The sequence below is a fragment of the Myotis daubentonii genome, chromosome X, assembly GCF_963259705.1.
Source record: "Myotis daubentonii chromosome X, mMyoDau2.1, whole genome shotgun sequence".
Classification (NCBI taxonomy): Eukaryota; Metazoa; Chordata; class Mammalia; order Chiroptera; family Vespertilionidae; genus Myotis; species Myotis daubentonii.
This window is the reverse complement of record NC_081861.1, coordinates 44691441-44979798: the sequence shown is the minus strand read 5'-3', so window position 1 is coordinate 44979798 and position 288358 is coordinate 44691441. Positions and strand designations below refer to the sequence as shown.

Below are 288358 nucleotides of genomic sequence, written 5' to 3'. Positions count from 1 at the left end.
TTCTTTGTAAGAATAAAGGCATAGAGTCCTAAAAGGATCTGACATTTTCAATAAACATATTGATGAGTGTTGGATGTGTGTGCATTTGTTGTATGTATGCAGAGCCAGTATTAAAGGGGGAAATGAGAAGTAGGCTGTGGGAAATTTGTGAAAGGCTAACAGTTTGGACTTTATTCTGTGGTCAACATAGGTTTTTTGAGCTGATGGATAACATGATCATATCTCTTATAAGAAGTAAGCTATGGTGTCAATGTTGAAAAGAATTGGAGTAAATAAGAGTCTGGAAGCAAGAACTACGTGGATACTGTTGGAATAATCTAGAAAAGAAGTTGAGGAGGGCCTAGGTCAGTGGTCAGCAAACTCATTAGTCAACAGAGCCAAATATCAACAGTACAATGATTGAAATTTCTTTTGAGAGCCAAATTTTTTAAACTTAAACTATATAGGTAGGTACATTGTTATTAACTTCATTAGGGTACTCCTAAGGCTTAGGAAGAGCCACACTCAAGTGGTCAAAGAGTCGCATGTGGCTCGCGAGCCACAGTTTGCCGACCATGGGTCTAGGTGGAAAGGAAGGGACAGATTCAGAGATATTTTTTAAATTTTTATTGAATTTATTGGGGTGATATTGGTTAATAAGATTATATTGGTTTCAAGTGTATAATTCTATAATATATCATCTCTTCTGCGTGTTTACCATCCAAAGTCAAGTTTCTTTCCATCATCATTTACCCCCCTTTTACCCTCCTCTACTTCCACCCACACCCCCTTTGCTCTGGTAATCACCATAACGTTGTCTGTGTCTATGGGTGTTTTTGTTTGTATTTTTGCTTACTCCACTCACCTTTATCATCCAGCCCTCCTAACCCCCTCTCCTCTGAACCCACAGAGCAAAGTTTGCCTTAGCAGGGACTGGTGCCTGCCAAGATCTCCCCTTAGATGTGCCACTTTTTAAAAATATGTATTTCATTGATTTTTACAGAGAGGAAGGGAGAGGGATAGAGAGTTAGAAACATCGATGAGAGAGAAACATCGATCAGCTGCCACCTGCACACCCCCTACTGGGGATGTGCCCGCAACCAAGGTACATGCCCTTGACCAGAATTGAACCTGCCACCCTTCAGTCCACAAGCCGATGCTCTATCCACTGAGCCAAACCGGTTAGGGTGATGTGCCACTTTTGAAGCTAAATTTGATCCTGCTCTGATGTTGTCTGAAGCTGGCCACTCGGTGTGTTGGTTCTGGGGCCTTTTGGGAGGGACTCTGGTGCAGGCCAGTGTCAGATGCTGCCTATGACTGGCCTTGGGCAACCTGTTTGGAGCTACAAAGTGATCCACAGTTTCTGGCGGCTTCTGCTGGGCCTTGGTGTGCATGGGCAGGCCCAACCTGCACACCAATGCTGGCTTCCACCAGCACCAAGCCCAGGAGCGGGTCAGTAAAAGGCCCAAAGCACCCCAAGATTTGCCTGGGCCTGCCTCCACCAGCCGGCTGCCTGTTAGGCTCAATCCCTGAAAGAGCCTCTGACCCAATTAGAGTTACATGTGGTAGGTTTTCAGTGAATCACCAGGTAGGGTGAGCGGTATGCTCTAGATTGATACAGTTTTGCTGGGGTCCAACCCCAGCAGGTCCAGGGGTCCCCAAAGGTGTGGCCGGAGTCGGCGAAGAAGGAATGACACAGAGACAGTGTTCAGTTGATCAGCAGCCTAGCCAGGATCTCTAGCCAAGTTCTGGTCAGGATCTCCAGCCAGGTTATGTGTCCATGTTCTCTTGATAGGTTCTCCAGCCAGGTTCTGTCCAGGTTCTCCAGCCAGGTTCAGTCACCAGGTTCTAGTCAGGTTCTCTTGCCAATTTCTGTAGTCAGGTTCAGTCCAGGATCTTTTGCCATGTTCTCTCCAGCAAAGTTCTTCTGTCTCTAGGTTCTGTGTAGGTTCTGTGTCTAGGTTCTGTGTCCTGTTGTCTTGTTACATCTGTATTAATACCACTTGATACCAATACTATCAATCTCTATTCCAAAGGTTAGGGCGTTTCTTATCTCCATTCCAGGGAGTAAAGGTTATATAGCTTAAGCATGATTGTTCGTAGTTAAAGTGATTAATTACCCGCCTGGCACTTAGTTAAGGGGTTTTATTCCCTCCCTAACTTCAGGGGAAAATCCCTACCTGGGGAAACAACCTATCTCAGAGAGGTGACCTTAGTTAAAACACATAGTGCCAAGAAGGTGAGCAAACATATTAAGAACAGTATGCCATATATGACAGGTCCCTTGAAACAGCAAAGATGAACCGGCTCCTGGTACAGTTTCAAACTTGGTGCCAGTGTTGAGCATGAGACCAGGCCCTCAACAAAAGTTCCAGGGTACACCAAGTCTAGCTGCTCCCCTTTGCAGACTCACAGACCTTTATGTGAGGCTGGATCACAGAGGGTCGTTAGGGTGAGGACAGCAGAGTTGAACAGGCCCAAGGAGACCTAAGATTTGGCTGTGTGAAGGGAGGTCTCTGCACTGGTCAAGAGAACAAAGAAATAAATGATCCCCATCCTGGAGCTATACAACTCAGTCTGTCCCAGTTGCTGCCAGGGTCCCAAGCTCATCAGGGCTAGGCCATTGGGAGTTGGTAGGGTGAGGCTGCTAGGGGCGTGGAGGGTGGGGCTTGTGGACCTCTTGTGAAGGGGAGGCACTGACTTTCAGGTTCATGGAAAGTCAGGGGAAAGACACCTGCTCCAAAGCCACACAACTTGGTCACTGACACCCCCTGAGATAGTTGGACCTCTACACCCAGGTCCAAGCGACTGACTGCTCAGCAGGGTTTGAGCTCCACAGGTGGGGCAACAGGGAGTCCTGAGGTTGGGACTGTTGCATTTTCCCAGGCTTATGCTATATGGAGAGGAGTGCTCCACCCATGAAAATTGGCATCTGTGGTGTGGGAGAGAAACTCAACACAAGTATTCTGGTGGCTGTCCCTTCAGCTCTCTTCCAAGAGCCACAAAAAACGTGTCTCTCCTCACAGGACTCTAATATGCTCTGCCCGCTTTCCACCTGAGCCCAGGGCGAGTAGTTATGAATGAGAAGTTGTGTGTTTGCCCTTTAAGAGTGCCCCTATGTCTCTAGCAGACTCCCATCTTCCCTTGGCAGACAGGATCCCCACTGATTTTCAGTCAGGTGTTATGTGGGCACCTCTTCCCAGCTCTGGTGCTCTGTTCTGGGGAGCCCAGTGTAAGTTTGAGACCCCACACTGAAGGGAGCTTTTGTAGCTGAGATATCTTTCTGGGATCTCAGCTGCCACACACCGGTGGGAGCAGGGCCAGCCCTTTTTGTGTCTCTGCCCTTCCAGCCAGTCTCAATGTGGCTTCTTCTGTAAATCCTTGGTTATGAACCTTCTGTTCAGCTAGTCTTTAGCTGCTTATCCAGGTTGATTGTTCTGTATTTTAGTTGTAATTTCAGTTTGGTCCTGAGTGTAGTAATTTCCACCTACTCCACTGCCATCTTGGATCTCCCCAGAGCTATTTTAATGAGCTGATACTTAAACTTAAATAATCTGGGGAAACTAGCAGTTTATAACATCTCAATGAATTGTTGATTGTTTTTGTCTTCTCTTTGGAGGTCAAACCTCATTTAACTACAAGAAACCATTCAGCCATACAAAACAATGAGGTAGTTACTGGTATTTTATTTTATTTTATTTTTTAGTTACTGGTATTTTAACCACAGCATAATGAAAAGATACACTGGAAAGAGTTAAAATGCTATTTTTTTTTTTGCATGAGCATCTTAATGACAAAATTAGGCCTTATATTTTAAAATACCATATGACTTGAAGATTTTAAAAACTGCAGAGCTCAGAAGGTAATAACCTCATTAATAAGCTACAATGACCTTTATGTTGGGTAAACAATCTTGAGAACTTGTCAGTATAGGAGAAAAGAATAATTATTAAAAACAGGCTAATTTTTGCAATTATTTTCTGCTTTATTAAACAGTACATAAGCAAACTCAATCCTATGTATTGAGATTAGGGAAAAATGAAAATATTGCTATGTTCATTTCTAATTGTAACACTTTTTTCTTATATGGCTTGCAGAATCATCAGAATAAACGTCTAGGCCAGTGATGGCGAACCTTTTGAGCTTGGCGTGTCAGCATTTTGAAAAACCCTAACTTAACTCTGGTGCCGTGTCACATATGGAAATTTTTTGATATTTGCAACCATAGTAAAACTAAGACATATTTTTGATATTTAGTTTATATATTTAAATGCCATTTAACAAAGAAAAATCAACCAAAAAAATGAGTTCGAGTGTCACCTCTGACACGCATGTCATAGGTCTAGGCCATGGCTAAAACATAGGTGTCCTAAAGCACTCTTTTTTATTTTTTTTCTGTTTTCTGGGGATCTTCTATGACATGTAAGGACATTCAGTAGTGCTTTGACACAATGCCATTTTATAATATAAAATTACGTTTGAACCAGGTGATCTAGCCACTCTCTACTCTTTTTTTCTGTGTCTTGAATTATTTTCAGACTCTAGCATATATCAAGGTAAATAGACCTTGTGAATATAATAGGGGAAGAATGATTTTCTTTTTAACATGTAGTAAATATTAAAGGTTGATCAGACAGTATGTGCCTGAGAAGATATTTTGTATATTTGGATATGCACGAGCACGCGTGCGCGAGCGCGTGCACACACACACACACACACACACACACTTATAAAGACTGATGCAAAACAGACTTAATTTTAAAAGGTCAAACTCATCCCCGCCCCCGCCCCCAACTCCTATTGACCTTCCCACCTGTAGTCTTACTTCCATGTTCCTAACATAAACTGGAGAAAGAGTAGGCAAAAATCACAAAATGCTAGTGATGATTTGGTAGTGAGAATGGGAATAAAAGCAAGAAAACTAAGCTCTACTCATGCAGTAGTATTGAAGATTTCAGCCAGACCTTTCTGGGGAATGAATGGAGCCTTAATACTAATTGATAAATAGGAAAGGTGGCATTTACTTTGCTTTTTTCCTCCTTTTTCAAATTCTAGTGATCTGGATCTTGTGGTGTTCAAATAAGAGGATGAATGTGTAAGTGCTTTGCAAACTAAAGTAGCATAGATTTTAGGAAGATTATATATTTGGTTCTAGGTAACAACATTTCAAAAGATATAGACATTTTCATCTCTCCTACCCAAATTTAGTTTCTCAGCTACCCACGCATCACTTTGAAAGTGTTAGCTTTAAAACATTTCATTTTTATTATGTAACTAGTTAGAAAAGCTATGAACTTAGTTAATAAAATGTTCTTGCTGCCTAAATAATCTAACAATTAGAAGCACTTATTTTCACCCACAAAACAATCTCAAACTTCCACAAAAGTTTCCTAAAGAAAAAATAAAATATAATTATATTTAAAAGGCAGAAACATAAAATGTTGGGAAAACATATCTGCTAAGCTATAAATTGGAAACACATTGATTCTTAGTAAAGTGATTATGTGAACAATTATTAATTGAGCCCCTTCTGTGGGCATATTTTTCTTTTTCCTCATTCCATAATTTATGTGCAGTTGTAACATGTCCTTTCTTTTCTTACACATTATGCTGGCTATCCTTGGCAATCTGAGAGAGTATTAGTATTGCAGAATTTTAAAAGTGAATGTGAATTTTCTTCTTTAGTTTTTCTCAATTCCTCTACCACCCTCCTTACCTAGTCCCACCAAACCCCCACGCCCCATACCCTGATAGCTGTCAGCCTGCTCTCTGTCTATGGGTCTTTCTCTGTTTTTCTGTAAAATCACTTTGCTCATTAGATTCCACATATGAGTGAAATCACAGTCATGGACACAGGCAACTGTGGGGATTGCTGGGTGGGGAGTGGAGGGGAGGAAAGAAGTGAAGGAGGAAATGGGGGATAAATGGTGATGGAAGGAGACTTGACTTGGAGTAGTGAATACACAGCACAGTGTACAGATGATGTGTTGTGGAATTGTGCACCTGAAATCTATATAATTTGGTTAACCAGTATCACCCTAATAATTTCTTAAAAAGTCAATTTAGAGATTATCCCGGGAGAAATAACACCCATCTAGAATGTACGCTTTGCAAAGGTAGAGGCTATTTTATACTAATAGTCGTATTTCTAAACATAACAGCTTGTAACTAATGCATAGTAGACGTTTATAGAAGAGGATATTGAGCTTTAAAAAGATTGAAGCTTGCCCAAGTTTACAAAGCTAGCACCTAGATCTTCACTCCTAGCTCAGCGCTTTGTCCACCATGCGACATTGAGCCTCCTTAACAATCTGATATCTCCAAATCAGTAAAATTAGGTTCTAGAATAATATTTTCTGTGGTTACTAATTTATAATACACTAAGTTTATAACTCTTGAATCTGATTATACTGATACACACTTGGTAAATTACAAACGATACCTACTTCATTTGGCTTTACATTTGCACAATATATTATAATACTTATCTATTTAAATTTGGAATCATGAGAAAAATAAACAGAATTAATGTGACCAAATAATAAAAAGGGTATTGTACTCATTTTTGAATAGGCAGTACTTAGTTACCAGATCTAAAACCACTTCTGATTCCCAAGAAGTTTCTTATCTTGCCAAGAATGAAAGCTAAAGAAAAATGTCTCCAGAAGGAAATTATTCACAAGATTAGTTGATAGGTTGTATTCTAGTGAGGACTAAAAGCATTTAGTTAAGGGAGTACTATATACAAAAATACATGTGCAGACTCTTTGTTTAAAGCAAACTTTGGTAATAACAAAAGTATTGTATCTCCCTATATCCTATTTGTCCCAAAGTTTCATAATCTCAAACTCAACACTTTTCATAGAAAAAGCTTGCCATTGCCTTCTACTGATACAAATCCTTCCACATAGCTCATGGTGCCCATATCTGACATTTAGTTAATTTAGATGTCAGAAGGGAAAGTAGTGTATTATACTGGTTAATATTGGTGACAGCCACATGGAAACCTCATTTCATTTGATTATCAGGTTTTTACTCTATTCAGAAACCCACTTCAGTATGGAATACTTTTCAGTATCTTTCTCATATCAAAGTTAAATATATTGTGCCAAAAAGTTATCCTCTTTTTCATTGTCCCTAAGGAAATTGAGGATAATCATTTTATTCTAAGTGAGATTAGTGTTTATATTTAGATAGCACTATTAAGTCACCCCCTAGGTCACTTCTGGCCTTAATAATCCTATATGATAAAAGGTTAATATGCAAATAGACTGAACCGCGGAACAACCAAACAACTGGTCGCTATGATGTGCGCTGACCACCAGGGGGCATACTTGGAACATGGCAGGCATTGGCTGCAGCGGGATGGTGGAGCAGGTGAGCAGGGGTGCCGGACCAAGGCAGGGCACTGGTCACTGTCATTGGGGCGAGCCTCTGGTGGTTACTGAAAATTCTTTGCTCCCGTGCTCCGCAGTCCCACCCGGCGCTTGCACCTGCTGCTGGCGTTGGAGCCACCACTCGCACCCACTGCCAGCGCCCAGCACCAGTCCTGATCGCGCCTGAGGGCTTCTCCACCTCCTCCTGCTCCTGAAGGGCAATTGGGGCAACAACCACTGCTCACACCCGCTGCTGGTGCCGGGCCGGATCGCTCTGTGCCATCAGCAGGTGCAAGCGGGGCCTGCACCATCAGTGCATGGGAGCAGCAGCAGTGCGAGCAAGGCTGCCAGAAGACAGGGGACAGGGGACCGGGGTCCGTGGCAGGAGGGGCCAGGCAGGGGTGCGGAGGATGGGCCGAGACCTGCACCTGTGCCTACTGCAGCCTCGCAGCCTACAGTTCCTTTCAAGGTGCACAAATTTGTGCACCGGGCCCCTAGTTATTATTATAATTAAGATCTATTGAATGCTTACTAGTTACTATGCATCTGCAGGATTTCCTGTTTCCCACAACTCTTTGAGGTAGAACTCTATTTTAAAGAGGAGAAAACTGATGCTTTGAGAGAATATCTTACTAAATTAGCTAATGGCCAACCAAGCTTTAATATAGAGTAACACTGTAAGAAACAAAAAATGATAAAGGGGCCTGAAATATGACCTGCAGTTTTTTTGGGGTTTTTTTTTTGTTTGTTTTTTTTTCTTTTTTTAGCCTCTAGCATCAAAGAGAGGGAAATAAAATAAAAGTTGAAGGTTTCATTAGTAACTTTCATTCGGACTTGAATGAAGTGATCACCTGGTTTGTTGTGTACCTTTCAGATTAAAATGAAAAGCACTCTTCTGCAAAGTCTCAGGTATTTTAGTAACCTAATTTCTAGAGATAATCATGACAGTCAGCTCTCTTCTTTATATAGTTTCAACTATTCCTACTGTTAGAATATATTACAGCCTGCTACTGTCAAAACATGTTCCTCTCTGGCTGTCTGCTTTCTGTTAAACCATATTTCCCTTTCCATAAATGTGAGGCTTCAAATACACATTTGAATGGCTAGCAATGTCACAAAAGAAGAAACAAAGAAAATGCATGCAATAAAAGTAGGATACGGGACACATGAATTTCTTATATTTTAACTACAGGCCCGGTGCACAAAAATTTGTGCACTCGAGGCGGCGGGGGGGGGGGGGGATGTCCCTCAGCCTGGCCTGTGCCCTCTCGCGGTCTGGGACCCCTTGGAGGGTGACCACCTGCTGGCTTAGGCCCGCTTCCTGGGGGATGGGGCCTAAGATGGCAGTCACACATCCCTCTGGCAGCCTGGGAGCCCTCGGGGGATGTCAACTTCCCAGCGGGGAGCAGACCTAAGCTGCAGTTGGACATCCTTAGCGCTGCTGAGGAGGCGGGAGAGACTCCCACCACCACCGCTGTACTGGCAGCCATCAGCCTGGCTTGTGGCTGAACAGCGCTCCCTCTGTGGGAGCACACTGACCACCAGGGGGCAGCTCCTGCATTGAGCATCTGCCCCCTGGTGGTCAGTGTGTGTCATAGTGACCAGTCATTCCCAGTTGTTCTGCTCTTAGGGTCAGTTTGCATATTACCCTTTTATTATATAGGAGTGCCTGGCCAGCTTGAGTGAGGGGCTGATGGCTGTTTGCAGGCTGGCCACACCCCCTTCAGGGTGGGGGGTCCTGCTGGGGTGCCTGGCCAGTCTGGGTGAGGGGCTGAGGGCTGTTTTCAGGCTGGCTAAGCACCCCCAGTGGGGACCCTCACCCCATGAGGGTGTGGCCGTCCTGGATGAGGGGCTAATGGCTGTTTGCAGGCTGGCCACAACCCCCAGACACCCAAGCTCCCAGTGGAGGCTGGCTGGAAGCAGGTATCTGCGATTTATTTAGCTTCTATAATTGAAACTTTGTTGCCTTTAGCAGAGGCCTCGGCCAGCTCAGGGCTGGCGGGAAGCTTGGCTTCCTCCATTGCCCAGGCAACCAAGCCTACTGCTTGCTCCAGCTCCATAGCTGCCGGCCGCCATCTTGGTTGGGTTAATTTGCATATAGTTGCTCTGATTGGCTGGTGGGAATGGCTTAGGGCATAGTGAAGGTATGGTCAATTAGCATCTTTGTCTTTTATTCGTGTAGATTTTTAGAAGTTTTTCTCATCTTTAGTATCTGACATTAAGACAGTTCTAGTCGAGTTTGCCACCTATAAAAATTCACTTGCTTAGAATATATACATGCCACATTGCCGTGCATTCAAAGAAAAGCTTTAAAGGTTAGGAAATTCATTTCACAGTATAACACTTTTTTTTTTCAATAGAAAAACAAGCGAATACCTAGAACCATACAGTAGTATATGTCATATAAGCATTAGTGGAAGAAAGATAAATAAATATCTTTACTGAGATTTAATTGGTATAGATTGAAATTAACATTGATTTCAAAGGGAGAGGAAGAGAGAAGGAGAGAGAGAGATAGAAACATGATGAGAGAGAATCATTGATTGGCTGCCTCTTGCATCTCCCCAGCCCCCACCACCACTGGGGATCTAGACTGCAACCCAGGCATGTTCTCTGACCAGAATTTAACCCCAACCTCCTGATTCATAGGTCGATGCTCAACCATTGAGCCACGCCAACCAGCCTCATTTCACAGTCCTGAAGTTTGTAAAAGTTACTTTTGTTTAGTAGTTACCCTGGTTCTCTCAGTTATTTCTTGGAAGAGGGAGATATTTTTCTGAGAGAAACAAATAATTTCCACTTTCATGAGACTATTTAAAAACACTAAGAATAAGTGTGAAACCTTTTTTTGGCATACAAAGTATTGCAGCTTTTTTGCAAAATACCAAATTTATGAGAATGGTAGTAGAAGATGGTATTTCCCCTTACTATGGTATTTTAAAAATATGTATTTATAGGGAAAGAACAAAAACAAGATACATTTTTTAAAAGTCAACATGATGTAAATGAATTTGCTATTTTAAAAGTTTAAAATAGTGTTTTTAATAAAAAACCTCTACTGATAAAACTTTTATCTCCAAGTCTAGGCCAGTGAGTAGTTTATATAAATACTTGAATTGATACTATAGATTAAAAGACTAAAATCTTTCAATGATGGCCTGGAGTCTGGGAGCTTAACGACAGCTTCAAGATTGATTAGTATTTAAACTTTTATTAATAGTTTCTAAATGGCCTAGACCAGTAGTTGGCAAACTGCGGCTTGCAAGCCACATGCAGCTCTTTGGCCCCTTGAGTATGGCTCTTCCACAAAATACCACGTGTGGGCGTGCATGTACAGTGCAATTGAAACTTCGTGTCCCATGCGCAGAAGTCGGTATTTTGTGGAAGAGCCACACTCAAGGGGCCAAAGAGCCGCATGTGGCTCGCGAGCCGCAGTTTGCCGACCACTGGCCTAGACTAATTAAATCTTCTCATCACACAAGAACAAAGTGTTTTTTTTTTAATTCTTATACATTTATTTTTATATTCTTTCTTTTTTCCACAAGAACAATGTTAAATTATCTTGACTATATACCAGATAAGAAATATATTAATATTACTATACCACATCTTCAGTATTTTCAAAAGTCATGAGTTAAATGTAGCAAAGTTCTTTATCTGTCAATCATGAATAACATAAAAACTCAATAAAGCTCTCCCTTTGGATTGGTTACACGTCATTGGACTGATTATATAAATAAGTACTAACTATTACTGGAACTGTCATAATTTTTATTATTACTATGTGTGTCTATATGTGCTGATACAGCTTTCAGAAGTTGAATTCTATGCCAAAACCAAATAAAACTGAAATTAGAGGAACCCACCACCAGGGGGATTGTCAATCCCAGATTGCCTTACAGACACCTTCCTAGTGCCATACATTTATCTGAGACTGGTTATGACAGAAGATTATTATCATAGAGTCATAGGACTTCAGAACAAGAAAGAATCTAGTCCAATTAGATTGACAGAAGCAAAAAAAAAAAAAAAAGAAAGAAAGAAAGAGGATCATATTGTGTTTCTAAGTAGCCCCTACATTTTCCCTGTTAAAAATGTTACTATTCAAGTTCATGAAACTTAACAATGTCAAGCCTTCAATAAACAGCAGTTAATATAGAGCAAATCTTTTAAAAAATCAAAAATATAAGTTAAAGGCATTTCAGTAACTACCTGTTAGCATTCATCACTTACTTTAAATACCTTATTATTCTTAGGCATGATTGAAATGCTTATTATATTAAAATAACTTTACTATATAAAACTTTTGGCCAGATTAGGGGATGAGAATTCTGTAACAGAAAGAAGAATTTTTAACTGCTCTACTTCACAGAATGTTCTAGAAATAATTCTCCATGGGTTCTGCATTCCCCAGAGCTCTTCTTCAATGGGCAAATAGAAAGAGAAACAAGAAATTGGGACATTTTGATGCTACAAACTTTAAAATTGTTTTTCCTCCAGTCAGAATGTACCAACTTTCCACTCTTACTTTGAAAAGACATTTGCATGGTAACTCTTTACTATTGCTAGAATATTCATCTTCAGTTTAGGCTGAAGTTTCAATGTGAGAATGTTTTAGGGACTTATTTCTGAATAAGCCACAAGTCTATTGGAGGAGGGGATGGTTCTAATTAAAGTAACATTTTGTAAATTATTTTAAAACTAGAAGCCCGGTGCATGAAATTTGTGCATGGAGGGGAGGGCCCTCAGTCCAGCCTGCACCCTCTCCAATCCGGGACCCTTTGGGGGATGTCTGACTGCCAGTTTAGGCCCTGAGGATCAGGCCTAAACCGACAGTCAGACATCCCTCTCACAATCTTAGACCACTGGCTCCTAATCGCTCACCTGCCTGCCTGCCTGGTCACCCCTAACTGCCCCCCCTGCCAACCTGGTTGCCCCTAACTGCCTCCTGCTGCCCCCCTCCCTGCTGGCCTGGTCACCCCTAACTGCACCCCCCCCCACTGGCCTGGTTGCCCCACACATCCTGCTTGTTCAGTTGTTTGGTCGTTCCCTCACTAACTCCCCTGCTGGCCTGGTCATAGGCAGCCATCTTTGTGAGGGTATGAGGGTTAATTTGCATATTACCTCTTTATTATATGGGATGTAAGTTTTTAAGTGTTCACAATTTAAAATGTTTTATTCAATTTGAAAAGTAGGTTAAGGTAGAAAGGAAGGGAAAATGTACCCATATTACTTTCATCCAGTATATTTATATTTTTAAGTAAAAGCATTTTTTAAAATAATATTTAAAGGAGATTTTAAAAACTGACTTGTGATACATATCAAGGAACATAACTGTAAAATACATAAACTGGATAGCCATTATGCAATTACTTTATAATATGTTTTAGATAAGAACAAAACAAATTAAATTTTAAAGCCTCATGAGCTTTTATTTTATTTTTAAAGAAGAGTGAGAGCATAGCTGGCATGGCTCAGTGGTTGCACATGGACCTATGAACCAGGAAGTCATGGTTCAATTCCTGGACAGGGCACATGCCCTGGTTGCAGGCTCATTTGATGTAACTTATGTAGATGAAACTTTTCTTAGAATAAACACAATTTGTATGTAAAGTCATTTACTAAAAAAGCATTTTGAAAATTATAGCCATGGTGGAATTCATGGCATTGACTTTATTATTCTGAGATTCAGAAGAGATTTTGTGAATTATAAAAGGTTATTTCTGTCATTTACACCAGTTATATTTGCTCCCACTAAGAGTTCAAGACTTGCTTTGGAAAACATTATGCACAACAGTTACTTGGCATGTATTAGAAGAGACAAAATGGAAAAAAAAACCAGATGAAAAACAATATTCTGAAAACTTAAATTGTTCAGAATAAAACTAGGTATAGTGCTGGTCTGTGGGCCCAATTGTATTTGTGCTTTCACAATACATTTTGTACATTTTTCATCATTTCGTTGTTTTTTGAAATCACCTCAACATATCTTGTACCTTAGCAATTAGTAATACAATGCTTATAAAATGTCACAACTTTGATTGTATCATTTATTTAAAATATTTATAATTCCTTTACAAGACGATAGGCACATACTTAAATCTGTTTTTACTTTATTGAATTTTATATTGGGAACAATTAAGATTATGTTTGCTTAACCTCAAAATAAACATGGTTTAATCTATAAGGTTTAGCAGTATAATTTCAGAGTAATTTAAGTTTTGAAAGATATTGTTTTTAAATAATTAAGTAATGAGATACAATTCATATATAAATATAAAGTACATTGAAGATTTTTAACTTTATAGTCTCTTAATACAAAATATATTTTATTTTCATTCCTTTATAAATATCAGTTCCATTCTCTGTCAGTTTTTAATGTATCAATCTCTTCCATTTAATCTTCAGTAAAGATATCTGTAGGATTGCTCTAAATGTTAAACCCTGTTACAATTATTTCATAAAGTACAACACTATTATTTTTAAATCTGGAAATAAAATTCACATTAGCATCTGAGGAAAGTGCTATATCAATGTTGAAATAATTGGCTACAGCTGGCTAGAAAATCAATTATGAATACCAATTAATGATAAATATACATAATGTACTGTGACATAATAAAAAAGTCAGGTTTAATAAGTAGTACATTTAATTCAGCTGTTGCTACCTGGGATTAGAAAACTATTTTATCAGAGAGAGGGGGACTCTTGGCTCAGGTCCCACCTGAAAGGGTGTCTGCCCTCAGATGGAAATCAATGAGAACTTGCCAGCTAGAAACAAAACAAAACAAAACTTGAAGAAATCCCAGGAAATTAACAAGAGAAAAAGAAAAGAGGACAGCTTGACTACTCCCCCACAAACAAACAAACAAACAAACAAACAAACAAAAACAGGCCTCTGAGATCATGCAACAAAAGCAGAAAGCAGCTAATGAGAAGTCTGTGCAGACAAGAGAACAATGATGACTGGCTACTAGTATTTGGAAAGCCTAGGTGCTACTGCCTGTTAGGGTCGCCGAAGGAGGAACACACGAGGCCAAGAAGGGTGAAGATAATGAATTTATTAGCTTCTCTGGATACCCAGATGGACTGAACCTAAAATGGGGCCAGCCCCCAAAGATGGGGAGTCAGAGGTTTTGAAAGGACTCTAGGCGGCCTTTTTCTTGGTGGAGAATTCTCTCTGCAGGTCCGGATTCTGGGAAAGCCTGGAGGGGAGAGATAATGGTCTTAGCAAGTGGAATGTGGTCTAAGTGAAAGGGAATGTCCACTGTGAAGTGGCCTAAACGTTAGTTCTCAGGGGAGGGGGTATCGATTCAATTATTTGATCAGACCTAACATTGCCAACTAGGTGTATGATAAGTTCTGTGATCAACATTTTGTAGAGTGAACAGTTATTACATATTTGATAACATGAATATGTAATAACTGCCTAAGTGACCGTTCGACCATTCTACTGGTAGTTATGACACACACTGACCACCAGGGTGCAGACCCTCAATGCTTAGGCATGGAAACATGGAACAGACTGATGACTCTCAGAGGGACGGGGGAGGGCGGGAAGAGATTAATCAAAGATCTTATATGCATACTAGAGGCCTGATGCATGGATTCGTGCACCAGTGGGGTCCCTCAGCCTGGCCTGCAGGGACCGGGCTGAAACCAGCAGTCAGACATCCCCTGAGTGGTCCCAGATTGGGAGAGGGCACAGGGGAGGCCGTGGGGCCCCACTGGTGCACGAATCTGTGCACCAGGCCTCTAGTATCCTTATAAAAACCATTTGAAACTTGACCTTTCAGCCTGACTTAGTCTAATGTTTCAGGACCATTCTTCAAAGAATAAAATACTAATGACAAATGGGGGGAGGGCTATTTTATTTCATTTAAAATTTTTTTAAAAAACATATTTTTATTGATTTCAGAGAGGAAGGGAGGAGAGAGAGATAGAAACATCAACGATAAGAGAGAATCATTGATTGGCTGCCTCCTGCACACCCTCTATTGGGCATTTGAGAGATAAATAAGAATTAGTTAGAAGAAGAAACTTAAGATGGGGGCATTGAGCCCACAACCCAGGAATGTGCCCTTGACCAGAATCGAACCCAAAACCCTTCAGTCCCCAGGTTGATGCTCTATACATTGAGCAAACAAACTAGGGTGAAAAAAACTATTTTATCACTCACTGAAATAGGAAAATTGAATATTAGATAGATGAAGAGAATCTCAATCTTAGCAGATTTTTATTTCTAGTCAGAAAAGTGTGAATGAGAATTTTATCTTTAGATCTACCTATTATATGCAAAGATTCAATGCTAAAAGAGCAGAAGAAAAAAAAGAACCAGATTTTCAGATAACACTCCTCACCCCCATCTTAAGTTTCTTCTAACCAATTCTTATTTATCTCTCAAAACTCACTTACTATAAGAAAGCTTTTTAAAATTCTTGTGCCTCAATGAGTTGTGTTTCCTTTTGGATTTCATAACACCTTGAATGTACCTCCATCATAGCATATAAGTCACCGATTTGCAATTTCCCACTTATTTTTCTATTTCTCCTACTAGACATTTCTCTAAAATAGGTTTATTTAATTTTGTATCCCCAGAAGTTACTACTTAGAAAGCACTTATAAAAATAGTAAATAACTATTTATTTCCATTAACAAACTTTCATTGTACAAAGCTATAAAACAGCCATATAAGGCTTAAACTATAGCCTTTATTAATATGTTGTGGGGCACCATACAGTCCTCACAAACCATGACTTGTGAAATTTCCTAATTTCTACTATCTTAGGGGGATGGTGCTTTTTGGTAAGATAATATAGTCACTAGGTCTTTAATCAGTTCTATTTGTGAAGCAGTGAATGCTTTACTTAATTGAAAATATAAAAAAATTATGCATTTGTCTTCTGTCATGATAAAAATTTGCAGCAAGATAAGAAAACAAGATATTGAAGAGGGAAAAGATAACAGCCTTGCAGAATCAGAACAAACGTAGTAACAGTTTGTTTGAAGCAGGCCCACTTTGCATTATAATAGTTCACTCTCTCAAACTAGAGGCAAATGCTGTGGGTTTTTTTTTTACAACTATGTATTTGTAAAGATTTTTTATTGATTTTTATAGAGAGAAGAAGGGAGTGGGAGGGAGAGAGAGACAGAAACATCAATGAGAGAGATATATCAACAGTGATAGGCTGCCTCCTGCATGCCCCTACTGGGGATTGAGCCTGCAACACTGGCATGTGCCCTGACCAGGAATCAAACTGGCAACCTTTTGGTGCACAGGATGATGCTCGACCAACTAAGCCACATGGGTTAGAGCTATAAGTATTTTTTAACTAATTAATTTAGAAGGGGAAAAATCTGGACAAATGCTTTTTAACAAGTTTTGACAATTCAGACAACAACTCTTAAAAACATATCCGAGCCCTAACTGGTTTGGCTCAGTGGCTAGAGTGTCGGCCTGCGGACTGAAGAGTCCCAGGTTTGGTTCCGGTAGAGGGCATGTACCTTGGTTGCAGGCACATCCCCAGTGGGAGGTGTGCAGGAGGCAGCTGATCGATGTTTCTCTCTCATCGATGTTTCTAACTCTCTATCCCTCTCCCTTCCTCTCTTTAAAAATAAATCAATAAAATATATTAAAAAAAATTGAGAGAGAGAGAGAGAGAGAGAGACAGAGAGAGAGGTGGTGGCAAATGTCATATATTATCCAACTTTTCCTTGCCATGCAGATTTACCTTCTAGGATATGATTGTGATCCAGGAAAGCTCTGCCTAACATGGAGAGAAAGTTCACTTTGTTATTCTGGTTTCTAATGCTACATCTATTTGGCTTCCAGATTTACATCAACTCAGTTCCTTGAAATGAGGTGATATGAGTACATTTTTTTTTACTTTAAATTAGTAGATAAAAAGCCTTTTTGTTTAAATAAGATCCAGTGGAATGTGTTACTGCAGTTTGGCTGGCCAAGGCCTTATCAGTAAAGGGAATATTGGGTACACCTGCATGGCTACCATATCTGTATGACTACAAAGACAGCATCATTTCCCCCAAATGGAGGCATGCATGGGATTTATAACACATCAAATGTTGCATTATATCCAAAGCAATGCAAAGGCATTAGACCATAAACTAGTACTTATTGTAATTTTAATACAATACCAGTCCTGCTGTTCATCAATAATGTAATGGTTTGAGTGGAACTGCAAACTGGCTGGTTAAGTTTGGCTTGTGATGCAGTAATTTTTTAAAAATGAAATTAAGTTTGCAGTTATTGCTGGGAAAAATACCTATCACTTATAAGATAACATCTCATTTTTCTAAATATCAGTATTTATAAGCAATATCCATTTGACAGTCTGGAGACATACTGTATATTTTTATTCAAATAATAGAGACAGCAGCACTACAGCTTTGTGTGTAATTTCCAACCGAAGCATCTGTGATGTCTATCACTATCTGAGAAGCCTGTTTCCTGGGTGAGGAATTATTTTGGCCAACATATCTTAGCAGCGCCCTGGAAAGACAGCGTTTTTCTTCAGAGTACTAAAGATGATCATGGCGATTCTTGATTCTTCTGAGATGCAAATGTTAATCTGGTTAAGAATTTCCCATTTGCAATGTAGCCATTTATTCCTTTAAAAATTGAGGGCAAGAATTAAATATTCTTAACATGTGGACATTCCTAGCATAGTGCCTGGTGTTCAACACATGAGAGCTTCCCTTTCCCTTTTTCTTGTCCCCTCCAGAATATACCGAAAAGATACTAAAACTAGCACTACGTGATTTTGACTGTCTGACTGTTTTCCATCTGCTTCAGGATGTTTTTTTCTATATCATTTTCATCTGATCCAAGAAAAAAATGTTTCAAATCTAACAAAGCTAGTTCTATATAAAAATAGGATATGATGAAAAAACTTTAAAAGACTACGATATAGGAAATTAGTCACAAACAAAAATAGATGAATCATAAAGCATTCCTTTACTCCATATTGAGTAAATTAGCAACTAAATAGTCAATTATTGATTCTTGGATAATAGAGCAAGTGCTCTCTTGTGTATTATTTTGTGGTTAGTTTGAGATAAACATCATAAAAATAGAACTCAGTTAATACAGATTAAAAACAAGAAGCATTCAGTGCATTATTTGATTCATTTTCTGTAATGAAAACATTAACACAATGCCAGAAAAATATAAAGAATTATTTAATAAGTTTATTGTATATTGAAAAACACGACCAACACCCTACACTGCATCCTATATTTGAACAGGAGTTTGCTCGTTAAACAGGTATCTATTCAATAGGTAACACTTTTTATTTTATCATCATGTTGAATGCATTAGAAAAGAACCTGGTGCTCTGGCCAGTGTGCTTAGTGGTTAGAGCGTTGGCTTGCACACTGAAGGGTTGAGGGTTCGATTCTTGGTGAAGGGCACATACCTGGATTGCGGGTTTGATCCTTGGCCCCCAGTAAGGGCGTGTGTGTGGGGGAGGCAACCAATTGATGTGCCTCTCACATCGATGTTTCTCTCCTCTCTTTTTCTCTCTCTCCTGCCCCTCTCCTTTCCATTCTCTTTGAAAATCAATGGACAAAATATCCTCAGGTGAGGATTAAAAAAAAAGAGCCTGGAGGCTTTGTCTAGAAATAAGTGATATTTATTCAACAGTCTTAAGGGTTTGCAAACCAAAAACACAACTAGGCAATACCCAGAGTGTTCCAACAGAGAAAGAAAAGCTAAGAGTTTGTATAGTAAAAAGCACATTCTTGAGAAGTATCAGTCCTGTATCCTTAGGCTCTGGATCGGTGGGAGATGGTAATCTTCTAGGACCAATGGTCTGGATAATGAATGTCAGGATACATTATTTCCTTAATCCTTCAGGAGGTAATCAGAGGGTTATATGTAGGTTTGATGCATATCCAGGCATTGACACAGGACTGGAAAATTCAAAAGTTCCCAAGCTAGTTAAAATAAGAATAGAATAATTTCCTCATGTCCCAATGTACTTGATTTTAGTAATTTAACAGCTTGACAATAGTGACTCCATTTTATTTCTTCACTCTAACCCTCAATCACAATAATATTCATAACAATAATAAACAACCCTCATACTAACTCTATGAGATTGGCACTATTATTAACTCCATGTATGGAAGAGGAAATTGAGGCTAAAATTGATTGAGTACCTTGTAGAACAGGTCACACAGTGAGAAAGATTCTTTAAAAGATATATTAGAACACTTTCTTCTTTGGTTCCCTTGGAAATTTTTACATAGGTTGGGGGTAAGGGAGAAGATCAACCAAAGGACTTGTATGCATGCATATAAGCATAACCAATGGGCACAGACACCAGGGGGTGAGGGCATGAGTGGGGGGTGGGAGTGGGGGGGCAAATGGGGGATAAGGATACATATGTAATACCTTAATCAATAAATAAAATAAAATACTAATTATATGCAAATCAATGGCAAACAAATATGTGTAATCTAGAAATGGGAATATTTTCTTCCATCTTATATACAGGACTGCGCTAACATAGAAATCAAATTGGCAAATTCCTGATACTGAATGTCAGAAGGGACAAAACAATAGTGGTGATGTAGCCTACTTAATATTGAAATTAGGTTTACTTTGCTTTGTCGCAGACTGATGAGAAATGTTAATTACAAAGAATTCCTGTATAAAACTAAAGCTTCCATGTGTATCATATTTCTCTTTGATTCTTTGTTAGCTCTGTATCTTTAACAAGGCAAGTTTTTGAACAATTATTTAAAGTTTCTCTTTTATTTTCTTTATCTTACATCCTCCTTAATTCTGTATAAATTCTTGACAAAATCTCAACTAGATTGAAAAACTCCAGTGATCTCTTGTTTGAACAAATATTTACTGAACTTTTACTGTATTCCAGGTTCTATCTTAAGAAATTTTATTGCAATTATCTACATTGATAGATATATAGTTTGGATTCAGTTTGGTATTTTTACATGTTTAAAACAAATTGCTTCCCAATATATCAGTACAAATAAATAGGTTGTTTTATAAAATGGGTATTTGTCCAAGATGACTACAACTTGTTAAGAAAAACTAATATCACTACTAGCTTGGAATTTTTGAAACCTTAAGACATAGAGTACAACAGAATAATGTTGAGGCTTTATTTTCTTGCTAAAGGAAGTCTGAATCTTCCCTAAGAGAGAAATATTACATTTCTTCTAGGTTATTGTCTTTATTTTCACAGAGAAATAATTCTTTCAGAAGGAGACACTATAGGTTTTTTCAGTATTTGTCCCTTTCATGTAAGAAGAAATAAGCCAGAAATTAAGAACTTTGGTTCCCGTTGCTGGTTCTACAGGCAGTAATATGGTATTGTTAGACAAGCAGAAGCTGGAAGAGGAAGAGTTGGACAGAGTGGCAAACCAGAACTTTATATCCCATGTGGTGCCAGAGGTCAAGAGCTTGTCAAGTGTTTGAGAACCAAGAAATCAAATGTGCCTACTGAGCTAATGGATCTGTAGTGCCAATCCGTACAAATGAGAAAATCCATTGAAATCCTTCAAGCTGGGAAAGTCAGGTGGAGTTAAAGAGTTGAAAGCATTCATTGTCAGGAGCCAATCAGGTTTTTGACCCTTGGAAAAGAGAAGTAGAAGTGGATGGGAGCAGCCTGACTCCACTACTCAGCAGAAGTAAGGCTGCAGAGTCCTAGAATGTCAGCTTAGAAAACAGGTCTCTGAGCTTGATGGGTTGCTTTCTGATCCCTTTTCCTGCCGAGAGCAGGGATGTCTGGTGTTGCAGGCGCGTAGATGAAGTAGTTGGAAACTAGCTGGAGGGAAAGAACTGGAGGACTTGCAGGTGTACACTAATTGCAACTGTAGGGGTGGTAGGAGTTTGTGGAAAAGGTCCAGGAATGACCCATAAATGTATGGAGTATCTTTGTGCTGTCATGTTTAAAATCTCTTAATTGAATTCCCAAGCCTGTTTAATTCTTTCATGAGAATGATTGCAAAAATGAGTTTAAAGTGTTTAGATCTCCTCTGGTGAAATGATTCTTCATGAGTTCAAAATGTGTAGGTTAACCAGAAAGTGTTTTTTAAAAAGTGGACAATTCTAATTTTAAAACAGAAAAATTAGTTCAGGTAACTGGACTGTGATTTTTTAAATTGTATCATTTGGCCTGGTCTTTTGACTCATTTTAGCATCTCCCTTATTACAGCATAAAGAGAAAGAAAATGTCAACATACATTTTCATGTTGTTAAGCTGAAATATTTGATCTTGGAGGAAGAATTGATTGGTAATAATTGTTCCCTGTAATTATCATCAATATGATAGCATTTGGCTTTTTTAGAGATATGAATGCAACTGAAAGGAGACTTCATTAAAGTTTCTGAGAGTCTTTTTTTTTTTAAGTCAATGGCTTACTTAAAACTTATTCAACAAATATTTCTTGAGTGGCTACTATGTACAAAGCACTGTGCTAGGCCTTTGGAGCATAAACATAATATAATACAAGGGAGAATATGAAAAGAACCATGTGAATGGAGCTGAGTGAAAGGGCTAAAAGGAGTTCATAGGTAGGAGAGACATTTCTTGCTATCAGAGATCACATAAGTAGAAAGCAACATGTTTTTACAGATAAATAGTACAATATTTCTTAATCTTTAAAATTAAAAGTAAGAATATAAAAATTTTACTATATATGCCAGATAAGGCAAAATACATGTTTTGGTGTTTTATGGTTGTTAGGTAAGATATAGAGGTAAAGGGAGGAAAAACATAAGTGAAAAGGACTGACAGAGAGAAGTGATATGCAAGGGGATAAAGGAAGTATACAAAGCATTCAGGGAAACTGAAAACATGACATTCATTGTGACCAAAATTTGTTTCTTTCTCCTGTCAATTATTAGCTGTGTGGCTTTGGGAAAGACTCATAACCTCCCTGAGCCTAAATTTCTTCATCTGTAAGATAAACATAATATTAATCCCAAAGAGTTTTTTGTAAGTATAAAATGTAGAGCATATCACACAAAGAGAATACAAATAAAGAGAACTTATTTTACTATAGTAGAAATTTGTGGAGTAATATCATTAATATGACCATTTAAGCTATTACTGGTAATTTTTTTTTGCAGTGTAAAATTTTATATCTAGAATTAGGCAGCTGGACTCAGTTTAGATGATCCCAATTTTGTTGGCAACATTCAAAGCATCATAGTCAGGAGCCAGTCGAACATATGCCTTCTTCTCGCCATCAGGCCTGATCAGGGGGTTGACCTTGGCCCTGTTAATGTCATAGATCTTTTTCACAGCCGGTTTGATCTGGCGCTTGTTGGCCTTGACATCCACAATGAACACAAGTGTATTGTCTTCTATCTTTTTCATGGCTGACTCCCTAGTCATGAGGAAGTTGGTGATGGCGTAGTGGTCAAGCTTATTTCTCCTGGGTGCGCTCTTCCAAGGATATTTAGGCTGCTGCCTCCGGATCCTTAGTGTCTTTGGCTGTCGGAAGGTGGGTGACCTGTGGATCTTTCTTTGTGGCTTTGGATGCCTTTCAGCACTGCTTTAGTTGCCTTCAAAGCCTTTGCTTTGGCTTCGGCTTTGGGAGGGGGAGGGGCTTCCTTCTTAGCTTTCAGGGCCGTCTTCATAAAAAGCAAAAATATTTTATGTATCTAGGTAAAATGGGGTTATCATAGATACCCACAGCAAGGATATGGAAGTAGCATGTCTATACTGTCCTACTCCACCCCTTCCAGCTACTAGTTTGTCCAGTGTTTTGTTATAATACTAGTACATTTGCTACCCTGTGTTGCACTTTAATTATGTAGTCCCCTCAATCAACTGTGAGGTCCTCAAGGAATAAGGATGCTGTTTAATCATTTTTATATCTCCTATCACGTAGCATATACAACAGGTACTTAATTAAAGTTTGAGGAATTAATGAAATCCTCATTTGTTAAAGAACCTACTTATAAGCTAGTTATTATAGTTATATATAAAGTAGGCTGACATAAATTAATCTACTCTGCATGTTATAAATTAATTTACTTTGCATGTTTAGTTGTTTATCAAAACACCATGTTGTTGTTGTTTTTTTATTTTGTTTTAGGTTTTCAAACAAAACTAAAATAGAATCCTGGTCAGTTGACCAGGATTACTTATAATCCCTCTATGGCCAGTTTCTCTCTATATAAATTGGTGTTAATGGCACTTTTTCACAGAGATTGTAAGAGAGGCTTTAGTAAGATAAATATAAAGCACTTGGCACATAAGATGAACTTGCTAATTTCTTTTCCTTTAATTTTTAATCTCTACTACAAAGAACTCTGAAATTTCAAATTTCACATGAAAAAAATAGTAATTTTAAAAATATGGTTGAAATTTATAAAGAACTCATAAACTAAACACAAAACAAACAAAAAAATCCAATTTAAAAAATGGGCAGAGGATCTGAATAGATATTTCTCTAAAAAGGACATACAAATGGCCAATAGACATATGAAAAGATGCTCAAAGTCCCTAATCATCACAGAAATGCAAATTAAATAAAAATAAAAATTGAATTTAAAAATGTGATAATGGATTTTTTAAAAATAAATATTTTTTCTTGGGTGAGGCAGTTTCAATATAGAATTGTCTACTATATCTCTCTTTGTTGTTAAAAATAATCAAAACTTTTACATAGTTTATTAGCCACTGAATTTTGAAACACTAGAGGAATAACAATGTTGCATTTGGTCAGGTGTTCAAGAATTTTTGGAATAAAAATGCATCATTTTTAAAATAAATAGGTATATATCATATAAGTAATGAAAAGGAAGCATAACCATATGGAGAATTATAAAATAGCTTCAGGTGACTATTATAAGACCTCTATGTAGAATGTTGTATGACTCCCTATCTCTTAAGAGATTTTAATGGAAAATAGATTAAAAAGAGCTGATATAAGACCATGTACCCTATACAGATTTTTTAATTTAGTAATCCACACATGAAACCTATATGTTCATGTTGACTAATGTCACCCCACTAAAATTTAATTAAAAATAAAATAAAAAGAGCTGATATATGTGAGATACATATCATTGAATACAGAACCCTAAAATCTCTTAGTAAAGAATTGCTATAAATAAAAAGGGATTAAGCGACTGGCAAATTATAGCTAGACATCAGTTCTAATAATTTATTGATATTTTGGACCAAATAATTTTTTGTTGTGGGGGATTGTTCTATGCATTGCATATTGTTTCACAGCATTCCTAGCCTTCACCCACTATATGCCAAAAGGAACACTCTTTCAATCATCAGAGTCAAAAATGACTCTAGACATTGCCAAGTATTTCCTGAGGGGCAAGATCACCCCCAGTTGAGAACAGCTGACCAAGAGCCTAAATATTTCAGCTGAGATTTAGAAAAGGAAGAGCAATCACTATACCAAAAGATCTCCACAAAATAAATGCTATGGGAAGGACAGAAATCATTACTTAATATAGAGATAGGCAGCTCTCCTGCTCTCCTGTATTCAAGACAACATCCAGGATTATTTTTAAATATCTCTGTTGGACTTGTTTGATCCTCTTTTTTTAAAAATATATTTTATTGATTTTTTTACAGAGAGGAAGGGAGAGGGCTAGGGAGTTAGAAACATCAATGAGAGAGAAATATTGATCAGCTGCCTCCTGCACACTCCCCACTGGGGATGTGCCTGCAACCAAGGTACATGCCCTTGACTGGAATCAAACCCGGGACCCTTGAGTCCGCAGGCTGACGCTCTATCCACTAAGCCAAACCGGTCAGAGCCTTTTTTTTTTTTTAAAGAAAATTGCAGCTTCTGTTGTCTATGCATAAGTAATAAAGAAAAACAGAAGCCTGCTTGGCCAGCAACTTTCCATTCGTTGTAGCCTCAAGTTAAGTTTTTTGTTAGTGTCAGCCTGACTTTAATCAGTGTGAAGTTTCAGAAGACATTGAAATTTCATCAAAATATTTAGTTATAATTTGACAAACTAAAACATTGTGAGAGTGGGTGTTACCATTCAAAAGAGAAACAAGGAGAAAAATAACCATAATGAGAACACTTTATTCTTTTGTACAGTTTGCAACATCTTATGTCTAGAGCTTAGTCATTTTTCTACCTGTGAAAAAAATAAGCAGATAATGGTATGACCAAGCAAAACACTAGGGAGAAATGTCATTTTGTGTCAAAACATAATTATAATTAGCAATCAAATTTTACTACATTTTTAAATGAAAGTTTTAACAAGGAATATCATTAGTTCTTTCTGTCTCAGATTTTGGAATTGTTCCACCTACCTTTTCCTTGGCAAGATCACAATGATCTTTTAAAAAAGAAGAGGATAATTAATGAAATTGTTTCTTTTCCTTCACTCTTGAAAGCCTAAGGAAAAATTCATTTTATTTTTTTTCTTGGCTTCCATTTATTAGCAATTTCCATATGATGAAATCCAAGCATTTTACATAGAAGTGTTTTTATTATGAACACCCAAGACAAACTCCATATGTGTTCCAAGCCCTGTTCATTTTATTCAACAACTAAATATTTATTGGACAGTTTTAGGGTAGAAATGTCCAACAAAAAATATACAGACAGATCATAGGAACATACTGTTTCCCATAATTTTACATGCTTGCCTACCTCGTCTATTTTGTTTTTTCATAAATGTAATATATCCCAGTCATTTTAAATTTATTTTCATCCCTTTTTCACTCCTTTTAAGCAATCTTCCAAATTAGTCACTTTAGAAAGCATAGCCAACTCAAGATGATTTATGAGAAATACACAGATAGGGAATAATGTAGTCAGTAAGGTGATTAATTTTTATATTTAAGAATTTACTACTTGAAATTATTTTCATAAAAAATATAGTTTTCTTTTTCTGTCAGTTTTGACCCAATTCACTATATCTCTCTTGCAGTATTTGCTCTAATTTTTTATCATGAAATAAAATCACAATTATTTGTATTATACATGCTACTTTGGGAGATTTTTCATCTTATTAAATGAACTAGAGGCCTGATGCATGAAAATTTGTGCAAGAGTAGGCCTTCCTTCCCTCAGCTGCCGGCAACGGCTTCCCTCCAACACCCGTGACCCGGGCTTCCCTCATCTGGCCGCCAGCAGGCACCTGGGACCCAGGCTGGCTTGCTTCCTGCCCTGCTTCATCAGGAAGGACATCTGGAATGATGTCTGGTCTAATTAACATATTACCCTTTTATTATTATAGATTGTATTCTGCATTGCTGGAACATTTATTTAGCACACTAAAATTTCTTGCAATTATCCAAGTATGTCTCTAGATATATGTATGTAATTTATGTTTTCAGATTTTTGCATTATTTTAAAATTTATAAAATCTTAACAATTTCCAAAAATGTCCCTTTTACAAGTGACAGTGTTTTTCCAGTGGACTTCTAATTGCTCCTGGAAAGAATGCTGTGAGATTTTTTATGATGAAATCAATAACATATGTGATAAAATGTTCAATGTTTCAATTCAGGATCTAGATTAATGGTATATTGTGGATTTTTTCCAGGATATAGTTAAGGATTTCTTTCCTTCATAAAATAGTGTTGACCCCTAATAGTTTTCCCAAATAAGGATACTAAAATCTTGGTCGAGCTAAAAATATGTGTCTGCTTTGCAAAATAATTAAAAAACACATACATAACTTCAATGTCAGCATTGACTACTGAAAAATGTTGGAGATAAGCATACAAATAAATTAACATTATTAGAGCAGAACATTTCTTTCTTCATATAAGATTATTTTGTAAAATTTTATGTGTTTTTATCAGACTAATATTCAGTAATAATCATTTTTTTCTTTTTTTAATCTCCTTGAGCAGCCTCCTGGGAAGTAATGCATTAGGAATTATAACATCTGTAATTTAGGTGCACAATTGTAAAATTTCTGATAAGTTGGTGTATTTAGTTGCCTGAAGGTTTCATGTTTTAAAAAATACACTTTTTATTGATTTTAGAGAGGAAGGGAGAGGGAGAGAGAGATAGGAACATCAATGATGAGAGGAAAATCATTGATTGGCTGCCTCCTGCATGCCCATTGGGGACTGAGCCACAACCTGGGCATATATGCTCTGACCAGGAATCAAACTGTGACTATTGATTGTCAACCACTGAGCCACAGCAGCAGGGCATACAGGTTTCATTTTAAGCTGTTAAGAGAATTTTATTTATGGAGGACTAATTTTTGTGTGGAAACAAATGAAAAATAATACAAACGAATATTTAACTATGTTTTAAAAAGAATTTTATATCTCTCGAACTTGAGTTTTTAGATTATTTGCAAAGCCCTAATAATGGCAAATTTGAAGTTGAGGAAAAATGTTAGGTTGTTCTTGACCCTCTGTTTTGTTTCAACCAATAGTGTAGTTTTCTACAATTGTCCCCTTACACTGAGAACCGTATCTGCGGTAGGGACTCTGACAGGTGCCTTGTCTATCATTTCATATCTTTACTTTCCCAGCCACATTCTAATTTGCTTAGCTATGATAAATAACATATTTTGAACTAAGCACATCTTGGCGGCTATCCAATGACTTCCTCCTCTCAGGTTATTTGCCCTAAGTCTATTCAACACGCACTCTTGTGAGCTGTGTATTTTCTGAGAACACTCAAAAAGCCCTTAATGTATGGAGAAAATAATTTAGGTAAGCAACTGGATAGCAATCTTTGTTATGAGTTTTTCATAGAAGATTGTGAACTTCTTGATAAGGACTATGTTTTATTTATATGTTGGTCTCCAGAAATCTTCCATTATATTATCTGGCACATAGTGAATAATGAATAAGAGAGCTTAGAGATATGGACATTTTTGTGAATAATTTGTCTCCTCTGTAAGGTTATATTAATTATTTTCTATAATATCAAGCATCAATATTTGTAATATTAGAAATGGCTTCATGAAATTATTTTTACAGCTTTATATCTTTAAACAAACTAGGCATTATCCATATTTTATATATTGGGTAATTCAAGACTCTTGCCAGAGGGTACACTGTAGAATGATCAGATCACTCTGAGGCAGTAAAAGCTTCATTGTGTTGAATGATAACATGATATTCTTCTCTAAGCATCATTTTAAAGTTGACATTATGATTTTGAAAACTAGCTTTTCAAAAGTGCTCCTGGAAAACAGGTACAGAGAGGATTATTAGATATTGTTGTCTGCGTGCTTTTGAGAGTACTATTTTATATATCTAATAGACTCATGTTTAAACGAGCTTATTTTCTTTAGTCTACCTAACGTTGACATTATAATGTAATGTCAATATTTTTTACCAAACATATTCTGTTAAATTACGTATTTAAATAAGTGTGCAGCTAAAATTCTTGCACATGTGCTTCAGATCACTTAATATGTCACCAGGTAATTTAATCTTATCAGGGTGGTTTGTAAGATCATAAGTAATTTCAGAGAAGAACAATGCTGCTTCCAAAACTCACCTTTTACTCATATTTGGACTTCTCATTCTTAAATCAATATAACAGATTAACACAGTAATCAACACAGTATCTTCATGAAAGACTGCCCATATGTTTGGTGAGAAATCTGGAGATCAGACAAATTCTACCTCCCTTGTCATAATCGTGATTTTAAATAAAAACTTTATGTTCAATACAGGGGGGAAGATGGGATGGTTATAAATGTTTCTGATAATTTATTGTATCCCTAGTAGTCAAGAACATTTTAAGAGGAGGAGGAGTAATAGTTATATTATTCTGTATTTATTCCCATGGTGTGTTTAAAACCAGTAAGTATTTGGATTAGACTCTCCCATCTTTGTAATAAAAGTAATGGAAGGTTAAAGAAACAGAAAAAACTCATCAAGAATTCAAACAGGAATCTTCCAAAGAAATCTAAGGGAATTAGATTAGTGTTAATTTTTTAAATATTGTCTCATGTCATCAGCAATTTTCATGCCACATATGCTTCTCTTTTACTCTCATATTTTTTCGTGAAATAACCATAAAATACAACATGGAAAGTGATCTTGTGTTTGCCACCACAAACCACCATTGAGAAAATTATTTCTAAATTACTTGTGGGACTCTAAATTCCTGTTGCCAACAGGAGACCTCAATGTCCTCCACATTTGTGGCTACATTCGGGTCAAGTCAAAGTAAGCTTGTAAACTATAAGCACTGAAAAGATGATAGTGCCTTCCAAGGTGACACCTGAACCAACAGGAAGACAAAATAAAAAGTTAACTAATAAGGCAGTGCCTGGCTGTAGTGGCTCAGTGGTTGAGCATCCAACTAGGGGGTGGGCTCGATTCCCCGTATGGGATGTGCAGGAGGCAGCTGATCAATGATTCTCATTATTTATGTTTCTATCTCTCTTGCCCTATCCCTCCCTCTCTGAAATCAATAAAAATATATTTTAAAAACTAGTAAGGCAATATAACTTAAGATTATTTTGAATGACCTATCAAATGTTGCATACTCAGTTATGAGACAAAATATCCCTTTATTGAAGACCTTAGGGCCTATGGTTGAGGGCTTCATTTAACGTAAGACAAGGAAGACTTATTCTAGCTAAGGATACCTATTAATTTTCTTTTTCTCATATTCTTCAATATCCATTATATTTTTATTTCTAAGACTACTAAGATAATATGGCATTCACAGAAAAGTTTTTACTCTTTTACTTTACATAATCCTTTGAAAACTCACTGGTAGCACAGTGTGCTCTATTTCTAACCAATAATCTAGAAATTAATGCTGGATTCTGGGATTGAGCAGTTGCAAAGGGACAGAAGAATTTAGAGCATTTTTAATTTTACTATTTCAGTTAATTTCACAGTTTCCCATTGAAGTTTCAAAGTTAAGGGGCAAGAGTTTTTGACCCCTTGCCTTTTAGGCTTGTTATCTAGAAGATAGCTTCTGGCATTTTGAAAATGACAGTTTGCTCACTGCAATATCATCTACTAAGGGAAATTTGTCATACAAAGAGATTATCTGATTATTTAAGCTTATGTATATTTTGTATGTTTTTAAGAAAAGGATTATTTAATGGGAGCGTTTTTTAGTTGTGTTAGAAACTTCAAAAATGAACTTTGAAAAATAAGATAGGCCAATTATTGTATGATGCGAACATAGGCTTAGTTCTGGGTTTTGTTTTGATTTTGATATTATAGATTCAGACTCCTTAGAGATTAGGATTGGAAGTTCTAAAACATGTTTGTTTGTGTGTGAGTGGGGCAAGGAGACAGCAAAGAGGAGGAAAGCTCTGTACTTTCCTCATGCTGAGTAATTGCTTTTCCTAAATAATCAGCTGTTCTATCTCAAAATCAATTATCTTCAACCTCATCATGTTTGTCTCCCTTTACCTTCACAAGCTCATTGCAATAAACACAAGGAAGACATTTTAAAATATTGTATTAGATAGCCCTGGCTAGGTGGCTCAGTTGGTTGGAGCGTCATCCATACACTGAAGGGTCGAGGGTTCAATTCCTGGTCAAGGGCACATACCCAGGTTGCAGGTTTGATTCCTGGTCCTGGTCAAGGCGAGTGCGGGAGGCATCTGATCAATGTTTATGTCACTTTTCTCTCTCTCCCCCCTCCCCCTTCTCTCTCCCTTCCTCTCTTCCTAAAATCAATAAAACATATCCTTGGGTGAGGATAAAATTATATATATATATATATATATATATATATATATATATATATATTAATTTCTAGCACCATGATCTTTATTTACTGAAATGTTTTGAAGAGCTGTGTAAACACTAGCTGGGAACTACTAGTGCCATGCAAATAGTAGCTACTATGAAAAAAAATTCTTTTTAAAAATATATTTTATTGATTTTTTACAGAGAGGATGGGAGAGGAACAGAGAGTTAGAAACATCGATGAGAGAGAAACATCGATCAGCTGCTTCCTGCACACCTCCTACTGGGGATGTGCCCACAACCAAGGTACATGCCCTTGACCAGAATCGAACCTGGGACCCTTCAGTCCGCAGGCCGATGCTCTAGCCACTAGGCCAAACTGGTTAGGGCGAAAAAAATTCTTATGAAGGTTTGTAAGCTTTTCACTTGGTTAATTGAACAATAGAGTTATGTGCTCAGCCTGACTCCCCAAACTCAGTAGGAGAGTTAATGAGGTCATTTATCTTACACATGGTAAATATAAAGTGTCATATAAATGCACCACAATAATAATAATAGTGAGTTGCAGTGAAGCTAAACATCATACTTCCCATTTAATTATATCTTAAGATTTGATTTAGCAAACTTTTCTCTATATTAACAGCAAGAATCATATATTCACACTAGGAAACAAATGAATGTCATTAATGAAACTTTTGTTCAAGTAGCATGCTTTTAATATATGGGTCATGTAAATGAGCCTGCTTTATACAGTATTGAACAGGTTTATATAGGTATTAGTTCTCCCTGACTTCAAATAAGACCACGCCCTAAACATACTAGAATAAATGAAAATATATTCGTTCTCTAAAGGCTGAGGTAAAACTTGATTCATTGGTGTCTCTCGTTAACTACACCAATCAAGTCACTCATTATCCCTTGCAATATAGTGACTTCTAGGCTATACCTGAATGTGCTTTACCATCCTTTTCACCCTTACTTGGAAATAAATCTGTATCTAATCAATAGCACCTACAGACATGATGCTTCAAAGTTATTGAGTAACCAATAAGTATTTGCAGAAAGGAAAAGGGAAACCTTATGTGTGCTACTGAAAATCATGAAATGAAGTGTATATAACAGCGGTTCTCAACATGTGGGTCGTGACCCCTTTGGGGGTCGAACGACCCTTTCACAGGGGTCACCTAAGACCATTGGAAAACACATATATAATTACATATTGTTTTTGTGATTAATCACTATGCGTTAATTATGTTCAATTTGTAACAATGAAAATACATCCTGCATATCAGATATTTACATGACGATTCATAACAGTAGCAAAATTACAGTTATGAAGTAGCAACGAAAATAATTTTATGGTTGGGGTCACCACAACATGAGGAACTGTATTAAAGGTTCGTGGCATTAGGAAGGTTGAGAACCACTGGTATATAGCATTTACATATACCACTTAGATGTGGAAAATAAGATCAGGAAGTCTGGAAACATGCTTTAATTTGACCAAGAAAGTCTACAAGGATGGACCATAATAGAAGTTATAGGAGCAAAACTAAATGAAAGTACATATATAAGAGGTTTCCATTATTTAAATGTACATGAAGTTCAAGTTGAAAGTGGTTTTATTTTTATTGTTTTGAACTCTGTTAAAGATTTACAACACAAGAGGAGAAGGATTTGATGATTATTGACAAAGCTATTCAATGTTGATAATGCTTCTTGTTCATCTTCTATTTCCTTAGAATATTAACTCTCAGTGGGCCTAGCACTTGTGCTCTTCTTGCATAAACCCCCAAAAGAAAAAAAAAAATTGTCTTGTTCATAATAGTGGCTTCTTAATGGTTTTCTAGGAAGTTTCCCTGTAAGGAAAGAATTTTAAAATTTAATTCTCCTGATAGTTCTTTTAGCAGTTTAGAGCAGAGAAGATATTTAAAGTTTTATGGTATTCTCCTGAGAAGCCAGCATCGCTTTGCCTATCCTCACATTTAAGGTTTTAATTGCTTCAGTGTTTCAGCAACAATCACAGCCTATTCAGCAATTTTCCTTTCGTGAAATGACAGCTCTGAGTTTTAATTTAGACAATCTTTCTTTAAGTAGGTTATATTTGTTACCCAAAGTCTCAGAGGAATTGAAATCTGTGCAAAAAGGTATCAATTTCCCACTTACTTTGGATCCATCAGTGTTTTACCTGATTCTGTACATTAAGCAAGCAGGGCTCTCCGATGTTTTTGTTTTGTTTTCTGCTACCATTCTACAAATGTACCGACGAGATCACCTGACTTATTAGTCTGCAACAATCTAAGTAAAGTGTCTTCAGCTTTTTTTTTGCCGTAAATTTCATTCAATTCTCATTCATGCTTGTTCAAATCCAATAAAGCTTTTCTATAGAGATGGGTTGTGCAACTTCTAATTTTTCCCCAAGCTTTGTTATCCATCAGAACATATCTTTAGGAAATTTTGAGCCCCAAATTTCTATCTAAGAAAAAAATACTATAAGTTTAATTAAATAAATTACAATGTAAACATTTAAAATGGGTGTGAACCCATTTTCTCTGATAATGAAGATATAGTTTTACATAATAAGGAACAAGTCTTCACCTGCTATGTTCTGCAGTCTTTTGTATCTCACCTCTGTTCTCTTCTAGTCATTTTTCTTTTTTTTAAAAAAAAATTTATTGAACTCATTGGGGTGACATTGGTTAATAAAATTATATAGGTTTCAAAAAACTTTTTGCTCATGCCATCATCCTTTCTCCTTTAAGTTTTCTGATGTCTCATGATCATTCCTCTTCTTCATAATTTGATCTTTATTTGATCATGTCTATGCCACTATAATGAGTAAGCATTTTCCTATACCTCTTATATTAACTGTATTGATGAATTGTATTAGATTTCTATTGTTGTGTAACAAATTACCAAATATCTAGTGGGGCTGAGCTCTTATCTGGATTCTCTGGAGAAGAATCTGCTCCCACGCTCAGCCATGTTGTTGTTGGAATTTAGTTCCTTAAGGTTGTAGGACTGAGGTCTTACTGGCTAAGGGGCTGCTCTCTGCTCCTAGAGGCAGCCTATATTCCTTTTCATGTGGCCCCTTCCATCTTCAAAGCCAGCAACTGCATATAGAATGCTTTTCATGTTTCAATCTCTCTAACAGCTCCTTCACTTACATGCCAGAGAAAATTATCTGGGATGAGATTAGATCCACCTGGATAATCTTTTTTTTTTTTTTTTTGCTGTATAAAGCAATTAACACATGGGAATGATATCTCATATTTATATGTTCTAGTCACACCAGTTAAAGAGGAGGGGCTTATGCAAGGGTGAGGGTCATTCTTAGAATTATACTGTGCAAATCAGAACACACACACACACACACACACACACACACACACACACTATGCCCCATACACAGACAGTAAATGTTTCACAAAAGTGTATTTCAATATATTTTTATTGATTTCAGAGAGGAAGGGAGAGGGAGATAGAAACATATATGATGAGAGAGAATCATTGATCAGTTGCCTCCTGCATGCCCCCTACTGTGCTTCCAGGATTCCAGCCTGCAACCCAGGCATGTGCCCCTGACTGGAATCGAACCCAGGACCCTTCAGTCTGCAGGCTGATGCTCTATTCACTGAGTCAAAGCAGCTAGGGCAAAAAGCATTTATTCTTACTGTGTGCAATAAATGATGGTATTTTCTATTCTCTTCTATTTCAGAAAAAAGAAATGATTACCTTAACCTATGAAATTTAGGGCAAAACCATTTTTGTTTCACCAGGTTGGGGAGAGATAGTCACTTTTGTTTATCTTTTTGGAAATTCATTTGGAAATCTGCAAAATTGATTTATAAAAATTGGGATGAAAAAATAGGATAAAATAATATTTGAAATGAGTTTTCTGTTATTTTTAATGGTAACTTATCCTAGGCTCCTTTTTACATCAGTGACTCTGCCATGTGTGCATAAAATTACTTTTCATGTAAGAAAGAAGTTCAAGAATTCAACATGTAGCTGCATAAACAGATGCATCTAGGAAGGGTAGGTTTTTTTCTGTGTAAAAACCACCACACTGCCTACCAATATAAATGACCTAATTTAGTAGTCATTGTAGTAGTCACTAGATGGCAGCTCTAAAACATGTGTTGCCCAAAATGGAAGGTGCCCATAAAAGAGAGTCTTATTAAGTGTTAGAATGCTACCCCAGGTGTTCTATGGAATCTTGATATTGTTCAACAATAAACCAAGCATTAATGTGGTAGAGTTTAATGTCCTCCAGTTTTCTTTTAGAAACTATATATATATATATATATATATATATATATATATATATATATATATAGTTTAAGCTATGTACTCATCAGACAACTGTTGCACTGTGTCTTTGGATCTGTCAGACATGAGACTGAAATAAAATTTTTTAAATATCCTTGTAGCCTGATGAAAAATTGGCATAGCATGGATCCTTCAGATCTAAGCTAATTGTTATTCTTTAAAAAGCCATATTCGACCAATCAACTTAATTAAACTCCCTAATAGTACCCTATCCTTCCTTCTTAACACTGATCATAACCTCCAAAGATATGGAATTGGTTATTATTCATATAAGGTCTGTTACACACAATAGGTTTCCTTCTCCATACAAAATAAAAAACTATGTCCATTTTGCCTATTATCATGTCGCCAGAACCTAGCACAGTGCCTGACCCATAGAAAGCCCTCAATTAAGGCTTATTCAATAAATTAATAGTGGATATCAGCATGGATTCTTTTCTTTTTTCCTCAATTGTTTTTTTGTCAGAGACCTAGTAACACTTAGGTACATATGAGCATTTTCTCAGGGAGTACCAAGGCTAAAGTAAATCACCTTTACTGCCATTACAAAAGGATGCAACCACTGTTAGATGGTCATAGTTTCCATGACTGCCTCTACAACTTATTAATGAATATATTAATATTGAAAAGTCATTATGCCAAACTTTTCATGGAGGAAGAGAAGAAATACTACGCCAATGCACTTTTCTATATTCTCTGATCCATTTGATTTTATATGTCTGCCAGGTCCCCTGTTAACATCAAAGGCTGCTGCCACAGATATTGATCTATTGCATTTTTTATGATTGAATTATGAATTTTTTGGCAAGAAAAGCATGAGTCTACAGATTTGAAAGAATATATAATATGAGCATAATAGGTGTATTTCTTCATTTCACTCTAGCAGCTTATACTGGCAGGTGATTTTGTACTCGTTCCTTTTATAATAACACTAGAGGCCTGTTTCACGAAATTTGTGCACTGGGGCATGGGGGTGTCCCTCAGCCCAGCCTGCACCCTCTCCAATCTGGAGATCAGGCCTAAACCATCAGTCAGACATCCCTCTCACAATCTGGGACTGCTGTCTCCCAACCACTCGCCTGTCTGCCTGCCTGATTGCCCCTAACCACTTCTGCCTGTCAGCCTGATCACCCCTAACCACTCCCCTGCAGTCCTGGTCCCCCCCAAATGCCCTCCCCTGCAGGTCCAGTCAGCCCCAACTGCCCTCCCTTGCTGGCCTTGTTGCCCCTAACTGCCATCCCCTGGCAACCTGGTTGCCCTTAACTTCCCTCCCCTGCAGGTCTGGTCCCCCCCCAACTGCCCTCCCCTGCTGGCCTGTTTGCCCCCAACTGCCCTCCCTTGCTGGCCATCTTGTGATGGCCATCTTGTGACCACATAGGGGTGGCCATCTTGTGTGAGGGCATGATGGTCAATTTGCATATCACCTTTTTATTATATAGGACTAGAGGCCTGGTGCACAAAATTGTACACGGGTAGGGTCCCTAGGCCTGGCTGGCAATCAGGGCTGATCAAGGCCTTCCAGCTGCCGGCTGAGGCCTCCTTCATTCTGTGCTGCCCCTTGGTGATCAGCACATGTCATAGCGAGCTATCGAACTCCCAGTCTCCTGGTCGAACTCCCGACGGGGCACTTTGCATATTAGCCTTTTGTATATATAGATAACTAATATAATGAGGCATTGACTTATTACTTCAAGTGGAATATGAATTTTGTTAAGTATAAATAGAGAGGAGAAACTAAGATGGCGGCATAGATAAACACCGGGAAATTGTCGCCTCACACAACAATTGAAGAATACCGCAAGGGTCAGAGCAAACATCGTCCAGAACAACAGGAAGGCTGGCTGAGTGTAATTTCTACAACTAGAAGAAAAGAGGGGCACGCTGAGAGCCAGGGGAGCTGTGGAGGTGAGGTGCAGAGGTGGGGAGGTGAAGTGCAGAGGTACGGTGGCGGCTCGTGCTCGCGGAAAGGGGGTGGCGCCTGAGGACGCGGCTGTCTTTTTGAATCACAAGCTCCCGACTGCTCTGAACTCCGGTTCCAGCGGGTCTCTGGGGACCCAGGGCTCATACGGGGAGAGGCTGGTCTGTAAGGCGGCAGCGGGTGAACTTGAGGGCGGCTTTCCCTCAGAGGTGCTTGCAGCCGTTACAGGGACACTGAGACGCGCGGCTCCGGGCACAGAGAATCACCATAGCTGCTTTCACCGCCCTTTGACTCCCTGAGACCCTGCCCCACCCAGGCTGCGGCAGAGGCTTTTGCATGTGAATGTACCTAACTACAGCCCAGCCAGGCAGACCCGGAACTTCCAAGAGAAGGCCCAAGGCCCCGCAGCGGCTTGCATTGCTTCACAGCTGAGCCTCTTCGTGGCTCCTGCTGTGTGGCCTCAGGCAGGGGCTGAATTAGCACCTCTTTAGATCCAGGAGCCACTGCACCCAGTGGTCAGAGGGGGACCATTCTCCCACTTCAGACACAGCTGATTCCCACAGCCAATTGGCCTGGAGGTCAATTCCTCCCAGTGATCCTACAACAACCAAGGCACGAAGAGTGCACCAAGAGTGTCTACCCCAGGTAACTGGGGAGGCTGAGCCACTGGGCCCTACAGGACACCTGGCGCGCAGGGCCACTCTATCAACACAGGGAAGCAGCCAAAATGCGGAGACAAAGAAAAAGGTCACAAATGGCAGAAACGGAGGAAAGCAAATGACTGGATATAGAGTTCAAGGCCATGTTTATAAGGTTTTTCAAGAATTTTATGGAAACCGCCGATAAATTTAATGAATCCCTCAAGGAGTATAGTGAGACCATGGAGGACATGAAAAAGGACCAACTAGAAATTAAGCATACACTGACTGAAATAAAGAATAATTTACAGAGATCCAACAGCAGACAAGAGGATCCCAAGAATCAAGTCAAAGATTTGAAATACAAAGAAACAAAAAATACCCAACCGAAAAAGAAAAAAGAAAAGAGATTCAAAAAATATGAAGATAGTGTAAGGAGCCTCTGGGACAACTTCAAGCGTACCAAGATCAGAATTATAGGGGTACCAGAAGGAGAGAGAGGGCAAGATATTGAAAACCTTTTTGAAGAAATAATGACAGAAAACTTCCCCTACCTGGTGAAAGAAATGGACTTACAAGTCCAGGAAGCGCAGAGAACCCCAAACAAAAGGAATCCAAAGAGGACCACACCAAGACACATCATAATTAAAATGCCAAGAGCAAAAGATAAAGAGAGAATCTTAAAAGCAGCAAGAGAAAGACAGTCAGTTACCTACAAGGGAGTACCCATTCGACTGTCAGCTGATTTCTCAACAGAAACCATGCAGGCCAGAAGAGAGTGGCAAGAAATATTCAAAGAGATGAATAGCAAGAACCTGCAACCAAGATTACTTTATCCAGCAAAGCTATCATTCAGAATGGAAGGTCAGATAAAAAGCTTCACGGATAAGAAAAAGCTAAAGGAGTTCATCACCACCAAACCAGCATTATATGAAATGCTGAAAGGTATTCTTTAAGAAGAGGAAGAAGAAAAAGGAACTCTTACCATTTGCCACAGCATGGATGGAACTGGAGAGCGGATAAATACCACAGGATCTCACTCATTTGTGGAATATAATGAACAACATAAACTGATGAACAAGGACTGATCCAGAGACGGAGAGGCATTGATTGGACTGTCGGGACTTGGAGGGAAGGTAGGGGAGGGTGGGGGCAAGGGGAAAAGATCAACCAAAGGACTTATATGCAAGCATATAGGCCTAACCAATGGACACGGACAACGGGGGGGTGAGGGGATGAGCGGGGGGTGGGGGGATAGAGGGTACACATATGTAATATCTTAATCAATAAAAAATATTTAAAAAAAGTATAAATAGAACTGACATGCTACTCTAAATCATTATGAATAGATCTGAAGGTGTGTAATTTTACCTACCTTCATCAATAAAAAAGCATTCTATCATGTTCTAAGTTTTATGAAAAGAATACACCTTCCTTAATTTACCAGCTCTTCATTTTATGGTTGTTGTTTTATTTGAATAACAAATGCTCTGCTGAAATAGAAGCTTAAGAATGTTTTGCTAAAGTGGCTTTGAATCAATATAAAGACTCTAAATAGATTGGACATGCTCATTTTTCCCCACACCTGCTTGTCCTGCTTGTTTTCAACTTAAAAGTGAAAATAACCCAGGTAGCTGACATTTTTATTCTGATTTCAAGATTTAAGAACAAAACAAATTATAATCTATAATTGCAGAAATACACTGTCAAGTTAGTTTTATCCTTTTTATAATACGCTGAATTTTGATGCCATCATAAGCTGAAATCTATAGCTTTTGGCAATTTAGTCAAAAGAATAAAGCAAACAAGTAATCACATGTAATTGACATATAATTTTATAAAATCAAAAATTAGATGATAATAAAATGGAATCAATAAGTATTTTTTTAAAAAATTAAGATTTTATTATTTGTCCAGGCTGTATTTTCTAAAGTTTATTAAAAACAACTAAACAAGACAAAAAAATATTTCAGTTATTGTTGTATGTTGAAAACAAACACAAAGTGTCAAAGACAACCAGACAGCCACCTTAACTCAGAAAAATCCTCTAAGGACTCTGTATTCTCAAAACTTTAATTCAAATAACTTAAAATATTTTTTGTGTCTACTATATTTCTGCTTAAAAAATTATGTAGTGAGAGGATCTTCTTAAACAAATTCTTACTCAAAAACGCCATTAAGGACATTTAGATTAAACCATATATTTATAAAGACTGGTGCAAATATAGTCAAATTTTTAAAAACTTAAACCTATTTAGATAAATGCATATGACCATTTCTAACTGATTTGCTTCCCAATATTAATAGTATATTGTTTCAATGGGACTATAAAACCTAAAGATCTAAACATCACTTTAAAAACCTACAGAAAGAAGCCCTGGCCAGATATCTCAGTTGGTTGAAACATCATCTCTATGCCAAGGTTTCCGGTTGCAGATTCAGTCCTTGGTTAGGGAACATACAAAGTTTCAACCAGTGAACGAACAGATCTCTCTCTCTCTCTCTCTCTTTCTCTAAAAGAAAAAAAGAAAGAACGAAAGAAAAACCTGCGGAAAAAATGCCTATCAATTTGAAAGCATGTGCTTCTATAGTAAACCATCATGATTGTTGGGTTATTTCTCTTGACTGGATTGCCAAAAGCTATCAATTTCATCCAGCTCAGAATGGCTCAACTATCCAGCCTATTATAAAGAGGATGAAGCTGACTGGAGAGTGTATTTATGCTGAACCTGCTCCTCAGGAGCTACTTCTTTACTGTCAGAAATAATTTCTCCTGTGGACAGGCCATTTGTTCTCATACCGCAGTCCATGACTTAAGTGAGGAACTTTGTTTCTTTCCCTACATGTGTACATTCTAAGTATCCTCTTCATTTGAGTATCATGGAAAACCTACTAATTTCAGTTCTAGTCTGGTGCAAATATAGTCAAATTTTTTAAAAGTTAAACCTAGTTGGATAAATGTATTATAACCATTTCTAACTGGTTTGCTCCCCAATCTTTGAAAACAAACTTAAAGAAAAAAATCTAGATTAAATAATTATTATGAGTTGTTTCATTAAGGTTTTATCAGAGTTGCATATTAAGAAAGTCATTAATATTAACTAAATCATTTGTCCTAATCACATTACTCTGAACATGATTTTTAAATAATCAGATAATTGACTAATTTTTGAAAATGCATTTTATCATAAATAAAAATACCTCATTATTTTAATATCTGTCAACCATTTAGCTTTTCACAGAGAAATTTTACATTGATCATCTTTTTGGCCACATGCTAGATTAAATAAAGGCACAGAAGGTTTCAATGAATTGCCTAAATTTATAAAATTAAGAAGCTCAAGTTGGACTCAACTTTTCACCCTTGGACCCCAAAACTCGATGCTCATTCAAATGCAGCATACTTACGTCTTCTTTTAACAACAATTAAAGTCAGCTTACCCCAGTATTGTATGCACCTTATCCTAAAGGTTTAAACACATAATGTCCTCAAAAAAAAGTTTGTTACTTGACTCAAAAAATATAGTAGTCTTCAGCTTCATGTGATAATGGACCAAACACTTTTTATGCATACTTAAATATGTGACTCAGAGGGAGAAGGGATTATTTGGCAACTCTTAACCTATAATTTAATACTTTATTGCTTCAAATGAATCTCTGCTTTCAAAACAACTGGCACAATCATATACTTTATAAAGTGTTCTCCCACCCCATATCATACATAAAAACTTTTAAAGAGTTTTTAATTTTAAAAAGTACTGGCACAATTAAACAGTTGTAGGAAGATCAAAGGAAATGACATTTTGTGAATCACTGGGTTTAATCTTAGTGAACCAAAGCTAAAAGCTATCTTCCATTGTTATTTAAAACCTCCCTAGTGTAGTTTTGTTTTGTCTACAATTGTGCCCAATTTACAAACTGTATTCAAAGAATAATCTAAGACTAAACAAGTGTGTTTCCCAACAGAACAAAATTGCCTTCTTACATTTTTGCTCTAGTCATGGAAGTGTTCATTATATTTAAAAATCACTTTGTTCCTCTGCTATTGTTGGGAGTAAACTAAATGAGCAAGAAAGCCACTGTGAGACTTAACAAAGTTTTGCATAAACAACTTATATTGGAAAATAGTCCTGGCAGCTCTTCCTGCCAGAGTTAGTCCCAGAAACAGTATGCAGAACACAACCATGTGGGGCTTCCAGACATCTAGGAATTAATATAGATTCGAGCAAACCAATTTTCTTTCCCTTTCTTCCTTCTCCCCCTTCCCTGCCTCCCAAAGCTCCCTTCCTTCCTTCTCTTCCTCTTCTCCTTCCTTCCTTTTTCTTCCTGCCTTTCTGCCTGACTTCTGTTTGTGAATATTTGAAGAGCCAGGTGTTTTGGAGTGCATTGCAAAGGAACTTCCTGCTACTGTATTTAATTGTGTGGTCTATGACATTGCCTTTATTTCTTTCACTTAAAGAGAGGGTATGAGACATCTGCATTGAAATTTATTAACTACAGGCTTAGTGCATGAAATCCATGTACTGGAGGGAGGGGTCCCTCAGCCCAGATTGTGAAAGGGCACAGGCCAGGCCAAGGGACCCCACTGGTGCACAATTGGAGCCGGGGAGGGATGAAGGAGGTTGGCCAGCTGGGGAGGGAAAGAGGGAGTGCTCCAGGGCACATCCAGCCCATTTCACTCAGTCTTGATTGGCCGGACCCCAGCAGCAAGCTAACCTACTGGTTGGAGCGTCTGCCCCCGGGTGGTCAATGCACATCATAGTGGCTGGTCGACCAGTTGGATGTTTGCTCCCTGGTGGTCAGTGCATGTCATAGCGAGCAGTTGAGCAGCCTTAGCATATCATTAGCATATTACACTTTGACTGGTTGAATGGCCAACCAGATGACTGGACACTTAGCATATTAGGCTTTTATTATATAGGACTAGTGAGACTGTAATCATGTATGACTTAGAGGCCATTTGCTCTTGGTAAGGCTCAGCATCAAAGGACTGGAAAGAGAATAGGAGATTTGGTTCTAATCTTGGTATTGACAAAAATAAACATAAGTACATTGATAAGTCATTTATCTCTTCTGGATGAGTTTCCTCAACTATCAAAACAGGAAGCTGGATGGTCTTCAAGTGCCTCCTTTCAACACCTTCCCTGAGAGTATACTTATTAAAAATTGAGATCGGCAGGTACAGTGTTCAATCTGGAGAATTTTAGAGTTTCTGATAAGGATCAGAGAATGACTGTAAGGGTTGTGGATAAAAAGGAGCCACATGCTAAACCTGACAAGCTCAGGGGAGGCCTGTGTGCTGGCCTCGCAAACTCAGAGACCTCAAGTAACCACATAGGATGATCTTAAATGAAAACTTTTTAACTAAAAGCAGTTTATAGCAGATAGTCAAGTCCTAGATTAGAATCTTCCCCCACAAAAGCCCATCTTTACCTTAACTGAGTCTGACTATTGTCTTTTTACATCTACAATAACATAACTTTGGAATGTCAAGGTAATTTCTTTCTCTGGACCACTCAAAGCACAGGCACTGCACCAGAGTGGAGACCACAAATCCCCTCAATGTTATTGCTATCATGTTAATTGTTGAGTGTTAACTATCCTATACCCACCTGTGTAAAAGAAATGTGTCTATCATTTTACTTTTCATCCAATCCCAGAGGTTTCTGTGCTTTGCTTTCTCCCACCTCCCTAATTTATCACCAGCGAATTTCATGTAACCCACTTATGTCTTCTCTTTTGATTCTAATGTATAAAATAAGGTGCAAAACTGCCATTTTTCCCAGAGAATTTTCTCAATCCGATGAGATGTTGCTTCCAGGCAACTGTCATCAGTTTGGCTAAAATAAACTCACCAAAATTCTCTACAGGTTTGAATGTTTCTTACATTGACAGGGTTACTGGTAGAAAGGAAAGGAGTGTACACGTTGGAGTGAACTATTGTGAATTGAATCTTGCTCTATCACTTACTACCTCTGTGTGGTATTTTAACATCTCAATGTATTTTTTATTCTGGTATTGTATTGTTGTCATGATAATGATTAAGTGAAAAAAATATATGAAGTACTTCTCACAGTGCTTGAGATATACTAATAAATTAGTAATAAAAACAATTATTGTGCATCCCCTTTCCATACTCTTTTCATGTTGAGAAATTTCTATAGAGATTACTTAATCAAGAAGACTTTTTATCCTTCTCTCAACTTATTTTAACTTGACAGTGACTTAGATAGTAACACTTCCCAGGGTATACCACAATGATAGACTCATAGATTCTCTACTGCTAGATGCAAAGAATCAAGCCAAAAGGCATGTGGGAAGCTGATGAATAAGTTTCCACAAATATTGGCATGAGCTGGGTACTTGTTTTATGAATGTAACTTCTCAATTTTTGCCAAGTTAATTTCAATGACCATTTAGAATAAATTCTGGCTTTCTCTGAGCAGCAGGTGTTTTGGGAAATCTGTAAAATTTTTTAAACCTATTTATATGTGGTGCAATACAATCAGCTATGAAGATACTATATTGCCAACTCTTCTTTCTTTGCCTTTCATTTTTTTAGTTGTTTCTCTATACAGATGGCTTTAATTTGGATCAAAATATTTTAGATATTTAAAATAAGGTTTTAAAACTCAAGGAATCCTTTTTAGAACAAATAACACAGTAACAACTGATTTTATTTCAGAACTCCAATACCAACAGATGGTCAGACAAAATAAATTTGAATAGAGAACAGGTTTTTTTTGTTTTTTTTCTGCTGTTTATTTTTTCTTTATTGATTAAGGTATTACAAATGTTTCCTTATCCCCCTATTGTCCCCCTACCTCCCAATCCTGCCCTCACTCTCACCCTCTATTGTCTGTGTCCATTGCTTATGCTTATATGCATATATACAGTACTGATTATATAATTATAAATGTTAGTTAGCAACCTTAAGGATAGAGGTAAATTGCCAAAAGTAGCTTGCATAACTTTTGTTCCTTTACCTATAGGAGAGATGAAAACATTTAGAAATTATACAATTTTATTTTACCATAAATTCTCAATTAAGAAATAATTGCTAATCAATGGAAAGAATAAGAATGTAATCTCTAGATAGGCAGGGATCTTTGCTTTATTTACTGGTGTATCCCATGTGTTTAGAATATTGCCAATCACATAGTAGGCATTAAAAATGTGTTGAATAAATGAATAATGCCTTGATAGACACATAAACTCTTTGCTTATATCATCTTACTAAATGTGCTGGGGGAGGGGGCGTTAAGCACCCAGATGTTCTTTTAGAATCTTGAACTTGCAATTTACTAGAAATAACTGCTTAACCTCTTTGAATCTAGTAGTTTCTTTTTCTGTAAAATGAGTTGTGGAACTTAAATTATGTGAAATTAATTATCGTAGGCCTGGCACATAGTAGGTGGTCATTTAATGTTTGTGTATCTTGTTTTATTAGCACTGTACCGGCATTTTGAAAAAATTATGGTCTTATAACTTTAATTTAGAAATATTATTTATAAAATATGAAAATAGGACTCCTTGTGACAGTTTTTAAATGTAACAATAGAAGTAGCAACGCTGCCTATGATTTACTATGTAAAGGAGAACAAATGTTCAGGTTGATGCATACAATATATTTTTGTTAAACAAATGCATAATTTAATCAGCATCATATGCTGTTTGGAAAAGTAAAGCATTATTTACATGCCATTGCTATGCTATCATAAAATATTGAGTCCCTGAAATGAAAGAAAAGGATAATTACTCTCTGATGGGCACATGTTCCCGTGTGACTGTATTTAATACTGCAGTGACCTTGATTTAGATAAAGGCAGATCTGTCTTATTTTTTCAGGCTTCTGTCTTTTAGTCCTTTTCTTCAAGTACTTTTGTCAGAAATATGGACTCTCCATGGGAGACTTATTGGAGACAGGCTGGATTTTCTTCAAGCTTATTCACAATTTAATGGAAAGTCTCTGCCCAGGAGAACAACCTGTGGTGTTAGCTTAGCAAAAATTCAGTCTGTCTTCAACTGCGGCTTTCTTTCATTAAAAAAAAAGAAGAATGCGCTCTCCCCCCCCCCCCAGCATAATTTATAAAGTCTATAAAATCACCTGCGAGACAAAGTTGCCACGCCATACCTCAGTGGTTATTTGCACTGAACACATTTTCCTTTATAAATCTTCTGAGTGAACAGAGATTTTCCATGAGAAATGAATACATTGAATCAATGCAAATCTTCAGTCATTGATAGTGTAAATTATGCCCAGTCATGCATGATGGAATCCATTTTGAATTTACAGCTCCTAGAGAATTCATATCAAATTAAAATATTGTAATATGCATACTGCATGTGTAGCTGTCAGAAAACCTTATTTACATTCACCTTTAAATTGATCACATTGTTGTCCCACAAGATTTTTAAGATCTTTACCAAATTAGAGATATACCCTGTATTTAGTAAGTCACCATTATTACACCTACTTTAATAACTTAGATGAGCAAGCTCAAGTTGTTGTAAGCTGTTGTTAAGTGGACAAGGTGGTACCAATGAAAATACTTTAATAATCAATATTGGAAATATGGTTTGCCCAAGGACTATTTGTATCAAAATCCAATATCATAACATCCACTGGGAAGAAAGTCATCAAAGAAGAAAGATGCTTATATAATTTTATAGTATCTAGAAAAAACATTTTTTTTCTAGAGAAAATGCATCATCCTCATCATTATAAGAGATGGTAAAAATAATGTTTTGTGTTTTGTCTAGTTTTGTTTCTGACAACTGAACTGGTGACACTTTAAGTTGCCAAAAATTAATACTAGATTGGGTATAAAATGAAAAATCGGCCATCTTTGAGAAAACTAAATATTTTCAATGCTGTATAACCTCAGAACATATCTCATTTGTTGTCATAACTTCTTTCGAAAAACTTTCAAACATACATAGTAGTAGAGATGATAATACAATGATCCTTAATATAATCAACCAGATTTTATTATTATTAACATTTTGCAATGCTTGGCTCATCTCTCTCTTTCTATCTCTCTCTCCCACTCTCTTTGTTGAATTACTTTAAATCATTTTCCTTTACTGTAGTATGCATTTTTAAAATTGTGGGTAAGGTGTGACCTAAAAATAAAAAGCCAAAGTGAGAATCAACAAGATTTTGACATCAAAGAATAGATGTTTCAGAAGCAGTGATTAAGGCAGAAACCCAAATAGTGTTCCAATGATGAGGCAAGGGCAAGGGGTTTTACCTGTAAAAGAAAGGGAAACAATGACATGAACAGAAGGAAGGAATTTCTGTGGGTGCTAGTAAGCTAAGCTATTATTTAGCTCTACATGTGGTGCTAATTCTAAGCAATGTTCATAATCATCGGTCCTTGTGGTCAGAATGTCTGCTTTCCTGTTAGTTTTACAAACAGTTTTTTAAATACAATGTTCAGACCTAACCGGTTTGGCTCAGTGGATATAGGGTCAGCCTGCGGACTCAAGGGTCCCAGGTTCGATTCCGGTCAAGGGCATGTACCTTGGTTGCGGGCACATCCCCAGTAGGGTGTGTGCAGGAGGCAGCTGATCGATGTTTCTCTCTAATCGATGTTTCTAGCTCTCTATCCCTCTCCCTTCCTCTCTGTAAAAAGTCAATAAAATATGTTAAAAATAAAAATAAATACAATGTTCATTTGGCTCAGTCCAAAGGTTATTTTGCCCAGTTCAAACATTCCAAAGGTTTGAGGAATAAGACATGCAAAGCAGTTTCTCTGGAATGGCTGTCAGAGCTCTATTTTACAATGGCTCTACTTTCATTTTTATTTTTTTGAGGTAACTCCATACTGCTTTCCACAGTGGCTGCACCAATCTGCATTCCCACCAACAGTGTATGAGGATATGATTTCACTCATATGTAGAACCTAATGAACAAAATTGACTTACAAACAAAATAGAGACAGACTCATAGTGAGCAGACTGACAGCTGTCATAGGGGAAGGGGGTTGTTGGGCTGGGTGAAAGCGGTGAAGGGATTAAGCAAACAACAACGAACAATAAACAAACAAACACAGACACAAAAACACTCATAGATACAGACTACATTATGGTGATAACCAGAGGGAAAGGGGGGTGGGGGAGGTAGGAGAGGGCATAGGGGGATAAATGGAGATGGAAGGAGACTTGACTTTGGGTGGTGAACACACAATACAATACACAGATGATGTGCTATAGAATGGTACTCCTGAAACCCATATAATTTTATTAACCAATGTCACCCCAATAAATTCAATAAAAAAATAAAATGGCTCCACTTATGCCAAATTTTTACAATTCTTACATAACCATGATGCAATTACCACACCTAACAATTTTAAGAATAATTCCTTGATACCATTTAATATCCTAATCCATATTCAAATTTTCTCAATTGTATCAGAAATACCATTTTATTTTTTTCTTTTCAAATTTACTTTAACTCTGGATGAAACTATGGAATAACATGCTGATATTTTGGCAAAATTGCCTACAGTTGATCTATATTATAGCCAGAATCTGTGATAGAAAGCTGTTGCTACTGCACACGAGTGAGTAGAACAGTGGTGATTGCCTTTATGTAGAATGGTCTTCAGTGAGATGTAAAAATAGGTGTGGCAGTCATGAAGCATCTGCTGTTTCACAAATGACTTATTTTATTCAACTTTGCGGTGATCAATATTTTGGAGTTTTAATATTAGGTAACTTAATTTTCCTGCCTGAAAATTATGAGTGAAAATATTCAACCTCTCAAAAGGGCTTTGAATCATCATGAAATGATTTCAATTTATGAAATTATAGTGCTTTTGAGGATGATAATAATATATGCCTATATTCATAGCACCTTTCTTTTTATTCCCCACTCCCAATACACCCAAACACACACACACACACACACACACACACACACACACACACTTTGAAGTCACGAGCAAAAGGATTTAAGGGTTTATGTTGGCTTGAACTTCTTGACAGATTTTATTTTGTAAATTGAGTTGTACAGGAGGTCCTCTGGGAGGGTAATTAGCAGAATTCTTCTTTCATCTAGCTAGAAAAAAAATGTGAAACATATGACGTGTCACTTGTGATCTGATATTTTAGCTTTAATCTTACTGAGAGGAGTTATAAAAGAGGCAGATATGTTTTTCTACATAATGACACCATCTGGTATGATGTTCACAGAAGTGGTACAAGAAACAGAGTTTGCCTAACAGGTGTGACTCAGTGGTTGAGCATAGACCTATGAACCAGGAGGTCATGGTTCAATTCCCAGTCAGGGCACATGTCTGAGTTGTGGGTTGTGATTCCTAGTGGGTGGTGTGCAGGAGGTGGCCAATCAATGAGTTTATCTCATCATTGATGTTTCTATCTCTCTTCTCCCTTCTTCTCTGAAATCAATAAGAAATATTTTTAAAACAGTATTTTTGAAGTCCTGAAATTGAAGTACTATTTTTCTCCATAAATTAAAAAAGGAAGAAAAGTACACAAAGCAGTGAACAGGTTTTAGTTGAACATTAGACCTCTAAAGTAAAAGAAAAGTCAAGTTTTAGATAGCTACAAATCTGGCCATTCCTTCTAATACTTCACATTTTCTATAAAGTATCCTAGGAGTGAGATTTTTTTAAATCAGGAAATTACAATGAAATAATTCTGTTTTAATTTTTTGGTGAGTCCGTGTGGTCTCCTAACTCTTTAAGAATGATACATGTATTTAGAATTCATTTAAGGAAGTAGAGGAAATAGGACAGAATACATACACAAGAATTTGTAGGATATGCAAGCTGCATTATGAGAATACTCAAGTTAAAAATCACTTTCAGTCCTAGCTGGGTGGCTCAGTTGGTTGAAGCATCATCTCATACACTAAAAGGTTGACGGTTCAATCCCAGGTCAGGGCACATACCTAGATTGCAGGTTTGATCCACAGTCAGGGTGTTTATGGGCAACAACTGATCAATGTTTCTCTCACATTGATGTTCCTCTCCTTTCCTCTCTCTCTAAAAATCAATAAAAACATATTCTCAGGTGAAGATTTTAAAAATGATCAAATAGAGTACATAAAAATAAAATATGCCAAATGAAAAATCAAAAGAAAATTTAAAAAAACTTTCACACTTTTGAAATTAAGAGGCTTTCTCAGATGAATGTTGTTTCTCATTTAATTGGCAATAACAAGAAGTAGAAGGTAATTATAACCAAACTTAACTATATAGAAGCATCTTTTTATAAAATAACATAAAATAAAGGAAAAAATTTATGAAAATACCTGAATCACAGCATTTCAGAGCCAGAAGGGATAGATATCACAAACGCTTCATGTCATGGATGAAAAAAACTGAGGCCCAAATTGGTTTAGTGACTTATAGTAAGTTACACATCAACTGTGATAGAGTCAGGACAAGAACCCATGTCTCCTACCACCCAGCCTTGTGTCCTTTCTGCTATACTACACATATTTAACATCTAGAGTACTGACCATACTAGAAAGAATTATACATTGTGTAAACTATTTATTATTAAATCAGTTTTAACTTAACTCATTTTTATCTGGGATATATTTTAATTTTGCATTTTAATCTGTTATTTGTAGATATTGCAGAATTTTAGTGATTTATATGCACTGTTTAGTAATGTTGTAAAACAAAAGTAGGAATTGCTTTGTTTTTTGTTTGTTTGTTTGTTTGTTTTTAGATGGGATAGAAGAATCAAGAATAGACTGATCCTTCCACTCCAAAGTGGATTTTGTTTGTTGGTTTCTTTTCCCTTAATATAGGTGATTCTGAAGCTTTGAAATGAAGACCTGTTGGAAAAATGAGGAGTTAAGAGTTCATTCGGATGTCCAGATGTATGCAAGTACCCAGTTATTGGCAATAAATACATCTGGGCAACTGATTGAACTTTTCGCTTTCCATGACTCGACGGGAACCCTCTACAGCCTGCTGCTACATGGCCTAAAACTGTGATCTCTTAACTTAATGAAATGGGAAGTTGCTTATGGGGGAGGAGATACCAATGTAAATTGTAAATGTGAAAACATTTTATCTTGTAGCTAACTTGAATTTTAAGTATCTTAACAAATGATGAATTGGGAATTTCTCCCTTCGTTTACAAAATGTAAACCAAACTAACAGAAAATTTTGAACTATTCCCGCCAGTGACACCCATTTGCTTAACTCACCAGTGTAAAAGAATTGTATTTTTTATTGTGATTAAAAACAAGCATCAAATGCTGGCTAATATTATTAGTATAATATTTTAAGAATATGTAAGCTCAAGCTATGGATACATCATAGGTCCATATAAAATATTTCTCCCAGTTACTCTTTATCCCATATGCCATTTCATTTGATTTATAGCAATTCTTACAATTAAAAATTATTCTACTTATTTGTTTAAATGCTACTGTCTATTTATCCTGCTAGAATGTAAGCTCCATGAGGGCAGGGGTCTTGTCTACATGCCCAGCATGCAGGAGAGTGCCAAGCACACAACAGGCAAGCCATAAATATCTGAATACGTGAGAGCGCTATGATGGTGTTCAAAGTTTTCCGTTTTCCGTCCTGTAAATCAGTCGGAATTGGTCTCCAACACAGAGATATAGCATATGGTTTGCTCTGTGAGCTCTGCTGTTTAAAAGCCTTCAGTTTGCTCTGCTGTGCAGGTGCTAATGCTGAGATAATTCAGGGATGGTTCTGTTACCACCGATGGAGAAAGCAGCTTCAAATTGTGGGGCACTGTGCCCACTAAAACAGATTCTCTCTGTGTCCGTACTACTACCACGGAGTGATTTGTGTCACTCTTTTAACTATCAATTTTGAAGCTGTTTTGTTTTAAGTATTTTATGAAAATGGAGTGGGTCTTGCTGTGAAATACTTAGGGTCATATATACTGTAGATTTTAGGAGTTAACATTCTTTAAGCCTCACTAAATTTCGCAGTCATCACTCATGAAGCATGTAAAACACAAAGAGAAAAGTATAGCAAATACAAATGAGGAGAAAATACTTGTTACATTTTAATTCCGAGTATAAGAGGAACAGTTAAAATGTTTTAAACAACTACTTATCTTCTCTAAGGAGGTGGGGCAGAAAAATAATAATAGCGCTAAGACTTGCATTCAAATAGCATAATCACCTTATTGCCAAGTGTAATGAAAGGCCCAGGAGAGACCCAGAGTCTCTTCCAGTTAATGCTCCCTGCCTTTCACTTTCAAAAGTGTCTCCATTCGGAGAAGAACTTACAAAATCACCCAACATAAATAACTGCATGTTCAGAACTGTTAGAGTTCTTCGTAGCGCACTATGAGGAAGTGTCTAATTCCATGTCTGAAGCTCTGCATTCTCAAACAAGCCAAAGAAAGATGCAGTAAGTATGCTGCTAGTATTATGTTATCCTGTGATATAGATACTTGACTTGGTAAGGAGTAATTATTCCCAGTCAAGTCTCTTAGCTTGAGGCTTTTTGCCTAATATAAAAAAACATATTGCTAAACAGTCGAAGGTTATGAAATTGGCTCTCATGGAATTTGTTCTAAAGAACATCAATTATCAAATTTATTGAAGTGGGTTAAATATAGACCTGTGTGAAGGCAAAGGACTGGATTATTTGATCACTCATAATTTTTCAGGCCTAGGAGTTCTGTGAATTCATAATTGTAGGAAAATTTAGGACTTGACATTTGAAGATAGATTTGAATTTATTTAACTTCATCGAATAAATTCCTAAATGAGCTTTATTTACATGCTTGCAGATCTTGTGTTGACCGGTCAAAGAGCAGTCTTTAATTGCATTGATTGTAATAAATGGATAACAGTAACTTTCTGTTAAAATCATAAAGTTATTATTTTATTTGATTATAATTAAAATGAATTTTAGTATAATTGTTTATTTTATTAGAAAATTATTACAATACATTTGAAGTTGAAAGGAACATTTCTACAATACTCATTAGTCCTGAGGATAATTTTTGAATTACATATTTTCCCCCAAATGTTATAAATCGTCCCACATTAACACAATCTTCCCAGGATTAATCTGAACATTTGTGACTAATTCACATTTGATTGAGCCATCTGCTGAAAACTCAGTGACTCTAGAAACCAGAGGGATGTTTTTTGACTTATGAGTTCCTAATTTCTGAACAGTGAAAACTGACAAAAACAAAACCTCTGCATGTATTATTATTTATTCAATTCTTAAATACTTTATTATAAAAAGTCAGACAAGAATTCTCACTTAACTGCCTATTCTATGATTTTTAAAAAACATTCAGTGTCAGATTTATTCTCTTCAGTATGAGAGAAAATAATCGGCAGCATCACCATGATGAGCTCATAGAATTTTTAGAAATCTAATGTAAACTATGTCTTTTTATGGGTTAATCTATACCCATCAAATTTTGTAAAAAGGTGAAGGGATTAAGCAAAGAAAAGAAAACCATATAGACATACAACAGTATGGTGATTACCAGAAGGAAAGGGGGTGAGGGAAATAGAAGAAGGTAATGGGGGGGGGGGATAAATGGTGATAAAAAGAGACTTGACTTTGGGTGGTGAACACACAATACAATATATACAGATGATGTGTTATAGAAATTGTACACCTGAAACCTATGTAATTGTATTAACCAATGTCACACCAATGAATTCAATAAAATTAAAATCAAGTGGAATTTCTGGCATTTCATCAATATCACATTTGACCAGGTCTGGGAAAGAAAGAATAAGAAATTGTTTGAGGATAGAAAATGTGATTGAGACATGACCAATCTTCCTTCAGTGTCAAAGGGTGGAAAAGGGAACAGTAAACATGAATGATAAATGCTTAGTTTTAAAAGAAGCAAGGAAATGTCCAGGTTTTCAATAAAGTTGTAGACTTCTATCATCTCCAAGCACAATTTGGACAAAACCACAGCTCGTCCTGCCCTTCATTCTTAAATAGAATCTTTTGTCTTCACACCTTAAGTCTCTTCAAGTCTCTCCTTTCCCTTCCTTTCGATTAACCTACTACTGTGGGAGTTACATGGAAAGCACATCTATATGTGTCCTCCTCTCAAAAATTTATCTTTAGTACATGTTTATTACACATCTGCTTCTGCTGCATTGGACAAAACCCTTTGAACGTTTTCCATTTCCTCACCAACCACCTCCCTAATCTTCCAAGTCCTCTTCTCTCCCCCTCTGTCCAACTACATTCTAGACTCTTTCTACATTACTTTATTGAAATGGTGCTAAGAACACAAGCCATCGCCTTTTAGACAAATCACACAGTATAAACTCTGCTCCTTCTCAAAACACTCTCCCTTGACATTTCCTTTTGCTTATCCTTTCCACTTTATTTGTTGCCACCCCCTTACTTTTTTCCCCTTTCTCTAATTTAATATTTACTCTCTGCTTGTTTAACAGTTGATTCGTAAATTTAATCCTCAACTATGACTTCAGTGGAGTCCAAACTGTGTGTTTTTCACCTTGTTGTTTTGCGTATGTTTTTGCCTTCATCTCTCCCAGTAAATAACAATGTAGGAGCTCTTTCATACGCTAAATTTAATGTGTGAAAAACTGACATGATGTGCAAAACTGATTTCCCTTTCTCATTCTTGTAGTTTCCACAAATGAATTCAACATTCAACATACAGTATTCTATAGACAACAAGGATGGCCACTCATCTCTCACCACTTGGTTGGCAAAATGACATGGAAAACTAGGTATCCTTTAGAGAGAGCATAGCCCTAAGTGAATCATCACATTATTGCCCAAAAGGTGTAGCATGTTTAAACTCATGCCCATGCAAAGCCCATAAAAGAACACTGCAAGAAGTCAACATAGAAATTGTGTAATTAAAAAAAATCTTCGATCCTACCATAGCCATGTTAAATTTAGAGCTAAAAACGAATCACTCCAATTAGCTGTGAAATGAAAAAAATTCCCTAGCCTAGCCTGAGGGCATGTTGGAAGAGACAAAAGTAGCTTTTGGTCTTCTTAACTCATGCCAGCCCTTCCTCACCAAGGTGCTTTTGCTTTTGAAAATTGTTTTCAACTCCAGGATGATTACTCTAATGACCTTTAAGTATTTCTGTGAGTGACCCTGATAATGATAATTTGAAATTTATTTCTGAATATACAATGGAGAGTCTATTTTTGTTCAATTGTTTTCAAATGTTCTCACTATGATGCTATATGCTTTATGACCCATGACATATGTTGACAGATAAGCATAGATTCTTAGGCCTCAATTAAATATACTGTTCAGGGTGTAAGTTTTGCTTAATTAAAATTTGATATTAATTGAGGTTATTCTGCAACAAACTTGTGTAAAATTGTATAATTGAGAACTATATGAAAACTAATATTTGTCCCCCTTTTTGCCTTAGCAAATGTAGTTACTATTATTGATGCCTGAATATCTTATAGTGCTTTAGAGAGTTCATGAAAAGGTTTGTAATTTATGCTGCAGAAAGAAATGAGATTGGTTTAAATGTATACTGATTCTAAACTTATTCAGGGTTGCTTTAATTTGCAATTTTCTCTTCATGCCTGAGACAGCTAATTGATTTCAGGTTAATCAATAATTTTCTGAACACAGAAATATATATATATATTCTTATAACATTTTATATTATTAAACAATCATAGTTTCTATGAGAATCATATACATTCTCATTAAAATTTAATTACTCTGTCCATTATCCCACAAATGTTTTTTTCTTTATTTTATAAAACAAAATTCTTTTCCAAATTTGAATACTTAAATTCACAGATATTCTTCTCATGTTCACACACCATCAGGATTCCATTATGAAAAAAATTAGTGGAGTTGGAGGGATATGCAGATAAGAGTTGTCTTCTTATTTTTTGTTTCTCTTAATTTATCTTATTCAAGGTTTTAAGAGCTTTTTCATTTCCTTCCCTTTTTGTAAAATTTCAGAACATTTCTCATTGCAAAATATCATTACAGTGATCTGACCTTTTGGTAACCATGTAATGTAACATTACTTACTTTACATAATTTGTATAATTTATGCCTGTCTAGCATATCATATCTCTAACCTTACCGCTAATCCAGGGACATTTTCTATCAGGTTTAGTCAACTTTAAAAGGGTGTAAATTTTAACAGCACAGAAAAATGTTATTTTTCTCTCAAGGTGTTTTAGTTAATAAATTGGAGAAATATATATGTGATATAGTACTTTTATTATTACTTGGCTCTTCTCAATGAGATTGGAACTTTGAAAATAAATATTTATTGTTTAATTTTTCTGTTTATATTTATCAGAAAAACATACATGTAAAAATGATGACACAGTTGGTTAACTTTTAATGGAATATAATATTTTGAGTAACAATAATGGGATTCCAGCATGGGTGCGAATATGGATAATACAGTCTTTATGACATGATTATCATGTTGAGCTATGGCAAAAACAATTTCAACTGATTTGTTGTCTATTAGAATGAAGCATTTTACTTTGAAACTTTTAAATTATATTACTGTTTGGATACTTGAAAAATAAAAATTGAAAATAATGTTTATATTTTATTATTAAAATATGTTTATTATTAAAAATATTTATTTTTATTATTAAAATATTAAAGTATTTTTGTATTTACTGAAGGCTATGAAGCAAAAGAAGACCACTTTATCTCCCATTACCATTTTTTTCTGTCACTTATTTCCAGATCTCCTAGGAAAAAAGGATCTATGCATGTCTGGCAAATTTTAGGGACAGAAATGGTCTGGCTAATGATGATCTGGCTAATGTCACTCTATCTCTCCAATAGGATATTTAGGGTTCCTGGATACTGGAGGCCATATTTTATGTATTACTATAGTTAAATTATATATAATTTTGAGATAGATTTTTGTGTCAGCAGCACTGTTAGAACTTACAAGTGAAAGATGAGAAATAAGAGAAAATAAATAAGACAAATAATAATGCCATTAAATGAGATGGAAAATATAGGGAGGTGCATATTGTTCTAGTAAAATTTTATTTCCAAATTTCTAAAAAAACACTAGAAAACATTTCAAAAGTTTACCAACATATTTTATCATATTTCTTTAAAATATTTACAAATTAGACAAAGTAGATATTTCTTGTTATTCTATGTTTTCAAGCTATTCAATTCTCTCTCTCTCTCTCTCTCTCTCTCTCTCTCACACACACACACACACACACACACACACACACACACACACATGCGCACACACAAATAATTTATTCTCAAGGACAGCCCACTGTTGACCAGGTTAATATCACAATCCTGACTCTTATAATAGTTTGCAATCCCAGAAATGAATACAGTTGGATGTTTGGTGTGGGAAGAGAGTATAATCAAAATCATAAAGTAGAAGTTATAGAAAAAACAAGATGGCGAACAGAGGGGTTTACCAATTCTACTCCTAGTTAGGAATCACTAAACAAAAAAACCAAAGGGTTCTCTATGTTAATCATTAGATTAACATACATGTAAAAATGGGATTCCAGCATGGCTGCGAATATGGATAATACAGTCTTTATGACATGATTATCACACTGAGTGTTTCTTCGATGTCAGTGTAAAGGTTGAGAGTGACATGTTCTACTTGGTAAGGTGTTTTTTTCCACAATGAGTGCAGCAGAGATTCTCAGCAAATTCGGCCAGCATTTTAGCATACTGAGTACAGTGCATGCTAAGTGGTAAATAATCTGCTATGTAAATATTTGGGGCTTTTCAATGAAACAAACAACTCCTTTTTAAAATAGCCTACAGAAATTGAAGCTGCTCGCTCTGAAATTCTTTATTAAGTTGTTTGGAGAGTTTTCATGTTTCATACCTTTGAAGATACATAGTCACCTCCTAATAAAAGAAAATACAAATGTTTTTTTTCAGTCATCTAATGAAACTCAACTTTTGTTTGCATTATTTGAATAATTTTCAGCATTATTCCATGGGTTTTACTGTAACATACTGTCTGTTGGATACTAATTAGTTGATACATGAGGGAGATTGTTATATATAATATAATAAACATGACCAACTCACTTATTTTGGTATAAACCTTTTTCTGTACTCTAGAGAATATTGTTGGTTAAAGCCAAAGTATAAGTAAAGCTATCTGTATGTAAATGCAGATGGCTTCACTCTGAAGCAAAACAGTTAGAAAAGTACAAAATGTGTTCACTTTATAAAAACGCTTAAAACTTGTTTTAGTTTTCTATTTCTTATATTATGAAAACTTTTTACTTTATAGATGTTACCTAATTAGTAGATCACAAACTTTGCCATAATGGTTTGCAAATTAAAGAAACATGTATTTTTCATTTCTTTCTCAAAACAACAATTTGAAGCTCTCTATCCTCTAACAGGGGGAGATTTAGTGGAATCTCCACATAAATAAAGTGTGTACAACAATTTTTAGAAAAACTATGATAGTTGTATATTGGTAAATAATGAAAAATCAATTCTCTTTGCCATTTTTACTACTTATATGATATAACATGCTGACCTATTTGCTAAATTTAGTATTGATTATTTCTTATCCCTTAATAAGTATATTTAAGTTTATTTGATTTGTTATGTAAATTATTTGGACCTTTAACTAATTTTCTTTTTCTTTTTCTTTTCTCTCCCCAGAAAGGACGGTATTATGAACCCAATCTAAACTTCCTTTCCTCAGTTTTAAACTTTGGTTGCTTAACACTGAAGCAATCATGGTGAACTTAAGGAAAGCGGTGCACTCATTCCTGTAAGTATGCAATTACTTATTTTTTTTCAAAAGATAACTTTTTTATGTTAGCTGGCTCAAAAATGTTAAACAGGCTTTTATATGATCATTCAGCCATATTTACCTCAATCTTCATAAATGACTTTTGTTTCAATAGACTAATTGTATATGTGTTTCCTATTCAAAAGCAATAAATGGAGAAAAACCCTGTAATTTGAACTCCAGTTAAACACAACCACTCATGCATTCAAACAAGTAATATGGTAATTATACCTTAGATTCAAAAACAATCCCAATGCCCACGATTGCCTTCTCCATGGTTAAAACATAGAAGTGAGAAGATACTTTCCTTTTTCCATCATGAACTGAACCAAGAAAATAAAATGTCTTTATAAGTCTCTGGTTTTATCTAAAATATTTGAGGTTGCAAAAGAATGCATCAGAAGTCAGGGAGTTGGGGTTGGGCGGTGTAGCTAGACAGAGGAAAACAATTCAATTTTTGGAAGTCTTGATGCAATGACCCAGTAATTAAAACTAATACAATGTAACATAAAGGGTATAAGTAAAGAGTTGAATTCAAATACTGGACAATTCTAAACATGATGTAACCCAGTCATATCTTCTTTTTAACTTAACAATATATAGGGTTTGTTTCTTCTAAACCTACTCTTTGAGGAATGGGGCATTGAAAAAAAAAAAAAAAAAGATATCCAGTTCTCTGTAAACTGACTGGTACAGTGGAGAAGCCTTGAATCGCCTTGCTTTACGCAGTCTCCTCTATAATTCCTGTAAAAGCTCAGTCAGGAACAAAGTTTACAGAGCAGTGTAGGTATAAAGAACATCATCTCCAGTATGCACCATTATAGCCCATCTTGGATGTCACTGCTTATTGTAGTAATGATACTCTCAAGGATGTGTGGCTCCAAGAGAACTAGAGCAGATGGGGAAAGGAAAGGGTAGACAGTGATAGCAGAGTCAGATCAGACAGATCAGCAGAGTCAGGTGTAAGAAAATGAAAGGACAAATGTTTCATGCACCTGTGTCAACCCTATTTGGGCATTGGTCTATATACCAGTATGTAGGGTTACTTTAAAGTGTGCCGAATTATTCTGGTATGAAATTAAGAAATTCACATCACCTTTTTCCATCCTATTAAGAGAAACAGAGAGCATTCATCTCTTCTAATAATGCTCTTTGTCATATGCCATTGAAAAACTCAGAAGGTTTAAAATATACTCAGACTTTTAAATTAAATTATCATTTTGTTTAGCTACTATGCATGTAAAATTATATTTCATTAAAAATTTAGTAGCAATGAATAAATTATTTGCACGGTTCCAAAGAACTTGTGATTTTGGAGCATATATTTTATGAGACTTCTGTGGCTTAATGGCAATTCATATAGCTTTAGAAGCAAGACCTAAATTACTCCTCTTTTGTAAAAAGACTATATATTTCACTGAGGATGCAATATTTGAAGTTAGATTTAATTATAATACAGCCAAGTTTTATTACAAAACTATAGAAAATAGCATTGGACTACAATAAAACTCATAATACTTTTCCCATAAATAGTACTCAGTAATAATTTATTAAATTGAATTGAAACCAGGGAACTAAAGTAAATACTCTTTCAGGATCTTTCCCAGCACCATTACTTTATTTTATAACTCACAATAGATTTCTTTCTTTATTTTAACAATATATATATATTTATATTCTACAAGCTTCCTTAGTAATTTAGTATTTTTTAAAATATATTTTATTGGTTTCAGAAATGAAGGGGGAGGGAGAGATAGAAACATCAATAATGAGAGAGAATCATTGATTGGCTGCCTCCTGCATGCCTCACGGCATGCCCCACACTGGGAATTGAGCCCGCAACCTGGGCATGTGCCCTGGCCAGGAATCAAACCATGACTTCCTGGTTCATAGGTCGATGCTCAGCCACTGAGCCACTCCAGCTGGGAAGTAACTCAATATTTGTTTCATGGGCTTTTTAATAACATTTATGTACATCTGACCAATAGAGTTATACTTCAAGTGGTTTTCTACCCCAAAGTTCTAAGATACTCAAATTATAAAATTCATAATTGAACATAGTTTTTTATGTTATGTGCAACTTTATTCTGCATTCCTCCACTGTTTTTAGAGAAATATGGAAAGATTAAATGTTTTCACAACTTCCTTCAAAAATGTGAGGTGGGACTGCATATTCTGTTAGGACTTTATTCTCTAGGCTTAGGGATAAATATGTTATCTGTGGTTCTGCAACTGACAATTGAAGATGCAGTTGATTATTGTGAACATAAAGTCTTGTAGGGCTATTTGTAATGATCCCCACATAATTTAAAGCAGAAAAAAGAATTGATACCAGAGGGACAAGTTTTTTATTAGATAGGCCAGAAAAGACCCTGGATTTAAAATTACTATCTGAACCTAGTTCTGCATAAATAAGTGTTATTTTAAAATAAAATCAGGACTTAAATTCTTGAAAAATTTTAAAATATGTGAATTGGGGTATAGTTACCATAAAATCCTTCTGTTTAACTTTGAAGGCAGGAAGAAGGTAGCTCCAACATTTACTGAGGGCTTATTATCACAGAGGTACTATTTTCAGGGCTTTGCACATATCATTTAATTTTCACAATAATCAGATTATAGAGATCATCCTCTTGGACAGATGAGGAAATTTATGTTGTAAGAGGTTAAGTGACTGGTCAAAAATTATTGAGGTCATGTAGCCAGCACATTGGCCACGTGCCATATGCAACAAATACAGTGACAGGATAATCAACACTAAGAACAAATAACTTGCTTTTATTTATTCGGTCCTTTATTTCAATAAATTTTATTCATATTAATCAGATTAATTATGGTCCAGATTATTTGAATCACATATTATTTTAGCTTCTTTTTTATATTCCAGAAAAGTAATATGGCCTACATTTGAATTTACTGATTATTTCTCAATATTTGATAAAAATTACTATGTGTGTCTCTTCCCATCATGTTGCTTAGAATATGTTACCTTTGACTAATGAGAAGCTTGTTTTTTAAGCTAGATGTCTGAAGTATTAGTTTTCTATCCTTTGTAAAATGATAGTCAAAAATTTTTGACTCCTTCATTATCTTAAAATACATAGTATATTAACAAGATAATAGAGAAATAATTTTTATTTTTTTATTTTTTAAAAATATATTTTATTGATTTTTTACAGAGAGGAAGGGAGAGGGATAGAGAGTTAGAAACATTGATGAGAGAGAAACATCGATCAGCTGCCCCCTGCACACTTCCTACTGGGAATGTGCCTGCAACCAAGGTACATGCCCTTGACAGAAATTGAACCTGGGACCCTTTAGTCAGCAGGCCGATGCTCTATCCACTGAGCCAAACCGGTTAGGGCAGAGAGAAATAATTTTTAAATGTGCTATAAAATGATTATAATATTTTACTTACATTTAAATAATGCCAATAATTTTTCAGACTGCTACAGTTTTGGTTCGCAAAGTATGATGTGCATGTATGTGTGTATGAATAATCATATAGATATGATTATTATAATCATAAAATAATAGCAAACACTATACATAGTGTAATTGCTGCTTAATATTCATTAGATATCTGTTACTGAACATAAAACACATGTAAGACAGTCATGCACAGATAACTCTTGATTTTAAGCAGGAAAATTTTAATATGCTTGTTTGCCTTATCTATTTTATTAAAATAAATGTTTTATTAGACACATTATGAACTTACACTTTGAGAGGACACTTAATGAATGTAATTTGAATAAATCATTACAGCAAATGAAGCAATAGCATGGTTTCAGATTACTTGCATAGAGTAAAAATTTAAAACACAGGCTTTAAAATCAGTGAAACCTGAGTATTGACCCTTCCCCTGCCACTTACTGGCTATATTGCCTTGATAAAGTTATTAATCTCTCTGAACCTCAGTCTCCTCATCTACATAATGGATATAAATTAGTCCTGACTTCATGAGGTTGTTTTATGAGATCAAATGAGATTATAGATATGCTAGAGGCCCGATGCATGAAATTTGTGAAAGGGGCTCGGCCCTTGCAGCCCCAGCTTTGTCTGGAAGGTCGTCTGGACGGTTGTTTGGCCTAATTAGCATATTAGCTCTTTATTATATAGAATACTTCAGTAAGCTAAGTGCCTAACTCATAATAAACACCAAATAAAGAGTACTCTTTGGATAGAAAATATACTGAGGTTTAATTAAAAGAGTAGATATGATAATGATGATGATGATTACTATTGAAGGAAAAGCAATTGTTTTGTATAAGCCATTTGTTGTGTTTAAGCAAAATAGGGTGGGGCAAAAGTAAGTTTACAGCTGTTCATATGGAAAGTAATACAATAATTAATAAATAATAATGCAAGAATAAACTCTGTGCTTTGCATACTCACAACTATAAACCAATTTTTGACCCACCCACCTTTATAATAAGTATCTGATTTTTTTCTTTCTTAATTTTCAGTGTGCACCTAATCGGCCTATTGGTTTGGCAATGCGATATTTCTGTGAGCCCAGTTGCAGCCATAGTAACTGACATTTTTAATGCCTCCGATGATGGACGCGTCGGAGTTCCAGGCGGGGTACAAAACTGGCCAGCACTTGTAATCGTCATCATAATAATATTGACGATAGGTGGCAACATTCTCGTCATCATGGCAGTACGCTTTGAGAAGAAGTTGCACAATGCCACCAATTACTTCTTAATGTCCCTAGCCATTGCTGATATGCTAGTGGGACTACTTGTCATGCCAACTTCTCTGCTGGCAATCCTTTATGGTAAGTACAATTTTATTAGTTTTTCAGTCTCAGATGATGTCATGAATTTGTGTCAGGTATCACAATAAACATTCATAAAGTTAATTATTTTTCTCGTATCATTTGAAAAGTGAAGAAAAACCAAATTGTGTGGCAGATGGAATTGGATGTGTATGTAATATTTATCAAATAAATCAGTAACAGTCTTCAAAAATCAAAACAGACATTTCATAACATCTTAAGATGATAGATAGATACTCTATTGTTCAGTGTTATCTACAATGACAGTTGCCTTATAGTGGGACAGAGTCAGAAACACACCATCACCCCTATAATCTGTTTTATATGCATAGTACCATCTCTTATACAAAGAAAGTGAAAGAGGCTCACATAAAAAATAAACATATTTTAAGTAACCTTTTTTTAAGGTTGGCAAACAAAGTGATTGGCACATAATAAGCTCTCAATAATAGCTATCCTTCATGGAGTCTACAGTTTATGTTTTTACGAAGAGACAGGGGATAAAACATTAATTAGTAATGTATAAATGCAAGGTCACATTACCACAATAAAATTTAGGTAATGAATTTTTTTATATATTTATTTATTAGTATGTAGGAGATATTTTTATTTATTTATTTTAATTTTATTTTTTCCAGCACAATTTATCCCCCTCTACTGTCCTATTTTCCCTCATCCCTCCCTCTCCTCACAGTAACCACATTGTTGTTCATGTCCATGAATTCTTTCTCTCTCTTTTTTTCTCTTTTTTCCCCTCAATCACTACACACACACCAAGCTTTGATAAATTTGTTTTAGGGAGGTTTTTAATTTTTATTTTCTACCATCTCTATGCCCTATTTATTTTAATCATAATTTTGCATCTAGCTAATATTTATAATGATCAACTAAAATCACTTCTACAAAACTACAAAGAATCTGTGCTAAGTGAAATAAGCCAGTCAGAGAAAGATAAATATCACATGATCTCACTCACTTATGGAATATAATGAACAACATAAATTGATCATCCAGAGACAGAGAATCATTGATCAGAATGTCAAACCTCAGAGGGAAGGTAGGAGAGGGTGGTAAGGGGGAGAGACCAACCAAAGGACTTGTATGCATGCATATAAGTCTAACCAATGGACACAGACAACAGGGGGGTGAGGGCATGAGTGGGAGGGGTAATGGAGGGATAAGGACACATATGTAATACCTTAATCAATAAAGAAAAAGAAATTAAGAGAAAAAAAAGAGAATCTGTACTAGGAAACTGGAGAACCCAGTTTGGATTTAATTGCTGATATGCTCATCTCACAAAGGAATGAACTAGACTCCTAGTCCCTGAAGTGTATAATGGGATTGGACTAGAAGGAATGATACTGAAAGTGTACCTTAAGTTCTCAAATCCTAAAATATAATCTCTCATGAAACATAAAAATTATTTACTCTGTCCTAAATACACAGTGATAATAGATTATATTAATGGACATTTTATAAATAGTATTCTCTGAAAATCTGCTTTTCTTATCTTTATTGTTTTAATGGTACATTAACCTCAAAGCCTAAGTATTTTACCAGCTCAGTAGCATTTTTCCACTCCATGGTGCCAAAATTATGTAAGAAAAGGTTATTAGAATTAATGTGCAACAGAAAGTATACTTTGTCTTTTACTATCTGTTTCATTTTGCCAGTTTGTCCCTTAAGAATATATGGGTGATCAAAAAATGCATTTTCCTAAATCCAAATCTTATAACACATCCATACCCCCACCCAACAAGAAAGAACAAGAACAATACTACCACTAAATTTAGAGACAAACCAAATTCCAAGTGATCTGTAAGCAGAAAAAATAAATAGGAGATCACAATGAACTGTCAGGCTCCTGCCACATGCTGGTGTGTAGAGGAAGAGCAGTCCAGGAAATGCTGCATGAGAGAGAGGAGGAAAGTTAGCAGGAAGCTTAAGATTGATGAAAATCATGCAGAAAATAAAGTTTACCCTCTGGGGGCTAAAAATAAAATACTTTTCCTCCAACTTTCTAAATTCTTCTAGCTGGGCTAATAATCAAATTAACAATGACAGATAAGCAGGAGGAAATAAAAATTGTAGTATGTGCACAGAGAGAATTCACATAACCATGGAAATTCCAAAGACAGGAGGCAAAATTGGATATATATGCATTTGGACAAAGGAGAAAAGGAGGCAATGAGATCTTAGATTTCAAAAAACGAGAATGGGCAATTTGCAGGTAGTTAAGGAAGAGCAGAACACACATGGCAGGCAAACTCTTGCTTCAGTGGGACACCGCGGGTGATCTAGCTACCAGGTCCCTAGTTGGACCCCTTCCATCTGCCATACTAAATTCAGTTAGGCTAAGGCAAACATCCTAAGATTTCTTTCCTGAAGCAGGCCTTTGCACTGAATTTCTTAGGCAAGAAAGCAGGGGATGGGGGTAAGGGGGTAGGGTGGCAAAGGTTCTTCCTGAGTCATTTATTTCTTAATAACCCAAAGGCACAGTTTCGGGAGTGGCAAAACCTTTGTTTCCTTCAACCTCAAGTATGAAAATTCTCAAGTTTTTCTGGAAGCTCAGCCTTTAGGGAAGAGACTTACAAGTGTGCATTAAGACACAAGAAAGCAGTTTTGGAAAAAGAACTCGGAAATTTAAAAGGGTATTAAAGGAAAGGGAGAGTTGAATATTTTTTTAAAATGCACAATGAAGGGAAAAAGAAACAAGAGGGAAAATTTGTCACCCTACATGACCAAGGATGTTAGCTTATAAGGACCAATCAACATCCCCCCCTTCCAGTAAAGAACCATACTTGTCATACATGTCATATGGAAAGAAGAGGGCGCTCTTGAGCTTAGAAACCAGCCACAAACTGCCAGCCATGTTCATACAATTCAAAGATGCAACCAAACTTAATCTATACCAAGCAACTACAATAAATATAAATAAAAAAATAAACAATTTAAAAAAATGACAGAGCAGGTGCTCAATAAATATATACTGAATAAATAAATAAAATTCATCAAAATAAAAAAGCAGAACATAAGAATTTTAAAGAGGCATGTGATAAAAATTTTCACTAATAAAAAATAACCAAGGAAAAGAAAAATACTTCAAAATTAAATTTCCTCAAACAGGCATTTGAAGGTATGAAAAAAAATACCTTGAGGTAGAAATCTAAAAACTAAGAATGAAACAGACAAAAAAATTGGTCAAGCAAAAGTTGATGAACCCAAGACAATAAAATAAAAGAAAAAGAATAAAATCACATCAGAAATGAACATTAAAGTACCTGAAGAACAATAAATTCATATCAAAACTGAATAAGAAGCATTGAAGCAAAATGAAACAATAGAGAATGAAGGTGAGATAATGAAAAAGTAAAAGGGGTCAGAATGAAAGTGTTTGAGAAGAAAGACCAGAAAAAAGAAATCCACTGTGCATATAATGAGAATTCTTAAAAAGGAAAAAAAAATAATGGAACAAATTAATATTTAAAACTATAATTTAAGAAAGATTTTCAGAAATAAAAGAAAGTCTGAATCTATATATTGATAGGGCCAATCCAGTACCAGAAATTTGACCTGGAACAGTCAACTCTGAGATATATTTAGATATTAGATTTTAAATATAAAGGAAAAATCCTCAAGGATTTCAGGCAAAAATAAGGAATAGTTTAGAAGAATGATAGAATTATACAAGCTTCACAGTGAGGAGAAAAAATGAAGCAAAGCAACAGCAAAGAAATATTTTTTTAAAAGGTAAAATTGTTTTTGAAAGATATTAAAAACAAACAAACAAATGTATAAAGACAGAAAACAGACCATTAGTTTCTAGAGCCTAAAGGCTGACTCCAAAGGAGCATTTACTTTGGTAATATGGAACTCTTCTATATCTTGATTGTGATGCTGATATATATATATATAATTTCTCAAAATGTGAACAACCATAAATTCTATTATGCAGATTTTTAAAAGGGTGAATTTTACTGTAGTTAAATTAAAATATAGAAAAAATTCTCAGTTTGGAACAAACATTTTACATCCAAACAAGTTTGCCATCAAGATTAAAAACCTTATTTTTTCCTTTTTTCTTTTAAAACTTTAATTTTTTTAAACTTAGAGAATTCTGAAGCCATAAGCTCTTCTTAAAAAATTGAATAGTGAATGGATTCATCCAAAAGAGAGATGATTGGGGAAACTTCAAAAAGGTTGATGAGCCGAACCGGTTTGGCTCAGTGGATAGAGCGTCAGCCTGCGGACTCAAGGGTCCCAGGTTCGATTCCGGTCAAGGGCATATACCTTGGTGCCGAGCACATCCCCACTGGGGGGCGTGCAGGAGGCAGCTGGTCGATGTTTCTCTCTCATCGATGTTTCTAACTCTCTATCCCGCTCCCTTCTTCTCTGTAGAAAATCAATAAAATATATTTTTTTAAAAAAAGGTTGATGATGAATATTTAATATATTTAATTCTAGAGCTAAGACAAAAACAAAAGTGTTATAAAGGCAGAATACCACTGTTATATAATATATATTATTTGTTACATACTCTATAAAATTAGAAACAATGTAATTAAAAATTGGGAGAAGAGAAAAGAGGAAAAAGTAAGTATAATAATCAAAAGGTAGGAGTTAAATAATATCAAAAAAACTGACAAACCAGAAAGTAATCTATATCGATATATATCTCTATCTCTACCTCTACCTCTATCTCTATCTCTATCTCTATCTCTATCTCTATCTCTATCTCTATCTCTATCTCTATCTATAGCTATAGCTATAGCTATATCTGTATCTATATATAGCTAATATGCCGTGTCCCCTCAGGAGTTTGACCAGGAGACCGGGAGTTCGATCTCTCGCTATGATGTGCACTGACCACCAGGGGGTGGCGTAGAACAAAGGAAGGCCCCATCCAGCAGCCAGCAGCTGGGGAAGGAAGGCCCCAGTCGGCAGCCAGAAGGCCCCAATCAGCCCTGATCGCCAAACAGGCCTAGGGACCCTACCTGTACACGATTTTCATGCACTGGGCCTCTAGTAGATTTAATAAGAAAACATGGGTCAAAGAATATTAAACATGATATAAATAGAATTTAGAGATGGAAAAAGATATAGGGGGGATAAATGGTGATAAAAAAATTAAATAAAGAGAAAATGAAAAATAAATTAAATAAAATATGAAATTAAGTTAACCACTATAGCAAAATTAAAATCTTCCTAAAATCAAAAGATATGTAATTAACAGAAGACAAAAAAATTATTTCTTCAAACAGGTCTTCTATTTTTTGCTCAGCTTCCTGTCCTTCTGGCACCCCTATTATGCGGATGTTGTTTTGTTTCAAGTTGTCCCAAAGCTCCCTTAGACCCTCCTCCTGTTATTTAAATTTTTTTTTCTAGTTGCTGTTCTGTTTGGGTGTTATTTTTCTACTTTGTCTTCTAATTTGCTGATTTGGTCCTCAGCTTCTTCTAGGCCAGTGGTTGCCAGCCTTTCGGACCTCACGGACCACCAGTGGTCTGCAGACCACCAGTTGGTGACTGCTGTTCTAGTCTACTGTTGAAACATTCCATTGTGTTCTTTATTGCAGTTATGTAATTCTTCATTTCCTCTTGATTCTTATTCATGATGACATTCTCATTCAGCTTCTTATAATTCTCATTGAGTTGTGTGTATTTGTCATCCAGAAGTTTGAGCATCCTTATAACCATTACTCTGAATTCTTTCTCTGACAAATTACTTGCCTCCATTTCATTTAATTCCTTTTCAGGGGAGTCCTCTTTTTCTTTCCTTTGGGGATTGTTTCTTTGTCTAGCCAATTTTGCTGTCACATTATAATAGTTTCTATGTCTTAGATCCAATTGTTATGCCACCCAGGTTCTTTTGAGGGTGGTCATATGTAGTCAGTGATTTGTGGGACCCAGTGGGGCAGTCTCTCTTGAGTTATTTGGGTTCTCCTGAGGTAATTGGGTCTTGAATGTTAGTTGCTCATTCGTGAATGGAGTCTCCTCACAGGTTGTCTGACAATGTGACTCACCCCCCCGCCTCATTGTGCAAGCTGTTGTGGATGTGCTAATAGTTCCAGCTCTTGTGGCAAGTGTTGCTTGCAGTCTCACTGGCATGCAGCTCAATGTGGGGTCCCAGAGTCCACAGCCTGGGTGGTGAAGATCCTGGTGCTGTAGCTGGGGAATTGTGGCTCTGGCTGGTGTGGCTTGACTCTTGATGGGGTGGTGTCACTCTGTGAATCACTGCAAGGGTCCCAGAGCCCTGAATGGGGGGGGGCAGGCATCCCAGAGTCTGCAGGTGAGGCAATAGGACTCTGGCCAGTGAGGCTTCACTTGAGGGCCCAGGAGGCAGCAGCAGAGGGGCAGCAGTTGGAGTCTGAGGTCTTCTTTTGAAGCAGCATGCCCTTGACTGGAGAGGCACACACTCAGCAACTCACTGAGAGGCCAAGGACCCAGCAGACAGGGAGGCGGAAGTTGCAGGGACTGCAGCTGAAGCAGTGCACCCTTGGCTGGAGAGGCCAGGAGGTGGGAATGAGACTAGTGCAACCTCTGTGGAAAAGAGTTTGGAGTTGCCTCAAAAATTTAAAAATGGGACTCCCATTTGATCCAGTGATTCCACTTCTAGGACTATATCCCAAGAATTCAGAAATGCCCATCAGAAAGAATGTATGCACCCCTATGTTCATAGCAGCACAATTTACAATAGCTAATATTTGGAAACAACCTAAGTGCCCATCAGCAGATGAATAGATTAAAAAGCTATGGCACATCTATACAATGGAATACTATACAGCTATAAAAAATAAAGAACTTTTACCATTTGCAATAGCATGGATGGACCAAGGGAGCATTATGTTAAGTGAAATAAGCCACTCCAAGAAAGATAAATATCACATGGTCTCACTCATATGTGGAATCTAATGAACAACATAAACTGATGAACAAAAATAGACCCAGAGACATAGAAACATGAAACAGACTGTCAAACCTCAGAGGAAAGGCAGGGGAGGGTGTGTGTATGGTGGGGGGGGGGGAAGAGATCAACCAATGAACTCATATGCTTATATGCATACACATAGACACAGACAGTAGGGTGGTGAAGGCTTGCGGGGGGAAGAGGCAATGGAGAAAAAAGGACATATGTAATACTTTCAACAATAAAGATTTATTTAAAAAGAAAACAAGTAGAGGAAGAAACATAATATGTTCTCAACATTATAACATGATGTAATATGACAGTTGAAAACAGTAATGGCAATATCAATAATAGCAATAAACTTGAGTGAATCTAAGTCACTCTCAAAAATAAAATATTTTCAATTTGGCTTACAATAAAAAGATCCAACTATGTTCTATATATAGGAAGAACTCTTAAAACAGTGATTCATAATGGCTAAAAATAAAGATATGGACAAAAGCACATCAAGCAAGTGGATACAATAGGAAAACAGTAATTGTGATCTTGATATGTAAATTTCAGGTGGAAAGAGCAGTAAGAGTCAAAAAGAAGGATGCTTTTTACAAACAATAACAAAAAGGGATACTTATTTTTTATTTAAAAAAAATCAATTAACAACAAAACTATAGCAATTAAGAATATCTAAACCCCCAAAACACAGCATGACCTTATAAAGCAAAACTGAAGAACATGGGAGGATACATTTATGTGGATATATTCTACTACTGTGAGATTTTAACACATCATACTCAGCATATGTGATTTATATTATATTCATCTGTCTATGGACATTTAGGGAGTTTCCACATCTTGGTTTTTGTGAATAGTGCTGCAAGGAACTTAGACTTGCTAATATCTCTTCAAGATTCTTATTTCAATTCTTTTGGATAGATACACAGAAGTGAGATTGCTGGATCATATGATAGTTCTATTTTTAATTTTTGAAGATGTTCCATACTATTTTCAATCACAGCATCACCATACTATATCCCCACCCACAGAGTACAAGGATGCCCTTTTTCCATATCCACGCCAACACATGTTGCTTGTTCATTTATTGATGATAGCCACCCTGACAAGTGTGAGGTGATATCTCATTGTGATTTTGATGTATAGTTCTCTGATGATTAGTGATGTTGTACACCTTTTTCTATGCTTATTGGCCATTTGTATATCATCTTTGCAGAAATGTCTATTTAAGTGCATTGCCCATTTTAAAATTAGGTTATTCTTGTTGTTTTTAAATGAGTTATATGACTTATTATTTTGGAGATTAACCCTTTATCATATATATGGTTTGCAAATATTTTCTCCCATTGCCTTTTTGCTCTGTTGATGGCTTCCTTTGCTCTGTAAAAGCTTTTTGGTTACTTTGATATAGTCCCACTATTTTTGTGTCATATCCATGAAATCATTGCCAAGACCAGAGCCATAAGGATCTATTATTATTATTATCATCATCATCATCATCATCATCATCATTATATTAATATATTTTTATTGTTTTCAGAGAAGAAGGGAGAAGGGAGAGATAGAAACATCAATGATGACAGAGAATCATTAACTGGCTGCCTCCTGCACGCCCCTTACTAGGGATCGAGCCCGCAGCACAGACATGTGCCCTTGACTGGAGTTGAATCTGGGAACATTCAGTCCACAGGCCGACATTCTATCCACTGAGCCAAACTGACTAGGGCTCCCCTATTATTTCTTCTAGAAGTTTTACAGTTTTAGGTCATATATTTAAGTATGTTGGACATTTAGCTTACAAGATGTTTTATGGAGTTAGATGTGTTGCTATTAAAGTTAATTTGGAAAATTAAACATGCAAGAATAGGTTGACACATAAAAGTTATGAAAGGGGACTAGCCCTATGAGATATTGAAACATATTAGAAAGTATAATTAAAAGAGTGGATCATTGGACCATACACAGAAAAACCAGAGAGTAGGGTAAAAAATCTGAAACAGATTCAAGTATAAATGGATATTTAATATATGATAAAAGTGTCATTTCAAATCACTGGGAAATGTTGGCCATCAACTATATAGTCATTTTATAAAAGATGAAATTAGATTTTACCATATACCAAATACAAAATCTCTAAATGGATCATAGATCTAATTTAAAAAATAAAACCACACAAATATCAAAGGAAAAGAAAGGTTAATTCATCTATAACCTAGCTTTATGGAAAGGATTTTTAACAATGACTCAAAATTCAGATGTAATAAAATAAAAGGTTGACATCTTTGGCATTGAAATAATAATTACAAAAATACATAGCAAAAATACCAAAAACCAAGTTCAAAAATAAATAAATTCATTAAAAATACTTGAAACATATATTGTAGGTAAAGGGCTAATATCTCTAATATATAAAGAGTTTTTTTAAGCTAAGGAAAAATACAACACAAAAATTTTTAAAATGTGCTAAAGATATGAGTAGACAATTTGTGAATTGTATATACTAGTATTTTAAAACATTTGTGAATATTTAAATTATGTATACACATTTACATATACAGCCAAATATATAACTGCTTAATTTTAATCATATGAGAAATACAAGATAAATGACACTATGATACAATTTTTTATCTCTCAGATTGGCAAAATTTTAAAAGCTAGAACTGATAAATTATTTGAGCAAGATTGCATGATACAAGATCAACACACAGAAGTCAATCACATTTTTAGATTAATAATGACCATGTGAAAGCTAAAATTAAAATTCAATGTCACTTACAATTGCTCAAAATAAAATAAAATACTCAGGTCTTAATATAATAAAACATGTACTGTATGTGTACACCTAACATTACAAAGTGTGATGATAGAAATCAAAGACCCAAGTAAATCAGGAGACACTGTATCCATAGATTGGAAGACTCATCCTCCTGAAAATGTTAGTTATTCCTGTAATAGTTTGCTAGGTCTGCTATAGCAAAGTACCATAAACTGGGTGGCTAAAACAACAGGAATTTATTTTCTCATAGTTGTGGAGGTTAGAAGTTGGAGGACAAGGAATTAGCGGGGTTGGTTTCTACTGAGGCCTCTCTTCTTGGCTTGCAGATGGCTTCCTTCTAGCTGTGTCCTCACCAGGTCTTTTCTTTTACTGTCTGGATTGAGATCTCCTCTTCTTAAGGGCACCAGTTATATTGGATTAGGACCCAGCCGAATAACCTCATTGTAACTTAATTACATACGTATACACATAAACCTGCACACTGATGTTTATAGCAGCTTCATTCATAATAGCCCCAAGCAGAAGACCACATTCACTGGGTAAATGGCTAAACAAATTGATACATCAGTGCCATGGAATACTACTAAGCAATAAAAAAATGGCTATTGATTCACATAACACCCTAGATCAGTGGTTCTCAACCTTGGCTGCACATTAGAATCACCTGGGAATCTTTTTAAAATCCTGATTTCTGGGCCTCATCCTCCGGAAATTCTGTTTCTTTGTTATGGGGTGGGGCCGCAACATTAGTAACAAAGAAACAGAATTTCCGGAGGATGAGGTCCAGAAATCAGGATTTTAAAAATATTCCCAGGTGATTCTAATGTGCAGCCAAGGTTGAAAACCACTGCCCTAGATGATTCTCCAGAGAATTATTCTGAGAGAAAAATACCAATCTCAAAAGATCACATGCTATAGGCTTCCATTATATATATGTAACATTCTTTACTTGAACAAATTATATAAATAGAGAACATATTAATGGCTTTCAAGGTTTAAGATTGGGATGCCAGGGGAGGGAAGTGGATTTGGTTATAAAAGGGGGAACAAGAGGAATCCATGCAATGATGGAAATGTTCTATATTTTAATTAGGTCAATGTCAATATCCTGGTTGTGATGTTTTACTATAGTTTAATATGTTACCATTGGAAAAAACTGGGTAAAGGACACTTCTGATCTCCATGTATTATTTCTTACACCTAACTGCATGTGAAAATACAGTTATCTCAAAATTAAAAGTTTAATTTTAAAATGTATATGTAAGGCATACATAAATTTTGAAGCATTTAGACTTATTTCACAGTAGGACCTAGAACTACCCATCTCTTGGGTGACCTTGATCTAGCTAGTGGAGAATAACATATATAAAATATAAATGTATATAATAACACATATAATATTTAAGGTATAAAACATAAATGTAGGTTGCAGAAAGTGGATAGCTATACAAAATTGATACTATTTTAGAAATTAGATACTTCAGTAAGGACTACGTTTATCCTTAAAGTCATAGAAAATTAAAAACAACTGAACTAGCCTGGCTGGTGTGCCTCAGTGGTTGAATGTCAACCCTTGAACCAAGAGATCACTGGCTCAATCCTGGTCAGGGCACATTCACGGGCTGCAGGCTCAATCCCCAGTAGGGGGCGTGCAGGAGGCAGCCAATCTATGAGTCTCTCTCATCATTGATGTTTCTTTTTATTCTTCTCATTTCCTCTCTCTATAAAAAATCGATAAAAACATATTGTTTAAAAAGATAGTGCCTGACTACAAACTCAATTTGATAGTCCATGGTGATGACGCTAAAAAAAAAAAATGCCTAGTTAAAAAAATCTCTCAATATTTATGTTCACCAGCAGAAATTTATTTTTCCTCACCTGCTTAAAATCACCAATTTATTGATATTAAATAGTTAAAATCTGTCTAGTTAAAATTGCAACAGAATAATTTTATATTCTACAATTTCAATTTGCAGTCATAATTTTAGAATTTACCAGTAAATTATACCCAGCCTTAACATTTCCATTAGCATGTATGGGAAAACCAGTAGTCCTTGCCCTTCCTATTTTCCTGCCAGTTTGACAAGATTCCTACAAATGAGTAGATGTGTGCTACCAACAATGTAGAACTATACCAACTCAAATATTCCTTCTGATAGCCATGATTTCTTTCCAAACAAGAACATATTTATAATTCATTTGAAGTCTATGCCATCCATAATCTGTATAAAAGTGAATTCTAAGTTATTTTTTAAGGGAATACATTATCTATTTAATGGTCTTTATTTTTATTGAGGAGAAATACTTTTCAGAAATCAAAAACCACACAAATTATATACAACCATATTACTAGAATAAAGCAAGTAAACATCAAATAATTCTTTTTAAGATTTTTAAAATTCTCTATAATGTTTTGCTTATCTTCCTAAAGTAGGAATGTGTGCAATAATTACCTAAATAGTCAATGTGGATTCTTTGAGAAGGTAAGTGTATTTGTGATTGTTCCTCTGTTCGCTTGAGTCAAGAAATCTGTTCATTAGAAATAATTCTGGTAGCTAAAACTCCTGTGGAAGTTATAAAAGGATTAGTTGTTATAAAAACATATATGATTGTTTATGTATGAATGATATTAACCAACTGCTTACGTATATTCATGAGAATTTAAAAGGATTTGGAAGAACTAAAATTGTTGTCTATTAACTCTATAAGGCACTAGAGTACAATCACTGCATTTCATCTTCAAATTCATAAAAAGCTATCATTAATTGAAAACATACTATTTTCCAGGTATTCTGTGAAGAATTTTGTGTGTGTTAGCTCATTAACTCATTCAATCCTCATAAAACAATAGACATGATTATTTTTATATTTTTAAGATGAAGAAACAAATGTTTAGAGAAGTTAAGTAATGTATTTAAGGCTTCAGAATTTATTAGTGATATACCCAACCATTAAACACAGGCCAAACGAACACCAGTGCCTTCTTCTTTTTTATTGTATAATTAACATGCAAAAAATTACACATATTTAAAGTTACACATTGATATATGTAAACACCCCTGAAATCATTACCACAATCAAGATAAACAACATATCTTCACCCACAAAAACTTCCTCTGGTGCCTTTGTCCTCTTATCCCCTGCCTGTCAATGTCACCTCATTCTTAATCACTGTTTCATGCTACATGTCACTTAGAACACTTTTTTCCAAGAAGAACTGTACTCAAAGCATAGAGCTGCTAAAATTAGCTGCCTATATATTTTACAAGATTAATATATATGATGGTGAATGCTCTTTTGAATTTAATTATTTCATTAAAATGGAACATATGCTTATAAGCTAAGTCTTCCTCCATTTTATCTTCATTTCTTTTGCAGAATTCCTTAAACTAACTCCCTTTTACTAGAGATGTACACCTTTGAGTGAAAAAATAAACATTGTCCAACTCAAGCTCCAGAAATACATTTGAGAATAGAGTATTTGGGAATATATAGAGAAATTATAGCCCACCCTCATATTTACCACTGTCAACATGAGCATTTTCGGGGTTCCATCAAAAGTCATTTAATGGACTCCAAGTTATCCTAAATATTCTGGAAAAGCTTATAGTTTTCAGAAATAAACATATGACAAAAAGAATCTCTGATTTCTTTGAATTATTTAACAAATAGCAGAAGGCAATCTTCTCGCATATATAAAACATCCCCAAAATTGATATACCTAGAGTTTATTCTCAAAATAAAATAATTTTCTTATTTGTGTAAATATGTAAATTTGTGTAAATCCCTAAATAAATGATATATTAAGCTCTAGAGCATTGATAGTTAGTGTTCACCTAAACCAGAGGTCAGGATCTGGCAGCTCTTTATTTGACTTCTGCCTGCAGGTGAGTTTTGTTTTAGCCTAGCCAATGATTTTTAAACTTTGTAACTTGAATATCTTTTAAAGTGTGTAGGTTCCATCTTTGCTATGTTTTCTACCACTCCCCCCTCCTTTTTTACAACCTTTCTGCCTTACTCACTGATATTACCTACATTGTCCTTAAAAGGTCTCACAGCTTGTGTGCACAAAAGAGACAACCTTGATATTGACATGCTAAAGTCACTAGCTTATTATCCCTATGTTTTTACAAAGTTACTCCAGTCCTCTAGAAAAATACACAACCCCAGGACTTGTCTCCCATGTGATCATAAATAAACCCGTTTGCATTATGCACTGCTGCAACTGTTCTGGGCTTTCATCAAGCACAGATGTATCCACCATTACCTGCCACCATTCACTGTATCTGTTGGTTATCCATCATTTGCCACTGGGCATCCATCTTGTGCCACTGGGTATACATCATCATTTGCTGGGCATCCGCTGAGTACCGCCATGTCTGTTGGGCATCCACAATCTTCCACCAGGCTTTGTGGTCTCTACTGATGCTCTGCCATTTCACCATGAGTGTCTTCCATGAGCATGCTGCTTACCTGTTTTGGATGTTGTTACCTGGTGCTGCCAAAGCTATAATCCCTCAAGATATCATATGGTGCTGTATTTGTTCCAGTCTTTATTGTACTTATGTTCCTTGTGAAAATTAGGAACATATGCCTCCATAACTATGGCATGTTTTGTTATTTAAAGGTTGAAAAGCAATGCTTGTCCCTGCTCCCTTCACAAAATGCCTCTATATAACAAACAACTTTTGATTTTGTTTTCCTTTTTTACTTATCCTTGTCTACCCAGGGTTTACACATGCTATTGGCCTGATTTAGAGTTTCTTTACTGATACCTTAATTCTTGTCCTCAGCCCTCCACACAAAAAACATCTCTGTGATAGACTAAGCAGTGACCTTATTTGTCTTGTGTACTTGTATACACCAAACATTTACCCCTGTCTCTGGCTTTTTTTTAATGAATAAATGAAGGTCTCCTTACCTCTTGTAAATCCATTTATGAGATTAGACTAGTAGCGCTGCACACAAATCCATGTGCCAGTAGCTCTCTGCAGGCCTGGCTGCTCTGCGCCCACTGCCCAGAGGCTCTCCACGGCCCAGAGGCCCATCCATGCTCTGGCCTGGCCAGAGGCCCTTCCACGACCGGGCACGGAATGCTTGCCTCATCGCTAGGGCAATGACACAAACATTCCCTACCCCCTGCCTCTCTGTGCCCACTGCCCAGAGGCCCTCTGTGGCCAGGGTAGAATGCTTGCCTCATTACCACAGCGACGAAGCAAGCATTCCGCCAGGCTGCTCACGCTGCCCGCTCTCAGCAGCCCCCCCCACCAGGGACTGGGGGACTCTGGAGGGGCTGAGAGGACTGGGCGCCGCCGTCTTGTGGCTATGGGCGCCACCATCTTTGTGACAGAGTGACAGTTAATTTGCATGTTACCAGTTTATTAGATAGGATACTGGGGATTTCCTAGCCACATACATCTAGACCTGTGAATCTTTACTTTTTGGTTCAGATGTCTTCTCCCAATATTTTCTTTCCCTCTTCCAATATACATAATTATTTCACTGCAAGCTTTTTACACTAAGAAAAAAAAATGATTTTCCAAATAATTTTTTTAATCCTCACATGAGGATGTGAGTATTTAGACAGAGAGGGAGAGAGAGAGAGAGAGAGATTACATCAATTGGTTGCCTTCCATATGTTCCCATACAGTGGATCAAAACCCCAATGTAGGTATGTGTCCTGACTGGGAATAGAACCTGGAACCTTTCAGTATATGGGACAATGCTCCAACCAACTGAGCCACACCATCCAGGGCTTTTCCATGTAATTTTTAATTTTAAGTATAAAAAGGAAGAATGGTACTCAGTATATTTACAGAAAATTATAGTGACATATATGAAGAATACAGTCCAGAGGTCCTGGTTCTTGTTTTATCTCTAGAGTCTGCTATCTCTACTTATTCTTTGTCCTTTATTGTTCTTCTTTGTTCCTTAGGGACATACAACTTCTGCAAATTAATTACTGCTTTAACTCTTCTATAAATTCACAAAACAAATTTATAATGTAATTTTAGTTAACATTCCAGTTCTACCTGCAAAAGTTATCTCACTAAAGGTAGACAGGCAACACTGTCTCAATTAAATAATAATTAACTGCTAACTATATGCTTGTATAATGCCAAGCCCTGATGGTAAGGAAGGTGATAATAATAATAATAATAATAATAGCTAACTTTAATTAAACACTGTATGAGAGAGAAAGCTGTCCTCTACATTCTTTTTTTAAAAAAAAATATATTTTATTGATATTTTACAGAGAAGAAGGGAAAGGGAGAGAGAGTTAGAAACATCAAGGAGAGAGAGAGAAACATTAATCAGTTGCCTCTTGCACATCTCCTACTGGGGATGTGCCCGCAACCAAGGTACATGCCCTTGACCAGAATTGAACCTGGGACCCTTCAGTCCGCAGGCCAATGCTCTATCCACTGAGCCAAACCAGTTAGGGCTGTCCTCTACATTCTTAAATTCAGTGCCAGAGCCAAAGACAAAATAACAGGATATATATACCAGGACCTTCATAAAATGAAGTGAAGACCCGAAGAAACAGACCCAGGGGCTGATATGCCATTTTAACAAAGAGCAATAAATAGTGGAGAAGTGACAAGACACAGGAAAAGGGATTTGGGTTTCAAGGGGTGGTAAATTGCGGGAGAGTAAATACATGGGGAAATAACCGGAAGATAAAGGTTTGTTATGCAAGCTCAATCATGTGTGGTGTCTGGGTGATAAGTGTGTCTCCAGAGACTGAGTCATTCTTTTCTTCCTGGTATTGAGGGAGAGACACTTTCACAAAAGGATATATGTACCTTGCCTTTGAACAGAATGGGGGAGAGTAGAGAGCTTTTGTAATATCTGCTGTTTCTCAATTGGTTTAAGCTAAAAATAATTCTTATGCCAAAGTGGCCTATTGCGGGGTGGCATACTCTGACCCTATCAGCACTTACTCTTTGCCTATTATCTCATTTAATCCTCATAACCAACATGCAGGGAGAACTTAATTTTATTTTATTTTATTTTACTTTAGAGATGAAGAAAAGTGAAACACAAAATTTTACCTAATTTAGAGCCACAAAGGACTAATATCCATCCTCACTTAGATCTCTGATATCAAGGGGTCCATTTTCCCAGCTAGTTGGACTGGTTTTTGTGCCACTTAAACCAAATACTGCTTGTGCTTCCTGATTTGATATGGCTCTAGAGACACATAGAGTAGCATAACTAAGAAAATAACCTCTTGCATATACAAAAATAATTTCTCCGAACTCTACAATGATAATACTAGTTAACAGTTATTGTACACTTGCTAGTGCTACACATAATCCTAGTTCATAGACACTCTTAGAACTATGGCTTTGCTCAAAGGAATTCCATTTCTGTGCATTTCAGACTCTATTAACACCCCCTTAAGACACTGAGTCTATAGACCCAGGTCTCAGTGCCTTTGTGACCTTGTAATGAGAAAATGAAATTAAGAAGAAGTGGATGAGGGGCATGATATACCTTCAAACAATTGAAGGATTTTTATGCTCATATGATTCCAAAAGATGAGAGCAAGATAAATAATAAAAAGCTACATAAAACAGCAGATTTGGCTTCAGTAAAAATGGTCTTTATTGATAAAGACCTTTTTCTAGGACAGGAATCACCCCAGTGCTGGAGGTCATATAAAAATTTTCTTCTTTGAATAGGAAGTTGAACTAGGTATTTTTCAGGGTTTCTTCTATCTTAAGATTTTATAATTAAGTTTCCTACTGTTGTCACTTTGAAAAAGTTACTTAGAGTCTGAAATTATCATTAGAGAGGTAGAAGTGAAGTTGTTGCCCCTTATCCGCAGTTTCACATTCTGTAGTTTTACTTACATGTAGTTAACCGTGGTCCAAAAGCATTGCATGGAAATTTCCAGAAATAAACAATTAATAGGTTTTTTAAAAAATATATTTTATTGATTCTTTACAGAGAGGAAAGGAGAGGGATAGAGAGTTAGAAACATCGATTAGAGAAACATCGACCAGCTGCCTCCTGCACACCCGCTGCTGGGGATGTGCCCGCAACCAAGGTACATGCTCTTGACTGGAATTGAACCTGGGACCCTTGAGTCCGCAGGCCGACGCTCTATCCACCAAGCCAAAACGGTTAGGGCAATAGGTTTTATATTATGATAAAATCTTGTGCTTTCTCGCTTTGTCCAGCCCAGGACCTGAATCACTCCTTTGTATAGCCTATGCACACAGTATACACTCCTACACATTAGTCACTTAGCCACTGTCCCGGTTATCAGATCAACTGTCAAGGTATCACAGTGTTTGTATTCAAGTAACCCTTATTCTACTTAACATTACCCCCAAAGCACAAGAGTGATGATGCTGGCAATTCAAATATGCCAAAGAGAGGCTGTAAAGTGCTTACTTTAAGTAAAAAGACGTATATATATAGGAAAAAGTGTAGAACATATAGAGTTTGCTACTATCTATAATTTCAGGCATCTACTTAGAATCTTGGAACATATCCCCCAGAGATTAGAGGGGAAAAGTATATAGTGTCTTTGTGAATGATAGGTAGAAGAAAAGAAAAATTACTATTTTATACAACAGGGTTACATTTCAAATGTTCTTTTGTGTGCCATGATCTTATAATCAATTTGATTAGTCCCAGTAAGATCCCCTTAGATGAAAAACTTACTCATTAATTATACATTATTTTAATACTCAAAAGACCTTTTATCTCTTGTTACCATCTTCGAAAACATAAAAGAAAAATTGTGTAGAATTAATGGGCTATATATACATAACAATCACTCTTAGACATTATAAAATGAATAAGAATAGCCTACTTAGCCCCGGTTTCAAAAGACAGTAATTCAATCTTGAAAGCTCTCATATGCTAAGTAGAATCTCTTACTACTATGAATCCTAACTGTCCTCATTTATCTCTATGTACTTCCAACAGAGTGCTTGATCTGTGTAGTATCTGGGTCCTTGGGCTAATTGTTAAACGTTTCTATATTAGAAGTGCTGAAATTTGTGTTTCAAGTAAAAGATCAAAAATCTAAAATCTTTACACTCTAATTTTTCTGCATTCAAAATATAGCAAAGGCAAGCTGTGCACCTTCAGTCAACATGCAATCCAGGTCGAATAAGATTTTTTCAATGTGAATTTTCTCACAAAAAATATTTAATAAAATAAGTGGAGATAGAATTTTAATTACTAGTCTATTTATATTTATATTGGTTCTTTAATTACACATTAAGGATCTTTAGGGAAGTGTGTACAATTGCAAGTTAGCCCAAGACATTGGAGTTTATTTATTGTTGTTTTCTATATAATTATAGAATCACATCATCTCTGGATCTTAACCCTATTCAGAATGAAGTAGAGAAGGAAGATTTCTGAATGTACTTGGAATACACATAGAAGAACTAATTCAGGCCATATTTTTAGAGGAAACACTTTCCTTATTGTAGATCAAGATAATTTTTGGAACCCAAAAGAATTTTACTAGGTAACAAAAAACATATTTTCTCCTAAGAATTATGTAAGAAAATAAAACCTTGAAGTGGAACGCAAAGAAAGACATTTAAGTTTCACTAAGCACTTACTTATTTTTCTATTTTACTCTCATATACTCTTAGCTTAATATCTCCTTCATATTTGTAGGAAGAAAATACTTTTTGGTTTTCTTATTTTAGGAACAAGTACAGAGAAGGAAGCTAAATATAGGGTGTCCCCAAAAATGTATACACACACTTTGAATAATTATAAAAGCAGTGTTTATTAAAATCTATTTCATTTTCAAAATTGAGCTATCACCTATTAAAGTGTGTATACATTTTTCGGAGGATACCCTGTGTACTATTGCACTAATAGCTGAAGTTAACTCATGTATTTAATTTCAAGTAGAAAATATATTCAAAATAGAGCATAGGTGACTAATGAAAAGTAAATTCCATATGTTCTTAGAAATATTTCTCATGATGAGAGAGAGTGAAGTCTCTAATTTTCAATTCCTCAAAAGCCTAAGATTGTAATCTCTGTATATATGTGAATTTTACCAGGGAGTGGCACATAAAAACCATTGTAATTAACCCCATGTTCTCTAAAAGGGAAAAATGGAGTGAAAAATATAGTTAACAAATTATTTCCACTAAACATTGCAATATAGTTGCTTAGGTACCAATAAAAAGAAAATTGTTTAATAGAAATATATATTTAAAAGCTAAATATATATCAGTTAATTCTATACATATTTAAATTTTTATACTTTCATGTCTTTAGCTCCAATTCTGACTAAGAAATCCTGTGTTTTAACTAGATCTTTTTTTATCAAATGATGCTTAAATAATTCCATATTAATATTGTTATTTTGGGCAAGTTAAAGGATATTTCTAAGAATTAGATTCTCCTTTAAGAATGACTAGCTTTTATTGTGTAAATATCATCCTAAGTACTTTATTTTAACCTACAATATCTCACTTAGCATATACTTTATTGGTATTTGTGATTATTAATGAACTAGAGGCACAGTGCATGAAATTTGTGCATTGGGGAGGTATCCCTCAGCTCAGGCTGCACCCTGTCACAATCCGGGACTGCTGGCTCCCAACTGCTTGCCTGCCTGCCTGCCTGATTGCCCCTAACCGCTTCTTCCTGCCCACCTGATCACCCCCTAACCACTCCCCTGCAGGCCTGATTGATGCCTAACTGCTCCCCTGCATGCCTGGTGCCCCCCAACTGCCTTCCCCTGCTGTCCTGGTACCCCCAACTGCCCTCCCTTGCTGGCCATCTTGTGACAGCTATCTTGTGATGACATGGGGTCAGCCATCTTGTGACCACATGGGGGCAGCCATCTTGTGACCACATGGGGGCAGCCATCTTGTGCAAGGTGTGACAGTCAATTTGCATATTGCCTCTTTATTATATAGGATGAAAGGGAAATATTTAGTAAACTGCAAATCTCAATACAATTTTAAGATACTATTTTTAGTATTACATTGAACCAAGCATATGAAAACATAAACTATATTTTCATATCTACCAAGTTAAATCTTTTAGAAGTATTTTGCTGGTTATAATATAACTAGAGGCCTGATGCATGAAGATTCATGCAAGAATAGGCCTTCTTTCCCTTGGCTGCCAGCATGAGCTTCCCTCCAGCACCCGGGACCCAGGCCTTCACTCTGGCCACCACCTTCCACCTTCGCTCCAGGACGGAACTGCCTTCCACCTTTGCTCTAGCCCTGCCGCCCTCCTGTAGCTCCTTCCACCCCCCCATCCCTCCCGCCTCATAGCAAGCGTCCCCAGTCAGCTGCCGCCATTTTGTCACATCAATTTGCATATTCCCTCCTTATTGGCTGTGTGCACAGCCATTTTGTCATGGAGTGATGGTCAATTTGCATGTCCCATCTTTATTAGATAGGATGTATTTTTTCAGTTTAGTTATAATAAAGTAAGGTAAACATCTTGTAGTTTAAGTACACTAGGAAAATTAAATGAACACTTCACCAAAGCTTATTTCATTTCAAAATATAAAAACAATTTTGGCCCAGCTGGTGTGGTTCAGTGGTTGAGCATCAACTATGAACCAGGAGGTCACAGTTGGATTCCAGGTCATGGCACAAGCCTGGCTTGTGGTTCAGCCCCCAGTGGAGGGCATGCAGGAGGCAGCTGATCCATGATTCTCTCTCATCATTGACACTGCCTTCTCTCTCTCTCCCTCTCCCTTAAAATCAATAATATATAAAGACAATTTTAAAGACAACATTTCACAAATATTTTTAACATGCAATACTTTGACAAATTACTCAATTTACTTTTACTGTGTCTTATTCTTCTAAAAATTTTCTTTTTTGTCATAATGTTATTTTACACATAATCAGTAAAATCTAATTAAATTAGATATATAAATGACTGAATGAAAGAAGAGAAATGTAGTGAGGAAATCTAAGACTGTATTTATTTCTGCTGTGAAATATTATGACAGTGTAATTAAGTACTGTCCAATTTTTACTGTGAAGTAAATAAAAAAAACCACAAAAAATATTGCACATGTCATTAATATGACACTTGTAGCCCTACCTGATGTTCTCTTGCAGTTTTTTTTAGACATGTGTTAGGATTACTTGGGGGGAAAAGGACAATTTAACAGTTCACAATGGTGATAGTTAATAGGAAAAATGAGAGTACAGAAAGGAAAATTAGAACAACAAAATTAAACCTAAACTCACCTTACCTTTTTACCTATTGCTTTTTAAAATTTATTTATGCCTACTGGGGCAGAGTTATGGCCTTACAGAAATTATTGTATGCTGTAGAAACATTAACAATTACAAAAATAAAACTAATAAATAGTGATAGCTATGCTATCTATTGGGATCCAACTACATTCCAAGTGCTTTGCTTAAATCTTATGACTTAACCTCAAATTACAGATGGCAGTTGTTATTATTTACCTTTTACAGGTCAGGAAATCTAGTTTCCGGTTGTACAATGGAGAGAGTATGGATTCAACCTCAAAGCCAATGCTCTTTCCAGTCTGTTTTGCTGTGTCACACAAATATAGTAATTTTTCAGATTTAATCATCCTATATAATAAAAGGGAAATATGCAAATTGACCAAAAGGCTGAACAACTGGTCGCTATGACCTGCACTGACCACCAGGGGGCAGATGCTCAATACAGGAGCTTCCCCCTGGTGGTCAGTGCCCTCCCACAGGAGGTGTGCCACTCAGCCACAAGCTGGGCTGACTGCTGGCAAGCGCAACAGCACTAAGGATGTCCGACTGATGGCTTAGGCCCATCAGTCAGACATCCCCCAAGGGCTGCCAGACTGCTAAAGGGTGCAGGCTGGGCTGAGGGATCACCCCCCCACCCCCCAGTGCATGAATGTCGTGCACCAGGCCTGGAATTTAACTTATGTTTTCCATCAAAACCTCAGAGCAGTCCTTTGTTGCAGGTATTATCTATACTTAATAAATCTGGCAGAGGAAAAAATACAATATATGTGTGTTGACTTGAAAAAATATGCTAATAAGTAAAAATTATACAAAAGGTTTAAACATTTTCCCTAAAGGAGAAGCCAACCCCCTCATGTACACCTCATAAAGAATGACACGTTCAGATAGGAAATGTAGCCAATAATATTGTGATAACTATGTATGGTGCCTGGTGGGTACTGAAAATATCGAGCGCAACACTGTGTAAAGTATATGATTATCTAACCACTAAGCTGTACACACAAAATCAATTATATATATATATATATATATATATATATATATATATATATATATATATATATTTAAAAGAAGCTCTGGCCAGATAGGTCAGTTGGTAATAGCATCATTCCAATACACCAAGGTTGGGGGTTTGAACCCTGGTCAGGGCACATATAAGAATCAACCAATGAATGCATGAATAAGTAGAACAAAATCAATGTTTCTCTCTCCCCCCTCCATCTTTCTCTCTCTCTCTCTCAAATCAATCAATAAAAGAAAAATGCAAAAATATTTCTTAAAAATTAAAAAGAATGACACATTCAGAAGACAAAATCAAGATCATTATTTTTTCTGCACAATATCCTAGTATCATGACAATATTTTTCTGGATTTTGAAAGGCCAGTTGCTATTACTCACAGAAGATTCTTAATATATTTTTTGAACCCCTGTTAAAACTAAGTGAGGATGATAATTATTTTTCATTGTGCCATTTTAATTCCTCTGTTGAACTTTTTACTCTGTTATTTAAATGTTCTTAATGGTGGCTCTACGGCTTATAATATGCATCTTTTAATTTTTTAGTCCTTCTAAACATTGAGATATGATTCATAGACTATAAAATTCATCCTTTTAAAATATAAAATTCAGTTTTTTTTTTAATTCAGTAGTTTTAATACGTTCACATAGTTGGTCAATCGTCAGTATCTAATTCCAGAATATTTTCACCATTGCAAAAAGAAATACCATACAAAGTTGAAGTCACTCCTTATATTATGCATCTTAAAGTAAAATAATTTTTAAGATTAATATTAAATTTAACAGTATATAGAAACTTTGCTCCGATATATTTCCATTTTTTTTCATCCTCCTTTGTGTTATTATTCTCATGCAAATTTCATCTTTATACAGTATAGCACATCAAAGTAGTTTTGTATTATTGTTATGTAGTTGTCCTTTAAACCATTTAAGAGAAAAGTGTTTTCATTCATATAGATTCAAGTTACCATTTAGCCTTTCATTTCAGCTGAAGATTTTCTTGTAGTAGATATTATAGGTCAAGTATGTTAATGATAAATTCTGTTTTTGTTTACCTGGAAATGTCTTTATTTCTTCATAACTAAAGAATGGTTTTGCTGGATATAGAATTTTTTTTGTTGACAGTCTTTTTCTGTCAGTACTTTGAGCATTATCCCAATGTCTTCTGACCTTCATGGTTTAGGATGAGAACTCAGATAGCAATATGCATATTTTTATTTTTATCCCCTTTAAACATTGAGATTTATATCATTCATAGACTATAAAATTCACCCTTTTAAAATATAAAATTCAGTGTTTTTTTAAATTCAGGTTTTTTTTATTACATTTGCACAGTTGGGCAATCACCAATATCTAAGAAAGTTTGGATCATCTTGTACATGTTGTCTTTCTCCTGCAACTGTTTGTCTATGAAATTTCTAGGTATCTTTCTGTAATTTTATCCTAATTGGTATTCCTCCAGCTTCTTAGATGTGTAAATTATTTTCTACCAACTTTGAAAAACTCCCAACTTTGAGAAACTTCCAGCCATTGTTTCTTAAAAATATTAAAAGAGCCCTTAATTTTTTTCTTCCCCCTTCCCCCCTCTCTCCTCTCTCTTTGGGACCATTATGCATGCATCTGATGGTGTCTCACAGGCTGGGTTCATTTTTCTTCTTTTTCTTTCTGTTTTTCAGACTTAAGTCCATCCAATGAATTTCCAATATTAGTTATGGTACTTTTCAACTCCACACTTTCTGTTTTTGTTTTTAATATTAGATTTACATCTCATTATTGTTTTTATCTATTTGGTGAGACATCATCAAAATATTTCCTTTAATTCTTTATGTTTAGCCTCTTTTAATTCTTTAAATATATTTTTGTAACTAAAACACTTTGTCTAATAAGTCCAACATCTGAGTCTCCTCCAGGACATTGGAAAGTGACTGCTTTTATACCCGCCTATGGGCCATACTTTCATGTTTCTTTGATGTCTTGTATTTTGTTGTTGAAAAGTGGACATTTAAAATAATATATTGGAGCAACTTTGGAATCAGATCCCTTGCCTTTCAGTGTTTTGTTGCTGCAGTAAATTCAACATCATAATTAAGTCCAACCTTATCTTTCAACATCGCAAACAAACTTTTCGTTTATAATCCATTATAAACTGTGGGTCCACCATTATATATGTGTTCTATCTCTGCATGAAACATTGTTATATGGCACATGAATGTAATTTGAAATAATAGAGCATGATGCCTCCAGCTTTATTCACCTTTCTCAAGATTTGCTTTAGCTATTCAGGCTCTTTTTGTGTTTCCCTACACATTTTAGGATTGTATGTTCTATTTCTGTGAAAAATGCCATAGGAATTTTGATAAGAATTCCATTGAATCTGTAGTTTTCTTTAGGTATATAAACATTTTAACAATGTTTATTCTTCTTATCCATGAGAATGAAATACCTTTCCATTTATTTGTGTCTTCTTCAAGTTGTTTCATCAATGTCTTATAGTGTTAAGTGTACAGGCGTTTCATCTCCTCGGTTAAATTTATTCCTAGGTATTTTATCCTTTCTGATGCAGTTGTAATGGTATTGTTTTCTTAATTTATCTTTCTGGTATTTTATTGTTAGTATATAGAAACTCAACACATTTTTATGTATTGATTTTGTATCCTGTAACTTTATTGAATTTGTTTATTAGTTCTAATATTTTTGGTGGATATTTTAGGATTTACTATACATAATATCATGTCATTTGCAACTAGTGATAGTTTTACATCTTTTCTCCAATTTGAATGTCTTTTATTTGTTTTTCTTGTCTGATTGCTGTGGCTAGGACATCCAATAATATGTTGAATAAAAGTGGCGAGAGGGGGCATTCTTATACTGTTCTTCATCTTAAAGGAAAAGCAGTCAACTTTTCACCAACCTATATAATAAAAGCCTAATATGCTGTGTCCAGCCATCTGGTCATTTATTCAAACAATCAAAGGGTAATATGCTAATGATATGCTAAGGCTGCTTAACTGCTCGCTATGATGTGCACTGACTACCAGCGGCAGGCGCTCCGACTGGTAGGTTAGCTTGCTGCTGGGGTCTGGTCAATCAGAACTGAGCAAGATGGGCTGGACACAACCTGGAGCCTTCCTGCGGTCCCTCCCCAGCTGGCCTGGACAACCTCCCGTGCCCCTCATTGGCCCTGATCATGCACCAGTGAGGTCCCTCAGCCTGGCCTGTGTCCTCTTGCAATCTGGGACCCCTCAGGGGATGTCAGAGAGCCAGTTTTGGCCCAATCCCGCAGGCCAGGCTGTGGGACACCACTGGTGCACAAATTCGTGTACCGAGCCTCTAGTAGAATATAATTTTAGCTGTGGATTTGTCATATATGGCCTTTATTATATTGAGGTATGTTTCCTCTATCTCATTTTGGTGACAATTTTTAATCATAAATGGATGTTGAATTTTGTCATATCCTTTTTCAATATTTGCAGGGATGATTAAATAGTTTTAGCCTTCATTCTCTTACTGTGGTGCATCACATTGATTGATTTATGAATGCTGAACCATCTTTCCATCTCTGGAATAAATCCCACCTGATCATGGCATATGATCCCTTTAATGTATTGTTAAATTTGGTTTGCTTATGTTTTTAAGGATTTTTACATCTATGTTCATCAGAAATATTGGCCTCTTTTTTGAGTAATGTCTTTGTTGGTTTTAGAATCAGGTTAATGCTGGCATCATAATATAAGTTTGGAAGCATTCTCTCTTCTCATATTTCTTGGAAGAGTTTGAAAAATATTGGTATTAATTTTCTTTAAGTTTAGTAAAATTCACCAGTGAAGATGCTTGGTCTTAGACTAGCAAGTATTTTTATTGCATTTGTGAGAAGGGATTCCTCAAGGACCCCATTCTGCCATTCTGGAATTCCTACCCTTGTAAATACTTATTTATTCATCTTTAATTATCACGACATTTTAAATATAACACCATAACATTTTTCTACCTAATAAAATTAAAATAGTTACTTAATATTATCTACTAATCAATGTATATCTAGTTTCCCCAATTAATTCAAATTAGGGTTTAAACAAGTTACTCCCTTTAAATTGGGGTCTAAATAAAGTCCATACATTACATTTGGTTTTTACAAAACCATTTTTTGCAGAGGTTTTGTTCTGACACTCAGGAGAGGGAACATATATTAGTAGACACAAGGTCAAGGAAGTACTTTAATTCCAAATGGGAGACTTGCACATGTTTATAGGCTCAAGGGAAACCACTATACATTCTGGCTTAGCAAACAACCCTCCTCATGTCCAAAGGACTTGTCCAACAATGGCTATTAATTCCAATTTAGTCTGGGGTCCAAGAGAAGAAGCAAAAGATGAAACTTGGAAGAAGAATTTATAAAGGTACCAGATCAAAGAGGAAAACTGGAGGAGAGAGAAAGTCAAAGTTCTTGGGAAAACAATTAATAATATAAGTAAGGTTTACTTTGGGATGTCAGACCTTTGGTGAATTACTCTTATTTGTAAACTATATCACTATTCTGAATTTTTATATTCTCTGTCCACCTGTTAATGCTAAGCTATAGTAGAAAGATCACTGAAGGCCTAGTCTCTATTTTCAGTTTTTCCAATAACTGTGTAATCTAGGTGAAGCTACTTGGCTTCTTTAAGCCTCCTTGTCTTGACTTGTAAAATGAGATGATTGGGTTAGATGTCCCTAAAATTGTTTTTTATAGGAAGAATGTAAATCAGAATTAAAGTCTGATATAGACTATATTAGTAAAAAAGAAATATTATCCTTTTTCTCACTTAAACATCACAAAAAAATAATATTACTGTGACTGGTTATAGTTGATTTTCATAATAAGACTAGAGGCCTGGTGCATGAATTCGTGCACCAGTGGGGTCCCTTAGCCTGGCCTGTGGGATAGGGCCGAAACCAGCTCTCCAACATTCCCCAAAAGGTCCCAGATTGTGATAGGGCCAGGCCAAGGAACCCCACCAGTGCATGATCGGGGCAGAGAGGGATGCAGGAGGTTGGCCAGCCGGGGAGGGATCATGGGAGGGCTCCAGGGCCATCTCATTCAGTCCTGATTGGCTGGACCCCAGCAGCAAGCTAACCTACCAGTTGGAGCATCTGACCCCTGGTGGTCAGTGCACGTCATAGGGATCATTTGAGCGGCTTTAGCATATCATTAGCATATTACGCCTTGATTGGTTGAACAGACGACTGAACGACCAAACACTTTGCATATTAGGCTTTTATTATATAGTATGAGAACCAGTTTTATAAATGAATCTACCCCAAACAAATATCTCTGAAGGTGTTGAAGAAAAATAGTGTGTTGGAATTGAGAATACCATATAAAATTTCCAAAAGTTAAATCCTGATGTAATCTTTATTACAATGGAGCATAGGCTCTTAAATCATCTCAAAATGGAGACAATCTTGCAGATATGGAGTCATATTCATTTGTAACAATAAAAGTTATGTTTGTCAATGCACTTTTATATATTGATCAGATATTTCAGATATCACTTTGATAGACAATATGAGAGGTCCATTCCAAAAACTGCAATTTCATATTCACTTATATTACCTTTTAGTAAGCCAAATCAGATAAATGAAATCATAGAATCCATCCAGGTACTCTTTAAATATTTTCCTTTACTAACTGATTAAATAAATGAAATACTGCCAAAATGCCTTTTACATTGTACGGCGAATCATATAGCCATTAGGTTTGGTTTCTATATCTCTTCCAAAATGTATATCTAAATGAAATTAAAACCTTTATTTTATTGTGATCCCTCTCCATGCCACCCTACCCTGTGCCTAAACTCTGCTATTTGAGTTCTTATGGGCCCAGAAACAACCAGTAAGCCACTAGGATGGAGAGAGTCTAACAATGATTGGAAAAAAAAAAAAAAACCACGGTCATAACTAAACTATTATAATTCATAGACCAGTGATGGCGAACCTTTTGAGCTCGGCGTGTCAGCATTTTGAAAAACCCTAACTTAACTCTAGTGCCATGTCACATATAGAAATTTTTTGATGTTTGAAACCATAGTAAAACAAAGAATTATATTTTTGATATTTATTTTATATATTTAAATGCCATTTAACAAAGAAAAATCAACCAAAAAAATGAGTTTGCGTGTCACCTCTGACACACGTGTCATAGGTTCACCATCACTGTCATAGACCAATGCATAATCAATATAAAAACACTCCCTAAATATCTTCTCCCTTTTAAACACTGGAGAAACACAGTGGGATATAGAAATGTGTTAGTTCCAGTTCTAATCCCTGCCTACAAAGGAGTTTATGATATAATTATGTGTGTGCACATGTGTTTTGTATGTGTTAGTGAGATGCAGAAATTTATATAAAGAGATAATGAGAATGTAGGGTTATGTGCTAATGTAAGGTATTGAATATGTAAAGATAGTTCAGAAGTTCAGAGGAGGGACATGTCTCTGTGGTTAACTGGTGAGAATAAGGCTCACAATGACAGCATTTCAATGACTATAATGACATAGATGACATATTTTCCCAGCTCCCAAATTAGTATATAAATAGTTTTTTTCATACTAAATTATATTCAGGAAGTCAACCCAACTATGAGGGAAACTAGGAAAGGGAAACTTAGTTTAATTATATTTATACTCTAAGGATTGAATTTTTCTACTAATAGTTTATTTAAAATGCAAGTGATTATTTCTCTAACTTTTAGAGATATATTCTTAACACACTATCATTTAATTTTTGTAAAAGAAAACTATATGTAGTTTAAAATGTTTGGGCAAATGCTATGGAACAGAAAGTCAAGATTTGGAAGAAGTCCAAGTGCCCACCAGAAAATGGGTGGATATAAAAGCTGTGATAAATTTACACAATGGAATGCTACTGCACTGAAAGGGGGGATAAATGGTGATTGAAGGAGACTTGACTTCGGGTGATGAACAGAGCAATACAATGTACAGATTATATATTATAGAATTGTACACTTGAAACCTATATCATTGTATTAACCAACATCACCCTGATTAATTTAATACAAATTTAAAAATAATATATTAACACAAATCTTACGTCAATCATCTGCTGCTTTGAAATATGGCACCAAAACAAAAGTAAAATGATTATAAATAAAATAACCAATAAATATACAACTGTTCTTACAAGGGCTTCCTCTAGTCCTTATTAATTATAATTTTAAACTGTTCAGATCAGGTACTATAAAGTTAGCCTATTTCTATACTTTTCCTGACATTTTCTTGATTGCTCTTCTCTGCATTCATACCTCTTCATCTGCTCCTAGTCTGATTAGCTTCATGTTTATGTTTTAAGACATGCCTCATTCTGAACAGTTTATATGGTCGAAGGGGAAAATGGCCTTTGAAGACTTTGGGATCATTTGTCAACATTTCAGGTCACCAAATATTTAGTGAATGCTCAGTCTATATTTGGCCCTCTGCTTAGCATTAGTAATACAGAGCTCAAGCCCCCGCCCCCCCCCCCCCCATGAACTTACTCCTTTTTAGAAAAAAATATTCAAATAATTTATATAAGTTTCAAAATCTAGCATTTTCTAATTTAGTTTCACTAGGTAATCTATTTTTCAGCATCAGCCTTGAATAATTTCTGGAAATTTTTTAAAATTTGGCAGTGACTAAATTCAGTGGTTCTAACTAAGGGCAGCTAATGAAGAGCTGAAATATCAAGTTCTAATTAAAATCCTTGAGGCAAACAGTGATTTTGTAATATTCCTTGGGAGGCAAGATGAATTTCTCTAGAAATGTGTAACTCCTATGCTTACATGACGAAAGATGTTTGGCAGAAAATAAAATGTTGCACCATTCGTGTGTGGTACTGTCAATGTGGAAATTGGTATCATTCCTTTTCTGAAAAGATTTTTTAATAACACAAGTATAATGTATTGGAGGTGACAGGTCAGTCCCTCTGTCAATGCATATGTCAATAAGCATGAACTGCCATGAACTCTCAGTGGTATTTTTTTAAGTATTGTAGTGCCTTACAAAATGGGTTTTGGTATCACATGGACATGGGTTTAAATCCTTACATTACCATTTCATCTTGGGCAAGTCAGCAGTTATTTCTAAACAACAATTTCTTCATCTTATCCAAAAAAGTAAATAATTATCTAACTGGCCTGGCATTGAGGGTTAGAGGTCAGATGTATAGAATATCTGGCACTTAGTATGTGTGTGATATTTTAATTTTCATTAACAACATTACTGTTAGGAGTTGATTTTAGCAGAACCTTATCTTGGAAGTCCTGAATAAAAGTGATCGTGCACATTATATTTTAGTTCACATGCCAGAATCTTCTGAGAATCTGTCCCAGATGAGTGATAAGATAGAAGAATAAAATCAAAGAGCAAAAAAAAAATAATTTGTATTGCATATGTCAGCTTACAAATAGATGTGCCCTCCAGTCTTGTGAATAGTATTTGATTGTTTTTTTGTGTGTGCAACATATATATCTTGGTGGAGAGTAAAATCATTAGGCATGCTTCATTTTCCAATTCGTTTATACCTATGTTGCCATTTCCACATAAAAATTTCCTCTGTTATTATGAAAACAGAGCTATCTAGGGGTCTTCCTATATAAGAGACAATAATGGACACTCTGTGCCCTGGAATTCCATTTCAGAAGACATTTGGCAAAAGATCAAATTGCCTCTTGTTGAAGCATTATTTTCCAGTTTTTTTCCATAGGCTTTTGAGGTAAGAAAGGGTACGTAGACCTGAATATGGTTCAGTTCAGTGAATATCTCATTGGAATAGTGGAGGTAGAAGCAGCAGAAATGTGTTATCTTGGGTAGAACACTAGATGATATCATATATTTAATTAATTTATGCATCGTATTTCACTTATCTCCAACCACCTTTTAAAGTAGATAATACTTGTACTTTTCTTGAGTGTCCAGAAAGGAAAACAAAATCCCAAAGTGGATACACACACACAGGTATCATGTGGCAGAGTATACACGTTTTCCTCCCTTCCCTGCAATCATTCTCCTGTGTCCTGCAGGTTGATAGCAAACTTAAGCATTATGTATAGGACAAAATTTTATAGGTTTATTTAGCTAAGAGTCCTGTCTTCTGTACATTTTCTGAAACATGGCAGACTAAGTGTTTTAGAACAGCACTACCAAATAGTATATTGGACGTGTGTGTGTGTGTGTGTGTGTGTGTGTGTGTGTGTGTGTATGAAAGAGCTGAGAGTAAAGAATTATCAGGGCAATATTATAGTCAAGGCTGAAACCTAGATGTACGCTGAAGATTGAAGCACCTTTTGCCCGGTGAAAATTTGCTAGACAAGGGAGTTTGAATGTATTCAGATAAGAATTAATTATCCCCATTTGAAGCTGGACCCCTAAAGAATTATACCCTAAATATAAAAGTATGAGAGGTAAACCTAAACATCCTCATAGCTAGGTTCTGCAAGGAAAAGTGCCTTGGAGTTGAGAAGTGGAGGGAACCTATTTCTTATTATTTTTAATCACAAGCCAGAACTCACAGTGATATTCAGTGGTTAAAAAATTCAAGCTATAAAGGTAGTTGATAATATTCTTGAAATAATAGTGCTCCTAAGAATCAATAAGGAAACAACAAACAATGTAATTGACAAAAAATGGAAAGGTACTTCACAAAAAATCCAAATAAGCAACATACATATTTAAAGATGCTCAAATGTATTAGTAATTAGGGAAATTAAAACAACCATTAAACACTAGTAAATAATCACCAGATCAGCAAAACTTAAAGTGGTACTATACCTGTGTTGGCAAGTATGTGGGAGAATAGGAACTCATACAACTGTGGTGGGAATGTACACTGATACAGCTATGTTGAAAAACAACCTAGCATTGCATAACATTATTAGAAAAGTATGTACCCTCTGATCCAGAAGTTCCATTGGTGGGTATATAGTCTAAAGAAAGGCTCACTCCTGCCCTAACCACTTTGGCTCAGTGGATAGAGCATTGGCCTGCAGACTGATGAGTCCCAGGTTTGATTCTGGTCAAGGGCATGTAGCTTGGTTGCAGGCACATCCCCAGTAGGGGGTGTGCAGGAAGCAGCTGATTGATGTATCTTTCTCATCAATGTTTCTCTCTATCCCTCTCCCTTCCTCTCTGTAAAAAATCAATAAAATATATTTTTAAAAAAGAAAGGCTCACTCCTGAACACCAAGACATGTAAAAGAACTGTTTGTAGCAGTATTGCTTGTAATTACCCCAGACTAGAAACAACTAAACTACAAACTACAGTAAAATGGATACTTAAATTTCTGCCTTTATTAATACTACCAAATATTATACAGATGAGAACCTGAAGGCACAGAGAGGTGGAACAGTTTAACCAAAATCATACAGATTTTAAATGACAGAGGTGGGGTTTGCCTCCAAGCAATCTAACCCTAAAGTCCTTATCTATTATAAACTTGTTCTGTAGGAAATGAATAATATAAGGTTGAACTGTGTGACATTGACATTTATGTAAGTCAAAAGAGCTGAATATTAGCAAATTCATATGTTTCCATCTCACAGTTACTTTAAGTTCTGGGCACAGTTGGCCTGAAATTACATTGCTCAGTATATCAGCCTACTTCTCCCTAGCTTTCTCACACAAAATCATTTTCTATGCTGTCTTTTATTGGTGAAAAAAGAGTTTTCTTTACTCTTTCCTCTAAAAGCCATCCTTGCTAAAGGGTCTTGGCTGATTCCTTATTCTGGTTTTCATTTTAATAAGTGACTGTGACACAAAATATTCTGGCTAACCATGGGGAATGGAAATAATGAAACAATTATAACTGTTGACATCTGCCAAGATATATGGTCTTTGGCATGCATTCGTACTAGTCACTCACTTCTGGCCAACAGACTCTTCCCAAATTAAAAAACCCATAAGAATCTTTTCCTGAGCCACTCTATACCCTGAATGAGAATGAACTTTCTGTTCTTGGGCCTGCTTCCCCAGAGGACGCTATACAACACAAGCCCACCAATTTTGTAAGGTTCTTCTAAAATTTAATGGAAGCAACTAAATTAGTGTAATGCATCAATTTATTCATGTAGAGAACTTTCTCTCAGAATTGTATTTTTTTTTAAAAAATATATGTTTATTGATTTTAGAGAGAAAGAGAGAGGGAGTGATAGAAATATCAATGATGAGAGAGAATCATTGATCGGCTGCCTCCTGCACACCCCCTACTAGGGTTCGAGCCCACAACCCGGGAATGTGCCTTTGACCAGAATCGAACCCAGGACCCTTCAGTCTGCAGGCCAACGCGCTATCCACTGAGCAAAACTGGCTAGGGCTCAGAATTGTATTTTAACATTTTAAGAAGGTAAGTAGAGGAGAATGACAAGTAAGTCATGAAAAATTTGGTCACATGAAAATCTTTATGATTTCACAGGGAAAAAAACAGATGGATATCTGTTGACTATGAGTGAAAATGAATTAAAAGTTTGCAAATGCTTGAGAGAACCCATCTGAAGTATAAGAGATGGGATTAAATTAAATAACCTGGAAAAAGAAATTATAAAATTGCCACACAATTTTGGTCTAAAAAGTGTACCTTTTTAAATGATTCAAAGCAAGGATTTCCTTTCCATGCAGAAATAAAAACATGCAACCTAAATTTTAAATTCCCCAAATATTCCTCAGAATAATGAGAAATTTAATTTTCTATATATTTTCTATTTAGATAAGAGTTTGAAGGATGAGACAACTCTGTTAAAGTACAAGAATTAGTCCTGCACTTCTTTTTTAAATATATTTTTATTGATTTCAGAGAGGAAGGAGGAGGGAGAGAGAGATAGAAACATCAATGATGAGAGAGAATCATTGATTGGCTGCCTCTTGCACGCCCCCCACTGGGGATCGAGCCAGCAACCCAGGTCTGTGCCCTTGACTGGAATCGACCTGGGACCCTTCAGTCCGCAGGCAGACGCTCTATCCACTGAGACAAACCGGCTAGGGCAAGTCCTGCACTTTTTATCCAATAGTATTAATAAAAATAGGAGAAAACTATAATTCCCTGCCCCTGCCCCTCCCAGAAAATTCCATACACTGTACATTTCAGATTCTAGTAATGTTTTATGTTACTCAATATAACCTTCCCAATTCAGGTGAAGTAAATATAGAGTAGGACAAAGTCAGGATAATTATTTTGGAAATTCATTATGATATCTCAAATTCAAGTTTTTATCTTCCTATTTGAACTTATGTCTGGGGAGATATGACTTTATTTATGTCAGTCTTCTCAAAGCACACTTTCCATGGTCTGCTTTTAGAAGAACTACCGGAAAAATTACAGCTCTCAGGAGAACTGAGACCTCCCTCTAAGTGACACTTTCTCAAAAAGAAAATTGTTTGCTTCAGACTTTTGGCCCAGGAAGAGTTTTGTAGGAAAGGTTTTGAAGCAGATAAATTACCCTTTTGGGTAATTAAAATAAAGGACAACAGAAATTTGAACTGCCACAGAATGCTAAATTATTTCAGTGTAGTTATTTCATTGCTGCTCAAGAGATTTATGATTCATGTTTTATCATGTTTTACACTTACAAGGAACTGAATATCTCAGTGTTTCTCATTAGCTACAGTCATGCACGTTATGCAATGTTGAGTCAGATCCTCCCAGTGCTGCAACTTCTCAGTGAAAATTTAAAATGTCATTAATTCTTTCTCAGTTAATTCCTGAAAGGAGGCTAACCTGTTATAGGCCTTTCTCAGGAAGAAAATAATTACCAGTAATTATAATTACTGGCGATTTTAATTAGAATTTATCTTAAGTATCCGGGTAAAAAAAATTGCGAAGACATCTAAGAACTTTAAAATTGAGTTTTTCAAAAAGTTATTAAATTAAAATTGACATACAACATTATACTTTGTAATATAGTGTGCAACATAGTAATTTGGTATATATATATTCATTACAATGCGATCACCATGGTAAGTTTAATAACCATCTATCATTGTATGATTATTATGATATTGCTGATTATATCCCCTGGGCTGTTCACCACACCCCCATGTTTCATTTATTTTGTAACTGGAATGTTATACCTCTTATTCCCCCTTTACCTTTAAAAACAATCCCCCTACTCCCCTCTCACCTGACAACCATTACTCGGTTCTCTCTCTGAGTCTATTTTAATTTTGTTTGTTCATTTTGTTCTTTAGATTCTACATATAAGTAAAATCATATGGTATTTATCTTTGTCTGACTTATTTCATGTAGCATAGCACCCTCTGGATCCATCAATGTTGCAAATGGCAAGAAAGTCTTTTTTATTATGGAGTAATATTCCATTGCATATGTATACCATATCTTCTTTATCCATTACCTGTCGATGGACACGTAGGTTGCTTTCATATCTTGGCTACTGTAAATAATGTTGCCATGAACATAGGGGTCTATATATCTTTTTGAATTGGTGTTTTCATTTTCTTCAGTGGAATTGCTGAGTCATATGGTAGTTCTTTTATTTTTTATTTTTTGAGGAACCTCCATACTGTTTTTCATAGTGGTTGCATTAATTAGAAACCCACCAACAGTGCATGAAGGTTCCCTTTTCTCTTGCCAACAGTTGTTATTTATTGACTTTTTTAAAATTTTATTTTTCAATTAGAGTTTGATTTTTTTATAAGAGCCATTCTCAGAGGTTTGTGGTGTAGCTCATTGTGGTTTTGACTTGCATTTCTCTGATGTTGAGCAACTTTTCATATGTCTATGGGCCATCTGTATGTTTTTGTTGGAGAAATGTGTATTCAGGTCCTCTGCCCACTTTTAATTGGATTGTTTGGCTTTTTTAAAATCATGAATTGTACGAGTTCCTTATATAGTTTAAATATTTACCCTGTATCAGATATATATCATTTGCAGATATCTTCTCCCATGTAGTAGGTTGTCTTTTCATTTTTTTGATGGTTTCCAACAGAAGTTTTTTAGTTTGATGTAGTTCCATTTGTTTATTTATTTTTTCTTTTGTTGCCCTTGCCTGAGGAGGTATATCAGAAAAGATATTGCTAAGATCTATGTCAAAGAGTTTACTGCCTATGTTTTCTTCTAGCAGTTTTATAGTTTCAGGTTTTACATTTAAGTTTTTAATTCATGTTGATTTTGTTTTTATATATGGTGTGAGAAAATGGTCCTATTTCATTTTTAAGAATGTATCTGTAGAGTTTTCCAACATTACATTTTGAAGAGACTGTTATTTCCCCTGTATATTTTGGCCGTTGTTGTAATAGGTTAATGGACCATATAAGTCAGTGGTTCTCAACCTTGGCTGCACATTAGAATCACCTGGGAATCTTTTTAAAATCCTGATTTCTGGGCCTCATCCTCCGGAAATTCTGTTTCTTTGTTACTAATGTTGTGGCCCCACCCCATAACAAAGAAACAGAATTTCCGAAGGTTGGGGCTCAGAAATCAGGATTTTAAAAAGATTCCCAGGTGATTCTAATGTGCAGCCAAGGTTGAGAACCACTGAATAACTGAAGGTTTATTTCTGAGCTCTCTGTTCTGTTCCATTGATCTGTGTGTCTGTTTTTGTGACAGTCCCATACTATTTTGAATATGATACTTTTGTCATATAGTTTTGCAATCAGGGAGTGTGATACTTCCCGCTTTGTTCTTCTTTCTCAACATTGCTTGGCTATGTGGGATCTTTTGCAATTCCATTTTAATTTTAAGATTATTGTTCTAGTTCTGAGAACAGTGTCACTGGGATTGCATTGCATCTATAGATTGCTTGAGGGAGTATGGACATTTTAATATTAATCTTTCCAATCCATAAGCACAATGTGTCCTCCCATTTATTGAGTAGGCTCATTTTGTTTGGAACTCTCTGTGCTTCCTGGACCTGAATGTCTGTTTCCTTCAGCAGGTTAGGAAAGGTTTCAGCTATTATTTCTTCAAATATGCTTTCTTTCTCTTTTTCTTCTGGGACTTCTATAATGTAAGTGTTAGTATGCTTGATCTTATACCAGATGTCCTTTAAACTATCATTGTATTGTCTCATTCTTCTTTATTTTTGCTGTTCTGTTTGAGTGAATTTCACTATTTTGTTTTCCAGGTCGCTAATTCATTTTTCTATATTATCTACTAGAGGCCCGGTGTATGAAATTAATGCATTGGGGATGAGGGGGTCCCTCAGCCTGGCCTGCACCCTCTCGCAGTCCAGGACTCCTCGCTCTTACCGCTCAGATCGCTGCTCCTTAGCACTGCCATGGGGGTGGGAGAGGCTCCTGCCACTGCCGCTGTGCTGGCTGAGCGGTGCTCCCCCTGTGGAAGTGCACTGACTACCAGGGGGCAACTCATGCATTGAGCGCCTGCCCCCTGGTGGTCAGTGCACATCATAGTGACTGGTCATTCCAGTCTTTCTACCATAACTTTGCTTAGGCTTTTATTATATAATGTAACTGCCAGACAGTCAATGTGCCCCCCTGAAGGGTCCCAGATTGCGAGAGGGCACAGGCCAGGACAAGGGACCCCACTGGTGCACGATCCGGGCTGGGGAGGGATGCGGGAGGTTGGTCAGCAGCAAGCTAACCTATCAGTCGGAGCATCTGCCCCCTGGTGGTCAGTGCACATCATAGTGAGTGGTTGAGCAGCCTTAGCATATCATACACATATTATGCTTTGATTTGGTTGAATGGATGGCCAGACACTTAGCATATTAGGTTTTTATTATATAGGATTCTGCTGTTAATTCCCTTTACTGTATTTTTAAAATTTTCAGTTGTATTCTTCAGTTCTGATTGCTTTTATTTATTATATTTTCTAACACTTTGTTGAAGTTCTCACTGAGTTCCTCCATTATACTCTCAAGTTTGGTGAGCATCCTTAGGACATTACATTTATTCTTTGTAAAACTATTGTTTATCTCTGTTTCATTAGCATTTTTTCTGTTTTTATTGTTTTTCCTTTATTTGAAGCATATTCCTCTGTTCTCTCTCTCTCCCCCCCCCCCCACTTTCTGTGTTTGTTCCTGTGAATCAGACAAAGCAGCTATTTCACCCAATCTTGAAAAGTGGCCTTTTGTAGAAACAACCTCTGTGTAGACTGGGCATGCTGGGTAGTTTTGTCAGACTGGCTGGAGCTGGAGTGGTCCCCTGGAGTGCCCTGGGGTTAAGCTCACCAGGGTTGAACTGGCACGGGGGGGAGGGGCAGAATACTTATATTTTGTCTACATTTTACAGGGTGCTCCATAGGGCACCCTGATGCTCTGACTGTCCAGAGCTGGAGTGGGCACAGGGCAGGATGGCCTGGTGCAAGTTCTAGTAGCTTTGAAGTTTGACCAGTGCACTTGGACAGAGCTCCTGCCCCTGCTACCTAGGTGGAAGGTGGAAGGGGGAATGTAAACAATGGCACTCACTGGCACCTCCAATCCTAGAGAGTTCCTGCAAGTCTTGAAGAGCTTCCACAGTTCCTCAACCTTCTCTATGCAGCCTCTAACTTACTTGCTGTGCAGAAGCTGTTCAACCAGCATTCAGTTTTCTCTCAGGAGGCATTGTTCTATATGTAGGTGTACATTTAGTGTGTTCATGGGAGAGGATGAGTTTAGGGTCTTCCTACACTGCCATCTTGGCCTCCTTCAAAAAGTGGGTTTGAGCATGGAGTCCACAATGGAAAATACTGCTAGCACATCCACAGTGATATTGATAAAAGGTAGAATGTGTTTATATAAGAGCTTGAAAGATGGGAAAATGGCTCAGATATACTCCAGATTCCTCATCTGTAAAATGAGAATAATAATAGCATGCACCTCAAATGATTTGAGGACTAAGCAATGTAATGTTTTTAAAGCCCCTAAAATAATTCATGGCACATAGTAAGCAACATATAAATATTCCCTACAACTGTTGTAAAATAATTAGAGGCCCAGTGCAAGAAATTTGTGCATGGGTAGGGTTCCTAGGCCTGGTCGGCAATCAGGGCCAATCGTGGCCTTCTGGCTGCCGGCTGGGGCCTCCCTTCCCCAGCTGCTGGCTGCTGGCTGAAGCCTTCTTTCATTCCTCATCACCCCTTGGTCGTCAGCACATGTCATAGCGAACGATCGAACTCCCAGTTTCCTAGTCCAGTGGTTGGCAAACTCATTAGTCAACAGAGCCAAATACCAACAGTATTTCTTCAAAATAGACTCACCCAGGCTGAAAACCAACTTCTGCACATGGGCCACGAAGTTTCAATCGCACTGTATGTGCATGCCCATACATGGTATTTTGTGGAAGAGCCACACTCAAGGGGCCAAAGAGCCGCATGTGGCTTGTGAGCCACAGTTTGCCAACCACTGTCCTAGTCGAACTCCCAAGGGGACACTTTGCATATTAGGCTTTTATATATATAAACTAGGGGCCCGGTGCACGAAATTCGTGCACTGGATGTGTGTGTGTGTGTGTGGGGGGGAGTGTCCCTCAGCCCAGCCTGCCCCCTCTCACATACTGGGAGCCCTCAGGCATTGACCCCCATCACCCTCCAATCGCAGGATCGGCCCCTTGCCCAGGCCTGACGCCTCTGACAGAGGCGTCAGGCCTGGGCAGGAGGCCCTCATTTCCCCCCATCACTGGTCCTGCCCCCGGCCCAGGCCTGATGCCTCGGCCAGAGGCGTAGACCCCCATCACACTCCGATCGCAGGATCGGCCCCTTGCCCAGGCCTGACGCCTCCGCCAGAGGTGTCAGGCTTGGACAGGGGACCCCCATCTCCCCCTGATCACTGGCTCTGGCCCCCGCCCAGGCCTGAGGCCTCTGGCCCAGGAATCATGCCTGGGCAGGGGACCCCCATCTCCCTCTGATCGCTGGCTCCACCCCCCGCCCAAGCCTGATGCCTCGGCCAGAGGAGTTGACCCTCATCACCCTCCGATCACCAATCACTGGATCGGCCCCTGCCCAGGCCTAACGCCTCTGGCTGAGGCATCCGGCCCGGGCAGCGGGGACCCGCAGCTGCAGTGGCCCCGCGATCGTGGGCTTCGCTTTAGGCCCAGGAAAGGGACCCCTAGCTCTCGGGACTGCCAGCTTCGACCGTGCCCAGCTCCCATCGCTGGCTCCACCCCTACTTCCTGCTATCACTGGGCAGGGCAGCAAAGGCACCTGATTCTCCGATCATGCCTGGGGGGCAGGGCAAAGGTGGCCCCAGGGCCGCCTTTGCCCTGCCCCCCAGCTCTTAGCTTCCCCCTGGGTTTCTGATCACTGTCAGTGGCAGGGCGCTTCTTCCTGCTTTCCCTTTCACCTCCCTGCATTGTGCCTACATATGCAAATTAACCGCCATCTTGTTGGCAGTTAACTGCCAATCTTAGTTGGCAGTTTATTTGCATATAGCCCTGATTAGCCAATGAAAACGGTATCGTCGTACGCCAATTACCATTTTTCTCTTTTATTAGATAGGATATTTAATATTCTAAGGATTTTTGTTTCCTATAAAGTTTTCATATTTATCTGTGAGCCTTTAAAGTGTCTTTTGAATCATGCTGACTTATGTTTGTATATCTAAACACTTATATTTTGTCTACATTTTACACAAAAAGTAATTTTTTATTCTTAATAAACTGTAAATGAATGAGTAGTCTGTGAGAGATATTACTGCATTTTTTTGTTCTTCAATCATGCTAGAACCTAAAAATATCTATATAGAGGTGGGCAAAAGTAGGTTTATAGTTGTGAGTATGCAAACCACAGAGTTTATTCTTGTATTTAAAAAAAAACTATTTTATTATTGTCCATACAAACAACTATAAACCTATTTTTGCCCCATTCTGTAGTTATATGTCCTTCTTGTTCTTCAAGATGTCTAGGAACAAAGATCTCATGGTTTTTGCAGGATAATCAAAGACCTTATAGTATTAAAAAAAAAGTCTACAATAGTTCTAAATGTGAATATTTACTTCTATATTCTTCCAAAGCCTCATTCCTTCTATCTGTTCTATTGTTTTAATAATCAGTTTGAAATACAATGGCTTTTTTATTATATGGATATATTTAGTGGCATGGATCTCCATAAGCATTAAATTAAATATTTGAAGGAAATAAAGTCCAAAACTACCATTACATTAAAATGTTTCACAAAAACAAAAAGATTTCCTAAATCCAGCCAATGAACCACTTAGGTTATGCAATATTTGAGTTGACCCAGTTCATTATAAAAATGTTTTTATTTTATTTTATGGAAATTAACTGTAATAACACATACGTATAATAGATAGATATTTTACTTTATTTGTAAAAATTCATTCATAAGTTAAGTTTTAAAATAAACACTCAAACTGCTATGCATACATATCAGAGATACAGAATAGAAAATGGTTACCCCTCTTCTTTTATCCATTTAGAATATAGCACTTTTACCTTCCACAGATATATTAAATAGACTCTGACCCTTTTTTATCTACATTTAAATGAATTAGCATGAGGCTTTAATCACACAAAAAGAGTATTTTGCACATTTATTCTCAATACAAGTTTTATTATTAAAACAATATAAACATATCTAATCAAGATAATTCAGTTTATCACTGGAACATTTGGAAATTTTAAAGCAAGTTAACAAAATGATTAATATCATTTTTTTAGCAGTAGCAGTAAAGAGAAATTAACAAAACACTTTTAAATTCTGAACAGAAGTGGCTTTTCTGACCATGAAAATGAGCACCACCATGAGCACATCAATCAACTCCATTAATGGGAGTGCATATTATATAATAACTAGGGGCCCAGTGCACAAATTCGTGCACCTTGAAAGAAACTGTGGGCCATGAGGCTGCAGTGGGTACAGGGGTGGGTCTTGGCCCATCCTCTGTGCCCCCACCTGGCTCCTCATACCGCAGCTCCTGGTCGCCTGTCTGCCAACAGCCCCACTCCCTCCGCTGCTGCTCCCAGGTGCTGACGGCGCCAGCCCTGCTTGCACCCGCTGACGGTGTGGAGCGATTGGGGCCAGCACTGTCAGTGGGTGCAAGCAGTGGCTGCTGTCCCGATCACCCCTCAGAAGCAGGGGGAGGTGGAGAAGCCCTGAGGGATGATCGGGCCAGCAGCCGCTGCTTGCACCTGCTGATGGCACCAAGCGATTAGGGCTAGCACCGGGTGCTATTAGTGGGTGTGAGTGGCAGCTCTGGTGCTGACAGTGGGTGCGAGCACTCGATGGGACTGCAGTGTGTGGGAACAAAGAATTTTCAGTAACCACCAGAGGCTTGCCCCAATGACAGTGACTGGCGCCCCACCTTGGTCTGGCACCTCCACTCACCTGCTCCACCATCCCTCCATGGCCAATGCCTGTCATGTTCCATGCTCTGTCGCCTGCTGCTTACACCCACCATGTTCCACATGCAGCCCTGGTGGTCAGTGCACATCATAGAGCCCAGTTGTTTGGTTGTTCTGCCGTTCTGCTGTTCGGTCTATTTTCATAATAGGCTTTTATATATATATATATATATATATATATATATATATATATATATATATAGAGAGAGAGAGAGAGAGAGAGAGAGAGAGAGAGAGAGAGAGAGAGAGAGATACTTCAATCACATTACAGATGTGATCATATGATTGGCAGAAAAATTAAGGAGCCAAACACATTTGTCATGTCCTAGTATATTAATCTAAACATATTCATGAATACATACAGGAGGCCCAGTGAACAAATTAGTGCACCAGTGGGGTCCCTCGGCCTGACCTGCGGGATCGGGCCAAAACCAGCTCTCCAACATCCCCTGAGGGGTCCTGTATTGCAAGAGGGCTCAGGCCAGGCCGAGGGACCCCATTGGTGCACAATCAGTACCTGGGAGGGATGTGGGAGGTTGACCAAGGGATGGCTCCAGGGTGTGTCAGGCCCATGTCACTCAGTCCTGATCGGCCAGACCCCAGCAGCAAGCTAACCTAACAATCAGAGCATCTGCCCCCTGGTGGTGAGTGCATGCCATAGTGAATGGATGAGCAGCCTTAACATATCATTAGCATATTACACTTTGATTGGTTGAATGGATGACCAGACGACTGGACACTTAGCATATTAGGCTTTTATTATATCAGATATATGGGAAAATGCATGGCTGTGGGAATGTATACTTACACAAAACATATGCACATGAATGCATCAAGAATTGACATAATCTATGGTAGGACTGCAAATTAGTGTAGCCACTCTCGAAACAGTATGGAAGTTCCTCAAAAAAATAAAAATAGAACTACCATATGACCTAGCAATTCCACTTCTTGGTATACATTCAGAGAAATCCAAAACACTAATTCAAAAATATATATGCATCCTATGTTCATTGTAGCATTATTTATGATACACAACAAATGGAAACAACCCAAGTGCCCATCAATAGACAACTAGATAAAGAAGTGGTACATATATATAATGATACAATGGAATATTATTCAGCCATGAAAAAGAATAAAATGCTACCATTTGTGACAACTGGGATGGCCCTAGAGTACACTATGCTAAGTGAAGTAAGTCAGACAGAGAAAGACAAATAGCATATAATTTCATTTATATGTGGAATCTAAAGGACACTATAAACAAACAAACAAAATGGAAACAGACTCATAGATACTGAGAACAATTTAAGGGTTGCTAGATAGTAGGGCAGTGGTTCTCAACCTTGGCTGCACATTAGAATCACCTGGGAATCTTTTTAAAATCCTGATTTCTGGGCCTCATCCTCTGGAAATTCTGTTTCTTTGTTACTAATGTTGTGGCCCCACCCCATAACAAAGAAACAGAATTTCTGGAGGTTGGGGCCCAGAAATCAGGATTTTAAAAAGATTCCCAGGTGATTCTAATGTGCAGCCAAGGTTGAGAACCACTGTGGTAGGAAGATTGGGAGACCGGATTAAAAAAAAAAATGAATGAATTAACAAATACAAATTGGTAGTTACAAAATTGTCAAGGGGATGTAAATTACAAAATAAGGAATATAGTCAATAAACCTATCCAATAATAGACAAACATGGTAATTAACCATACCTCCACTATGCTTCCCATTGGTTAATGAGCAGGATATGCAAATTAACTGCCAACAAAGATGGTGGCCAACAGCCACGCAGCTGAAGCGAACAGGAGGCTTGCTTGCTCCAGTGACGGAGGAAGCCAAGGTTCCCCGCCTGCCTTGCCCTGCTCTAAGCTACACTCTAAGCAACAAAGTTGCAATTATAGAAGCTAAACAAGCTCCAGATACCTGCTTTCAGCCAGCTGCAGCCTCAGAGCTGGAGCCAGGCCTCAGAGCTGGACCCGGCTCTCAGCTTCAGTGACAGCTATAGAAGGTAAATAAATCCAAGAATTAATAAAAAAAATAAATAAATAAAAAACAGAAAAAAAGGAGAGGCTGGGAATTTCAGTTGCCTGCCAGCCTGAAAACGGCCCTCAGCCCCTCACCCAGGCTGGCCAGGCACCCCAGTGGGGACCCCCACCCTGAAGGGGGCGTGACCAGCTGTGAACAGCCATCAGCCCGTCATCCAGGCTGGCCAGGCACCCAAGCAAGACCCCCACCCTGATCCGCGACACCATTCAGGGCAAACCAGCTGGTCCCCACCCGTGCACCAGGCCTCTATCCTATATAGTAAAAGGGTAATATGCAAACTGACCCTAACAGCAGAAACACGAGGAATGACTGGTCACTATGACACACACTGACTACCAGGAGGCAGATGCTCAATGCCGGAGCTACCTTCTGGTGGTCAGTGAGCTCTCACATGGAGGAGCTCTGCTCAGCCACAAGCCAGGCTGATGGCTTCCAGTACAGCGGTGGTGGTAGGAGCCTCTCCTGCCTCCTCAGCAGCGCTAAGGATGTCTGACTACAGCTTAGGTCTGCTCCCCGCTGGCAAGTGGACATCCCCTGAGGGCTGCCAGGCTGCCAGAGGGATGTCTGATTGACATCCTGGCCCAATCCCCTGGGGAGCAGGCCTAAGCCAGCAAGTGGTCACCCCCGAGGGGTCCCAGACTGTGAAAGGGCACAGGCTGGGCTGAGGGACCCCCTACCCCCGAGTGCACAAATTTTTGTGCACCGGGCCTCTAGTAATAACTATGTATGGTGCCAGGTGGGTACAGTACTTGAATAATGGGGGAACCACTTCATAAATTATATAACTGTCTGACCACTTCCTATACCCCTGAAACTAATATAAGATTGAATGTCAAATGTAATTGAAAAATTAAATTAAAAAGAAGAATTGACAGCCTACAGTTTTCTCGCTCCCTCCTTTACTCTACACAGAGTTAAAGCACAATTACTTTAAGAAAAGTTAATCGATTGACTTGACATGAGAGAGGGATAATATGCGGTAGAAGAAACAAATTAATTTTCTTCTCTTCTTCGAAAACATTAGAAAGCTTCCCTCCCACCCCTAAGTTTATAGCAATTTTATGTCCAACTAATAAGTAGGAAATTGGGATAGCTTGAACCACATTCCTATTTCTCAGCTAAGAACACTGGGTGTCAGAATTGTAGGATCACAGTGCTTAGAGATAATGTTGTTGTTGCTTTCCCTGGAGCTTTCCTCTTAATATTAAAAATACCCACCTTCTGGCTTATAGGAATCAATTTAAATATCTCCATGGAAAGATCTTAAGGTATTTATGTACAATGATAGAATTTTGATGCTCAGTAGCTGCAAACATCTGGGAAATACAATAAATGTAGAGGTCTGATTTGCTAATTATTGCCACTTTAAAAATTCTAATTTGCATAAAGTTTAAATGTTAGATATAAGAAAACATTAGATTAGTGGAAGAAATATGTCTGTAAAGTCTAATTCAAACAACTCAAAACAAATAGGAACTAAAAATAAATAAAGTGTGTCCCAAAATTCACGCAAGAAGTAATTTTGATAGAAAACACAGATTTATAATAAAAAATTGTAAATTTATTATTGATTCATAAAGTACATAGTATAGGGTTATGTATGGAATAGCATATCAGGTAACTGGCCTCCACAGCTTTGCTGGCACATATGCACTCTTTTGTTGAAATTTTCCATGACTGAAATGCGGCTGCTCAGGCAATAACAGTTAATGGTGCTCGCTATTGCGACATGATAATCCAGTTTTTTGTGCCGTCGAGGCCATTTACCTTTTGTCCCCACCTTTTGTCACCCAATGCTCATATACAAGGGCAAAAGCTATTGGAATTGAGGATGGGATGTCTCTGCTCACCATGCTGAGGATAATGTCTTTAGTTAGCGATACATGGTCACTCAGATAAATATTCCAACAAAGTGTGACTCTCATGTGGTAACAGTACACATTCAATTATTTAGGAGAATGTTCATTGTAGTTGAAAATACCCCTCGGATAAATGTGAGTTTCCCTAAAATAATTTATCCTAGAAAGGTAAGTTTAATCGAGTCTAGCTCCAATATCTCGGTATTTGCAAATCTGCAGCCAGAAAGGGCTTGTGATGAAATATCTCATTTTGCTATCTTACTGATGGAAAGGCCAAAGTTTGTTGGCTTCCTTTGGCTTGCTTTCATGATCATCTTATTCCTGGGTACGACTTGCTGCATGCAATTCATGAGACTTCAGTTAAGCAACTTCTTTAAAAAGCTATTCTGTTTTGGTACCAATGTTATCATTTTAAATCTATATGGTAATATTTTTGTCCCCCTACATCTTGAAATTTGATGCCTCTAAGGATTAATTACATAGATTTATTGAAAATGGAATAATATTATTTCATCTATGGCCAAGAATTCTGATGGCTTTCATAGTTTATCTCTTCCCCAATTCCAAGGACACATACTCTTCCTTTACTTTTATGAGTCTCTTTGTTCTTTGTTAAATGGTTCAGTGAAAGGTAATATGAGCCAAATATTATAAAAGGATAATAAAAATAAAGTCAAAAAATCAAGGATTGCCAATTCTAAAGACAGCCATATATCATAAATAAGGAATTGGAAATTCTGTAATATAGTATTTAACAGTCTTACATGTTAAATACCTTTACAATTTAAAAGCACTTTCACATGTGGTGTCTCATTTTATTATTATTTCTATATGTGACTTAATATTGCAGTGCTGAAAGTTGGGTATGATTAGTTCCATTTTTAAAGATAAGAAGCTGAGGATTAAAGAGATTAGAAAACTATCCTAGCTAAGAAGTGGTAGCTCTGACTCCAAAGATTGAGCTTTTTATACCTTTTAATATGTACAGTGACACAAACAGGTTGGTATGGAAAATAGTAACATTATTGGTATGTATCAGGTTATGGTGGAGAATTGAGTGTTCCTTTCCCCCTTAATTCCAATGAAGATCAGAGAGGGTGATATGCTTTTGATAGTAAAACGTGTGATTGTTAACACTAAAACCAGGAATCATGTGTCACCCTTGACCCTGTTCTCTTTCCACTACACCATTCTTTCTGTTAAATTGTGGCCCTCTTAACTACAATCCACCTATAGTTTGCCTGACGTAAGTTATGGTGAAGACCATTTAATATAAGGTTTTCTAATTATTACAAGTTCAGTTTGACTGATTAGGCAAGACTGTGATGTATATAATATAACATTCATGAATACAAAAGTGCCCACATATTTTACTTTTTGCCCTTAAATTAATTAAAGACTAAATTAAATTGTTGTGCTATCAGGAGTAAATAGGGCTAATGGCTTTAAAAAAGTACATTGTTCCATAAATGTTCTCACTTGGGAAGTTGATAACAAGTATTAATCAAGCTAAAGAAAATTTGCCAAGGCAGACAGTGTGTGACTGAAATACCCAGTCAGACTGGAATAAGGTGTGGTCTCATCAGTTAGGGAAAGTGGACAAGCAATGTCCTATTGGGACATAACAGTAAAATTAACTTTGCGCTTGTCACCTATATCGGAGGTTGCAGTATGCATGTGCTAAGATAGGGGTATTAGAAAGTCAGGTACTTGAAATGGTTAGCCAGAATTTAATAAAATTATTTGCTTCCTTCATGTGATTTTAAACAGATCTAAGTGTTAAGTTTGCAGTAGATTAATAATATTAACATTAGTATTGCCCTGTTATAATTTCAATGGTCCTGGAATAATGGTTTGAACATAACTATATTCCTCAGATAATCAGATAACTACTAGGTTATACCCAGAGTCTGAGAACTAGCAGAGATCTTAAAGTTCAAATAGCTCAGTTCCCTCATTTTACAGACCTGGAAACTAAGGTTCAGTGAGGTTAACTGATTATTCTAATGACACAAAGGTTAGTAGTATGAGAACCAGCAGAGGAGTCTATATTTAGGTTCTGAACACTGAGGCAGTCCAGCCTTTTAACAGCAAGAGATCTCTGCATACTTAGGACTTCCCAAGCATACCTAGCATTGATTCTGCCAGGAACTGGTTAATCATTGGTTAACCAATCAACAGTGGTTGATGTTTTCACATGAGAAAATGTGTGTATTTCAACATGGCCTTCTATGACCAAAGTATTCAATTGCATGTAATAATTTTTTAAATGGGTAATGTGAATAAGAGGATACATAACTTCCGGTATTTGACTGATGTCAGGCAGTACTATGTTGGCTACACAAAAGAAATTTCATATAGTACTATTGAAAGTACTTATATTCTTTGGTTTACAATTTAGTGAAAACCCAGTATATTTTCCATACAAAGTTAAATACTACGTTATGGTATTAATTATCACATAAAAACACTACTTAACCATAATATGCTGCTGTTGGTCACATTAAAGACAATGCATTGCCTTAGCACTGAAAATAAATGTTCTCACTGCACAAAGCTACCTTATATTTCTAAATCCTTGACTTCTAATATAAATTCAGACAACTTAACAAAAGGAAGACAAACAATCCAATTAAAAAATGGGCAAAGGACCTAAATAGACACTTCTCCAAAGTGGAAGTACAGATGGCCAAGAGACAGATGAAAAAATGCTCAAAGTCACTAATCATCAGAGAGATACAAATTAAAATGATAATGAGGTATCACCTCACACCTGTCCGAATGGCTACTATCAACAAATCAACAAATGACAAGTGCTGGCAAGGAAGTGGAGAAAAGGGAACCTTAGTGCACTGCTGATGGGAATGCAGACTGGTGTGGCCACTATGGAAAACAGTTGCTATTAGTGAATTTCAAGGGATAAGAAACTTTAGTTTCGATATGTTAATTTCTCCATCAAGATGACATTCTTTAGAAAAACAGTCTTTGCTACAGATCACTAATAATGAATGCAACTCAGAATGATAAAATAACAATAAGGTAAATCACAACATAGGAAGCTTCTGGCATTTGTTAGCATCATTTATATCACCACTTAGTTACAAATGGTTTTTGGTTACAAAGGGTTGGCATAAGCCGTAAGTCTAATAGTCAAAATTCTTCCTCCCTGAAAAATAGAATTATTCCAATTACAAAGATTATTTCTTCTTTTTCTGAGGGATATTAAAAAATTTAATACATATTCTTTCTTACCACAAATGGGCAGAAAAATAAACTCATTTTAATATCTAAAAATAGATTAATAATAATTAATTGAATAAAAATAACAAGTATTATAGACTTTAATTTATCAAGCATGGTTCTAGAAGTAAGTTCAGGTTTTATGTATATTTACATATATATGTATATATATATATATTCTACTATAATATTTGTAAGATACTAAATTAGAATTATACAAAAGCTTCTGAGAGGAATATATCAGTTCAGAAGCCTCATTCACTAATTCATTGATTTATTCATTTGCATAATATTCACTTAGGGGCTATTGTGTATGAGGCACTAATTCTAGATGCTTGCCAAGAAAATTGACATTCAAGCAGGTTCTCAAAGCATAACGGGGATTTTGACAGGCCAAGAAGAAGTAGGACTTGACATTTCAGTCAGTGGGAATAATATAAAAATAAATGCAAATTCATGATATGATCAGGGAAATTAGCCCTGTGTAGTTAAAATCTCTGCATATACTAATGTTAGAGGAATCTAGAAAGGTAGTCAGATGTCAAATTATAAAGCACTTTAAATTTCAAAATTCAAATGCATTTGGAATTTACTATTTGGACAATAGAATACTATAGTCTTTCTATTATAATTTTTTGTAAGATTTTAATTTTTATTTTAGAAAAAATAAGTTTTGTAGAATTACTGGATTTAAGTAGAAAAAGATTAGAGGCAGCCATCTATATATATAAAAATCCAGTGACTGGAACACCGTAACAACCAGAACAACCAGTTGCTATGATGCCCACTGCGGCCAGCGAACCAGCCAATCAGGGGGGCCAGCTGGCCAACCTCCCCCCCCCCCCCCCGCGGCCCTTTCCCCTGGCCAGCACTGCCCTCATTGACCTGCCCCACCCCAAATGGTCTACAGCCCCTGCCCCCCAGTTGGCCCCACCCCTGATTAGCCCCCACCCCAATAGGGGGCTGGGCTAGATAGCCAACTTCCTACAGCCCCTCCCCATGGCTGGCCCCACCCCATATCGGCCCCCACCCCAATCAGGGGCAAGACCAGTGGGCCAACCGCCTATTGCCCTTCCCCATGGTTGGCCCTACCCCCAATGGGTCCCCACCACCCCAATCAGCCCACAGCCCCTCCCCCCAGTCAACTCTATACATAATCAACCCCCCCCCCGTCCGATAAGGGGTAGGGCCAGCTGGCCAACAACCCATAGACTCTCCCCCAGGCTGCTGGCCCCCAATCAGCCCCCCCCCACCCCATTCAGGAGTGGGGTGGGCCAGACCACCACCCACAGTCTCTCCCTCCAGCCAGCCCCACCCCACACCTGATCAGCCCCCACCACCCAGATCAGCCCACGGAGCCTTCCCCCAGCCAGCTCCACCCCCGATCAGCCCCCCCCCGACACACACACACACCAATCAGGGTTTGGGCTGGCCGGCCAACCTCCCATGGCCCCTCCCCAAGCTGCTGACTCCTGATCGACCCTCCCCCACCCCATTCAGGGGCAGGGCCAGCTGGCCCACTGTCCACAGACCCTCGCCATGGCTGTCCCTGCCCACAGTTTGCCCCCCCACCCCTATTGGGGGTGAGGCCCACCAGCCAATCACCTGCGGTCCCTCCCCCCAGCCAGCCCAGCCCTGATTGTGCCCCGATCAGGGTGGGCTGGCTGGCCAACCTCCCGCTGTCTCCTCCTCCTGACAGACCCAGCCGCAATCTGCCCCGATTGGTGCTGGGCAGGCCAGACCCCACCCATGCACAAATTTGTGCACTGGGCCTCTAGTCCTATATAATAAAAGCCTAACATGCTAAGTGTCCAGTCATCCAGTTGTCTGTTCAACCAATCAAAGCATAATATGCTAATTATATGCTAAGGCTGCTCAACTGCTCACTATGATGTGCACTGACCACCAGGGGGAAGACACTCTGACTGGTAGGTTAGCTTGCTTCTGGGGTCTGGTGGATTGGGACTGAGCGAGATGGGATGGACACGCCCTGGAGCCCTCCCTCAATCCCTCCCCGCTGGCCAACCTTCCACATCCCTCCCCGGCTCCAATCATGCACCAGCAGGGTCCCTTGGCCTGGCCTGCACCCTCTCACAATCCGGGCTGAGGGACCCTCCCTGTCAAGTGCACAAATTTCATGCACCAGGCCTCTAGATACACCCATCCTTTATACATTTTCTGAAGCTTTCTCACATCACTATCATATCTGGAGGACTTTTTAATGGCTTAGATGTAAATCATGGCATCAGTCTGACCATGGTCCCAGTTCAGATTGATGGAGAATTTAAACACTAGCATTTGCTGCTTTGGTATTTTTTGGTTAACCATATACATTTTCTCTTAACTGCCCTTATTTTTCTCCTATGTTATAGGAAAAACAAACATCTATTGCAGACATCAGTAGAAGGTAGTAAGCTGAAAGTATTCAGTGCCTTACTTGCAGCATTTACATAAAAATAGATGTAACTATCATCTAATATATAACTAATCTTTTTCTAACTTACAATAGATGTAAGTATAGGCATGGCCTTTGTGATAAAGACAAAGATCAATCTAATTTATAAATTAATCCAAAGTATTATCTATTATTGATCATGTAGTACATACTGGTCAATTCCATGGAAACAAGTTTTTTTTATATGTCTTTATTAATTTTAGAGAGAGGGGAAGGAAAAGGGAGAGAGATATAGAAACAATGATGAGAGAGAAACATCAACCAGATACCGCTTGCACACCCCCTACTGGGGATCAAGCCCACAACCGGGCCATGCCCCAACTGGAAATCAAACCAGCAGCAGTGACCTCTTGGAGCATGGAACTACACTCAACCAACTTGAGCCACACTAGATGGGTGGGAAGCAAGTTCTTATGGCAGTTTATTTAGATTTTTTCTCACTGAAGCAACTCACATCTCATTAAAGAATATCACTCAATAGGCCCGTGTCTGTGTGTGTGTGTGTGTGTGTGTGTGTGTATTAGCTCAAGTCACAGAGGAACTCAGGGGAGCCTACCAAGCAGTGGGGAACATAAGACAGCAGTGAAAGCATATAGAGAACCCATATTAATTGATTGAGAGTACTCAGCAGTCTTTTTAGGCAGTGGAGAAGAACAGATCTACATATTAACATAGCTACCACAGCCAAATTTATATTTTTCCACCTCAAGTATCCAGTGCTTATATTTTTCCTCTGACTTTTCTGTGTTGTCTAGGCATACAGCAATAACTAATAAATATTTGAAGACACCTGTTAAGATCATGGTAGAAATTCCAATCTGAATTATACATGTTCTCCCCAAAGTTCATCATCAATGTATACAAGAGAAAGAAAACATTAATTTGCATGGACTCTAGGATAGAAAGGAATGCAAAATCATTTGTTGTTGTAGATATGCTATCTGGATGTAGTAAAATGAAATCCAATCCGGAGTAGCTTTGCTGCACTGTTCAATATTTGTGGTGACATATTTGCCTCCATGCCAGTAAAGTATACTTTACTTAGATTTATCTAATTTTTATGAGTTAGGTCCAAGTTAAACATTGAATTCCTAATAGAATTTGGGCATTTGAGGACAGCTATAATCACTTAAATAAATTCTAACAATGCAAAGAACTTTGTTAGGAAAAACTCTGTGTGTGTGTGTATGTGTGTGTGTGTGTGTTTTCAAATAAGTGATCTTAATTTTATTATATTTAATAGACTTTATTTTTAGAGAATTTATAGGATCATAGTAAAATTGAGTGGAAGTTAAAGAGTGCCCATATATTTCCTGTCCCCACACATGCATAGTTTTCCTTATTATCGACCTCTCCCACCAGATGTACATGTTACAACTGATGAGCCTGCATTGACATACCCATACCACCCAGAGTCCATAGTTTACATAGTTGCCAGCACTTGGTGTTGTACACTCTGTGAGTTTGGACAAATGTATAGTGATATATATATATATATATATATATATATATATATATATATATCATATATAATGTTTCTCTGCCTTAAAATTTCTTTGTGCTTCAAATATTTATCTTTGTCTCCCCCTACCAACCACTGATCTTTCTATTGTCTCCATAGAACCTTTTGCAGAATGTCATATAGTTGGAACAATACAGTGTGTAGCCTTTTCAAATTGGCCTCTTTCACTTAACAATATGCATTTAAGCTTCCTCCATGTTTTTTTCATGGCTTGATAGCCCATTTCTCTTTTTTCCCATGGGGTTAATTTTTTAAATTTTTATTAAATTTATTGGTATAATATCTCTATATATAAAAGCCCAGCGACCATTATGGTGGAATGACCAGAACAACCAGGATGACTGATGGCTATGACACGCACTGGGGCAGCCAACTAGGCTGATTCAGGCCCCAATCGCCCCCACCCACCTCCTTCCACCCCCCACCCCTCCACCACCCCACCCATCTCCCCACCCCCTAGCCCCCATCCCCCAGCTGGCCTGGCCCAATCGGCCCCCAACAGGAGGAGGAGCTGAAGTGGGGAGAAGAGCGGGCAGCAGCTTGTCTGAAGTTGCTGCAGTGGCAGCATGTACACTGCAGCCTCCCAAGCCCCGAGTCCCGGGGGGGCAGGGGCAGCAGCAGGGAGTGCCAACCAGTCCAACCACCACACCTCCATGCCTCCAGCTGCCATCTCATTGCCCGGGGACCACCAGCCATGGCTGCGCCTCCTGATCCCCAAAAAGAGCTGCTGCCGCTGGCTGGCCCCAGGTCCCAGAGGTTTGGGGACTGGGAGGAAGGGGAGGATAAAGCAGTGACTCCGAAAGGGGTGAGGCCGGCACCGCAGATGGGAGAGTCCGGCCAGGGGCAGTGCCCCAGGAACTAGGCTTGAACCCTGCCCAGTCACTGCCCATTGTCATGGAAACTGCATCCACAGGTAAGGTGGGTGGGCAGGTGGATGCCGCAGTCCCACAAATGGCATTGGGGACCTAGATCCCCAGACTGGCCCCTCTCCGCAGCACGCCTCTACACCTTCCTTGCGCTCCCCACCTTGAGCACCAATCTCCCCGCTAGCCCCCACACACTCCACATCGCCACAGGTGACTATAAATGTTAGCAGATTGGTAAAAAACCTGAATTTCATTTTCCCAAAGACTTGGAAGAAAACAAAATACTATTAATTATTTTATTTAATGATATCATTATTCTAGCGTTTAAAATGGTACTCAGAGGCAAACCACAGCACCTGGCCCTGGAGTGCCTGTGTACAAGTTTCTTCCTTCTGCCAAGGGGTTGGGGCTGTTAGGGGACTGTTAGGGGCCTCTTGGCTGGTTGCGATGATTTTGGGGAGCGTGTGCGTGGGCAGTGTGCGTGCCAGCAACCAGGATGCTGACAACAAAGCGAAGGGCAGGCCCGCTGTCCCTAAACCCGGCTCTGTCCTGGGCAGAGAGGTGACTTTAACTGGCCCTTACCCATTCCCTCCATGAATCACCACACCCTTCTCCCTCATGGTCCCCCCTCCCATCCTCCATTATTCCCTCTGTTCATGCAGGAAACAGAAATCCCAGGGTGTGCATGTCTAACTCAGGAGGGACAGCATTGCCAGAGGGCTGAGGATTGCCTTTCATTCCCAGCTGCCAGGATGCAGGGAACACCGAGTCCTGCAGGGAGCATTGAAATTTGACAGTTTGACAATCTGTTTGAAGAAGGGAGGGGGGTAAGAGATCAACCGAAGGACTTGTATGCATGCATATAAGCATAACCAATGGACATAAGACACTGGGGGATAGGGGAAGCCAGGGGATTGTCAAGGGCGGGAAAAAATGGGACACATATGTAATACCCTTTGTAATACTTTAAGCAATAAAAAGAAAGAAAGAAAGAAAGAAAGGAAGGAAGGAAGGAAGGAAGGAAGGAAGGAAGGAAGGAAGGAAGGAAGGAAGGAAGGAAGAGAGAAAGAAAGGAAGGAAGAAAGAAAGAAAAAAGAAACTTGCAACCCCTTCAAGTGGCCGGCCTGGCTGTGGTGTTACAGGACTTGGGTGGTGAGTGGGCGAGGTTCAGCTTACCAGCAGTCTGGGCTCTCCTGGGCTTTTGAAAATTGCCCTGGGTTCAGCCTCCCTTCACCCGACTCCCCTGCTTCTGAACCAGAGTGCCTGGGTGCCCAGAGGGGACCAGGGGGTCTGGGACATCCTGGCCAAAGACTGCGGGAGGCACGTTTGGGGAGGATCCCCAGGCTTGGGAGCACTGTTTTTCTAGGGCCTGGGGAAGAGGGTGCTGTGTTGTGTGCCCTGAGAAAGCTTTGTTGTGATGAAATGGGAGTGTGTAGTTTTGGAAATGTAGCTTTCCAAGGCCTGGAGTGGTGGGCGCTCCCGGCGGAGGGGAAAGGCAGAGGGTCTGGCCCTCACACTCTTGGCAGCTGATTTAGGGGAACCCCTTTCTTAAGCCACCGCCTCTTACTAGTCATGTGGCGTGGCCTTAGGCAGCTTTAACTCCGCTCCAGTACAAAATTTGAACTGAGAGAAAGAGGCTTGGGGAATGCGTTGAAAAAAATGGCAACATTCTGAAGGGAAGAGAAAAAGCGACCATCTTACAAGCAAAAACAGAAAAGAAAGACTTAAATCTGAAAAACCCATTTGTCCTATGTTAATTATTATATGACAGGTTGGGGTGGGGGTGGGGGTGAGGGGAGAGGATAAGACTAAGATGGCTGCCTAGCCTGTCTTTCAATTTCTTCATCTAAGTAAAGTGAAAACAAAACTCTTCATCATTGCACACTAAGGTGGCAAAAGATAATAGGTAAATAAAGGAACCTTTTTTTGTTGAATTACCATTACCATTCTTTGATGAGGGTAGCTCATGGTTCAGAACCTATATCCACCATCATCAAAGTAAATTATTTCTTTATAGACATGGCCTACCTCTCATTAGTGTCACCAGGGTCAGGTGTATTAGGGAAAGGAAGCCAAGTGCCCAGTGTTCAGTAATACTATCCACTAAAATGAGTTGTTATTTATACAATGTTTACAACAACTCTGGCTGTCACAGAGCAGGCACTTGCAATTTTCAACATCATCATCATAATTATTATTGTGGAAATACTGTACTTTGTTAGTTGTCATAGACGTTTCCTATCCTAGGCAACAAATCTATCTATATAAAAGCCTAATATGCAAAGTGTCCCCTCAGGAGGTTGACCGACTGGGAGTTCAATCACTCGCTATGATGTGTGCTGACCACCAAAGGGTGGCGCAGAAGGAAGGAAGGCCCTGGCTGGCAGCTGGAAGACGCTGATCAGCCCTGATCACCAGCCAAGCCTAGGGACCCTACCTGTGAACAAATTTCATGCACTAGGCCTCTAGTTAGTTAATAAAATTATATGTTTCAAGTGCACAACTTTATAATACAGCATCTCTATATTCTATTATGTGCATGTGATCTTAATTTTAAAAGACCACTGCAGTTTCCTTAAATTTGAGTACATTTTCTAAGCCACAGAGAGTCTGTGGAGAAAGCAGTATTGCAATGAGGTATAGGGACAACAAAGAATCTCCCCTATTCCAAAAAGCCCCATTTATGAAAATTCTTGTACCATATTCCTGAGAGTAATACCTAATAAATTATTTTAAATTAGAGCATTGTAATTTTGGAATTAGCAAGAGGGATTTTGCAGTAGCATTATGGGAGCTATCAGGTGAATATTTAGCACTGACTATGATGTATTCATATGTCATTTTAGCTGCATGTAGTTCCAAATACAAGATAATGAGCTTTCTTATTTTTCTCTTTGACTTGAGCAAACAGGAGTCTCTGTGAAAGCTAACTTCAAAGTCTGATCTAATGATACTATTAGAAACAGTGATGGGAAATCAGAGAGCGAGGTCAGGAGCTTTTGCACGAATTTTCTGGGCTATTTCCTGACACTTCCATTAGGTATATGAGCTAATTAAATGCCAAAAAAAGGGCAGACATCTTAAAATGTGTCATAGAGTTTCACAATTCTACTTTTTCTCAGAAATATGCTTCAATATTTCCAGAGAACCAAATTAATTGCAAGAAACTCCTTTGTCTACCTAACTAAACCCAAGCCATTATGTAGCCCATGATGACATTTCAACATGAGAGCTCTTACTTGCTCCAAGTTTTGCTCAGAATGATGCTTTAGCTTTACATTTTCTGGCCTTATTTTATTGACACATTCGACTAAGGTTTTTTGTTTGTTTGTTTTTATCCACATTGTTGTGGAAAGGGGGGATTTTCATCCCGCTCTTTTATTCTCCCTTTAAGAGAAAGATAAATCAAGCCACTTAAATGTTGTTTGTTCACCTGTCTTTTCAAGCATTCAAAGGAGCACCTAAAATGTACTGGGCCATGTGTTAAGTAAGCATACCCCTTTGCCTGTAGAAGTAGTAATGGGGGAAATTGACAGAGTAGCTGATAATTTTAATACAATGTAGAATAATTACAGAGTAAGAACTATGTCAGATTTTCTTGTGAACACAATGGAAAGTAGATAACGAGGAAGGGGAAGGACTTCAGGAATGGCTTTGTGGAGGTGGTGACAACTAAGCTGGTGATATTGGATCTCAAACTCAGGTTTGTCTGGTTTCAAAGTCTATGTTCATTCTGTGGAAATATAGTAGAGGTTGCACAGTGCTTAGCCAGCAATTAAATGTTGCTGAACAATAAGGTTCTCAATCTAAGAATAACATGCTTCTATTTACTATAAGGTTGTTGGGATAAAAAGAATGGAAATCATTAAGAAATAGTTCCTATCAAAATAATGTTGTTAAAATTGCAGATAATTGCTTTCTGTTTTTGCAAAATTTTGCAACAGCCAAGAGACAATAAGTGATCAAAAGAGAGAAACTAAAATTTTAGAATCCTTCAGCTTTCATATATGGACTATGGAGTAAGTGTCTGTAATCTATTGTTTATGATGAGAAAAGAAAAAAAATAACTTTTTGAATAATTGTTACCCTAGCCAGCTGGGCTCAGTGGGGCACATAGCTCTGTTGATCGACCCCTGGCCCTGGTTGGGGCATGTGCGGGAGGCAACCAATCAATGTGAGGACACATGGATGTTTCTCTCTCTTTCTCTCCCCCTCCCTCCCACTCTCTCTACTATAAAAATCAATTTAAAATATCCTCAGATGAGGATTAACAAAACTTTTTTTAAAATAAATAATTGTTCACACCAAAAATCTGTAGAATGCTGATTAATTTTATGTGCTCTTAAATTACAAGTAATCTAATCTATTGAACTATAGCATCCTATGCTAGCTGTCTCTGGAAAGCTTTCAACTGGCATTTCCAGGGATTTGTTTCCGTAACATAAATTTCAGGTACAAAGTATTTTAAAAAGCTGTGACAGTCTTTGGTCTTATATCTGCCTCACTTACCTTCTTGCCCTCGGCAATACTTGCCCTAGGCAGTACATCCACTTTCCTATTTTCAGTTATCATCTGCTGATGACACCAAATTCTAAAATCCAGGTCATAAACGTTTCCTATACTTTAAGCCTTTTCTTTTCCTACACTTTAAGCTTTTTTATGAATATGCCAAGATGATAGCTTATCTGTTTGTGACAAAGCCGTGCAAAAATAAAAAGCTGATCAACAACCAGGGAACAAAAATATGAAGATTGAAAGTTAGGAATGTAGTCAAAAAGATCATTTAATCTGGAGGAAACAGGCAGGACAGGAACTGAGATTCGCCAGAGGTACCAGTTGGCTAAAGGAGATTTTTGTTGTTATGCTTATCCTGGTGAGTTCCATGGGGTACCAAAGTGCTTAATTTTTTGTTACCTTTTTGTTGTTCCCTGCCTCCCTGATCCTCAAAGTTTGGCACATGATTCATCTGTTCCTTAGGTGTAGACATACAGCTTCATTCCCAGGTTAACCTTTGTTGCCTCCTTGGCCAGGGTCCATGGACTTCTCTTCTGACATAGTTCTATAGGCTGTCTATCATTGCCACTCTGTACCTGCCTTTGCTTTTGCCCTTTCATGTCTTCAATTCCAAATTCGAAGCATAACTTTCATCACATAAAAAAAAGTCTAGAAAAATTCCTATACCTCACCCCAAATTGATTATATGATGACTAGAGGCCCAGTGCACAAAACTCATGCACTCAGGGGGCGTCCCTCAGCCTGGCCTGTGCCTCTCACAGTCCAGGAGCCCTCGGAGGGATGTCTGACTAATGCAAAGGCGGGAGAGGCTCCCGCCACCACTGCTGTGCTTGCCAGCTATGAACTGGCTTCTGGCTGAGCAGCACTCCCCTTATAGGAGCGCACTGACCACCAGGGGGCAGCTCCTGCATTGAGCATCTGCCCCCCTGGTGGTCAGTGTGCATCATAGTGACTGGTTGTTCTACCATTGGGCCAAAACCTGCTCTCCAACATCCCCTGAGGGATCCCAGATTGCGAGAGGGTAGGCCAGGCCGAGGGACCCCACCAGCGCATGATCAGGGCTAGGGAAGGATGCAGGAGGTTGGCCAGTGGGGAGGGACCATGGGAGGGCTCCAGGGTGTGTCCAGCACATCTCACTCAGTCCCGACTGGCCGGACTCCAAAAGCAAGCTAACTGGTCAGAGCGTCTGCCCCCTGGTGGTCAGTGCATGTCATACCAAGCATTTGAGCAGCCTTAGCATGTCATTAGCATATTATGCTTTGATTGGTTGAACAACCAACCGGACAACCGGACACTTAGCATATTAGGCCTTTATTATATAGGATAATCCAGCTAAAATGTATAGTTTTTTTAAAAATTTTTAAAACCAATTTATATAAATACTAGAGGTTCAGTGCACAAAATTTGTGCACGGGAGAGAAGGTGTCCCTCAGCCTGGCCTGCACCCTCTCCAATCCTGGATCCCTCTCATAATCCAGGACTGCTGGCTCCTAACTGCTCACCTGCCTACCTTCCCGATTGCCCCTTACTGGCCCCCCTTCCAGCCTGGTCGACCCTCACTGCCCCCCCTCTGCCGGCCTGGTCACCCCTAACTGGCCCCCCTGCTGACCTGGCCACCCCCAACTGCCTCCCCTGCCAGCCTGGTAGCCTCCAACTGCCCCCCCTGCCAGCCTGGTCGCCCCTCACTGGCCCCCTTGCCAGCCTTGTCACCTTTAACTGCCCCCCACCAGCCTGGTTGCCCCTCACTGCCCCCCCTGCCAACCTGGTCACTCCCAACTGCCCCCCCAGCTGGCCTGGTCACCAACTGCCCCCCTTGCTGGCCTGGTCACCCCCAAATTCCACCCCCCTGCCAGCTTGGTTGCCCCTCACAGACCCCATGCCGGCCTGGTTGTTCCTCACTGCCTCCCCTGCCGGCCTGGTGACATCTCACTGCCCCCCTCTGCTGGCCTGATCGCCCCTCACTGCCCCCCTTGCCAACCTGGTCGCCCAACACAGCCTGCTGTTTGGTCATTTGGTCGCCCCTCACTAACCCCACTTCCAGCCTTGTCGCCCCATGCAGCCTGTTTTTCTGTAGTTTGGTCGCCCCTCACTAACCCCCCTATCAGTCTGGTCACCCCACACAGTCTGCTGCTCAGTCCTTTGGTCATCCCTCACTTGGTTGCCCCACACAGTCTGCTGTTCAGTCCTTTGGTCATCCCTCACTAACCCCCCTGCCGGCCTTGTCGCCCGACTCAAGCTTTCAGTCATCCGTTCAGTTGTTTTGGATGTGACTGCCCCTGGTTCTTTATATATAGAGATTTTAAAGTACATTATACAGAATATTAATTAATAAAATAGAGAAAATGTGGCATAGTAAGACTAATAGATGCTTATGCCACAGACAGGATGGCTAAGTGTGTTCATAGAAACAGAATTCTGGGAAGTTCAGATTAAGCCTCTGATCAGGTGTGACTATAGGAACTGCCAAAGTTGCTTTGCCTTCCCCACACCAGGCAAAATAGTTCCCTATTGCCTGTCATTCCTTACAATTGCAATGATAAAAAGTTAATTTTAATTCTACATGCCTAATTAAAACACAGATGCTGTTAATGGGAGAAATAGGTTTGAAAATAAAGAAAGTGTCCAAAGACCAATTTTATCTTTTCATACTTTCCTCCAGACCCCTCTGTGTGTGCCTTTTAGAAGATTAACATGCTAATGCTTATAGAATGTTTCTAAGTCTTTGGATAACAAAAGGGATCTAAGCAGTACAATGACAATAGTGATATAGTAAAATGCTCAAAGAACATATAGCTGTCACATATACATATGAAACACTCATATTGGGGAAACCCTTACATATTTTCTCCTTATTTTGCATGGCGTTTTTCCTCTGTTTAGTTTGTGGCAACATCTGCCTTATGGAAAAAACAGGGTTATGGTAATATGTTCCCATTGCAGGCATTCATTACAAAGATTTAATTTACTGAGAAATATGTTGGCATATTACATATGCAGTTTGCCTATCAAGGCTAAATATTTTTTGTCAGTATATTTCTAAATGCATCTTCTCAATAGAAGATATGTTATTGCAGGAAGCTTCTTCCTAGGAAAGTTTTTCTGTCAAGCTATTACTTGTTCCCAGCCTATGCCTTCATTAATCATTCATTAACAGCCACCAGTTTATGCTCCAAACATTCAGTGTTTTCCCTCTGTAAAACAACTATTTCTTCCTGGTGTAATTTTTGCTTAATGCTCTATGAAGCCACAATTTTTTAGTTATTTTTAGTCCCACTACCTTCTCTTTGGTCTCTTACTATTCTGTGAATGGTTATTTACTCACCTAAAGTGGTTTTACATAGAAATAAAGCATTATCTGGGGATGGTAGCCACCCCAAAATCCTGTGGCTGCTTCCTTGGTTACTCCAATCCCTTATGTGGTTTATATATTTAACAAACCTACACATTATGAAAGACAGGCCATATTCTTTGAAGACATTCTCCAGTAGTTTAGACAGCCAGAATATATTTAAAGAGGATGGTGAAAATGCCATCATGGTTAGTCCCAAGTAACCTGTTAGTGAATTGTAGTAACTGATAATCATTTCCAATCTTCCCAAGTAATACCAGCTCATGAATTGAATTATGATGGTAAACAGTGGATATTTTGTTACATAAGAGTAAAAATATCAAATAATATAACCCATATTTGAATAATTTACCAGACAAAGGTCTTTTAATATTTAAATACATGATTAATTTTTTAAAAATACACTGTAGACTTAAGTCAAAAAGGACTTTACAGTCTCATGTAATTATATTCATTGCATTCATAAAAACAGCCATGCCACTCTGCAAATGAAAATTACCCCCCAAAATCATGTACATCCAAATATATTTCATGATCTATTTTATTAATACATGCAAACATTTAAAACTATACACTTGATGATTAAATAATGTCAGAAACAGACTCAGGAGAAAAGGATTAGGAAACTGTTGACCACAACTTGGTGGAGGATTCCCATGAATAAACTATAGATTTCTTCCAGGGCAAGATACAATAGTTGAGTGAAAAATGCTATCTCCATCTTAAAGACTGTTTCAGCAGACTCAATTGGAATCCACAAGCCTTGGGTACCAAACTACAATTCAAACATGGAGTATCTGCAAGTATCTGGGCATTCCAAGGAAGTCTTTTGTGATACACATTAGGTGTTTTCAGTATCTTCTTTTTTTGCATTTCAATAATTTTATTGAAATGTATATCCCTTAGTTCCAAAACATTATGGTAGTTGGTTAGGTTACCTCTGCCAACTCAAAGTTAACTTCGATGTAATCAAAATATTTAAATACATCAGCCTTTTGGAAAAACTGAAGCATTACTTAGAAAACATGGTCTAAAAAAGTATAAGATATACTGTGGTTCTTTGTTTTATTTTCCAGTGCATGTTTATCCAAAGCATGATGTCAAAATTGGGTACATCAATCCCAGATAGACTCGGGCTACACATTGCATTGAGTAACTGTTTATAGCACTTTTAACACTGTAGATCTCCTTATACTCACTGACCTAATAGACAATCCTGAACACTACCTCAGCAACCTCATGATTATGAAAATACATATTTACTTAAGACTTTCTGCTGGCACAGTAGGGGCAATTAGTGAAAGTATATTCTCTTCATTTTAAACAAAATTCTAAATTAGAAGCAGTGGCAGTTTTGTAAAGACAGCCATTAATAAAAACTTCTGGAGTGTTAAATCAGCAAGTTTTCAGAATGATGTAAATTTATTTTGAGTCACTAATACAATAATACTAATTTTCTCAATGGGCCTAGATGGAAGCAGTGGATTTTGTATAAAAACTTCTCTTCCTGGACAAAGCCATCACCTGTTTTTTTAGACAAAAATGTTAAAGGTAAATTAATATGACAAATTTACTAGGTATGTAGTTTTGCTTTAAATAAAATGCCTTCAAATTTAAATGTAATTCCCATGTGGCAATGAAGTGCACATCTCTGGGTAATTTATTACTTGAATTACATGTGCTAAGAAACCATTTTCACTGCTTAAAATAGTGACTATTATTATGCTTTAAAAGTGCATTTGTGAAATGTTGGTTTTGATGTAAATCTCATCACTTAAAATATAAATTTAAATTGAGTAGGCTACACCTTTTTTAAAAAACATCACTGGAGGATATGTTTTTATTGATTTTTAGAGAGAGAGGAAGGGAGGGAGAGAAAGAGAGAGAAACATCGATGTTGATCGGTTGTTCAGATGCCAACCTTTTGGTGTATGGGACAATGCTCCAACCAACTGAGCCAGCCAACCAGAGTCTACATTAACCTTTTTTTAAAAAAACTTACCTTTATTGTTGAGAGTATTACAGATGCCCTCCCCCATTTAAAAAGGTTACCCTTTTTAATACCACATAAATATCTTGATCCAATATGGAAATTGGATCAATGTTAGAAATAAAGATTCCCAGACTTGTCATTAACATTTCACATTATGTTCTTGGCTTTGTTTGTATGCCTCAGATGAATTCAAATTTAAGCAGTATTCCACTACAGGGTAATGTTAATTAGGCAGTTTTCCCAGATCTGAGAACATCAATTTTAATCTAGTTGTGATGTTTTAAGGTTTCACAGCTTAAATCTAGTGTAATTTTGTGGAATCCATAGCTCAGGATTGTGGAAAATGGCTTCAGAGAAGAGTTTTGGTTGCTGTGATAATCAAATTAAGGAACTGTTTTGGGAATTGTTGGGAGGTGTATTATTCTGCCATAACTATGCTTCAACTGTTGTGTAGTCCACCCAGAAACAATACATTTTGACTTCTGAACATTTGGTTCAGAACACTTATTTGATGAATATTCAGTTAAACACTTGGCTATGAACTCTTGCCAGAAGATCAAATCTCTGCCATCTATCTTGGAATGTTTCTAAAACTATTCTACTTTTGTTAACTCTACACACTTAGTGCTTGGATCTCCAATGCAATGATGGACAATGCCAACACAAAAGGCTGTGATTTAGAAAAGTGAGCCTGCACTGGAATGCCTTGAGCTTCTAGTCTTTCAAAACTAAGGCTATTCCTCCTTTCAAATGGCAAGTTTTCTTGAATGAGTGAATAGAGTTGCAGAATTTGAAAGGCAGAAGTAGCTTTGACTTTCCAACACTCCTCTAATACAGTCTTTTCTATTCTCATTGAGTCTGAAACTGTGAACCTATACTGGCTTATTTGGATCAAGTCACTTGCCAATAGACATTCCTTTCTTCTTTTACTGATTTTATAGCCATGCAGAAGCAGCTCAGTCCAACACATCCAGGGTGCTTGGGCTGTATCTTCATTTTGGCTGTCCAGTAAATTCACAGCTAGAGAATGTCAAAGCCAAAGAACTGACTTAGGCTAAGAAGATGTTTTACTTCAGAGTCCCTGAGTCTTGCAGTCACTCTGCGGCCATCATCATATGCAGATTCAATCAGTCTCAAGCCACAAACCTTTGGCTGAAAATTCAACTCCTGTTCCAAGGAGGCCTTCAGCTGGTGTAGCAGTTTCTGCATCAGTTGTAAGAGCCTCTACCGTCTTGATGGCGAATGTGGCTCCTTAGCTATAATCATTCTCCCCAGGCCTGCTCTCACCTTAGCCCAGAATGTAAGACCCGAGAAACCTGCAGGAAGGGGACTCGAGGGACCCCGGGGAGGTGGAACTGTCCTGGGTGGAGGTCTCCAAATCACTGCCCAGATGACACTGCCCTCCTTAGGGTCAGCTCAGAGCCAAAAGGCTCAATAGTCTAGATATTGTTTTGAGAGAAGATACAATACAGGAGAAGATTTTAATGCGAAGGAATCTAGGCCTGAGATGAGATATGGAAGACGAAAAGTAGATATTCTGCTTCCAGACAGAACGAAACGTTATGTCAGTAGTCAACCATAGATCTTTTTTTGTATCAAAGATTGTGGGAAATCTAGGTACCAGGAATCTATGCAGTGAGACCAGCTAGCTGTGAAGCAGCCTAGCCACAGAAGACCAGAGATGGTTGATAGGAGTTGTTAGGTCTGTCTCTCCTTGGTCCAGAGTCTGGGTGGGGCTGATTATGTCATAATCAGGAAAATTGTGACACCATAGAACATATAGACACTGACATCTACATTATTAACTGAGCTATGTGAAACATAACAGAGTACTAAGGCAGGTTATAACCTCAAGATGTTTACAGTGTGCCAGAAGAAATAAAGAAATTTAAAGGAAAACATGTATACTATGATACATACATACTCAAAATATATCTGAAAAAGTATGGGCAAATATAGGACAGAGTAATTAACTCTGTATGTGCTGTTTTAGAAAGGACTTCCCAGATGAATAACTGTCTCAGCTGGGTCTTTAATTATGGGAAGGAGTGTGCCTGGTAGACTAGGAAAGGGATCTAAAGAAGGGGTATTTTACAGATATCATTCTAGACAAAAGGGTCAACATGTGCAAAGGCATGGGAAAATGAAAGGGGAAATTGGCCAAGAATGAGATAGGAATAGAAAGCAGATATCAGAGTAGCCTAATTCTTAATGACATACTTATGACTTCTTTACTCGTTTTATACTTGATGGTATGAGGAAATATCTGTGCAAGAATACTTCTAATCCATAATTAATGGTGTCTTTCTCTGAAAGCTAAACAACATTAGCTCTCTAATGAAAGCATATAGATTTATTTATTTTTTATATATTTTATTTTATTTTTTACAGAGAGGAAGGGAGAGGGATAGAGAGTCAGAAACATCAATGAGAGAGAAACATTGATCAGCTGCCTCCTGCACAGCCCCTACTGGGGATGTGCCTGCAACCAAGATACATGCCCTTGACTGGAATTGAACCAGGGACCCTTCAGTCTGCAGGCTGATGCTCTAGCCACTGAGCCAAACCAGTTAGAGCTAGATTTATTTTTAAGGTTTTTAATCATCTTATGGACTTTCCTGTGAAGTTGTGGAATCTAAATCTATACCTGCTGTGTACCTAACCAGTGTTAAGAATTTGTAGGACAACGAACCATTTTATATAATTAACTAGAGGCCTGGTGCACGAAAATTCATGCACTGGGGGGGGGGAGGGGGGGAGAATCCCTCATCCTAGCCTGTGCCCTCTCACAGTCCGGGAGTCCTCAAGGGATGTTCGACTGATGGCTTAGGCCCACTCCTGGACCAGCTATGGGAGGCAACCTGGCAGGCTGATCAGGGTATAGCACGGGCCAGTCCCGCCCCCACCCCCACATAGCCCCTCCTCCGCAGCTGGTCACCGCCACCCCCCACCCCATCACTGTCCCCTCCCTCTGCCCACTGACACGCGCCTTGGCTGGCCTGATTCCGCCTGCTTGCCAGCCTCACCCCCAGCCAACCAGTTGTTCCACCGTTCAGTCAATTTGCATATTACACTTTTATAATATAGGATTAGTAAGAAGTTAAAATGTGACTTGAACACTACTAATAATATCGAGTAATATTAGGATTAGGTAATCAGCATCTATGATGTTATTTAGTTATTGTAAAAATGACAGAATAATAAAAACATAAATTTTCCTGATCCAAAACTGGAGCCATACCTTGTACAGATTATTGGTTGAAAGAAACCTTGTGCTCATCTATCAAGTTCTACAAAGAAAAATATGTAATAAATAATATTCTGTTTTGTAAGCATTTCTTTCCAACACTAAAATAAAGTTTTTCTTATCCTTGGCAGGTTTTCCAGAGAATATTAGCTAGCAGAGTGCTTTTTCTGTCAGTTTTTTATTTCTATTTCCTTCTACTTGACAGCACTGCCTTATTTTGGTCTATTTGACCATAAAATTTTCTTTCATCTCCTTTCAAAATCAATTTGCTATGTTTAGAAAGGCTAAAGAGATATTTGGATGATGATCTGAAAAAAGATAGTGCTGCTTTGGGCAATTAGGCATACCTTTCACCTTAATAATTTCCCTTCATCCCATGCTAAAGGTAAAAGAATTTGGTTTAACTTAAAGTGACAGAATATGTAAAAGTGCTGGAAACTGCTCTTAACATTTTATATAAGACCTGTAAAATCAAACAAAAAGAAATGTAAAACCCTACCAGGAATTAATATGGAACATTGAATGCATGGTAGAATTTTAAATGTTTATAAAAATTATACTGATATGACTAGAATTAGAAATAATACTTAAGTTCAACATAAGTTTTCTCTCCTCAGATAGGATGGGGAAGTGGTAAAAGGAGTTCTTGGCTCACTCCCAGCTATGGTTTCTGAATTATTGACAGGACAAGGGAAGCTGGAGGATGAGAAAACCTGAATTAACCTAAAAACATTGGCAGTAGAGTAAATATAAGATACTACATAGTTGGAGTACATGCCAGATAATGTAGCAGAAAGCATTATTTTAATGTACTACCTTCCTGGAAATTCATAGAGCCATGTGATTTTAATGGCTACTCTTACAATATGTCAAAAATTAAGAACTGCTCTACCTCTATAATCAACTTCTTACTTCTCAACATAAAGTTTTTCCTTCCAGCTCTTTAACTCCCTCATTCACAAATAGTGTGCTCTATGACATCATTTCGGATCTCCTTGACATTTTCTCCAAATTTCCTGCTTCATCCAAACTTCACCTTCTTCCCTCTCCAACCATCTCTGAGAAGGCTTATTTCATAAACCTGGACAGAGTTAAGTATAACATACTCAGTATTTACAGAACATAAGGTGCACTACCTCTGCCATAACACTTAACTCATTGTAGTGACATTTATTTTGCATGTTTGTCTCTCCATTATGGTACAGTGAATTCCTAGTTACTAACATAGAAAAATTCTAAATTAAGTACAGTGCAAACTGAGTAAGCAGTGTGAAATCACAGCTTTCAATATGTATTCAGATCAAAATTATTAATTGCATCACTTTAAGCATCAACATTACCAAATCTCCAGCTTTAATTTGTTACTGCTTTATAAGGTTATTGTCAGGCATAAATGATATAATCACTTAAAGTTTCCTGTAAAAATACACTTAACTAATACTAGGTGTTTTGTTTTTTAATCTAATGAATGTAAGGATTTTTTCAATATATTATTAAATATATAAATATAGTATTGCAGTAGTTTAAACACAATAAACTATAGTTCATCCTGGTATATGCTCAAAATCATTTAATAAATGTCAATGTATATTCCTAATGAGCACTTTTTAGAGATGAGAATAGAAAAGCTATTTTTTAATGTAGTCTAATCCAATAGTCAATACTGTAGTTCTCCTTTATCTATGGTTTCGCTTTCCACAGTTTCAGTTGACCACGGTCAACTGCAATTCAAAAATATTAAATGAAAATCTTCATGAATAAATAATTTATAATTTTTAAATTGCACACCTCTCTGAATAGCATGGTGAAATCTCGCATTGTCCTGTTCCTTCCTGCCCAGGATGTGAAACATCCCCTTGTCCAGTGTAGCCATGTGTACACTACTCACCTATTAGTCAGTAGCTGTCTTGCTTATCAGGTCAACTGTTGCTGCATTGCAGTTCTTGAGTTCAATAACTCTTATAGTACCCTAATGCTATGTCACAGTGCCTATGTCATTCACCTCACATTATCCAATCACATAGGCTTTGTATCATCTCACATCACAACATGAAGAAGGATGAATAGAGTACAGTAAGAAATTTGAGAAAGAGACCAAATTCACATAACTTCTATTACAGTATATTTTTATAATTGCTTTATTTTATTATTGCTGTTATTATAAACTAGTGGCCTGGTGCATGAATTCATGCACTTTTAAAGGGAATTAATTAGAAGAAATATTTTAATATCACTATTTAATATCCGGCTCCCTCTTCCCTCCTGTCAGAGTCTGTGACAGCGCCCATAGGGACGCAGTGTCAAAGCTGGCGCCCCATGGGGCTGCAGAACTCCCCCCAGTCCCTGAGTCCCACAGCCACATGGAGCCCGTGCCCCAGGGGACACGGGGCTGGTGAGGGGGATGAGAGTGGTGGTCTGGCTCTAAGAAAACCACCCTGGGCCTCCCTGGGTTACCTCTGGGTTCCTCCGTGAAAAGGTCCAGAGGTGTTGGGGCTGAGTGCAGAGCCAGCAGCGGCAGCGGTAGAAGAAATTGCCATGGCTGGCACTTTGCCTATCATGGCGGTGGGACTGCAGCAAACAGCAGAACATGCCTTGGTGGGAATGTCTCTATCAAATGAGCTGGGTAGGGGCTGTTTTAGAATGTGGCTGCCTGGCTCCCAGGGTTCCAAGTTCTGTTGGGCTCCATCGTCAGGAAGTGAGGTCACTGCTCTTGTCAGAGAGTGAAATCACTGCTCTTGTGTGGGGAGAAGCTCAGGGTAGGGAACCAGGCAGTGACCATGGAGGTTTTCTGTCATGTTCATACCCAGGTCAAGGCTGGGGGGTGGACATGGAGTGTAAGTAGCTCCCGCTACCCCAGGTTTATCCCAACACTGGAGCTAAATCTCATTTCCCCCAGGTGGAGGTGGCGTGGGGGTGGTGATCTTTGCCCTGATGTTTAGCTCATAGGGCCGGCACCCGGAGGGGCTGCGGGACTCCCTCAAGTCCTGGAGTCCCACAGCCCCGTGGGGCCACTTCCCTGAGTCCCAGAGTCCCACCCCGTGGCCGGCACCCCACAGGACTCCCCCAGTGCACCTCCTGGTCGACTTCCCTCCAGCACCCTCGCATAGGCAACGTCAAGCCCAGCCCCGCCCACCTGCGCGCACCCACTGTGCGCAGCCATCTTGTTAGGGCATGAGGACATCACGTCATGACAGCTTGAGGACCACCTAGGCTTTTATTAGTAAGATACTAGAGACCCAGCGCACATGAAATCATGCAAGAATATCTTGCTTCGCTTGCCTCAGCTGGTCGCCCTGCCCATCACCGCTACTAGCTTGCTGCTCGCCCTCTGCTGCTCATAGCCCTCTGCTGCTTGTAGCTCTCTGCCACTAGCAGCTCGCGCCCTGCCCTGCCCACCAGGAGAGCTGCTGCTCATTTGGTCGTGATGGCTCTGGGCAAGGGCCTTTGATATAAGAGATATTACTGTGCTTAATTCATAAATTAAACTTTATTATAGGTGTGTATATCTAGAAAAAACATAGTTTATGTATGGTTCCATACTATCCACCATTTCAGGCACCCACTGGGGGGTCTTGAAACATATCTCCAGCAGGTAAAGGGAGATTAGTGTATAATAATAATATATGGGTATAGAATTAAATGGATAAAAACATAAAAGAATAAAGTACAGCAATAGGTCATACTGTTTATGATAATAAGACATCAAAATCAATGATTAAAGGAAATGTGTTAGATAAATGTAGACTCTCACCTTACTTCACATACAAAAATAAGTTCTAGTGAGATTAAATAGTTTATTTAAAGCCTACACAAAGAAAAACAAGAGGAAGTCAGTGGGATATTTATCCAATTGTTGGATATTTAACTAATATCAAAGATGAAGAAAGCTTAAATGATTACACACATGAGAAGAACGACAGATTTGGCCAAGTATAAACATAAAACTTCTGACTATGGCAAAATTTCTTTAAAAATGTAAAGTAAACTGAGTAAGATAATTGCAACAAAATTACAAAATTTTGTAATGACATGACTGGCATAAAATTATTAATGCTAACAAGTATTAACATTAAAATAATTTTAAAAACAATTACTAATGTTAAATATTTTTTATTTTCAATATACTTTATTTCATTTTTTTAATTGAATTTATTGGGGCAGCATTGGTTAACAAATTATACAGGCTTCCGGTGTACAATTCTATAATACATCATCTGTATATTGTATATTATGTGTTCACCACCCCAAGTTAAGTCTCCTTCCATCACCATTTATCCCTCCCATTACCCCCTTCTACCTCCCCCCACTCCCTGTAGGTTTACTTAGAAAAACAGTGTATAATGCACTCCTTAGACACTTGGAAATTAATATGAACATAATATTTCCATATTCTCATTCATACTTCTATTCAAAATCATTTTCATTCTCTATGTTAATAATATGATTTCAGTATGCAAAATTTTGTACAATTTCTAAACTTTAAGAGTTAAAATTTTTAAGAAGTTTATAATACAAAATATTGCATTTTGGACATCAGCAAAAATGGTGGACTAAGGACTTCCAAAATTTTCTCTTCCTTAAAAGCAATAAGAAAATTGACAAAAAAATGTCAGGATCAAGTAATTCAGGAGTCTGTAATTTAAATAAATATATAAAGAATGCAGATTGGTGCAGCCACTCTGGAAAACAATATGGAGATTCCTCAAAAACTTTAAAATAAAATTGCTATATGACCCAGTGATTCCACTTCTGGGAATATATATGAATAATCCCCAAACCCTGGTTCAAAAGAATATATGTACCCCTATGTGCATTGCAGCGTTACTAGTATTTACAACAGCCCCAAGATTTGAAAGCAGCCCAAATGCCCATCAGTAGATAAATGGATTAAAAAACCCGTGGTATATTTACACAATGGAATACAATTTGGCCTTTAAAAAGAATGCAATCTTATCATTTGCAGCAGCATGGATGGACCTGGAAAGTATTATCTAAATCAGGGGTCCTCAAACTACGGCCCGTGGGCCACATTCAAATCAAATATTGTATTTGTTCCCGTTTTGTTTTTTTACTTCAAAATAAGATATGTGCAGTGTGTATAGGAATTTGTTCATAGTTTTTTTAAAACTATAGTCCGGCCCTCCAACAGTCTGAGGGACAGTGAACTGACCCCTGTTTAAAAAGTTTGAGGACCCCTGAGCTAAATGAAGTAAGCCAGTCAAAGAAAGACAAATACCACATGATTTCACTTGTATGTGGAATTTAATAAACAAAATAAACAAGCAAAACAGAAAAGGACTCATAGATACAGAGAACACACTGTCAGCTGTTATAGGAGAGAGGGGTTGGGGACTGAATGAAAAAGGTAAAGGGATTAAGAAAAAAAACAAAGACTCATAGACAACAGCATGGTGATTACCAGAGGGAAAGGGAAGTGGGGGGAGGTAAAAGAAGGCAAAAGGGGGACTAACTGGTGACAGGAGACTTGATTTTGGTTGGTGAACATGCAATACAATATACAGATGGTGTATTATAGAATTGTACACCTGAAACTTATAATTTTATTAACCATAGTTGCCCCAATAAATTCAATAAAAAATAAATGGCAGTGTCCAGAAAGAGCTTAAAAAAGAAACAAGAAACAGATTATGCAACTATATAAATGATGGAATTAACAGCAAGGACTTAAAAATAGTTATAAATACAGTTATACTCAAAAACTTCCCTCTTGCAATTTATATAGGAGAGAGAAATCTTGAATCAATCACTAAACTGACTTCTTCCTCAATACCACTTCTGGAGCAATTCTGATCCACTCCTCTTGCATCCTGTCTTTGGAGACTAAGTGATAGTTCCTTCCCAGACCTTCCTAGACAATTGCCAGGTGTTTTTCAGGGGCTAAAAACCGGTTCAGAGAAGAGAAGATAAAAAGTGGAAACTTAATCAATGCACTGTGGGGATACTGTCATGAGTAGAACTTATTGAGTATAAAGACAGCTTTGAGAATAAAAAGGAGAGTACAAAACACCCACAGAAATTAAAAAAGAAGAAAAAAATGGGAAACAAATGAGCGCAGTAATTATGAGAAAAAAAGTGTGTGTTTGGGGAAAGAGGTGGATTTAAGTCATACTACTTTAATAAATATATGATGTAATTGAAGTACAAAAAAAGGTAAAGGTTTGAACACCAAGAAAATGACTTTATCCTAGAAACACAAAGTTGGTTCAGCAAATAGAAATCAATTAATGTAATGTCTCTTATTAATGGAATCATGGAAAAAAATACCTGTTATCACTACAGATACACAAAAATGCATTTGACAAAATCCAGCCCCCTTCTGTGATAAAATCAACCATCTAGGACTGGAAGGGAACTGCCTCATCCGGGTCAAGAGCTTTGTGCAAAGTGAAGGACACAAATATATGAGTGTGTTGTGCTTATTTGAATTGAGACCTTTGATTCTTATTAAAAACTAGGGGCCCGGTGCACGAAATTCGTGCACTGGGTGTGTGTGGGGGGGTCCCTCAGCACAGCCTGCCCCCTCTCACATACTGGGAGCCCTCAGGCATTGACCCCCATCACCCTCCAATCGCAGGATTGGCCCCTTGCCCAGGCCTGACGCCTCTGACAGAGGTGTCAGGCCTGGGCAGGGGACCCTCATTTCCCCCCATCACTGGTTCTGCTCCCAGCCCAGGCCTGATGCCTCTGGCCCAGGCATCAGGCCTGGACAGGGGACCCCTAGACCCCTCCGATTGCTGGCTCTGCCCCTTGCCCAGGCCTGATGCCTCAGCCAGAGGCGTAGACCCCCATCACCCTCTGATCACCTGATCGGCCCCTTGCCCAGGCCTGACGCCTCTGCCAGAGGTGTCAGGCTTGGACAGGGCACCCCCATCTCCCCCCGATCACTGGCTCTGGCCCCCGCCCAGGCCTGAGGCCTCTGGCCCAGGAATCATGCCTGGGCAGGGGACCCCCAGACCCCTCTGATCGCTTGCTCCACCCCCCGCCCAAGCCTGATGCCTCTGACCCAGGCTTCAGGCCTGGGCAAGGGGACCATCATCTCCCCACCATCCCCGGCTCAGCCCCCCACCCAGGCCTGATGCCTCGGCCAGAGGAGTTGACCCTCATCACCCTCCGATCACCAATCACCGGATCGGCCCCTTGACCAGGCCTGAGGCCTCCGGCAGAGGTGTCAGGCCTGGGCAGGGGACCCCCAGCTCCCCGCGGTTGCAGGCTCTGCCCCTGCCCAGGCCTAACGCCCTTGCTGAGGCGTCGGCTTGGGCAGTGGGGACCCGCAGCTGTAGCGGCCCCGCGATCGTGGGCTCCGCTTTAGGCCCAGGCAAGGGACCCCTAGCTCCCGGGACTGCCAGCTTCGACCATGTCCAGCTCCCATCGCTGGCTCCCCCCCTACTTCCTGCTATCACTGGCCAGGGCAGCAAAGGCACATGATTCTCCGATCATGGCTGGGGGGCCAGGGCCCAGGGCCGCCTTTGCCCTGCCCCCCAGCTCTTAGCTCCCCCCTGGGTTTCCGATCACTGTCAGTGGCAGGGGGCTTCTTCCTGCTTTCCCTTTCGCCTCCCTGCATTGTGCCTACATATGCAAATTAACCGCCATCTTGTTGGCAGTTAACTGCCAATCATAGTTGGCAGTTAACTGCCAATCATAGTTGGCAGTGAATTTGCATATAGCCCTGATTAGCCAATGAAAAGGGTATCGTCGTACGCCAATTACCATTTTTCTCTTTTATTAGTGTAGATAGAGTCTCTCAGAACCTAATGAAGTTATGCTTAAAATATTCAAATTTACCATGACATTTTTAGTGGCTTAGGTGAGTGCTATTTAAATTTCTTTCGCTTTTTAGGGGCCGGGTGGAGGTGGGCAAAGGGGGGGGGGGGAAATGGGAACATATGTATTAGTGTCAATAATAAAAAAAGAAATGTCTTTCTTCTTTGAATAGTAATGTCCTTCAAGAAATCTAATAACTATCCCTACTAATATCGCTTTATCTTCTGCAGTTACAGCAAAATATTGTTGCATGCCAGGATTATTTTTCTAATCCCAACCTCACCCTAATATATAAATATTCTTTTAAGAATTATCCAAGGCTGCTTTCACCCCACAACAGTAGAGTTGAATAGTTGCAAAAACTAAAATGCACACCATTTAGTTCTTTACAGAAAATGTTTCCCGTTTTCTGGTCTAAGATGCAGTCCAAACATCCCAAGGGTTTCTTTTATTTTTTTATCTGCTTGTTTGCTTTTCTTTGGCTTTCTTCTTTCTCTGGTAATTGCTACATGTGAAAGAAAAACGTCCTTCTACTACATGTTTGCTTTTCTTTTGCCCAATTTATTTAATTAGTTTTCTAGCATTTAATACTCCTCACTATACTATAAACTTGTGAGAACAAGTATAGCGTTTGCCTTCTGAATCATCTCCCTCTGTCTAGTGCATATTAGAAACTGAATATTTATTAAACACATAAATTTATTAAACACATAAATGTCATGTGGATAAATGCCTTAAACTTATTTTGGAACAAAGAAGAGAATATATCCATGAATTAATAAAATACGTCTGTTCTACTAAAACCCATTTCAATATTTTTCTAATCATACAAGTAATTTCAGTAATGTTTTAAGCTGAAAAAGGATTTCTATTATACAATATACTACTTTAATACTTAGCTCCTAAAACACATTGTCACTGGTGTGTTTTTTAAGGTAAATTTGTGAAAGTTATAGGGAAATATATTTAAATGGTGATAATTCAATTGTAGGCCACAACTTTACAAGTCACATATATAGACACACATATAAATAATATATATGACATATAATATAATTATCTTTTATCAATTAAATTGTATATCAATATTATTTTCTGGTCCCCATTAAAAGCTTTAGAAGTACTTTCTAGGTTTTGTTAATTAAAATTTCACACTCAGTTATAATCAATCTATTCTCATAATTCTGCAGAGCAAACTATTTAAATAAAGAATAAATAAAAGCATTAGTAAAACTTAGGATGTGGAGATGTTTGAAAATTAGACATATGAAAAGTAGTTTCAACCTATGATGTAAAAGAAGGGAGATCTTGGGAGAATTCGGCTCAAATATCTAAATTCACTTGAAGATGTATTTCCAAACCTTGGGTGATTACTGCAAGTGAGCAAGAGGTTCACTAACTAAAGCAGATGGGAGTGTAGGTGACAAGTTCACAAAGAGCAGTTACTGAGATGACCTGACTAAGGCTGTAGGTGGTGTCTCTTTGACCTAGTGCTACTTTGAGTCATCTAACATCACGATTGCTGCTTGATGCTTTAAGAAATCTGCCTGTTCCCTGACACCATGTTGTTGACAATAGTATCAGCATCTATGACTTTAGATTTGAATAGGTTGTTTGGTAAATAAAGTATATAAATATAAGGCAAAAGTATATTTATTTCATGGTTTATGTCCTATATTTTTTACTTGAAATGTATTGTAGAAAATAATGTATTCCAACAAATTTCATGGCAAATTAATCAATAGTAACCAAAGCAGTTAGAAACACTGATCTAAAAACTTCTAATGATAAATTGGTCAGAGTTAAGTTATTTACTATTTAGAATACTAATCTTTAATGAAATACACATTTCAGTTTTATGAATATGCTATTAAGAATTTAAAGAATTATTGTGAAAAAGCATTATCCAGAAGAATATTTTACAGTCTATTTGATCATTAATAAAAGTAGAATGATGGAGTGATCATGTTACTTACAATTTAAGTATCTAAGAGAGTTGGCTGATTTAATCGTAGTAGTATCATCAAGACTAGATAAATTATGAATACTAGATACACTTTTAAAAAGCATAGTTTTCCTATTGACTTACAACAATAACATACTCAAATAGGTGGGTTTTTTTTTATAAAAAAGATAAAGTACCAGATTAAGGGTGTGCTTAATGTAATAAAGTAAAGCCAAAACCAAACAAATTTTTAAAAGATTTAAATAAATGGTATTGGAAATATTGGACAGATACATGCAAAAAGGAAGAAAGAAAGAAACTCAACCACCTTTTTACACCATGCACAAGAATAAACTCAAAATGGATTAAAGACTTAAATGTGAGACTTGAAACCATAAAAATCCTAAATGGAAACTTAGGCAGTAAAATATCTGACATTTCTCTTAGCAACATTTTTTCTGATATATCTCCTCAGGGAAGAGAAACAAAAGAAAAAGCAGACAAATGTGACTACATCAAACTTAAATGGTTCTGCAGAGCAAAACGAGCCATCAAAAAATGAAGACAACCCACTGAATGGCAGAATACATCTGCCACTACATCTGATCAGGGGTTAATATCCAAAATTATAAAGAACTTATAAAACTCAACACCAAAAATCAAACAATCCAATTAAAACATGGGCAAAGACCTAAATAAACACTTCTCCAAAGAGGACATAGAGATGCCAATGGGCATATGAAAAGATTCTCAACAACACTAATTACCAGAGAAATGGAAATGGATAAGGGTTTAATGGTCTCATAGATCTAAAAAAACAAAAATTGGAAAAAAAATACATGAAAATACAAACCCAGAAAATCTAGAGGCGTAAAGTTAAAGCTGCAATTATATTAATTCCGTTGCCTGCATCATTTCTTTTCCTCCCACCACTGAGAGAGAAGAGCCACATAGTACAAATAGCAGAATTTCCTTTTCATGTGCACTTCATTAGGCAGAGCACCAGGGAAACATCTATGATTTCTTCTTTGTCCTTTGCCCTTTCCCACCACCCTAGCTCCATAAAATGGTTGAGTCTTCCATTCAACTCTGAAACAAATATCAACATAGAAATGGGAATATTTACCATATGCCCATAGGGAAAGACTTGCGATCAGCTTGAAAGGAACTAGCTCAATGACAAACCATATGGAATGCTCCAGGGTAGTTGGGTGAATGAATTGTGGAACTATCACAGGGGAGCCAATCCAGAGTGTTTTTCAAAAGATATTATACGATATACTATATTGTATTGAACCTTTCAGGTGTCAGTTCCAGGAGGAACTGCAGGTTTGCAGAGTTTTACAGGTTGAAAAATGCCTGGCCAGAGTGGTTCAGTTGGTTGAGCGTCATCCTGTGCACCAAAATGTTGCAGGTTCGATTCCTGGCCAGGGCACATATCTGGGTTGTGGTTCAATCCTCGGTCGAGAACGTACAGAAGGCAACTGATCTATCTATCTATCTATCTATCTATCTATCTATCTATCTATCTATCTATCTATCTATATCATCTATCTCTATCTCTCTCCCCCCCATCTCTAAGCATGCTGAGATGAACAAGTACATAATGTGAACTTTGCTCAGCTGAAATAGTGAGGCTGACAGAATCATTCCTGGCTAAGTTTCCTTATTTCAAAATGTGGTGGTCAGATTGCATAGCCACAGAGCATCGAGTCTCAGGATGATGCCTCTAGATCTGTGTTTTTGCCAAATAATTTGTGATATCTACAAGATGGTTCATTTCAGCTGGAATAGCTTGGGCAACAAATGTATACAGCCCAAGTCTCTGTGTCTTATTTAGAGAGGCTTTCATTATTTCGAGGTTTATGTTATTTAGCAAGGGTGTCTAAATTGGCAGTGACACTGGAGAGTGTTTATAACCCATGTTATAACTTGGCACCTGTGTCAGGAGAATTTTCTCTATTTATTTAAGCTGATGGGAAATTATATTGTTAGACGGATAGGGTTTAAGTTTGAGCAAGAGGTGGGTTATTAGTTAACCGGTCTTAGATCATTTCGACTATTATTAATCACAGCCAGTTCATCAGGAACAGGAGACCAGGCTGGAACAGGCCTTCATGAAATTGTTCACACAGAGAAGCACCAATCAACAGCAAGCTCTTTGACAGAAACTGGAGCTTCATGATGCAGCAGTCAACCTTGACATGGGCAGGGAGGTTGAACATCCTGCATAGTGCTGCCAGGAAATCCCTATTTATACTAAGAGTGGACTGGCTGGTTGCATATGTAGGATGTCCCATCTCCCTGCCCACTTCGTCGGGATCAAAAACACCATTCCGCTTCACTGAAGAACCGTGAAGTCTGCGTGTCAAGAAAATACAGACACTGAGCTACATCACTAGAAAGGCACTCTGGCAAATGTATTTAGTAGAGGAAAGAACACTTTGTGTAATGACCTTGGCTCATAAGAGGCAGTTGGATCAGTGAGTGAATCCGTAAGCTCAGGGCCAGTAGGAAATTATTGAACCACAGTAGCCAACTAAAGGACCTGCAGAATTGCCAGCAACTCCATTAGCCATCCAGGTAAAGCCTCCAGAATTGCACCTCCTACTCTCAGGATGACACTAAGGTAGGGGAAATTAGTGGTTGGGCATACTTATGTAGGGTGGCCAGAGACAGAGTAGTTAGAGGGAGAAAGAATCCAATTCCTACTTTGTAGGAAGAAGGAAAGGTTATAGCCTGTAAAGCAGTTAGAATTTCAATCTGAGGGTTGAGGTAAAATGGTAAATTTTGAAAAATATCTCAATATCAGAAGCAAGAGATTTGGGAGCAGTAGCCCAGAGAAGATCCAATCATTCTAAATCAAGTTCAAGTTGGTGGAAACACAAGGAAGAATCAGGTCACAAAGGGGTGGATGTGATTCCAAGGGAGAAAGTTAGCGGCATGTTTCTAAAGTCATGTAGAAGATATAACTGATGTCAGATGCAGTATCCAATCATATCCAGGGAACTCTGTCAAAGGTGAGGCAATAGGAAATAACAAGAGCAGGTCTGAGCTCTCGAAAACATGGCTTCAGAAATGAAGTAGTAAAGGAAAATCCAAATACTATGGGCAGGATTCTTCTACTTCTGGATTCCATAGGAAAGATATAATAAACTCAAAATACAATGTTATTTAAATGGGATAAATATAGCTTTATAAAAATTTACTGTTATACTTAATTTCCCAATTTTCATCACAGCCTGCTGAAAATTTTGCTATGGGACTGTGTATGAAAATTACTGATCTATACAAGATGCTGCTGGCAGGCAATCAGTTCTGTCAGTACCACCAATTGGAGTGACATCCTGGGATGCTATTGAGTCTCTCAGAGACTCTAAGTGAGGGGCCATGTTAACTAGGCCATCTCAAAAAAAAATTTGGAATTCTAAAAAGGGGTTATTCATTATACATTCAAATCTGGGTTGAGTTTCCGATCAACTACCCTACCTTTAGCCCTCTTCAGTGAGTGACAAGTGGGCCAATCTAAGGCTAAGGAAAAGGCTGACTCAGGGTTGAGGATTCAGAGCATATGCCCATTTTTCCCTCAGCAGCACAGACTCTCCACTGGAATTCTGTACTTGATGACTTGTTCATAAATTATGTGGTTTCATGTCTAGGGATCCAAAAATCCCATGGAAATGTATGGTCAAACTGTTGTTTATAACATTCCTTTATAAGTGTCTGTGGAATCTGTAAAGGTATACCAATTCATCACTGATATTGGTTATTTGTGTTTTCTACTTTTATTTCTACCTCAATCTGTCTATAAGTTTATCAATTTTATTGATTTAATAAAACATTTCATCTCATTGAATTTTCTGTATTGTCGTCCCTCAATTTTATTGATATCTGCTTTTATATTTATTACTTTCTTCTGATACCTTGGATTTAGTTTTCCATTCTTTGTCTAGAACTTTAATGTGGAAACTTATATCATGGATTTGAGATTTTCTTCTTTTTTAAAATAAACCTTTAATGCTAGGAATTTTCCCCAAGTGCTGCGTTAGTGTCATCATACAAATTTTGATGTTTTATTTTCATTTCCATTTAGTTCAAATAACTTTCTAATTTAATTTGTCTTCTTCTTTGAAACACTGATTATGTAGGACTGTGTTACTTAATTTCCAAATACTTGCACTTTTTCAAGATATCATTTTGTTACTGCTTTTTAAGTTAGTTCTGTTATGGTCAAAGAAAATACATTGTATGATACCAACATACTAATTTCCTAAATTTTCATGGCCCAGGATATGGTCTTTCTTGATCAATTTTTCATGAGCTCTTAAAAAGAATGTCTATTCTACTATTGTTGGGTAGAGTGTTTTGTAAATGCCAATTTAGTCAAGTCCATTATTAGTGCTTTCAGTTCTTTCATATCATTAGTAATTTTCTGTCTACTTGTTCTATCAATTACTGAGGAAAAGATATTGAAATCTCAAAGTATAATTGTATCTTTACTTTTGATTTTTTCTTTTTTATATCATTTTTTGTTTTATGAAATGTGAAGTTCTGTTCATAAGTACATAAATCTTTAGATTGTTATATTCCCTTGATGAATTGATACCTTTATCATTATAAAATAGTGTGTTATCCATAGTAATGTTCTTTGATTTGAAATGTACTTTGACATTGATATAGTAACTTCAGCATTTCTTTGACTAGTGTTTGTATGTTTTCCATCTTTTTACTGTGTATCTATCTAAATCATTATATTTAAACTTGTAGTGTTTCTTACAGAGAGCATATAAATTGATCTTGTTTACTTTTGTTTTTTTTAATACAACATTGCTATCTTTTAGAATTGATACAATTTGCAATTTATACAATTTACATTTAATGCCATTATTGATTTGTTTGGAATTATGTCTACTCTTTTACTGTTTTGTATTTATCCCTACTCTTTTTCATTCATTTTTTCTTATTTATGAATTATTTTTTTGGGGGGGGTGTTGAATTTTATTGTAGTATTACTTTTTTATTGATCTATTGACTTTTTAACTATATTTCTTTGTTCACTTTTTTAGTGATTGCTCTCTAGATTAAAATATACATACCCAATGTTTCACAATATCCTGAGAGTTAATATTTTGTCACTTCAAGTGAACATAGAAACCTTACAGCCACATAGGACCCTTGGTCCTTCCCCTTTTTGCTTTAATTGTTATATGGAGTACATCTATATACACTGAAAACCTTCTCAGACAATGTTATAATTTTTGTTTTTGACAGTCACATGCATTTTAAATACTTAAAAAAATCTATTATATTTTCCCAAATTATTTACCATTTCTGTTGTTCTTCATTCATTCTTGAAGTTTCCTTCTAGTATAATTGTTTTTGTTTGTTGGAGTTTTTTTGTTTGTTTGTTTGTTTGTTTTCATTTCTTTCTGAAGAACACACTTCAGCATTTTTTAGAATAAATCTCCCTGCAGTCAGTTTCTTTGTTTGCGTTCATGTGAAAATCTTTCTATTTTACATTCATTTTTTGAAGATACTTTCATGAAAATATAGGATTCTGGATTGTGATTTCACTACCTCTGGCCTCCACGATTTTTGATGGAAAATCTGAAGTTTTTTAGATCATTGCTCCCTTATACATACATTTTTCTCAGCTGCTTCAAGATTTTTTTCTTTCTCTTGTGTTTTCACCAGATTATGGTGTGTCTGGACATAATTTTCTTTTAGTTTAACCATTTGGGTTTTTGAGAACTTAAATTGGTAATTTTACTTTTTATCAAATGTGGTATATTTTAGACCATTATTTCTTCAAATATTTTTTTCTGTACCAATATTTTCCTCTTCTCAGATTCAAATGGCACAAATGTTAGATGTACACATATAGGTCTCTGCTATATTCATTCATTTAATTTTTTTCTCAATCTTGTTCAGTTTGGATGGTTTCTATTGTTCTACATTCAGTTTTAATAACTGTCATTGCCCTTCCTCTACTGAACCCATCCAGTGATGTTTTTTTTCAGATACTGCATTTTGTTTTTGCCCTACACTCTTCATTTGTTTCTTTTTATAAGTTCTATATTTCTTATTTGAGAAGCTCTCTTTCTGTTATTTCATGAGCATCCACCCTTCCTTCACTGAGCATTGTTTTGGCAGCTGCTTTGAATTTGAAGTCTTTGAAAATTTCTGTCTTGTCTAGTTTCTGTATTTAATGTAATTGAAATGTATTTACTGTATTACTGTTTATAATATTTGATGTTGGATTTTGGTTTTTAAATTATAAAATTTAAGATAATTTATTTTGTTCCTCTTTCGATATATTTAAATTTTAATTGGGAATGGCTTTTGTATTTTATCAAATTATTAATTATAATCTATTAAAAGATTATAAAATTTCTTTACAAATGTTAATATAAGATATATTGGAAGAGTTATGATATTGAATTATACTTGCATTTTTAGAATAATTTTTTCTATGATATATTATTCCTTTGATACTTTGCTGGATTCTATTACTATTTTATTTGTAACTTTAGTCTATATCAATGAGTGCTATTTGTCTTGTCTCATTTTTCAGTGTTTTTTAGGTTTTAGTATTGAAATGATGTTTCATACAATGGATTGGGGGAACATTTAAAATTTTCAGTTTTTGAAAGAGTTCAATTATAACTTCTTATTTCCATTCTAGCTTATTATTTCCACTCACGGGTATCCATAGATACCCACATCTCTTAATTATGTTATCAGAATAATGAACAATTATTATTTTCTGTATGATGGAATTATGATCTGCAGGGTAGGGATATCCATTTTTACATTTAACAAATAAGTGAATGCTTATTTTGTGCCAGGCAAAGGTTGTGTTCATTATTTCATAGGAATAAAGCCCTTTTATATTTCATTTGTACAAATTAACTCAAAATTTACAGTGCCTTTTATTTAACCTTTGCCATTATTTTCAATATTGGTGGAGATGCCTGTGAATTTTGGAGTTACTAAGTATTATGCAACCTTTGAATTAATAAACAAGTGAATGAATATATAAAAATGTTTTATGAAATATTATACACCATTTTTTGCTGGTGAAAATAAAATTTAATTTATTCAACTAGGAATTGATCTCCATAAATTTATGCTATCCAACATCTTTGCTATGTGACTTCCACCAAACTTTTCACATATTCTTTGTCTAAAATGTTCCTGGATCACATAAATATATCTAAGTAAAATACACTTTATATTTTAATTTAAATTACAATTCACATTCAATATTATTTTGTGCTAGTTTTAGGTGTACTGCATAGTGGTTAGATAATCATATACTCATAAAGTGGTCCCCCTGATATTTCAAGTACCCACCAGGCACCATATAGTTTTTACAATACTATTGCCTATATTCCCTATCCTATGCTTTACATCCCCATAACCATTTTGTGACTACTAATTTGTACTTCTTAATCCATTCATCTTTTCACCCAGCCCTCCAACCTCCCATCTCCTCTGGCAACCATCAGTCTATTCTCTGTATCTATGAGTCTGATTCTATTAAGAAAATATACTTTCGTAGAAGCCGGGAGGAGGTCAGTGGGGAAAAAAAGGAGACATATGTACTACTATTTGTAATACTTTAAACAATAAAATTAAATTAAAAAACAAAGAAGTAGGACCAGGAGAGGACTCAGGTGGAGAGGAAGCTGAGGTTCCAGGCAGGGCTAAGAGGAGGGGAGAGGGTTCCATCTTCTTTGGAAAGCCTTTCCTGCCAACCCCAGCTCTTGGTGATCTCTCCCTTCTATGAACAACTTCTACATATATTGTTGCTACACATTGTACTTTGAATCAATTCAGCATACATTGTGGAATCTCTACCATGTGTATGACACTGCACACAAAAAAATAAAGAATACAATACAAAAAAAAAGAAAATACACTTTAATTGCATTGAAATAACTTGAAAAATCTATTTGCATTTTTAAAAAGACAAATGTAAAAACATTAAATTTTCATTAAATACTAAATATTTTAAATTAATAGGTGTGTAGTGAGGCCCAGGAGAGAATATTTTTAATAAGAATCTCAGTTGATACTTATGATCAGTCGCATTTGAGAAAATTTGACTTACAGAAATTCAGAGAAAGTATTTTTTATAATTATTCTTGATTATGAAGTTAATCTAGAAAGTAATGATTTAATTTATTTTGATATAGATATTTTGGGGCTAGTTTTGCTTCAAGTGCTTGTTCATTGACTTTGCCTTTGGATTTTTCTATCATGTATATTTAGAAGTAGACGTCTTAGATAAATCTCTTTACAAGGAATGTAGTTCTCTATTGCTAAAGAAATTATGTTCATTATCTAATAAGAAATAATTTATGATGATAGGAGGTAGCTTCATGTTGAGGGGGGAAACGTCAGATTTGTACCAAGATTCTTTACTCATACTGTAGACTTGAACAAATCTAAGACTTTCTGAGATACATTTTCATCACACTGTAAGACAATAGAACCTACATTGCAGAATTTTTGGTTGTGTAAAATAGAATAAAAAGTAGGTACTCAATAAATGTACCTGACACTGTATTTGGCACAAAACAAGTACTGCAGAATAGCTATTGCCATTTTTTGCCATTATTAAACATGTAACTACTAAGAACTGACCAGATAGCATATAGATTTTCAGAATGAATATGTACCCAAATATGAATATACATTGGTGTATGGTGAATTTGGGTTTAGGGTGATGTTCTGATCTATTCAATGGGGATATTCTTTTATACATTTAACAAGTATTTATTGAAGCATTTATTGAGTACCTACTTTGGGCCATGTATTGAACTAAACATTTTGGATGAAATGGTAAATTTTATATATATATATATATATATATATATATATATATATATATATATATATGAGGTCTGGTGCATGAAATTTGTGCATGGAGGCGGGGGGATCCCTCAGCCCGACCTGCACCCTCTCCAATCCAGGATCCCTCAGGGGATGTCCTACCGATGGCTTAGGCCTGCTCCCCGTGATTCTCTGCTGTCTGTGAGGCCCGTTGGCTGCTACTGGGTCACCTCCAGTGGTGGCCAAGCAGGCCCTGCTCTCAGTGGCTGGCCCGTGGGATTGGAGGACTCCAGCAGGGCTGAGAGGAGGACTGGGTGCCTCCATCTTGTGGCTATGGGTGCCGCCATCTTTGTGTTGGAGTGATGGTTAATTTGCATATTACTCTTTTATTAGATAGGATAAAAAAGCAATATTCACTACCAATTATATATATATATATATATATATATATATATATATATATATATCCCTCAGGAGTTCAACTGACCAGGAGTTCCGTTGCTCGCCATGATGTGCGCTGACCACCAGCAGCCAGGGAAGGGAGGACCCAGCTGGCAGCTGGCAGCCGACAGCTGCTAGGGACCCTACCCATGCACAAATTTCTTGCACTGGGCCTCTAATATATATATCAGGCAACAATAACTGACCTAATGGATTTTACATTATAGTGGTTATGGCAAAAAAATATTTTCACATAATGTCAATTAGGTGGCACATACACATTGAAAGCACAATGGGGAAAGTAATTTATGTAAGCGCAACAAGTAAAAAATACCAAAACTCTCAACACAATCAATCCCATGGTGGATACAATCTGAGGAGATTATAAGAAAATGATGGACATAAATGAGCATTCATAATCATTTTAGTTTAGAAGAATATCTAATAATATATATTCTTTCTTTAATTCACTGTTTGCATTCTAATGGTTGGTAGTTCTACTTCTGATATGGCCAAATAAACTTCTATTGAACCAACCTTCTAGTAGGTAAAAACTGTCAACTCTAAACAAAATACAAAAGCAGCTATGTGAAGATAAAGGAAAAAAAAAAACAAACAATCACAGAACAACAACAGAGATTCTTAGAGGTTTCAAGACTTAGAAGAAGGGAAAGACACTGGCTGAGTTTTCAACTTTCAAGATATAGAGGCTAAGAGGAAGTTGTAGTCCATACCATGTCAGGTGGCTAAAACTCCAAAGGAAGAGAGAGAGAGAGTGAAGAAAGAAAAGAAAGGAAGAAAGGAAGGAATGAAGGAAGGAAGGAAGGAAGGAAGGAAGGAAGGAAGGAAGAAAGAAAGAAAGAAAGAAAGAAAGAAAGAAAGAAAGAAAGAAAGAAAGAAAGAAAGAAAGAAAGAAAGAAAGAAAGAAAGGAGAAAAGAAGGAAAGGAGAAAAGAAGGAAAGAAGGACAAAGAAATATGCAATTTTTGTAGCTCAAAGAAAGTGAGGACAGAGTTTGAAGTAATCTCAAAACTGGAAAGCAAGGGAACATCTAGGAAAGGATAGATATAAATAGAGAAAACTACAAATTCTTCTCTGGGAAACCATAACCTCTGCTTAAATCTCTAGCTGACCTCTGAACTATGCATATCTTGGAAATACTTCAAGTAGCCTAAGAAAATATAAATGTGCTGAACTGACTTTTGAGGTGCAGTCTAAGAGACAGAGATTAAAGTTTGAGTCCAATCAAGCTAATGGCCAGAAGAACAAAAACTCCAACACTATTCAGAGAAATATAACAAAATACATTTTAACAATATAACCTTCACAATGTTTAGGTAACATCTAAAATTTCTTACTATAAAAAGAAAGAGGGAAATGTAATTCATTCACAAACATGCACAGACACATACACTAACTTGTCAATAGAGACCTAGCCTGAGAACACTCAGATGTTGAAATTCACAAAGATTTTATTGCTACTATTGTATTTATGTTCAATGAAACAAAGGAAAATATACTCATAAAGATTGAAAATGAGAAACCTCACAAGAAAATAAAAATGAAAATAATAGAATGGAGCCCTGGTCAGTGTAGTTCAGTGGTAGACCATCAGCCTGCACACCAAAGGGTTGCAGGTTTGATCCCCAGTCATGGGCAGATACCTGGGTTGCATGTTCATTCCCTGGCCCCAGTTGGGGTGTGTGCGAAAGGCAACCAATTGATGTGTCTTTCTCACACTGATTGTTCTCTCTCTCCCTCCCCCTCCTTTGCACTCTTTCTTTAAAAAAATCAATGGAAAAAACATCTTCAGGTGAGGATTAACAAAACAAAAATAAAATGGAAATTTTAAAACTGAAAAACAGTACCTGAAATTTAAAAAATTCCCTGGATAAGCTTAACAGTATAATGAAGATAAAGAAACTAGCCAATACAGCTGAAGATAGATAAATAAAATTTATACAAAATCAAGATTAGGGGTAAAAATATACTAAGAAAGAAAAAATGCACTCTGTGGAATATGTGAAACAATATTCAACATTCTACCATACATCTAATTGGAGAGTTATATGGGGAAAAGAGGAAGAATGGGGGCAAAAACTATTTGGGGGGGAAAAGGATTAAAAATTCCTCAAATTTGGTGAAAGCCATAAGTTTATAGATTCATGAAGCTCAATAATAACAAGGAGTATATTCCAGCTGATGTAGCTCAATGGTTGAGCATTGACCTATGAACCAGTAGGTCAGGGATCAATTCCCTGTCAGGGGTGTGCAGAAGGCAACCAATCAATGATTCTCTCATCATTAGTGTTTCTATGTCTCCCTCTTCCTTCCTATCTGAAATCAATAAATGGGGGGAAAGGAGTACCTATATAATACTTTCAACAATAAAGATTTAAATAAATAAATAGATAGATAGATAAATAAATAATAAATTCCACAGTAAGCTATGAAAACAAGCGAAAATATATTTTTTAAAGTAACAAGCAGTATAAATATTAATTCTAATGATTTATCTAAGAACAGCCCGTCATTCAAACATGCATGAATAACTCATATAGACTAAAGCAGCACCAGCTATAAAAATGAAAAATAAAATTTGTCTCTAGGGTAGACATCTATAAAAACATTATATCCCAGTAAAAGTTTGGGATTCATCCAAACAAAACAGCAGTATTAATGAAGGGATGGGCCCCTAAAATGAAAAAAATAATCAGTCTTACAAGATCTCTTACTAATTCAAAATAATGATCAGCTTTAAAGTAGGGTGGTTTGATCAGTGCTGCCTCATTATCAAGAAAGTCCTTTAGATCATGATATACCAGTTAATCCGCCTATATCTTCACATATGTCTTTACTAAAGAAACCAAAAATATCTGAAAAGAAGGATGCTGGTCATCCCAAATATTCCCACATCTAAATATCTACTTCCTTTCTCTTACATTTCAAAGAAAATAATATTCTGCATTGGTTATTCTATAAAGTAATAATGCCTACCAAGATTGTCATAGGAGCAGAGCCCAGTATCTAAGATATTTCTCACTAACAACTCCAACAGACTAGAATAAAACACATTATGAAACAATTCAGTAAAGAATGGATAAAAAAAAAAAACTTGACTTTTTGCCTGATTGGTTGCTAAATCCTGGATGCCAATGTCATTACAGAAACTTTAGACCTGCAAGGATTCTCTAGTGTGAAAACTTTAGCACTATGAAACACCACTTGTATCTGAACATTTTCATTAAGAACATCAATACTAAAAACAACTTATTTATAGTATTCTGTTGATCTTGACACTAACTCAGATTCAGAAATTCCGCACCAAAGATCACCATCAAAATACAAGTAGGAATTCAGCTAGTAGCTGGAAAAGTAGGTACAAGACTTTTTGCCACTTATGAATCTTTATTTATAGCAACTAAAATAATGTCTAGCACATAATGAACAAATGAATAATGTAAGGTAAATTAAGGAATTATTACTTTATATGAGAGGACACATCTGTATTCTAGATGACCTGGCAAAATGGTCATAGATGTTACAAAACTATGAAATCTAGACAAAAATTTAATACAAACAAGAGAAGGCTTGGTGAAGAAATAAGCAGCTTATTTGTAGTAAGAGAACACTGTGGAATTTCCAGTTGCCTGGCTACCATACATATCCCAACCTCCAGATCAGCAGCTGATTGTAGGATGACAGTCTACACTCCTAGTCAGGTTATTAGTGCCAGATGGAATAATTATTATTAAAGACTTGTGCTTGTGTTTTAGACTTCTCTGATCAGTCCCTAATGTACGGGCATAAGAACTTACTTTTGTTTTGCCTGATTTGGAATATTCCTAGATCTGAAGTGATATTTTGGGTGGGGTTTGCCAGAAAAATTTAAAGGTTTAAGAATTATCTGTATCAGACTGAGACAAGAAATCATGGATTAGACAAACAAGGGACAGGCTTAATGACCTGGGAAAGAAAAGGTTGGAAAATGAGATATTTTGAGAAATAAGACTTTATTTTTAAGGCATTCATGTGTACCAAGGAATGGAGAAGGCCACATACATGCTTGATGCATATCTATAGAAAGCCTGAAAAGGCATTATTCTTTCACATGTGTTTGAGCTGACCTTCAGCTTTTGAGCCTCTGTGCAAGCCTAAATGCAAAGATAACACAAACTTATAAACAACCTCATCATCATTGAAAGAGGGCTCCCTTACAGAATCAATCTGCTAAAACTTAGAGTGTATTTTTCTTGCTTTGCCTGTAGGTGTTTATGAAAACTCTGTCAATATAACCATTAAGCTGATAGAACACTGATTTCAGTGACCACACAGGACTTCACAAAAGTAGTTTAGAAAAGTCACTAAATAGACAAACAAAATTAACCCACAAAGAGGGATAAATCTGGTTTCCAAAGTTGCCACGTGGACAAAGAACTAAAGAAAACCAGAGGACAATGTCTCAACAAATAAAGAATACCAATAAAGGACCAGAAATTATAAAAAGTAATTAAATAGAAATTTGAGGGCTGAAAAGTACAATAATTAAACTGCAAAGTTCACTAAATTGCTTCAGCAACAGAATTGAGCAGACAGAAGGAAGATTAAGAGAACTTAAAGATAAATCAATTGAGATTATCCCATCTGAGGAACAGAAAGAGAAAAAGAATGAAGAAAAATCAACAGCACCTATGAGACACTATCAAGTTACTGACATACACATGATGGGAGTATCCAAAGGAGAGGAGAAAAAGAAAAGGGAAGGAAGAATATTTAAAGAAATAATGGCCATATGAATCTCCACATCTAAGAAGCTCAGAGAACTCTAAGCACAAATTACTCCAAGAGATCCAGACCAAAACACATTATAATCAAAATTACAAGGGCTCTTTAACAAGATTAATAATGAATTTTCTAATTAGAAACCACTCAGGCCAGAAGGCAGTAGGATGATATATTTAAAGTGTTTAACAGACAAAGCAAAAAAAGTTGAAATTGAGATTTAATGGACAGTATACTTAATAAAGACAGTAATATCTAAACTAACAAAAGAGAAACATGCAAATTAACCATCACTCCACTACACCCACAAGCCACGCCCACAAACCAATCAGGAGCGAGTATGCAAATCAACCCAACTAAGATGGTGACGGCCATGAAGCTGGAGTGAGCAGGAGGCTTGGGTTTTCCTCGGCGATGGAGGAAGCCAAGCTTCCCACCTCCCCCGGTCGGCCCAGGGCTCTGCTCAAGGCTACAAAGTTTCAATTATAGAAGATAAATAAATCCCAGATACCTGCTTCCAGCCCGCCCTGGCCTCTGTTCAAGGAGGCGCTGAAAAAAAAAAAGAAAAAAAGGAGACGCTGGGAGCTTGGGTGAGGGGCTGATGGTTGTTTGCAGGCTGGCCAGGGACTCCAGCGGGACCCTCCCACCCTGAAGGGGGTGTGGCCAGTCTGAAAACTGCCCTCAGCCCCTCACCCAGGCTGGCCAGGCACTCCAGTAGGGATCCCCACCTTGAAGGGAGTGTGGCTAGTCTGAAAACGGCCCTCAGCCCCTCACCCAGGCTGGCCAGGCACTCCAGCAGGACCCCCCTACCCTGAAGGGGCTGTGGCCAGCCTGCAAACAGCCCTCATCCCCTAGCCCAGGCTGGCCACACCCACATGGGGTGAGGGTCCCCACTGCAGGGCCTGGCCAGCCTGAAAATAGCCATCAGCCACCCCAGCGGGACCCCCACCCTGATCCAGATCACCCTTCAGGGCAAACCAGCTGGCTCCCACCTGTGCACCAGGCCTCTATCCTATAAAATAAAAGGGTAATATGCAAATTGACCCTAACAGCAGAATGACTGGGAATGACTGGTCACCATGACACACACTGACCACCAGGGGGCAGATGATCAATGCAGGAGATGCCCCCTGGTGGACAGTGCACTCCCACAGGAGGAGCTCTGCTCAGCCACAAGTCAGGCTGATGGCTGCCAGCATAGCGGTGGTGGCAGGGAACCTCTCCTACATCTTCAGCAGCACTAAGGATGTCTGACTACAGCTTAGGCCTGCTCCCCTCTGGCAAGTGGACATCCCCCGATGGCTCCCAGGCTGCCAGCAGGATGTCTGAATGCCAGCTTAGGCCCTATAACCTGGGGAGTGGGCCTAAGCCAGCAGGTGGACATCCCCCGAGGGGGCCCAGACTGTGAAAGGGCACAGTCTGGGCTGAGGGATCCCCCTGAGTGCACAAATTTTTGTGCACTGGGCCTCTAGTTGTATTATAATCATCAAACTTATTAATAAATTAAAACAAAACTTATTTATTCTAAGTACAAAAAAGAAAGTATAATTAGCACTAACTGGTTTGGCTCAGTGGATAGAGCATCTGCTTGCAGACTGAAGGGTCCCAGGTTCAATTCCTGTCAAGGGCATATACCTTAGTTGCGGGCACATCCCCAGTAGGGGGTGTGCAGGAGGCAGCTGATCGATGTTTCTCTCTCATCGATGTTTCTAATTCTCTATCCCTCTTTCTTCCTCTCTGTAAAAAAGCAATAAAATATATTTTTTAAAAAAAGAAAGTATAATTAGGTAATGTGATAGAGGTGTTCATTATCACTACAATGGCAATCATAAGCATATATCAAATTAACAAATTATACACCTTAAATTTACATAATATTGTATATCAAATATATTTTAATTTTAAAAAAGAATTCCTTGGTAAATAATAACTGAGGAATTTCATCACTAGTATACCTGTCCTACAAGAAATGCTAAAAGGAGTCCATCAGAAGGAAATGAAAGGATATTAGACAGTAACTCAAAGGCATATGAAGAAATAAACAAAAATATAGCTACTTAGATAAATATAAAATCCAGTATATTTATACTATTGGTTTGTTACTCTTCTTCTGCTTTAATATCTATATACATATAAAAGCCTAAGCGACAATTACAACTGAACGACTGGGATGAACAGAACGACCAGATGACTGGCCGGTAGCTATGACGTGCACTGACTAGACTTTGCTGCTCGGGTCCTGACAGCTCTGAATCTGGTTCACCCGTACCCTGGACCCAGGAGGGAGGAGGAAGCCTGATCCCTCATGGAATTGCCCATTGGCTAGCTTGCTGCTGGGGCCAACCTCCTGAGATCCCCGCCCTCAGCTGGCCGGCCCCACCCACAATGGGCCCTGATCACAGGCCAGGCAGAGGGACCCCACCCATGCATGAATTCATGCACTGGGCCTCTAGTCCTATATAATAAAAGAGAAACATGGTAATTAGCCGTACATTCGCTACCCTTCCCATTGGCTAATCAGGGCGATATGAAAATTAACTGCGAGCCAAGATGGCAGCCAGCAGCCAGGCAGCTTGAAGCGAACATGAGGCTTGCTTGCTTCAGTGACGGAGGAAACCAACATTCCCCACCTGGCATTCTGAGCCGGCCTCTGAGCTTGCAGTTTGAAACATTGTTACAAATATAGAAGCTAATCTAGGGCGGGGGGATAAAATGGATACATATGTAATACCCTTTGTAATACTTTAAGCAATAAAAAAAAAAAAAGATAAAAAAAACACACAAAAAAAACCACAAATATAGAAGCTAAACAAAACCCCAGGATCTCAGAGCTGGAGTTGAAACAGTGTTTCGATTATAGAACCCAAACAAACCAGATACCTGCTTTCATCAGTGGAGGCTTTAGAGCTGGAGCCAAGCCTCAGAGCTAAAGCTGGCCCAGAATAAAAAAAAAAAAAAGGAGCGGTTGGGAGCTTCATTCACCTGCCAGCCTGAAAACAGCCCTCAGCTCCTCACCCAGACTGGCCACACACCCCAGTGGGGACCCCCACCCTGAAGGGTGTGTGACCAGCTGCAAACAGCAATCATCCCCTCATCCAGGCTGGCCAAGCATCCAAGCAGGACCCCCACCCTGATCCAGGACACCCTTCAGGGCAAACCAGCGGGCCCCCACCCATGCACCAGGCCTCTATCCTATATAGTAAAAGGGTAATATGCCTCCCAGCACCGGGATCAGCGTGACAGGGGGCAGCGCCCAAACCCCCTGATCAGCCCTGCACTGTGCCTGATAGGGGGGAGCGCCCCAACCCCCCCCCATGGGCCCTGCTCTGTGTGTGATGGGGTAGAGCCATAACCCCCCCCATTGGCCCTGCCCTGAGTGTGATAGGGTGTGGCGCCCCAACCCCCTGATCTGCACTGCTTTGTGTGTGACAGGGGGGAGCTCCCCAACTCCCTGATGGGCCCTGCTCTGTGTGTGACAGGGGGGAGCTCCCCAACCCCCTGATTGGCCCTGCTCTGTGAGTGACAGGGGGCAGCGCCCCAAACCCCTGATTGGCCCTGCTCTGTGCGTGACAGGGGTCGGTGCCCCAACCCCCCAATCAGCCCTACCCTGAGTGTGCCTGAAGGTGACATCACAACCTCCCGATCCACCCTGTTCTGTGCATGACAGGGGGCGGTACCCCAACTTCCCAATCAGCCCTGCTCTGAACCCGACCAGGGGCTGCACCTAGGGATTGGGCCTGCCCTCTGCCACCCGGGATCAGGCCTAAGCTGGCAGGTCGTTATCTCCTGAGGGGTCTCAGACGACGAGAGGGCACAGGCCGGTCTGAGGGACCCCCCTCCCCCCGAGTGCACAAATTTTCGTGCACCGGGCCTCTAGTGTTATATAAAAAGCAAGTACATAAAATAATATATATGTCTATGTTAATGAGCACACAATGTTTAAAGATGTAATTTGTGACAATAATAGAGAGAAAGGTATACTATTGAAACTGGCTTGGTATTGTTGTGGCAGAATGCACAGGAGAATGATCAGCCAGCACTCTGAGGGAGGAAAGTTTATCCTTTATTTAGCAGATCTGTTAGTCTAGGGGAATTCTGGATTCAAAGCCTGAAATGAACTCATGGAGAGGCTCTGACCTATATATCTCCTCCTGTAGCAGGCCCCTGAGGTTCTCCACAGCTCTGCCCAAGTCAGTCTTGGTGGGGCCTTGGGGGCATGCTTTGCAGCTCTGCCCAAGTCAGCTGTGGCAGGGCCCTGGGGTTAGGCTCTGTAGCTCTGCCCAAGTCAGTCAGAGTGGGGAAGTAAGATTACAGTTTTAACCAGATACTGAACTAGGTTGCAAGCACACCCTATTTTTCTTTTCATTTCCCCCTCGTGTTCCACAAGCTATTCATAGCCTTGGGGATTACAAAAGACTCAGGAATTGGGGACAAGGTCAACGACCACTCTAGCTACTTCCTGCTGAAGGGTGGAGATGAAAAAGGGGGTTCAGTATTCTGAGTCTTCCCCATCTTCCCCAAGGGAGTGGTTGGAGTAGCAAGGGCAGAGAAGTTTTCCTCCAGTACCAGTCTGGGGTTCTGGTGACACTTGTATGAAGATAGAATAAAACTGTTAGAAAAAAAACAAAAACAATAATTATCCAGATAGGAGGAGATAAGGAGATTCAGGTCGGTCAGTTGGATCCACCATCTTCTTGAAGATGATCCGCAGGGAGTGGTTCAGGTCAGAGGTCACCCCACTCTGGATGCTGATTGTCTAGCTGGTGGGCTGCTTTTACCCAGGAGTGGTGGATCTGAGTGTTCAGTCCTGCAACTTGAGAGCTGAGGGGGTGGTTAGTATGACTGGATAAGGTCCCTTCCAGGTTGGCTTAAGGGGTTCCATTTTCCAATATTTTACCCAAACCTGGTCCTCAGGCTTGTGAGGGTGCACAGCTGTTCCTGGAGAGATGGACAATTGATCAGTAACCCATCTATGGACTTAAAGGATAGTTTTCCAAAGTCCTTGTAGCTGTTTCTGAATTTCTAAGTGCCTTATTTCCCACAAATCTCCCTTTGGCTGAATTAAGGGAGAGGGCTTTCCATATAGAATTTTAAATGGAGAGAACCCTACCCTGGCTTTTAGGGTACAGTGCACCCGCAGGAGCATAAGTGGTAAGATACCTGTCCAGGGTAGGCTTGTCTCCTGGCATAGCTTAGCCATAGCCTGCTTGAGAGCCCAGTTCATGCGTTCTACTTTCCCTGAACTCTGGGGCCTGTAGGCTGTATGTAAGTTCCACTTAATTCCTAAGGCCTTAGCTACCTGCTGGGCCATTATCTGACCCTATGGTTAATGGCATTCCATACCACGGAATTATGTCCTTCAGTAATGCCTTAGTGACTTCTCTCGCCTTCTCTGTGCTGGTAGGATATGCCTCAACCCAGCCTGAAAAGGTGCAGACAAAAAGTAAAGGTATTTATTTCCTCTACTAGGCCCTATTTCTGTAAAGTCTATCTCTAGATATTCAAAAGGAGCCTGCCCACAACGCTGAATTGCTATCGGTCCTACAGGATCCTGCCTTGAATTGTTCTGTGTACAGAGGAGGCAACAGCTGAGAGATTGAGGCACATAAGGAGGGGAGATGGGCAATTAGATAGTATCTGCTTAACAAGGCTTCTAGAGCCATCTTCCCTAAATGGGCAAGTTCATGCTGCTGGAGGACTGCTCTATGAGCTAACTGTTCTGGAATGTAGACCCTATGATCTGGGAATATCCACCAACCTTCCTTCGTCCTTTTACCCCCTTCTTGTTGGCCCTGTTCTTCTTCTTGAGGGGTGTATTTCAGAAGTTCAGGTAATTCAGGAACCCGCATGGTCCATGAAGCTACTGTCCGCTCCTTAGCAGATAGCCTTGCCACTGCATCTGCGCGACTGTTCCCTTCTGACACTGAGTCTTTTCCTTTTAATGTCCTCTACAATGGATGACTGATACTTCCTTGGGCTCCCAGACTGCTTCTAGTAACTTCAAGATCTCATTCTGATTTTTGATTCAAAAAGCAGTCTGGTAGCCCAAGGGTGAAAAATCAAAATAATGTACAAAATAATAAACAAGTAGAAAAGTAAAAGGCACACCATAAAAATCAATTTATCATAAATGAAGGTAGTAACAAAGGAATTTATGAGGAAAGTATTATGAATCATATAGAAAACAAGAAATGATAGAATAAGTCTTTTCTTAACTGTAATGATTTTAAATGTGAATGCATTACACTTTCCAGTTAAAAGGCTGAGATTGGCAGAATGGGTAAAAATATATTATGTCAGAATGAATTTTTAAAATTCTTCCTCTATGTACTGTCAATAGAGAGTCATTTTAGATCCAAAATTATAAATATGTTGAAAGTAAAAGAATGAAAAGATATTCCATGCAAATAGTAACCAGAATGAGCTGGGTGGTTATAGTTCAAACAAAATAGAACTTAAGACAAAAATTGTTATGAGAAACAAAGACATTATCCTATATAATAAAAGGGTAATATGCAAACTGACCCTAACAGCAGAAAGACTGGGAATGACTGGTCACTATGACACACACTGACCACCAGGGGGCAGACGTTCAATGCAGGAGCTGCCCCCTGGTGGTCTGTACTCTCCCACAGGGGGAGCTCTGCTCAGCCACAAGCCAGGCTGACGGCTGCCAGCTATCAGTACAGCAGTGGTGGTGGGAGCCTCTCCCGCCTCCTCAGCAGAGCTAAGGATGTCCGACTGCAGCTGAGGCCTGCTCCCCGCTGGCAAATGAACATCCCCCCCAGGGCTCCTGGGCTGCCAGAGGGATGTCTGATTGTCAGCTTAGGCCCAATCCCCCAGGAAGCAGGCCTAAAACAGCAGGTGGTCATCCCCCAAGGGATCCCAGACTGCAAGAGGGCACAGGCCGGGCTGAGGGACCCCACCCCCCCCCCGCCGAGTGCACAAATTTTGTGCACCAGGCCTCTAGTATATTGAAATAGAGGACTTGAACAATACTATAAAGCAACTAATTCTAACAGACAAATATAAAAGACCCCATTCAGCAACTACAGACAAGTCATTTTTTTCAAGTGCACATGCAACATTCTCTGGAATAGACCACATATCAGGCCTCAAAAAAAAACATCAAAAATTTAAAATATTATTATCCTTCAAAGTATCTTCTCCACAATGGAATTAAAGTAGAAATCAATAAAGAAGACTGACAAATTCATAAATATGTGAAAATTAAACACCACACTATTAAACAATCAATGGATCAACTAAGAAATTACAAATGAAATCAAAAAAATATTTTGAGAAGAGCAAAATAAAAACTTAATACCAAAATTTACAGAATGTAGCAAAAACAGTGCTCAGAGGAAAGTAGCCTAAATTTAGATTTCAAGAAACTAGAAAAGAAGAACAAACAACTCAAACTAGCAAAAGAAAGGAAATGCTAAATATTAAAATGGAGAGAGAGAAAATAGAGAATAGAAAAAATAAAAATATAATTAAGAAGACCAAAAGTAGTTTATTTGAAAAGTCAACAAACTTCATAAATCTTTAACTAGAGTGATTAAGAAAAAAAAAGAGAAGACGCAAATCATTAAATTATAGATGAAATAGGGGGCATTATTACTAACCCTAGAGAAGTTAAAAAAAATTATAAAAAGAACCGAACCGGTTTGGCACAGTGGATAGAGCATCGGCCTGCGGACTCAAGGGTGCTGGGGTCGATTCCGGTCAAGGGCATGTACCTTGGTTGCAGGCACGTCCCCACTGGGGGGCATGCAGGAGGCAGCTGATCGATCTCTCTCATCGATGTTTCTGACTTTCTATCCCTCTCCCTTCTTCTCTGAAAAAAATCAATAAAATATATTTTTAAAAAATTATAAAAAGAATACAGTGGATAATTGTATTCCAATAAATCAGATAACATGAACAAAATCAACAAATCCTAGAAACACATAAACTATGAAAAGTGACTCAAGAAGAAATAGAGAATCTGATGAGACTGATAATAAAGATATTGAAACCGCCCAACAAAGAAATCCCAGAAATGAGGGCTTCACTGGCAAATTCTACCAAACATTTTAAAGAATAATTAACAGCATTTTTTCTCCAATTTCTACAAAATAGAAGATAAGGCAACACTTTGTAATTCATTTTGTGAGACCAGGATTATCCAGAAACTAAAGCCAGATAATGACATTACAGAAAATGGCAAGCATGAACAAATATCACTTATGAATATAGGTGCAAAAATCTTAAACAAAATACTAGCCAACTAAATGCAGTATCATAATATACACCATGACCAGGTGATTTATCTCAGGAATGCAAGAATGGTTTGACATACAAAAATAAATCAACATAATGCATCACAGTAATAGAATAAAGATTTTTAAAAACACAATAATCTCAATTGATGCAGAGAAAGCATTTAACAAAATATATCACTCTTTCATGCTAAAAGTACTCAACAACCTAATAATACAAAGGAAACTTTCTCACCATAATAAAGGGGATTGATGAAAAACCCACAGCTAAGATATTACTCAATCATAAAGGAATGAAAGATTTATATTTGAGATCAAGAAAAAGAGAGGACTCTGGCCAGGTAGCTCAGTTGGTTGGAGCATCATCCTGATACACCAAGGTTACAGGTTCAATCCCTGGCCAGGACACATACAGAAAGCAACCAACGAATGCATAAATAGATGGAACAATAAGTTTCTCTCTCTCTCTCTCTCTCTCTCTCTCTCTCTCTCTCTCTCTCTCTCTCAGAAAGCAACCAACGAATGCATAAATAGATGGAACAATAAGTTTCTCTCTCTCTCTCTCTCTGTTTCTCTAAAATCAATCAATAATTTGTTTTAAGTGGAATGGGTCGATGGGAAAAAAAAGGGAAATCTGTAACACTTTCAATGATAAAGATAAATTTAAAAGTAAATAAATAAATAAAATAATAGGTACCTTGCAAAAAAAATGATCTACAAGTAAAAATAATAATAATAAATTTAAAAATGGAAAAGAGAGGATGCCTGCTTTTGTTTCCTACTCCCATTCAACATTGTACTGGAAATTCTATCTAGAGCAATTAAGCAAGCAAGAAAGTAAAAGGCGGGGAAAATTGGAAAAAAAGTTATCTCTATTCAAAGATGACATGATCTTATATAGGGAAAATCCTATAGAACTCTTGCACAAAAATGTAGATCTAATAAATGAATTCAGCAAAGTTGCAGAATACAAGATGAACATATGAAAATCAGTTATAGCTTTATACACTAATCCTATATAATAAAAGGCTAATATGCAAATCAACTGAACTGTGGAATTGACCGGTCACTATGACATGCACTGACCACCAGGGGGCAGACGCTCAACACAGGAGCTGCCCCTTGGTGGTCAGTGCACTCCCACAGGGGTAGCACCACTCAGGTAGAAGCCTGACTCACAGCTGGCAAGCACAGCGGCCGTGGCAGGAGCCTCTCCCACCTCCACGGCAACGCTAAGGATGTCCAACTGACGTCTTAGTCGGACATCCCCGGAGGGCTCCTGAACTGTGAGAGGGCACAGGCTGGGCTGAGGGACCCCAACACCAAGGGAGCCCCCCCGCTGAGTGCATGAATTTTGTGCACTGGGACTCTAGTAAGTTATAGTTCTACTAGAGGCCCCGTGCACAGATTCAGGCAGCAGTGGATCCCTCAGCCTGGCCTAGCAGTCCAATATCCCCCAAGGAGTCCCAGATTGCAAGAGGGCACAGGCCAGGCCGAGGGACCCCACCGATGCACCAATCCATGCATATAAGATCTTTGGTTACTCTCTTCCCGCCCTCCCCCTCCCCCCTTCCCCCCTTTCCTCTGAGATTCATCAGTCTGTTCCATGTTTCCATGCCTGTGGTTTCTGCTCCTGTGTTGAGTGTCTGCCCCCAGGTAGTCAGTGCACATCATAGCTACTGGCCGGTCAGCTGGTAGCTTAGGCTTTTATATATATAGATACACTAATAAGTTCATTAAGAAAACAATTGCATTTATAAGACCATCAAAAATTATCTCAAATAAGAGCATTAGCTATAAAAAGGAATGAAGTACTGGTACATGCTACAAAATGAATGACCCTCAAAAGAGTATGCTAAGTGAAATAAGCCAGACATAAAAGGTCACCTATTTTATTATTTAATTTATATGAAATGTTCAAATTAGCTAAATCCATAGAGACAAAAAAGCAGATTAGAGATTGTCAGAGGATGGGGGAAGGTGGAATGGGGAGTGACTGCTTAATGGGTAGTGGTTTCCGCCGGGAATAATGAAATGTTTTGGAACTAGAAAGAGGTGATACTTGCATAATATTATAAATGTACTAAATACTATTGAATTGTACAAATTTATTGATTTTATGTAAATTTTACCTCAATAAAAATAATATATGTAACACTTAAGGTTAAGGTATTATCATCATCATCTTCGCTACCACCATTAATATGGAAAATGTTTCCCAAATTTCACTTTCTTTGAAATGCTTAGATTATGAGAGAAAATAAGTAGACTAAAATTTAATACTACAGTTAGTATAATTTGTATAATATGTTCTTGTCTTCTCTCTGTTCTCTTTCAGATTATGTCTGGCCACTCCCCAGACCTTTGTGCCCCGTCTGGATCTCACTAGATGTTTTATTTTCGACAGCGTCCATCATGCACCTCTGCGCTATCTCGCTGGATCGGTATGTAGCAATACGTAATCCTATTGAGCATAGCCGTTTCAATTCGCGGACTAAGGCCATCATGAAGATTGCTATCGTTTGGGCAATTTCTATAGGTAAATGACTTTCCTGGCCATTAGAATTGCAAGGGCTATGCTCAATACCTTCGGATTATGTACTGTGAACAACGACAGACGTCGACCGGTAACATTGCGTATAATCGGGATTGTTGTTTAATAATTATTCTTAACCTATTTATCTGATATTTAGGTTAACAATAATAGAATAAATGTAATGTGTATGAATATTAAATTAAATTTTTCCATTTATTCTGCTAAATTATTTTATGCATTAATATGCCAATGATTCTACAACACAGAGTCAAAATTTTGAGATGTTTAAAGTGATTTAAAGATGACAAAGATATGTGACAAATCTAAATTTTAAAAATATAGCATTTAAATGTTGTAAAATATAAATTTATCCCAGAATATTAATCTTAATATTTTAATTCTATTTTCATATCTTCTTCAGTGGAAATATTAATAGTGCATAAGAATCTTCATGAAGTAAACATGAATTAATTTATGCTGTTGATCAACCTAAAATATATTTGTCCTCCATTTTCAAATATCTTCTTGGAATTTTATTACACAGAAAGAGAAAAAATTCTTTATTTTTTTAAGATTTGGGGAAGGTTGAAGGAGAGAAATTATCATTTTATTGCTTATAATTTGTGATATTCATGAATGCCTTAAGAATGCTAGTATTCAAGACACAGAATTTAACCAATTGGAATATAGGGGCTTTTACAATCCTCTTGTTTTCTTTTTCTTCTCTTTCTGTTGGAAATTACATTTAGTGTCTCATTTAATAGTTTTTTAAAGTTATGTTTCTATAACAGATTCTGGTAATGTTTACAAGATTAAGACCACTATACAATCTTCTCTGATATCATCTAAAGATTTTGACTCTGGGTTTATCCATAAAATAAATTTATTTAACATTTAAGATTATTCCATTCTAGGTGAACACACATACACACACACACACACACACACACACACACACACACACAGACACACACACTTTTGGACAAAAAAAAAGTAGAACTTACTTATACCACAAAAATATGAATCTATATACATAGTTTGATCTATGTATTCAAGGTTTCACAGATTTTACCTCCTTTACCCTAAAGAACTCAGCTAAAAAGATGCCATTTCTTGTCTTAACCAGTTTGGCTCAATGGATAGAAAGTTGGCCTGCAGACTCAAGGGTCCCAGGTTCGATTCCGGTCAAGGGCATGTACCTTGGTTGCGGGCACATACCCAGTAGGGAGTGTGCAGGAGGCAGCTGATCAATGTTTCTCTCTCATCGATGTTTCTAACACTCTATTCCTCTCCCTTCATCTCTGTAAAAAATCAATAAAATATATTTAAAAATTAATAAAATAAAATAAATAAAATAAAAAGATGCCATTTCTTATGATGCCTACAAATTAGAATATTCGGTAACTAACTGCTTTTCTCTTGCTCCTTTTAAGATTCTTTCTTTGTCCTTAACCTTTTGCATTTTAATTATGATGTATCTTGGTGTGGGCTTCTTTGGGTTCATCTTGTTTTGGACTTTCTGTGCTTCCTAGTCTTGTATGTCTATTTCCTTCACCATGTTAGGGAAATTCTCTGTCATTATTTTTTCAAATAGGTTTTCAATTTCTTGCTCTATCTTTTCCTTCTGTGGCACTCCCATGATGTGAATTTTGGTATGCTAGAAGTTGTCCCAGTGACTTCTTATTTAGTTACCTAGAAAGGAGTTCCTATAAGACTGTTAGCTGATTTTTCAGCAGAAATTTTGCAGGCCAGAAGGGATTGGCAATAAATATTCAAAGTGATGAAAAGCAAGGCCTTACAACCAAATTACTCTACCTATCAAAGCTATGACTTAGAATCAAAGGACAGATAAAGAGCTACCCAGACAAGAAAAAGCTAAAAGAGTTCATCACCACCAAACCAGTATCATATGAAATGCTAAAGGCTCTTTTTTAAAAAGAAAGGAAGAAAAAAATATATCAAAAATATGAACAATAAGAATGCAATAAATATATATCTATCTATAATTTTATCTAGAAAAATAAGCAAGAAGAACAGAAAGATACATAGATACAGAGAACATTTTGACAATTGCCAGATGAGAGGTGTTTGGGGGGATAAGTGAAAAAGGTGAAGGGATTAAGAAGTATAAATTGGTAATTACAGAATAGTCATGGGGATGTAAAGAGCAGAATAGGGAATATAGTCAATGATATTTTAATAACTATGTATGGTGTCAGATGAGTGCAAGATTTATAGGATGATCACTCAGTAAGTTATGTAGTGTCTACTCACTGAGGTGTACACCTGAAACTATTATAATAATGTATGTCAATTGCAATTGAAAAAAATAAAAACTGATTTGAAATTTTTACAAAAGTAAAAATAAATTTTAAAAAACATGTTTTATCACCTACAAAACATTAGAATATTAGGGGCATTGGCTTCTAATAATGACTATGCTAAAAACAACTAAAATATGAGAAAAAATACTATAAGCATGTGAAGCTAATAAGAGTGTGGGGTCCAGAAAAAGACAGAAAAATGATTATAACTTTTGGGTCATTTTTCCAGTGATGCATTGTGAATCTGAAGCTGCGACCGACAGGTTAGGAAGCTTGTTTCACAATCTCATGAACAGAGGAAATTATAATAGGAATATAGAGCCTGGCAAGTGTCAACCAACTTGATCTTGTTTTTTATATCCCAAATGTCTATACACTAGAAATAAGGATGGTCCAGGATTAAACCACCCTTGTCATAATATTTAGACCTGATTCAAGTCACCTATATAACCAAGAAAAATATTAATCTGGAAATTGGATTACAGTGATTTCATGTTCTTCTTGTTTCCAAATTTTTGGTATAGGTGAAAAAAAATCATCTTAGGCTTCAAAGTATTTATTTCAATAATTTTTCAATTCCAATAACTGGAATAAATAATAAGTAGACAGATGAAGAAACAAGATAACATGAACCAGATATACCACACTTAAAGATAATAAAAATGAACCCAGAGACATTCAAGATACTTTAATTACCTGAAATAGACTTTAAACAACTATTTATAATATGCACACAAAAATTGAAAGCTGAAATTAAACATTTCAGCAAAAAAAATACACTCTAAAAAAAGTGACATTTAAGATTTGAAAAACAACTAGAAAACCTGGAAATAAAGCATAACATGAAAACCAAAGAACTCAAAGGCAATTTAGATATATCTAAAGAGAGCATTACTGGAGGTTGGTTAGAAGAAACTGTGATGAATGACGAAAAAATAGAAGAACATAAAAGAGAGAAGTGAGAATAAGAAGATAAACATCCTATATAATAAAAGCCTAATATGCTAAGTGTCTGGTTGTCCAGTCCTCCATTCAACCAATCAAAGCATAATATGCTAATTATATGCTAAGGCTGCTCAACCGCTCGCTATGATGTGCACTGACCACCAGGAGACAGACAGTTGACCGGTTGATGAGTTGCTATCATGTCCACTGACCACCAAGGGGCAGATGCTACAACCAGTAGATTAGCTTGCTGCTGGGGTCTGGCCAATCAGGACTGAGTGAGATGGACCAGACATGCCCTGGATCCCTCCCATGCCCCCTCCCTAGCTGGTCAACCTCCTGTGTCTCTCCCCAGCCCTGATCGTGCACTGATAGGTTCCCTTGGCCTAGCTTGCACCCTCTCGCAATCTGGGCTGAGGGACCATCCCCCCAAGTGCACAAATTTTGTGCCCCAGGCCTCTAGCATAATATACAGTGATTAGAGTTCCACAAGGTAAGAAAAGAATGGCAGAAAAACAATTTGAATAATGGCTTATAGAATTGGTGAAAGACACTGATTCTCACACTTAAGGAGCTCAACAGGTCTCAAGCAGAATAAATAAAAAGCAATCAACATTTAGACTCATCACAATGACATTGCAGGAGAAAAGAAAAAAAATAGCATTAACCTTAAAGAAAAACAATAAAGATCAACTTCAATAGAGCAACAATAAGATGGGTGAATGGCTTCTCAACAATAATGAAAGCTAGAAGAGGTTGAAATTATAGTGTTAATGTGCTGGTTAAAAAAAAGTGAACGCTGTTATAATCATATACTCAGAAAATTTATACCTCAATAATTGAAGTGAAATAAAGACATTATAAGACAAGCAAAAACTAAGGGAACATGACAAAAACAGACTCACTTAAGGAAACACTAAAAGGTCTTCATAAAACAAAGGAAAATGCCACGGATGGAAAGGTTGGAGAAGCAATTAAAAGCAATTAAAATGGTAAGTGTGTGGTTAAATATAAATAAATATTGACTTTATCAAACAACAATAACAATGTCTTCTGCAGCTCAGAATGTTTATAGAACTAAAATGCACAAAACAATCTATAATAATAAAAGTGTAATATGCTAATTAGACCAAACAGCTGAATGACTTTCCAGACGTTATTCCGGATGTCTTTCCTGATAGCAGGGGCCGAGGCAGAGGTGGTTACAGGCTATCAGGCAGGCAGGTGAGCAGTTAGGGGCTATCAGGCAGTCAGGCAGAGGTGTTAGGGGCGATCAGGCAGGCAGGCAGAGTGGTTGGGGTGATCAGGCATGCAGAGTGGTTAGGGGTGATGAGACAGTTAGGAGCCAGCAGTCCCGGATTGTGAGAGGGATGTCCAACTGCTGTTTTAGGCCTGATCCTGCAGTTGGACATCCCCCAAGGGGTCCCAGATTGTGAGAGGGTGCAGGCTTAGTTGAGGGACCCCCCCTCCCCGCATGAATTTTGTGCACCAGGCCTCTAGTGCCATATAAGTAAAGAGTGTTGAAAGTAAATTTTTTCATTGTCCAGGAGAAAGATAAAAATGATATTTGATATTAAGCTTTGATTAATATACTACATAACTTTTTGTACATTCATTGTACAAATAGAAAAGGAATGTTTAACTTCCAAATTTATTGAGGAATATCTTATATAATAAAAGGGTAATATGCAAATTGACCCTAATGGCAGAATGACTGGTCACTATGATGCACACTGACCAACATTGGGAAGATGCTCAACACAGGAGCTGCCTCCTAGTGATCAGTGCGCTCCCACAGAGGGAGCTCTGCTCAGCCACAAGCCAGGCTGAAGGCTGTGAGTGCAGCGGTGGTGATGGGAGCAGGCCTAAGCCATCAATCGTACATCCCCCTAGGGCTCCCAAGCTGTCAGAGGGATGTCTGACTGCCAGCTTAGACCCGATCTCCTGGGGAGCAGGCCAAGCCAGCAGGTGGACATCCCCTGAGGGGTTCCAGACTGCAAGAGGGTGCAGGCCTGGCTGAGTAACCCCCCTGAGTACACAAATTTTCATGCACCGGGCCTCTAGTTATAGTATAATGAAGCAAATCCAAAAGGAGGCAATAAAAGATCAAGAGGGAAAACACATACAGTGGGGCCTTGACTTACAAGTTTAATTCGTTCCGTGACGGAGCTCGTAACTCACATTACTCGTATGTCAAATCAACAGTGAACGAGTGAGACACGTGATGCTGGGCTGATGTTGTGCGTTCACTGTGACGTTCACTGCGCCAAATAGTGGTGGGGTATCTGAAGCTGGCTGGTAACGTGAATTTTAGCTTGCAACTCAAAGAAAAAAATCGGCCGAGAGACGGCTTGTATCTCAAAAAACTCGTTATTCTGGACACTCGTAAGTCAAGTCCCCACTGTACTAAGATGGCAGAAATAAAACCAAATACAGTTGATGCTTGAACAATGTGGAGGTTAAGGTTACAACCCAACCCACAACTGAAAATCCGTATATAAATTTTGACTCCCTCAAAGCTTATGTAAAACTTATCTTTCCCAATAACATAAACAGTTGATTAACACATATGGTATATGTGATTCATGTTTTATACTGTATTCTTACAATAAAGTAAGCTAGAGGACATAAATGTAAAACACACAGTACAATAGATAAATGATATATTATAGAATTTTATTAACCAATGTCATCCCAGTAAATTCAATAAAAATATAAAAATTATTTTAAAAAAGAAAATCATAAGAGAAAATATATTTGCAACACTGGAGTGTATTTATTGATACCATAAATTTGCTTCATCTCTTTATAAGATGAATTGTCTGTTTCTCAGCACCTACATCAATATTTTCTTATATGATATAAAACGCTATAGTTGTTATGATATGTGTATTGCTAATATTAGACATCAAAAATGAAAAAATGTGAAAATTTTCATATTTATTTATAATGATTCATGCATTGATTATAAAGAAGCAGCAATATGACTATTTTATAAGAACCTAGTACAACGGATACAATTGCTTCACAGTAAGGAATAAATCATTATAAAAATTTTATGGCACACAGTATATAGTCATATTCAGAATACAGTATAAGAAACGTTACATTTTTAAAAATCACTTACCTATGATGATAGGCTATTTCTTCAATTACAAGAGCAGTATACTGTATGGTAGTGTAATTCTTTGAAAGCAAAGTTACAAAACAAGAAGAAAGCTAACACATTATTACTTTACTAGGGGCCCAGTGCATGAATTCATTCACCTTAAAAGAAACTGTGGGCTGTGAGGCTGTGGTGGGCACAGGGGTGGGTCATGGCCCATCCTCTGCGGCCCCATCCAGCCCCTCCCACCATGGCCCCCGGTCCCCTGTCTGCCAGCAACCCCATTTCCGCTGTCGTCACTTGCACCCACTGATGACACAGAGCAATTGGGACCGGTGCCAGCAGTGGGTGCAAACAGGGCCAGTGCTGTCAGTGGTGCAAGTGGTGGCTGCTGGTTCTGATAGCCCCTGAGGCCTTCTCCACTTCCCCCTGCTCCTGAGGGGCAATCAGGGGCAGCAGCTGCTGCTCACACCCACTGATGTTGCCAAACGATTGGCCAGAACCATCGCCGGGAGCAGGCAGCAGGTGCAAGTGCCTGTCGGGACCACAGCGCGTGGGAGCAAAGAATTTTCAGTAACCACCAGAGGCTTGCCCCAATGACAGTGACCAGCACCCCACCTTGGTCTGGAATCCCTGCTCACCTGCTCCACTATCCCGCTGCAGCCAACACCTGCCATGTTCCACGCACGCCCCCTGGTTGTCAGCGCACGTCATAGTGACCAGTTGTTTGGTTGTTCTACCATTTGGTCTATTTGCATATTAGGGTTTTATATATATAAGTATTAGCTATCACTCACTTCCCTACAAGTCTTGCACACAATGCTTTACACAATGAATAGTTAAGCAATGATTTTGATGACACGAAAATGTCTCATACAGTTCTTGTATCACGGTTATTAGATTTTCACATGAAAACACACACATAAAAACCAGATAAGTTCATTAACTGAACAGGATGGTGATTATTTGCTATTCATTAAGTGGAAGTGGATCATCATGAAGGTCTTCATTCTTGTTTTCTTCACATTGAACAGGCTGAGAAGGAAGTGGAAGAGAAAGGGTTGGTCTTGTTGTCTCAGTGGTGGAAGGGGAGGCAGGCAGATGAGGCAGACGCACTCAGTGTAACTTCATGGAAATACATCATCATTTCTGTTGGAATATTTTGCTCTTTCATTTCTCTAAAAATGTTTCTGTACTGTATCAATTCTCCACCATTTACTTTAGTTTCAGTGCCCATATCATAGAAGGGTCCATGTCATAAAAGAAGTCAAAGTAGCCTTGAGTTATCAAAACCCTTCTGTCATATCTATAGATATAAAAGGCTAAGTGACCAGCTAATTGGCCGGTAGCTATGATGCGTACTGACCACCAGGGAACAGATGCTCAATTCAGGAACTGCCAAGTGACAGCAACTTTGCAGAGTGCCTTCTCACACTCTGGGACCACTCGGGGAATGTCGGAGAGCTGGTTTCGGCCCTATCCCCATAGGCCAGGCCGAGGGATTCTACCTGCCAGAGGGACCCCTCTCACTCTGAAGATGCCCTTTGAACCCTGGCGCTGCCCCAGGTGTGGCAGGCTGGGGAGGGACCACAGGAGGTTGGCTCCAGGGCATGTCCAGCCTGTCCCACCAAGACCTGCCCCACAGATCACCTTCTAATTAATTTCTTTTCAATGTGCACAAATCCGTGTTCTGGGCCTCTAGCTGTCTAATAATTTGCTTTCTGACACTGTTTTTTTCTACGTCTTCTTCCTCATCATCTGGCACTGGTTTGGAAGCACTCATCTCCATCAAGTCATCTCCTATTAATTCCTTTGACATGGTGTCTATTAGCTCTTAAATTTCTTCAAGATCCATATCTTGAAATCCTACACACACACACACACACACACACACACACACACACACACACACACACAAACACATACAGACACACACGCACACACACCTTTTTTGCCATATGCACAATCCCTTTCATGATTTCCTTGTTTGGCTGTGTTATAAATCCTGTGAAGTAATGCACAGCATTTGGACAGTTTTTTCCAGCAGGAATTTATTATTTCAGGCTTGTTGGCTTTCATGCCCTTTTTCTGTATGTAACAATGATAGCGTCTTCAATGGTGTAATCCTTCCAGACTTTCATGATGTTCTATCGAGATTCTCTCCCATAGTGGACAATCTTTTCCATAGAGAACTATGTATGATGAGCCTTCCATAGAGAACTATGTATGATGAGCCTTAACAATCCTTATAACACCCGATCTAGCTGCTGAATTAGAAACGTATTTGGAGGCAAGTAGACCACTTTGTTGCCTTTAGTGTTCAACTCATGGGATTCTGGGTGGCCAGACACATTGTCCAATATCAGAAGAACTTTAAAAGGCAGTCACCTTATGGTAAGGCACTTTCTGATTTCAGGGACTAAACATCAATTCAACCAGTCAGGAAAAATGATTCTCGCTGTTCAGTCCTTTTCATTGTTTAACCAAAAGACTGGCAGCTGCTGTTTATCTTTTACTTTCAAGTCTTAGGTTTATAAGCTTTATAGATAAGGGCACTCCTTATCATAAACTTGACTGCATTTGCACAAAACAGTAGAATTAGCCTATCCCTTTGTGCTTTAAATCCTGGTACTCACTTCTCTTCCTTAGTAATAAATGTTCTTTGTGAATTTTTTTCCAGAATAGGACACTTTTATCTGCAATAAAAACCTGTTCATCGGCAGATATCCTTTCTTTTCAGTGATTTTCTTAATGACATCTGGAAATTTTCTGCCTTGGTTTGCAGAAGCTGCTTCTCCTGTTATCTTGATATTTTTTAAGCTAATCATCTTTCTAAAATTATCAAACCATCTTTTGCTGGCATTAAATTCTCCAGCGTAAGATCTTTCACCTTCCTTTTTCTTTAATTTGTCACATAATAACTTTGCTTTTCTCTAATCATATTCGAATCTATAGGTTTGCCTTCTTATAGAAATTCTGCACCCACATAAAAGCTGCATTTTTAATATGAGATAAAAAGGTATTTTGCAAAGATTGTAATCTTTTTGTACCTGCTGGTGTAGGCGTAGCTTCAGCTATGTCTTCATAAATTTCCTTTTCTCTTTTTACAATGGTCCTTATGGTGGATTTATTTCTTTTGAAATGGCAGGCAAGCTTCAGCCCTCAATCTATGGTGCATATCAAGCAATTCAACTATTTGTTATACCATCATGACTTTTCTCTCCTTCTTGGGAGCACTTCCAGCATCACTAGTGGCACTTCATATGGGTTTAATGGTGCTATTCAGTTTATGGTATTGCATGAAACATGATGAAAAATATGTGTGAACTGCAAGAGATCACTTTTTACTATGATACGCTGTTTATTAGGGAGGCAAACTGCTCACGCAGAGAGGATTACAGTCATATGGCATTTGAAGCAGATATTTGCAAAACTTGAGCTCACTGCAATAGCAACAAGAGGTGGTTACAAAAGTATGTACTACAGCTAATTTCATGCAGTTATGATTTAATACTGCATCTTTGTTTGTTTACATTTCTCTCAACTGTGAGTGGTGCCATGTACAGTCTCTGTGTGCATAAATTTGGATAAATTTTAACTTTTCATAGTAGATTTATGTATATTTTATGATAGTAAATGAAAAAATAGACTACTATCTACATATATTTTATGCATTTAGGACATACTTAACTTTTTCTCAATTTTTTATATTTCTAGGCTATGCAGTCCATTTGAGAGTTTTTTCAAGTTTTTGCAAATCTCCAAAACATTTTTCCAATATGTTTACTCAAAAAAATCCACGTACAAGTGGACTCACGCAGTTCAGACTCATATTGTGCAAAGGTCAACTGTATATCTATAATTATATTCATCCTAAATGATACTAAATATTCTAAGACTGTCAGGCAGGATTTGAAAAATAATCCAGCTATGTGTTTATATGAAGCATATATAAATCAATACGGAAAGTAGAAGATAAGATGGCACTGTACACAAACACTAACCAACAGAAAAATTATCTAACTATATTAATAACCTGTCAGAATAGACTTTTCAGCCAAAAAATAATTATTTTAAATGACTTTATAATGATGAAATGTTTAATTGATCTGGAAGACATAGCTTAATGAGTGGTATATATAATACAGTTTCTGTACAAAAAAATGTACAGAACTATAAGGGCAAATAGAAAAAGTCTCTTTATCATCTGGATTAACAGAAGACAGCTAGATTCTCATCACTGCTTTTGCATCTAACCTATTGCAGTGTGTTGCTTTGATTGAATTATGTGAAGAAGATACATATCCTCACACACAAAAGTATTTTAATAATGTTTTTAGATAATAGTGAGCACTCTTCTTTGAGACTACATGAAAACTCATCCAGTGGTAGTTTCTTAAGTTTAGTTGGAATGTGAAATCAGAAATCATATCACTGAATTTTCCATATGCTGTTACATTAAAATCCACTGGTCTGTCTTGCATTCTGAGTGGATGTCGTACCCATGCTTTATTGTGTGACATTAAGCATAGGTCATTTGGAAAATAGTGGTTCTCTGAGTTGCACAGGTTTTCCAAATGTTAATACAGGATAAAAAATCACATTCATTAATAATCCCTACCAAACTTATCAGAAAAGTCTCTTAATATTGGGAAGATGTCAAACTCTAAGGGAAAGATACAAGTTTTCCAAAGTTCCAATATTCACTTGAAAGCTCAAATTTTATCATTAGCAGCAAATGTCATCTGTTTTTTTCTTGACATGACAGGTTCAACTCATCCATTTTTGAGAAAATATCTGCCAAATATCTAAGTCTGAGCAACACACGTGTGTGTGTCTGGCAGTCATTCTTTCAAAATGTTACTCCATGAAAAAGGAGCTGGTTCACCTTCCAACTCCAACAATTGCATAAGTGCTTTTCCTCAAAGCAAACATCTTATATCAGAATGCAGCAGAAGTGCTCTATGTGTACTTCCATTTCATCACATGGATTATTTAAAAGGTCAAAATTAACCCTAGCTGGTTTTGCTCAGTGGATAGAGCAGTGATTCCCAAAGTGGGCGCTACCGCCCCCTGGTGGGCGCTGCAGCGATCCAGGGGGGCGGTGATGGCCACAGGTGCATTTGTTTTAACTTTTTTTGTATTACCTTTCTATTCTGAGTTCAATAAATAGTTTCATAATTTCAAATTTCAATGTTTCTAATTTACACCTTTCTTTACTATATTTTACCAAAAACGTAGAAACATTAATACATATATCTGTTTAATTGCTATTAAAATTAAAAAAAAATTAATTTCCAAGGGGCGCTGAGTAATATTTTTTCTGGAAAGGGGGCGGTAGGCCAAATAAGTTTGGGAACCACTGGGATAGAGCGTTGGCCTGTGGACTGAAGGGTCCCAGGTTCGATTCTGGTCAAGGGCACTTGCCCAGGTTGTAGGCTCGATCCCCAGTAGGGGGCGTGCAGGAGGCAGCCAATAAATGATTCTCTCTCATCATTCATGTTTCTATCTCTCCCTCTCCCTTCCTCTCTCTGAAATGAATAAAAATATATTTTAAAAATAATTTAAAAATCAAAGGTCAAAATCATTGTTTACTGCCTGATCAGAAGCATTCATATATAAAACTGGCCATTTTGTTTCCTGACAGTGCGGTGGTGAACAATCCAATGACTACTTGTACAATTTGCTATCACTATCCTGATTTATGCTGAGGTGCCAGCCAGCAGTTTTACCAACTATTATTTTGAACCATTAGTAAAAATGTAAACACAGTAACGACAACAAATAACACATTAATGTTGTTATGAAAATAGTTTTGACTTCATGAAACCATTGAAAGAGTTGTAGCCTAGTTGATGTGGCTAAGTGGTTGAACATCGACCTATGAACCAGAATGTCATGGTTTGATTCTGGTCAGGGCACATTCCCCAGGTTGCAGGCTCCATCACCAGTGTGGGGAGTGCAGGAGGCATCTGGTCAATGATTCTCTCTCATCATTGATGTTTCTATATCTCTCTCCCTCTCCCTTCCACTCCGAAATCAATAAAAAAAATTTTTTAAAAAAGAAAGAGTAGAGACACTCAGGTATTCATGGATCATACTTAAAGAATTATGTTTTCAATTTTTGCCGCCTCTGCAGCTTTCAAAACAGTTGAGAATGCTTTTCTCATAATTCTCTCTTCCTCTGCATGTTATTGATATCATTTTTCTTGGTTTTCTCTATTTTCCTTTCTGCTGCTCTTCATTTTTTTCATTTTATGCTTTAACCTCACTCTCTCCTAAGACTCTGTTCTTTCCAGTTGCTTATACAGTTTTCCTGGCCTCCTTCATCCACAGAAATAACCAAAATCCATATACTGATGACTTTCAGATAAATGTTTCTATTTATTTTATCCACATTATATTCAGATCTCTAGCTTAAGCTGTCTATGGAATAGAGATGTTGGATATATATCTCAAATGCCATCTCATCTAGATTGCTCTCATCACCCTTCTCCATCTCCAGTTTTTCCTCCTCCAATATTTTTGTTTCCCAAGTTAATAGCAACAGCATCTCCCATTTACCCAAAAGAAACCTGAAGTCATTTTAGACCTCTTCTCTTTCTTCCTCATAGCTAATCAGCACAACCTGTCCTCAATATATCTCACATTCTAGTATCTCCATTCCTCCAGTTGCTCTCTTCTTGGTTTAAGTTTTTTACCATTAATCATTTATGCAAACACACCTCCTTCTCATCATATCCAAAGAACATATTTTCTTCCTTTAGTGAGCTAGGGACATCCATGACAACAAGAACTAAAGGTCTCAATCTCTCTATGTAAATTAGCAATGTAGCTATAGTTAGTATTGAAATTATATAGTGTGAATTCTTTTATTTTGCTCTTCTTTTCAAAACTGTTTTGGATATTCTAGATCCTTTGCATTTCCATATAAACCACAGGATTTAATGGAAAGTTTTTACCAAAAACTTCAAGTGGAATTTCAGTTAAGATTGCATTAAATCTATGAATCAATTTGAGAATTGACATTTTAACAAAGTTCAATAATCTGATCCCTAAACATAGTATAGATAACGTCTCTTCGCATTGTTTTATGGTTCACATTCTTGCACATATTTTTTAATTGTCTCTAATTTTTATCCCTCTTTTTAAAATTTCAATATTTAATTGTTCATTTTTATTACAAGAAATATAATTATTTTATTCTGCAAACTTGCTAAACTCATTTAATATTTCTAGTAGCTTTCCATATATTCTTATTAAGTTTTGACACAGATGATCATAAAATCTATAAATATACTTTGCTTCTTTATTTCTGATCTGAACAATTTATATCAATTTGTTGGGATTTTTTTTGCCTGAACTGGCACCTCCAGTACAATGTCAAATAGAATAAATGGTAAAGGCAGATAAACTTGCTTCATTCTTTAATTGGGGAAAGGCATTTAATCATTCACAATTAAGTATGATGGCAGTTTTATTATTTTTTGTTTGCTTGCTTTATCTGGTTGAGGGAGTTTTTGTTCAACACTAGTTTGTTGAGAGTTATTATCATGAATTTTCACAAAAGTTTATTTTTATCTATGAGATGATCATGGTTTTCTTCTTTCAATCTTGTGATATGGAAAATTACATCAATTGATATTTGAATCTTAATGAATCCTTTATCCCTGGAATAAACACCATTTAGTCATGATGCCTTCATTTTTTGTTTATTAGTGGATTCAAGATGTTAAAATTCTGTTTAAAAATTATGCATCTATGATCATGAAAAGCATTGGTCTATAGTTTTCATGTTATGTGTTTTTCCAATTTTGGAATTAAGGTAATATTGGCCTCATGGAATGTGTTAGGAAGTATTTTTTTCCTTTTGTTTTTAGAAAGAATTTAGAATTGGTATGAGTGCTTCTTTAAATATATAGTAGAGCCCTGGCTGGTGTACCTCAGTTGATTGGAGTGTCATCCTGTACACCAAAGGGTGGCAGGTTCGTTCAATTCCTGGTCAGAGCATATACCCAAGTTGTGGGTTCAATCCCCAGTAGGGGAGCATGTGGGAGGCAGCCAATCAATGTCTCTCTCTCACACATTGATGTTTCTCTATTTTCCATATCTATTTCTCTCTCTCTCTCTCTCTCTCTCTCTCTCTCTCTCTCTCTCTCTCATTAACCACTAAAACTATTTAGGCCTGGAGTTTTTATTGTAAGATGATTTTGAACTGCAATATCAATTTCTTTAATAGATAATACAGTTATATGAGTTTTTATAACTTCTATTATGAATTTTGATAAATTTGTGTCTTTTAAAGAATCTGTTCATATCATCTAAGTTGTCAAATATATTGGCTTAAAGTTTTTCACTTATTATTATCTGTTAACTAGAGGCCCGGTGCACAAAAATTTGTGCACTGGGGGGGGGCGAGATCCCTCAGCCCGGCCTGTGCCCTCTCGCAGCCTGGGACCCCTCAGAGGATGACCACCTGCTGGCTTAGGCCCGCTCCCTGGGGGATTGGGCCTAAGATGGCAATCAGACATCCCTCTGGCATCCCGGCAGCCCTTGGGGGATGTCCACTTGCCAGCAGGGAGCAGGCCTAAACTGCAGTTGGACATCCTTAGCGCTGCTGAGGAGGCAGGGGAAGTTCCCACAACCACTGCTGTACTGGCAGCCATCAGCCTGGCTTGTGGCTAAGCAGAGCTCTTCCCGTGTGAGAGCACCCTGACCACCAGAGGGTAGCTCCTGCATTGAGCATCTGCCCCCTGGTGGTCAGTGTGTGTCATAGTGACCAGTCATTCCCAGAAGTCATTCCCTTCTGCTGTTAGGGTCAGTTTTCATATTACCCTTTTGCTATATAGGACAGAGGCCTGGTGCATGGGTGGAGGCTGGATGGTTTGCCCTGAAGGGTGTCCCAGATCAGGGTGGGGGTCCTGCTTGGGTGCCTGGCCAGCCTGGATGAGGGGATGATGATTGTTTGCATCTGGTCGCACCCACTAGGGTGCCTGGCCAGTCTGGGTGAGGGGCTGAGGGCCGTTTTCAGGCTGGCGGGTGACTGAAGCTCCCAACCTTTCCTTTTTTTCTTTTTTTTGTTTAATCTGGGATTTATTTACCTTCTATGGCTGTCACTGGAACTGAGAGCTGGCTTTAGCTCTGAGGCTCGGCTCCAGCTCTGAGACGTCGGCTGCTGAAAGCAGATCTCTGGGTTTGCTTGGATTCTATAATTGAAACACTGTTTCAGCTCCAGCTCTGAGGCCGGCTGGCTGAAAGCAGGTTTCTGGGGATGGTTTAGCTTCTATAATTGCAACATTGTTTCTTAGACTGCAGCTCAGAGCCCAGCAACAGCAGGCGGGGAACCTTGGCTTCCTCCATCACTGGAGCAAGCAAGCCTCCTGTTCGCTTCAGCTGCCTGGCTGACGGCCGCCATCTTGGTTGGCAGTTAATTTGCATATCTCGCTGATTAGCCAATGGGAAGGGTAGCGAAGTTACAGTTAATTACCATATTTCTCTATTATTAGGATATTTATAGGATCAGTCATGGATTCCCCTACTTCATTCCTGATATTGGTAGTTTGTATCTTCTCTGTTTTTCTTAATCAATTTGACTGGAGTTTCATCAATTCTAGCTATCTCTTTATTTCACCGATTTTTCTATATTTTTATATATTTTAATGATTTATAACTTTACTAGAGGCCCGGTGCACAAAAATTTGTGCACTCAGGAGGAGGGGGATTCCCTCAGCCAGCCCTGTGCCCTCTCTCAGTCTGGGACCCCTTGCGGGATGACCACCTGCTGACTTAGGCCTGCTCCTCAGAGTATTGGGCCTAAGCTGGCAAGCAGACATCCCTCTGGCAGCCCAGGAGCCCTCAGGGGATGTCCACTTGCCAGCGGGGAGCAGGCCTAAGCTGCAGTTGGACATCCTTAGCACTGCTGTGGAGGCGGGAGGGGCTCCCACCACCACCGCTGTACTGGCAGCCATCAACCTGGCTTGTGGCTGAGCAGAGCTCCCCTTGTGAGAGCGCACTGACCACCATGGGGCAGCTCCTGCATTGAGTGTCTGCCCCCTGGTGGTCAGTGTGTGTCATAGTGACCAGTCATTTCCAATCATTCTGCTGTTAGGGTCAGTTTGCATATTACCCTTTTATTATATAGGATAGAGGTCTGGTGCATGGGTGGGGACCTGCTGGTTTGCCCTTAAGGGTTTCCCGGATCAGGGTGGGAGTCCCGCTTGGGTGCCTAGCCAGCCTGGGTGAGGGGCTGATGGGTGTTTTCAGGCTGGTCACACACCCTTCAGGGTGGGGGCCTTCACTGGGGTGCCTAGTCAGCCTGGGTGAGGAGCTGATACCTGTTTGCAGCTGGTCACATCCCCTTCAGGGTGGGGTTCCCCACTGGGGTGCCTGGCCAGCCTGGGTGAGGGGATGATGGCTGTTTCCAGGCTGCCCACACCCCCTTCAGGGTGGGGGTCCCCACTGGGGTGCCTGGCCAGCTGGGTGAGGGGCTGATGGCTGTTTTCAGGCTGGTAAAATCCCCCGCAGTGGAGACCCTCACCCAATGGATGTTTGGCCAGCCTGGGTGAGGGGCTGATGGCTTTTTTCAGGTTGACCACACCCCCTTCAGGGTGGGGGGTCCCCACTGGGGTGCCTGGCCAGTCTGGGTGAAGGGCTGAGGGCCGTTTTCAGGCTGGCCAAGCACCCCGGTGACGGAAGCTCCCATCCTCTCTTTTTTTTCTTTTTTTTTTATTCTGAAATTTATTTACCTTCTATAATTGAAACTTTGTAGCCTGAGTGGAGCTCAGAGCCAGCCAAGGCAGGCGGGAAGCTTGTATTCCTCCATCACCAGGGGCAACCCAAGCCTCCTGCTCACTCCAGCTCTGTGGCCACAGCCAGCTGAAAGCAGGTATCTGGGGCTTATTTATCTTCTATAATTGAAACTTTGTTGCCTTGAGTGGAGCTCAGAGCCAGCCCCGGCAGGCGGGAAGCTTGGCTTCCTCCATCACTGGGGCGACCAAGTCTCCTGCTAGCTCCAACCCCGTGGCTGCGGGCCGCCATCTTGGTTGGGTTAATTTGCATATGGTTGCTCTGATTGGCTGGTGGGTGTGGCTTGAGGTGTAGCAAAGGTACGGTCAATTTGCATGTCTGTCTTTTGTTAGATTAGATCTTTAACATTTGCATTCTTCTGCTTTGCTTTGGGTTCAAATTGCTATTCTTTGTGTAGTTCCTTATTGTGAAAAGCATAGGTCATTTATTTAAGACTTTCCTTCTTTACTAATATTAGCATTTAATGAACTGGATTTCCCTATAGGCACCACTTTAGCTGCATTCTTTACATTTTGAGATGACATGTTCTTCTTTCTCAAAATTACTTTGGCTATTCAGTATCCTTTCTGGTTCAATATAAATTTTAGGATTATTGTTCTAGTGATGAGAAAAATACCATCAGTATTTTGATAGGGATTGCATTGAATCTGTAGATTGTTTGGGGGAGTATGGACATTTTAATTATATCAATCCTTCCATATATGAGCACGCTTTATTCTTCTATTTGTTGTGGCCTCCTCAATTTCTTTCATCTATTATAACACTAGTGGCCCAGTGCACAAAATTCATGCACATTGAAAGGGAATTAATTAGAGGATGTAAGCGTGAGGCAGTCCGTGTTTCTGAAATTCAATTACATAAATTTTACTTATTACTTTGCCAAATAAATGGAATTTACAGATATCATTTAAAAGAGCATTCATCTTAATATTAAAAACTCTGGCTACCAACTCAGGTCTGTTTTCCATTTTTTTGCCAGCATTGTAAGTTGTTTGCAGTACCTGCCCATTTGGGGTTGCATGTCATGGTTATGAATGAATCAGGCTTGCCATACTTTGTTACAGTTGCCATAGCATCCTGATATCGCTGCTGCATATTTCTGGGACTACCCTCAAAAGATGATGGAAGTATTATCATTTTACCAATTGGCACATTATCATTTTCAGATCTAGTTTTGAGATAATCCATCAAACCACTATATTTTTCAACTCTCAACTTAGATTGGTTTGCTTTGATGAAATATATCTGATTGGCCTCCACGGTATACTCTTCCATTTGTTTATGTCTTCCTCTATCTCTTTTTTCAATGTCCTGTAGTTTTCCAAGTACAGGTCTTTTATCTCTTTAGTTAGGTTTATTCCTAGGTATCTTAATTTTTTGGGTGCAGTGGTAAATGGGATTTTTTTTTAGTTTCTTTTTCTGAGAGTTCATTATTGGTGTATAAAAAAAGCCATAGATTTCTGGGTGTTAATTTTGTATCCTGCTACATTGCCGAATTCATTTATTACGTCTAGCAGTTTTATGATGGAGACTATAGGGTTTTCTATTACAATATCATGCCATAAGTGAATAATGACAGTTTTACTTCTTATTTTCCTGTTTGGATGCCTTTATTTTTTCTTCTTGTCTGATCGCTATGGCTAGCACTTCCAATACTATGTCAAACAGGAGTTGTGAGAGTGGGCATCCTGTCTTGTTCCTGTTCTTAGGGAAAATGGTTTTAGTTTTTTCCTATTGAGTATGATGTTGGTTATAGGATTGTCATATGATACTTATATTATTTTGAGGTATGATCACTCTATTGCCACTTTGCTGAAAGTTTTTATCAAGAAAGGGTGTTGGATTTTGTCAAATGCTTTTTCTTCATCAATTGATATGATTATGTGATTTTTGTCTCTCAATTTGTTTATGTGATGTATCATGTTTATTGATTTGTGGATATTGTACAATCCTCACATCCCTGGAATAAATCTCACTTGAGATCTTTTAATGTAATATTGGATCTGATTTCCTAGAATTTTGTTGAGGATTTTAGCATCTATGTTCATGAGGGATATTGGCCTGTATTTCTCTTTCTTTGTGGTGTCTTTATCTGGTTTTGGGATTAGGGTAATGCTGGCCTCATAGAAAGAGCTTGGAAGTGTGCCTACCTATAGAATTTTTTGGAATAGTCTGAGAAGGATTGGTTTTAATTCTTCTTTGAATGTTCAGTAAAACTCCGCTGTGAAGCCATCTGGTCCAGGGCTTTTGCTTGCTGGAAGCTTTTTGATTACTGTTTCAATTTCATCAGTAGTTATCGACCTATTCAGGGTTTTTTATTCTTCCTGATTGAGTTTTGGAAGCTTGTATTTTTCTAGGAATGTGTCCATTTCATCGAGGTTGTCCAGTTTTTTGGAGTAGAGTTGTACCTAGTATTTTTTACAATCCTTTGTATATCAGTAGGGGCAGTTGTTACTTCATCTCTTTCATTTCTGATTTTGTTTATTTGGGTCCTCTCTCTTTGTTTCTTGGTGAGCCTGGAGAGAGGTTCATCAATCTTGTTTATCCTTTCAAAGAACCAGCTCTTGGTTTCATTGATCTTTCATATTGTTTGTGTGTGTGGGGGGGGTCTTTTTGTCGTTTATTTCTGCTCTGATATTTATTATTTCCTTCCTTCTGGATACTGTGGGCTCTTCTTGTTGCTCTCTTTCTAATTCTTTAAGTTGCAAGGTTAGATCATTTATTACCAGTTTTTCTTGTTTTTTGAGGCAGGCTTGTAGAGCTATGAACTTCCCTCTCAAGACTGCTTTCATTGTGTCCCATAGATTTCGGATTGTTGTGTTTTCATTGAAATTTGTTTCCAGGATGCTATTTATTTCTTCTTTGAGCTCTCTGGTAACCCAATCATTATTGAATAGCATGCTATTTAGCCTCCAAATGTTTGATTTTTTTCATTGTTTTTATTGTAGTGTTTTTCTAGTTTTATGCCATTGTGATCTGAGAAGATGCTTGTTATGATTTCTATTCTCTTGAATTTGAAGAGACTTTGCCTGTGTCCTAATATGTGGTCTATCTTTGAAAATGTCCCGTGTGCACTAGAGAAGAATGTATATTCTGTAGCTTTGGGGTGAAATGTTCTGAAGATGTCAATTAAGTCCATCTGATCTAGTTAGTCATTTAGGATTGCTGTTTCTTTGCTGATTTTTCTAGTGGTGTCAGTGGGGTATTAAAGTCCCCTACTATGACTGTATTGCTATCGATCTCTCCCTTGATACCTTCCTGAAGTTGTTTTATGTATTTCGGTGCTCCTGTATTGGGTGCATATATGTTTACCAGAGTTATATGTTCTTGTTGAATTGCTCCCTTTAGTATTATGTACTGGCCTTCCTTATCTCTTGTTATGGCCTTTACTTTGAGGTCTATTTTGTCAGATATAAGTATCACAACTGCAGCTTTTTCTTCATTTCCATTTTCCTGAAATTTTTTTTTCATCCCTTCACTTTCAGACTGTGTGAATCCTTTATTCTGAGGTCCATATCTTGCAGATAGAAAATATATGGGTCATGTTTTCTTATCTATGCAGCTACCCTATGTCTTTTGATTGGTGCATTTAATCCATTTACATTTAATGCTATTATTGATAAGTACTTGTTTGTTGTCATTTTTATTCTTAATGTTTATGTTTCTTCTTGCCTTTCTCTTTCTTCTTTTTATAGCAGTACCTTTAGCATTTCTTGCATTGCTTCCTTGGTAGTAATAAACTCTCTTAGCCCTTTTTTGTCTGTGAAGCTCCTGATTCCACCTTCAATTCTGAATGATAGCCTAGCTGGTTATAGTATTCTTGGATTCAGTCCCTTGCTTTGCATCACTTTGTATATTTCATTCTATTCCCTTCTGGCCTGGTGTGTTTCTGTTGAAAAATCAGTGGATGTTCTAATAGGAGCTCCCTTGTAAGTAACTTTCTGTCTCTCTCTGGCAGCCTTTAAGATTCTTACTTTGTCGTTGGTGTTTGCCAATTTAATTATGATGTGTCTTGGTGTCGGTCTTTTGGGGTTCATCTTGTTTGGGACTATGTGCTTCTTGGACTTGCATAGATTTTTTTCCTGCAAATATCAGGGAAGTTTTCTGTCATTATTTTTTCAAACAGGTTTTCTATTCCTTGCTTCTCTTTTTCTCCTTCTGGTATCCCTATTATGCAAATATTGTTTTGTTTTATGTTGTGCCAAAGCTCCCTTAGGCTCTCCTCTTGCTTTTTAAATCTTCTTTCCAGTTGCTGCTGTGTTTGCGTGTTTTTTCCTACCTTGTCTTCTAATTCACTGATGCGGTCTTCAGCCTCTTGTAGTCTAGTGTTTAAGCCTTCCATTGTGTTCTTTATTGCAACTATGTCATTCTTCATCTCCTCTTGGTTCCTTTTCATGTTGGTGACATTCTCAGTCAGCTCCTTATAATTCTTATTGAGTTGTTTGTATTTGTCATTGAGTTGTGTGTATTTGTCAGCCAAGTGTTTTAGCATCCTTATGACCATTACTCTGAATTCTTTCTCTGATATGTTCTAGCCTTACTTTCATTTAACTCCCTTTCTGGTGATTCTTTTGCTTTTCTTTGGGGATTGCTTTTTTGTCTTCCCATGTTTTGTTGTAATGTTTTAATTGTAGATCTGATTGCTTTGCTACCAAGGTTCTTTTGGGGATGGCAATATTGGTGTGATCTCTCAGGTCTCCTGGGCTTGGTAATCTAGCATAGCTCCCTACTTGAGCTATTTGGGTTCGCTTGATGTAGGCCTGTGAGCTGGAAAGGCGCAACTGCAGTGTCTAGAAGTCAGCAGCAGCCTTGGAGAGGGGTGTCCCAATTTTTGCTGTATTACGCCTTTGTTTGAAGTTGTGCATGCCCAGCAGGGACTCACAGTGGCACTGGAAAAGCATGCAACTGTAGTGTCCAGAGTTCTGCAGCTGTGGGGTGGGCAGACTCAGTTTTTGCTGCTACACCTGTGGTGGATAGGGGCACGCTCACAGGGGTGGCTCACAGGGGCACCAGAGTTGTGTTTGCCAGGGTAGAGTACTGAAGCACTCTGAAGGGCCCTGGCACTGAAGCCACATAATTGAGGCGCCTGTGGGCAGGTATCCAGGGTGAATGAATTCAGAATTTCTACGGCCAGGGGAGTGCGCCCCTGTTTGTCCAAGATCACGCCTACTGGGGGCTTGCAATGGCTCCCAGGAGCACCCTGTGGATAGATGGGCTCTGGGCGCCTGCTCATTGGAAATGCACGACTGTGGCAGTGGGTTTGCGGGCACAGAGCTCTGATGCACTCTGATGCACTCTGAGTGGCCCTGGTGCTAAAGATGCGTAACTGGGTTGTCTGTGGGCAGTTCTTCAGGAAGAGGGAATTCAGAATTTCTACTGTGGGGCAGCACATCCTTGTCTGTTCAAAATCACACCCAGCAGGGGTTCACAGCGGCATCCAAGAGCTGCCTATGGAGTGGTGTGCCCTGGAAGTCTGCACACTGAAAACGCACGAATGTTGGAAACTCGCGAATGTGGAGTCCGGAGTTCTGCTGCTGGGGAGGGAGGAAGTTGCACTTACTGCTGCAGGAGCTGTGCACCTTTGGAGGTGGTGATCCCAGGGTCTGTGGGTTTGTGGGTGCGGCAGCAGGATTTTGGCTGGAGTAGCTGCTGGGTCACGGACAGTGTCCAAGGCCTGTCTGGGTGGTGGTGCTGATGAGTTCTTAGAAGAGGCCACTCTACCCCTTCAAGATGGCGTGGGTTCCGTGCTGAGTCCCGCAGTCCAGGGAGTGCCTTCAACAGTGGTAATCTTTCCCTGTCCCAGAGAGCCTGGTCTGCCAGCCTCTGCTTCTCTTGAGGGGTTTAACTGTCCCTCCCTCCCTCACACACACACCACACACATCCACACACTCTCCTTTCATCCCCTCACTCACTCACTTCCTATCACTTACCTCCATCCTGCCAGCCACCATCTTTTACCATATGCTTTCTTAGCTCATTTATTAAAATATATTTAAAGAAATAAATTAGGATAAAACAAGAAGTAGCCTTTTATATTTACTTACATTTTTACAATTTCAAGGATTTCTCTTTCCTTTGGTAGATCTGAATTTCCAAGTGCTATCATTCCCATTAGTCTAAAGACCTTCTTTTAGCATAGGTCTATTGGCAACAAAGTCTCTCAGCTTTAGTTTATCTGAAAATGTCTTAATTTTTCCCTCATTTTGAAGGTTATGTTCACTGAACATACCATTCTGGGTTGACAGGTATAGGTTTGTTTTGTTTTTACGTTGTTCATTTTTTTACTTTGTTCTTTTTAAAGACAGCTTTATTATCTTCTGTCTGCCATGGTCTCTGATGTGAAATCTTTGAATATTTGTATATTAATCCTCTCTATAAAATATGTCATTTTTCTCTTGTCTTTTATATTTAGTATTCATATTTTTTACTAATAATTTTATTGTGCTATCCTGATGACTTGTTTTCTTTGGATTTATTCTGCTGAATATTTGTTGAGCTGCATGAATTGTAGGTTAATACTTTTACCAAATTTGCAAATTTTTAGTCATTATTTCTTTAAATATTTTCCTGCCCCACTATTTATTCTCTTCTTATTTTGAGACTTTAATTACATGTGTGTTAGGGCGCTTTATATTGTCCCATTGGTCACTGAAACTTTATTACATCTTTTTCTTTTTGAATAATTTTTATGAATGCCTTCAGGTTTATGGTTCCTTTTTTCTGCCATCTCCAATCATTTGTTAAATTTGTCCAGTTTATTTTTCATTTATATATTTTACCTTGTAATTCCAAAATACTTTTCCATTCTTTTTTTAAAAATTTACATTTCTCTGTCAAAAGTCAGCTTCTCTTCACAAGTTAAAACCACATTTTGCCTTTAAGTCTTTAAACATCTTTATAATAGTTTCTGCAAATTCTTTATACGGACTTACCTGATATAGGAAGTCTGTTTTCATTAACATCTATTTTGTGATTTAAATCATTTCCTATTTCTTAACATATCTATTTATTTTATTTTATGCAAAGCATTGTAAACTAGAGGCCCGATGCACAAAATCTGTGCAAGGGGCAGGCCCCTGCCACTGTGGCTTCGTCCAAAAGACATTGCAAAGGGTCTGAAATGTGCTGTTTTCTTTGAATTTTGGGCTAGTATGTTCTTATTTTTGATTCTGCTGAGGCTTTATTTTATTTATTTCATTTATTTTTAATTTTCACCCAAGCATGTGTTTATTGATTTTTTTTTACACTATGCCAATTTATTGTCCCCAAGAATTTATTGTGAATGCACAAAGATAAATGCAGTTCATTATTTATCAAAGGTCTTGGGGCAAGCAGGTAGAAAAAGGTGCCTAATGAAATACTTGCTTTTCTGTATTAAACATTACAAGAGAAGTCTCAATGCCTAAAAGAGTCCACAATAGCAACAGTGATCATCTATGATGTTGTCTAGAACTAAAGTGTTTGATCAGGCAGAAATAATGTGGAATCATTTCTAAGGGCTGAGGTTTGACTCCAGAGTTTATTATGGTGCATTTTAAAAAGCCATGATACTTATTGCTAAGCATCGTCTTCCTTTTGTTTCAATTGAATCTTCAAGCTATAATGATGTGCTAGTTGGGTCTCTTAATTTTTGCTGGGCCAGACTCAAACTTCTAGAACTGTGTTACCACTAGCATCTTTATTTTCTTGTTCTCATAGCTGCCACTTTCCACTAGGCCTTATAGAGTCTCACCTGTATATGGGCAACACGGAGGGTATGCTCACAAATACTTCTTGGTCTCTGTGCATAGTTCCTTCTTATATTATACCTTGCCCAGAAAGTTCCTGGTGCTTTCTCAGCAACTAACTCTAATCTCTGCCTCTTTAGGTAATCCCTGCTTGGGCTTCACAACCCTGTGCAATACTCAAGAAATTATCTCTAACAGAAAGGGAGAGGGTGAATATAGGACTTATCTCATGTATTTCCCTTATTTTAAAAAGTACAGTTCTACATCAATTGTTGCCAAATGCCTGAAAAGAATACCTTCATATATTCTGTGCCGGGGTCCAACCCCAGCAGGTCCAGGGGTTCCCAAAGGCGTGGACGGAGTCGGCGAAGAAGGAATGACACAGAGACAGCGTTCGGTTGATCAGCAGCCTAGCCAGGATCTCCAGCCAAGTTCTGGTCTCGCTCTCCAGAGAGGTTCTGCTTAGGATCTCCAGCCAGGTTCTGTCCAGGTTCTCCAGGCAGGTCCAGTCACCAGGTTCTAGTCAGGCTCTCCTGCCAATCTCCGCAGTCAGGTTCAGTCCAGGATCCCCTGCCATGCTCTCTCGCCAGGCTCCGCCTCCAGGCTCCGAGGCCAGTCCCTGTCCAGGATCCTCCGGCATGCTCTCGCTAGCGAAGTTCTTCTGTCCCTAGAGAACGTTCTGTGTAGGTTCTGTGCCTAGGCTCTGTCTCTCTTGGTCCTGTCTTCCAAGCCCTGTGTCTGAAGTTCTGTCTTATAAGTTCTGTGTCTTGCTGTCTTGTTACATCTGTATTTATACCAGTTGATTTTAATCCTGTCAATTTCTATTCCAAAGGTTAGGGCGTTTCTTATCTCCATTCCAGGGAGTAAAGATTATGTAGCTTAAGCATGATTGTTCATAGTTAAAGTGATTAGTTACCCACCTGGCACTTAGTTGAGGGGTTTTATTCCCTCCCTAACTTCAGGGGAAAATCCCTACCTGGGGATTCAACCTTTCTCGGAGAGGTGACCTTGGTTAAAACACAGCGCCAAGAAGGTGAGCAAACATATTAAGAACCATATGCCATATATGCCAGGTCCCTTGAAACAGCAAGGATGGACCGGCTCCCGGCAAATTCCCCCTTTTTTATTTTTTAAAAGCAGCCATTAAAAAGAAAAACCTGAAATGCTCTCTTGTATCCATTTTAAGAGTAGGATTGGCGATTTCCGCTATTACCTGAGTCTATCACCCCAGGGAGAGCTTGCCAATCCTGCACTTTCCCGGGGTGGAAAGGCTGCAGTGGGGTTAAGGATAAGGCTCCCTGGGCCTACCTTCTCCCATGCCTCTACATTTACCTTTCCGGCACCTTTCCTTCCTCAGAAAAGCATGGACGTATTTCTTGTATAAAATGTTCCATCTGACTGGGAGTAACCTTAACTCCTCTGCTAGCAAGCATATGTGTTAAAAGATCAATACGGAGTCTTCTTTCTTTGGACTCAGTATGGCACATCTTCTCAATCTAAGTTCTGTACTATCCACCTTCTTACCCTACTTATCCTCTATAGGGGGGTTTGCAGCACCCTGGTGGAGTCCTATCCGTCCTGAGTGTGGAGGTTCTCAATGAGGGGGCTTACCTAAGGGAATCCTGTTCCAGGGGTTCCCAAAGGTGTGGACGGAGTCAGCGAAGACTATCCACCCTCTTCCTACGGTGGAGTCTGATCCGTCCCGAGTGTGGAGGTTCTCAATGGGGCGGCTTACCTAAGGGAATCCTGTTCCAGGGGTTCCCAAAGGTGTGGACGGAGTTGGCGAAGACTATCCACCCTCTTCCTACGGTGGAGTCCGATCCGTCCCGAGTGTGGGGCGCTTACCTAGGGGTCCCTGTTCGGGCGCCAGATGCCGGGGTCCAACCCCAGCAGGTCCAGGGGTTCCCAAAGGCGTGGACAGAGTCGGCGAAGAAGGAATGACACAGAGACAGCGTTCGGTTGATCAGCAGCCTAGCCAGGATCTCCAGCCAAGTTCTGGTCTCGCTCTCCAGAGAGGTTCTGCTTAGGATCTCCAGCCAGGTTCTATCCAGGTTCTCCAGGCAGGTCCAGTCACCAGGTTCTAGTCAGGCTCTCCTGCCAATCTCCGCAGTCAGGTTCAGTCCAGGATCCCCTGCCATGCTCTCTCGCCAGGCTCCGCCTCCAGGCTCCGAGGCCAGTCCCTGTCCAGGATCCTCCGGCATGCTCTCGCTAGCGAAGTTCTTCTGTCCCTAGAGAACGTTCTGTGTAGGTTCTGTGCCTAGGCTCTGTCTCTCTTGGTCCTGTCTTCCAAGCCCTGTGTCTGAAGTTCTGTCTTATAAGTTCTGTGTCTTGCTGTCTTGTTACATCTGTATTTATACCAGTTGATTTTAATCCTGTCAATTTCTATTCCAAAGGTTAGGGCGTTTCTTATCTCCATTCCAGGGAGTAAAGATTATGTAGCTTAAGCATGATTGTTCATAGTTAAAGTGATTAGTTACCCACCTGGCACTTAGTTGAGGGGTTTTATTCCCTCCCTAACTTCAGGGGAAAATCCCTACCTGGGGATTCAACCTTTCTCGGAGAGGTGACCTTGGTTAAAACACAGCGCCAAGAAGGTGAGCAAACATATTAAGAACCGTATGCCATATATGCCAGGTCCCTTGAAACAGCAAGGATGGACTGGCTCCCGGCAATTCTGTCCAGTTTTATGGTTGTTTATAGCATGATAACAAGTATTTTATTTTTCAATTACAGTTGACATTTAATATTATTTTGGATTAGTTTAAGATATGAAGCATAGTAGTTAGACTATCATATACTTTACAAAGTGATTCCCCTGATATTTCAAGTTCCCACCTGGCACCATACATAGTTATTGACTATATTCCCTTTGCTATATTTATATCCCTATGACTACTTTGCAACCACGAATTTGTACTTCTTAATCCTTTCACTTCTTTCACCCAGTCCCACAATCCCACAACTCTCCTTTCTTCTGGCAACCCTTAGTCTATTCTCTGTATCTATAAGTGTATATGTATTTTTTGTTCATTTATTTTGTTCTTTATATTCCACATATAAATGAAGTTATATGGTATTTGTCTTTTTCGGACTGACTTATTTCCCTTAGCATAATACTCTCTAGGTCCATCCATGTTATCACAAATAAGATTTTATTCTTTTTTATGGCTGAATAATATTCCATTGTAAATATGTCCCATGGCTTTTTTATCTACTCATCTATTGGTGTTCACTTGGGTTGCTTTCATATCTTGGTTATTGTAAATAATGCCGTAATGAACATAGGGGTGCATATATTCTTTCTCTCCTAAATATTTTCTCAATACCATGTAAGAGTGTTTAACTTGTTACAGAATTTACCAGGTGAAAAGTACATAGGAGTACCGGGAGATACAGGGAAAAAAACATCTATTTCCAGATGTACTAGTACCAGTTGACTATTTCCAGATGACTCAGGGGAGCCTGTTTCCAAATCCTGAGCAAACCAATGTGGAGGAAGCTTTCTCTTTATACCTTTTGGTTTCTTTGTCCCCCAAATAAGGATCAGACTTCCGGACCTTTTGTAGGCTTTGCAAAAAGCCCCCTGTGTTGGGATAGGGGGCGTGAGACCACACCTAAAGGCCTGGCCTGGCACTAGCACTGATAACCCCTCTGGGGGTTTGTATTGTTCATGGTTTATGGCCTCTGTAAAATGTGAGTATTTAGGTAAATAGGTCTTGCAAGACCAGATAATTAAGGAAGGGGCAGTGCCTAGACCAGCAGTTCTCAACCTGTGGGTCGCGACCCCTTTGGGGGTCGAATGACCCTTTCACAGGGGTCGCCTAAGACCATCAGAAAACACATATATAATTACATATTGTTTTTGTGATTAATCACTATGCTTTAATTATGTTCAATTTGTAACAATGAAATTGGGGATCACCACAACATGAGGAACTGTATTAAAGGGTCGCGGCATTAGGAAGGTTGAGAACCACTAGCCTAGACTCTAGGCTAACAGGAATGTGCATTAGGGATACTTATTAACTAGGTATGGAGTCAGGATGCTAGCCCCCCCCCCACCCCCCAAAATGTCCTATTTTTCTTATCATCCCTCCTCCCACCCTCCCCCACTTGATCCTCAAGCTGATTTTCAGCCTTGGGGATTCAATAGAAGACTCAAAGCTAGGGAGTAGGGTGTTCAGCAGCTTGAGTCTTTTTCATTTTCATTACCCAAGGGGTTGTAATGGCAGTCCAGAGATCTGGTCTGGAGTAACATCTGAGGCTTCGGGGCTTACTGATTCTATTAGCTGTTCTAAAACCTGTTGGCTTTCTTAAAGGAAGGGAGAGGGAGTCTATACAGGTTTCTTCATTTCTGGCTTCAGAGCAGTTGGAGTGTTGAGAAGCATGTCTTAGGGTCCCATCTATTTCTCCTCCAGTTGTCCCATCGTCCTTGCTCTGCTCATGTCTGTCTAACTGCCTAACACATCCCCTCAAGGATCCTGGCTCTGAATCCTTTCAGGGAAAATGGGCATCAGTGGGCTCCTCTGGCTACTTCCATGCTGAGGAGGGACGAAGTTTGCTTTAAGAGCGAAGAGATCCTGGTTCCCTGTCAGAGGGACGATGAGGCCTGGGCACAGAAGGAGGTGGGCTTGTGACTTGGTGGAGACAAACTGTATTATAAAATTTAGTATTATGGAGCAATTAGAACATCAAGAGTTATAACAAATGGTCTGGTGAAAGGGAAAGAAAACATTTCAGTTCTAGTAACTCCTATTGAAATTGAATTTTTCTCCTTAAAATCACCCTTATGTTTATTAAAGAGCCAAATTAAGACCAATTTATCTATTGCATTCAATTTGGCCTAATTGTTTGCATAAACACAGCAAGAATAGTAACTGACTGCCTTTGCCAGAATTCATGATTGAATCTCAATGTGCTCCTTAGGGCAGGGAAGCCAAGCCATCCAGCTGCTATCAGGCCTGCCTGCAGTATCTGCTCGGTTGGGTGAATTCCTACCTGCAGTGGCTCTGGGCCCATGCCATAGGCTTCAAGGCCTATCTCAACAGCCCTCCTACTTGTCATGGCCTAGGGTGCCTGGGGGTTCCGCAGGGACACAGCGCTACCCTTGTTGCTCCCCTTCCACTCTGACCAACCGCCAGCAATGGCAGGGTATGGGCCCAATGCTCCAGCGCCATCCATTTTCAGGGCTACCAAGCAAGATACCAGGCTTTCTCCAAGTCACTCTTATTGGCTTCAAGTCTTCAGAGTCCAGACAGGACTCTTTAAAACATGACACTCCACTCAGAGTTTTTGGTCAATAAAACCACCATTTGAAACTGGTCTTATTGAATTTATGCAAAGAAATGCATTGCCATGATTCATTCATTAAGAATTGCCAAATTTCGAAGGGATCATATAGGGAGAAAAATACACTAACTTTCTTTAAGATCTTTTGATTTTCCTTGCCAGTCCTTTTCACGGACTCTTCAGAAGATGTAATATTTTTCCAAATGCATTATAACAAAACAGTAACTGTCTCCAAATGACAATAAGAAATTTAAAATGACATGGTTATGGATTTCATTATAATGCAGATGACATGGAATGATGTCCTTTCCGTAAAACCCAACATTCTATAATATTATAACCAATAGCCATTACTTATAACTGTATTTGACAAAGGTTCCTATGTACCTTCAGTATAAAACTTTCCTTCATGAGAGAAAAAACAAACATTTGAGGCATTTCAGAGCCTATTGGGATAATCTAAAGCCAATTCTAGATCAAGAGAAAGTTGTGGGGTTTTTTTAATTCAAACCCTTGAAGGATTGTCAAACTTGATTTTACCAAAATATTAAATATTAAAGTATATTAGACAGGAACATAGGCTAGCAAACTTCAGTTCCTGTGATTAAAAGATGGTTTTTTTTAATTATTAAATACCTGATTAATATAATTATTTTACTAGAAAAGAACTAACCAAAATAAGGCTTATTTTCTAACTTCATTTCTCCTTGGGTGCAGACAACAAATGACACTAATTGGATTTCTCCCATCAGTTTCCCTGAGCATAAGCTATTTACTCTCTGTTCAGGGAGGCAAAATATAAATTATTGACTCTTAAGTGTCCTTTGTTTAGGGAAGACATAGTTTTCTAGATGGTTGCAAACTGCTCTTTTAATATCTCAGTTTCCCTGTTCTGCTTGTCCTGACTTAGTGGCCTGTATCATTTAACCAATTTCCTTTTAACATTTCTTTTTTCCACAGGCATTCTTACAACTTTCAGAAACATTCTTATAACTTCCAGAAATAACCACCTTTAGAAACCACCTTTTTTTCCCTTCAAAATGAATAACCATGACTCAGTCCTTCTATTCAGTATTTCTACTCTAATATTCTTTCTTTCTGTCATACCATCAGCAACTTGTACAGACTGTTTCTTTCTTTTTTAAAAAAAAATGTATTAAAATTCTTCATTCTTAGAAACCTTAATTTTTCAATGATTACCAAAAAGTAAACAGCTAGCATTTCTTAAATTAACATTTATGAACACACTTTAAATGCACTCTTACTTTCAAGAAAATTACCTTCAACAAAGTACGAGACCTTTGTTAACGTAAAAAAACCATTGAAACCTGTAAAGAATTTTTGTGAGTTTATTTGAGCCAAACTGTCGACATATGCCGGGAAGCAGAACCTCAACAAATTGAGATAGTGCTCTGGAGCATGGCAGGGTTACATCTGTATTTATACATGAAATTCATTGGTGACAGATTTAAGGTGGTGGGATTAAGCGAAGCGGGGGGTGGGGGGGGTGGAGGTGGGAGGGGAACCTCTGTGATAGGATAAAAAGTAAAATGATGGACACATGCTTAGGTCAGTGCAGGAACAATTAACATGATAATGAAGGAATCTGCTGCATTTGTCCTGGGCCCAGCACACCTGGCCGTGCCCCAGGGGCTCCAGATACAGGGAAATCACAAGTTACCCAGACATTTCAAGGGCATGTTATCATAGATGCAAAAAGACAGATAGGCTCAGTTAAGGTAAAGGTTGACCTTCTCAGTGAAGATATCGGCTTAGGACGTAACTGCCCACCATAACTGCTTTTAGTTAAGGTTTAATTTCAGACCATCCTTTAGGGTTACTTTAGGTCTCCGAGTCTGCAAAACTGCCATGCAGGCCTCTCCTGAGCTTGTCAGGTCAGCATGTGGCCCCTTTCGTCCACACCTTCTGTAATAAAAGCTAAGAGCAGGTGAATTATAACTTGTCTAGCAGTTAATGTTTCAGTTTTTTATATTATTTTAAAATATTTAGATGTTTATAGGTATAAAAGGCTGGAGAAAAGGCAGGGGGAGGAGAAAACAGGACCTACAGCCTGTTCCCAGGCCTCTAGCCACTTGGGTTTAAACTGCTACATTCTTCCTTAGAGATAACATCTAACTAAGGTCACTGCTGTGGCTTCTGTTTCTGGCCCTCCTGGCCAGCCCTTCCCGAGGCCACTTGTTTTAAAATTGTGAACATTATGTTAGTTTTCTGTGGGTGTTTCTTTTTTGTTTGTTTTATTTTTTTGCCTTTCTTATTTTATGTACATAGATCTTCTGAGCCTCTTTTAACCGCTCTTCTGCACTTCTAGCCTTCTAGTTCTCTAGCTTTGAAGTTTTCTTGAGATGTCAGGCCAACTATTGGTGACAAAATGTAATTTATAATATTTCTTGGCCCAACAGGTCGTCAGGGTCTGGCCCAGAGTACTTTCTCATTTGATCTTTTAGTCTTGGTACATTTGGAAGACCCTTCTTCTTTGCCTTGCTGAATATTGAAGGCTTTATTTAGGTTCTGAGTCCCACTGGGGCCCCTGGTTTTGGAAATCTTACATCTGCTGGAAGCACACCAAGGACAGCCAGGTGCTCCCTTTCCCAGATAGCCATTGCCGACTTTCAAATCATTCCCCGTTCTTTTAGTCTAGCTAGTCAGTGGGTCTTCCAGCAGAGGTTTTAACTCTTTTTTACTGCTCCAACTCCTTTCATAGCCTAGAAAAGCTGGTTTCTGGTGGCATAGTGGCCTCATGGCGTTTGGAGCCTTATCAAGATAGGTCTCCTCCAGAGGGGGAGGCTGGGATTGTAAATCGCCATCTTGGCTGTTCTCTCAGATTGCCCCTGGGTCGCATAGGGAGAGGAAGGCAGGACAAGGATCTCATTGCCCTTGTTCTCTTTTAGGCTTCTCTGCCTTTACAGGGATTAGGAGGACTGGCCCCTTCCTCCAATAGAGAGCACAGTCGGTGTCCTCTTGAATGACTGGACTTTCATTAACATATTTATAATTATTACTGAAAAGCTTTATCATAAATTCTTCATTTCAGTTACATATATTTATTTTATCTTAACAACTTGGAGATTTTAAAACCAATTATTACCTAAAGCATTAATCTTGTTACCCAACCCAGCCTGCATAGCTTACTTCCTTATGTAATTTCAAGTATATTGTATTGGTCTTATTTAGTTCAAAAATATTTCTTTTTAAGGAGAGAGAATAAATATTTGTGTTACCTCAGGGCCCTTGAGATGTCACAAAGCTGTCTCTCAGTTAAATTCTTGAAATATTACATTCAGAAAAGCTGTCAAATATACCCAATTTAAAGATTATCAAAACTTAAACTGGTTTTAACATTAAAGATTTGGTCTTGACCACAGAATTAATTATTCTCAACTTGGCCATTAAATTTCTACATCCCAGTAATGTCACAGATACGATACACTTTGAATATCACCGAAAAAAATTCTGGGAGGACACACCTACCGCCCACCCATTCTCTGCTGCCGTGCCCCCAAGGTCAGACTTAGTTCCACCTTGGCTGGCTTGCATGGGTTTGTGATGTCACAGGAAGGTGCGGACCACCTGGTCCCCTTCCTGGCCTCTATCCTGGTCTCTGTTCCCATTAATACCGACACTGCCAACCAGATGTTTAATGGACGTGTTACTGGGCAGGGCTTTACAAATTTCTCCACCCTGCCAAATTGGGCAAGTATCCCCTCTCATTCTGCTGCTTTTGAAACCAAAAGCACTTGTCTGAGTAAAACTGCTCCTTTTTTTTCTTTCCCCTCCCGTTTTGCCTCAGGTGGGGAAGATAATGGTTTGTCAGTCATAAGCAGTCTTGGAGTTAGCTGGCCTTCGTTTTAAACTTCCATGGGTTGCAACCTTCACAAATTTTACACTTTTAAATTAACCTTAGAATCTTAAAAATTTAACCCAGCACAGCAAAATCAGGGAAGAGGTAATTAAAGTCCCTAAAAGTTAGCCAAAATTGCATCACAGACATACAGAAAGTAATCTCACTAGCTAAGAGTTTCTGGTGGGCTAATACCCTGACAGAAAGAGCAAGATGAATCCCCAAGAATAAGGATTCTTGGCAGCTGCTGGGATGTCCTGCAATCTCTGTCACGTGTTTTGCCTCACCACACACAACTGGGCTTCCCCCAAAGTGGGACTTGCCCCATCTTTAAACAAATTAAACAACCAAGATACATAAAACATCAACAAACACTCTCAGACGGGCAAGCACAACACACTAAAAGTTCATACCAAGAGCAATGTCTTCTGTTCCTGGTTCAGGGCACTGCCTCTCCCCAGAATCTCAGCATTCTCCCCAATGGATTATTTTGGGAGAATGTATTTCCCATCCTCGGCCATAAGTTGAGGGGCCCTGATTTTACAGATAGACATCTGCATTGAAGGCAATGGTCTGGGCCCTTCTTAAAATTCTTTAGAATACATTCTAAGGCAGCAGGTTTAGAAGAACTACTTCCCATGTTTGCAGTTAAACTGTGTAATCTCTCCCAGTTAATATAGACACAGGACAACAGAAGGAAGCTTTCATTTCACACAGACTCACATTCACACACCAGTCAGTCCAAGTTTTGACTTCCAACCACGGAAAGTCCCTGAATCGAGGCAAATAATTTGCCTAAGTAGTGATCAGCTACTTCTTCTGCCCCTAAAGGTAGGACTGAACTTGAACTGGTCTTCTGGGGAAAAACTCACTGGTCAGATGTCTGATTCCAGAAAGGACTTTCCTGTTCTCCTTGGAGTCCACTGGAACACTAACAGGGGCCCTGGTCACCTGGGCCCGATGAGGACTGGGACCCAGTAAATCAGTGAAGGCCCGCCTTCCTGGCAGCCGGGGCTGGGTCGGTCAAGTGGGCCCACCCACCTGCTCTTACACAGCAGTGCCTCAAGGGGGCAACTTCGACTGCATGTTTCTTTGTCAGGAAACCATTTTTATGTTACAAAATTTACCAGGTGACCAAAAAATACACAGAAGTACCCAGAGATACAGGAAAAAAGCATCTATTTCCAGATGTACTAGTACCGTGACTTAAGGGAGCCTGTTTCCAAATCCTTTGCAAACCAATATGGAGGAGCTTTCTCTTTATACCCTTTGGTTTCTTTGTCTCCCAAATAAGGATCAGACTTCCAGACCTTTTGCGGGCTTTGCAAAAGGCCCCGTGTGTTGGGATGGGGAACGTGAGACCACACCTAAAGGCCTGCCCTGGCCTGGCACCAGCACTCATAACCCCCTCTGGGGGTTGTATATTGTTCATGGTTTATGGCCTCTGTAAAATGGGAGTATTTAGGTAAATAGGTCTTACAAGACCAGATAATTAAGGAAGGGCCAGTGACTAGACCAGCTGTTCTCAACCTGTGGGTCGCGACCCCTTTGGCGGTCGAATGACCCTTTCTTTCACAGGGGTCACCTAAGACCATCCTGCATATCAGATATTTACATTACGGTTCATAACAGTAGCAACATTACAGTTATGAAGTAGCAACGAAAATAATTTTATGGTTGGGTCACAACATGAGGAACTGTATTTAAAGGGCCAGAAGGTTGAGAACCACTGGACTAGACTATAGGCTAACAGGAATGTGCATTAGGGATACTTATTAAGTAAGTACAGAGTCAGGCTGCTAGCCCCCCCACTTCCCAAATGTGTTATTTTCCTCATCAAACTGACTGATTTTATTTTTAAGAAAAGCTCAGTATCTACATTCATCTATCTGCATTCACTCTCCTTGTTTCTCATTGCTTCTTGAAATAAACAAATACCCATTTAAATCATTTTGTTCATCCAGTTAATAATTCTGCTTTTTTTTTTTTGCCACCTAACACTTCTCAGTTCTGTTTGTCCCTCTTTCATCTTTTTATATAGGCCCTGATAATTTTTGCCACCCATTCATACTATCATTTACACTAATAAAAAGTAATAGCCATTTTTTTAATAACACCAATTTTTTAGTCTTAGTGTAATTCTCCCAGCTATTTCTGACTTTGCCTCCTCAGGGATCTATATCCATGGGGAAGCTACAAAAAATATTTTTCTTCCCATCTTCTAAGTTTTTCTAGCTGGGCTAATAATCAAATTAACAGGGACAGATTTACAGGAAAAATCAAAGGAGAAGGGCAGTAATGGGATTTCAAAGGAAATAGGCAGTTGGCAGGAGAGGAGGAGCAGAATGTACATGGTAGAATTTAAATTAGTGCTTCAATGGGACACAAGGTGTGATCTAATTACCTGGCCCCTGCTTGACACCGTCCTATCCACACTTAATTCAAATTAGATTAAGGTGACTATGTTAAGATTTCTTGCCTGGAGCTTGCCTTTCCCTCTGACTCTTTTAGCAAGGAAAGGGAGGAGGGTCAAAGGTCCTGACCAGCTTAAAATCAATTATTCCAAAAGGTAAAACTTCAGCCATCATCTACAACCTTTCTTTCCTGTATCTTTAAACTCTTCCACTCTACTGGCTTTCACCCTTCTGAGTTCTTGGCTTAGACCCTCTGTAATGAAAGACAGATTAACAAGAGAAATACAAACAGAATTTTAATAACATGTATGCTTTAGGTATACATGGGAGATATCCAGAAAAACTAAATCCACCAGATGGCGCAAGCTACCACCTTAAATACTATCTTCAGCTAAAGACAAAGATGTTGGGTATGAGGCCCTCAATTATGGAAGGTTACTAGAAAAACACAGTAAACAAGGTTTGTTATGCAGATTTAAGTGGGTGCCTTCTCCATTGAGAACTTTATCTTGTGATTTAGAGTAATCCTCTCTTCCTGGTACCAAGAGGGAGACATTTACCAATGGAGATTTCCTTTAGAAATGCAAATTTCCTTTACAAAATAGTAACTTCTGCTCTGTTTTCAAAGTTACTCCTGTGTCTGCCATTTCTCAAAATAATCAACTCAAAATAATCTTTACCCCAAAAAGGCATATTTGGGGGTGACATACTCTGCTACTTTCAGTACTAGTTGTGGTCATATTTCAGTGCTACCTCAGATTTCACTTCCTCACGCTCTCAGCTATATTGTGGTTGAATACTGGGACCTTTCCCACCCCCTTCTCCACAAATTCTTTTCCAAGTATATCTTACAAAACATGGACATTCCTCTTGTTAGCTCATGGACTGTCTTCTCAAGCTTTTCTGCTTACAGGCTTTCTCTTTTATTTCAAGTTCCCTCAAATTCATTTAACATCTTCTCTTACCACTCACTACTTTTTGCAATTGTCATCTTTTATTTATACACCAGAGGCCCGGTGAAGAAATTTGTGCACCAGTGGGGTCCCTTGGCCTGGCCTGCAGGATCAGGCTGAAACCGGCTCTCCGACGTCTCTCCAAAGGTCCTGGACTGCTAGAGGGTGCAGACCAGGCCAAGGGACCCTACTGGTGCACTATCAAGGCCCGGAAGGGACACCAGAGGTTGGCCAGCTGGGGAGGGACTGCAGGAGGGCTCCAGGACATGTCCAGCCCGTCTTGCTCAGTCCCGATTGGCAGACCCAGAAGCAAGTTAACCTACCAGTTAGAACATCTTCCTTCTGGTGGTCAGTGCACGCCATAGTGACTGGTTGAGCAGTGGACTGCCCCCTCGTGATCACTGCACATATAGAGAGCAGTTGGGCGTCCTTAGCATATCATTAGCATATTACACTTTGGTTGAACAGCTGACTTGTAGACCAGACACTTAGAATATTAGGCTTTTATTATATAGGGTGCCTATATTCTTACTACTGTTGTCAAACTAAAGGGATCCATTTGCCTGCATGCATCAAAGCCCGATAAGACACAAATATGAGCTTGTCGCAAAGTAAATAAGGGTTTATTTTCAGGAAAAGGCCCGCATCCAGCGAGAGGTGAGTGAAGGCTCAAAGATCTGACTTCCTGATAGCTTCCAGGGGATGGGTTATATAGGAAAATAGCTTTAATAATGATGACTAAGGGAGTTATGGATCCTAGTCAGGGTCACAGTCTCTACTGATTGGTCAGTGCTAGGGTAGGGGTTAGTTGATCAGTGCATCTAGTCCTGATGTCAGCCATGGCATTGCTTTGTCTGCTTTTGCTGCTTTTCTGGGCCTGGAGCTGAAACAGAGCTGAAGCCTAGATATTATCTTTAGCTTGACCAAAATTCTGTCCCTTCAGTTAACAGACCTGAGGCTTTGTTCCTAAGATTAATTGGTGCTGATCAGAACTTCATTGTCCTGAGGGCTTAATGATTAAGGGAGTAGTCCTGCATGGGAGAAGGAGGCAGGTGAGCCAGGGTGCTGGATGAGACCAGTTTGAATCAAAGAAAAGAAAGGCGAAAGACCATATTAAAGAAATGCAGTTTCTACGAGGTTACACTATTCCTAAAACTAAAAAAACAAACAAAAAAAATCTTGAAATTCAAAGCTGAATCTTGACTGAATTCCTTAAAAATTTCACTGTACTAATATCATACTGATTTATTTGCCAAAGGAAAATCCTTTTTTCCCCTATCAATAATACTTTATTACCCAAAACCTGAGCAGTAATGCGGCTTCTGTTTATCTTCTATGTTCTTCTCTGATAATAGTCCCTTCATCTTCTTCTGTTCACTCAATGTTTAAGGGATTCACTTATTTCTCCATGAGGCAAGAAACCACTCATGTCAGCTTGACAGTGTGTAGGCTTCCTAGGTGTCCTTGAAAAAAGTCTTTATGAAAATAAATACCTCTGAGATAGCCTTGCCATTTAGTAATAATTTCCTTAATAGGTGTTTTCATCTCGATGTTGGTCAATCAGTTCCAGGAAATTTATTCTATCATCTCTCTCTCCTCTTTCATATTACCATTTATTATTCATCTCTTGGCAGTGTGTATCCTCTCTTCACTACTCCACTGTAATTGTTCTGTCTATAATCACCAGTAACTGCATCATTTTCAAAGACAGAGGAAACACTTCTGTGGCATTTGATGCTGTTGAGTATGCTTCTTCAGAACATTCCCTCCCTTTGCCTCTTACAATTTTTTGTTCACACTGAGTTGTTTTACCTGCTGATTATGTGCTGCTGATACCCATTTTGCAAATGTTGCTGCTGGTAATTTGTGCATCTTGCCAGAAGATGTCTCAAGAGATGTTTATTCATACCAGGTTCATACACGCACTGACAATGTCAACTGTATAACCACTGCTATCTGACCAACATTGATTGTAAGACTATCAAATGTCGAAGATGTTAAAATCTGAAAGAAATGAGTATCTAAGAATCATTGGCATATGGTATTATCTGAGAGTTTGAAGAGGACTGATCTGTGTTGCTTGAATTTAAGGATTTAAGAAATAACGTGAACATCTATGAATTTGACTTATCTGAAGTAAAATAATCTCACTGAGTTATGTTATGCCTTTAATGAGCATGTGATGAGATAATGCATGCAAAGTATTTAATACTGATAAAGTTCCAAAGTTAGTAAGCACTCAGTGAATGATAGCAGTAATAGTAGTAGTAGCAGTAGTCCTCATAGTAGACATGATATTGATAATAAAAATTTGCCTATAGCTATGATACTGAATTTAATAAAATGCTAATACTCTAGATCAGTGGTTCTCAACCTTCCTAATGCCGCAGCCCTTTAATATAGTTCTTCATGTTGTGGTGAACCCCAATTTCATTGTTACAAATTGAACATAATTAAAGCATAGTGATTAATCACAAAAACAATATGTAATTATATATGTGTTTTCTGATGGTCTTAGGCGACCCCTGTGAAAGGGTCGTTCGACCCCCAAAGGGGTCGCGACCCACAGGTTGAGAACCGCTGCTCTAGATGCTTATTGAAGCTATTTTTTTCTCTGAGTTTAAATAACCTTAATAAGTAATTGCTTACCAATGTTTTTGATAAGATAATGCATGCAAAATATTTGATTGTTTATTGGTTAAAAAACCGCAGAACATAATTATTTTTGTTGTTTCTAAAATTCTAAAGATTATACAGATCTATTGAAGTTAAGTTCAGAAAGATTAAGCTATTCTAGTTAATAATTCTTTATAACTTTTTTGTCTGGATTGAATAAGGTAATATATAATATTTCTAAAATAATTGACTTAGTGTGTAACAAATAGGAAGTACTCAGTAAAATATATTATTATTGTAGTTGTTATTTGTACCTGCTATTTTTTATGATAGTTTATTTTCACTATACCTCCTTGGCCAAAACAAAGGTTTTAAAAGTATCAAAGATTGCTCCATTATACTTGCTAAACTTACTCTCTGAATTTAACTTCAAATAGCATGTGCCTTTCAGAATTTTTATGAGAATGAATGAGATAATGCACATAAAGTATTTTTGCTGCTATTATTGATGTTGTTTATATTTACTTGACATTATAACATTACTTGAATTTCTACTGGTTGACAAATTTAAAACTGAGAAAGACGTAATACACTTGTTGAACTTAACTCTCTAGGGCTTAAATGACTTCATCCATTAACATAGAATAGCAGTTCGCAAACTCTTTGGTTTCAGGACCGCTTTATACTTTTCAAAATAATTGAAGTCCCCCAAAATTTTTTGTTTATGTGGCTTATATCTATTGATATTTATTGTATTAGAAAGGAAAACCAAGAAATATTTATAAATCATTTCATTTTAAATAACAGTAATAAGCCCATTTAATGTTAACATAAATGGTATATTTTATGAAACTAACTATATTTTCCAAAAATAAATCAGAAAGAAAATAGGCACTGTTATACAGTTTTGAAAATCTCTTTAATGTTTAGCTTTAAGGAAAGACAATTGGATTCTCATACCTGTATCTGCATGCAACCTGTTGTGATATATTGCTTGGGTTGAAGTTTATAAAGAAAATAAAGTTTTAAAAACAAATAGTGAAAAAGGAAAACCTAGCAAACTCTTGAAGCGTCTCAGAGACCCTCAGGGTCCTTGAACCACACTTTGAGAACTGCTGACACATATCTTTAATTTTAAAAGTATTGAATAAGGTAATTTATGCAATATATATTGTTATTAATGCTACTTTAGTGGTTATTGTTGTTTATAATTTCCAGATAGTCTCACAGAACTTAAGTTTCTTCTTGTTTTGTTGATTGCATTCATGGTTTCTTAAAACAAAAACTAAAGAAAGATGGCATAGATTTGGTAAAGAGGTTAAGTTACTTTACCAAATATTTATATTAACCCAATTGAGATAATGCATTTTACATCTATAATGTCAGTAATATGCATGGTTCAGTGCCTGGCACATAAGGTAGACTCAATAAAAGTTAATGTTAGATTTGCTCTTTACTCAATGTACATAAAATTATACAAATAAATGCCAGGGATAAAATTGGCCTCACATATCCAAAAACAACTTCTGCTTATCTGGAATCACTCTGCTACCCTCTTTTGTGGTCCCTTGACAAGGTCTATTTTTAGGCCCAAGAGTTCCTTAGGAAAAAGAATAAATCTTCTAACAGAAGCAAGTTAACATCACTTCAGAGCTGGGCTGACTTCCACTGATCTTAGAGTCAGTGTATGAGGCCTTCCCCAAAGAACTCAAATGTCTCTAGGAATATCTAGAAGATTGTGCAGCATTTCCTGTGGGGATTGAATCTCTGCTCCAGCACTGTTTCCTGAGTGTAGGTTTGTCTGCCCCTGTCAGGATTCCTCCAGACTCTAGTTCCCACATTGCTTGGGGTAGGGTGGGGCGGGGATTGGAAAGGGAGCAATTCCCCTATACTCCTCTGGTCTTGTTACAGGATCCTGAGAAAGTATAACCTTTTTGTCAGAAAATGAACTTCTTCCCTAGAATTATATCCAAGTAGTGAGTGTTTCCACTTAATAGTCCAAGAGTCCTGTTCTGGAAGGAATCACTTTCAAGGTTAGCTGTGACCACTAAGTCTTGGAGAACTTTATGATCTGAGGTCTAACAGGGATTTCATTGACAGTTTCAAAAAGAACCTCTATCTTTTTCTTTTTATAATTTTAAAAATAGGATTAAGCTTTTGTTATGGAGACTTTCAAAGATTATAAAAGTAGATAGAACCATATAATAAGACCCATGTATTCAATATTCATCTCCAAAATGTATCAATTTATGGACTGTCTTGTTTCATCCACACCTCCATCCACTTCTCCCTCCCATATTACTATGAAATAAACTCCACACAACATATTTCATCCACAAATATTTTAGTATGTATATCTAAAAATATAAGAACTATTGTATACATAAACACAATATCAATATCAATCTTAAAAATTAATTAGCAATAATTATTTAATATCATCAAAAGGCCATCATTGCTCAAAATTTCTAGGTGTGTCATGAATATTTTTTTAAGTTTGTTTGTATCAAGAGTTCAAGGAGCTTTATAGGTCTTTTAAGTCTTTTAATCTGTAGAAGTGTCTATTGAAATCGTTTGCCCATTTTTTTAAATTGGATTGTTTGTCTTCTTTTTGTTAAGTTGTATGAGTTCCTTCTATATTTTGGATATTAACCCTTTATCAGATGTATCATTGGCAAATATGTCCTCCCATGCAGTGGACTTCCTTTTCATGTTGTTTTTTTTTTTGCATAAAGTATTACAAAGGGTATTACATATGTGTCCTTTCCCCACCCCCACCCTTGAAATCCCCTGGCCTCCCTTACCCCCCAGTGTCTTATGTCCATTGGTTATGCTTATATGCATGCATACAAGTCCTTCGGTTGATCTCTTACCCCCTCCCTCCTGCCCCTCAACCCTCCCTGGCCTTCCTGCTGCAGTTTGACAATGTGTTTGAGGCTGCTCTGCCTCTGTATCTATTATTGTTCATAAGTTTATAATGGCCTCTATTATCCATGAATGAGTGAGATCATGTGGTATTTTTCCTTCATTGACTGGCTTATTTCACTTAGCATAATGCTCTCCAGTTCCAGCCATGCTGTTGCAAATGGTAAGAGTGCCTTCCTTTTTAGAGCAGCATAGTATTCCATCGTGTAGATGTACCACAGTTTTCTAATCCATTCATCTACTGATGGGCACTTAGGCTGTTTCCAGATCTTAGCTATGGTGAATTGTGCTGCTATGAACATAGGGGTGCATATATCCTTTCTGATAGGTGTTTCTGGTTTCTTGGGATATATTCCTAGAAGTGGGATCACAGGGTCAAATGGGAGTTCCATTTTCAGTTTTTTGAGGAAACTCCATACTGTCTTCCATAGTGGCTGCACCAGTCTGCATTCCTACCAGCAGTTCAGAAGGGTTCCTTTTTCTCCACATCCTCTCCAGCACTTGTCATTTGTTGATTTGTTGATGATAGCCAGTCTGACAGGTGTGAGATGGTACCTCATTGTTGTTTTGATTTGCATCTCTCAGATGATTAGTGACTTTGAGCATGTTTACATATGTCTCTTGGCTTTCTGAATGTCCTCTTTTGAAAGGTGTCTATTTAGGTCCTTTGCCCATTTTTTTGATTGGATTGTTTATCTTCCTTTTGTTAAGTTGTGTGAGTTCCCTATAAATTTTGGAGATTAGGCCCTTATCAGATATGACACTGGCAAATATGTTTTCCCACGCAGTGGGTTTTCTCATTGTTTTGTTGATGGTTTCTTTTGCTGTCCAGAAGCTTTTTATTTTGATGTAGTCCCATTTGTTCATTTTCTCTTTAGTTTCAAGTGGCCTAGGAGCTGTATCAGTGAAGAAATTGCTTCGGCATATGTCTGAGATTTTGTTGCCTTTGGATTCTTCTAGATTTTTATGGTTTCCCGTCGTACATTTAAGTCCTTTATCTATTTTGAGTTTATTTTTGTGTATGGTGTAAGTTGGTGGTCTAGTTTCATTTTCTTGCATGTATCTGTCCAATTTTCCCAACACCATTTATTGAAGAGACTATCTTGACTCCATTGTATGTTTTTGCCTCCTTTGTCAAATATTAATTGAGCATATTGGTTCGGGCCAATTTCTGGGCTCTCTATTCTATTCCATTGATCTATATGCCTGTTCTTGTGCCAGTACCAGGCAGTTTTGAGAACAGTGGCTTTGTAATACAGCTTGATATCTGGTATTGAGATCCCACCTACCTTGTTCTTTCTCAGGATTGCTGCTGCTATTCGGGGTCTTTTTTTATTCCAGGTGAATTTTTGGAGAGTTCGTTCTAGATCTGTGAAGTATGCCGTTGGTATTTTAATGGGAAGTGCGTTGAATTTATAGATTGCTTTGGGTAGTATGGACATTTTGATGATGTTGATTCTACCAATCCATGAACACAGTATGTGCTTCCATCTGTTTATGTCTTCCTCTATCTCTTTTTTCAACGTCCTGTAGTTTTCTGAGTAGAGGTCTTTTACCTCTTTAGTTAAGTTTATTCCTAGGTAGCTTAATTTTTTTGGTGCGATGGTAAACGGGGTTGTTTTTATAATCTCTCTTTCTGAAAGTTCACTATTGGTGTATAGAAATGCCTCAGATTTCTTGGGGTTAATTTTGTATCCTGCTACATTGCCAAATTCATGTATTAAGTCTAGTAGCTTTTTGATGGAGTCTCTAGGATTTTCTATGTATAATATCATGTCGTCTGCAAATAAGGACAGTTTTACTTCCTCTTTTCCAATTTGGATGCCTTTTATTTCTTCTTCTTGCCTAATTGCAATGGCTAACACTTCCAGTACTATGTTGAACAGGAGTGGTGAGAGGGGGCACTCCCGGTCTTGTTCCTGTTCTTAGGGGAAATGGTGTTAGTTTTTGTCCATTGAGTATGATGCTGGCTGTGGGCCTGTCATATATGGCTTTTATTATGTTGAGGTATGATCCTTCTACTCCCACCTTACTGAGAGTTTTTATAAAAAACGGGTGTTGAATTTTGTCAAATGCTTTTTCTGCATCAATTGATATGACCATGTGGTTTTTTTCTTTCAATTTTTTTATGTGATGTATTACGTTTATTGATTTGCGGATATTGTCCCATCCCCACATCCCTGGGATAAATCCTACTTGGTCATGTTGTATGATCTTTCTGATGTACTGCTGGATCCGATTTGCTAAGATTTTGGTGAGGATTTTGGCATCTATGTTCATGAGGGATATTGGCCTATAATTCTCTTTCATTGTGTTGTCTTTACCTGGTTTTGGTATTAGGGTGATGCTGGCTTCATAGAATGAGCTTGGAAGTGTTCCTTCCTCTTGAATTTTTTGTAGTAATCTGAGGAGGATAGGTTTTAGTTCTTCCTTGAATGTTTGGTAAAACTCCCCTGTGAAGCCGTCTGGTCCTGGGCTATGTTTGCTGGAAGCTTTTTGATGACTGCTTCAATTTCTTCCATAGTTATTGGCCTGTTGAGGTTTTTAGATTCTTCCTGGTTGAGTTTTGGAATGTTGTATTTTTCTAGGAATTTGTCCATTTCCTCCAGGTTGTCTAGTTTGTTGGAGTAGAGCTGTCTATAGTATTTTTTAACAATCATTTGTATTTCTGTGGGGTCTGTTGTTATTTCGCCTCTATCTTTTCTGATTTTGTTTATTTCGGTCCTCTCTCTTTGCTTCTTGTTGAGTCTGGCTAGAGGTTTGACAATCTTGTTTATCCTTTCAAAGAACCAGCTCTCGGTTTCATTGATTTTCTGTATTTTTTTTTTTTGGTCTCTATGTCATTTATTTCTGCTCTAATCTTTATTATCTCCTTCCTTCTACTCACTCTGGGCTTTTCTTGTTGCTGTCTTTCTAATTCTTTGAGTTGTAGAGTTAGATGATTTACTACCATTTTTTCTTGTTTTCTGAGATAGGCCTGTAGAGCTATAAACTTCCCTCTCAGGACTGCTTTCATTGTGTCCCATACGTTTTGGATTGTTGTGTTTTCGTTGTCATTAGTTTCCAGGATGTTTTTAATTTCTTCTTTGATCTCATTGGTAACCCAATCAATATTTAATAGCATGCTATTCAGCTTCCAGGTGTTTGAGTATTTGGGATTGTTTTTATTGTAGTTTATTTCTAGTATTATGCCATCGTGGTCTGAGAAGATGCTTTTTATGATTTCAATCTTCTTGAATTTGGGGATACTTTGCTTGTGTTCCAATATATGGTCTATTTTTGAATGTGTCTTATGAGCAGTTGAGTAGATGTATATTCCCTGGCTTTGGGGTGAAGCGTTCTGAAGATGTCAATTAAGTCCATCTGATCTAGTGAGTCATTTAGGATTGCTGTATCTTTGCTGATTGTTTGTCTAGAGGACTTATCCAGTGATGTCAGTGGTGTATTTAAGTCCCTTACTATGACTGTATTGTTGTCGATCTCTCCTTTGATATCTTCCAAGAGTTTTTTTATGAATTTGGGTGCTCCTGCATTGGGTGCATATATGTTTACCAGGGTTATATCTTCTTGTTATATTGATCCCTTTAGTATTATGAAGTGGCCTTCCTTATCTCTTGCTATGTCCTTCACTTTGAGGTCTATTTTGTCTGATATAAGTATTGCTACCCCAGCTTTCTTTTCCTTTCCATTTGCCTGAAAGATATTTTTCCATCCCTTCACTTTCAGTCTGTGTGAGTCCCTTCTAATGAGGTGGGTCTCTTGTAGACAGCAGATGTATGGGTCATGTATTTTTATCCATTCAGCCACTCGATGTCTTTTGGTTGGAGCATTTAGTCCGTTTACGTTTAAAGTTATTATTGAAAGGTACTTGTTTGTAGCCATTTCTTTTTTTGTGTCGCTGTTTTCTTTCTGAGCTTTTTATTTCTTCTTTTTACACCAGTCCCTTTAGCGTTTCTTGCATTGCTGGCTTGGTGGTGATAAACTCCCTTAGCCTTTTCTTGTCTGTGAAGCTTCTTATTTCCCCTTCAATTTTGAATGATAGCCTTGCTGGATAGAGTATTCTTGGATTCAGTCCTTTGCTTTGCATCACTTTGTAAATTTCGGTCCATTCTTTTCTGGCCTGATGTGTTTCTGTTGAGAAGTCATTTGATAATCTAATGGGAGATCCCTGTATGTAACTTTCCGTCTCTCTCTTGCAGCTTGTAAGATTCTCTCTTTGTCCTGAACATTTGCCATGGTAATTATGATGTGTCTTGGTGTGGATCTTTTTGGGTTCACCTTGTTTGGGACTCTTTGGGCTTGTGTCACTTTTTTCTTCCCCACCTCATGGAAGTTTTCTGATATTATTTCTTCGAGTAGGTTTTCTAATCCATGTTCCTCTTTCTGTTGTTCTGGCACCCCTATTATTCGTATGTTGTTTAGTTTCATGTTGTCCCAAAGCTCCCTTAGGCTCTCCTCCTGTCTTTTAATTTTTTTCTCCAATTGCAGTACAGTTTGGGGGTGTTTTGCTTCCTTGTCTTCAAATTCACTAATTCGGTCCTCCGCTTCTCCTAGTCTACTGTTGATACTTTCAATGGTGTTTTTCATTGCAGCTATAGCACTCTTCATTTCTTCTTGGGTCTTACTTAAGTTGTTGATTTTTTCATCTGTTTCTTCTAGCTTCTTCCATATGTTATTGATTTTTTCCTCCGTCCAGTTTATGAACTCTAGGACCCTTATTCTGAATTCGTTTTTGGTCATGTTGCCTGCCTCTGTATCACTTAGCTGCTTTTCTGGCGAGTCCTCTTTTTCTTTCCTTTGGGGGTTTCTTTGTCTACCCATGTTTGATCTCACTGACATATCTAGACGTTGAGTCGTTCAGTGGTTGCTCCCTTGGTGCAGTGACTCCTTGGGCTGTGGTTGCTCTTCGGGCAGTTGTGATAGCAGCTGCTTCTCAGTTGGCAGCAGCTCCTCTGGTGGGTGCTGTTCACAGCTGTGGTGGATCTTCTGGCTGGTAGGGGGAGGTTTCACGTACAGCTGCTGTTCCTCAGACAGAGGGTGTGGTGCTCAGGAGGCTGCTGTTGTTTGGATATGCTGCGTTGATTTAAAGGCACAAAATGTCAAATCCTTCTTCTGCATCAATTGATATGACTATGTGGTTTTTTTCTTTCAATTTGTTTATGTTATGTGATGTATCACGTTTATTGATTTGCGGATATTGTACCATCCTTGCATCCCTGGGATAAATCCTACTTGGTCATGTTGTATGAACTTTCTGATGTACTGCTGGATCCGATTTGCTAAGATTTTGTTGAGGATTTTGGCATCCATGTTCATGAGGGATATTGGCCTATAATTCTCTTTCATTGTGTTGTCTTTACCTGGTTTTGGTATTAGGGTGATGCTGGCTTCATAGAATGAGCTTGGAAGTGTTCCTTCCTCTTGAATTTTTTGTAGTAGTCTGAGGGGGATAGGTTTTAGTTCTTCCTTGAATGTTTGGTAAAACTCCCCTGTGAAGCTGTCTGGTCCTGGGCTTTTGTTTGCTGGAAGCTTTTTGATGACTGCTTCAATTTCTTCCATAGTCATTGGCCTATTGAGATTTTTAGATTCTTCCTGATTGAGTGTTGGAATATTGTATTTTTCTAGGAATATGTCCATTTCCTCCAGGTTGTCTAGTTTGTTGGAGTAGAGCTGTCCATAGTATTTTTTAACAATCATTTGTATTTCTGTGGGGTCTGTTGTTATTTGGCCTCTATCGTTTCTGATTTTATTTATTTGGGTCCTCTTCTCTTTACTTCTTTTTTTTTTATATGATCGTTTAATAGAAAAATAAGATTAACTTATTCTGCTATTTCCAGACATGTCCCTCTAAAATATATCTTATTAATCTTTCAATTCCTAGAGCCGATTATACTCTCATTTAGCCCTCATCAATATCAATGAGAGGCTGGGCTAGTGTTTGCTCAGTGGTTGAGCATCAACCCATGAGCCAGGAGGTCCTATTTCTATTCCCAGTCAGGCATATGCCTGGGTTTCTGGCTCAATCCCCAGTGGGGGGCATGCTGGAGGCAGCCAATCAATGATTCTCTCATCTTTGATGTTTCTATCTCTCCCCCTTTCCCTCCCTCTCTCTGTAATCAATAAAACATATTTTAAAAAAAGAATGAGGCGTTGACAAAATATACGAATGAGCAAATGAAAAAAATACTTACTCTGACTCAGGGTCTACCATGTGATTCAGCGAAAGCAGCAGTAACCAGGAATTTTATAACTCTAAATGGCACCTCTTTGCTTCTTGGTGAGCCTGGCTAGAGATTTGTCAATCTTGTTTATCCTTTCAAAGAACCAGCTCTTGGTTTCATTGATGTTAGGTATTGTTTTTTTGGTCTCTATGTCATTTATTTCTGCTCTAATCTTTATTATCTCCTTCCTTCTGCTCACTCTGGGCTTTTCTTGTTGCTGTCTTTCTAATTCTTTGAGTTGTAGAGTTAGATGATTTACTACCATTTTTTCTTGTTTTTTGAGATAGGCCAGTAGAGCTATAAACTTCCCTCTTAGGACTGCTTTCATTGCGTCCCATACGTTTTGGATTGTTGTGTTTTCATTGTCATTAGTTTCCAGGATGTTTTTAATTTCTTCTTTTATCTCATTGGTTACCCAATCAATATTTAATAACATGCTATTCAGCTTCCAAGAGTTTGAGTATTTGGGGTTGTTTTTATTGTAGTTTATTTGTAATATTATGCTATCATGGTCCGAGATGATGCTTGGTATGATTTCAATCTTCTTGAATTTTCGGAGACATTGTTTGTGACCCAATATGTGGTCTATTTTTGAATGTGTCTTATGAGCAGTTGAGTAGAATGTATATTCAGTGGCTTTGGGGTGAAGCATTCTGAAGATGTCAATTAAGTCCATCTAATCAATTGAGTCATTTAGAATTGCTGTATCTTTGCTGATTGTTTGTCTAGAGGACTTATCCAGTGATGTCAGTGGTGTATTAAAGTCCCCTACTATGATTGTATTGTTGTCAATCTCTCCTTTGATATCTTCCAGGAGTTTTTTATGAATTTGGGTGCTCCTGCATTGGGTGCATATATGTTTACCAGGGTTATATCTTCTTGTTGTATTGATCCCTTTAGTATTATGAAGTGGCCTTCCTTATCTCTTGCTATGTCCTTCACTTTGAGGTCTATTTTGTCTGATATAAGTATTGCTACCCCAGCTTTCTTTTCCTTTCCATTTGCCTGAAAGATATTTTTCCATCCCTTCACTTTCAGTCTGTGTGAATCCCTTCTAATGAGGTGGGTCTCTTGTAGACAGCAGATGTATGGGTCATGTATTTTTATCCATTCAGCCACTCGATGTCTTTTGGTTGGAGCATTTAGTCCGTTTACGTTTAAAGTTATTATTGAAAGGTACTTGTTTGTAGCCATTTCTTTTTGTGTGTGTGTGTGGCTGTTTTCTTTCTGAGTTTTTTATTTCTTCTTTTTACACCAGTCCCTTTAGCGTTTCTTGCATTGCTGGCTTGGTGGTGATAAACTTCCTTAGCTTTTTGTTTTGTCTGTGAAGCTTCTTATTTCCCCTTCAATTTTGAATGATAGCCTTGCTGGATAGAGTATTCTTGGATTCAGTCCTTTGCTTTGCATCACTTTGTAAATTTCGGTCCAATCTTTTTTGGCCTGAAGTGTTTCTGTTGAGAAATCATTTGATAATCTAATGGGAGATCCCTTGCATGCAACTTTCCGTCTCTCTCTTGCAGCCTGTAAGATTCTCTCTTTGTCCTGAACATTTGCCATGGTAATTATGATGTGTCTTGGTGTGGGTCTTTTCGGGTTCACCTTGTTTGGGACTCTCTGGGCTTGTGTGACTTTTTTCTTCCCCACCTCAGGGAAGTTTTCTGATATTATTTCTTCGAGTAGGTTTTCTAATCCTTGTTCCTCTTTCTGTTGTTCTGGCACCCCTATTATTCGTATGTTGTTTAGTTTCATGTTGTCCCAAAGCTCCCTTAGGCTCTCCTCCTGTCTTTTAATATTTTTCTTTAATTGCAGTACAGTTTGGGTGTGCTTTGCTTCCTTGTCTTCTAATTCACTAATTCGGTCCTCCGCTTCTCCTGGTCTACTGTTGATACTTTCAATGGTGTTTTTTATTGCAGCTATATCACTCTTCATTTCTTCTTGGGTCTTACTTAAGTTGTTGATTTTTTCATCTGTTTCTTCTTGCTTCTTGCATAAGTAGTTGATTTTTTCATCTGTTTCTTCTTGCTTCTTGTATATGTTGTTGATTTTTTCCTCCCTCCGGTTTATGCACTCTAGGACCCTCATTCTGAATTCTTTTTCTGTCACGTTGCATGCCTCTGTATCACTTAGCAGCTTTTCTGGGGAGTCCTCCTTTTCTTTCCTTTGGGGTTTCTCTGTCTACGCATGTTTGATCTCACTGACATATCTAGACGTTGAGTCATTCAGTGGCTGCTACCTGGGTGGCAGTGGCTCCTTGGGCTGTGGTTGCTCCTCGGGCGGTTGCGGTAGCAGCTGCTCCTCTGTTGGCAGCAGCTCCTCTGGTGTGTGCTTTTCACAGCTTTTGTCGCTCTTCTGGCTGAGGCTTCACATACAGCTGCTATTCCTCATACAGAGGGTGTGGTGCTCAGGAGGCTTCTGTTGCTTGGATCTGCTTTCCAGGGGAATTCTGCCCTTCCCGGCTGCAAACCTTCTCACCAGCTGAGTAATTTCGCCAATTTGTGGTGGGTGTTTTTAGTTTCAGCTGCTTACTCCATTTGCTCCGGGACACAACCTGGGATGCATCTGCCTATATCGCAGCCATCTTCGGAATCCCTTATCATTTTGTTGATGGTTTCTATTACTATGCAGAAGATTTTTGTTTAGATGTAGATGTAGTTCCATTTGTTTATTTCATCCTTAGTTTAGTTTTCCCTATCTGTAAACATATTTCCATGAGAGATGTCTGAGATTTTGCTGCTTATGATTTCTTCTAGGATTTTTATGTTTTTACAACTTACATTTAAATCTTTTATCCATTTTGAGTTTATTCTTCTGTATGGTGTAAATTGGTGGTATAGTTTCATTATTTCATTTATTTATTTATTTTTTGCCTGTCCAGTTTTCCCAAGACCATTTATTGAAGAGACTATCTGGACTTCATTGTATTCTCTTGCCTCTTTTGTCCGATATTAATTGAGCATAATGGCTTGGGTTGATTTCTGATTTTTCTGTTCTGTTCTATTGGTCTATATGCCTATTCTTGTGCCAGTAATGGGCTGTTTTGATTACAGTGGCTTTGTACTATGACTTGACATCTGATATTGTGAACCCTCCAACTTTGTTCTTTTCAAGATTGCTGTGGCTACTTTTGGTTTCATATACATTTTTGGAGTATTTGTTCTAGATCTGTGAAATCTGCTGTTGATATTTTTTTTTTTCTGTTGGTATTTTAGTTGAGATTGTGTTAAATCTATAGATTGCTTTGGGTAATATGTACATGTTAATGATGTTAATTCTCCCAATCCATGAACACTGTATATTCTTCCACTTGTTTATATCTTCCTCTATCTCTGTTTTCAATGTCCTGTAGTTTTCTGAGTACAAGTCTTTTATCTCCTTGATTAAGTTTATTTCTAAGTATATAATTTTTTTTTGTTGCAGTGATAAATGGGGTTGTTTGTTTAGTTTCTCTTTCTGAGAGTTCATTATTGGTGTATAAAAATGCCATTTATTTCTGGGTGTAAATTTTGTACGCTGCTACCTTGCCAAATTCATTTATTAAACCTAGTAATTTTTTTGGTGGAGTCTTTACAGTTTTCTATGTACAATATCATGTCTTCTGGGAATAAAGAGAGTTTTACTTCCTCCTTTCCAATTTGGATGCCTTTTATTTCTTCTTGTCTGATCGCTGTAGCTAGGACTTCCAGTACTATGTTGAATAAGAGTGGTGAAAGCAGACAACCCTGTCTTGTTCCTGTTCTTAGGGGAAAAGATTTTAGTTTTTGCCTACTGAGTATGATGTTGGCTATAGGGTTGTCATATGGCCTTTATCATGTTGAGGTATGATTCATCTATTCCCACTTTGCTGAGAGTTTCTATCAAAATGGGTGTTGATTTTTGTCAAATGCTTTTTCTGAGTGTATTGATATTATCTTGTGATTTTTACCTTTCAGTTTGTTTATGTGAAATATCAGGTTTATTGATTTGCAAATATTGTACCAGCCTTGGATCTCTGGAATAAGTCCCACTGGGTCATGGTGTATGATCTATATATATAAAAGCCTAAGTGACAGTCCAACTGTTCTACCATCCAACCGGTAGCTATGATGCACACTGACCACCAGAGGGCAGATGCTCAACACAGGAGCTGCTGAACTGAGGTGACTTGGCAGCTGCAGGTCTTGGGTGACACATCTGGAACCAGAGAGGAGGGAGCCCAATTCCAGAGTGCATCATCGGAGAACCGCCCTCTCACAATCCGGGACCCCTCAGGAGATGTCGGAGAGCCGGTTTCAGCCTGATCCCCACAGGACAGGCTGAGGGACACCACCTCTAGTATTTTTAATATATTGCTGGATTGGATTTGCTAATATTTTGTTGAGGATTTTAGCATCTATGTTCATCAGGGATATTTGCTTGTAATTCTCTTTCTTTGTAGTGTCTTTATCTGGTTTTGGAATGAGGATAATGGCTTCATAAAGAAGTTGGAAGTGTTCCTTCCTCTTGGATTTTTTTAATAGTTTGAGGAAGAGAGGTGTTAATTTTTTGAATGTTTGATAAAACTCCCCTGTGAAACTATCCATACCAGGGCTTTTGTTTGCTGGGAGGTTTCTTATTACAGCTTCTGCTTCATCAATTGTTATTGTCCTATACAGGCTTTCTGATTCTTCCTGATTCAGTTTTATGAGATTGTATTTTCCTAGGAATTTTTTCATTTCATCCACATTCTCCAGCTTCTTGGCTTATAGTAGTTTATAGTGTTTTCTTACAATCCTTTGTATTTCTGTGGTGTCAGTTGTTATTTCTCCACTTTCATTTCTGATTTGATTTATTTGGGTTATCTCTCTTTGTTGCATGATAAGTCTAGCTAATGGCTCATCAATCTTGTTTATCTTTTCAAAGAACCAGCCCTTGGTTTCACTGATCTTTTGTATTGTTGTTTCAGTCTCTATATCATTTATTTCTGCTCTAATATTTATTATTTCCTTCCTTCTATTTAATCTGGGCTTTTCTTGTTGTTTTCTTTCTAATTCTTAAAGTTGTAGGATAAAATAGGTTATTATTAATCTTTCTTTCATTTCTTTTTTTTTCTTCTTCTTAATTTAGGTAGTCATGTAATGCTGTGAACTTCACTCTTCAGACAGATTTTGCTGTGTCCCAGAGATTTTGGGTTATGTGTTCATTTTCATTTGTTTGCAGGACATTTTTTATTTCTTTCTTGATCTCATTGATAGCCCCTTCATTTTTTTTATCTTTAATTTCTCTATTGGTTAAGGTATTACAAATGTGTCCTCATTTCCCCATTAACCCCCAACCTACACCTTCCACTCATGTTCCATCCCTCTGTTGTCCATGTCCATTGGTTTGGCTTATATGCATGCATACAAGTCCTTTGGTTGATCTCTTCCCCTTATTCCCACCCTCCCTTTCCCTCTGGGGATTGAAAGTCTGATCCCTGTTTCTCTGTCTTTGGATCTGTCCCTGTTCATCAGTCTATGTTGTTCTCTATATTCCACAAATGAGTGAGATCATGTGGTATTTATCTTTCTCTGACTGGCTAATTTCACTTAGCATAATGCTCTCCAGTTCCATCCATGCTGTTGCAAATGGCAAGAGTTCCTTCTTTTTTACATCGTAGTATTCCATTGTGTAGATGTACCTCAGTTTTTTTTTTTTACATTTTGTTTTATTAGTTAAGGTATTACAAATGTGTTGTCATCCTCCCCATTAACCCCCAACTCCCCCCCCCCAGCCCCGCACACTCATGCTCCCATCCCCCTGTTGTCCATGTCCATTGGTTTGGCTTATATACATGTATACAAATCCTTCGGTTGATCTCTTCCCCTTACCCCCTCCCTTCCCTACTTTCCTTCTGGGGATTGATAACCTGATTGCTGTTTCTCAGTCTTTGGATCTGTCCTTTTTCATCAGTCTATGTTGTTCTCTATAATCCACAAATGAGTGAGATCATGTGGTATTTATCTTTCTCTGACTGGCTTATTTCACTTAGCATAATGCTTCCCAGTTCCATCCATGCTGTTGCAAAAGGCAAGAGTTCATTTTTTTTTACCGCAGCATAGTATTCCATTGTGTATATGTACCACAGTTTTCTAATCCATTCATCTGCTGATGGGCATTTAGGCTGTTTCCAAATCTTAGCTATGGTGAATTATGCTGCTATGAGCATAGGGGTGCATATATCCTTTCTGATAGGTATTTCTGGTTTCATGGGATATATTCCTAGAAGTGGGATCACTGGGTCAAATGGGAGTTCCATTTTTAGTTTTTTGAGGAAACTCAATACTGTTTTCCACAGTGGCTTCATGAGTCTTCATTCCCACCAGCAGTACAGAAGGGTTCCTTTTTCTCCACATCCTCTCCAGCATTTGTCATTTGTTGATTTGTTGATGATACCCAGTCTGACAGGTGGGAGATGGTACCTCATTGTTGTTTTGATTTGCATCTCTCGGATGATTAGTGACTTTGAGCATGTTTTCATATGTCTCTTGGCTTTCTGAATGGCCTCTTTTGAAAGGTGTCTATTTAGGTCCTTTGGATAGTGAAGAAAGATAAGGGATATGTGTATAAGGATTTAGAGCAGTGGATTAGAAATAGGATATATAAGTAGGGTGAAATTTTGACAGGAGGTAAACAGAAGGAATAGGGAAAATCTAAAGCAGGAATAGGGTAAGAGAAACAGTACAACAAAAGGGGAAAAGTGAGGGAGAGGGTTTTAGCATAGAGGTAAAATTGAGGTAGGGAGAATTGTTGCTAAAGGAACGATGAAAATAGAATGGAGAACACTAATCCCAAAATAAAATAAAATGGCACTTTAAAAAATGCTAAAATGGTAGCAGTAATAATGCTGGTTAAAAATAAGAATGTAGTACTTAAAAGGGTAAAATCAGGTGATGGAAAAAGAAGAAAAAAAATTGGTTTCTTAGTTAAAAGGTGAAAAAAGAAAACAGAAAAAAAAATTGCAGTAGTGACGGTCCTTCGGTTCTTCTACTCTTTAGTCTGGCTCGCCTTAGTCCTGCCAGGTATTCAGGAGAGTGTTGAATTTCCCTGCGATACCCTGTTCCTCTGTGTTGTAAACCACAGTCCTTATTTTAAAGCAGGCCATATTTGTTTCCCAGACTGCCTTATTTTGTGTTTAGCAAAGAGTCAGTTTGTGGCTCAGCCTCTTGGTGGCAGTGTTCTGGGGTTGGCCTCTGAGGCTATACGGCTTCATTATCGCACTTACAACTGGTTTGGGGAGGTCAACTATCCAGAGCTGTTTCTTTAATCGTTACCCTGCTCTGTGTTGTTGCTGGGATTGAAAATCCCTCTATAGGCCAGACCCTGTTAACTCCCAGGGATTGATCAGATTATTTTAATCCTTGATCTCCTTCAGGGTGGAATCTGGTTGTGGTTGTGCTCCTTGCCTGGGGGCTAGGTAGGGTAGTCCCACCCTCTGGAAAGAATGGCTGCCCGGATCCTGGGCCCAAGGGTGTCTCAGCACTCAATTCACTGCCACCTCTCCCGCCCCCGCCCCCCCCCCCCCGTCTCCTCAGTCTCTCCCCAGATTCCACTCGTCCGCACCTTCTCCCTCTCTTCAGCACAGGTTAGTGTCTGTATCCGAAAAGTCTTATGAACAGGATTCAGTGAAAATAAACAAGCAATCGCCGGCTGCGGAAACGGGGAAGGCTGACTTTCTTACAAGCTCTTCTATTACCGGCACTGCATGCTCTGGTCAGCTCTTTAGGCTGCCTCCTTTAGGCTCAGTCCTCCGTGATCACAGAACCCAGCTCTCTAATCCCCGGGCGGGGCCAGGAATCCCGAGGATCTCCTTTCCCCAGTCAGGGGCTGTGCCTGTCCCAAGGGACGTGGCTGTCTGCCACTCGGTCTCCCTCTATCCCTCTGGGCTCAGAGGTCTGGCAAACTTTCGTGCCCAGATCCCTGGTTTTTTACCTTTCCAGGGGAGCTCTTCCCTTCCCGGCTGCAAACCATCTACCAGCTGAGTAGTTTCGCCAATTTGGGGTGGGTGTTATTAGTTTCAGCTGCTTACTCCATTTGCTCTGGGAGACGACCTGGGACACGTCTGCCTATGTCGCCGCCATCTTCCTTCTCCTTGAGTTTATTTTTGTGTATGGTGTGAGTTGGTGGTCTAGATTCATCTTTTTGCATGTATCTGTCTAATTTTCCCAGCACCATTTATTGAAGAGACTGTCTTTCCTCCATTGTATACTCTTGCCTCCTTTGTCAAATATTAATTGAGCATAGTGGTTTGGGTTGATTTCTGGGTTCTCTATTCTATTCCATTGTTCTATATGTCTGTTCTTGTGCCAGTACCAGGCAGTTTTGAGAACAGTGGCTTTGTAATACAGCTTGATATCTGGTATTGAGATCCCACCTACTTTGTTCTTCTCTCTCAGGATTGCTGCAGCTATTCGGGGTCTTTTTTTATTCCAGATGAATTTTTGGAGCGTTCGTTCTAGATCTGTGAAATATGCCATTGGTATTTTAATGGGAAGTGCGTTGAATCTATAGATTGCTTTGGGTAATATGGACATTTTGATGATGTTGATTCTACCAATCCATGAACACAGTATGTTCTTCCATCTGTTTATGTCTTCCTCTATCTCTTTTTTCAGTGTCCTGTAGTTTTTTGCATATAAGTCTTTTACCTCTTTAGTTAAATTTAATATTAGGTATCTTAATTTTTTTGGTACGATGGTAAATGGGATTGCTTTTTTAGTCTCACTTTCTGTAAGTTCACTATTGGTGTAAGGAAATGCCATAGATTTCTTGGCATTAATTTTGTATCCTGCTACATTGCCGAATTCATTTATTAAGTTTAATAATTTTTTGATGAAGTTTTTAGGGTTCTCTATGTATAGTATCATGTCATTGGTTAATAAGGACAGTTTTACATCTTCTTTTCTAATTTGGATGCCTTTTATTTCTTCTTTTTTTAAAAAAGCCATAGATTTCTGGGTGTTAATTTTGTATCCTGCTACATTGCCAAATTCATTTATGAAGTCCAGTAGTTTTTTGATTGAATGTTTAGGGTTTACTATGTATAGTATCATGTCATCTGCGAATAATGACAGTTTTACTTCTTCTTTTCCAATTTGGATGCTTTTTATTTCTTCTTCTTGTCTGATTGCAATGGCTAGTACTTCCAGTACTATGTTGAACAGGAGTGGTAGGAGTGGGCATCCCTGTCTTGTTCCTGTTTTTAGGGAAAATGGTTTTAGTTTTTGCCCATTGATTATGATGTTGGCTGTGGGTTTGTCATATACGGCTTTTATTATGTTGAGATAGGATCGTTCTATTCCTACCTTGCTGAGAGTTTTTAGCAAGAAAGGGTGTTGGATTTTGTCAAATGCTTTTTCTGCATCAATTGATAAGACTATGTGGTTTCTATCTCTCAATTTGTGTGATGTATTACATTTATTGATTTGCGGATATTGTACCATCCTTGCATCCCTGGGATAAATCCTACTTGGTCATGGTGTATGATCTTTCTGATGTACTGCTGGATCCGATTTGCTAAGATTTTGTTGAGGATTTTGACATCTATGTTCCTGAGGGATATTGGCCTGTAATTCTCTTTCATTGTGTTGTCTTTACCTGGTTTTGGTATTAGGGTGATGCTGGCTTCATAGAATGAGCTTGGAAGTGTTCCTTCCTCTTGAATTTTTTGTAGTAGTCTGAGGAGGATAGGTTTTAGTTCTTCCTTGAATGTTTGGTAAAACTCCCCTGTGAAGCCGTCTGGTCCGGGGCTTTTGTTTGCTGGAAGCTTTTTGATGACTGCTTCAATTTCTTCCATAGTTATTGGCCTGTTGAGGTTTTTAGATTCTTCCTGATTACGTTTTGGAAGGTTTTATTTTTCTACGAATATGTCCTTTTCCTCCAGGTTGTCTAGTTTTTTGGAGTAGAGTTGTTCATAGTATTTTTTAACAATCATTTTTATTTCTGTGGGGTCTGTTGTTATTTCTCCTCTTTCATTTATGATTTTGTTTATTTGGGTCCTCTCTCTTTGTTTCTTGGTGAGCCTGGCTAGAGGTTCATCAATCTTGTTTATCCTTTCAAAGAACCAGCTCTTGGTTTTATTGATCTTTTGTATTGTTTTTCTGGTCTCTATGTCGTTTATCTCTGCTCTGATCTTTATTATTTCTTTCCTTCTGCTTACACTGGGCTTTTCTTGTTGCTCTCTTTCTAACTCTTTGAATTGTAGGGTTAGGTAATTTATTATCATTGTTTCTTGTTTTTTTGCAGTAGGCTTGTAGAGCTATAAACTTCCCTCTCAAGACTGCTTTCGCTGTATCCCATAGGTTTTGGATTGTTGTGTTTTCATTGACGTTTGTTGTCATGATGTTTTTATTTCTTCTTTGATCTCTCTGGTTATCCAGTCATTGTTTAATAGCATGCTATTTAGTCTCCATGTGTTTGATTTTTTTGGATTGTTTTTATTGTAGCTTATTTCCAGTTTTATGCCATTGTGATCTGAGAAGATGCTTGATATGATTTCTATCTTCTTGAATTTGAAGAGACTTTGCCTGTGACCCAATATATGGTCTATCTTTGAAAATGACCCATGTGCACTTGAGAAGAATGTATATTATGTGGCTTTGGGATGAAATGTTCTGAAGATGTCCATTAATTCCATCTGATCTAGTGAGTCATTTAGGATTGATGTTTCTTTGCTGAGTTTCTGTTTAGAGGATTTGTCCAATGGTGATAGTGGGGTGTTAAAGTCGCCTACTATGATTGTATTGCTGTAAATCTCTCCCTTTATCCCCTCCAGAAGTTTTGTTATGTATTTGGGTGCTCCTATATTGGGTGTGTATATGTTTACCAGAGTTATTTCTACTTGTTGGATTGCTCCTTTTAGTATTATGAAGTGGCCTTCCTTATCTCTTTTTATGTCTTTCACTTTGAGATCTAATTTGTCAGATATAAGTATTGCTACCCCAGCTTTTTTTTTTATTTCCATTCGCCTGAAGAACCTTTTTCCATCCCTTCACCATCAGTCTGTGTGCGTCTTTTTTTCTGAGGTGGGTTTCCTGTAGACAGCAGATATATGGGTCATGTTTTCTTATCCACTCAGTTACCCTATGTCTTTTGATTGGGGCATTTAATCCATTTATATTTAAAGTTATTATTGATAGATACTTGTTTGTCACCATTTTTATTCTTTATCCCTGTGTTCCTTCTTCATTTCTTTTTTTTTTTTTTTTTTTTTTACAGCAGACCCTTTAGCATTTCTTTCATTGCTGGTTTGGTGGTAATAAATTCCCATAGTCCTTTTTTGTCTGTGAAGTTTCTGATTTCACCCTCAATTTTGATTGATAGCCTTGCTGGGTACAGTATTCCTGGATTCAGACCCTTCCTTTGAAGGACTTTGTATATTTCATTCCATTCCCTTCTTGCCTGATGTGTTTATGTTGAGAAATCAGTCACTAGTCTGATGGGGGATCCTTCGTAGGTAACTTTCTGTCTCTCTCTCTCTCTGGCCGCTTTTAAGATTCTTGCTTTGTCGTTGGTGTTTGCCAATCCTATCTAATAATAGACAAACATGGTAATTAACTGTACCTCTGACATGCTTCCCATTGGCTAATCAGGATGATATGCAAATTAACTGCCAACAAAATGGTGGCTGGCAGTCAGGCAACTGAAGTGAACAGGAGGCTTGTTTGCTCCAGTGACGGAGGAAGCCAATGTTCCCCACCTACTGTGGCCCAGCTCTGAGCTCCGGATGCAACAATGTTGCAATTATAGAAGTTAAACAAACCCCAGGTACCTACTTTCAGCCAGCTTCGGCCTCAGAGCTTAGAGCGGCAGTGATGGCAACAATGTTTCAATTATAGAAGCTAAACAAACCCAGATACCTGCTTTCAGCCAGTCATGCCTCAGAGCTGGAGCCAACTCTCAGCTCCAGTGACAGCTATAGAAGGTAAATAAATCCCAGAATTACAAAAAAAAGGAGAGGCTGAGAGCTTCAGTCACCCGCCAGCCTGAAAACGGCCCTCAGCCCCTTACCCAGACTGGCCAGGCACCCCAGTGGGGACCCCCACCCTGAAGGGGGTGTGACCAGCTGCAAACACCCATCAGCCCGTCATCCAGGCTAGCCAAGCACCCAAGCAGGACCCCCACCCTGATCTGGGACACCCTTCAGGGCAAACCAGCCGACCCCCACCCGTGCACCAGGCCTCTATCCTATATAGTAAAAGGGTAATATGCAAACTGACCCTAACAGCAGAAGGACTGGGAATGACTGGTCACTATGACACACATTGACCACCAGGGGTCAGGTGCTCAATGAAGGAGCTGCCCCCTGGTAGTCAATGAGCTCTCACAGGGGGGAGCTCTTTTCAGCCACAAGCCAGGCTGATGGCTGCCAGTACAGCAGTGGTGGTGGGAGCCCCTCCTGCCTCCTCAGCAGTACTAAGGTCTGCTCCCCGCTGGCAAGCGGGGATCCCCCAAGGGCTGCCGGGCTGCCAGAGGAATGTCTGATTGCCATCTTAGGCCCAATCCCCGGGGAGCAGACCTAAGCCAGCAAGTAGTCATCCCCCTAGGGGTCCCAGACTGCGTTAGGGCACAGGCCGGGCTGAGGGACCCCTCGCCCCGAGTGCACAAATTTTTGTGCACCAGGCCTCTAGTTTAATTATAATGTGCCTTGGCGTTGGTGTTTTGGGGTTCATTTTGTTTGGGACTCTGTGAGCTTCTTGGATTTGTGTGAGTTTTTTCTTTCCTATATCAGGGAAGTTTTCTGTCATTATTTTTTCAAACAGGTTTTCTATTCCTTGCTCAGTTTCCTCTCCTTCTGGCTCCCCTATTATGCGGATGTTGTTTTGTTTTGTGTTGTCCCAAAGTTCTCTTAGGCTCTCCTCCTGCTTTTTAATTTTTTTTTTCTATAAGCTGTTCTGCTTGGGTATTTTTTCCAACCTTGTCTTCTAGCTCGCTGATGAGGTCCTCTGCTTCTTCTAGTCTACTGTTGATGCTTTCTATTGAGTTCTTTATAGCAGTGATGCCATTTTTCATTTCTTCTTGGTTCTTCTTCATTTCCTCTTGGTTCTTACACATATTGTTGAATTTGTCTTCCATTCTTTTCATCCACCATATGGCCATTTCTTTGAATTCTTTCTCTGACAGGTTGTTTGCCTCCATTGCCTCCATTTTGTTTACTTCCTTTTATGGTGATGCCTGTTTTTCTTTCATATGCAGGCTGTTTCTTTGTCTCCCCATGATCTCTCTTCTCCAGGAGTTTGGTTATATCTTTCTCTCTCTGTTTTCCATGAGGAGGAGGAGGGCTCCTCTGAGTCCACGTATTCACCCTGCTTTAGATCCAGTGTTTCTGGGTCAGTAGCCAATTCCTGGATGCTGTGGTTGCAGGGTCTCTGGATGTATATGCTTCCAAAAACAGCCACTCAAGATGGCGCGGACCGCCCCTTCATTTTTTAATACCATGCTATTTAGCCTCCATTTGTTTGAATGTTTGTGAATTTTTTTACTGTAGTTGATTTTTAATTCCATTTTATTGTGATCCAAGAAGATGCTTGACATGATTTTAATCTTCTTGAACTTGTAGACAATTGGTTTGTATCCTAACATGTGGTCTATCTTTGTGAATGATCCATGTGCACTTGAGAAGAATGTAAATTCTGCAGCTCTGGGATGTAATGTCCTATAAATATGAATTAAATTCATCTGATCCAGTGTGACATTTAGAGTCACTCTTTCCTCATTAATTTTTTGTCTGGAATATCTATCCAAAAAAATCTATGGGGAATTAAAGTACCCTACTATGATTGTATTTCTGTCTATCTCTCCCTTAAAGTCCTCTAGAAGTTTTTTTGTTTTTTTGTTTGTTTGTTTAGATGCACCCATATTGGGTACATATATATTTACCAGGGTTATATCCACTTATTAGATCAATCCCTTTACTATTATGATGTGACCTTTGTTGTCTCTTGTAATGGCCTTCATTTTGATATCTATTTTGTCAGATATGAGTATTGTTACCCCAGCTCTTTTTCCATTTCCATTTGCTTGGAAATTTTTTTCCATCACTGACTCTCATCCTATGTGAGTCTTTTGTTCTGACATGGGTATCTTATAGACAACATACAATTGGGTCATATTTTTGTATCCATTCATGTACCCTATGTCTTTTGATTAGAGCATTTTATTCATTTATATTTAACTAGAGGAGTGGCCCTTGATGTGGCCTGCCAGAATTGGACTGAAACTGGCAGTTCAACACTGCCTGCTGCTCCCACTCATCCTGGCCCCACTGCGCCTGCCGTGGGCTCATGCCCAGTCAGTCTTGATCATGAGAGGCCGGTCGGTCAGCTGAGTAGCATTCCTGCTGTGGGAGCTCACTGACCACAAGGGGACAGCTCCTGTGTTGAGCGTCTGCCCCCTGATGGTCAGTGAGCGTCATAGCTACCAGTTGACCAGTCGTTTGGTTATGCAGCCACCTAGGCTTTTATGTATATACTAGAGGCCTGGTGCACAAAAATTTGTGCACTGGGGCTGTGGGGTGGGGGTCCCTCAGCCCAGCCTGCCCCCTCCCATAGTCCAGGAGCCCTCAGGGGATGTCCTACTGATGGGCCTAAACCACAGTCTGGCCTCCCTCTGCGGGAGGCAACCAGGCCAATCAGGGGAAGGCGCCACCCCCATCACCCTTCTGCTGCTGCCACTGCCAGCCACTGCAGCTGCCGGCCCTTGGCCCTCGCTTCTTAGTGCTGGCCCCGCCCCCTGTCCACTGGTGGGTGGGGGGCAATCTGGGTCCAGGATTCCTGGGGTAGGGGTTGTGGGAGGTTGAGGCACAGCAGGTTGCACCCTGTCCAGCCTCTGTGGAGGTGTGGCGCCTGGACCAGGCCCGTGCCACTGCCTCTGTGGCTGCCTCTGCAGAAGGGGCAGCACTGGGACCGGGACCATGCAGCCCCCTCTCCTGCTGCCTCTGCAGAAGGGGCCACAGCACTGGACCAGCCCATGCTGCCACCTCTCCTGTGCCGCCGCCGCTCCCGCACCGGCCCTTGCCCTTGCAGGTGCTGCAGCTTTGTCTGGAAGGAAGTCCAGTCTATCTGGACTAATTAGCATATTACCCTTTTATTAGTATAGATAGATGTTATTATTGATAGGTGCTTATTTATTACCATTTTACTTCTTTATGCATATGTTTCTCTCTCTCACTATTTCTTCTACACATTACAACAGTCCTTTTAAAATTTTTTGCAGTGCTGGTTTAGTGGTGATAAACTCCTTTAGCTTTTTTTTTTTTGTCTGAGAAGCTCTTTATTTCACCATCTGTTTTGAATGATAGTCTTGCTGGATATAGTCATCTTGGTTTCTGATCCTTGCTTTTCATTACCTTGAATATTTCATGCCATTCCCTCTGGCCTGCAGAGTTTCTGATGAGGAATCAGCTGACAGCTTTATTGGAGCTTCTTTGTAGGTAATAAAGTGCTTTTCTCTTGCTGCCTTTGAGATTCTCTCTTTGCCTTTAATTTTTGTCATTTTAATTATGATATCTCTGGGTGTGGGCCTGTTTGTGTTCTTCTTGCTTGGGACTCTCTGAGCCTCCTGAATTTGTGTGACTTTTCTCTTTACCAGGTTAGGGCAGTTTTCTGCCATTATTTCTTCAAATACATTCTCTATCCCTTGCTCACTTTCTTCTCCTTCTGGCACCCCAATTATGCAAATATTGTTACATTTCATGTTGTTCCACTGCTCCCTTAAGCTATCCTCCTGTTTTTTAATTTTTTTTCTTTTCTCTGATTGAGTGATTTTTTCTACCCTGTCTTTTAATTCACTCATCTGATCCTTGGCTTCCCATAATCTGCTGTGTATTCCTTCCACTGTGTTCTTTATTAGTGCTATATCATTCTTTATTCCTGACTGGTCTTTTTTCATAATTACTATCTCTTTTCTCACACTGTTGAGTATTCTTGCCATCATTATTCTGAACTCTATATCAGATAAATTTCTTATCTCCATTTCATTTTGCTCTTCTTCTGGAGCATTCTCTTGTTCTTTCATTTGGGGATTGCTATTTTTTTGTCTCCCCATTTTGGATGCCTGTTTGGGTTTGTGTCGATGTATTAGGTAGATCTGCTATGACTCTCAATCTCTAGTGCAGGACAGTGTCAGATGCTGTTTCTGACTGGCCCTGAGTACCCTGTTTGGGGCTATCAGCAATTCACAGTTTGTGGCTCCCTCTGCTGGGGCTGAGTGCCTTTTCTACTAGCTTCTTTCTGATGGGCTTGTACTTTCTATAGATTCCCTTATATTTATGACTTTTGGACCAAATGTTCTAATGACATAAGATGGCAGCATTCTTGCCTGTCTTTTTATAACTCAGGAAATATAACCAGTGTGGTTTGTTGTATTCTGTATTTCCAAAAGCTGTTTAAATTCATCCAAATATTTCAGCAAACTTGGTGAAAATTACCTTCTGATACTTGCCACTCTTCCCATCCAGGCTTCAGAGGTCTCTGTACCAGGATCCTGCACTGTATTACCTCAAAATGCATTCTGTTTTGGTATGCCCTAGTTTTTATAGCCTTTCTTACTTTCTTGAATGGCATGTGTAGGTTCAGAGTTGTAGGGATGTACCAAATACTCTAAGGAGTCTTGTCACATCTATTGCTGCTTCTTACACCACCACTTGTTCTCTCTCTCTCTCTCTCTCTCTTTTCTAGAAAAAGGCTAGTCATTTTAGAATTTCAGTGTCTGAGGAAAAAGGCTTAAATATAACTCTCCAAACACTCTCTTCTTCTGGTCTTCCCCAAGATTAAATAACAATCAACATCATGAGTGAACTCTCAAAAAAAAAAAAAGACCACCTTTTCCCTTTTGATCATCCAGTAACTTTATACCTGAGGAAGGATATTAAGACAAACTGTAGGGACTTTCATTTTCAGATTTGTCACAGTTCCCTGCATGTTCTCTAAAGCCAGCAATGATCTCTGAGAGTGCACTTCTATCTCTTCTCACTGTTCATGGTATTGATGTCCACCAGCCCAGGATTCCTAATAATAACCTGATAGAATACTGAAAATGCAATCTGAATTTTCCCAGCTTTCAAGTTTCTGTGGACATAAGGGAGAATAAATTAACATTAAGGTTTGACTTTTCTTGAAAGTTATTCTAACTTATTGATACAGGACATCTTCAATATTTTCCACAGTGATTTCTGAAAATTTTCATCTTCCTTACTAATGCTTGTGCACATAATCACATCCTGCTCCCACCTCCTTATTGATATTTTCTGCCTGTGAGCATATTATTAATGGAGATGCTTACCTAGAGTACTAACTCAGTATTCTTAAAAATAAAACTGCTCAAAAATTTACACAGAAATTAGAGGACTGCATTTTTCCCAACTCTGTATTTCACTCTGTCTCTGAAACTTGAAACAATGTTGCTTATGACCAGACTCTCACTGAAACTCTTGCTAAAAAGAGAGTCCTTTCAGTTTCTGCTTATATAGCGTTTCTGCATAGTGGTCACATCTAGTTTCTGTAGCACATTTGGGGGTCATACCATCCTCTCCACCTCCAATAACTCCAGAGTTCCCAGGCCATATCTCCAAAGGACTTACACATAAACTTTCCTCTTGTTGACCCCTTTCCTCAGGAAAGGTGGGAATGGAAATGTATGTTGTCAGCTAAGAACTCATCTCAAAATCAGGCCAACCAAACCTGGTATGCTATTTTGCTCTTATAGGTGATATACTCATCATTTGTATTGCATTTGGAAGATGATATGCTAAAACAGAATGATTGAATTTTTTTAATGTCATTGAGTACAGATGTAAATGTATTCATTCATTCATTCAAGAAATATTTATTGAGTACCTTTTATGAGCCAGGACAGTTTAAGGAACTGGAAATAAAACAAACAGACACAATCCAGTCTTACAAAAACAGTATCTATAATAGTTAATCTCAATAATGATAATTTCATACCTTCTATAAGAATTTAGGGAGAAAGCATTCCTAACATAAAAAATAACTTTCATTTTCTCACACTGCTACTCTTTTGTGTGACTACCAATTTATGCTGTGAATAGCTTTCAACAAATGTCAACTCTAGCTTTTCTTCAGCAAAATGCAATTGAATATATGCCATTGCACAAATCTGTTCAGTCCTTCAATGTGCTATAACAATGTCCTACTATTTTTTATTTTTTATTTTTTATTTTTCCCCCTCAGGTGTGTCAGTACCGATTCCAGTGCTTGGACTGAGGGATGAAAGCAAGGTGTTTGCTCGCAATACCACCTGTGCGCTGACCGACCCAAATTTCGTTCTTATTGGGTCCTTCGTAGCGTTCTTCATACCACTGACGATTATGGTGTTCACCTACTTGCTGACGATTTATGTTCTTCGAAAACAAGCTCTGATGTTACTGCACGGCCACACCGAGGAACTGCCCAAGATCAGCCTGGATTTCTTGAAGTGCTGCAAGAAGAATGCCACCGAGGAAGACAACGCTGCTAACCCTAATCAAGACGTGAGACCTCGCCTAAGAAGGAAAGAAAAACGTCCCAGGGGCACCATGCAAGCTATTAACAATGAACGGAAAGCATCGAAAGTCCTTGGCATTGTTTTCTTTGTGTTTCTGGTCATGTGGTGCCCGTTTTTTATTACTAATATTCTGTCGGTTCTTTGTGAGAAGGCCTGTAATCAACAGCTCATGGAAAAGCTTCTGAATGTGTTTGTTTGGATTGGCTATGTTTGTTCAGGAATCAATCCTCTGGTGTACACTCTTTTCAACAAAGTTTACCGACGGGCTTTCTCCAACTATCTGCGCTGCAATTATAAGCCAGAAAAAAAGCCTCCGGTCAGGCAAATTCAGCGAATTGCTGCTACTGCTTTGTCTGGGAGGGAGCTCAATGTTAACATTTACCGGCCTACCAACGAACGCGTGATAAAGAAAGCTGATGACAATGAACCAGGGATAGAGATGCAAGTTGAGAATTTGGAGCTCCCGGAAAATCCCTCCAATGTGGTTAGTGAAAGGATCAGTAGTGTGTGAGAAAGCGCAACACAGTCTTTTCCTACAGTAATGCTGGTAATGTAGGAAAATATTCTTCTATGATCTCCTGCTGGTTCTAACTAATGTAAATACTGCTGTCTGAAAAAAAAGTGTTTTTTATATATAGCTTTGCAATCCTGTATTTTGCAATCATGTGTACAATAGTGAGATTTAGGGTTCTATATTTACTGTTTATAATAGATGGAGAATAACTTATTTTGATTCTTTGATGCATAAAATGTTGATTGTTTTCTTTCCTTTCCTTCCTTCCTTCCTTCCTTCCTCCCTGCCTCCTTCTCTCTCTCTCTCTCTCCTTCTTTTGTGAATAAGGAAATGTTCATCTCAGGTGGCATTTGCAGGAGACCAGAATGATGCATATGACAGTGGTTGTATTTCAGCCACACCAAAATTAAAAATTCGGTGGAATATTTTTCCAGGTTAACAGTAAATATATACTTTAAATACTTGCTGTGCTGTGCTCATCCATCTACACACATAAACACAGTAAGATAGGTTCTGCCTTCCTATACTCTGTCATATCGTTAGTGAGGCAAAGGTAGAACGTAGCCTTTTTGTCACATATGGGGCAAAATTTGACATTGTCAGAGTGTTGTGTTGATATTGTTCTGCAATGTCTGTCCCCAAACATAGTGGTATTTTAACATAAGCAGCTGGTTAACCGGGACTACAGAAGTGGAAGGATAATATGAGATACATCCACGAATAGCTTTTCACTTCTTAAGGACAATGTTCAAATTCTGATTATAATGACAAACAAATTGAAATCAATGTTTTCATTCTGGTCCTTAGTAAATACCTAATTACGTAACTAAACTGGGAAATGAGGTCCCAGGTTTATTTCCCAATCCAGAATTCAACATCAATTGGATTTTGATCTCAGGATCCTGGAAATTCGTGTGCTACACACAAAGTGAAATTAGCATTTTGAGCCTTATTAAAATATTTTTTTTAATTATGGTACCTCTGTCTATAGGGCCCAATTTTGTAGTCCGTTTTTGAGTAAAACTTGCGTTGGAAGCATAGATGATCAAAACCTTGGGAGCTTTACTTGATTAAGGACTACAGAATGAGGCCCTTAGAATGTGAAAAAAGTAATTAAAAAGAAGCTTTTACTGAACTCTAGGAGTAAGAGAAATACAGAGTTTCCATTTGGATTTTAAACAAAATTTATCTCATTTTCAGATCCTTCCAAACTCTAGTGCAGGAAAAGGCTGCAGCTAATTTGTGAAAGTGGCAAGCTCTTCATTGTACTGCAATTATGTACCAGAAATTTAAACCTCTGCAGCTAATTTGTGAAAGTGGCAAGCTCTTCTTTGTACTGCAGTTACGTACCAGAAGTCTAAACCTTTGTTCAAATATAGTGTTGTGTTACAATCAGTGTTGGCCATCGTTTCATTCGTGGGCCTGCTGCTCTCTAAGAATTCAGTACCCCTTTACTAGCTTGTAAACCATGAAAGGTTTTCAGGCATTGCTACAGTCAGACCATTAAATCTATGCTGTGTGCAGAGTATACAATGTGTCCAGTAACTGTATTTCCATGTGTGTCCATCTCACACAACTGTGGAACAATTTCTGAAGAATTCATGATGCTATTTCTTATACCTGACAGTTAATTACATTAAGGTGTGCCTCTCAGTATCCTGAAATTGGTGAAGGCAGAATCTGAATTTCTAAGACCCCTGATCTGTGTCCTCGACACACAGCATAGAAAAATCCAACAGTCTGCCACAGGGGCAGTGGGAGAGCTGCTGTACTTGAGGAAACTCATACAGTCTCTACTTGATTCACAACACTGCCAAATGTCAGTCAATTCCTTGAGCATGCCCAAATCTAACCTGGAAGTAAAGCCTACCTGCCTGTTAGCTCTGTCGAACTGCATGTTAAAACAATTATATGAAATTGAATGAGATGATCTAATTCTTACTGAAATTAAATGTCTGAAGAAACAGCATGCATCGCGCATGAGTTGTGCACATACAGAGGGTGTCCTGCATGTATGCCATGTACGTTGCATGAATCCATCAATTTGTATTAATGTAGGGCAGAGTAGGTGATATCAAAGGACTGAGGAAAACCTGTCAGCAGTCCTTATAAAGACCACACATTCAGATCTGAAGTATTTTGAGTATTAGAGAAAATTGGAAACATCTGATTTCTTAACTATCAGGGCAAGCTCATAGCACATGTTTTACACAGAAATAAAATATAAACCACAATGTTCAAAAGCACTGGCAATAAGTGGAATGATAATAGCTTATAGCACATTTGTTAATAATTCTTATGTCATCAAGTAGTAGTACTTAATAGTACCCAACACAGCAATTATTCTCAAATTGTGTGCTATTCGTAAGTTCTGTGCAGTTTGGTATGAAACAAATATACTTATTTGGATATAAATCTTACAGTTCAAGGTTAAATCTACAAACTTTTATAAGTGTTTTAAAAAGTCCATGTGATAACTGTGAACGTGGTGAATTTACTGTCAAACAAATCATTTTGATGAACTATTATATATGTATATCTGTTAAGAAACATGCAACAGACTGCCTTTATCATTTCCTGTAAAACTTCTCCATCATATGGTACTTGTTGTGAGTGGTGGCAAAGTGTTGTTTTATTCTTGGTTCCTGCATTTCCCCGCTCCAGGTGTTTGTGATACTTCCCATTAATTTATTAAATTTATTAAACGTTGGCTGGTGTGTCATGTGTCTTTATTCCACCTGCATCATTTGAGGGGGAAAATATATCACTTCGCTTCATTTTCTTTTAAAATAAGTTGACACCGCCAGAAAATGCTGCTCTTCTGATTAATTCTGCATGTACTCAAAGACTACACCACCGGAGGAAAGACAATTAAGATGTGTAAACCACAAAAACAATATTAAAACAACATCACTGATTATTCATGAGCAGAATAACTGAACTACCAAGTTATCCTACCTTCCTTTACCTGAGCAGGGACCTGGGTGGCACACGTGCTCTCCTTGTTATAAGTGTCATTGCTACCTTATTCCCACCAGACTCTAAGCTCCCCAAGAACAGGAAGAACCATGTCTATCTTATGGATGGTTTTATCCCCAATAGTTAGCACTCACTATACATTCAACAGATATAGATTGAGCATCGGTACCTGTGGGCCTTGTATTATCTTTTAGTGTTGCCCAAATGGGCCTTACAATTGCCTGCTCTTCAGTCATGCACTGTAGCACAATCACCTTAACTTACCTCCATCCCAAATGGCTTTGGATATCTCTGCAATCATCAGGGCAACCATACTAAGCTGCTCGGTTCCTTCACACCCGGAGCCAGGGATGACACAATACACATATACCTTCTCGATGCTGGGGGTGCCTAGGTGATATTGGTGTGACTTCAGTTCTCTGAGAAGAAAGCAGGAGAGCCTTATTCCTTTGCCACTATGACTAGGTTGAATCCTAGGAGTAGGTGAAGAAATAAAGGTTGAACTGATACTTGAAACAACAGGTCACTGCTGCCCATGGTCAGAAATATCTTGTACTATTGAAGCTAGGGGCTACTCTCCCCCAACAGCGAAGCAATGGGAAGATGGCGAAATTTCTGAAGGTAAAGAATTGGAGTGGTTACTACTATTGGAAAGGAAAGTGGGCAAGGGAAGGCTGAAGTGCCTCATTCCACAGCCTTGGAACTTCTTCATAGTTTGAAGACACAAAGATGCTTCCTGTTATCAGTGACAGTAAGTTTCTGCCAACTGCAGAAACACACTGTTCCTCAGCTCACGCTTAGGCCAATGCAATCTGCAAGGTTGAGGCTCATTTCTCTCTGTACATCCTCCCTAAGCACATGTTAACATATTACCTACAGAGCCGAATATATTAGAAAGAGATGTTTGTATAGGCCAGTGGTTCTCAACCTGTGGGTCGCGACCCCTTTGGCGGTCGAACGACCCTTTCACAGGGGTCGCCTAAGACCATCCTGCTTATCAGATATTTACATTATAATCATAACAGTAGCAACATTACAGTTATGAAGTAGCAACGAAAATAATTTTATGGTTGGGTCACAACATGACAAACTGTATTTAAAGGGCCAGAAGGTTGAGAACCATTGGTATAGGCAATGCCAACAAAAGTAGGTGGCATCATAGTGGTTCTCAACCAATATGTGACCTATATATAGCATACCTATAAACAAATGGTTCTAAGAGATAGGTTGGGTTCCCCAGAATGTAAACTCTGAGATGGAGATAAGTGTGCAGGATGTTTATTGGGAAGTGACCTTGGCATCCTTATGCACAGGGAAAGGGCAGGAAGTGGGACTGGGCAGAGGGAGGCGTTGGACCGTGACGCAGTTACAATAAGGCCTTATTCAATCTGTACCGGAGAAATATACCATTTCACTTCATTTTCTTTGAAACTTAAATTGAATTTTGTAAAAGAAATTCACAAAGGCAAACACAACTAGAAAATATCACCCTTCATGACCAATTCTGCTTGTACTCGAAGACTACAATGCCAGGGGAAAGACAATGAAGAGGTGTCAACAACAAAACACTTAGCTGACTCCCAGGAACTTTGAATCTAGGATATAATGGTATAATGAGCATCAGCATCTGTGGGCCTTGTATTATCTTTTAATGTTGCCAAAATTCAGAGTCATCCCAAGTTCAAGTGGGGCGGCCAGACCGCTATACCTCCAATGGCCCCAAGAGAGATGCATGACCTTATGCTGGTTCACGCTCTTCCAAAGTTGCAGCTCCCAAACGGGGCTGACTGTGGAAAGCTGTCGGTCCATAGTCAGCCCAGCATCAGAGAACCAAGCCCTTCAGCCCTGAAGGTCGGATCTTGGCAGGACAGTATAGCATCTGTAACAAATAATATGTTTATTGGGTAGGAGATAGTCACCACCTGGTCTACCACCTGCATAAATAACATGAAACAACCTGGCTGGCTGTCACTTAAGCCAAAATCAAGAGAAAGGGAGGAGATGGAAAAGACATGTTTTTATATATAGTTTGTCTTCTTATTAAAGGTATTCTCAATCAACAGCTTTCTAGGACTCTTAGATTTCTGAATCCATCAGGATAGCATAGGCTAAGCTGTAATAAAAACCAATCCCAAAGTCTCAGTGCCTTAACAAAAACAAATGCTCATTTTGTTGTCAGCAAACCTGTGCTCACCATAATTACTCTGGGAAAAATGGTGATAGAGGCCTCATCCTCACTCGTGCTTCCACGTAGCAAAGGGAAGTGCACTTAGTGAACGTATTTCTCCCACTACATTTAATTTCTCCCACTACTGCTAATTTTTAATTTAATTCTAAATATATCCATATCCTCACACCTTTCCTATAGCATTATTTATATCCTTAACTATATCCTTAAAACTATATATCTAATCCAATCCCTGCACTTAACTTTATAATTAACTAGAGGCCTGGTGCACAAAAATTTGTGCACTCAGGGGGAAGGGGGACCCCTCAGCCTGGCCTGTGCCCTCTCACAGTCTGGGACCCCTCGGGAGATAACGACCTGCTGGCTTAGGCCTGCTCCCAGGTGGCAGAGGGCAGGCCCAATCCCTAGGTGCAGCCCCTGGTCAGGCTCAGAGCAGGGCCTATTGGGGAGTTGGGGCGCCGCCCCCTGTCATGCACAGAGCAGGGCGGATCAGGAGGTTGTGATGGCACCCTCAGTCACGCTCAGGGTAGGGCTGATTGGGTGGTTGGGGCACCGCCCCCTGTCACACTCAAGGCAGGGTTGATGGTGAGGTTGCGGCGCCACCCCCTGTCACACATAGAGCAGGGCCAATCCGGGGGTTGGGGCGCTGCCCCCTGTTATGCACAGAGCAGGGCCCATCAGGGGGTTGAGGAGCTCCCCCCTGTCACTCAGAGAGTAGGGCCGATAGGGGAGTTGAGGCACCGCCCCCTGTCACACACAGAGCAGGGCGGATCAGGGGGTTGGGGCGCCAACCTCTATCACCCGCAGAGCAGGGCTGATCAGGGGGTTGGGACGCCACCACTGTCACACTCAGGGCAGGGCCGATGGGGAGGTTATGGCTCTACCCCATCACACACAGAGCAGGGCCCATGGGAGGGGTGGGGGTTGTGGCACCGCCCTCTATCACCCACAGAGCAGGGCCGATCAGGGGGTTGGGACGCCACCACTGTCACACTCAGGGCAGGGCCGATGGGGAGGTTATGGCTCTACCCCGTCACACACAGATCAGGGCCCGTGGGGGGGGGGGCGGGGTTGGGGCGCCGCACCCTGTCACACACAGAGCAGGGCCGATCAGGGTGTTGGAGCGCCACACCCTGTCACGCACAGAGCCGCAGGGCCAATCCGGGGGTTGGGGCGCTGCCCCCTGTCATGCACAGAGCAGGGCTGATCAGGAGGTTGGGCGCCATACCCTGTCACGAACAGAGCAGGGCTGATAGGGAGGTTGTGGCCCCACCCCCTGTCACACACAGAGCCGCAGGGCGATCAGGGGGTTTGGGCGCTGCCCCCTGTCACGCTGATCCCGGTGCTGGGAGGCATATTACCCTTTTACTATATAGGATAGAGGCCTGGTGCATGGGTTGGGGCTGGCTGGTTTGCCCTGAAGGGTGTTCTAGATCACGGTGGGGGTCCCCAATGGGGTGCCTGGCCAGCCTGGGTGAGGGGATGAGGGCTGTTTGCAGCTGGTCACACACCATTCAGGGTGGGGGTCCCCACTGGGGTGCCTGGCCAGCCTGGGTGAGGGGATGATGGCTATTTGTAGCTGATCACACACCCTTCAGGGTTGGGGTCCCCACTGGGGTGCCTGGCCAGCCTGGGTGACGGGCTGAGGGCTGTTTGCAGCTGGTCACACACCCTTCAGGGTTGGGGTCCCCACTGGGGTGCCTGGCCAGCCTGGGTGAGGGGCTGAGGGCTGTTTGCAGCTGGTCACCCACCCTTCAGGGTCTGGGTCCCCACTGGAGTGCCTGGCCAGTCTGGGTGAGGGGCTGAGGGCTGTTTTCAGGCTGGCAGGTGACGGAAGCTCCCAACCGCTCCTTTTTTTCTTTTTTTTTTTTCTTTTTAAATTCTGGGCCAGCTTTAGCTCTGAGGCTCCAGCTCTTAGGCCTTCGCTGCTGAAAGTAGGTAATCGAAACAATGTATAACTCCAGCTCTGAGATCCCAGCTCGCTGAAAGCTGGTTTTTGGGTTTTTATTTTAGCGTCTATATTTTTTACAATGTTTGAAACTGCAGGCTCAGAGGCCTGCAGCGGCCGGCGGGGAACGTTGGTTTCCTCCGTCACTGAAGCAAGCAAGCCTCATGTTAGTTTCAAGCTGCCTGGCTGCCGGCCGCCATCTTGGCTGAAAGTTAATTTGCATATTGTCCTGATTAGCCAATGGGAAGGGTAGCGGTCGTACGCCAATTACCATGTTTCTCTTTTATTAGTGTAGATTCTAACCCTAATTCTTGTCTCTAAATTCTAACATTATCACTAGGATCCTGCCTTTCTGTAAACTATAACATTTTTCAAACTTTACCCTTCCCTTATCATTAACTCCAATTATTCCCCTGCTTTTAACCCTCCTTAGAGCTAACTCTAAACTTACTTCTAAGCCTACTTCTAAGTTCAAGCTCTAGCATTAATTACTTTTGCTATATTCTGAAAAATCCTGTTTTGTTTGTTTGTTTGTTAACATCCTAAGAAGCTGGACTGGAAAACACAGAAAGAAAAATATGATTGCTCCTTTTTCATTTCTCTGTCTTAAAACGTCACACTCAAAACAGCTTCAAGTGACCTACTCCCTACACACTATCTGGGTATTATTAATTTTATTATAATAATCATTTATTGAGCACTGACAATGTGCCAAACAAACATGCTTTGTTTTTTTGTAAATATGTTAGTATATTTAAAGTCTGCACTTTGCTATTATGGAAATTGAGAATCAAAGAGGCAATGGGTCTTCGCCCAAGTCACTATGCTAGAAAGAGCAGAGGTGGAACTATCTGGTTTCTAAGTCTGTGCTATTCCCAATATACCATACAATTCCTTCTTAGAGTCCCACAGGCAAAACTGATTTCCTAGAGCAGAAATCATAACCCACCCCGAAGAGCATCTTTCTAAGTATGACCACTTCATAATGGGGTAAGGAAGTAGATTCCTTCACTCCTGCCACTGAAATTAATTAGAATGGCCATGTATAATCCACTATGAATCCCCATCATGAAAGAACCCTTCCCTGAACAGGTTGGAAAGAAGAACAAGATTGGAACAAACAGCAACTAACATGAGATCACAACGCAGAGTACTAACCACTATACGATCACGGCGAGCTACCGGAGCCTTTAACATGAGATCAATAGTGACAAAGACCCTGCTTTCAGACAGAAGTGACTTGTTTATACTTAAGATGAAAGGGATACTTGAAACACTTATGACGATGAAGATTATGTTGCTGATGAAGCTCCAACATCAAAGAAAATACAATTACAATTTCGTCAGTGTCTTGGTCCACTCAGGCTGCCACAACAAAACACCACACACTGGGTGGCTTATAAACAACAGAAATGTGTTTCTCACCATTCTGAAGGCTGGGTAGTCCATGATCATAATGTTAGCATGGTTGCATTCTGGTGAAGGCATCTGCCGGATTGCAGACTACTTGTCTTGTCATGTCCTCACATGGTGGAAAGCACAACGGGACTCTCTAGCGCCTTCCTGATAAGGGCACTAACCCATTTCTGAGGGCTCCTCCTCATGCATAAGCATCTCCCAGAGGCCTACCTCTTAATACTGTCACATGGAGCATTAAAATTTCAACATATGAATTTGACCCAAACATCAAGGCCATGGCAAAGTTTAATTTTACTAGCCAAAAAGGCTAAAACCTTATTTAAATATTTAATTCATAAATTAACTATGTGGTTTTTATGCCCAGACCAAGATGAATTCCTCCCAGTTGGAGTATTCTTTCTGTGTAGGAGAATCTGACAGAGGTGATCAACACAAAGTTCAAAAGACAACAACAGGACCAGCTGGTGTGGCTCAATGGTCTAGCATCGACCTATGAACCAGGAGGTCACAGTTTGATTCCCGGTCAAGGCACATGCCCAGGTTGCGGGCTCGATCCTCAGTGTGGGACGTGCAGAAGGCAGCTGATCAGTGATTCTCTCATCAACATTGAAGGGAGAGGGAGAGAGAAAAGAGAACAAAAAAAGCAGGAGAGACATTCAATTCCAAAACCTACTAGGACATTTGTTTACAGAACTGGCAATAATCACATAAAAGCTGCTCCTGGACACTCATGTAATTTGACACCTCCAATGTTCAGTTTTAAGGAGAACTTTGCAGGCATTTAAGTTCAAGGGTGTGGGTTCCCAGTAAACCTTTGAAGTGTGGACCTACTCCAGTTTCAAGGTCTCCACCCTACCATTAAGCACTTGTCCTCAAATGCTCACTCCTTTCTTCTTTCTTGTAGTTATAATTTTTTTATTATAAAAATATTTTAATTTTTGACAATAATTTCAAGCAATATTTCAGGAAGCAATACATGAGAATATTTTATTCAGATTATTTTTGACACTTTTATTGATGCATAATCTATATATCCGGGCTGGTAGTACAAATGGAGATTCATTGCAAAGAGTCATGAGGGAAGTTTTTGGGGTGATGAAAATGTTCTAAAACTGGGTTGTAGTGATGTTAGCACAGCTCTATCAATCTCCCCAAAATTATTGAAGTATACACTTACAATAAGTATCTGTGTTATTTGGAATGGATGCTCTGTAAACAATGCATTGCCCGGCCAGCATGGCTCAGTGGATTGAGCGTAGTCCTATGGACCAAGAGGTCCTGGATTCAATTCCCAGTCAGGGCACATGCCTGAGTTTCAGGGTGGATCCACAGTAGGAGGCATACAGGAGGCAGCCAATCAATGAATCTCTCTCATCGTTGATGTTTCTATCTCTCCGCCCTCTCCCTTCCTCTGAAATCAATAAAAATAAAAATAAATTAAAAAAACACACAATGCACTCAAGCACATAATGAATCCAAAGATAACACCACAGTGAGTTTGGAAACTTCTGGACAAACCACAACTCACGTTGTTCATCGAGCTTCATGACAGTCTGGACCTCTTATCCAGGGGGAAACTGAGGACTGTGGCAATTCTATTGGTTTCTCTAAAGCACTTAGACTTTTTTTTTTTTTACACTATCATTGCTACAGGGGTTTTAAAATAAAGTAAACCATCCAGATGCTTCTGGGTGCTCCAATTTTAATGCTCCAATTAAAAAATGGTACCCCAAGAATATGTCATCTTTAACAAGTGGGATAGGAGCCACGTGCCTTGAAAGTACCTCTACTAAAAGCAGCTGAGAAGTACACACTCATATCTATACACCTTCTCAGTCCCTCCTCCTAGCCTTCCAAAATGATACCATAGACCAGAGGCTGTCTTACAAAGATACAGCCTCAAAGAAAAGACACTGATCCTTCATTTTATAAAAAAACACCTTTTGGTTCAATTTTGGAAAATCTTGGCTCATTTATCTCCTACAATTCAACCAATAGCTCTTCTGCCCCCCAAATGTACGCTATTTTCCCTTAAGTGGTTAAAGAATAGAAAATAGCATATTAAATATTATTTACTAGTCCAAGTTGCTGAGTTCACACATAAGTCTTTTGTTAGTATCCAGCAGTTAAGAGAAGACTGATACCTCAATGAAACTAGTAGCAACAAAAGAAATGGGAGAAACCTATCCAGTTGCTAAGTGGTTAGAGTATAGGCCCTCGGACTGAAGAGTTGAAGGTTCAATTCTGTTCAAGGGCACGTACCTCAGTTGCAGGCTCAAACCCTGGTTCTAGTTGGGGCGGATGCAGGAGGCAACCAATCGATGTGTCTCTCTCTGTCTCTACCCCTCCCTTCCACTCTCTAAAAATAAATGGAAAAGGTATCCTTGGGTGAAGATTAACAAAAGAAGAAAAGAAAGAAAGAAAGAAAGAAAGAAAGAAAGAAAGAAAGAAAGAAAGAAAGAAAGAAAGAAAGAAAGAAAGAAAGAAAGAAAGAAAGAAAGAAAGAAAGAAAGAAAGAAAGAAAGAAAGAAAGAAAGAAAGAAAGAAAGAAAGAAAGAAAGAAAGAAAGAAAGAAAGAAAGAAAGAAAGAAAGAAAAGAAAAGAAAGAAGGAAAGAAAGAAGGAAAGAAAAAGAAAGAAAGGAGGGAGGGAGGGAGGGAGGGAGGGAGGAAGGAAGGAAGGAAGGAAGGAAGGAAGGAAGGAAGGAAGGAAGGAAGGAAGGAAGGAAGGAAAGAAGGGAGGAAGGGAGGAAGGAAGGAAGGAAGGAAGGAAAAAGAGGTGGTAGATCAGAGAGAAGTAGACCATAGTGTGAGTGGAAAAAGGGGGGTATGAAATAAATCTGACAAGCTCTGTGACCAAATGTAACCTCACAGGGTGATCTGATCATAAATTCCTAACTGTGCAGGTCATGGTGGGTAGTTACACCTCAGGCATATAACTCCTTGGTAAAGGGTTAATCTTTGTCTTAAGCAAGTTCTGTTCATTGTTCTTGTGCATCAAGGCTAACATACCTTTGAAATACCAGCCAGAGTAATTATCTTTTCCAGACCTCTCAGAGGCAGAGGAGTAATGACCCTCAAAGGAGCATTATGTTGCCTATATACCATCCTTATTTATTGTAAGTGTTAAATGTTAACTATCCTATAACCATCAATGTAAAAGTATTTACCCCTCCTCTCTACTGTATATCCAACTAGAGGCCCGGTGCACAAAATTCGTGCATGGGTAGGGTCCCTACGCTTGGCCAGCAATCAGGGCCTATCAGGGCCTTCCTTCTCCTGGCTGCAGGCTTCCGGCTGCCGGCTGAGGCCTTCCTTCATTCTGCACTGCCCCCTGGTGGTCAGCGCCCATCACAGCAAGTGGTCAAACTCCCAGTTGGTTGAACTCCCAAGGGGAGAATTTGCATATTAGCCTTTTATTATATAGGACTAGTGGCCCGGTGCACGAAATTCGTGCACAGGGGAGGGTGTGTTCCTCAGCCTGGCTTGCACCCTCTCCAATTTGGGACCCCTGGAAAAATGTCCTGCCAGTTTACAGGGATCGGGCCTAAATCAGCAGTTGGACATCCCTCTCGTAATCCAGGACTGTTGGCTCCTAACCGCTCACCTGCCTGCCTGCCTGCCTGATTGCCTCTAACCACTCCGCCTGCCGGCCTGCTCACCCCCAACTGCCCCCCCGCTGCCGGCCTGCTTGCCCCCAAATGCCCCCCCTGCCAGCCTGATCACCCCCAACTGCCCCCCCCCCGCTGGCCTGCTAGCCCCTACTTTCCTTCCCCACTGGCCTGCTCATCCCCAACCGTCACCCTGCTGGCCTGCTCACTCCAAACTGCCCCCCTGCTATCCTGATCACCTCCAACTGACGCCCACTAATGGCCTTCTTGCCCCCAACTACCACCCCTGCTGGTCTGCTTACCCCCAATGGCCCCACCCCCCACCATCCTGATCACCCACAACTGCCCTCCCCTCTTGACCTCTAACCACCTCTACCTTGGCCCTGCCACCATGGCTTTGTTCAGAAGAACATCTGGAAGGTCTCCTGGAAGGTGTCCCAGTCTAATTAGCATATTACTCTTTTATTAGTATAGATACATTTGTCTGTAAATATGATTATGATTGCAGATATGAGTAGGACCAGGTAAAATTTTATAGAATGGGCCTTTTATTACAGATGGTTTGCCATGTATGCATTTTTTCTAAAGAAGTAAAAATTACTTTAAAAAATGTTTTAGGAAGACTTTGAGAAATTTACAGTATCTGCTTTTCTTCCAAGAAATTTGTCACTTTTATGCCAGAGTGAGAATTATTTGTATGCTTTGTATGTCAGCATTGGGCCTCTGTGACTGGGGGGCACTTAGCTTGACTTGAGAGTAATTATCTTGCTCACTGGCTGGGAGGGAGGGTGTGTGGCAGAGGAGATAAATACTGAGTTCTGGATTATTCATAGATTGCTGACTTTCTGGATTGATTGTGCAAGCCCCGCCTTTTATTGATGTCCACCTTCTGTTGACAGACATCTACCCTGGGAGAGAAATGAGATGAAACTCTCTCTTTTTTGTCATTGTAAAAAGCATTTGAATTTCTAAGGTGTGATAAGGCCACCCAGCCATCCACAGTCAAGGTACACATTTTCATGGAGGATGTTCCCACTCTTGAATAAATTAAAACAATTCTTTTCTTTTAATTTAAACTTTCTTCTATAACTTTTTTCTTGTTACTTAAAAGATAGTTTTTTTTGAAACTGCTTCCAAAGCTTTTCAAGCTATATATGTCCTTGGAATTAATTTATAAATAAGAATTAAGCCCGGCTGGTGTGACTCAGTGTTTTAGCATCGACCTATGAACCTGAAGTCACAGTTTGATTCCAGGTCAGGCCACATGCCCAGGTTGTGGGTTTGATACCCAGTACAGGGGCGTGTAGGAGGCAGCCAGTCAATGATTCTCTCTCATCATTGATGTTTCTATCTCTCTCCCTCACCCTTCCTCTCTGAATCAGTAAGAATATATTTTAAAGAGAGAGAGAGAGAAGAGTATATATGTTTGTAAATAAGAAAACATGTATTTGATGCTCTTAGAAAGTCTTATTTTCTTTCATTAAAACTTGTGTAGTATAGGGAACTCCATAGGTTCTCTTAATTTGAAAAAAGTTAGAGGGAAAGGTACTAATTCAGAGTTCCTTGGGAAAATGTGTCACATATATTTTTTATGTTTATTTTTTTAAAATCAAAAACTGAAATATTTTCTATTCAGAAAATATATTTGGATCTAAATATCTTCTATAATTTTAACCCTAAAATATCAATTTAAATATTTTAAAAATGGTTTGGATGTTTGCTTTTTAAATAAGTTAGGTTACTGGAGTTTTACATGTTACTGGATCACCTGGGGTAATTTTCTGATTGGAAAATTAAGAATTATAGTCAGAGGGGAGGACATGAGAATTTTTAAAGAACATATTCAATTTACTTTAGAAGCCGAACCTCTCTTATCATGTGACTTGTTTAGTATGTTTGTTAAACTATATTATCACATAAGCATTGCTGCTATTGGCACAAACAGTGATAGTTGATTCAGGTCATCTGAATGTCCACTGTCTGTTTTAATTTGTATGTTCGTTTTGACTCTGTCATATGCTCAATCTTCAGTGGAAGTCATGAGAACATATTATTTTTGCCTGCTCCCTCCTTTACGTTGGAAATATTCTTTTTTACCCAGATGGACCTTAAGTTTGATGTAAGTGATTGTTTCCGTTGCCAAATTTTTTCTTCCTTGCCAAGTAAGAGAGTTGTGAACTCTTCAGTGATGCCTTCCCCAGGATATTTGCAGATGTGGTTGGGAAATTCATTTCATCCCCAACCTTTGCATGTCAGGTGCTGGGGTGCCTGGGCTCCGGCTTGCCTCCATCGCTATGGGGATCACACAGCGGGCCTGCCTCCAGGCTCCCTCTTGCCCAATTGCCGTGGGGATCACACGGCCAGCCTGTGCCTGGGCTCCCGCTTACCCCGATTGCTGCGGGGATCACGCCGGGCGCTCCCGCTTGCCCCAATTGCCTTGGGGATCACGTGGCCTGCACCCGGGCTCCTGCTGGCCCGATTGCCACGGGGATCATGGGGCCTGCACCTGGGATCCCACTCACCCCAATGCCGCGGGGATCATGAGGCCACAGGCCAGCCCGGCTTTCTGATGGCTGCCTTTGCCCACCCCCATCTCTTGCCTGCCGCCTGGGTTTCCTATCACCATTTTTCCATTCTTCCCCTTTCGCCTCCCATCATTGCAGGATATGCAAATTAGCCGCCATCTTTGTTGGCGGTTAACCACCATCTTGGCTGGCAGTTAATTTGCATATCGCCCTGATTAGCCAATGGGAAGGGTAGTGGTCGTACGCTAATTACCATGTTTTTCTTTTATTAGATAGGATCATAGAGATTCCCACACCTTGCTTTCTCTTACCGCCTTAATCTACCACTTACAGATTTCATGTAGTCTTCCTTATACTCCCTTCTTTGTAGCCTAACCAGACTTCAAAGGAGCACATAATCTTAACTATCATATAATTCAAACATAGACATTTCCCAATCTTGCTTTCTCCCACTTTCATGTAATCTTCCTTGTGTCCTTTCCTTAATTCTAAATGTGTAAAAGAAACTGCAGAAATGTCATTCTCAGAAGCATTTGTGATCTTGCTTCCTTGCATGTCATCAGTTTGGCTCACATAAACTCATAACAGTTATCTAAAGATTTGGACATTCTTACATCAACAGATAAGTAAGTAGATAGACATAGCTCTTATCAGTTTTGTTTCCCTGGAGAACCCTGACTAATACACTCCCCGCAAAGCCCGCAGAAGGAACCAGCCCTGCTGACACACAGACATCAGCCCAGTGAGACTGATTTTAAACTTTTGACCTCAGAATTGTAAGAGAAGACATTTGTGCTGTTTTAAGCCACTAAGTTTGCAGTAGTTTTTTATAGCAACAATAGGAAGCTAATAAATATGGGTAATAAATTATGTCACATTCTGAATTGTATTGTTCAGTTACTCTGTTTTGGAGGAGTATAGGACAAGCTGCTCCAAAATGTGCCACTTTGGTGTGAGATTACAATTGTTCCCCCTTATCCACATTTTTGCTTCCTGAGGTTTTATTTACCCGTGGTCAACCATGTTCCAAAAATATAAACTAAAAAATTCTAAAAATAAGTTTTAAATTGATTGCCCTTCCAAGTAATATGATGAAATCTAGCACCATCCTGCTCTGTCCCACCTTGAACATAGTCAGCATATCCATGCTATATATTATACCCGCCTATTAGTCATGTAGTAGCCATCTAGGACTAGGTTATCAGATTGACAGTTGTGGTATTGCAGTGCTTGTGTTTAAGTAACCTTTATTTAACTTAATAATGACCACAAGGGGCAAGAGTAGTGATGCTAGCAGTTAGGATATGCCAATGGGAAGCCATAACCCTATATATAAAAAGGCAGTGACTGTGATGACCGAAACGACCATTCGACCGGTCACCACAAGGTGCATTGAGCACCTCTCGGTCCCTTCCCCCCAGCCCGCAGTCTCCAATCGCAGCATGGAAAACGGGGAATGACAGTGAACGAAGCAGTGGGTCAGGATTGGCGTGTGGGTGGAACAGCGACTTCTTGGTCCCTCCCCCCAGCCACAGGCTCCAGGGAACCAGAGCCATGCTGTGATCAGGGAAACACAGGGAACTGAGGTGAGTGGCAGCAGGGTGGGACTGGCCAGCCAGACAGAATGGTCGACCTCTTGGTCCCTCCCCCAGCCCTCAGGCTCCAATCACAGCTTGGCGAACGGGGAACCATGGTGAACCCAGGTTAACAGCAGCAGGGTAGGGAGAGGGCGGTACAGCGACCTCTTGGTCTCTCCCCCTGGCCCATAGGCTCTGGGAAACCAGAGCCATGCTGCCATTGGGGAACCACGGAGAACCAAAGGGTAGCGGCGGGGACTGGCAAGTGGACAAAAGATGGCCTAGAGACCCTAACCGTGCACGATTTTGTGCACGATTTCATGCGTGCTGAGCCTCTAGTGTGTATATATGTATAGGGAAAAAATGTAGTATTAATTTTTCTTTAATTTTTCAGAAGTTTAAGATTTGGGACTATCCGTGGTTTCAGGCATCCACTTGAGGGGGCGGGGGTCCTTGGAACATACCTGCCATGGAGAAGGTGGGACTACTATACTTTCAGCTGAAGACAATCAAGGCCCAAAAGACTCAGGAAGTCATTTACCTTCCCCTTATTCAGAATTTAGATAGAGGGCCTGGTCCAGGAGAAGGGCTGACATCAGAGACAGAATAAAAGTATGGGCTAGGTGGGCTAGGTGTGGTCAGCTGCAGGGGGCTGGCAGAGCTTGTTTGTTCAAATCCTTCTTTGTGTCTCATTCTCTCTGCATGGCATGGCAAATATTTGTTTACCTAACATTTGCTCATCCCATCTCTTTGTCTTCCTTCCATTTTATGCCCCCGATCCTTTTACCCTTCTCCTTAGCTCAGAAGGGCATATAAGCCTCAATTGCCTGATTGTCTTGGGACATCTCATGTCTATCTGAGGCTCCCATACATCATATGTAATTAAATTTGTGGTTTTTTTCTCTCCTTTCAGTCTGTCTTAAGTCAATTTAATTATTAGACCAGTCAAGAGAACATAGAAGGGTAGAGAAAAAAGTTTTCCTTTCCTACAATATATTTATTGTTTCCATCAGCAAAAGTATTCCTTTTAATGATTGGTTGTTGTTTTTATTGTGATTGGTTTAATTCTGACCTGCTTGTGATAAGTCCTCTCAGGTTTTATTTATCTTTAATTTTTCAGAAGTTTATGATGTATCTTGATATGGTTTCCTTTGTGCATATCTTGCTTGGTGTTTCCTGAATGTCTTAAATGAGTAGATTGATACCTTTCATCAACTTTAAAAGTCATTGGCCATACCCTTTTTGAATATTGCTTCTGCCTTATCTCTCTTCTCTACTGCTGGGGTCCTAATTACTCATATGTTCAACCTTTTTAACATGTTCTACATGTCTCTTAAACTGTCATTTATTTTTACCCATTTTATTTTCCTCTCTAACCTTCAGTTTTTGTACTTTCTATTGACCTAGCTTCTATTTAGCTATTTCTGAAATTTACATCCACTGCTATTAAACTCATCCATTAAGTTATTAATTTCAAATATTGTATTTGTCAGTTCCAAAATGCCTATTTAATTATTTTTATAGATTGCAATTCTAAGATAAAACAATTCAGTCATTTATCCATTTGTTCATTCTCTATTACATTAAACGTTTTAATCATAGCTATTTTAAAGTATTATCTACTAACTTCATTATCTTTATCACTTGAAGGGTGCTTTATATCTGTGTTTTTTTCTCTTGACTACCTGTCACATCATTTTTTTCTCTTTATATGTCTCATAATTTTTATTGTATGCCCCACATTGTGAATTAAAGAATCAGGAAAACTTCAAACAACCCTGGCCAGTGTGGTTCAGTTGGATAAACATCATTCCATGCACCAAAAGGTTGCTAATTTGATTCCCGGTCAGGGCACATGCCCAGGCTGCGGGTTTGGTCCCCAGTAGAGGGTGTGCAGGAGGCAGCCAATTGATGTTTCTCTTTCACATTGATATTTCTCTCTCTCCTTTCCCTTCCTCTCTCTCTAAAATCATTTTTTTAAAAAAAAAAACACATTTTAAAAAAACCCCACCTTCAAACAATAATGTCTTCCACCACAGATGGTTCTAATAAGAGTATGGGATGGCTGGTAATAGGGATTGATCATCACAATCTTCTTTTTGCTGATTTTGAGTTTTTGTAAGGCTAATTACCTCTACATCACCAGTGATTCTTTCCACTGCTTTCAGTTGAAATTTTGGTAGAGTTTTGTCACCTCAGCCTGAAAGACTGTTAGAGATTCAGTTCTGCCCTTCAGAATGTTTCAGCTTCAAAATTTGGTAAACGCCTTGAACAGGAAAAAGCCATGTTTCTGATACTCTTTAAATTTCCAGTTTTGACTTTCTAACCTAACATGAATGCCATCTCTGGTGATCTCTTTGTCCCTCAACAGTGGCCTTCTAATAAAAGGTCCAATCTGCATTTGTAAGTGCTAGGTGAATCCAGTATTAATACATTTCCCAGGTAAAAGGGGACCATACAACCTCAGTATTAATTCACCACTCCTTCTAGGACTTTTCTTTCTTTTCTGTTTTGATTTTGTAGACCCTTCCTACTGCCTAGTCCCTCTTTCCTAAATATACCAAGACGATTGGATATTTTACTTTGCCTTTCAAAAGCTTTTAGATTGACTATTTAACTTCCCATACAGGATCCTAAAAAAGTATTGTCTGTGTATTTGAGGTCTCTCTAATTTCCAATTTTGTCACTGAAGCTCCATGTAATCAATAAAAGTATAATGGCCGAAACCGGTTTGGCTCAGTGGATAGAGCGTCGGCCTGTGGACTGAAAGGTCCCGGGTTCGATTCCGGTCAAGGGCATGTACCTGGGTTGCAGGCACATCCCCAGTAGGAGGTGTGCAGGAGGCGGCTGATCGATGTTTCTCTCTCATCGATGTTTCTAACTCTCTATCTCTCTCCCTTCCTCTCTGTAAAAAATCAATAAAATATATATAAAAAAATAAATAAATAAAAGTATAATGATTTCTCTTTCCTCAGATGCAACCCTTTGTTTATGCCCAGAATCAGCAAATGCTCCAAGTGGGAAAATGGTAACTTCATAATCTTTTCACTTGTACCCAGTTTTTTATTCTTTGCATTTTAGTGAATTTAGTAATTGTTGTTTCCATAATTTTTAAAATAATTTTAAAAATTACAGTGGATGTACAATATTATATTAATTTCAGGTGTACAACCCAGCGATTAGACATTTATATAACTTACAAAGTGATCACTCCAATAAATCTAGCACTCATCTGTTACCATACATAATTATTACAATACTAGTAGCCCATCGCGTGATAACATGCACAGTAGGCTGCCTGCCGCTTCCGCGGGAGTCAGCAGGAATCGCAGCGAACCGCCAGGAGCCGTGCTGCTTCCACAGGAGCCAGGAGGGAGCCATGCCAATTTTGTGGGAGGCGGGAGGGAGCCACGCTGCTTCCACAGGAAGTGGGTCCACCATCTCCTCTCTGGGCCTATACTCGGCCAAGGAAGCTGCAGGCCAGCCTCCCTGTCCCTGTCCATGTCTGCTCCAGCTCCAGGGGGCAGGCCTGAGCTGGAGCATGGTGACTGAGGGCCCCCCATCTCTGTCTCCGTCTGCACTCTGGGCCTCACCTGCGTGCGCAACCTCCTCCTATCTGGTCGTGACCCTTTTCAGCGTCCCAGCCTAATTTGCATATTTCATATATATATACCTGACTGTATTCCTTATGCTCTGCTTTATAACCTCATGACTATTCTGTAACCACCAATTTGTACTTCTTAATCTCTTTAACTTTTTAGCCCATCCTCCAACCTCACTCCCATCTGGCAACAGTCAAAATTTCCTCTATATCTATGAATATGTTTTTGTTCTGCTTGTTTATTTATTTTGTTTTAAGACTAAACATATAATGAATTCATATGGCATTTATCTCTCTCTGTCTGACTTATTATAATGAGTGAAATACCCTCTAGGTCCATTCATCTTGTTGCAGATGGCAAGATTTTATTCTTTTGTATGGTGGAAGAATTTGTATTCCATTGTATAAGGACCACTTCTTCTTCATCCACTCATCTATTGATGAACACTTAGGCTGCTTACATATCTTAGCTATTGTAAATAATGCTGCAATGCATGTCTTTTCAATTTAGTGTTTTGTGTTTCTTCAGATTAATACCCAGAAGTGGAACTGCCAGGTCCTTCTATGTCTCTTGTTATAGCCTTTGTTTTAAAGTCTATTTTGTCTGGTATAAGTATTGCTAATACAGGTTTTTTTATGTTTTCCATTTTCATGAAATATCTTTTCCATTTCTTTACTTTCAGTCTGTGTATGTCTATCAATCTGAAGTGAGTCTCTTGTAGACAACATATTTAAGGGTCTTATTTTCTTATCCATTCAGCCATCATATATCTTTGAATTTGATCATTTAATTAATTTGCATTTGAAGTAATTGTTGATAGATATGTATTTATTGCCATTTTATTATTCACATTTTAAAATCTTATTTTTCTTCTTCTCAAAGAAGAACCTTTAAGATTCCTTTTAATAATGGTTTGGTGATGCCCTGGCCAGTTTTTCTCAGTGGTTAGAGTGTTGGTCTGCAGACCAAAGAGTCACAGGTTTAATTCCCAGTCAAGGTCATCTATCTTGATTACAGGTTTGATCCACAGCCCTGATCAGGGCACATTCAGGAGGCAACCAATTGATGTGATGCTCTCATGTTGACGTTTCTCTCTCTCTCCCTCCCCTTCCCCTCTTCCTTCCATTCTCTCTAAAAATCAATGGGAAAAATATACTCATTCCTTGGGTGAGGATTAAATAAATAAATAAATAATAATAATAATAATAATAATAATAATAATAATAATAGTTTGATGGTGATGAACTCCTTTAGCTTTTGCTTATCTGTTCAGTTCTTTATCTTACCTTCTATTCTAAATGATAGCTTTGCTAGGTAGAGTAATCTTGGTTGTAAGTCCTTGCTTTTCATCACTGTGAATATTTCATGCAAATCTCTTCTGGCCTGCAAAGTTTCTATTGAGAAATCAGCTGACAGTCATATGGGTACTCCCTGTAGGTAGCTAACTGCTTTCCTCTTGCTTCTTTTAAAATTCTCTTTTTTTGTTTAATATTTGGCATTTTAATTATGATATGTCTTGGTGTGGGCCTCTTGGTGTGGGTTATCTTATTTGAGCTTCCTGGACTTGTATCTTTTTTCTTCTCCAGATTAGGAAAGTTTTCTGTCATTATATTTTCAAATATGTTTTTAATTCATTGCTCGCTCTCTCTTCTCCTTCTGGCACCTCCATGATGTTAATGTTACACTTAGAGTTGTCTCAGAGGTTCCTTAAACTATCCTCATTTTTTTTTATTATTTTTTCTTTTTGCTGTTCTGATTGGGTGTTTTCTGCTTTCATATCTTCCAAATCACTGCTTTTATCCTCTGCTTCATCCACTCTACTGTTGATTTCCTGTAATGTGTTTTTTAATTTTCTTTTAAAATTTTTTATTGATTGATTGATTTTAGAGATGGAGAGGAGGGGAGAGAAAGAGAGCAAGACACAGACAGAAAAACATTGATTTGTTGTTCCACTTATTGTGCATTCATTGGTTACTTCTTGTATGTGCCCTGACCTGGGATCAAACCCACAACCTTAGCATACTAGGACAATGCACTAACCATCTGAGCTACCCAGCCAGGCCCTGTAATGTAGTCTTCATTACAGTTATTGTATTCTTCATTTCTGACTGGAGGTGCAGGCTAAAGTCCACCTCTACCTCTGTCCTGCCCGGGCCCATCCACTTGAGCTACAAAGTGATCTGCAGATGGCTGCTACTTGTGCTAGGCATGAAGGTAATTGGGAGAGGTCTAATTGTGAACCAGGCTGGCTGCACTAGTGCCAAGCCTGGGGCCACTTAGCATGAGTTATGGGGCATGCGAGGCTAGATACTGCTTATTTGGTGTTTGTGAAATTTTGAAAGACTTTAGGAAAGTTCACAGCATGAGCCAACAGAGTCTGTTTGTCTGGGAAATCACTGGAAATGGCTTGGGTGATACATCAAGTTGGGTGGGGCAGGGTTTCAGGGAATCACAAGGGTGGGTGAATGTTCTTAATCAGATTGATGGAGACTCAGATATGGTACCTACCCACTTGGTCTGGGGGTGGGGGGATTCGCAGCATATCAATGACCTCTGTCAGCACTTCTGTTTGAGAGAAAGCTGCCCTTCCAGCCCTTGTCCTAAATCCAGATGACTCAGTTCCTCCCTGTATGTCCCTGGTGCATTTTGAGCCGCTGCCTCAGTGCTGAAGCTCAGAGAGAGTTAGTCTGTGTGCTCTTCAAGAGGAATGTCTGGGACTCTAGCTGTCCTCTGTCTCGCTTAGCTAAAATCCCCAATGCTTTTCACAGCCAGAAGTAATGAGGAATTATTTTCCTGGCATTGGAACCCTGGTCTTGAAGGCCTGGTGTGGGGATTGGACCACTTGCTCATAAGGGGAGACCTCCACAACCAAGATATCCTTCCTGATTTTTAACCACCACACGTGGGTGTGGGACCATTCTATTTTGGATCTCTGCCCCTCTTACCCATCTTCATGTGGTTTCTTGTTTTTATCCTTAGTTATAGGACTTATGGTCAGCTAGATTTCAGGCAGTTCTGAATGATGGTTGTTCTGTAGTTTAGCTGTAATTTTGATGTGGTTGTGTTAGTATACCATTTACCTACTCTGCCATGTTGTAAAATGTTCCGCCATTTTATGATAAGTTTAAAATATTTTGCAAAATGTCTAAATTTTTTAAAAGTTGTAGTCAGTGGAAGCATTAACCCTCCATACTTATTATATGGTACATTGAAACAATAGCCCCCTTGTTGCTTTTTGAAAAATGATTATGAACATAAAACTTGCTTTGGGTGAAAATTCTTATGATACACAAATGCAGTGAAGGAAAAAGCTTCCTCTAATTAATTCTATATTCCATAATCCAATATCTTAGACATAATAATCATTGTAGTTGACTTGTTTGTTCCTTGAAAAATCTTCTAGACATGCACTTTCATATGTATATCAGTACTGTGTGTGGATCTTGTATTTGTAAAAGTCATTATTCTGCATTTAAGAGTTTTTCACTCAACTTTATATTCCAAAAGATTTGTATCTCAACTATGTAACTTAGAATGCCTTCAAAATCAGAAAATGCAAAGCTATTTTTTATTCAGTTGCAGAAAAATGTATTTAAATACCCCCCTTCTGTTGTAAATTGAAGACTTTTTAGTATCTTGCTAATACAATTCTGCAGTAAGTGTTCTTTTATATAGGCTGTTGAATACATGAGATAGTAGAGGTGGAGGATCGTTAGATAGATATGACATTTCTGAACCATATAATGTATATATTTTATGTATTGACAGATATTAATTATCTTCTAAAGAGATTTTACCTGTTCCTCCAATGTCTTCTAATGGTGTTCAAGACACACTACCCCAAATTATAGCACCCTGCCATATTGAATATTTTAAGTTAAAATAGTTTGAGAAAAACAGCAGAAGCAGGAAGATCAATCACTCTGACCTTCCTCGTTGCCCGCACCCCACCCAGAGCACCCTTGTCTCTGAAGACAAAGGGACAACTAGAAGAATTTGAGAAAATAGGCCTTGTTAAGTTTCCCCCACTTTACTACACTTACTTCATATTCCTTAATAAATCTACACAACTGCCACTCTTCATTAAACCTAGCATAAAAATACTCAGCCTAACTGTTCCTTGAGGTCTTTATCTCCTTAATAAGGCTCCTGTGTCACATAAGACTTATATTAAATACATTTGCATGTTTTTCTCCTGTGAATCTGTCTTTCTCAGTTTAATTTTCAGACCCAGCTAGGGACCCCAAGAGGGTCAAGAAAATCTTTTTACACTTGCCAACATTGTGACCATGACAGTATAAAATCAAACTTTCCACTATTACTAATGTGATAAATTAAAATGTTCTCTCATTTTTGGTTTTATTTGAATTATTCTTATTTTGAGAGGAAAATGTTTTTGGTTACTTGAGCATCTCATTTTTTTTATGAAGATATAAGTCTATACTTATTTGTTAGAGAGTTAACCCATGTCTATTATTTGTGTCCCAAATATTTTTCTCAATTTTAAATTTAAATTATAATTTGTTTATGGAACTTTTAATGCACATAATTTTTTAAATTTTCTAATCAAGGATATTATCTCCATTACTTAATAGCTTTTGAGATTTCAGTGCTTCAACAAAAGCCATCTACCTTCTAAAATTACTTGAATATATATATTGCCTAGAATTCTTATTCCAATTTTCAGGCTATAGTTTTTAAAACATAAAACTTAAATTTAACATTTCTGGCAAAATGACAAAGTAACATACTTTTTAAAAACATCAACATGCGTCCTAACCGGTTTGGCTCAGTGGATAGAGTGAGCCTGCGGACTCAAGGATCCCAGGTTTGATTCTGGTCAAGGGCCTGTACCTTGGTTGCAGGTACATCCCCAGTAGGGAGTGTGCAGGAGGCAGCTGATCGATGTTTCTCTCTCATTGGTGTTTCTAACTCTCTATCCCTCTTCCTTCCTCTCTGTAAAAAATCAATAAAATATATTTTTTAAAAAATCAACATGCAACATATAAGCATCTTGAATTAAAGATAATAAGTCTAGAAAAGTTCTTTTCAGTTTCTTTTTTTAAGTGCTTTTACTTTTTAGTTTTTATTGATTTGAGAGAAAGAGAGAGAGAAAGATCCATTTGTTGTTCCACCCATTTATGCATTCATTGGTTGATTCTTATATATGCCCTGATTGGGGATCAAACCCACAATCTTGGAGTATTAGGATGATGTTCTAACCAACTGAGCTACCTGGCCAGGGCCTCTTTTCATAACCCATATTTAGTAATGTCATGTAAGTTTTACCATTATCAAATTTGTAAGCCTTTATAAAGTCTCTTATATATGAACTGTAATATTCTAGGGATTTTCAAGTTTTATTTTACAGTGACTAATTTTTCTATTATTTGAATTGACAAAACCAATTACTCAGAACAACATAAAAGTATTTTAAAATTGCTACTGAGTTACCCTGGCCAGTGTTGCTCAGTTTGTTGGAGCATCATACTGTGCACCAAAAGGTTGTGGGTTCAATCTCTGGTTGGGTCCCATGCAGGAGGCAACTGATCTCTCTCTCTCTCTCTCTCTCTCTCTCTCTCTCTCTCTCTCTCTCTCTAATATAAATGTATCAATAAAAATTGTTGCTGAATTGTTTTGAGTTTCATAATTGTGTAGTCAAACTACCTTTATACATACATTGATAATTGATAAAAAGGAGTAGAAGTTTGTCAATGAAGCATTTGATCCTTTAGGTCATTTTGCTGACTTACTGGCAATCTGTGTGCTGTTTCATCTGTAACTAACAGACTTCATCAAATATATGGTGCATTTATAATCTTATATACTGTGTAATCTAGTATGTTCCTGACAGGAGAAAATATTGAATTAACTAGGTATTGATAACAACTAATTTCTCCAATTTTATACATCTAAAAGTAGACCCATATTTCACAGAAAAGTTTCTGGTACTATACATTTCAAAATGGTTTCTCTACACTACCCAATGGCTCCATTGTCAGATATCGTAGAATATGTTCATACTGAAATACAGCCACAGTGTCCAGTTGTTTGATCAAACACTAGTCTAGATGTTTCTTTAAAGGTATTTCATAGGTAGCAGTGATTACCATTTACAATTAGTTGACTAATTAAGATTACCCTTGATACTGTGGTATGGGACTCATTTAATTATTTGAACACATTAAGATCAGAAACTGAGGTTTCCTCAAGGAGAAGGAATGCTGATTCAAGACTGTAATAGAAATCTTGCTTGAGTTTGCAGGTTGCTGGCCTGCCCCATAGATTTCAGACTTAAGGTTTTAAATTCAACTCTTGTCTGTGAAATTTTAATAGAAAGAAAGTTGGTGTCACTAATATTAATAACAAAAAATATATATTTATCACAAGGATAGTTTAAAAATTGAAGTACAGAAATCAAAAGCTTTATGCTATGCACAAATATTGACTAGTTAAAAGATAAATGGGAGATAAGACTCTAGCTAGAATAATGATTGAGAAATTTCCAAAATATATATTTAAAAAACTATAAATTTGTGAAGAATATAAAAGGAAATTTAAACAAATGGAATCACCTTGTTCACGCTAAGAGAACTCAAGGGCATAAAATATTATCTTCCTAATTTAATCTATACATTTTCTCTAATCACCCCAAAAGGCAACCATTTTTGAGATAGATAAGTTCATTATAAATTATACTTGGAGGATTTCAGAAATACACTGAAAAAAAGAGCAATATGTGTGTGTAGACTTAACAAATAAAACTCATAGTGGTATCTATAATAAGATTTTTAAATTATCATAGGAATACAATGGGGGAAGAAGGGGGACATATGTAATACTTTCAATGATAAATATTTAGTTCTAAAAAAGAAAAAATAAATTAGCATAGGAATAAAAAATAGGTGGAACAACACAAAATGAAGATATTGACTCAAATGAACATGGAAATTCTGCATATGATAAAGGCAGCATTTAAATCAAAGGCAAGGCTGGGTGGAGGAATATAAAGGGGTGGGGGAATGGGAGACATTTGTAATGCTGTCAAATATATATATATATATATATATATATATATATATATATATATATATAATAAATCAGAGGCAAAAGATGGATTTGTTAATAAATGATATTAACATAACTTAATTTCCATAGGGAAAACAAAATTATTTCCGTTCTTCAGAATAGTCATGAAAATACTAAAAGAAAACAGGAGTGTTTTACTATGACCTGGAATTGGAGAAAACTTTCCAAATTCTGACTCATAATCCAAAAGCAATAAGGTAATTGAAAAATAATTTTTATTAAAAGTGAAAAAGATACACGAAAAGAAGCGCCATAAGCAAAATGAAAAAAAACTAATGTAAAACTGGCAATAATATTTTCAATATATATCACAAAGAAAGATTGACATATCATATATAAAGAACTTCTAAAAATTGAGAAAACTAACTGTTCTATAGGAAAATGGGAAAAACATATATGAAGAGAAAGTTCACAGAAAAAGAAATGCAATTGATCCTTAACCACATGAAAAGGATTTCAAACTTTTTTATATAGAAATTCAAGCTATATTTTAACTTTTGATTATAGAAAAATATCAAATAATACTAAATCAGAATCATATAATGGCTGCTGTCCATTGGGATCTTAGGCTTGACCTCCTTGGGCTCTACGAGGGCCTTGATAGCCTTGGCATGTGCATTCATGGCCTTGGCATTGTTGGTCTGCATTTTCTTCAAGCCCTTCTTGTTCTTCTTGGCAAAGTACATGTTCTCAGGAACTTGGGGTCTTCCCTCTTAAGAGATTCATATCTTTGTGATTGAGGTTTCTTGACACCGTTTTTGTGCCACTTTTGGGACTGGTTGTTTTGAACTTGGCCATAATCTGCACAGAAGCTCAAGGCTCCCGAAGCTCCTGGGACCAGGAGAGAAAGAGGAAGGCCTCAGTGCAGCACAGGAAATATGGTCATCAAGGCCCGAAAGTATTATATTTTTTTTAGCAATTTTAGAGAAAGAACGGAAGGGAAAGAGAGAGGGGGGTGGACATCGATTTGTTGTTGCACTTATGTATGCATTCATTGGGTGATTCTTGTTTGTGCCCTGACCGGGAATCGAACCTGCAACCTTGGCATATCAGGACAATGCTCTAACCAACTGAATTGCTCAGCCAGGGCTAGATGTTTTTTAAAATAGCTAGATTTCTATACTTGCATTTTGCTCTTCACAAAGTTTATATAGCTTCTTACATTGTTACATATAAATAAATCCCATTCTTTTTAATGTCCTCATGGTATTCCATATTATGTTAAACCAAAATTCATTTAAGCATTTTACAATTGATAGATATTTAGGCTGTTTGCTAATTTTTTTTCTTATATTATTATTCTGTGTACATACTTCTCCATTTATCCATATAATTTTGGGGGGTATTTCTGTATTTATACAACCATTGAGTTAGGAATTTCATTTTTATTAACAATTGTCTTGAGAGAAAGAATTTTTTATTGTTTTTCTAACATTATCCAAGGGACAGGTTATTTGCCTATAACACAGTTCAACTAGGAAAAGGGCATCACTCTAGGTCTTTCGGAGATAATTAATACCTGACAGTTGTTAGTTAGATGAACACACTGAGAAAGAAAAAAGAGGATGCCAAGCAACTCACAGATTAGAAATGACAGAAAGCCATGCTTACCCCTATGGGGGGAATAACAAAGGATAAGAAGCTATTATCAGAGCCCAGAAGCTATAGGGCATAGAACCAAGGCATTAACTGAAACCATAGAGGATGAGACCAGGCAATGGAAGGTGGAGCCAGGCATGAAAATGAACCATTGTTAGGGATGCTAAAGGAAACAGAGAAAGGGGAAAAATATTTTGTCTTCTTGCCTTCTCTCACCCTCCACTAACCTACTGCCTCACATTGGCCTAATCTATCTATACTAATAAAAGGGTAATATGTTAATTAGATCAGGAGACCTTCCAGACATCCTTCCAACAAAGCCATGGTGGCTGGGCCGAGGCAGAGGCAGTTAGGGGAGATCAGGCCAGGAGGGAAGGGCAGTTGGGGGCAAGCAGGCCAGCAGGGGGGCTAAGTGGGGGCAAGCAGGCCAGCAGTGGGGGGCAGTTGGGGTGAGCTGGCTGGCAGGGGGGATTCAGTTAGGGATGAGCAGACTGGTGGGGGGGCAGTTGGGGGTGATCAGGCTGGCAAGGGGGGCAGTTGGGGGTGAGCAGGCCAGCACGGTTGGGCAGTTGGGAGTGAACAGGCTGGTAGGGGGTGGCAGTTGGGGGCAAGCAGGCCAGCAGGGGGGCAGTTGGGGGTGAGAAGGCCAGCATGGGGGGGACTTGGGGGCAAGCAGGCCAGCAAGGGGGGAAGTTGGGAGTAAGAAGGCCAGCTAGTGGGGCAGTTGGGGTGAGCAGTCCAGCGGGGGGGGGCAGTTGGGAGCGAGCAAACCAGCAGGGGTGGCAGTTGGAGGCAATCAGACCAGCAGGCAGAGTGGTTAGGGGTGATCAGGCAGGTAGGCAGATGAGTGGTTAGGAGCCATCAGTCCCGGAATGCGAGAGGGATGTTGGGCCTAAACTGGCAGTCAGACATCCTCGGAGGTGTCCCAGATTGGAGAGGGTGCAGATTGGGCTGAGGGACACCCTCCTCTGTGCATGAATTTCATGCACCAGGCCACTAGTATATATATAAAAGCCTAAGCGACCGGCTGACGGGCCAATAGCTATGACATGCACTGACCACCAGGGGCCAGACACTCAACACAGGAGCTGCTGAGTGACAGCAACTTTGCAGAGTGCCGTCTCACACTCTAGGACCCCTCGGGGGATGTCAGACTGCTGGTTTCGGCCCGATCCCTGCAGGCCAGACCGAGGGACCCCATTGGGCCTCTAGTCTACTCATAAAGGAAATGACAACTATATCAAGTAAAGACAGTTCATTTTGATACAGAGTAGAGCATATAGGTTACAGAATAAGGCAAATACTCCAATTAATGAATAGTTGTACTCAAATATAGGGCGTAGAGAAGTCATCAAACTTTTCCATAATGTGATTAGTTTTCAGGTCATGTATACACATCAATATTTTACTTATTGATTTGATTTCTAAGATTCCTGATACAAGGATGACAATATCCTAGGGAGCAATCATAGATATTTCAGTATTAACAAGTTCTCCTAACAATTGAGTGTTCATAAATTACCATTAGAATGTTAAGTAAGAAAATTGAAACTGAGAAAAGAATGGGAAGAAAAGAAGGAATAGAGAGAAATTATCACAGCAGAATGTATCACAGAAGACTATTTTTTTGGCTAGATACTTCGGGGAATTACTCTGGCGTTCAAATTACCATATTACCAAATATAAACACATCACCTCCTAAAAAGGAATGATTATGACTGACTTGCAGATGAAGGTTCCTAAGGCCTTTGGTTTAGATGACTTGTCTTATGTGTTTGTACTTGCCAAAGCTGTTTGACACGTATCTTACTTTGCCTGGTGAATAGTTGGATAGACATCTCATTAATTTATATTGTCTGGCATTAAGTAGCTTAGAAACTTGCCTGAACAGTATTTTAATTTCTTGGCTCTATGCTACAACATCCTGCTCACCACATGGACAATTTTTATTGCCATGGGCTTATCTACCATTTCATACTATTATTGCATGACAGAAAAAGCGTTTCAGTCTGATAACATTGGGCACAAGGCAGGATTTGAAGTCCAAGTGTCTTTCTGATGTTAGTTTGAATATTTCATTATTTCTTTGGTATGTGGAAAAATCCATTATTATGGAGTCACTGGTGGAAGTTCAGTTATAGGTGTTGAAGGAATTACAACTTCACTGTTTAGCCAATAAGAATCTTATGTCAATATAGGCAAATGGTCTACATGCTCCAGCAGACTGCTCCTGGCCATTTATATATCAACAATGAGAGAAACAATTGACATGCTTCAGAACAGTGAATCTCAAATGCTTTTCACAAACCTATGCAGGATCAGTGGTCTCACAACCACCAGGGAAATTTGTTTTAAATAAATAAGCAAGATTTCAAAATGAGGACAGAGGAAGTAGAGGCTACACTGACACACTCCCAGGACCAAACTGGAATTACAACTAAAATACAGAAAAAACCATCCTGAAAAAATCAAGTGAAGACTAGCTGGAGAGAACCCTGATAACCAAGGACAGAAAGGGGAGACTGCATAGAGACTGATAGTTAAGTGTGGAGTCATGAAAGGGCTGGCTGGGCACCCACAGACAACAGCTGAAGTTCTGGAGAGATATCGCAGCTATGGGGACTTCTCACTGAGAACTCTGAGATCTAAACCCCAAGCAGGGCCCCCCAGCCCAGCCCACATAACATCTGGCTGTGAGAAGCAGGCAGTTTATTGTCTGCCAGGGAGAGATAGAAATGCAGGCCAAAATTATGTGTGCAGCCACTCATCTTGGGCCCTGGCAGAGGGAAGGCAGAGTGGACTGTAGCTGTCTGAGGAGAGCTCAGGGTTGGGGGTTCAGGGGTTGGAGCTTGGAGGGCAGCCAGCCCAGTTTCCTGTGCTGAGTCATTCCCTCACTCTGCTTGAGGATACCTTTCTACAGTGGACCTTTGCCATCAGGTGGTTTTTGCCTAGGGTGAAGGCAGTTGCCCACCCTGCTGGAAGACATCTTACCCTACCCTGTTGTAGATAGCTTGAGGCTAATCAAGACTGAGTGTCAATGGCACTGCAGGCTGAGGCAGGTCTCTGAGGGCTTTGAGTCTTTCCTGACCTTCTTCTGGGCCTGGGGATAGCAAAAGCAAACCCAGGTGCACATCTTTGTCCTTTCCAAAGGCACCCAGCCCCAGCAGAGAGAGCCACAAGCTATGTATTATTGATAGCCCCGAACAGAGTATTCAGGGACAGTCACAAACAGTGCCAAATTGGAAACAAGGAAGTAAAATTCTTATAATATCTGACAAAGGGGGCAAGAACATAAAATAGAGATGACATGATATTGTCCATAGAAAATCCTAAAGGCTCCACCAAAAAGCTATGAGATTTCATAAAGGAATTTGAAAATGTGGCATGATACAATATTATCACCTAGAAATCAATGGCATTTTTATACACCAATAATGAATTTTCAGAAAGATAAACTAACAATCCTATTTACCATTGCAAAAACAAAATTAAAATACTTGAGAATAAACTTAACCAAAGGAGGTAAAAGACTTGTACTGGGAAAACTGCAGGACATTGAAAACAGAGATAGAGGAAGATATGAACAAGTGGAAGAATATACCATGCTCATGGATTGGTAGAATTAACATCATTAAAATGTCCATACTATCTAATGCAATCCACAGATTCAATGCAATCCTTATTAAAATACCAATGGCATATTTCACAGATCTAGAACATATACTCCAAAAATTTATATGAATCCAAAAAAAAGACCCCAAAAAGCCACAGCAATCTTGAGAAAGAAGAACAAAGTTGGAGGGATCAAAATACCAGATAACAAGCCACTGTAATTATTCCATTGCAATCAAAACAACCTGGTACTGGCACAAGAACAGGCATATATCTCAATGGAACAGAACAGAAATCCCAGAAATTGACCCAAGCCATTACAGTCAATTAATATCTGACAAAGGAGGCAAGAGCATACAAGAGTCCAGATAGTCTCTTCAATAAATGGTGTTGGGAAAATTGGACAAATACATGCCAGAAATGAAACTAGACCACCAACTTACACCATACACAAGAATAAACTCAGAATATAAGACTTAAATGTATGTTGTGAAACCATAAAAATCCTAGAAGAAATCACAGGCAGCAAAATATCAGATATCTTGCTCTAGCTGGTTTGGCTTAGTAGATAGAGCTTTGGCCTGTGGTGGTAAGGGTCCCAGGTTTGATTCCAGTCAAAGGCACATACCGTGGTTGCAGGCTTCTCCCCAGCCTGGGCCCTCGTCAGGGCGCATGCAAGAGACAACCAGTCACTGTGTTTCTCTCACATCAATATTTCTCTGTCTTTCCCTCTCTCTTCCACTCCCTCTAAAAGTCAATGGAAAAATATCCTCAGTTGAGGATTTAAAAAAAATCTCAAAGCAATATGGTTATGGATACATCTTCTAGAGCAAAGGAAACTAAGGAGAAAATAAACAAATGGGACTACATCAAAATAAAAGGCTTCTGCACAGCAAAAGAAACCATCAACAAAATGAAAAGGGTGCCCCCTGTATGGAAAAAGATATTTGGCAATGATATATCTGATAAAGGGTTAATATCCAAAATATATAAGGAACTCATACAACTTAACAAAAGAAAGACAATTCAATTTAAAAATGGGCAAAGGACCTAAATAGACATGTCTCCAAAGTGGACATACAGATGTCAAGAGACATAAAAAAATCCTCAAAATCACAGATCATCAAAGAGATGAAAACTAAAATGACAATGACGTATCACCTCACACCTGTCAGAATGCCTACCATCAACAAATCAACAAAAGACAAGTGTTATTGAGGATGTGGAGAAAAGGGAACCCTAGTACACTGTTGGTGGGAATGAAAACTGATGAAGCCATTATGGAAAAGAGTATGGAGTTCTTCAAAAAATTAAATATGGAACTGCCATTTGACCCAGTGATCCTACTTCTAGGAAAATGTCCTAAGAGACCCAAAACACCAATCAGAAAGAATGTCTGCACCCCTATGTTCATAGCAGCACAATTTACAATAGCTAAGATCTAGAAACAACCCAGGTGCCCATCAGTAGATGAGTGGATAAAAAACTGTGGTACATTTATACCATGGAATACTGTGCAGCAGTAAAACAAAAACGAACCTCTTAACCTTTGAGACAACATAGAGGGACCTGGAGAGTATTATGCTAAGTGAAATAAGCCAGTCAGAGGAAGACAAGTATCACATGATCTCACTCATAAGTGGAATCTAAATGAACCAAAAAAAAACTAAGGAAGAAAAAAGATCCAGTGACATAGAAGTATGGAGCAAACTGTGGAATCTCAGAGGGAAGGCAGGGGTGGGTGGGTGGGTAGAGCTCAACTTGTATGCATATGTGCATATCCATGGACACAGACAATAGGGCAGTGAAGGCCTGGGCTGGGAGGTGGGTGCAGGCTAGAAGAGGTCAATGAGGTAAAAAAGGAGACATATGTAATACTTTCAACATAAAGATTTTTAAAGATAGGAGAAAATAAATGAATGAGTAAATTTGATTCCTGGGTCCCACCCAAATGACTATCCCAGGAGATACCATTTACTAGGAATGTATGGGCCCAAGGATTTGTGTATCAAAAAACTTGTAATATTTCTGATAATTAACCAAACAGTAAATTATGTTCCAGAGTATCTTATACAGTCTATAAAAGTACTCTGAATATGCTGACTTAGTTCCAACACATTACCAGTGTCAGAGGAAGGGCAAATTTGCAGAAAAATTTTTACAACCATATCTAATTGTCACAGGCAAGAGGAGCTTAAGGAGACAGAGGATGAAAGTGGTATTCTAGACAGGATCCTGGAACAGAAAAAGGACATTAGATTAAAGCTAAGAAAATCAGAATTAAGTGTGGATTTTAATAATGATATAACAATAATGGTTCATTAATGATAACAAATGTATTATACTAATGTAAGAGGTTAATAATAGGGAAAAGTGGTTATGAGTATATTGAAACCCTAATAGGAAGATTGCCAGCATTCTTTTAAATTCTAAAAAAACTTAAAAGATGTATGGAGCCATTAGTATTCTCATTTTACAAATGAGAAAAGCAAAGATTAAAGAAATTATAAGCCCTGCCTAATAGCATAGCTAGTAAATGCCAGAGTAGTGACTCATGTCTATCAGAATTTCTCAGACTCCTACCCAGCTTCCCTGATTATTATGATCTTAAGTCAGTATGATACATTTTCTACAGTTAATGAATCAATACTGACACAACATTATTAGTCAAAGGCTGTGCCTTATTCAGATTTCCTTAGTTTTTACCTAATATCCTTTATCTTTTTCAGACTCCCACCAAGAATACCACATTACACTTAGTCATTGTGTCTGTCATGGGATTAATTATTCCCCTCCAAAATTCATACATAGAGGCCCTACCCTAAATTCCTCTGAATGTGAATTATATGGATCTAGGGCCTTTAAAAAGCTGATTGAGTTAAAATGAGGCCTTTAGGGTGGGCCCTAATCCAATCTGACTGGTGTCATATGAAGAGGAAATTTGGACATATAGGGAAACAGCAGAGATTCACACATAGAGGAAAGACCATGTGAGGACCTAGCTCAAAGGTGGTCATCTACAAGCCAAGAAGAGAGGCCTCCTCACCTACATCTTGACCATACACTTCTAGCCTCCAGAACTGTGAGAAAAATTTCTGTTGTTTAAACAAAATACCCAGTCTGTGGTATTTTGTTATGTTAGCCCTAGCAAATGACAATGTCTTACTTTTAACAAAAATCACCTGTGGGCATTTTTTAATATTAAAATTTCAATGTCTCTCTCCATATTTCAGATTCAGTATGTGTTGTGGCGGCCAATAAAAATCTGCATTTCAAGTTCATTGATGTTTGCTATAATCAAGCAATTTTGGGAAACACTACTCTAAGCTAATGTTTTTAAATCTTCAATGCTCCTAAAAATTCTCTGGGCCTATGAATCTAGTTAAAATGAAGATCTTAATGTATCATCTTTAATGTTTCTGATTAAGTAAGTATGTGAAGGGCACAAAACTATTTTAACAGATATCTCTGGTGATTCTGATATGAGTGGTCTTTGGATCACAAATTGGGAAACACTTTTCCTTCCTATCCAATGTGCACTAAAGAGGTACATATTCCCTAGGGTGGAATCCAAGATGATATGTTGAAGTTTGCAAAAATAATTTCAAATGTCTATTTATACTGTAACCCATTCTTTCAAAATCTCAGTGTCTTGTGCATGTTTTTATAAGATACTAGTATTTGATTTACACAGTGATATCTTCTATATGACACGCACTGACCACCAGAGGGCAGACACTCAATGCAGGAGCTGCCTCCAGCCCACAGGCCCTGATCACCATCAGAGCCTGCAGGCCAACCTCCCAGTCCCTCCCCCAGGCTGGCAGGCTCCAATCACCTGATCAGGGCTGGGCCCCTGAGCTGGGATGGGGAACAGGAGGCAGATGTGACCCCTTTCCCAGGGGGGCTGAGGGCCAACTCCATCCTTGGGGTTGGTGGCTAACCTCCTGGGTCCCTCCCCCTTCCCCTCACCCTGGCCAGCAGGTCCCAATCACCTGATCGGGCCTGGGCCTGGGCTGGAATGGGGAATTGGGAATGGGTGGCAGCGGACATGGGTGGCAAGAGAAGGAGGAAGAGGGAGGAGAGGAGGTGGGAAACCACATAGTGGCGGTGCATGGGAGGCAAGGGAAGGAGTAGGGGGGAGGCAGGAAATCTGATCAGCCCTGATTGCCGGCCAGGCTTAGGGACCCCACCCATGCACGAATTTCATGCACCAGGCCTCTAGTATACATACAGTAGAATTCAAGGGATCCTATCTAATAAAAGAGAAACATGGTAATTAGCATACAACCGCTACCCTTCCCATTGGCTAATCAGGGAAATATGCAAATTAACTGCCAGCCAAGATGTCGGCCAGCAGCCAGGCAGCTTGAAACTAACATGAGGCTTGCTTGCTTCAGTGATGGAGGACTCCAACGATCCCCGCCTGCCTTGCCGGCCTCTGAGCTTGCAGTCGGACATCCCTCTCGCTGGCTCCTAACCACTCACCTGCCTGCCTGTCTGCCTGATTTCCCCTAACCACTCTGCCTGCCAGCCTGCTCGCTCCCAACTGCCCCCCACCATAGGCCTGCTTGCCCCCAAATCCCCCTCTGACAGCCTGATCACCCCCAACTGCCCCCTGTGCCAGTGTGCTCGCCCCCAACTGCCCCCCCTGCTGGCCTGCTCACTCAAAACTGCCCCTGCCTGCTGTCCTGATCACCTCCAACTGATCCCCACTGATGACCTGCTTGCCCCCAACTGGCCCCCCTGCTGGTGTGCTTACCCCCAACGGCCCCACCCCCCACCAGCCTGATCACCTACAACTGCCCTCCCCTCTTGGCCTCTAACCACCTCTACCTCGGCCCCGCCAGTGTGGCTTTGTCCAGAAGAACATCTAGAACAGCCGTGGGCAAACTACGGCCCGCAGGCCGGATCTGGCCCGTTTGAAATGAATAAAACGAAAAAAAAAAAAAAGACCGTACCTTTTTATGTAATGATGTTCACTTTGAATTTATATTAGTTCACACAAACACTCCATCCATGCTTTTGTTCCGGCCCTCTGGTCCAGTTTAAGAACCCATTGTGGCCCTCGAGTCAAAAAGTTTGCCCCCCCCACAATCTAGAAGGTCTCCTGGAAGGTCTCCCAGTCTAATTAGCATATTACCTTTGTATTAGTATAGATAGAGGCTTGGTGAACGGTTTGGGGCCGGCTGGTTTGACCTGAAGGGTGTCCTGGAACAGGGTGGGGGTTCCCTTGGGGCATGGGGAGCCCTGGGCAAGGGGCCTGTGGTGGTTTGCAGGCCAGCCATGCCCCCATGGGGTGAGGGTCCCTGCTGGGGGGCTCTGGCCAGCTTGGGTAAGGGACTGAGGGCTGTTTTCAGGCTGGCCACACCGTCTTCAGGGTGGGGGGGTCCCACTGGGGTTCCTGGACAGCCTGGGTGAGGGGCTGATGGCTGTTTGCAGGCTGGTTTCAAGAACATGAGGGAGACTTTACCTTGCTTAGGTGGCCCCCACAATCAACAGATCTCAATCCAATTGAGCATTTGTGGGATGAAGTTAAAAGAGCCATCAGGCAGCTGGTTCCACAACCATCAAATCTCACAGAATTAGACAGTGCTATTCATCAGGCATGGTGTCAGATTTCTTGCATCACCTTTCAACATCTCATGGAGTCAATGCCAAGAAGAATTGAAGGCAAAAGGTGGCCTAACGAAGTACTGATGGGGTGGTCATAATAATCTGGCTACTCATAGTAATATATATCCCACATTCAAAGGCTGTTAAATTGTGTTGTATACCCATATCTTCAGAAAAAAATCACTTCTACTGTCGTGGTAAACAACCTGCTTCCTTATTTATAATGGTCTTGTCCTCTAGCAACTTTAGCATGACATTATAGCTAATTTGCCCTCAAATGTCAGGTGGTCATAATAATTGGCCACTCAGTATATATTTAAAAAATCGAATATTAATTGAGCATAGTGGTTTGGGTTGATTTCTGGGTTCTCTATTCTATCCCATTGATCTATATGTCTGTTCTTGTGCCAGTACCAGACTGTTTTGAGAACAGTGGCTTTGTAATACAGCTTGATATCTGTTATTGAGATCCCAACTACTTCGACAAAGGAGGCATGAACATACAATAGAGTCAAGACAGTCTCTACAATAAATGGTGTTGGGAAAATTGGACAGATAAATGCAAAAAAATGAAACTAGACCACCAACTTACACCATACACAAAAATAAGCTCAAAATGGATAAAGGACTTAAACGTTAGATGGAAAAACATAAAAATACTAGAGAAATCCACAGGCAGCAAAATCTCAGACATACGCTGAAGCAATTTCTTCACTGATACTGCTCCTAGGGCAATGGAAACTAAAGAGAAAATAAACAAATGGGCCTACATCAAAATAAAAGGCTTTTGCACAGCAAAAGAAACCATCAACAAAACAAGAAAGCCCACTGCATAGGAGAGCATATTTTCCAATATTATCACCGATAAGGTTTTAATCTCCAAAATTTACAGGGAACTCACACAACTTAACAAAAGGAAGATAAACAACCTGATCAAAAAATGGGCAATGGACCTAAATAGATACTTTTTGAAAGAAGACAGAAGAAAGGCCAAGAGACATATGAAAACATGCTCAAAGTCACTAATCATCTGAGAGATGCAAATCAAAATGACAATGAGGTACCATCTCACACCTGTCAGAATGGCTATCACGAACAAATCAACAAACAACAAGTGCTGGCAAGGATGTGAAGAAAAAGGAACCCTCCTTCACTGCTGGTTGGAATGCAGACTGGTGCAGCCACTGTGGAGAACAGTCTGGAGTTTCCTCAAAAAACTAAAAATGGAACTCCCATTTGACCCAGTGATCCCACTTATAGGAATATATCCCAAGAATCTAGAATCAACAATCAGAAAGGATATATGTACCCCTATGTTCGTAGTGGCACAATTCACCATAGCTAAGATTTGGAAACAGCCTAATGCCTATCAATAGATGAGTGGATTAAAAAAATGTGGTACATGCCCTAACCGGTTTGGCTCAGTGGATAAAGTGTCAGCCTGCGGACTGAAAGGTCCCAGGTTTGATTCCGGCCAAGGGCATGTACCTTGGTTGTGGGCACATCCCCAGTAGGAGGTGTGCAAGAGGCAGCTGATCGATGTTTCTCTCCCATTGATGTTTCTAACTCTCTATCCCTCTCCCTTCCTCTCTGTAAAATATCAATAAAATATATTTAAAAAATTAAAAATAAATAAATAAATAAAAATGGTGGTACATCTACACAATGGAATACTACACTGTGGTAAAAAAGAAGGAGTTCTTACCATTTGCAACAGCGTGGGTGGAACTGGAAAATATTATGCTAAGTGAAATAAGCCAGAGAAATATAAATAGCACATAATCTCATTCATTTGTGGACTATAATGAACAACATAAACTGATGAACAAAAACAGATCCAGAGACAGAGAAACATTGATCAGACTGTCAAACCTCAGAGGGAAGGTAGGGGGGGTGGGGGTAAAGGGGAGTGATCAACCAAAGGACTTATATGCAAGCATATAGGCCTAACCAATGGACCAATGGACACAGACAACAGGGGGGGTGAGGGCATGAGTTGTGGGGTAATAGGGGGGTAATCTGGGGATAAGGACACATATATAACTTAATAAAGAAATTTAAAAATAAATAAAAATAAAATTAGCAAAGAAATAAAGTAAAAATAAAAAAATCATTGGAAAATATCTTTGGGAGAGGATTAACAAAATGAAATAAATAAGTAAATAATGGAGCCTTAGATTCTAATGTGGGGTCTAAGATAGGAAGAGAAAACAAATATCACTGCTCCTGGCTTTTAGGTAGAACCTGTGGGTGAAGATCTGTAGGCACATCAACTAAAGCTTATACATGCATAAAGTTCTGGTTGATTATAAAATACAATTTAATAAGTGACTAAAATGACTTCAATAAATTTATTTTAGTAAGTATTTACAGAGCAATTACAGTGTACCAGGGACTATATTAGTAATGCACAGAAGATTCCCCAAAAGTTTCAAATTTGTTGTTCATTATAATCCACAAATGAGTGAGATCATGTGATATTTATCTTTCTCTGACTGACTTATAGCATAACTAGAGGCCCGGTGCACAAAAATTTGTGCACTCTGGGGGGAAGGGGGGGCGGTCCCTCAGCCCGGCCTGTGCCCTCTCGCAGTCTGGGACACCTCGGGAGATAACGACCTGCTGGCTTAGGCCTGCTCCAGGGTGGCAGAGGGCAGGCCCAATCCCTAGGTGCAGCCCCTGGTCGGGCTCAGAACAGGGTTGATTGGGGAATTGGGGTGCCGCCCCTGTCATGCACAGAGCAGGGTGGATCAGGAAGTTGCGATGCCACCCTCAGTCACGCTCAGGGTAGGGCCAATTGGGGGGTTGGGGCACAGCCCCCTGTCACACTCAAGGCAGGGTCGATGGGGAGGTTGCAGCACCACCCCCTGTCATGCACAGAGCAGGGCCCATCAGGGGGATTGGGGCTCCATACCCTGTCACGCACAGAGCAGGGTCGATCAGCCAGTTGGGGAGCTCCCCCCTGTCACTCACAGAGTAGGGCCAATAGGGGAGTTGGGGCGCCACACCCTGTCACACTCAGGGCAGGGCCGATGGGGAGGTTATGGCTCTAACCCGTCACACACAGAGCAGGGCCCGTGTGGGGCGGTTGGGGCGCCGCCCTCTATCACCCACAGAGCAGGGCCGATCAGGGGGTTGGGGCACCGCCACTGTCACACTCAGGGCAGGGCCTATGGGGAGGTTATGGCTTTATCCCGTCACACACAGAGCAGGACTCGTGGGTGGGTGGTTGGGGCGCCACACCCTGTCACACATAGAGCAGGGCCGATCAGGGGGTTGGGGAGCTCCCCCCTATCAGACACAGAGCAGGGCTGATCAGGGGGTTGGGGCGCCTTCCCCTGTAATGAACAGAGCAGGGCAGATAGGGAGGTTGTGGCCCCGCCCCCTGTCACACACAGAGCTGCAGGGCGATCAGGGGGTTTGGGCGCTGCCCCCTGTCACGCTGATCCCAGTGCCGGGAGGCCTCTCGGCTCAACTAATCCCGGTGCTGGGAGGCATATTACCCTTTTACTATATAGGATAGAGGCCTGGTGCATGGGTAAGGGCCGGCTGGTTTGCCCTGAAGGGTGTCTCGGATCAGGGTGGGGGTCCCCACTGGGGTGCTTGGCCAGTCTGGGTGAGGGGCTGAGGGCTGTTTTCAGGGTGGCGGGTGACTGAAGCTCCCAACTGCTCCTTTTTTTCTTTTTTTTCTTATTCTGGGCCAGCTTTAGCCCTGAGGCTTGTCTCCAGCTCTTAGGCCTCCGATGCTGAAAGCAGGTTTCTGGCCTTTGTTTACCTTCTGTATTCGAAACAATGTTGCGATCCTACTGGCTGGAGCCCGGCGACTAAAGCAGGTTTCTGGGGTTTTGTTTAGCTTCTATATTTGTAACATAGTTGCTTAGAGTTGCAGCTCAGAGGCCACCAGCAGGAGGCGGGGAACGTTGGAGTCCTCTGTCACTGAAACAAGCAAGCCTTATGTTCGCTTTAAGCTTCCTGGCTGCCGGCTGCCATCTTGGCTGGCAGTTAATTTGCATATTGCCCTGATTAGCCAGTGGGAAGGGTAGCAGTCGTATGCTAATTACCATGTTTCTCTTTTATTAGATAGGACTAGAGGCCCAGTGCACCAAAATTTGTGCACTCGGGGGGGCGGAGGGGGGTCCCTCAGCCCGGCCTGTGCCCTCTCGCAGTCTGGGACCCCTCGGGAGATAACGACCTGCTGGCTTAGGCCTGCTCCCGGGTTGCAGAGGGCAGGCCCAATCCCTAGGTGCAGCCCCTGATCGGGCTCAGAGCAGGGCCGATTGGGGAGTTGGGGCGCTGCCCCCTGTCATGCACAGAGCAGGGCTCATTGGGAGGTTGCGATGCCACCGTCAGTCACGCTCAGGGTAGGGCCGATTGGGGGGTTGGGGCACTGCCCCCGTCACACTAAAGGCAGGGTCGATGGGGAGGTTGTGGCGCCACCCCCTATCACGCACAGAGCAGGGCCCATCAGGGGGTTGAAGAGCTCCCCACTGTCACTCACAGAGTAGGACCGATAGTGGAGTTGGCGCACCGCCCCCTGTCACACACAGAGCAGGGCGGATCAGGGGGTTGGGGTGCCACCACTGTCACACTCAGGGCAGGGCCGATGGGGAAGTTATGGCTCTACCCCGTCACACACAGAGCAGGGTCCATGGGGTGAGGGGGTTGGGGCGCCGCACCCTGTCACACACAGAGCCGTAGGGTGATCAGGGGTTTGTGGAGCTCCCCCCTGTCAGGCACAGAACAGGGCCAATCAGGGGGTTGGGGCGCCTTCACCTGTCAGGAACAGAGCAGGGCCCCGATAGTGAGGTTGTGGCCCCGCCCCCTGTCACACACAGAGCCGCAGGGAGATCAGGGGGTTTGCGCGCTGCCCCCTGTCACACTGATCCTGGTGCCGGGAGGCCTCTCAGCTCTGCTGGGAGGCATATTACCCTTTTACTATATAGAATAGAGGCCTGGCTGGTTTGCCCTGAAGGGTGTCCTGGATCAGGGTGGGGGTCCCCACTGGGGTGCCTGGCCAGCCTGGATGAGGGGATGATGGCTGTTTGCATCTGGTCACACACCCTTCAGGGTGGGGGTCCCCACTGGGATGCCTGGCCAGTCTGGGTGAGGGGTTGAGGGCTGTTTTCAGGCTGGGACTGAAGCTCCCAACCGCTCCTTTTTTTTTTTTTTTTTTTTTTTTTAAATTCTGGGCCAGCTTTAGCTCTGAGGCTCCAGCTCTTAGGCCTCTTCTGCTGAAAGCAGGTATCTGGTTTGTTTCGGTTGTATAATCGAAACTCTTTATCAACTCCAGCTCTGAGATCCCAGCCGGCTGAAAGCTGGTTTCTGGGGTTTTGTTTAGCATCTATATTTGTTACAATGTTTGAAACTGCAGGCTCAGAGGCCGGCAAGGCAGGCAGGGAATGTTGGAGTCCTCCGTCACTGAAGCAAGCAAGCCTCGTGTTAGTTTCAAGCTGCCTGGCTACTGGCCACCATCTTGGCCCACAGTTAATTTGCATATCGCACTGATTAGCCAATGGGAAGGGTAGCGGTCGTATGCCAATTACCATGTTTCTCTTTTATTAGATAGGATACCTTAATCGATCAAGAAAGAAATGTTTCAAATTTGCTGACACCAGGTTATTCTGGAAATAAGAATAAATAGTGAAGGAAAAAGTTTAGACATGGTAAGATTCTCCAAATTTCTTCTCACATTTATCTTTTTTTAAAATATATTTTATTGATTTTTCACAGAGAGGAAGGGAGAGGGATAGAGAGTTAGAAACATCAATGAGAGAGAAACATCAATCAGCTGCCTCCTGCACACCCTCCACCTGGGATGTGCCCGCAACCAAGGTACATGCCCTTGGCCAGAATTGAACCTGGGACCTTTCAGTCCTCAGGCTGACAGTCTATCCACTGAGCCAAACCGGTTAGGGCTCTTCTCACATTTAATGTAGATGGTCAACAGCTATTCCCCTAACATGGGAAAAGAAGAAAAGGAAAGGGTTTTGGGATTAGGGAAAATGGCACAATTGAAGACAGAAAAGCAATATTGTAGTTGATACATACTGAAGATAAAATGCTGAGAACCCCAACCCTGTTCCTCCAGTGGGCAACCAGAATGCTGGCAGTCTTCCTATTAGGAAATGACAGAGTCTTCTCTGGGAATCTTTCAGCCCAGGGTGAAAATTCCAATGGTATTGACATTGTTGGCACCCCAAAGAAATGATCCAGTGTGATGATCCTACAGTAAAGTTCAAAGTCAGCAAACCCAACATCTATGTTCAGAGAGATGAAATTGCTTCCTTCTTAAATTTTTATTTTGAAAAGCTTCAAATATAGGTCAAAGTTGAAAGAAGGTAATACTATTTAATTGTCTGGAAATATTACATTTTGTTTATTCATTAATCAGTTGACAGACATTTGATTTGTTTCCAGTTCATGGCTCGTATGGAAAATGCTGCTATAAATACTCACATACAACTTTTTTTGTGTGGACACAAGTTTTCAATTCTCTTGGGTACATACCTAAGCCTGGAATAGCGAAGTCTTATGGCAATATTATGCTTAACTTTTTGAGAATTATCAAACTGTTTTCCAAAGTGGCTACAACGTTTTACATTCCTATCAAGAATGTATTGAGAGTTCTAATTTCTCCATACCACCTACAACACTTATTATTATCTATCTTTTTTATTCTAGCTATCCAAGTGTGAAGTGGTATCTCATTGTGGTTTGATTTATATTTCTTTAATATTTAATGGTATTGAGCACCCTTTCATATGCCTTTTGGCCATTTGTATATCTTTGGAGAAATACGTCTTCATGGCCTTTGTCCATTTTTAAATAGGGTTGTTTGTCTTTTAAAGGTCAGGTTGTAAGAGTTCTTGATATATTCTGGATGCTAGAACCCAATCAGATATGTCATTTTTAGATCTTTCATTCTGTGGGTTTTCTCTTTACTTTCTTAATAGTGTCCTTTGAAACAGAAAAGTTCTTCATTTTAAAACTCAATTTATCTATTTTTTCTTTTTTTGCTTGTGTTTTTGGTGTCATATCTAAGAATCCATTTTCAAGTTCTTAAAGGTTTGTTCCTATATTTTTGCCTAAGAGTTTTATAATTTTTGCTATTATATTTAGGTGTTTTATCCGTATTTGAGTTAACTTCTGTATATGGTGTGAGGAAAGAATCCAATTTATTTTATTTTAACATAGGGATATCCCCTGTCCCAGCATTTTTCATTGAAGAACATATTTGCTCCCAATAAATAGCCTTGGCAACCTTAAAAAAATTAATTGCTTTTAGAAATTTGGGCTTATGAAAAGTGGAAAAACAAAAAAAGAAATATGGGTTTATGTATGTACTCTCAATTCTATTTCATGGCTCTATCAGTCTATCCTCATGCCACTACCACACAGTTTTGATTACTCTAGCTTTGTATTAGGTTTTGAAATAGGGAAATGTGAGTTCTCCAACTTTGATGCCCCCCGCCCCCAAGGTTCTTTTGGTTGTTCTGGATTGATTGAATTTCCATATTAATTTTTTAGGACCAGTTGGTCAATTTTTACAAAAATATCAGCTGGGATTTCAGCAGGATTGCATTAGACCTTTATATTAATTTGAGAAATATTACCTTCTTCACAACAATAAAACTTCTAATCCATAAACAAAATTAGCTGCAACCTTTGCAGCAGGGTTCAGGATCTGAAGGAGGGGCCAATGCACAAATGAAAATACTATACAAGAAATATGAATTTAGAAGTCATGGGGGGGGGCAGGTGGAGACCTCTCTCTTGGAGAGGCACACCGACTTCTCGTCCATCTGCTTTTTGTTTACTTGAATACACATTTGCCCTTTAGCAATGCATATAGGCATATCAAAGGTAAAGTTTGGTAAACAGTAAAAAGATTATCAGGTAAGGGAATTGCTTTGAGCCTTTGAGCCCACAGAAGGGCAATATTATGCTGATTTTCCGCCCTGCTGAATATCAAAGTCCATTGGCCTTCCAATGGGTCTTTTTGCACTAATATGCTAACTACTTTTGCTTTAGCCTTGGGGAAAATATCTTTCCATTTATTTAGATCTTTAATTTCTTTCAATGATGTTTTATAGTTTTCAGTGTATACATTTTGCACTGTTTCTGTTAAAATTTATTCCCAAGTATTTGATTCTTTTGAATGCTAATATAAATGAAACTTTCTTTTGTTGTTTTAATATTTTTTATTCTTTTAAAAAATCTTTACTGTTAAAAGTATTACATATGTCCACTTCCCCTCCCCACCCCTACACACCTGCCCTCCCTCCCAGGCCTATCAAACTATTGTCTGTGTCAATGGGTTATTCATATGTGCATATACATTCTTTGGTTAATTTCTTCCTGCCCCACCCCAACTGCTTTCTTATATTCATTTTCAGATTGTTTGTTAATATTGCACAGAAATCTAATTGAATTTTGTATACTGTCCTCATGTCCTGCAATCTTGCTGAACTTGTTTATTGCTCTAATGGGTTTTTTTGTCTGTTTGTCTTTGGGGTTTTTTAGTGGATTCCTTAGGATTTTATAAATACAAGATCATGTCACCTGAAAATATGGGCAATTTCACTTCTTTGTTTAATATGAATGACTTTTATTTCTTGTCTTGCCTAATTTATCTGTCTAAAACCTCCAATATAATATTGAATAAAACTAATAATGGCAAACAACCTGCCTTCTTGCTGATCTTAGGGAGAAAACATTCATTCCTTCATAATTAATTATGAAGTTCGCTGTGAGTTTTTGATAAATGTCCTTTACCATGTTGAGAAACTTCCCTTGTATTCCAAGATTGTTAAGTATTTTTTATCATAAATTAGTACTGCATTGTCAACTACTTTTTTGTACCTATTGAAATGACAATGTGGTTTTTGTTTTATGTTATATTAATACTAGAGGCCCAATGCACAAAATTCGTGCAAGAGTAGGCCTTCTTTCCCCTAGCTTCCAGCACCAGCTTCCCTCCGGGACCCGGGCTTCCCTCGCAGCCCCGGCTTCATCCAGAAGGTCATCTAGAATTAACATATTCTACTTTTACTAGAGGCCCGGTGCACAAAAATTTGTGCACTCAGGGGGAAGGGGGGTGTCCCTCAGCCCAGCCTGTGCCCTCTAGCAGTCTGGGACCCCTCGGGAGATAACGACCTGCTGGCTTAGGCCTGCTCCTGGGTGGCAGAGGGCAGGCCCAATCCCTAGGTGCAGCCCCTGGTCGGGCTCAGAGCAGGGCCAATCCGGGGGTTGGGGCACTGCCCCCTGTCACACACAGAGCAGGGCCCATCAGGGGGGTTGGGACTCCGTACACTTTCATGCACAGAGCAGGGCCCATCAGGGGGTTGAGGAGCTCCCCCCTGTCACTCACAGAGTAGGTCCGATAGGGGAGTTGGGGCACCGTCCCCTGTCACACACAGAGCAGGGCGGATCAGTGGGTTGGGGCGCCGCCCTCTATCACCCACAGAGCAGGGCCAATCAGGGGATTGGGGCACCACCACTGTCACACTCAGGGCAGGGCTGATGGGGAGGTTATGGCTCTACCCCATCACACACAGAGCAGGGCCTGTGGAGGGGTGGGGGGGGTTGTGGCACCGCCCTCTATCACCCACAGAGCAGGGCCGATCAGTGGGTTGGGGCGCCGCCACTGTCACACTCAGGGCAGGACTGATGGAGAGGTTATGACTCTACCCCGTCACACACAGAGCAGGGCCCCGGGGAGGGGGGCAAGGGTTTGGGGTGTCGCACCCTGTCACACACAGAGCAGGGCCGATCAAGGTGTTTGGGCGCTGCCCCCTGTCATGCTGATCCCGGTGCCGGGAGGCCTCTCGGCTCCGCTGATCCCGGTGCTGGGAGGCATATTACCCTTTTACTATATAGAATAGAGGCCTGGTACATGGGTGGGTGCCAGCTCGTTTGCCCTGAAGGGTGTCCTGGATCAGGGTGGGGGTCCCCACTGGGGTGCCTGGACAGCCTGGGTGAGGGGATGATGGCTGTTTGCAGCTGGTCACACACCCTTCAGGGTGGGGGTCCCTACTGGGGTGCCTTGCCAGTCTGGGTAAGGGGCTGAGGGCTGTTTTCAGGCTGGGACTGAAGCTCCCAACCGCTCCTTTTTTCCTTTTTTTTTTTTTTTTTATTCTGGGCCAGCTTTACCTTGAGGCTTGGCTCCAGCTCTTAGGCCTCCGCTCCTTAGGTTTCTGGCCTTTGCATACAATGTTGCGAATCTGCTGGCTGAAGTCCGGTGGTATTTGTTACAATGTTTCAAACTGCAAGCTCAGAGGCCGGCAGCGCAGGCAGGGAACGTTGGCTTCCTCTGTCACTGAGGCAACCAAGCCTCATGTTAGTTTCAAGCTGCCTGGCTGCCGGCTGCCATCTTGGCTGACAGTTAGTTTGCATATCTCGCTGATTAGCCAATGAAAAGGGTAGTGGTCGTACGCCAATTACCATGTTTCTCTTTTATTAGTGTAGATTATTATAGATGATATATTATATTAATTAACATATTATACTTTTGGTCTAATTAACATATTACACTTTTATTATTATAGATGATATGTTATATTAATGAAGAAAAATATGTCCTTATTCTCCTCTTTAGTGGAATGTTCTATAAATGTCCATTATGTCTAGTTGATTTATCATGTCTTTTAAGTCTCTATTTCCTTTCTGATCATCTGTTTAGTAGTTCTAGCCATTACTTAAAGTGGGTTGTTGAAGTACATTGACTATTGTTGAACTGTCTATTTCTCCCTTCAGTTCTGCCAGTTTATGCTACATAGATCTTGTGACTCTCTTGTTAGATGCATGCATGTTTATAATTGTTATAACTTTGGGATGAATTGATCCTTTTATTATAAAATATCTTTGTCTCTCTTTACAATTTTTATCTTAAAGTCTGTATTAGTTTTAGTGCTTTCATCACAAATTACCACAAATCGAGTGGTTTAAAACAACAGACATTTATTCTTTCACAGTTCTGGAGATTAAAAGCTTGAAATCAAAGTGTCAGCAAAGCCCTTTGCCTCTTCCTAGCATCTGGTGGTTGCTGCCAATCCTGCACTTACCTTGGCTTGGATATGCATCACTCCAATCTCTTCCTCTGTCAACACATGACATTTTCCCTGTGTCTCTCTTCAACTTTCCCTCTTCTTAAAAGGACACCAGTCATTAAGTGAAGGCCTACCCTTATTCAGTATAGCCTCATCATATCTTGATTACATTTGCAAAGACATTGTTTCCAAATAAATTCACATTCACAGATTTCAACTGGACATGAGTTTTGGAGGGACATTCATCCCAATATAGTCTGTTTTGTTTGATATTAACATAACTACACTGGCTCTCTCTTGTTTACTGCCTACATAGTTTATCTTTTGATATTCTGTTACTTTTGACTGATTTATGCCTTTGATACTCGTGTGTCTCTTGTAGACAACATATAGTTGGATCATTTAAAAGATCTATTCCTTTCCAGAGCCAGGCTATGTTCAAATCTTGAATATGCCACTTACTAGCCATGAGACCTTGGCCAAAGTCTTCTAGTAAGTGAAAAAAAATACTAGTGGACCGTTTGGGACACATCTTATGTCTTGACTCAAATTCTGTCCAGAGCTCACCAGCCACATGCCCAGAGTTTGTCTTCTCCCACTACTTCCAGACTTGGATGGAATACCCCACCACAGGGCATGGGATCTGGCATCTCAAGTGAGATGCCACTAGTAACACAGAAGCCTGGGGGAGTTAATCCTCCTCTTGGGTAACATTTGACTAATGGGAGTTGGGAGAGACCAAGGCAGAGAAATTCCCTCTTCTTTCCTCCCTTCCCCGAATTGCTGCAAGACACTGTTTCTCCGAACAGTACAGCCAGTGGGGAGATGTCCCAAGCAGCCAGTGAGCACACCCACTGTGCTTCAAGGCTTGTCGTGAAGCAGAACCCACCTGCTGGCGCCTTGCCTTGCCTCCGTTCTCCCCCGCCTTGCTTTTCTCCCTCTCAGTGCCTTGGGTTTACACCATCCAAATAAAGTATTAGTACTTCATTCTTGTTTTAGGCTCTTTTCTAGGTGACTTGTGGGCAGAGGACATTAGATTGGTGCAGAGAAGAACAAACCCACTGTAACTTCGCCTCCTCCTTACAGAGCTGCTCCTCCCCCTGGGTTGAGTGTATAATGGCTATCCTGACAACCAGGTAGTTTGAACCTCATTTCTGGACTTCTCAGCCAGCCATTTTTCTGACCAGCAAACTAATTGAGAGGAATTTACCCAAGGTCTCAAGTGAGCTCTCAAGTGACAGAGCTGGGATCCCAACCAGGATCTGTCTACTCCAGAGGTACTCCTCTTAACCATGATGCCTTCGACAGATGTTGCCTGTGCTTAGTCGGATGCCAAGCCCTGCTAGGTGATGCCCCATTGAGATGGATCAGGACTGGTTCCTTTGGTCCAGGAACCATTTGGTCTAGGGGCTGAGAGGTCCACCTAGGTGCAGTGACCATGGAGAGGAAGAGCACCTAAAGGGAAGGTCAGAAAGGCATATGTGCCCTGACAAGGGATTGGTGAACCCACAGGACCATGCTCAGCCAACTGAGCCACACTGGTCAGGCTCAGCAAATATTTTTAAGTTTGCAATTCAGAGCTGTGGGGATTCATGGTGGATGGCATGGAAACAACAGTGTGTCAGGGAAGAAGACTTCTTGAGGAGGTGCCGGAGCCAGACCTGAAGAGCTCATGGGCTTATCCAGACTTGCGACATCCTGGATGTCCACCCTGGTCATGCTTAGTGCTGGACACTAAGAACTCAGAACATGATGGTGCCTGCTGTAGGACAGAAAGATAACGGACAACAATTCTGAAAGTGCTGCCAAGGCGAAGAGCTGAATCTCTGCGGGCTCGAACTTACTCTGGGCAGCTGGGGAAGTCCCGAGCCTTAGCTATGCCTGCCCTCTCCCCCCACCTTAACTCTATTCTGCATGGCCACCTGGGTCTGTTCTAACAGCCCCAGTGTACCTGGGCCTGGCCTCCAGGTGTCCACCCAAATTCCAAGTGGATATGATGTTTTTTCTTAAAGTAGGGACAAGAGGGTGCCCATTTGTGACCCAATTACTGGCCACAAGGACTTGGGTTTCCAGTAACTTTTATTCCCACCTGGGCACTAGGTCCTTTCCATGGTGAGGGGGTGATTGGAAGAGGAAAAATCAATCTATCCTTTAACCAGTGATTACCCTATCTATGCCAGGTTGGGCTAAGCCTTTCCCAGTATTATCTTGTTCAACACAAGGGTGAGAAAGATGCATAGATTTTGAATCCTGCCATTTCCTGGCTGTGCGGTCTTGGGCAATTATCTGGTGTTGCTGATAGCAAGTGGGCAAGATTGGAATCAAACAAAAACGATAATCACATTTTAAAAATGGTTTCTTTGACTGCCTTAAGGGAAAGGAAGGGTTTCAGTGCTCCAGGTGGCAGTTGAAGGAGGCCTGGATGAGGGTGTGAAAGTAGAAGATTAGAAAGATTTAGGAGTGATTATGGGATTTGGTTGAGGGTATGGTCAAGGGATGACTCCTGGGTTTTTGGCTTGTGTTATAGGTAGCACAGAAGAATGGACAAACTTTATTGATTCATTCCTATTTTTATGATGTTATATATGCAAAACTATTATTTTGTATGTATCCAATTTAAAGAATAATAATAAAGCTTATCTACCCTTTTATGTCACTTGAGAAAAAGTAGATACTAAATAATACGTTTGAAGACTTTGAGCATCCCCTCTCTAATCACATCCCCCCCATCCTCCATAGAGATAACCTCTATCCTGAATTTTGGTTAATTTTGCCTCTTTTTTTTAATCTTTATTGTTGAAAGTATTACATATGTTTGGTTTTGCTTTTACCATATATGTATCTAATCTTAAACAATATAGTGATTAGTTTAATGTGGTTTGAACTCTGTGTTTATTCTGTTTGGGGTTCTTTGATCTTCAATCCAAAGGCTTAGAGTCTTAATAAAATTTGTAAAACGTTAAAAAAAATAAAAAATAAAAAAATTAAAAGATCTATTCCATCGATCTCAGCTATTATGGCTTGAACCTACAACACACACACACACACACACACACACACACACACACAACTGTAACTTAACAGCTTGATTGTATTTTACCTTCTTGAGGTTTTTAATTTCTTAAGTTATTAATTATAAAAATTATGTGATCTATAATATTGTGGTGATTATGAAGCATTATCAGCCAGGGAATACAATTATTATTAATATATAGTTAACTCTTGGTTCAATAGTAAAATCTCAAGTGAAAATAAATATTAAGTAAAATACTAGCACAAAATAAATTTTAGAATGATCATGCATCTTTATTTAGAGATTGTTGGCTTAAACTCACACATTGCTGACACCCAGTGGTAATCAGATATAAAGCAAGCTTGGTTTATATAATGATTTTTATTTCTGACTACATTGAATGGTTTTATTAACTCTTTGTTATATTTTATCTTTACATGTATAATACTTATTTTTTAATCTTGGAAAGCACAGAGATTTCAAAGAATATTATTTATTAGCATATCAACAAACAATAACTGTAATTCATTTCATGCAATTTCAAACATAACTGAGATCCTAAGAATAGTGTTTTAAAAGAAGTATGCAAGCACATAGCCCGGGTCTTTTCTCTACCACATGAAAACTCATATCTAGCCCTGGCCAGTCTTTTCTCTACCACATGAAAAGTCATATTGATTGGGGTTATTATATTGAGCAGGGTGATTTCTTTCCCGGATCCTTGTCTAAATGGATTCAAAGAATGAAGCCACAGAAAAAAGGTGGTAGGTGAAAAGTACAGAAACTTTATTGCAAGCAAATACTACCTCTAAACCTTAATTCTAAATTCTAAGCCTAAAACTCTGTCCTTCTTGGTGCAGAGGGGCAGAGGGGCCACCTCAGAAAGGTATCTTCTAAGTTCCTAATCCTAAGACTCTGTCCCTCCTGGATGGACAGAGGGGCCCTTAAGAAGGGTGACCACTGTCTTCTTTGTCTTGAGGCTGGAGACCCTCCTTTTCTTCCGTGGGACCTTAGCCCTGTAATCAGCTCCCAGGACCCCCACATCCACACTTTTCCTGGTTTGGTCATTTTATCTGTTTAGGTTGGAGTCACTTTTGATTTATCTTATGGTTTTCTCCCAGTTGTGCTGGCAGAGATGTCTTATTTTATAGCTCTCCCAGCTGCTCAGGTCAGAGCTACTTTTGGTCTAATTTATGGTCACTTTAATTGCTCAGGGCAGAGATACCCCCATCTGTCCTTGGTTCATGACTGTTCTAATTGCTTAGGCCAAAAACCTTTCCATCTGCCTGTGGCATTTCTCTATCCTCTGTGCAAGTAAGATAAGCATTCTGGCATCCTCAAGAGGAATCTATGTATTCCTCTCCCATGGATCCTCCTCATTCCCTAAACCTTCCTAATTAAGATAGCTAGCTAACTCTTTCAATATCTAGCCATCAGCCCCCACAACAAAGAGTCATGGGTTCAATTCCCAGTCAAGTACATGTACCTGGTTGCAGGTTCTATCCCTGGCACCTGCGGTAGGCAACTAATCAATGTGTCTCTCTCACATCCATGTCTCTTTCTCTCTCTCTACCTCTTTCCCTTCCACTTTCTCTAAAAATAAGAAAAAGAAGAAAAAAGTTATATCTATGTAATATTAAAGCTACAAGGGAGGCAAATAAAAAAGTGGGGAAATAGTTTTTAAGTATTTTGATATTTTGCATTTGGCTAGTGCTTTAATCTTTGCAAAGCATTTGAAATGCATTATATAACACCTCAGTGCAACATAAAAAGTTATCTCCTTTTTGATAGAATTAATGCAAAGGCATTAAATAATAGAATGAATCAGTAGTCCCCTCTAATATTATCATGCTTTAATCATTTAACTGATAAAAGCATAGTAAGTCATTTTGGTGATTGTGAAGTACATAAACAATCCTAAAATGACAACTAGAGATCACTGCCACCATCGACATGAATTTTGCCTCTTATCCAAGGTTTGAGCTATGTCTATT

General features: G+C 39.0%; 1 protein-coding gene and 2 pseudogenes across 1 annotated transcript; 1 reads left to right on the top strand and 2 right to left on the bottom strand.

Annotated features, from left to right (window-relative positions):
* Window positions 1–22485: 22485 nt before the first annotated feature.
* LOC132224382 (large ribosomal subunit protein uL23-like) lies at window positions 22486–22989 on the bottom strand (annotated as a pseudogene).
* Window positions 22990–58590: 35601 nt separating this feature from the next.
* HTR2C (5-hydroxytryptamine receptor 2C) lies at window positions 58591–235330 on the top strand. The gene is made up of 4 exons (XM_059678797.1): window positions 58591–58625; window positions 63116–63429; window positions 166146–166346; window positions 233714–235330. Exons 1-4 carry the CDS (start codon window positions 58591–58593, stop codon window positions 234535–234537), a joined length of 1374 nt encoding a protein of 457 aa, XP_059534780.1. The 3' UTR covers window positions 234538–235330.
* Window positions 128890–161392, bottom strand: LOC132224564 (cyclin-G1-like; annotated as a pseudogene).
* Window positions 235331–288358: the final 53028 nt, after the last annotated feature.

What these genes read in the sequence shown, in the direction of transcription:
- HTR2C (XM_059678797.1), top strand. Translation starts at nt 58,591, where the DNA reads ATGGTGAACTTAAGGAAAGCGGTGCACTCATTCCT. An exon ending in AAAGCGGTGCACTCATTCCT is followed by an intron (nt 58,626 to 63,115) that starts GTAAGTATGCAA and finishes CTTAATTTTCAG; the next exon opens with TGTGCACCTAATCGGCCTAT. An exon ending in TCTGCTGGCAATCCTTTATG is followed by an intron (nt 63,430 to 166,145) that starts GTAAGTACAATT and finishes GTTCTCTTTCAG; the next exon opens with ATTATGTCTGGCCACTCCCC.